At 44.0% G+C, this 288,358-nt stretch overlaps 2 protein-coding genes across 7 annotated transcripts; both read right to left on the bottom strand.

Annotated features, from left to right (window-relative positions):
• Nucleotides 1-41,167: 41,167 nt before the first annotated feature.
• On the bottom strand, nucleotides 41,168-139,960 carry Prmt3 (protein arginine methyltransferase 3). 3 transcript variants are annotated; one of them, XM_029479452.2, is made up of 16 exons: nucleotides 139,838-139,960; nucleotides 139,627-139,759; nucleotides 137,965-138,047; nucleotides 137,179-137,228; nucleotides 136,310-136,412; nucleotides 132,131-132,290; nucleotides 130,975-131,116; nucleotides 126,709-126,774; nucleotides 112,593-112,714; nucleotides 103,904-104,003; nucleotides 91,563-91,641; nucleotides 82,649-82,836; nucleotides 80,743-80,829; nucleotides 61,498-61,548; nucleotides 61,219-61,306; nucleotides 41,168-41,521 (listed from the first exon to the last, which is right to left on the bottom strand). In XM_029479452.2, exons 1-16 carry the CDS (start codon nucleotides 139,860-139,862, stop codon nucleotides 41,493-41,495), a joined length of 1,506 nt encoding a protein of 501 aa, XP_029335312.1. In that variant the 5' UTR covers nucleotides 139,863-139,960; the 3' UTR covers nucleotides 41,168-41,492. The 3 variants fall into 3 exon arrangements, with proteins under 3 accessions (XP_029335312.1, XP_021024185.1, XP_029335313.1); XM_021168526.3 differs by lacking the exon at nucleotides 41,168-41,521 and adding an exon at nucleotides 46,237-50,706; XM_029479453.2 differs by lacking the exons at nucleotides 41,168-41,521; nucleotides 139,838-139,960 and adding an exon at nucleotides 46,237-50,706 and having other exon boundaries at nucleotides 138,013-138,047; nucleotides 139,627-139,675.
• A 4,764-nt stretch (nucleotides 139,961-144,724) lies between these two features.
• Nucleotides 144,725-159,304, bottom strand: Htatip2 (HIV-1 Tat interactive protein 2). Of its 4 annotated transcripts, none has more exons than XM_021167197.3 (6): nucleotides 159,261-159,304; nucleotides 158,612-158,863; nucleotides 156,241-156,348; nucleotides 147,331-147,468; nucleotides 145,649-145,710; nucleotides 144,725-144,996 (listed from the first exon to the last, which is right to left on the bottom strand). In XM_021167197.3, exons 2-6 carry the CDS (start codon nucleotides 158,804-158,806, stop codon nucleotides 144,771-144,773), a joined length of 729 nt encoding a protein of 242 aa, XP_021022856.1. In that variant the 5' UTR covers nucleotides 158,807-158,863; nucleotides 159,261-159,304; the 3' UTR covers nucleotides 144,725-144,770. The 4 variants fall into 4 exon arrangements, with proteins under 4 accessions (XP_021022856.1, XP_021022857.1, XP_021022855.1 ...); XM_021167198.3 differs by having other exon boundaries at nucleotides 158,612-158,807; nucleotides 159,261-159,298; XM_021167196.2 differs by lacking the exon at nucleotides 159,261-159,304 and adding an exon at nucleotides 159,094-159,259 and having other exon boundaries at nucleotides 158,612-158,807.
• Between the last annotated feature and the right edge of the window lie 129,054 nt (nucleotides 159,305-288,358).

The following is a 288,358-nucleotide window of genomic DNA, read 5'->3' on the forward strand; positions in this document are numbered from 1 at the left end:
GATAGCCACCTGGATTCTGGGTCTGCACTATTTGGGATTGGGGATGGCGGCGGGGAATGGGGCGAGTAGGCAGCCAGAGGAGCCTTGTCCTCCCAGTGTCTTTCGGGTTCCAGATAGCCTTTTACTGACATTTACTGAGCTTTTACTATTAGGCCATCTGCAACGTTTCCACGAAATTATTACGTTTAAGTTTGCCAACAGCCTTTCGGAAATTGTTCCAGTGTTAATGCTGTGAACGCTAAGGTCAGGGTCTATTTTTGAAGTTACTAGCTCATCCACAGCCCGTTGCCTGCACCAGTCACCCACTCTAGGCAACTGAGAAATGGGGAAGGACTCAGAGGAGGAATAAGGGGATGAGTGGGACCCTGGGGTTCTCTGACTGAAAAAGGCTCTGAAAGCCGGTAGGGTTGACAGTCCTGTAATATCCTCAAATCCCAAGAAAGTGCAATGTCCAGGAGTGGCTTCAATGGAGTCATGAGACCCGCCCCTAGTTAAGATTCAGGTCTGGCTCTGAGGTCCAGAGGCCACTTTGACAGCAAATAGTCACGACTTCAAAGCTTGTGGCTAGTCTCCAAATTTGCATCTGAGCAGCCCCTGCCAAACTTGACGCGGGAGTCGGTGGAGTGTGCAAAAGAGCCTGGCCAGTAAGGAGGGAATGTACTGAGGTGGCCGAGTCGTGCAGGACTACTTCCCGCTAACCTCCACCCCCACTTCGTTGCTGACCGTGAGTGATGCCCAACGCCCCCGCTCAGTCTCCAGACCTGACGTGTCGCCTGCTCAAGTGCGCATTTGAGTTAGCATGGGGCTAATAAGGTCCTGCAGAGGCGGGTGACGAGTAGGTGTCAGCTCAAGCTCCACAAAGACACCCCCCCTCCAGCCGCAAGATTGCAGAAAGGAGGGGCTGCAGATAGAGTAGAGGGACAGTTCAGGGACCAGACACCAAGAGGAGTCACTCTAACAGGATAGTGACCAAAAGAGCAACACCTCCCTCCTCCTCCCCCCTACAGTGAAGCAGGGACCTGGCACTAGGGGAGGGGGGGGCATCATCTGGAGTCCAGTTGTGTGTCAACGCCTGCGAGATTCAAAGGATGGGGCTGCAGAACCAAATATAATTAATTAATTAATTAATTAAAAAGCAGAAATGGGCGGAGTGAAAAGTCTGTCACCCACCCCCACATAAGCCTCCACCTCCTGCCTCTTCTGCCGCCTGTTCAGAGTGATAATCTGGGCCGGTGCGCACCGCAGCCAAGGAGGCTGTAAATCCGCATCCATCCGTGCGCAGCCATTCGGTCGGAATTAGCCAGTCGCTATGGCCTTAATTACTTTGTCAAAGATGAAAAATAGTAATTGATTTTGTCCTCTATCACTTGCCCCTCTCCCCTCCTTCCTTGCAGATAAGCAAATAAATAGCTGTTTGCGAAGAAGACCGTGTCCACCACCCGGTTGGGGCAGCCTAGTGGAAAAAGAACTGTCTGGCTATAGCACTGAAGCTGATGTTTGTGCCAAGACTCAAAAGGCAGCTGGAACTCAAGCCGAGAATACCCAGAGGACAGCCATACTAAGCCAAGTCCCTGCCCTCTTTCTCCCCAAAAGGAATTAAGGCGGGAAAGGAAAGGGTGTTTTACACTACTATTCACCCAGAGCTAGTGGCCTCAGCCTTCTCTGGTCCTCAGGATTTTGGTGCAAGGAAGAACAGCAGTGTGATTCATCAGAAACGCCAAGGAACTTGCACAGGTTCGGCAAGCAGAGCTGGGATTGGAGCCAAATCTGTGTGGATTCCAGTCTACCCCATACCACACAGAAGAAATGAAATGTGGTGTGAACCGGGTGTCTTTGTTTAGTTGATGTTTATACGGCTATGCCAGTACTTACCTCTACGGATGATGGATGTGAAGGCACCATGTGAGTTTCAGGTGACATTGCTTGACAGTCAAGAAGCCAGGCAGTATTTTCTCCAACTGTCTACTGCTGCCTATTGCTGCTGTAAGTGCTGTGTTGTGTTAAGAATCTAAGTTCTGCAGACAGACTGCACTGCCTCCTGGTTCCCTGACCTTGAGGGACATTTTCCATTTGTTAAATGAAGAATTAACCAGAGGTGGAGAGGGACCTGAAGATAAATGAGAATGTGCACATGAAGTGAATGGATTGAAGCTGGCTACCTGGTGTGCTGAGGATCGGGTATTGCTACTATTCTGTCTAGATGGACAGTATACTTGAAGACTCAGAGATTTAGGGAAAACAGCAGATCTCTGTGCCTGGTTCAGAAGGCACAATATGAGTCGATGGATACAAAGAGCAGACAACTTGCCAAAAAGATAGCTAGTGTGAACCCATTTTCTCCTTAGCCAATAAAACAATCAAGAGTTTACCTTTATTTTTTTTTTAAATTTTTAGTAAAACATGCCCAAACACGGAGGCTGCTAGGAATATGTCCAGAAGCACCTTTGTTCATACTAAGGTAAAATGCAGTGCACAGTGCAGAAGCTTGGAACTTAATACTCAGCCTCACAGTTGGTCCACTTCCCTTTTAGATCACCGGAGTCAAGGGACACAGACAGATCAGAGCAAGTCTCCTTCTTTAGATCATCATCCCAGCAGAGTCCACATTGAGGACTCTATGTTGCAGATTCAGAGACCTTGACTCCCAAGTCTGCAATAATGAGGAATCCCACATCACCGCAGCAGCATGTGGGCCAGTAGGTGCTGGCCACAGAAGCAGGGGAGTTTAGAACAAACTGTAAAGGACCTTTAAGGACATCTGAAGTCCCTCACCATACTTTCCCAGTGTGTATATGGGCGAATCCCAAGAGTCCCTTGTAACAATAGAAACAAAACCAGTGAGCATCATCCTTTTAAAAAATCCACCGTATCATCCCTGCAGCTAGCAACACTAGGCTTAGCAATACTGTGCAATGCAATTAATTTTGTTTTTATGGTACAGCTGACAAAGTGAAATAAATATCCACATATGAACACTAGATCATTAACATGCAATGTTTTGTAGCTGTTGAAATGGACTAGAGTCAGGTGGATATTGGAGATTTTTATAAAAGCTTGAGATAAGCCAGATGTAGAATGTGTTTGGGAGAACTAGATATGTAGCTCTAAGTTCAGAGATGACTTGCTCACCCTGCCCAAAGACGCCAAGTTCAGTCCTCTGCACTGAATAAAACCCGGGAACCCTGGTGCACACCTGTAATGTCAGCGTTTGGGAAAAGGAGGCAGAAGAATCAGAAGTTTAAGCTTAGCTATATAGTGAGTTTGAGACCAGTCTGAGATATATGTGACTCTGTCTCAATGTAAATAAACATTTTTGTATTAATAAATAAATAAATAAATAAATAAATAAATAAGGGAAAGTTAAAGTATTGTGTATGTGCACATAGTGCCGCCAGATGTGGAGGCACACATATGAGGCAATTAGGAATTAAGCTAACTGGTAAATGCTGTGAGCATGGCTGTGATCAGAGTAGACAGGGACAAGGAAGGACAGCCAAGTAAAAAGGGAGAAAGGGTAGAAAGATTGAACTCTAAAGTCTAACTGTACAGTAATACTCATAAATTTAGACCAAAAGGCTGCATATACATTTTAAAGAGATTAAATTCAGCGGTAGAATCTGCCACCCTAATGAACAAGAACACTAAGCTAGCCTCTGACACCCATGTGTTGGTCAGTATCCGTAGCCAGCACCTTTCTCTGAGACACAGAGCTCAGAACAAGAAAGTCAGACAATTAAGGATAGCAAGTGCCAATGTTCCTATAATTAGTCCTTTTTATTTCCTCAAACAAGAGCTGATATTCAGGTTGGCCTTGAACCCACTACACAGCCAAGAATGATCTTGACCTTCTGACCTTCCTGCCTCTACAACTGAGTGCTGGAAGCACAGGTGTGCCCATCACAGCCTGTGTACACCACACTGAAGATCAAACCGGGGACTTCACTCATGCTAGGGCTCGGAGAGCACCCTACCAACCCAGCTGCCTCTCCAGACCTGATCCTGCGCTAGAATCCAGTCCCATCTTCTTACTCTGCTGAGATGGAAGTGAGGTCTAATTAAGACCTTCAGACAACACAGACCAGAAAAATGTTCTGCAGTCATATTCTCTCTACCCTGTCTTTATGTTCAGTAAATGAAAAAATAATTACACCAAATTGAAATTTCTGTCTTTCCCACACATCAGTGCCTTTTGGGTAAGCACCATATACCCAACTCTTTGTTCTTTCTTGTTCTCGGTAGCTGCTTTTACTCAGTGTGTGCTCTTGGTAACTGTTTAGTAATTTTCCAGTTGTGAGTCTTCTGTGATTATCCATCTGCTCAGATTCCCAACACTAAAAGTAGGAGATCTAGCCTCCCAAGAGAGGTTGGGTCTTAGTCAGACTCAGCATTGAAGGAGGCAATTTTTGGATGCATTGGGATACAAATTAGTTGACATTGTTGCCTGCCATGTTGGTAAGCAAGATTACTCTCACTGCCCCAGTTAGCTGGGGGAGAGGGGCTGGATTTGAGTGGAGCTCAAACTTTGCAGGAATCCCCAGCAAACAGAGCAGAACAAATACTGGGAAGCTTCACTGGACAGGTAGTTTGTAGTGCTAAGCATGGCTATACAAAGATCCAGTAAAGTGCAGTGAGGACTTTACTGACCAGGATGGGGGCCTCCAGAGCCTGATGTAGGTACACTGGGAACATCTTCCAGGCAACACTGGTGATGCAGCAGAACCATCTAACTTTGTCACTACATGCACCTTTGCAAATTTTGTTGAAGGGACCCTGGATAGTATTGGCAAGTGTATGCCTATTGGTTCTGTTAAGCTGTTGCACACAGCAGGCAGAGATACAATCCAACAACAGCCTTGAAGAATCTGACCCTTCTTTGACAAGTTATTGAATCTTGATGGTGGTACTCGAGCCCCATCGTGTCCACTGTTAGGACTTGGAAATGATTCTGCGTGTTCTTGAACAGTTTCTTGGGGTTTGCATTCCATTCTAGCCTAGACCTATTCCTGTGTGGTGAACTCAGAGCTTGACAGTTGGCTGTGGAAACCTAGCTCAGCCACGCCTTAGCTCTATGTTCTTGGAGATTACTCAGCCTCGAAGACCTCTTGCTTTTCCTTTCAGCAAGACTGGTTAACTGTGGAGAGTAAGTTCTGTGAGTGTGTTGCAGGCTTCAGCAGAGAGACTGACGGAATAAAACAGTGAGAGTCCTTGCGATACAGGATTGGAAAGTTACCCCATAAAGGACTATGGCCTTAGATCTAAGCCTGCACAGTTTCTTTATGTAAACCCCAGCACGTCTGATTTGTCCACTAAGTGTTGTTCTGCTCATCTTTTCTAACAGGACATGAATGTTGCCTCTTTTGCATTTTGTTTTGTTTCCCACGAAAATGCCAGATCCTGCTATAACTCTGCTGGTATCTGCAGAAGCTGGGACCTCCTCCCTAAGGTTCTCTGCTTTTCTTCCTTCCAGGCTCTTCAGAAGCAGAGATTGCACACAGTCCAAGCCTTGCTTGTACCCAATACATTGGAACTGTTTACCCCTCGAGTGTCTTTTCCTATTTACATGTAAATTAATTAAGATGAAATTAAATGTAAAATTTCATTCTTCAGTCACAGTAAATAAACTCTCAGTGTCCGACAGCCATTCGTACTGGGTAGCATAAAGTGGTGCTGTCATTGGAGGAGATTCTGTGGGGAAGAACTGGTCTAAACTGAAAGTCCTTGCAGAAGGCATGACCTGAAGAAACATTTATTTATTCTTTCACAGTTCTCTCTCTCTCTCTCTCTCTCTCTCTCTCTCACACACACACACACACACACACACACACACACACACATACACACACACACACACAATGTACTTTGGTCATATTGCCCCATTGTCTTCTCTTGTTTCCTCCCCAATTGAAGCCCTTCCTCCAACAAGTCTCCCTCCCACTCTCATGCCTTGGTCTATGTGTGAGTGTGTATGCATATGTGTGAGTGTGAGTGTGTGTGTGTGTGTGTGTGCTATATCTCCCCTCTGTCCAGGAACCCTTAACCCTGCATTCTGTATCATTTATGTATATCTTTGCTCACATCTCCACTTTGGATTTTTGGCATGGGCTCTTAAACATGAACTGCCCAATTTCTGGGAATCCAGTCTTGTGAGTTCATCTGTATGATGTCTGTCTGCAGACACTGACACGGAGTTATGTGTCGATATGCACCCACACTATGTGCAGAAGGGGTCTCTTTCAAGCCATCTTCCAAGGCTGCCCAGCAATCAGCAATAAAAAAAAATGCATGGTGTGCTTCTATAAAGAATAAACCAAATTCCTCTTCAGTATAAAGGATTTTTTTAATGAAAGAATATTTCTTGGTAAATATAAATATTTGTAATTGTCGATATACACAATATCCACATTTTACAGCTACTAGAACCAAACAAATGAGCCCATCTGTTTACACAGGATTTAATTACACAGTTTTGAGAAATGATGCAAATGTCGTCAGACCAGGCAGGATTCATGAGCACTTCCTCTGCAGGGAAAAACGCCTGGGTCAGGTTTTCCTCTGCTTTCTGCAAATTGTTTGCATGATGACGTGCTTTTCCAGGTCATTAACCTGGGCACAGCTTGGGGAGGTGGGGGGGGGGGAATGAAGAGCTCCGTGCAAACCATCCTAGGGGCTGGGTGATTGGTAGAGCCAACAAAGAAAAGAACCTCTGTCCCTGACCCCTGAGGGAGCATTTTCGGAACAGGACAGTCTGGGATGGGCATGGTTCAATGCTCTTGTTGTTCCTTGAAGGCCTGCTTTCACTGATACTGAGAGGAAAACGTGGACTATGCCCCATGGGAGCTGTTCAATGTGATGCCAGCAAAGACATTTAGGATGTTGTTTGTGAGAATCATGGTTTCCACAACGTGTTACTAGAATGCTCTGTTTGTTTCCTGAGACTTCTGTTGTGATCTGTGGTACTATTCTCTCTCTCTCTCTCTCTCTCTCTCTCTCTCTCTCTCTCTCTCTCTCTCTCTCTCTCTCTCCTAAGACAGGGTTTTATTATGTAGCCATGGTTGGCCTTGAAATTACACAGAGCCACTTGTCTCTGCCTCCCTAGTTCTGGGATTAAAGGTGTGAGCCACCACACCCAGCTCTGTGATATCTTTTGACTTTATTCTGTTTTATTATGTATACGGGTGTTTTGCCTTCATGAATGTCCATGTACCATTTATGTCTCTGGTGCCCACAGAGGCCAGGAAAGAGCATTGGATTTCCTGGAACTGGAATTATAAATGGTTGTGAGTGCTGGAGACTGAACTTGAATCCTCTAGAAAAGCAACCCATGTTTTAAATTGCTAAGCCATCTCTCCTGCTCCTATATTTTGTCTTACAGTATAGAATGAAAATAAACAAAAGTAAAATGGACTTTATCCCATCTAGACTCTTGTGTTTACAAGGGGCAGAAACCCAACTTAAAGACAATTGACTCTCGGCGAGTCGGGATAGATGGGCCATGGTTGAAACCTCAAAGCAGATGGTTGCCAGGCTGTGCACAGTATCATTTTCTCTCGGGTCTTAGTCTCTGTCAGTCTTTCTGTCTCATTTTCTCAGACTCTGGTGTTCTAGAAATCAGGCCACCCCAAGGTGTGAGTTCCCATCCTCTTAGATGATTATACTAATAACAATTATGGTGAGAGGGGAAGAAAAGGCTATCTTTTGTTAGCAAGTATCTTTGTTACAGCAGCTTAGATTCGACTGTCACATAGAGTGGTCCTGTCTTGCAAAATCCCACCAAGCCTGACGCTGTGGAACAAGCAGATATTCGCCAAGTTGAAACAATGTCTGTGAAACTGAAACTCTTTGTCATCTTGCATGACTGGCAGACTTTCCAGCCATTCTCCTTGAAAGCCAATTCTAATAACCTGGCCCCTCAAGGTCACCTCTGCGTCAGGAGAAGCATCTGTCCCCAATGAAGGCTGAATGTGAGTTGCCACCACCACTTGGCTCGCAGATGGGAAGCAGAGCCCTGCTAACTACTGGGTCCCCAGAGGGGGCTCCCTGCTAGAATCCAGGTTCCAAATTCAGTGCCTTTGATCCGCAGTCTGAAGATGGGTGGTAGTTTTCAGATCAAGAAACAGTGTTCGAGAGGTTGGTTCAGTGAACTACCTGGGGCCAGATATCAAAGACCCAGCCAGTGCATCATTCCACAGCCTCTCTGCTCTCATTGGCTGTCCCACCATCAAGCTGTCTGCCTCACTCTTTTAAGTGGAACAGTCAGGAGCCCGGGAGCCCCTAAACCATCCACTGGCAGCTGCCACCTTCTAAACTCTAACCCTTTGAAAGGTTTTTTTTTTTTTTTGCTTTTGTTTTTGTTTTTGTTTTTTTGTTTTGTTTTTGTTGGTTGGTTGGTTGGTTTGTTTGTTTATGAGCCAGTGTGTCCATCATGCACAAGTGTGTGCACCAGATACTATTGAGATCTGATAGAATACAGTTTGGATTGTGTTTCTTGAAAACAGATTGGAGCCCACATCACTAGCAGGTCCTCAGCATGTGGCTCTGTGAGGGGAAATGAGATCTTTACAGAGGCAATCAAGTTAAAATGAGGTCGTTAAGGTCGACCCTAACTCAGTGTAATTAGTGTCCTTATAAAGAGAAAATTGACTTGCGGAGACAAGTATACTGGGAAGACGATGGGAGGAGACAGAGGATGACAGTCATCAATTAGCTAGGGAGACGTGCTCGGAGCACCCTCTCCCCTCTGATTCCTGGTTCACCAGGTAGCAGATCTTCACCTTGCAGACAGAGGCTGGTAGGACTTTTCAGCCTCTGTAAGCAGGAGTCAATCTGATAGAAAATACCTTTCTACAGATGACCACACACCTACTGGTTCTGTTTCCTCTGGAGAATGCTAACCCCTAACTCCCCACAGAGATTCTATCTTGTTTCTAATAGTCCCACACATGAAGCTTATTTCAATTTTGAACCCAGGATACCCACAGAGGCAGTGAGAAGCTGGATAGCCTTTGCTCCTCTTACTCTCTATCCTCTTTCTAGGGACTACACTTAAGTGTAGGGCCAGGGGTTGTACTGACTAATTTTGTGTCAACTTGACACAGCTGGAGTTATCACAGAGAAAGGAGCTTCAGTTGAGGAGATGCCTCCATGAGATCCAACTGTAAGGCATTTTCTCAATTGGTGATCAAGGGGGGAAGTCCCCTAGTGGGTAGTGCCATCTCTGGGCTGGTAGTCTTGGTTCTATAAGAGAGCAGCTGAGCAAACCAGGGGAAGCAAGCCAGTAAGGAACATCCCTCCATAGCCTCTGCATCAGCTCCTGCTTCTTGACATGCTTAAGTTCCAGTCCTGACTTCCTTTGGTGATCAACAGCAGTATGGAAAGTATAAGCTGAATAAACCCTTTCCTCCCCAACTTGCTTCTTTCTTGGTTATGATGTTTGTGCAGGAATAGAAACCCTCACTAAGACAGGGGTAAACCTGCATAGTAAGACTTTAGAACTTGATTACTATGGCAGGTGGGGACCAAACAGAAGCTCTCAGAGAGACCTGGTGTGAACTTCACCCAGCCTTGCAAGCCTTAGGCAAAGGCTGGCACTGATTCAGTTTCAGCTTGCAGGTGGTGTTAGTCTGCCTTTTTATCATGAAAATGACATCTCCGTATATGTATTCATCAACTGTTGGGTTGTAATCTGAAAAATGAGGGTTCACCTAATTATCTCTCCCTAACAAATAGAACCCTCCTTGATGCCATCAGTTAGCGTTAGCAAGCAACACTTATACAAATAGGGTATCCTGGGAAGCAGGCACAGCTTTATGAACAAAGATACATCATCTACAGTAAGCTAAGTTACAAATTAAATAGGGAAATCAAGTAATTTTAATTTGGGGAACTCCAAAATGGAGGGTGATAGTGTTGTTTTCAAGGATACAGGGAACTGCATAAGGTCCTGAATTAACTAATGAAGCCAACAGAATGTCCTCAACTGTGTAGTATGAAGAACACAATTAGTGTCAAGGTTGGGAGGAGGGACATGGGAGTGACAGCAGATGCTTATGATGGTAAGAGATGCACTTGGCCCTGTGTTTCCTCAAGATTTTTGTACTTCAGGAGCCAGGCTTGGCCATGTGTCTTGCTTTAGTAATAAGATGTAACTGGACAAGGCTTGTTTCTTTTTTTGTCGTTGTTGTTTGTTTGTTTATCCTGAGAGAGACTCTGACTGTGTAAACCTGGCTAGCCTGGAACTCACACAGAGATCTGTTTGTTTCTTCTACCCAAGTGCTGGGATTAAAGGAATGTATGATCCATCCAAGTGACATATTTCTTATAGCAATTTGGAGGAACACATTTCAAGGAACTGTATGAAGCTGTCTGAGAGCTGGTGTGATGGCTCACCCACAAAATCCCAGCACTCAGGAGATTGACGGAAGAGGAGTGGTGATCTTGAGGCCAACCTAAGATACATAGGGACAGTCTGTCTCCTAACAACAGAAAGCTTTGTACGGCTCTCACCCCTCTTTTCCATCAGGAGACAAGTATATCCCAAACAGAGGCTGCTGTTTTGTCCCACATCCCCAAGCAGAGAGCATACAGAATGGAACCATACTCATTTCACAGACGTGTTCTCTAAGCAAGCAGTTTATCTTCGCTGTTCCCATTGGCTGAGGCTGGGGGTACTACCTGAAATATGGGCTTGGGAAAAGCTAAAGGATCCCAGGCACCCAGACATGAAGTGTACAAGGAAACCAGAGTAGATCAGATAAATAAAACAGTGGACAAAACGAATAAAATAAAAACAGCCGACAAATAATCCCCAGGATATCTTTTCTAGCTTTGGAAAGGAAACTACAAACGGAAACAGTAGCTGTGTCCAGATGGGTAAAAGGTGTGTGAGGTGCATACCCAGTTGCTGGCTAAAAAGACTCCCGTGATCAGCGTGGTGGCACGTGCCTGTAACCTTCAGGGTCAGCACGGACTAGAGAGTGGCAGACATCCTGTCTCAACCTGGCCTTCCCACCTCCCTGTCAGGAAGGTGCATGTGCTGGCTGGACTCTGCCAGCTTTCTGTGTGGTTCCCTTAAAACCAACTTCTCAAAACATAGGCAGTTATGTGGGAAGAACCCTGAAGGAGTCGGAGCCAGCTTTGTACCAGGTAACTGGTAAAGGCACAGTGCATGCAGGTCATACATGCTCTGTTGGCCCTCAAAGAGGTCAAGATTGGCCTTTTTGGGGAGAGGAACTAGAGAGATGACAGAAGTTAAGAGCAATGGATGTTCTTGCAGAGGACCTAGGTTCAATTCCCAGCACTTACATGGCAGCTCACAACTATCTGTGACTCCAGTCTTAGGAGATTCATCCCCCCTCTTCTGGCCTCTGTGGACACTGTAAGTACTCATGCAGGAAAAAGACTCATATGCATAAAATACATACAAATAATTTTTTTTAATTAAAGAAAAGCAACTGGGCTTTGGACTGGATCTACCTTTACTTAGAAGAATCCATGGGCTCCCTGACTGCAAGCAAATCATTTATAATTTCTCTAAGTGTTACTCTACTTTTTAGAGTGTAAGATAATTATGGACCCGTCTTAGGGCACTGCTGTTGTTGTTGCTAGTAATACAAGACCACAGACCAGTTGAAGCCCTTAGGAAACAAGGTTTAGTTTGGATCATGACTTGTGAGGTCCAAGGTCAAAGGGCTGCACCTGGCCATTGACTCTTCTGTAGGACAAACATCACAAGGCAAGAGACAGGAAGCAGCCATGTGTCTGAGTCCTCTGCTCAGGCTTCTCATGAAGACTCTTCTTATAAAGATCCCATTGTTAGGGTTTCCTTATGGTCTTATTAGGTTTGTGTCACCTGCCTCCCCCACAAAGGCCCAACCTCCAAAGACCATAATTGTATGGTCTCTACTCTTGAAACAGTTCACAATAATGACTGGACTCCATCATGTGTTTCTGGGAAGACAAATGCTGTGTAAAATTAAAGTATGAATCTCCCTCATGGGGTGAAGGAAGTAGTGTGCCTGGCACAGCCCTTGGTGGACATGAGTTGTAATGTCTGTAATTGCTACTATTATCTCTCTTGGTCATAAGGCAATCCCTGTTCCTAATACTCACAAAGGTGTTATAATACCAGCACAGATACTGTAAGCACTTAAAAAAAAACCCGTGTGTGTGTATATGCATGTATGCTCATATATGTGTGGGTGCATATATGCATATACATAAGGAAACCCTGTCATTTCTTGGGGACTATCTTTTTGTTTGCTTTGACTTAGGATTTCTCACTGGAGCTCATCATGTAGTAGACTGGCTGACCTTTAAGCCCTGTCTCTGCCTCCCTAGCAAGGGATTATAAACTCATGCTACAACATCTGAATTTTTTGTTTGGTTTTGCTGTGAGACAGGTTCTTAGTATAGAGCACTGGCTGGCCTGGAATACACTATGTAGACCAGACTGGCCTCGAACTCACAGATCTACCTGCTTCTGCCTCCCTGCCTTTGAATTGAAGGTGTAAAGCCCTGTATCTAGCACGTATTTTTTTTCCATCAGTTCTGGGGTCAGACATAGGTCCTCAGGTTTGCAAGATAAGCCATCTTTTAAAATGTATTTTAAGGGGAAACCATTAAATTAATAGAAAATCATCCCAGTAATATCCGAGATCAACTTCCTGTGACCTTCAAATTCTGTCTGGAAGGTAACAGTGGGACTGTTAAACTCACTTTTCATCCTTTAAAACTCACTGAAATGAATGCTTCTTATTCGTCCTCAAATTGTTGTCTCTCCTTTCCATGTGATAAGGAAGAAGGAAGAAAAAAAAAACTTTAGGGAAGAAAAAGTTAGTAGATCTGTAAACCAGTTTTCCAATTACTAGGCGTCTGCAGAGAGAGATGCCATAATTGCTCAAGGTGAAGGCAAGGAAGGAGATAAGGAAGAAAATTATCCGGAGGATCGATGACAGAAGACTAAAAATGCAGGCACGTTCTCCCCATCCTACTTGTCAGACATGATGGAATGAAAACTGTGCGACTCACCAGAAAATACTCACACGCAATCATTCTTCAGCAAGCTCTCTTCCCACCTCCACATCCACAGATGTTACCAGAAATAACTATGCCACGAAGTCCCAAACAAGTGAGGGATGAGGACCAGGTGGTAGAAGTTCTGCTGACTGGATGGATGATAAGTAAAAGCCTGGTGCAAGGCAATGCAGTATGGGAGATGCTGAGGCGGGGCCCTGGGGGTGGGGTGGGATGTTGTGGGGGCTGGCGTACTCTGACGCACTGATATCCTGTTTGTCCTGTCTTTGATCACAGACACTACAAGGCCAGATTTGGACAAGGTTGACGTCTATGGGCCATTGGCATTGACTTGGCATTGAATAACTCCTGGATAGTCTGGTGATTTTTTTTCTTGATCAAATGAAGGTTTCTAGCCTTGGACTGTAAGAGCACATGGGTGTTTTGCTTTGTCCTTAAAGCCAAAAGCAGAGGGTTTTTTTTGTTGTTGTTGTTTTGTTTTGTTTTGTTTGTTTGTTTGTTTTTCTACAGTAGTCTTCTAGAACTCAAAAAGTGTAGGGTTTTAACTCTCTTAACTGTGAATGAAATCCACTCTAGATGGGATACTATTTGACTTTGCATCTATGCCTCACACTATGGATAAAGTATTTATTCAGCAAACATTTACTGGGCAGTATCTGAGCCAGGTATTCCAGGGGACATAGCAATAAACTAGATAGATACAGTAGCTGCCTTCATTAAGTTTATGATCTACCAGGGAAAACTATTAGGCTATTGTGATAAGACTATAATGAAGCTAGTGTTAGCAGCAAACAGTAATTGAGTGATTGTCAGGTACAAAGTACACTAACATGTATTAACTCATTTAAGGTAGAGAACGTTGGTAATATTCTTACTGCCATTTCAAAAATGAGGAAGAGAGTAGTGCATTAGTAAGAGCACCTCCTGCCCAAACACAGGGACCTGAATTCACACCAGTACCCACATAAAAAGCTGCATGTGGCTGTGGATTAGGCTTTGACCTCAGCACTGTGTGGGGCAGAGAAAAGAGAATCACTAGGTTTGCTGAATTCTAAGAGAATCTGCCTCAAAGGAGAGTGATAGACTGAGTTACCTGGTGTCCTCTTCTGGCTTCTGAATGCATGCATGCATGTGTTCTACCCCCTACCATGCACATATAACACACACACATACACACACAGAGACAGACAGACAGACAGACTGACTGACTGACTGACTGACTGACAAACACAGAGAGACAGTGACACAGACAGAGACAGGGACAGAGACAGTAATAGACAGAAACAGAGATAAAGACATATAGAGACAGACAGACAGACAGACAGATGGGGGAGAGGGAAGCGGGAGGGAGAGGGAGATATCATAGTAATATAGTAGAGCTGAGCTATGAACTGGCATGGTTTGTCTGCATGGATGATGCTTTTAACCCCTGTGCTATGACTGAAGGAGCTCTGGGCACACAGGGTAAGGGGACACAGTTCTTTAATCTGGTCCATATACTTAAGAAAGAGATTCTGCTGAGCCTTGCAACACAGGCCGGGTTTAGCCTAGGAGAGATAACTGCGCCCAGCTGAAAACTAGAGGAGCTTGCCAGGCAGTGAGTTATTTTGCAGAATCACTACTATTGATTAGGTAGGATCTAGGGAACCAGGGCTTCTAGACAACAGCCTTTTCCTTTTCCTGACTGGATAACCAATTCCCACAGATAAAAGCAAAGGGAGCCTGGGGTGAAAAGGTTTCACTTAGACACCCTCCTCTTAGAAGGAGGTTGAGACATCTCACAGGTCTCCCTTTACAAACCAATAGCCCACATGGGGCTGTACACCCACCTCCAGACTAGGACATAGGCTTTCCTTTCTTAAGACCGGGAGATCTCCAGGATTTTTTCAGGGAGGAAAAAAAAAAAAAAAGAGTGGATGTTTGAGTAGGCAGATGATATCTTCCAGACCAGACTAAAGCTCTACCTAACCACACATGTAACAATTTAGCAACCAGCTTGAACATAACAAAATAAAGGGGCCTGAAGAAGCCCAGTATGGGAAACAAGCTTGAGAGACGAGAGATAAAGCCAGCAGTGAGCAGAGCACAGAGGTCCTTGCATGATGAAGAGGGGGCCGTGGGAACTTAGACAAGTCAAAGATCTGGGCGACTGATTTGAAGAGTCATTCTGGTAGCTCCTTTAAGGTTAATTGAGGACATGAAATATGAGCAGTGGGCAAGTAGCTGGGATGATGGTGTGGAGGGAAAGCCAGCGATGATGGCGTCTAAATGATCCACGGAGGAAGAGGATGGAGAGAAGGGGGTGAGCGATGTAGGGAGGTCAGATCTCAGTGATGGGTTCTGAAGCAAGAGCCCCGGCAACTTGAAGACAGTTATTGATGAATGGCGTCTATGTTTCCACTAGTAAGAACATTAGCGTAGCTGCTGAGCCAGGTAGCACTACATGCCTATGTAGTTCTGTCCTCACAGACTGGATGGGAAGACTGAGTTCAAAGCCAGAAGTTCAGGATCATGATAAAGAACTGGCAAATATAACAAAAAAAGAAAAGGAAAGGGAAAAAGGAAACCATGAAATCTACTTTTTAAATTTGAATTTTATTTATTCCTGTTATACATGTATGTGTATGCCACAACATGCCACAATCCGGAATGGATTCACACCCCCAATAAACCTGTCATAAGCTGAAAATATTAGAAGTCAAGTGCATTTAACACAGGTCAGTGGTCAAATGTACCAGCTTAAAATTATAGCACACTGTGGATGGTCTGTTGTTTATCTCCCAATCACACAGCTGAATGGGAGCTGGGGCTTGAGGCTGCCTGGCACTTGGAGAAAAGAGTGACCCTTGTCTTTTGACCAGGGAGGGGGACTCTAAAGCTTGCATCATGTGTATGCATGTTTATACCGAATGAGTGCATGGCACTTCTCACCACTATATGCTGAATTTATAAGTTGGGGACTGTTTATACGGAAGTTCCATTAGCTTATGGTAAAAATTCACTGTCCTCTGTCTCAGAATCTCTAAGAGTGTGCACTGCTCCATTGTCTACATAATCTCTAGGTTATCTCTCCTGATGTTTGTCTTCCCACCTCTAGCACTCATGATTATCCCATTATTTCTTAACTTCCAAGGGAGGTATAACTTTGATTTCTTCCTGATGTCACTTTGCTTCCTGTGAAAGAACACCCACTTTCTCTTCTGAACTTGTTAAAATCAGTAGGTATCAAAAAATGGGGGCTGAAATACTATCTAGTATTTGTTATATGGTAGTCATGTGATTGTTATTAGATGAGACATTTAGAACTGTAGGGAGACAGTCCTATTCTCATATAAATGTGCACATATGTGTGCGTGTGTGCATGTGTATGTGTGTATGTGTGTGTGTGTGTGTGTGTGTGTGTGTGTGTGTGTAGTCAGAAATTGAAGCCAGCATCTTGTGCCTGATCAGACACAACTTTTATCCCACTGAACTTTATCCCCAGCCCTGGTCCAACTCACTCATAGCAAACTGCCAACCCCTCCATGAACCAAAGCAAAGCATTCTATAATTCTTCCCTAAATATGTAAATATCCTTTCAATATATTTAAAAATATTGTCTCATCTTGCAGCCAACAGCTCCCTGCTCCTCTGGGCACAGGCTGCTCTCTGGGCTTTTGTATCTGTTTGGCGTTTCTGTAAAACAGCTCAGCCTAAGATTTGTGTTAGAAACAAGAGTCAACTGTTTAGCTCACAATTCTCCAGGCTGGCCAGTTGGGCTGAGCTCAGTTAGGTGGCCCTCCTGGTTTGAGCTAGATTTTCCATTGCTGTCTCCCAGAATCTTCAGCTTCTTTATGTGGCTCTGACCCCTGAGAGTGGAGAGTCAGTCAACTATTCGCTCTTAGCCACTGTTTCTCTTGGTTTTGTACCTGGTGGCTCATGCCAGACCTTATGATGGTGACAAGGAGATGAGAAGGAAGAAATGCCCAAGGTCTAAGATTGAGACTAGGGTCACAACTACCTTGCTTCCATCATGTTTTATGGGCCAAAAAAGGCACACCAGTCTAGAAAGAAGGAGTTCAAAAGAAAATCCCATGCCTTTAAAATAAAACATTGCTTTAGTTAGGGTTTTACTGCTGTGAACAGACACCATGATCAATGCATGTCTTATAAAGGACAACATTTAATTGGAGCTGGCTTACAGGTTCAGAGGTTCAGTCCATTATCATCAAGGCAGGAACATGGCAGCATCCAGACAGGCATGGTACAGGAGGAGCTGAGAGTTCTACATCTTTATCTGAAGGCTGCTAGTAGAATACTGACTTCCAGACAGCTAGGGTGAATCTTATGGCCCACACCCACAGTGACATACCTACTCCAACAGGACCACACCTTCAAATAGTTCTGCTCCCTGGGCAGGGCATATACAAACCATCACAAACATTCTTTATTTTGTGTGTTTACTTGTATTTGGGGGGCAAGTCCAGCCCACATATGGGGATACAAGGGCACCTTGTGGGAGCTGGTTCTCTTCTACCACATGGGCCCTAAGGATTGAACTCAGTTCATCAAACTTGGCAATAGGTGACTTTAACTGTTGAGCCATCTTGGAGACACAGATTTCCTCTACTGCTGGAATAATTAAAAAGTCACTGTGCAAAGAATTCAAGTACAAGATGCTCGCCAGTTTCATGTAGTCTACGAGGTTGTATATAATTTGTTCCTGGAGTTCCTCTTCGCCATGAACCTTACAGTGTGTAATGTGTGTGTGCACTCTACTATACTACAATGTTAGTGTGAGCTGTCAGGGGATAGCTCTGTGAATTAGTTCTTTTCTTCCGCCTTTAAGTGAACTTGGAGGATCGAACTCAGGTCATTGGGCTTTCAAAGCAAATGCCTTTATCCACTAAGCTATCTTGCCAGATCAGAATATGAGGATGTATTTAATTCCCCCCTCCTCTCTCCTCTCCCCCTCTCCCTCTCCCCTCTCTCCCCTCTCTCTCCCCTCTCCCTTCTCTCCTCTCCCCTCTTCCTTCTCCCCTCCCCCCATCTCTCTACCTTTTTGTCTCTTTCTTCTGCTCCTCTTCCTACTTCATTGTCCTCTTTCTCTGGCAGGGGTCTCAAGAAGGCCAGGCTAGCACAAAATTCAATAAGTAGCCAAGGATAACCTTGAGTTTCTGATTGTTTCCCCTTCAAGTCCTGAATCCTGGGAGGTGTGTGCTATCACATCCAGTTTTGTTTAACTGGTACTAGGGGATTGAAGTCAGTGGGCAAACACTTAACCAACAGAACTATATCCCCAACCCTGGTTCTGATATTTCTACTCTTTCTATAATTTCTTTTAAATTAGATTTCTTAGTTTTATGTGCATTTTGCCTATATGCCAACTTCAGGACTTGTACAAGCTCTATCATGGTCAGGTATAGCAGAATGGGCTAATGATCCAGATCTTGGGAGGCTGAGGATGCAGGATCACCAGCTCAAGACCAGCCTTAAGCATACACTAAGACCCTGTCACAAACAAAACAAGAAAGAAAAAAAAACACACACACACAGAGGAGACTTGATTGGATGTAGGTTTAGAAAAGGGATGATGCCTGATAATTCCACCTTCATATTGATCTTTTTTGACCCCATGATTGTTAATGGAAAGGCCCACTAACAGAAAGAGACACCGAAGAATGGACATCTCAATTGGCAAGGGAGCACATGCCTCTGAAGGGTGGTGTTGGTGCTTTCTTCTTGTCATCAGAATCTACACAGCAAGGCTCTGCTGAGCAGTGTTGTGGTCGCCTGTATTAGGAAGATTGGTTAGCGCTACTTACAGGACACTTTCCAGGGTAAATGGTGGCTCTGGCTGGGTTCTTGGGAGGTGCTGGGGAGTGGAGCCCCCTGAGACTCAATATGGTTAATGGCAGTGAGTGGTTAAGACTGCAGGCACTGCTGGGGAAGTATTCCCAGAAGGCTGTTTGTGCTCTACATTAGGGAAATTAAGCACTGAGAATGTGTTCAATTTAGATCCATCTGGTCTGTGCGTCTCCTTTTCCTTCTTTCCCTCCAGAAAAGACTACTATTCGAACAAAGGCACTTGACGGTCACTTCAAGTTACTAGGAAACAAGGCATTTGGCACCTGGACATCTTGAAAAGCAGAGAGAAAAACTGCCTCATTTGAATTGGTGAGGGTCTCTGCCCAAAGCAGAGGTCATCATCAAGTATGCTGGCCATCCAGGATACAACTTGGGAAGAAAGAGAAGGAGGACCAAGTTGAAAGCAATATGTTTAGAGGAATGGGTCAGCATTCAACAATTAACAGATGGTTCAACAAGTAAAGCCAGTTGCCACCAGGCCTGAGGACCTAAGTCAGATCCCTAAGATCCACATGGTAAAAAGAGAAAACTACAACTTGCCACTGGCCCCTGTGTGTACTTACACACATCTACATATAAGTGTTATTAAAAAATTTTAAGAAATCCTTCCTTACTGTAGAAATCCATATAGCTGTTACGGAAACAAGGTAGACCATTATTGTTGACTTCAGTATTATTTATTTATATCTGATTTTTGGAGATAGGGTCTCTTGTAGCCTTGGCTGGCTTTTAATTACTGTGTAGCCAAGGGTGGGTTTGAACTACTGATCCCTTGCATCCCTTGTAGAAAGAGAGGCTGGAATAGTATCCTAAATAGTGGATGTTTGATATCCCTGGACTCAGACATCCTACCTTCAAAATTGAGACTTATCTCAGCAGTCATCCCTGCTGCCTCAGTTTCCCAACAGTGGCTTCCAACACCAACAATTTCTAGCCTCTCCACCAGCAGCCTTTTCCAGAACTTTGAATGACACCGAGTCCAAGCTTGGGATCAGAATGATGGGGAGGTCTAGAAAAAGAAAAGTCAAGAGTAGCAAGTCCTCTCTGGGCCATGCTCCCATGGTGGAGGACATCTGCACTGAATCTAGTTAAGCACTCAATGCTTCACTGGACAGGTGTCAGCCCCTGGATGGTCTGGTTCCTCTCAATGTGATGTCAGACGACAGGAAAGAGCTCAGAATGGAAGAGGTCACTTCCTATGGGTGATTTGAACTCCACAGGGTCATTTTTATTATTAGTGTTACTCAGCGTTGCTTCTGGGTAGCCCTGAGGCAGCTCCAGGCTGCACCCCATTCTGCATCCCTCCCTCCTCCCCAGGGTCTCTTCCCACTAATTCCAGCAGGGCTACAATTTCATCTCCTTGTCTCTCTGGTACCCATGGAAGAGCATACTAGAGTTTTTGAAATTTTTTTCTTACCATGTGTTAGATATTCAACCTTAACAAATGCAATTGCATGAATCACCCTCAACCCCAGCCCTCTTGGCATTGTTACTAACTCCGGCCTCACTGGTGACACATCTGAGACACAGCACCACTAAAATGACTGTGGAAATCAGTCATTTAGTATAGTCAGAAGTGACCACCGAGTTAACATGAGTCTAATCTCCAAAACAAAGGCCCATCAATCCAACTCAGTTTCTAACCAATTCTGAGGCTTTGGTGACTGTGGTAGAGCTGGGAATTGTCACTCAGGGTGGTTCCCAAACTCTCCTGTTACTTAGGAAGTTCCTCTGTGCTTGTTTGTCATCAACTGCTCCTCCCACTCCAGCCCCAGGCAATGACTAATTCTCCCCCCCACCCCCTCCATCCCCACAAGTGAGCCAAAGTCTTGCTCATGCTCCCCAAGTACTGACCTATCTCAAATTTAACCTCCCTCTAAAGTCATCTTTTTTAAAAAATTAATTTTATGAGTGTTTTGCCAGCATCTATGTCTGTGCACTAAGTGTATGCTATTCTCATGGAGGCCAGAAGAGGATGTTGGATCCTTTGGAACTGGAGTTACAGATTGTTGTGAGCTTCCATGTTCAGTGCTGAGAATGGAACCTGGACCCTATGTGTGGGCATCTAGTGCTCTTAACTGCTGAGCCATCTTTCTGGCCCCTAGATTTGTTTGCTTTGGAAGTTTTACTTAAACAGAATGACAAAAATCACTTCTTTCACTTAACACACTGATTTTTAGGCCAACCCATCACATACTGCTATCATTTCTTACTTCCCATTGGTTCATAGTTTTCCACAGTGGGATGATGCATTTTGTCTTCCTGTTAAGTGTCTGGACACTTTCTAGTTGGGGGACTAGTGCTGCTCTAAGTGTTCCAATAGAGTCTTGGTGTTGGCTTTCTGAGTTTCAGTTTCTCTTGGACATATAGGGGTGGAATTGCAGGGTTGCTTTGTCTTGTCCTCCTCCTCCTTCTCATTTTTCCTTCTCTTCTTTCTCTTCCTCTTCTTTCTAATTATCATTTTTACTCTTGGAATTCATCTTTAGTGAAGCTGCAAAGCTCCTGATACCTGAGATAACAGAGTGGCATCCTGGTGTCCCCATGCTCTCATTGCTGTCATACACACAGCCACAGAAAAAAAAACCCTGTGTATGTCATTCCATGTATAGGAATACTACATTATGATTCCTAAGAACCTATGTGATTCTGAGAACATTTGTAAGAAGTCCCCAAACATCTTCCCATTGAAATATGTCTTTAAATGAATGCTATTCTTTTTATGTCTCATAACAAGGACATCATGATGCTATGCAAAATTGTGTGCAAAGATGGCTTCTCATGACACATTTCCTTTCATGATGGTTCAAGCTAGAGCTGGAGAAGTGGCTTAGTAGGAAGAGCGCTTGCTGGTCTTGCAAAGGTTTCGTTCACACCACCTACATCCGGTGGCTTACAAGTGCTTGTAACTGTCATTCCCATGGAATCTAAAACTCTTCCGTCTGCCTCAGGAACCTGCATGTATGTGATGCATATCCATACACTCAGGCATGCACGCGTACACCCAGAATAAATCAATCTTTACAAAAAAAGAAGGAAGAAAAATGTCTTGATGCACATTTAAAGGACTTTGACTTTAGGCCCTGACAGCTGTGTTTTTGAGGTTATGCTCCAAGAGCCCTTACTTAAAAGTCCTTGGTAATCCAGATGTGAAGCCATAGCACATCGAAGTGATGATCTCATGACAGTTGCTTGTCAGGCTGTGGCCAGAACTAGAGACAGGAGTTGGAGTGGGTGAGTGAGCTCCAGACAGCCATCATGAAAACACAGAAGGGTCTCCAAATCTACTGTGTAGTCTGTTCATGACTGGCTCACAGAGGGACCAGTACGGTGGGCCCTGAGAGACTCGTGGAGTCCAGACCCACAATCTCCACATGCAGAAAAGTGCCAGGAAACCAAAGCAGCCATATAGTCATGTCTGGGGCAGCTGGGAAGTCTGGCTTTTAGATGCCTCTTCACTCAGGTATCCTGCAGTCTTCGGAGAGCAAAATGAGGCAGAGATCCCCTTCTCACCTGCCTTGCCAGAGCCATGGCTCTCTGTGGTCTGTGAGAGGCAGCACTTACCTGCTGATAGGCAGGCATGCTGGATTGGCAGGCCTCACCGCCTGTACCCAATTTGGGTGGTTGCTTCTCCTCATGGAGCCCTGGACAGGAAGTCATCTCCCCCATTATGATTCATGCATTTGTTCTCTACCTTCCCCCTGAAGGGACTGGGGACAGCTGTTTGCCCCTTGCCTGGCTCACACAAATGTCTTTCTGTCAGGCTGCCTGGTCCACTGAGGAAGAGAAACACACTCATCAGAGCAGTATATGGAATTCTGGGAGGTCCAGTCATGCAGGAAGGTGGCAGTATGACCCTGAGACCCTCTGTCCACTGCCTATGAATTTATACATGAGCAGTGAACCCTGAGGCTATACTTGACATCTTTGCAGAACCCCCAGCAGATGGGAAACTGGTGCTGGATGGGGAGGTGTCAATGCTGACAGGAAGGTTCACTACAGGAATGGTTATCAGACCACTCTGCCATCTGAACTTGCTTTCCCTCTGGTTTTGTTTCGTTTAATTTTTTCTCTCAGACCAAATCCATGCAACTGAAGCTATCTACAAAACAAGTGCCCTTCAAAGGGGCCAGGGTAAGGTAGCCAAGAGGTGCTTCAGCTGAGAGGGGGACTGAGAAGGAGAGAGTGAACCAATGGAGGAAAAAAAAAAGACAAGATGGAAGGCAAAGACTGAATGACAGAGTAAGAGAAACATACAGGGAAGGGAAGAGAAAGGGGAGGCAGGGAAGGGAAGTGACTCACTGTGGGAAATAACAGCGCAGGGCAAGTAGACTGAGAAGCAGGGAGAATGTGGACTGAAGAAGCAAGAGACAAGGCCTAGAATATGAAAGTTCACCTTTTTTCTTCTTTGTTTTTGTTATTTTCAGTCAGAGTCTCAGGGAGCTCAGACTAACCTAGAACTCATTGGTAACTTTGAATAAAGGAACCCCTGTTCTTCCTGCCTCCACCCTCCCAAGGGCTGGATTGCAGTTTGGGTGGTGCTAGGGATCAAACCAAGGCCTTTGTACGTGCTGGGCAAGCGCTCAACCTATTAAGCTATGCCCCTACCCCAAAGTGACTTTGCTTGCTCAAGGCTCATCTTCTCAATGCCAGGGCTGTCTGTGGGCCATCGTGGGACCCACATTGGGTCACTGTCTTCTTGCTGGTTGAGGTGTTGCCAAGGCCTTATCTGGAAACTCCTGCAGATCCAGGCTGGCTTCAGGCTTGGCTATCCTCTGGGAGGCTTTTGTACACACAGGGAACCATGTGTCTGTACCAAAGCCTGATTACCTGCTTGGAGCGCAGGTGACCACATAGCTCACAGGGTTCCTGTGGCAGGCTGAGCATTCACCCAGAGACTCAAGTTCCCTGTGAGACTAGACAACCCTTGCTCAGAGCTGGGTATTGGCCTACTGTGCCCTCGTGGTAAGTTGTGTGTTTATAAAAAGATAAAGAGAGAAAAATAGAACATGTTCTATGGAGGCATGATGAGGTATGGGGAAAGGGGATGTCCCAGCAGGCCCATGCTAAGGCATCCCTTCCCCCTGAGGGACCAGCCACATGACAATGTAGTGTAGTATAGAATAGAGTTTATTCAGAGCACGGGAAAGGGGAGTTAAGAAGGTGGTAGAGACAGAGAAAGGCAGAGAGAGGGAGAGAGTAGAGAAGTAGAGGCCGGCCATGGCCAGGAGCACGTGGAGAGAGGGGAGAAGGGAATAGGGAAAGGTAGAGCACAAGCAAGAGAGAAGCAGGAGATCAAGAGAACAAGAGAACAAGGTGGGACCCCGGGTGCAGCAGTCTCTGGATGGTCCATCCTGCCGTCTCAGCACTGAACTTTGTCTCTGTAACTCCTTCCATGGGTATTTTGTTCCCCATTCTAAGAAGGAGTGAAATATCAACACTTTGGTGTTCCTTCTTGATTTTCATGTGTTTTGCAAATTGTATCTTGGATATTCTAAGTTTCTGGGCTAATATCTGCTTATCATTGAGTGCATATCATGTGTGTTCTTTTGTGATTGGGTTACCTCAGGATGGTATCCTCCAGATCCATCCATTTGCCTATGAATTTCATGAATTCATTGTTTCTAATTGCTGAGTAGTAAGTACTCCATTGTGTAAATGTGCCACATTTTCTGTATCCATTCCTCTGGTGAGGGACATCTGGGTTCTTTCCAGCTTCTGGCTATTAAAAATAAGGCTGTTATGAACATAGTGGAGCATGTGTCCTTCTTACCAGTTGGAACATCCATCCCATACACAACCACCAAACGCAGACACTATCGCATATGCCAGCAAGATTTTGCTGACAGGACCCTGACATAGCTGTCTCTTGTGAGGCTATGCCAATGCCTGGCAAATACAGAAGTGGATGCTCATAGTCATCTATTGGATGGAACACAGGGCCCCAATGAAGGAGCTAGAGAAAGTACCCAAGGAGCTAAAGTGGTTGGTAACCCTATAGAAGGAACAACAATATGAACTAACTAGTACCCCCCCCCCCCCCCAGAGCTGTGTCTCTAATTGCATATGTAGCAGAGGATGGCCTAGTCGGCCAATCAATGGGAAGAGAGGCCCTTTGCCCCTTGCGAAGATCATATGCCCCAGTACAGGGGAATGCCAGGGCCAGGAAGCAGGAGTAGGTGGGTTGGGGAGCAGGGTGGGGGAGGGGATAGAGGGGTTTGGGGATAGCATTTGAAATGTAAATGAAGAAAATATCTAATAAAAATGCCTTATTTAAAAAAAAAAAAGAGAGCGAGTGAGGAGGGGGGCAAGCTTCCTCACTCTTTTATAGTGGGTCAGGCCTACCTGGCTGTTGCCAGGTAACTGTGGGGAGGAACACACCTGGATGTCACCAAGTAATTGTGGGGTGGAGTTTAGACATAATGCTAACTGTAAATTTCATGGCTAGACTGAGGTCCCCAAATTAAAAGCACAGGTTTGGGATTATCAGCCACCATTGGGTTCAGGCTTGCACCTCCTCCCGCCCCCTCGGTTTAGGAGTAGCAGCAGCTGGGCTGGCGAGGCAGTGTGGGCAGGATGGACACCGTCTGCAGAGGAGGTGTTGCAGTGCGGCTCTGACATCAGGACCAGCCTCTGGACATTTGTCATCTCCCCCTGCCTGCACATTCTGATTCACATTCCTGTTTATGATGGAGGAATCACAGGCCGTGGAACAATTACTGTGTTGCAAACAAAGCATTATGTCCGAAAGGAAAACAAAGCAAGCTGCTGAAAACAAGCAGCAAGCCTTAGGCATTTGGCTAATGGGCTTCTTGCAGCAAACATCTCAGGTGTGGAACCACGCAGTGCTCCAGCAGCCCGCTGGGAGGAGAAGGCTGCATTTCAGACAGTTACAAAAGGAGGAAAAGCCCAGCCGGCCTCCTTTAGATAAGAGGACCGTGTCTTGCCCCTGGAAGCCAGGAATATGTGCCTTGCAAGTAAATGGCTGTGCCTGCCTGGGCGCCAGGAAAAGCTGAATTCGGGGCTTTGAAAAAAAAATGAAGTGATCACACCGACCCCGGCTCTTAAAAAAAAAGAAAAGAAATGATGTGTTTATTTCTCCTACTGTTATTCGCTCACAGCTGACCAAGCATGCCCTTCTTGTACCCAGGTATGTGTGGACAAGCCTTCTAGGCAGGCTGCCAACAGCTACAGAGGCCCTGCCACCTCCTGCCTCTGCAATGCTCTAAGCCACACTTTCTCCCAGGAAAGCTACGAGGTTTGCATTCTCAGAAAGTGCCTACAGCAGGCTCCATCAGGACTTAGAGGTTACAGGGCACTCAGCTCCCCATTTGTGTACTCGGGAGCTGCTCTGTGAGTCAAGTGGCCTTTATAATAGACTGGTGAGATGCTGTTACCGCTGAAGAAAGATCAGTTACAACAAGCTTAGTTTAAGGGTCCTAAGTGGCCTCTGTGTGCAGGTCTAGCATGGCCACAGGGCAGGAAGCAGATGGGTGGTGGCAGTCAGTTTCCTTGAAGGTTAAGGGGTGGGGGGAACAGGAGGGGATGCCACACCGATCCAGACTCCCTTTTATCTTTTATTACTTGATTGATTTTTTTAAGTTCATTTTACAATAGAAAGATATATATTTCATCCTGGCAGGTTCACACAGGCCCCAGCAACATGTGAGGGTCTCAAGTTTCTCCTCTGCCTCCACGTGTTGCATGCAGTCGTGGTTCTGCCTCCCGCGCTGGCTCATGGCGCACGTCGATCGTACTTGAATCTTTTTAGGAGAAATAACTTGTCGCCTCTTTTTGTTCTTGTTTAGAGTTGGGTTGTCTTTTTGTTTTAAAGTGTCAGTGTTGCTTATTCTAAGTTCAAGTCCCTTATATTCTGTCTGGATTTGAAAACATTTCACATCATCCTGGGGGTTGTCCTTTAAATGGTTTTTCTGAGGCAAGTTCTCATATGTCCTAGATTGGCTTTGCATTCACTATGTAGTCAAAGGCAACCTTGGATTCGTAATCCTTCTGTGTCTATCACCCAAGTACTGGGGTTATTGGAATACATTGCCATATCTTTGATTTATTTGAGGGTCTTCCTTTTTTTATTTGTTTGTTTTGTTTTGTTTTGTTCGAGACAGGGTTTCTCTGTATAGTCCTGGCTGTCCTGAGTGTCTTCCCACTGTATGGGCCAGGTTGGACTTGTCCAACTTTTCTGGCCCTGCCTCCTCAGTGCTGGGATCCCAGGCTTGTGCATCCATGCCCGATTGCCATTTAACTTGATTTTACAGCTTTATTTATTCGATGCATTGATCATCTTATTTTATGTGTGTCTTGCTTGTATATACATGTGCCGTGCAGATGTCAGAAGAGAGCCTCAGATCGCCTGGAACCGGAGTTATGGGTGTAAACCACCGTGGAATCAAAGTAGGAACTAAACGCAGGGCCTCTCCAAGAACACAGGTGTACTCAACTCCGGAGTCACCGCGTCAGCCCCCTTGACCTTTCCGGATGGTGTCCTTCAGAGGGTCAGCTTTGAATTCGGGTCAAGTCCAATGTGTCCACCTTCTCTTTTACTCCTTGCACATTTGTTTATGTGTCAAAGAACACATTGCCCGACTAATGACTAGAAAAAGTCTGCTTCTGTATTTCTTCCTAGTGTTGTAGAGTCATATGTAGCTCAGACTCTTTCATAAAACAGCAAGAAAACCAAAACCTGGTGAAGACAGGAACTGAACTGCACCACATCACCAATGAAGAATAGCTGATAAGTAATTTCTAAAAACAAAACTTGACTTTGCATAAACCTAAAGTCAATCTTATTTCAAGACCAAAGCAAGTCTCAAGTCACAGCTTTTGCTTTTAAACAAAACAAGGAGTCCAGGGGCTAAGGAGACAGTTCAGTGGATAAGAGCTCTTGTTGTCCAAATGAGGACATGAGTTTGAATTCTGACTTGTAGAAAGCCAGGCAGGGTTGTACATTATCTTAGTTAGGGTTTACTTCTGTGAATAGACACTATGACCAAGGCAAGACTTATAAAGGACAACATTTAACTGGGGCTGGCTTACAGGTTCAGAGGTTCAGTTCATTATCATCAAGGCAGGAACATGGCAGCATCCAGGCAGGCATACATGGTGCAGGAAGAGCTTAGAGTTCTACATCTTCACCTGAAGGCTGCTAGCAGAATACTGACTTCTAGGCAGCTAGAATGAGAGATTTATAACCCACACCCACAGTGACACACCTACTCCAACAGGGCCACACCTTCTATTCCTGCCACTCCCTGAGCTGAGCATACACAAACCATCCCATACACGCCCAGAACTCCAGCACTGAAGGATCTAAGACAGTTGGGTCACTTGCTAACTAGCTAGCTTGGCAACAACTCCTGCTTCAGGTCTAGCAGAAGTCCTCATCTCTAAAAATAAAATAAAGTGTTATCACTTGCTGTAGGCTCAGGGAACACCGGGAGGAGAGGGTGGGAAGTGTTCGAGAGAAGGTAAGCTGGAGGTCTGGGAAACACCATTCTCTAGACACATACAATTACAGGAATCATTAACTCAGTGTTAGCAGTTACTGAGCCCACACAAGACTGGTCCCCTCAACTGTCAGTCAAGGAAGGGGGAGGGCTCACAGACCCTTTCATTTACTTCTGAAATACTGGCTATTGGTAGCTCCCGAGAGAGGGGGTTTCAGTCTCTTCAGCTGTGCACCCTCTGCTGAGCGCCCCACCCCATTAATGGTGGGTCACAATAGAAAAATAGACATGAGAGATTTGTGGGGAGATAGGAAGGTAGACAAAGGCAGAGGGGAAGTAGAGGTGAAAGTGGATGGTGGTATGATCGTCTAAAGCAAAAAAAAAAAAAATTAATGATTAGAAAAAAGAAAACAATGAGCTGCAGCTTTCTGATCCAATGCAGAGGCCCCCTAGGTGCAGGTGTGTAGCACAAAGCACCAATCTCTCCTTTTTTTTTTTTTTTTTTGCTAGGATTCAAGTTCATCTCTTTAGTGCAGGAGCTCTTCATGGGTGCATGTACACACACACACACACACACATACACACACACATTTGGAGTCTAAGCACCCTATTAGAATTAGAGCATCTAATTTATAATTACCCTGAAATAGAATCAACTTTAATTTGTATCCAGTAATAAGCGCAGTTTCCATCTCCCGAGTGATCAACCTGGCAGCTTTCATGAGGATTCCCTTCCCTGCTCCCAGTCACCTTAGGAACACTGCTATTATCACCGTTATTTCAAAAGTGAGGAGGCTGGTCCTTGATAAGCTTTTTAAGTAACATGCCTGAAATCCCCAATAATCAGAGGCGATGCTGGATTTTAAAACTAGGGCTCTCTCGTTCTCCTTGTACGGTGTCCTTTCAGAAAAAGTAAGGATTGCCACAGAAATCCTAGTAAAGGATTCTTGGCATAATAAGAACCAGCTCGTGGCATGAACTGGATCCTGGCTGCCCTGCCCAGGGCTTGTCACATGGATTGGTGATATCCCGTGGGGGTCTGGGCGGATCTGTTGTAGTTGGTATCGAGACACCACAAAGCATCTGGGTAGTGATGGAAGCCCCGTTCTGCAAATCCAATTTTCCACTTGGTTTGGCTAGGAGAGAGGATGTCATCATCTGTGGCAGAAGTCAGCCCTGGAAGGTGTCTGCCTCTATTTACATGATTCGTCAGAACGCCTGATGAGGGACATCCATCTTTCAATGACACCAGCCTTGATAACTCAGCCTGGGATGGGGAAGTGACCCCATCCTTGGACTGCAGTGCTTGCCACATGTATGTCCAGGTTTTGGCCAGGCACATTTACTTCCATGTGGGAATCCCAGTAGGAAGCTAAAGAATGCGGTTAGGCGTCGTCCCCAAGTGGGAAATTGAACACAAACTGAGCTCTCTTTATTCACATTTAATTCACTGCCACTGACATGACTGCGGTTTTGTTAAGCATCTCACTAGCAGTGATGTAACTGGAGATGGGGGTAATTGAAGGCGAATGGGAAGATGCTTAGGTGCAGTGGTGAGCGAGTGATTTCATTTACCTTTTAAAGGGTGGGCGCTGGTACTCTCTTTATTGGGAAACTCAGGGCTGCTGTGAAATACTGAAGATATTAAGAGCTCCCTGCAGCCTAACGATCTCCACACTTGGCTGAAGCGATGTTTCTACAATTTTCATCCCTCTGCTCCTTGAAAAGGAATTCCTGCACAGGAGAGCACCTTCCTGAGAGTCTCAAGGACCCAGGCACAAGCTTCAGGCCTTTCCAGTAGCCTGAGCAACTCAGAGTGATAGAGCAGGCCTTTGGGCTCAGAGGCCTGACCATGTGTTAGGTGAGTTCCTGGAATCTCTGTCTTCGAGTTATCTAGAATGTTCAGCACACAGAGTGTTGGACAGTAGGAGATAAGGTGAGAATACTGATTGCTGAGCCGATAGGAACTGTAATCACCTGAGATATGGGCATGTTTGCGAGGGAATTTTTAGGCTGGGTTGAAGTGGGAAGACCCACTGTAGTTACGTGTAGCACCATTCCATGAGGGAAGTCCTGGAATGAATAAAAGAGAGAAAGCCAGCGGAGGGGCAAGGTGTCACCTCTCTCTGCTTCCTGACTGTGGACAAGGATGTCCCGTGATGGATTCTCAAACCAAGAGCCAAAACGACCCCTCCCCAAGTTCCATTGGTCAGGTCTTTCCTCACAGCAAATGAGAGCTGAGAGCAGTTGGTGTCCAGTGACTGCTGTTGCCTGGGCCTCATCTCTATCTGTGATCTCACAAGTCACCCTGTTTCTCCACAGTGCACCATTTGACTTGTAGCTAATGCAGTGTCTCTATCTGTAGGACCTGAATTGAAAATATTTCCCACTGGTAACTGTGAGCTCTCTGAAGCCTGAGCTTGAATTCTAGCTCAGGATGGTCTTCTTGGAGTCTTCGGAAACATTAGGTGTGGAGAGGGAGGCTCACAGAGAAGAGATAAGGGTGCAGTAACCTCCTGCCCAGAGGACGAAAGAGCTGCAGTGAATAGTCTACCTGCCGTGAGCCTGGCGGAATCCTCAAGGTGAGGAAACCAAGTCCCAGAGAGGCCGTTCTCAGGCACAGAAGTGGAATGGCTGCGTTAGTTTCCAGTTCATTGCTCTGAAGAGACACCATGACCAAGACAACTCTCATAAAGGACAACATTTAATCAGGGCTGACTTACAGGTTCAGAGGTTCAGTCCATTATCATCATGGCAAAAAGCATGGCCCGGGCAGGCAGACACAGTGCTGGAGAAGAATCTTGATTTGGAGGCTATTAGGAATAGACTGTCTTCCAGGCAGCTAGGAGGAGGGTCCACACTGACACACTTCCTCCAACAAGGTCACGCCCACTTCGACAAGACCACACCTCCTAATAGTGCCACTCCCTGGGCCAAGCATATTCAAACCATGACAACAGCCTAGGCTTGGACCTAACTGCATTGTCCCACTGGGCTGTGTGCTCTTGATCACATACCCTCATTCTCTCTTACACTCCCTCTCCCTGGACAAATTTTTCCCCTCTGGTCCTCGATGCCCACCTACTCTGGACCATCAATTCAGGTGCATCGGCACCTTCTTACGGTGGTCTTCCTGATGCCCACCCTAGATCAAGCCTGTCATTGACTGAGCTTGACCCAGCATCCCAAAGCTTGTCACCCATCCTGGTGGTCACTTTCTTCCTTGCCATAAGTCATGCCATATTCCTTTGACTTTGGACCCACCTCAGCATCCAGCATAAGGCTTGGACTGCAGCAGTTGTTCAGAACCTACTGGTTAAATGGGATGCTTTCTCCTTGGAAGCCTTTGGTTTTGCGATGTATTATTGTATGCGAGGTTCGTGTAAGTTTGGCTCAGCACACTTACTTCTAGGCATTGACCTAAGGTGCCAGGCCTGAGGAGCAAAACATATTTTGACAATGGCAAACAGTGGGAGCAATGTAATATGGCTACTGAGGACAGTAAACTTTGAACTGCCACTTAATAGAAAAATCCACCGGTACATGCATCTCGGCAAGGTACATGGTACCTGTATCTTGGCTCTGCGCACAGTACATGTATCCTAGTTCTGTGCACAAGCCTTATAAGCCCAGCTTCTTGGGAAGTCAGCACAATGACCTCGCTTAAATTAGGTATGAGTTCAAGGCCAGCATGGTGAACTGGGTAAGGGACTATCTCGAAATGAAACTTAAAGAGGGCTAGGGTTGTAGCTCAGTGGCAGAGTACTTGCTAAATTTCACAAGGCCCCATGTTTAATCCCCAGCATCACATGGGCACACCCAAAAAGATCTGCAAGGTTACAGATGGTAACATGGAACCCTGAACATACCAAGCTGATGAATGTATGAAAGGAAAAGGAGGCTGAAATTTGGGGCCTCCGATATGGCTCAGCAAGTAAAGGGGCTTGTGGCCAAGCCTGGTGACCCAAACTTGATCCTTGGCACCCACATAGTGAAAGTTGTCTCTGCCCTCTACATGTGTGTGTATAAATGACCGCATAATAAATAAATGTACTTTTTCTAAAAGGCTGAAAATTTATTTATTTTTAATTTTATTTTTTAACTGGGATTCAAATTCTGAAATTCTGTCTCCTGAATTCTTCCTTAAGATTATAAATGTATAGCATATGTATGTGTATATATGCTATATATACATATGCATATATGATATATGTGTGCATACATACATACATACATACATGCACATACACATATCATACAAAACAGAGGAGAGCCACAAATGTCCCAGCTCACTCTTCTGAGATCTTAACACCTGCCATTAGGCATCATCTGACCCCTTCATATATGCCAGCTCACTGGGTCCCTGCAGGAGTCCTATGAGGCAGCTTGCTCTGTTCTGAGCTTGGCTTATAGACAAGGCAATCGATGAAAAAGTGGTAGGCAGAATCCTACCACAGACACCGCCAGAGCTCCTGTCTCCATCTTTTTACCACATGTTATCTGTGCTCCCATTACGCAATATTATTATGTTAACAATGTGACAGAGGCTTCCGCTATCCCTAGCTAGCCATTCGTCCCTTCTTTCAAGACAACAGGGGCTTTATCTGGACACATAGCTGCCAGAACAAGGACATTTCCCAAGTCTCTTGCAGCTGGACATGAGCAGGTCACCTAGGTTAGGCCAATGAAACATCAGTGGAAACACCATGCCTTCCCCTCACTTCCATTTTGCTCTCTCTCTGTTTCCAAGAACAGTAGATGCTGTCCCGAGGACCACAAGGTGAGATCACAGCTAACAGTGGGACAGATAGAGTGAGCATGGGTGACTAACACAGTGAGCTTGCCACCTGGCTCTTACAGAGAGAAACAAGCTCCGTCATGGCTACTATCACCTGCCGCTGAATATCACCTAGCTCAAGCACGCATTTGTGTGCGCACAGACATGCCTGCAAGCAGCAGCAGTTCAAGGCTCCGGGATTTGCAGTGGATTTTGCCTTTAATCCTTCTCGGGGACCATGGACCACCTTTTACAAATGCAATGGATCAAAAGAAAAATCCCTCTACATTCTGCCTGGCAGTCTGGCAGTCTCCAGTCAGGAGTCACATCTCAGCTTCCTGTCACTCTGGGGTGCTTCCATAGAGATATAAGCCTGATTCTGCAACAATACAGCCCCTATCCTCTGTTGGGAAGAGAGCCGGAGATCAGCTCCATGCCCTGGGGAAAAGTGTTAAGCTGGTCAGAGCCTCTGGGGAGGAGATGCATGGAACACACATGTATCTCATTCAGTTATTCACTGGGCATTGATGAGACGCTACTGCCCACCCGATGCTGGAGAGCGGTGCTTCTCAACCTGTGGGTTATGACCTCTTTGGGGGACAAATGACTATTGAAGAACACAGATATTTATATTATGGCTCATAACCGTATCAGAATTAAAGTTATGAAGTCGCAACAAAATAATTTTATAGTTGGGGGTCACCACAAAAGGAGGAACTGTGTTAAAGAGCACCGCATTGGAAACGCTGAGAACCGCTGCTATAGAGCCAGACACAGAGGTGAACCAGATTGTTTGTATGAAGTATCTGTTCAAGTGAGAAGGATAATGTCCGACTGGAACTTACATTTTCATACTGACAGGAACTTATGGGGTGTGCTGGAATGTTCTGCTTTGAGCAATTAGCATGCCACTTCAGCTTACTTATAAATTTAACTGTTTGTGGTAGACACGTTAAGTTCTCTCTTCTAGCTATTTTGAGTACTTCATTATTCTGTGTACATAGTCCTACTCTGTGCAAAATATCCAGACCTCTTTACTCTCGTCACTTGGGACACATTCTGGGTTAGATTTTTTGTTAACTAGACACAAACTAAAGTCACATTGGAAGAGAGAGCCCAGATCGGAAAAAAATGCCTCCTTTAGACTGACTGGTTTGTAGTCAAGCCTGTGGGGCATTTTCTTAGTGATTGAGTGGGCAGGGCCCAGTTCACTGTGGGTGGTATTGTCCCTAGGTAGGTGGGCCTGGGTGGTAAAAGAAAGCAGGTTGAGCAAGCCATGGGAAGCAAGCTAGAAGGCAGCCTTCCTCTATGGTCTTTGCATTGGTTTTCTGCTTGAGTCTCTGTCCTCAGTGAAAGATGCCTGTAAGCCATACAACCCTTTTCCACCCGGAAATGCTTTTGATCAGTGTTTTATCATAGTGACAGAAAAGTAAACCAGGATACTCCCCGATTGCCCACACCTCCCTAGCCTCTGGTAGTCCCCCTCTCTCTTCACTTCCATACCTGGCTCAGACCCTCCTCTGAGTGGGATCAGCCGGCGTCTGAGGGTGTCATTCACAGCCTGAGCCAGTTGGATCTGAGTCCATGTAGCACTGCCGGTTCCACTTCAGGGACAATCACAATGTCGAATTCCTTCATTTATTCCCTGGAGAGACATCTTCTGACTGCCTAGACAGGCCAGGCTATGAGTTGGGAATTTAAAGACAAGACAAGCAGCTTGTTCTCAATGTTCAACTGGTCTCATGGGAGTGCCAGCGCTGCGAACAGTTCTGGCATAGGAGGGGAGGCGTTATTGTCCTACACAGGCATCTTCAGACTAGCAACCGGCCTGGGGGTCCTCAAGAGTTGAAGGGTTCAGTTCTGAAGAATGAATGAAAACTGCCAGCTCAGGCCACTGGAAGTGATTCTTTTTTGAAAAGACGCGGGTTTCTACAACAGTCAAGGAACCTTTTAGCACCCATACTATCAGGGGACTCAGCTACTGGTGTCTAGGATGGATTCAGATGTGTGTGGCATTTGAATTGGGTTGGCCATCATATTAATGAAAAGTGTCATTTGGCTGTCACAGAGATGTCTGCTCCACTCTTTGTCCCCAGCCTTGGTTCCATAGCCTTTGGGCGTTGGTGGAGCGGTTTCATGGGGGTGGGGGGCTGTGTGAGTCCTTGGGGCATAAAGAGGGCATGCGCTGGGGCAATGTCCTAGTGTGGCTCTTCTGGGTACTCTAGGATTCCACAGAAGACTGACTGGGAGAGTTGGGGGGGGGGGAGGGAGAAATGTGGTCTCTGGAAGGATCTGGAATGGCTTTTCAGACAGTGGCAACCAGGAATGTGACAGAGCAAAGTACACAGAGGGCATCAAAGCATTAAGGCTGATGTGGCTGGGGAGCTGACCCACCCCATAGTGGTGTGATGGGCTGCAGTCACAACTGGTGGATCCCAAGAGGGAAAGCAAGGCAGGAATGGCCGAGAGTGGACGAGGCCTCAGGCAGCAGTGAACTTGGTGAGAGCAGACTTTCAGGAGGCAGCTACAGTGAGATAGCACATTTGAACAGGGGTAACCAAGACTATTTAAATCTTTGGGAGGTAAGAGTACATCATTAGCTGGGGCTAGGGTACTAGGGATGCCTCATTTGCAAAAGGAGAAATTCCAGTTGCTGTTGGACATGACTGTATAAGGGGAGAGGCAGTTTAACCTGGTTATCTAGCTAGATTCTACTCGTGCTGATCTCAGGATGAGCTTTCAAGGGTACGGGCATGCCTCGACCCTTCTCTTGCTCTGGGCAGACTCCCCTTGGTACCATGGTTCTCTGGCCCCCAAAAGGAGAAGAGAACCTCTTCCTATAAACAAACCTTGTTAGTCCATTAGACAATAATAGGCAAAAGAATTTAAAAGAACATGGTAGAACTAGGAACTGACAGAAAATTCTGTTAGGTACATCTGGGAGTGGAAAATGAAAAATGGCGGAATGATTAATGCCATCCTACAGAACATTAGATATATACATATATATATATATGCATATATGTGTGTATGTATATAAATTTATATATAAATGTTATATATGTATATATAATATTTTTGGTAGAGGTAGAAGTAGGAAGGTCATGGCAAGTCCAGTCTGGTTTATATAGACAGTTCTACACTGGCCAGAACTATATTTTGAGCATGTCAAAAAAAAAAAAAACCCTGAGTAAATAGGACTAGCAAGATGATTGAGTGGGTAAAGGTGCTGTACAAACCTGGAGACCTGAGTTCAATCCCCAGCACCCATGAAATGGTGGGAGAAGAGAATGGGTTCTGTGAAACTGTGCTCTCATCTCCACACATGTGCCACAGCATATGAGCCCCATACATTATGAGTGTATACGTACATACGTACAATGATAAACTAAAATTTAAAGCCAAGTAAATAAAAATAAATTTTTAATAAAAATGTATTGGTTCATTTTAATTCTGCGTGTTTTGCTTGCATATATGCATGTATACCTTGCAGATAGATGCTTGGCACCCTCGGAGCTTAGAAGAGGGCATCAGATCCCCTGGAACTGGAGTTACAGATGCTTATGAACCACCATGTGGGTGCTGGGTAACCAACTAGTTCCTCTGCAAAAGCAGTCGAATGCTCTTAACTGCTCTGCCATCTCTCTAGCACCTGAAAGGTTTATTTTAAAATGTATGAAATATACTAGCAAGTGATATCTGGCAGCTTCCACTTTTCCCAACCCACAAGGAACAAAACTCCTTTGCCAGAAATTACAGGAGCATCCAAGTCCTGTGTTTTGACAGGCTCTGTGCCCTAGAGTCTAGGATGCTCAGCCTGCTCCATTCTCACTGCTGCCACTGCTCTGACATCGGCATGCACAGAGCTAACTGCAGCGCCAGCCCCAGACTGAGGTGAGAGCTCTGTCTTTCATTTTTTATTTCTTGAACACAGATAGGAAGGTTGCACACACGTGCCATTAATACTGAACCTGGGATAAAGCATTACACACAGAGCCTGGGAGATTTCTGTGAGCAGCCTAGAAAACACCAGCGAGAAGCAGATTTTTTTTTTTTGCACCTCTGATTTGTCAACACATTTCTGATGAATGCCTGATGAAGTGGTCTTTATCACCCTCCTCGGCAGTTTTCCTGATTTGAAACATTGGTCACCTTCTGAACGTTTCACATTTACTCTTCTCTAGCCACCAGCCTGCCATTGTCCTATCGAGTGTTCCTTGAGTGTTCCTGCTGACCCCTTAATGCTCTCAAGGGAGGGCTGATTTAAGATTACAATCTCCCCTCAACTTCCCCATCCAAAACCCAGGTTTCAGTTCTTAATGAGGACTAGCATTTGATTTTCAAAGTGATCTCACGTGCACTAAATGCCAGCAGTCACTGACTGATGACACCAGGTACTGAAGGGACTCTCAAGGCAGTGAAGCAGGTCCCTATTGGATTTCGTGGCAGGACAAAGCCGGGTTAGAAATATCTAGCAGCTGGAACACTGTGACTCAGCTACCAGAGCTGATCCAGCACGTGACCTCTGTTTCTGGCTGACTCTGCAATCTATCTCTTGTGCTATGATGCTCTCCGCTTGACCTTCATCCACAGTCCCTCCTGTATGAGTTCAGATGCTATCACCCCAAAATTTGGTGCTTCCTGTCAGCCCCACATGCCTCCGCTCAAAGCTATGCAATGGGAACGGATGTGCACACTGGCAAGAAGATGCCTTTTGAAGTCGGCCATGTCACAGCAAATCGTGCCCTCTGAATCTCAAGGATTTCCTTCCCTTCAAAATGAGGCCAGTTAAAATAACGATATCGTATATTTTCCAGGAGGACCCAGAGCTAGTGCACAGTTCCCTCAGCAAGCACTCATCCCTGCCCCCATCACTGCCAACCTCTTTCCACACTGGTCCCACACTCTGGCTGCCTGTCCTCTGGGCTCCTCTAGTTTCTAGCTGAACAGCTCTTTATTCCAGACAGGCTACTCTGCTTTTTTTAGTCCCTGTGAGTGAGATCCATGCTCTTTAAAAACCGAAACAAAACAAGACCTAAGACTACAGCACAAAATTTTCCCTGGTTCTCATTTTGCATAAGCACCCACAGCAGTTTACCCCTCCATATGGCTGAATGCCCACGCTGCTAAGTGTAAGTCTACCTAGACAGCTTGTGTTCGGAAGCCATTTTGACCACTTAAGCAGTAGCTTAGTATGGTATAAGGTATTCCCAACTGGTAGATTGTATCATTAACTACTGATGCATAACCAACCAATGGTTCCAAAACTCAGTTAGTTAATTGTGCAAACATCTGAGCAAACTCAGACTGTACATATACTATCTGCATCAGGCCTGTAAGTTGGCTGGGGTTCAGTTGAGCTGGGGTAGCCCTGTCTGTGCTCAGTTTGCAGTGTGGCAAGCTTGAGTCTTGCCTGGGTAGCTCATCTTTCCCGGGACCAAGAAAGCACAGATATATGCCTTTCTTACAGAAAATAAGGGAGGACTGCAGAAGCAGTTTGGGCTTCTGATAGTTTGGGTCATGACTGCCTAACATTATTTGTATCATGTGACATTTCCTGGGACAACGTGAACAGACACACCTTCACTACAGATAGAGGGTGGTACTAAAGGCAGAGCAAAATAACCAAGTCCAGTCAATGAACCAATGGGGTCACTGCTTACTACTGTAATACTGGTACAGGGCTTACTACTCCAGTCCTGGTGATGGCGCTTGAAGGCTGCACCAATAGAACCTCCCATCACCTAAATACCCTATCTAGCACTGCCACGGCCACGGCAGATGTGGGAGGGAGGCAGGTGGAAGGGGGTGGCTGGAGTCTCAGGTGAGGATGTTAGTTACCTACTGGCCAGACTTCCATAACAACAGGCCAAAGGACATCACATGTCAAGTCCAAGGTCAAGGGATGCAGAAGCCGACTTTGCTTATAAGAGACACATGTTAATAGACTGGGATGAGGTACTGAGACCAAGCCACGAGGTAGGTACCTCTGGGGCTCTAACTACTTCAGAGGGTGAGCTGAAGGATCCTGCAGCTGAGGAGTTTGAGACAAGCCTTAGCAACATAGTAAAACTCCATCTCAAATAATGAGACCGTCAGCTCACTCCACATTCCACCGCATCGATAATTAGTTGAGATTTTGTTTTAAGAATTTTATTAGGGTCGGGGGAGGGTATAGGGGACTTTTGGGATAGCATTTGAAATGTAAATGAAAAAAATATCTAATAAAAAATTAAAAAAAAGAATTTTATTATTGGGATTAATTTTGACTCCACTACTGGGTTCTGTTCTAAAATTTCATTATTATCAGCAAATCTGAAGCTCTTTGGACATACACTTTGGATAGCTTGACTGATCACTTTCTCAGGTTATTTCCCAAGTCAACCACCCACATCAAACAGTGACACATCCCGTCTAACTGCTCCAAGAAGATGGCAGAACTGTAATAAGTATGCAAGACCATGCTGGATCGATTCCTCACACTTCTGCAAACATTAGATTTTTTTTTAAAAAGATGTATTTATTTATTTTATTTATATGAGTACACTGTTGCTGGTGTGTCTGATACACCAGAAGGGGGCATTGGATCCCATTACAGAGGGTTGGTTGAGAGCCACCATGTGGTTGCTGGGAATTGAACTCAGGACCACTAGAAGAGCAGTCAGTACTCTTAACCGCTAAGCCATCTCTCCAGCCCCCAACATTAGATTTTATGACTTAAAACCATCTTTCCTTAAACAGGCTTTGATGTTTGTTAAATGATTTGAATGTCTAGTGAAATTTTTGAGCCCGTCTCTTGTAATCCAGCCCTACGCTTCCTTTTGTACTTCTTATGAATAAATGATTCTTTTCTTCATTCTTACCTTCTGACTCACCCTTGTTTCCCCTAATAAAATCCAACTTTCACAGAGGTAGGATGTATCTGGTTTCTCATCCCCCACTCCTCTGGAGTTCTACATGCCACAGCCTCACCTCTGCTACAAGGCGGCTAGGTCAGCAAGAAGCAAAGCATTGAGGGTTTCATGCCCTTCACTGGACTAGGGAGAGCCAGGGCTAAGAGGTGGTTGGGGCAGGTTGGAACCCAGGCCAGTCTTCTGTGAAGGGTGACAGATTCTGCTCTTGACGATGCTGACGCAGAGGTAAGAGGCTGGCCTCAAAAGCTCTGTTATTCCTGATGCTACAAGGAAGTCCTCTATAGCCATGGGACAGCTAAATGGGTTCTATTTAAGGAACTTTAATTTAAATGCACACACACGTCAGAAACCAGTTCCCCTGCTGGCAGGTTCTGGAAAGAAAATGGCAAATTCTCAACCTTTCTTGTATGGCTGGGAATGCTTTAGCTCAGGGGGGACATCAGGAACTCTTTGCCTCCTGTCACCTTCCTGGTGCAGTCTGATAGGAGATGGAGTTGGAGAGACTAGAGTGGCCATGCTGGAGACTGACGGTGGGGAGGTATTAATGGTCCCTGTGTTCACAGCACTTCCCTGATGCCCTGCCCTGCCCTGCACCTCTCTCTCTCTCTCTCTCTCTCTCTCTCTCTCTCTCTCTCTCTCACACACACACACACACACACACAGGGTTCACCTTGCACAGACAGACTCTTCCTATATCTATATCTAGCTCAGAGAAAACTGCGGCAGGAAAGAGCCACAAGTGGAAAAATGTGTGACCAGGGTGAGACTAAGCTGGCTTAGCCCTGGAGAAGGTGTTTTTTAATTATTTCATTGGTCTCCAAATGCAGTGCTTCCCTGACCGGATCCTAAGGAATATTGAAGCTGCAAGATGCTGAATGCTATCACATGACAACGGGAACAAGAGATAGAGGAACCTATCTCTTTACTCAGCACTTCTTAGGAAGGGTCTAGACTCAGGGTTTTAAAGAAATGACTTAGAAGCTGATTGTATTAGCACACTTGTAGTTTCAGAACAAAACAAAACTTACACATAAAATCATTTTTTTCATTATTATTTTTTTTTATTCACATTACATCCTGATCGCAGCCCCCCTCCATCCTCTCCTTCCAGCCTCACCCTTACAAAACCCCTCTCCCTTCTCAGAAAATGCAAAGTCCCTCTTGGGCACTACCCCACCCTGGGACATCCAGTCCCAGCGGGCTAAGCACATTCCCTCCCACTAAGGCCCAACCAGGCAGTCTGGTTAGGGGAAGGGGATCCAATGGCAGGCAACAGAGTCAGAGACAGCCCCCCTTCTAGTTGTTAGTGGACCCATGAAGACCAAGCTGCACCTCTGCTACAAATCCACACATAAAATCTTAGGCATGGGTGGCACACACATACCAGTATTCTTGGCACACAGGAGAATGAAGCAGGATTGCCACAAGTTCAAGGCCGGCATGGTCAGTGAAATGAGTTCTAGATCAGCCCTGGCTACCAAGTGAGATCCTTTCTGAAAAAAGCAAACAGACGTGATCACCCAGGATGATGTACTGTTACAGGCAGCCAAGCAGTGCTCAGAAACACAGGGCTGCAGCAGAGACAAACCCCCAGGCCCAGAGCTATTTTGTGACTATAATCCTCTACAGGTAACTCAGCCAGAACAGGGACATTCCCCAGATCACCCAGAGGACAAAGAAATCTCAGCTACAAAGCCTCACTTTAAAATGCTGTCTGCCAGGAGTTCTTGTCTGGTGTACAAATCTTCAAAGAAACACCACACACCAGGACAGCTGGAGGCTGTGCTTCTGCCATCATTCTTCTGTGTCAACAAGGCCAACAGCCAAAGCTGGGACCCTACCAAACCAGAGTTAGCTCCACTCGACCATCCAGCAGCTCCACCAGCAGGTAGGTCAGGTCAAACTAGCTATGGCGCAGTTTGAAAGGCTCTGCTTTTATTACCTACACTGTACACAGGCTGGATCTAATCTGCAAACACACACACACACACACACACACACACACCCTGATTATCATGCATAAATATGCTTAGTGGGGTACAGTGGCTCACATCTGTAATCCTGTACTCTAGAGGCAGAGGCAGGACAATTGCTGTGAGTTTGATACTAGCCTGGGCTACACAGTGAGTTCCAGTCTATAACCTGGCTTATAGACTGAAGACTTATCTCATAGTCAGAGATGTCTGTGCCTCAATCCTCTTCAACCCCACTTCTCAGTGAGAAGCAAGCATGCTTGTCAAACAACTTAATCTTTCTGTGCTTATTTCTTACACTCCTAGTCAGTCAGTCAGTCAGTCTGTCAGTCTGTCTCTCCATTTTAAATGTGACCCATGATTATTTGTCATGATAGAAGAGAACTGAATTTACATATTCTACCCTAGTTCTCATTACTATCCTTATTCCCATAACTGATTATGGTATTGGGGGTAGGGGGACGGGGGTGCCAAACCGAGGGCCTTGCACTTGCTACACCTTAACTGTTGGCTAAACCATTTTATATATCAAGAATGGTGGCTTATAATTCTAGCACTTGCGAGACTGAGGCAGGAGGATCACTGCATGTGGGGAGCAGATGTGGCAGCAGTCCCAAAGGCGCCAGGGACTGCAGCTAAGTCGTATGACTTGCACCTGACTTCCTCATATAAACCACAAACATCGTGAGAGCTGCGCAGGTGTACCAGGTTACTGGCGAAGCCATTTTGGTGGAGATATGCCCCTGCTGCCCTGATTAACTGAAGCTGCGTACCTGGTGAGGTGATGTGGCCTGCTGTGAGTAGATAGGAACTGATAGTATATAAGAGTGAGAGGCCCAGGGCTCGGGGTCTTTCGCCTACACAGTCAATGTTCTCCCAATAAACGTGTGCAGAAGGATCCTATTGTGGTGTCTTTCTTGCTGGCGAGTCAGGTGTCCCACAACTGCAAGTCTAGTCTGGGCTACAGACTGAGACCCTGTCTCAAAATAAACCACCCACCAAAAAAGGTCTGGAGAGATGGCTCAGTGGTTAAGACCTCTGAGGGCTCTTCCAGAGGTCCTGAGTTCAATTCCCAGCAACCACATGGTGGGTCACAGCCATCTGTAATGGGAACTGATGCTCTTTTCTGTGTCTGAAGACAGTGGTAGTGTACTCACACACATAAAATAAATCGAGAGAGAGAGAGAGAGAGAGAGAGAGAGAGAGAGAGAGAGAGAGAGAGAGAGAGAGTATAAAACAAAGCAAAGCAATCAGGAGGTTAGATCAAGTCAGAGGCCTGATCTGAGTTGAGGCCAGGTTGGGCTACCTAGCAAGTCCCTGCATCAATCAATAAAATGAAGAAAAAAAAAAAAAAAGCAAATACACACAAAGTTAAATCAATTCTTTTGTTTCTAAGCATTCGATTGTCTTAAGGTCTCACTCACTTCATAAGAAGCAGTTTGGGCTTCCTACTTTCTTCCAGAATGTTTTCACCCTTCAGCTTTACTAAGCTAGATGGACTTCCAGGTGGTGAGAAGGGACCAGCCCCACTTGCATTTCGCAGGCTAGATGGCCCCTGTGATCCTCCTGGCTCAGCATACTGCAGATGCCATCAAAATCTAACAAAATGGCAGGACACACAGCAGCATTTTAAATTGCCTCAGCCATACCTTTGTCTATTTAAGGAAAAGGCAGGATCATTAAGCCACAGCCTATAGAACTGCAGAGAAGCCCAAAAAGCAAAGATTCGTGGGAAGAATTCTATTAGGGACCCCAGCAGGGCTACATGGAGATGCATGCTAATGAAGACCTCAGTGCCCAAGTTTAACACACTCCCCAGCCCACAGGAGCTTTTGTTCTTTTGAAACCATAACATAGATGGGGAAGATAAGCACTTCAAACACTTCCTATTCCCTGCTCAGACCTTAAAGTGTTTCTAATTATTAGAACGGTCTATACAGTGTGAGATTTAGCTGAGTCACCTATATAGTATGAGATTTAGCTGAGTCACTCACGATCTCACCTTTGTATTTACCTCCTAATGCATAAGTGAACAGACTCCTACTGTTTGGAGACAGGGTCTTGCTATAGAGCACAGGCCTGCTTCAAATTCTCCATCAGTCCTCTTTGGCCTTGCAAGTGCTTGGGTTAGAAGCACTAGGCACCGTGGTCAGCTTCTTATATATTTTAATTAGAAAAAAACAAATCTTTTAAGGGAAGCTTTGTATCTGGGCAACTAGTTTAATATGACATCTGCTGTTGCCAGTTCTAAAATCTACATTACCTACATTTATAAAGAACCAGCCAGTTCCATATTATATATGCATATGGAGACTATAGGACCCTCCAGCTTAATGTACAAGCTTGGGCCCTTGTGGTATGCAGGTGTTTTCTTTGTAGGAAATTTTGTGCTTACTAATTAAAACAATAAGCACATAGACGGTAAGAGAAATAGCAGTTATAAAAATAGTTTTATTTTTCAAACCCCACATCTAGTAAGAGCAGCAGCATCTCTCTTTGTTGCAAGTCTCAGAACACTGCTCAGGGCTCCTAGAGGCATCTGCATTCAGCCAGTTACGGCAAGCCTTTCTGGTTGAAGTCTATGAAAAATGGCCTCATCAAAATCTAACACACAATAATTTCTTATAGGTCAGTTGCAATGTGGAATCTTAACCTACGCCAACCAATGTGTGACTTACAACATGAAACCTCAAGGGGTTATTGTGCCCTTTGAATGGGCAGGTGTAACTTGTGTGTGTGTGTGTGTGTTAGTAATTCACTGAGCTATGTAGATCTCCCAGAGCTGGTATATTTTATTATCCAGTATTAAAACCATCTCAGTATTCTCACTAATCTCAAAATGGACAATCCCTCACCTTCCCAAGGCTCTTGTCCTATTGGAGAAAGAAAATAAAAGATCGGTAAGATAGTATGAGACAGCTAATAGAGCCATGGGAAGGCTAGAGGCTGGGCCTGGAAATGTGAGTGGCCTTCAACTGGCCACCAGGGAAACCTGAGTGCTACCAGTGTCATCTGGGCACTGCACTGTGGCACTCCCTGCAGCTGTGGTTTCCTGTACAGGAGAAATATGGCAAGCCTGGAGCTCACAGGTGTCAGCTTATTTTCCAGGATTCTCATTTCAGCTTCTTGAGTCTTACCATTCTTTAGTAGAAACCCTTCCTCCTGCATTACTTGTCATGGTTTGTGAGTCATTCTTTCAAGTAAAAATGATGCATTAAAAAAAGATGGATGGATTCACAATCTACTACAGCACAGGTGCTGTCCCTGGAGATGAATACTGTACTGTAGCATGTGGCAAGGGCCCTGTGCTAATATCATGCAAAATGCATATGTGTTGGCTTTTGAGACAAGGTCTCAAATGGGTAGTGCTGATTGGCCTGGAACTCTGCAGCAGGCTGGCCTTGAACTCACCAAGATCTTTCCAAGTCTTAGAATTACAAGCATGTGGCACCATGCCCAGCTCAGAATGTATATTAAGACCATGTAGTAATTGTCCTCTGATCTCTAGATGTGTGCTGTGACATGTGTCTTCCCCTCCCCAAACACACAAAGCAAAATACATGTAATAAAAATGATGCCAGTACTTAAATGTAATTAAAGAGATGACAAAATGTGGTAAAACCGTGACTTCCCTGGGGCTGCCCTGTACCATCAAAGCAGCTTCAAACAGCATAAAAGGCAGATAATCCTGTCAGCAATAGTTTTGTTCTTCTGCATGGTTTGGGGACATCATCAGGAGTGTGTCTACTATACTTGGAGAAACAATTTCTCTCTCCAGGTGAGTTTTTGGGCCTCCACATTCCAGCTGATAGGCGACTGGTGTGTGAGTATTCACTTCTACTATCAATACTATGCAATACTCCTTCAAAAGCTACTATTTTGGAATTCTGCCCTCATGAGCGCTCCTGGCTTTGGTGATCACTAACACAGCCCAGACCCTTTAACAGACCATCATGGGGCCTCCCATCCCCCAAGGATATTAAGGTGGTTATTGGTTGCTGGGGGAGATTTTGTTCAGTGGAGTAGCCAATTTTAAGCTGCCTATAGGTAATTAAACTCACTGTTTCACCAATCTTGACCTGATGGACTTTTGCTCTGCTGTTGGAGCCCGAGCTGGAGTGACTAAATGTTTTTCTTCTGCCTCAGGAAAAGTTCATACAACAGCTTCTCAGCTTATTTTGAAAATATTTTAAAAAATGGATCAAATTTATATCATCCCACAGAAAGTGAGGCTAATAAAGAATGCCACGTGACTCAAATACTTGAACAAGTAATCATTTTATTTTTTAATATTGTGGCATAGTGGCCTTTTAAACATCGGGGCTAGGGGCTGGAAGGCTGGCCCAACAGTTCAGAAGTCTTCCAAAGGAACCAGGTTTCATTCCTAGCACAAACATGGTGGACCACAACCACTTGTATCTCCATTTTCAGGGAATCTGATGCTCTCTTCCTGGTCCCTTAGGTACCAGGCATGCAAGAGGTACACAGACATACATTCAGGAAAAACATCCATAGACATACAGTGGGTAAATAAAAATCTTCAATGAATAAGAAAGTTGGGCTCATCCCAAGTTAATCTTGTGGTTTAACATTCCTATGGCAGGGTTCCCATGTTGCCATTTTTACTGAATTGCATATTCCATGCAGAGAATACACTGTAACTAAGTTGCTTTTTTGCCTTCTTTCCTGTTAAATTTCAATAATCACATGAATTCAGCGACAGAACATTTTTTTATTTATTATTCAGCTACAAGGAATATGAATTACTTCCTATCAGCCAAGAAGCGCAGCCAATATATGAAAAATGTATTAGGAAGGTCAAATGAATTGTAAAGATATTTTGAAACCACTTATTTTTCATTCTACTTGGAGAGTTTCACTTTAAGCAAGGAGACACTCAAAATCATGGCAAGGTTAAAAACCAGACGAGCTTTCAAGCCAACAATGGCTGAGCTGACGGGTGGGCAAGGACACACTAAATATCCTGCCTCAACGTCTGAGGCATCAGTAAACAGCAGAGTGAGTTGGGCAGAGCCCCCAAATGGCAACACTGCTGACCTGCAATAAGTTCCCTGAGCTCTGGAGGTCAGCAAGACTCCAAAAATTCCTTAAGGCTCTGAAGTCATTCATTGGCTGAGCCACTCTGTAGCTCAATGTAGAGCTGTGACACCCGCAGCCTGTAATACTTCTGTTGACACATTTGTTAGCTTTGTTGAGATGGTTTTGCTACCTGTGATTGCTTTTCTCATTGTTCTGATCAAAATGAGGGAAGAACTATGTTTGCTGTTGTTTTCCTCTCTCGGCACAGGGTCTCTCTCTGTTGCCCTGACTGGCCTTGAACTTGCTATGGCGAATAGGCTGGCTTGCAATTCACAGAGATCTGCCTGCTGCAATTAAAAGCATGTACCACCAAGCGTCGCCTGAGAATTGTTTTTTTTTGGTTCACGTTTTCAAAGGTTCCATAAATAGTCTTTAGGTCCCATGTGCTTGCAGGGAGCCTCTGCAAGGACCTGCTCCTAAGAAAGGGGCCCTGGACAAGATCTCTGCAAAGTCTTGGCTTCAGAGGCCTACTTCCAGATCCAGTCCCACCTGAAGTCTCTACAGTTTTGCAAAATAGCACTACCAGCTGGTACCAAAGATCAACTCCAGCTTTGGGGCTGTGTCAAACTGTACCATTATATGGCCCAGGCTGGCCTTAAACTTGCAATCTTCCTGCTTTAGTTTTGATCAGTAGGATCACAGGAGTGTGTTACTATGCTTGACTCTTGTCTACCCGGGTGTCTGCTGATTCTCTTGGAACTTTCTAAACTAAGATAATCAGCTACAAAGTTGCAGTTTCCTAAATCCCTTTAAGCAGGGCAGTAAATGTTTAGCCATGGTTAAAGTAGACAAATTTAAAAATTACCTTCTAGTCAACCCTCCGCCTGCACAGATGGACCTCCAGTTGCTTCATTCGCTCCATGTTTTCGATTTTAAAAAGCAAAGTCCTTGTAACCTCTGTCCTGCTGTGCCTGCCTTCTCTGCCGTGACCAGTCATGAGTCCTAGGAGGGAGCTGTTCTCTCATGGCTGCCACTAAAAATACATTTATTCCTTTCCCAAGTGTAGCTTTTCTACACAGATTATAAACCTTACCTCAATTTACTTCACTCAGGTTTTTACCTCAGTCTCAACTGAGAAAACATGGTCCCTGAATACTATCATCGAGTTAACCTGTTATTCTCATAAACCTGGAAGCCCACACAAAATCCAAAGCAGACAAGGAGCTGGGAGCCTTCTGTAGATGGGGGCTGGGAGATACCATTAGCTCCGTGAGCAATTACCAAACTCAGACATGGGGATGCAAGAGCCACTATAGGCAATTCAAATGAAGAATTTAGCAGCCCAAGCCAAAGGGCAGTGAACCAAAACAGGCTGCACTGAGTATGCACCAGGCAATCCCTGACCATGCTTCTCACCACAAACTGATCTCCTTACAAGAAGACAGCAAGCACAGGTGAGATCTATGAGCTAGTTTCAGTCTTTGCAAATGACTTAGGCTGGGCTCCATGACAGTGCTGGATGACTGACATGTCTTGATATTTCTCTGGTTCAAAGCTCTTAGAAGTTCTGTTACACTTCTTCCATCAGAAAGAGAGGCGACAGAGCCCTGAGACTGATCTTATACACACAATTGCACTTGAGACCCTGGTCCTTCCACCTTAAGGGACAGGAACAAGTGGGGCACATGGGTTAGTTCTGAGAAAGTGATAAGAAACAGGCTACTTGGAAGGTGAATGCAAGAGGATCAGAAGTTTAATGTCATCCTTGGCTACATGGCATGACTCAAAAAAATCAAACAAAACCCCAAACCACCACCACCAAAAAAATACCCTACCACTCACCACCCACCCACCCCAAAGCCAGGGGCCTAAACTGAGCTCAAAGCTCCAAGAAGCCAGATATTTGGAAACTGGAGAAAAGTGGCTAGCCAATCCCAGACACCCAGTGGCTACAAAATGAGAGCCAATAAACCCTAATTTCAAAACAAACTTGTCCAAGGGAAACACTAAACTCCTCAATTCTGCCCCTAAACAAATCTCCTCTCCTCTTTCCTATCATCTGCCATGAAAACCCCAGCCTGACCCCGATGTCTCATTATATAACAACCAGGCTGGCCTCAACTCACTGAGGTCCACCTGCCTCTACTTCCTGAGTGCTGGGTTAAAGGTGTGCACCACTATGCTTGGCAAGAGGGATCATTTTTGAGAAATACTTTTTTAAATAGTAGAGAATTTTGAAAGAAAAAAAAAAAAAGGAAAGGAAGGCTGGAGCATAGCTCAGTTAGCCCAGAGTTAAATTGCAATACTGCAAAGCACAATACGTAATCTGGTGGGTTATGTATTGTAACTGTAACTGAAAGTACAGTTCTTTCGTGTTGTGCTCTTCACTCCCCTCTTGTCTTAGGTAGGAGCCAATACTGTCACCTCCATCCACTTACTGAGGCGGTGACCTGAACACCTGAACTGTAGTAACATAAACCAGCAACTCCATGAAGGGGCTAGGAAAGAGGCCACGCCCACACTGAGATCTGCAGCTGAATGGGAACTGACCTACTGCAGAGCTAGCCTGATCTACTGATGTCTAGTTTGGACAAAAAACATGCCTGGCTGTTCTGCTGAAGCCACAATTTTCTTGAAATCAACTCCTTCCTTGACTTGTTAAATGCTACAACTTCATGAAAACATTCAGTGTGATGAGTCATATCCCAAGAAGTGCTCTGCTTATTTTATTCTTGTATTGGAGTGGAGGAGTAGATTAGTACAGCGCTTTCCTTCAATATTTCAATAGTTACATATTTACTGGATATTTTTCATTCTTTCAACCTGAATAACATGATTTTATAGAATTAGCAGACGGATACATGACCTTGGTGCAAACCTGATCTGAAAAGGCAGCATTTTAGAGAGGCATACATCTACCCCATCCTGGAGAGCAGTCTGTCACACCAAGGCTACATCCTGAAGTTAGACTTCCCCACAATGCTAGGCTATGGCTGAAGAGCACTGAAGAGGCCCAGCTGACAGCTGCAGGTGGGTAGAGGGGACCGCAGCACAGCCTCTGCAAACGGGATGTTTGTCCACTGGCTCTCTAGTCTTGAGATATCCTGATATTTCAGCAAAGAGTGTAACTAAAAATTGTTCCTCTAGAAAGGAAATCTACAGTAAAACACTGCTTTGTGCTGCTCAATATTAAAAACAAAATTTATATTAAGAAACATATATCTATATTTAAAAAAAACCAGGATTACTACTGTTCCAAAAGTAAGCCAATTCAAATGACTCTCAGTCTAGCAGGAGAGGAAGTCTCTTCAGCTAATCTGGCCAAGCAGGCTTCTGTGACTAGGATCTCTAGGAGCAGAAGCAGGAGGAGGGAGGAGGCCAGGATCTTTCACTGAGCTCTGCTTTATCTAGGCTTACTACCCAGTAGTTGCAGGGCCAGGATCAGCTGTGTTACAGCCCCATGGAGCCTGCCCATCCCGATCACTGCCCTATTCCGCTTTAAAGACAGATAGTTGGATGTGCTTCAGACTTTGTGGCAGCTGGAGACCATGACTGTCACTGGAGACTGTAAGTCTGGGTTGAACTGTTCAAAGTCAGGGTCACAATGAGGGAACGAGGATCCTTCTTATTCTTGTGAACTGTGATCTTTCCTTTCAAAGCCTCACCTACAAAGAAAGGCAAAGCATTTGATGAAAACAGGTTAGTGGAACACAACACCCAGTGGGTCTCTTTTTCTGTGACCACAGAGGCACAGGACATGGCTGCTGGCCTTCAGTGTCCTGCCACTGTAAACAGGAAGAACCTATGGAGGTGCAACTGTGAATACACAACAGTTCTGCCCACCGACACCTGCAGCAGGACAAAGCCAGGCTTTCCTGAAGACGCAACAGAATGTCTACATACCTATCTAGTGTGAAATCTCTCTGCAGAGTTACCAAAGCAACAAGGCTGACAGTAATAGCCTCAGCTTCCCTGCTTTAATAAGATCACACCACAGCGCCAGGCACAGCTTCACAACATGGACTGACACAGGATATAAGAAAGAATGACTCTGTGTGTGTGTGTTTGTGTGTGTGTATGACTGTCTGAACACTGAATATATACTGCATTAAAAACGAAAGCCCTGTACTAATCTACTCCTCCACTCCAATACAAGAATAAAATAAGCAGAGCACTTCTTGGGATATGATGGTTTCATTACTAATATACTCCATGTGTCTTTGCAGTTAGGCAAGACTCATAGACCAATGGAAGAAACAGTGTGGCCAGGGCTCAAACCATTTGGCAAAACCTAAAAGAGACTTATATGCTGATGTGTAAGTTAATGTGTGTCTTTGGCTCTGATACCTAATATATTCCTCTATGCTGTGATTGTTATTATTCAAGACAAGGTTCCAGGTCAGCCCTAGGCTATAGAATAATATATTATTCTATACTAACATATATTCTATATTATTCTATAGCCTAGGGCTGACCTGGAACTCGCCAAGGCTGGCCTTGCAGGTGTGAGCCAACACACCCAGCCTTTTCTCTGTATCATTAAGAAAATGACATAAAACTACCTCAAGCTGGCATGCTCAAGAACAAGAGGAGTACCCATGATTCCTAGTTCCTATTCAGATGGTTGCAGACACTCCACCAAGCACAGGTTAAGCAGTGGTATATAACTGACAGGAACAGCCATTTTGCTTGTCCTTTGCACTAGGCAATCAGAAGGTGTTCACAGGTTCTCCTTCCCTTAGTGGCTATAAAACAGCTGTGAAGCATACTGTCCCTCCTTTTCAGATGACATTCAGAGAGGTCAGTCAGTGGGACAATAGGTTTTTGTTTTGTTGTTGTTTTTTCCCTGGTGCTTTCCCACTGAGCTCCTACCCAGACCCAAGAACCAGGATTAATAAATGAGGTCATTTGCTTCTCAAGTCTGTGCTCCTCTGCTGTATAGCAATGCCTTACATCTATCTGGAAAGAGTTGCTATGGCTAAATATACTAATGTGGACATGAAATGCCCTCAGTTTCACTACCCAGTCACATCTTTCTATAATGGCATTAGTATCTAAATCACACAATTGTATAATTATAACAAATTATAATATACTTATTTGTTATGACATTAACCTAAAGAAGAAACAAAGGCATTACAATCCTCACTAAATCTAAGAGAATTTGCAATTTAATATATATAATAATGCTGTTGAAAATGTACTTGTGTGTAGAGACCAGAGGTCAATATTGGGTGCCTTCCTCGACTGTTCCCCATTTAATTTTTTTTTATTTAAATTTTTATTAGTTCTTTTGGATGTTCACGCAATATGTTTTGATCATATTCATTCCTATTCCCCCAACTCCTCCCAGATCCATTCTTCCTTCCCTTCCCACCCAACCATGAGACCTTTTGGTGGTGTTATTAATATTTTTGAGACAGGCTCCTGGAGCTCCATGTAAACTGGGTTGGCCTTGAACTCAGAGATATGCACTTGTTTTGCCTTCTGAGTGCTGCTCACTGTAAAGGCACTGCTCTACATACAATGCCTAGCTTTTCTTTCTTCTTATTCTTTCTTTTCTTCAAAACAAAACACCATCGAGCCCAATTTGTGCGGCTTATATATCTTTAGATGTGTGTGGGGCCTTACATGGAGTATGGCCTACTTACTAGGGGTTACAAAGAAAACTGTCTGTTCCTCTCCCAGAAGCCATCAGTTGCCAGGCCCGTTTAATTTTACTTTTGTTTTCTGTGACAGGATCTCACTATGTAGCTTTAGGTGGCCAGGAAGCCATAGAGATCTACCTACTTCTGCCCCAGCCCAACATGTGTTGGGGATAAAAGAATGAATGCACCATTACTTCTGGTGCAGCTTCCTCATTTCTTTGAGTTAGGGAGTTCCCCATTATAACTGGAGCTCTCCAACCGGGCTACATTGGTTGGTCAGTGAGCGGCAAGGATCAAGCTGTCTCTGCCTTTTCAGCACCAGAATTATATGTGCTATCACACTTGCCTTTTTACATAGGTACTGGGGATTTGAACTCTTGTCCTCAAGCTTGCAGGGCAGACACTCTACCAACTAAATGACTACTTTTGTAGTTTTAAACTTTTATACTAATAAAACTGGTCTAAATATATCATTTATTGATTCAGAAACTGGGTAGGTGACACCACTTCATGGTAAATTAAACAGAGAGAAAATGGAACTTATGCTATGTATTTATGTAAAACAATGAGGCACTGCTATAGATCACAATGACTGAGGAGACATGCTCAGGGGATGGACTCAGCACTGTGTGGACCACATTCTCCCCGCTGATCTACAAACTCAGCATACCCTGCCATTACCCACTGGAGTTTAAGAGCAGAAACTATGATGCCCCTAAAATGTATATGTAAAGAGAAGCTGAACAAGTAAGAGAACTCCACATTTTATAAAGATGGTGTCCTCCTGGCTTAAGGACAGACACATAGATCAAAAGAACAAAGTGTGTGCTCGAAAAGATGCCTGTATGCATATGGCCCATTAATTTTTGACAAAGGAGCCAAGGTAATTAAATGGGAAATGGACAGTTCTGTCAAGAAAAGAAGATGGAACAACTGAAAAGATGGATTACTAACTCTTAAATGAACTCGAGATAGACTACAGACCTAAGTGTGGAGAGCAAGAGTGAATGTTCCAGAAGAAACACAACATCCCTGTCAGAATCAGCTCGAGTTTTAAGACTGGTACACAAAGCACATGCTATCAGTGATGGACATGCTAAAACTCATTAAAATGGTCTATTATTTGGAAAGACAAGGCAGGAACGGGAATGAAGATATTAGCAATCTGATAAAGAACTTGTTTCCATTTACACAAACAATTCTTACAACAAATAGTTCACCTAAAAACCAAGCAAACGGGCATGGTGTGGTAGCATCTACCAAGAACATTAGGGCAAAAGCAGCGGCAGGAGGATGGCGAGTTCAAAGCCAGCCTGGGCCAGCCAGGCAGGGATACATAGTGAGACTATCTCAAAAACCTACATTCTCACCTAAGATTCACATGCCAGTAAGAGATGAAAATGCCGTTAGTATCAGACAAATGCAAATTACAAACACAAGCACAAAGCTGGGCGGGGACCCAGCCATAATCCCAGCACTCAGAAGGCTTAGGCAGGAGATGCTGGACCACAGAGATTGAGACTGTCTCAAAGACATAAAGCCAGTAAAAAGTACCCGATAGAATTGTTAAAATAACTGACTTTATTTACAGTTTCAAATAATAAGCAGTACTCACAACACTGGTAGACACATTAAACGTGAAGTGCCTTAGATAAGAAGCAGACATGGCTGCCGTTCTCATGTTTGAAGAGAAAACAAAAGACCTCTCTGCCATAGCAGTAATTTCAAAGATTAGGGTGCAATATGCACATACTGAAGTTAATTAAATAGTGTGAAGGGTCACAGTGGTAAACACATAATTCATACTGCTGAGCCCCTTCAATTGTCCATGCCTATCTAAAGTGCCAAAGCAGTGGCTGGCACAGTGGGCTAGATAAGAGTAATTAGTCAGTGTCAGGCAGATATAAATAACTGATGCTGCTAGGACTGTGCAGCAGGCTCTTGGGGGGTAGAGAGAAACAGCCCGAGCAAGCTCACTGTGTGTGTAAGAGCCTGAGGAAGCTCACTGTGTGTGTAAGAGCCTGAGGAAGCTCACTGTGTGTGTAAGAGCCTGAGGAAGCTCACTGTGTAAGAGCCTGAGGAAGCTCACTGTGTGTGTAAGAGCCTGAGGAAGCTCACTGTGTGTGTAAGAGCCTGAGGAAGCTCACTGTGTAAGAGCCTGAGGAAGCTCACTGTGTGTGTAAGAGCCTGAGGAAGCTCACTGTGTGTGTAAGAGCCTGAGGAAGCTCACTGTGTGTGTAAGAGCCTGAGGAAGCTCACTGTGTGTGTAAGAGCCTGAGGAAGCTCACTGTGTAAGAGCCTGAGGAAGCTCACTGTGTGTGTAAGAGCCTGAGGAAGCTCACTGTGTGTGTAAGAGCCTGAGGAAGCTCACTGTGTGTGTAAGAGCCTGAGGAAGCTCACTGTGTGTGTAAGAGCCTGAGGAAGCTCACTGTGTGTGTAAGAGCCTGAGGAAGCTCACTGTGTGTGTAAGAGCCTGAGGAAGCTCACTGTGTGTGTAAGAGCCTGAGGAAGCTCACTGTGTGTGTAAGAGCCTGAGGAAGCTCACTGTGTATGTCAAAGCTTGAGCAAGCTCACTGTATGTATAAAAAGCCTGATCACAAGCATACTTTCAAATTTAAACATGAAGCAGATCAGATTTTTAACACAAAATTGTTGTGTAAGTTGTGTTAACAAAACTGTACACTATTTTCAGAGGTAAAGAAACACCACACATTGAAAGGAAGTCGTTTGTAACTAAACCCTCTATCTGGGAGGCCAGTCTCCCACCAAGCTATTTGCAGTTATTTTTAGAACTAGTTTGTAAATAAAACAAAAACCTAGTGGATTTTTGTTCTTAGTCAAATGGATTCTGGATGAATTCTTATTTTACACATTCTTAGTTGGAGAAATTCCTTATTCACATTTCTTTTTTCCTTTCTTTCTTTTTTCTTTTAAAACTGAATGCAGGGTCTCTCTGTATAGCATGACTGGCCTGGACTTCTCCATGTAGAACAGGCTAGCTTTGAACTCAGAATCCACCTGCCCCTACCTCCCTAGTGTAAACCATCAGGTCCAGCTACCTTTCTGCTTTCTAACTATTCAGCCTACCCTCACATAATTTGGCAAAATCTAGTTTGCCAAACATCACTGGCCACTGTTGAAGATATAAGCACAGACACACAGACATATGCACACACAGTCTAGGTAGACTAACTTCATGGCTACGCTTACAACATGTTACGATGCGATGATGCATGTACACCTATAATCTCAGCACTCAGGAGACAAAAGATCAGAAATTCAAAGTCATTCTCAAATAGACTCTGAGTTCAAGGCCAGATTGGGCCACTTGAGTCCCTGCTTCAAACAAACAAACAAACAAACAAACAAACAAACAAACAAACACTTTGCATGTTATATCATGGATACCAAAATTCATATATTTTAAAATCTCCTAGACTCTGGATTCTAACTTCACCTAAAAACTATGCCACACATTGAACATAAAATCACACACAGGAAGTTCTTTTCAGCCATACAAGAAAAAATCCAAACAACCTGCTCAAGTCCAGCAACACAGTAAGAAGCCCACGCACACTGGAGCTGGCAAGATGGCCACACAGCACTGAATCAAGCACCCTGACATGGTGCCACCCTCCTCCCTAAGTGACTGAAGAACTGGATTAAGCGAGTGATTCTTCTCTTATTGTACTCCCTCAGCACAGCAACGCTGATATGACAAACACAGATTAAAAACAAGAGGCTAGGGACTCATGCCATTAGAACTCAGTACAACATAAAGGGACACAAACATGCCATTAGAACTCAACACAGTGTAAGGGGATGTGGCAGCAGATTTATGCACAAGTTGACCTGGAGAATAGAGTGGGGAGCCATTAATTGAGGACAACCAGTAAGACTCCAAAGTGAGCAGAGCTGAAGTGGAACTCACACAAAGAAGCCAGGAGAGCTGCATTGGTAGAAGACTATCCTAAATTAATCCAAGAAGGGTCTTAAAAAAAAAAAGATTTATTTATTTATTATATGTAAGTACACTTAGCTGTCTCAGACGCTCCAGAAGAGGGCGTCAGATCTCATTACGGATGGTTGTGAGCCACCATGTGGTTGCTGGGATTTGAACTCAGGAACTTTGGAAGAGCAGTCAGTGCTCTTAACCGCTGAGCCATCTCTCCAGCCCCCAAGAAAGTTCTTAATAGGACAGTGCGCCTTTAATCCCAGCACTTGGGAGGCAGAGGCAGGAAGGTTTCTGAGTTCGAGGCCAGCCTGGTCTACAAAGTGAGTTCCAGGATAGCCAGGGCTACACAGAGAAACCCTGTCTCGAAAAACCAAAAAAAAAAGAAAAGAAAAGAAAAGTGAACTGTTGAAGAAATGACTACTCTAAGAGCTGCAGAGACTTAACTCAGTGGTAGAACATTTGCCAAGGATCTGTGAAGCTCTGGGTTGTTCCTCAAGTACCACAAGGCCCCAGGAGCAGAAAAGGTAGCTGGAGCATAAGTGACTCTGGAGGCCCTGAAAGGGCAGTGCTGGAGACGAAGGGTAAGCTTTCTGTATAAATGGCTTTGAGGAGAAGTCTGGATTTTATCTGGGTGAAACAGACCAATGAGGAGTTGGAAGTGTTGATGGCACATATAGTTCAATCTTGCTAACATTCCCTCTCATAAGCCTGCCTCCACAAGTCTCAGAAGATGATGTGTTGACCATGTGTTTTACTGTTTAAGACTTTGACATTTACATCTCTAGGACTGGCTATGATTCAGCAGGAACAGCATTGCCACCAAGCCGAGGACTTGAATTCAACCCTGGGACCCTCACTGTGGACTCAGAGAACCAACTCCCAAAATCGTCTGACTGCGCCATAAGCACTGTGCAGTGTGTGTATACACAAAATAAATAAAATGTAAGAAGTTTGTGCTAAAAAACAGATGGCATCTACAGTTCACTGAGTGTGTTAGTCTTTGTGTATAGTGCAGACAATGAGCCAATCACACAGCGCACCTCTCCATCACTTAGGATTTAATTTCTCTCAATAATGTTCTGTAGTTATAAATGTACAGGCCTCACATTTTTTCTTTTTAAAACTACATCTATTATCTGTCTGTCTGTCTACCTATCTAGCTATCTAATGTGTGTATGTAGGCACACATGTTTATCACTATGTGAATATGCTCAAATGTGTGTTTGTGCACATGTGCGTATCAAGAACTGTGAGTTGATTCTTTCCTTCTACCATGTGGGTCTCAGGGATTGATTTTAGACTGTCAAGCTTGGCAGCAGGCGCCTGTCCCCACTGAGCCACCTTGTCAGTTTTCTGATGTGAACCTGAGGCTTTTTTTCTTTGTCCTCTCTATGCTTGGAATCTGGCTTGTGAAGGTTTGTTGTTTTTGTTTTTTTAAATGTGATGATCAGCAGTTCATGCTTTTTGCTTTATGTTTGTGTTTATCTTGAGTTTTAATAGCCTTCTGTCCTAACTATTCTCTACCCTACGTCTCAGTACTTCTCTCAGGGACTCCTGCTCTTACCCTGAGGAAAGGGCACTTGGAATCTCCCTACACAGTGAGAAACTCCATGTTTGTTAAAACTTCCCCTTGTTTTGACTTTTATCATTCATCTACAACTATCAGTCTATCATCTCTACCAATCAAGCACCTATCAGCTATCATCTATCTATCACCCATCTTTTTATCTATCTGAGAGAGACTTTTTCAAAGCAGGGTCTCATGTAGCTGAGGCTGGCTTTGAATTTACTATGAAGCAAAGGATGACCCTAACGCCCACACTTCTCCCACAGGCCCACACCCAGTTCACCTTTAGAGGACTTTCATTCCCAATCCCATAGCCTTCTACTAAGACATCTCTGTCTCCACCTCCACAGGGAGGTGTCTTCTCATAGAAAATGGACCTACCTCAATGTGAGGCTCTGCTAAGTCTCTCATTTCTGGGTCTTTATAAGTTCATCTTTTTCTGCATTTGGTATATGAACCAACACCAGCTACTGAGGACTGCATGCAGTGTCCAGGTTCATCATTCCCTATATATTCACAGTGCTTCCTGCAGTTCAGTTCCATCTGAGTCTCATTTCAAAGCTTTGCTGGGTGCATGCAGGTAACCCATCTGCTGGGGAGAACACATTCCCACCACAAACTCCTACTGAGTCCCTACTGAATCCTGCTCATATAGGTAGCACTCTGACTGATGGAAGCCTACGACCTCTGAGAACTACTAGGGTCATGGTGAACTGCAGTGCTCTGATCTGTCTGTCTGTCTGTCTGTCTGCCCTTGTGCACCCACACTATTTGCTCTCCCATAAGCCTTCCATGTAGAATAGAGTTCTTGATTCATCTGCTTAGACCTCTACCCTACTACTAAATTCTAGCTTCTATTCCACAGCAGGGGACAATAAAAGTGGTAAGTTGGTGAGCTGTAAGACAACCTTGGCATCACATTCCTGCTTCATGACACTAGGAAAAGCCCAGAGATAAAGCATGGGGCGGGCAGTCATCTTAGGGATTATTGGAAGAGGAGGCAGAATTTCAAATTCTTACCAGTTATCAAGTATTACACTGCAATTAGAATAGAGAATTTGAAGGAGCAAACTTAAAGTCTGTCTTCTACCTCCTTCAAGTCTGAAATATACAGCAGGGGCACGCTCACTTGTAAAGTCCTGTGTTAAGATGGCAAGCTGCTAACAATAAGGAATACCTTCAAGTTTCCATGGAAGGCCAACATGAGCTACAGAAATAAAAGCTAAGCTGCTTCCAGAGCCTGGCTTGTGTTACTCTCCCGGTCAGTGGTGCTATGCTTCAGCTTTCTTCAGAGAAAATGATGCCATCAAAATCTAATTCCCACAAATACACTGAAACCTGGAATGAGAGGTGCCAGCAAGGCACAAGTTTCTCCTAATAGCCTCACCTGCACCTGTGTCCTGTTATGCAGCAACAGTGAAATCAAAGCCATCTCAGTGTCAGTAGAAGGAGACAGAACTTCGCATTAGCGTAGTGGTAATATGCAGCCGCCACTCGGCTTTAGCAAATCTCTGAGACTGAACCCCTCTGCAGCCTACTAATCCGAACTCTGAACAACTGTCCGAAGCCACTTCCTATCTACCACAACAGAACTCACGCTCCTGCTGGACACTCAAGTCTGGATGCCCCCTCTCCAGCCTTTCCTGGATGTTCTCAACAGTGTCTCAGCACATGGTCATAGGAAAACAAACTGAACACTGGCAGAGAAAAGGAAGTAAATGTGACAGCTATGTTCAAGAAGAGCTAGAACAGCCAGCATGCAGCCAGCTGAGACAGGAGGATTGCTCTGAGTTTGAGGCCAGCCAGGGTTGCAGAGTAATACCTGTCTCAAAAACAGTAACAAATATGTGTCAGGTATTAATGTGCAGGTAAACATATTAAAAAAATGAGAGAAACTGAAGGTGTAAAAGATTCCTCCAATTTATGTGAGGTTTAAAGGTGAGAGCAGCTACACACAAATATGTAGAAAAGCTGAAGAAGCCTCAGCACGTAGAGTGACAGCCCCCACCCAGCTTCTGCATAGAAGCTTCCTCTCCTCTCCTCTCTCCCTCTCCTCTCTCCTCTCTCCCTCTCCTCTCCTTTCCTTCTCTATATGAAGTTGCCGTAAGGACAGTGACTACTGAGTAAGTCTCATACATTAATTGCTGATAGTGGCGTAGTCACTAAGGAAATAAGACATTTTCTCTTAGTTATATCTGCATGTTATCATTTCCTAGTTATTGATTAAAAAACATTTTCTGGAGGCTGAAAAGATAGCTCAGCAGCTAAGCCCACTTGGTGTTCTTGCGAGGACCTGTTCCCAGCACCCATGTCTGTAACTCCATCGGCATCTTCCTATCTCTACCAGCATATGTATGTATGTAGCACACATACATATGTCCAAACAAAATATCACATACACATAAAGTAATAAATCTTATTTTTATGAATTATTTTATGACAGTTTTGAGGTAGATAAATATTCTTTCTTTATTTTAGAAGGTAAAAATTAGACTTACTGATTGACCATGCTACTCAGTGGTTGAATGCTTACCTAGCATGTGTGAAACCAAAGGTTTAATCCCTAGCACCGAAAACCAGAGCAAAACAAAAGCCAAAAAGCAATAAACCTCATACAACTTAAAACTGGAAACTTTTCTAAGCATGGATTTTCAAGTTATTTTATTTGTGTGTGTGTGTGTGTATCTGTCTGTCTGTCTACTATGTATATGTGGGTGTCTGCAAGGTCAGAAGAGAATGGTGTTGGAGTAATAGGTGGTAGCAGATATGGATGCTAGAATAATTGGGTCTACTTAAAGAGCAGCAAGTACTATTGACAGCTGAGCTATTTTCTAGCACCTAAAATATGTTTGGAATCAAATACTACGATACTTTAAACACATGCAGGCGGGTAGCTCCAAGACCTCTAACCTCAGCATCTGCTATGTTCTTCTAAGTAAACTGACACGTGAGTGGCCACTGTTTCCCCAGAAGGAAGGCAATGCTTTGCCTGTGCTTGCTTTCTCACCTGCTTTAACGGGAAAAGGTTTTTCCAGCAGAAATACTGTCTGCTTCCAGTGTGTTTTGGTGCTCTGGGGGCCAGTAGAGAACACGACCTGCATTGGTGAAGTTCAAAAGTATCTGATGAGGTATAGGATTTTTAATGTCATGGCACATTAATCTACTACATCAAATGCAAGCTGCAATTGCTTACAACAGCAAAATGTTTCTGACCAAACACCTTGGGGCACAAATCTAACACAGTACTCTGCATAATTAGTCCTTATGAATAACTCATGATACTTACCCTGTTGTGGCAATTCTTCTCAAAATATATATCAAAGTACCCAGCAACTGCCTGTGATGTAAAAAAAAAAAAAAAGAAAAAGAAAAGAAAAGAAAAAAAAGCAATGCAATTGATCATTAATTACCTGATGTAGCCATTAACTACTCAGTTTTCTAAGATCTTACAAACTAGAAACTATCTCAGAGCAGACACCACACAAATTTACTTGTCACTGGGTAAGTAAAATGAAGATAATTGGCTTTTCCCCATAGAACAGTGTAATAATTAATATAATAAGGCTAATCAAACAATCAATAAATGGTTTATCAAGAGAAATGCTCATGCCAGACTGCTCAAGGTGAGAGGCCAGGAAGAGAGGCCTGACTAGGCTGAAATGCTGGTAGACAGCAGGGCAGCCATCTTGCTCCCTCCAGCTTTTGTCAGACTTCAGACAGCTGGGAGGGCAAGCTAGGCAAGGCTAGAAGCACCCGTCAGAGTCCAGACCACACTGTGACTCACAGAAACCTAAGAACATGGCTACACTCTGGCTTGGTTTACAGTAGAAGTGCTCTTTCATGCCACTCATTTAATTTTTTCTCATCTAATTCACCCAACTTTAAAGCAAATTATAATAGTTTTGTGATGGGATTACTAGGTATAATTTTTAAATGTTAACTATTTTTTTAAAACTATAATGAGCATAAATCACAGCACTCAAATAAAACCATGTTATGAAAGTATATATATATGTATGTATATATTCATGTATATATATACACACACACACATATATATATGTATACACATACACACACATATATATATGTGTATATATATATATCTGAAGAAAAACATTAAAATTAACTCTGAGACTTACTGGGACAACACAAAAAAGTCTCTAGAAAAAACTAACACATTTCGATAAATATATATTTCACCTTTGAAAAAAGATTTATGTTTATTTTATATGTATATATGACTGCATGTATGAATGGGGTCCATATGGTAATGATTTACACAAGATAATTATTGACAACCATGCTGACTAAGCCAATTGAAAGTTTTCAGTATTTTTTATTGATGGCCAGACTAAGGTGGGCTTGAGCCTTTGAAAAGTCTCTTGGTGCTTAAATGCAGGAATATAGCCTTCATAAAGGCAAAACCCACCCAGATATATCAAAGTTCAATGAGAGTAAGAGTAACTGAAACACTGAGTTCTGCACAGGATAGTAGTTGTTTTAGACATACCTTGCCAATTATTTTGGTTAAAATATCTGAACCATACTCAAGGCCATGGAGACCTCAAATGTGCTGCCATGACAGACATGACTGTAGGGGGCAGGAGGTAGAGGGCTGAGAACTGTCTAAGCAAACACACAATGGAGTCAGTCTAGGATGGCCTTACCTCAGTCATTTCAGCACATGTGCCTGATGCCTGTGCAAACCAGAAAGGGGTACAGATCCCCTCAGCTGGAGTTACAGCGGGGTGTGAGCTGCTGTATGTGACTGCTGGGAGCCAAACCTAGATCCTTGGCAAGACCAGCACATGCTATTAACCACCAAGACATCTCTGCAGCCCAATTCCACCTCTGTTTCTTTAAAACTTAAATGCTACTGTTCCGTTCTCCTTGATAATGGATTAAGTAGACTTAATCTGTTTTCAAAACTGGCATTAAATTAAACTTACAAAGTCCTAAAAACAAGACATTGATTATTGAAATAAATCACCATCAGGCCAATTTGTGTGCTCTGTTGCTTTTGCAAAGAATGTGGAGTTTTATTGATCTTTGAGGGCTAATTCACACTGAGTCCAAAGCAAATCCAATACTTACCCTTTAAGTTCATCCCGTCTTAGACACTAAGAGAGGATGGAAATCTGCTGATACTTCTGCCAAACAGAATCACTGAGCGGAGGAGGTTTTCAGACACAGACTACCCAGAGAGCCATGGGGCTAAAATGAGCTTCTATATCAAATCTCTGGGTCTCAAATACCGACGGTACCTCCACAAATGTAGCTAGCTGCTTTCCTAAGTGTATTCCTGGACACTTGCCTTGTTCACTAGTATACTCCTGGTGCCTGGTCTACAGAATGCAGTACAGATTTGCTGGGTGGTTTTGAGCAGATACACCTTGAGTCCACCACTTACCATGCTGATCACACTGTGCCCTATCAGGCCACAGCATTTTTACGAGGATGGCTGAGGCATAGCTAGGTTTTTTAGAATTTTCACCCAGCACCATTTTATAGAGCTCTCAAACATTTTTAGTCCCCTGTCTCTTATATACAGCTAGCCTGAAGTAGTTAGAATAACTAACTAAATCATTGTCCTTTGTACATTAATGATTCACCAAAAGAAATGAATAGAGATTTAAAAAACTGATAAAACCCAAATGATTTATTGCCATGTTTTGTTGTTGTTGTTTTTAAGGCTGGCTTATTTAGAAAAGAAGGACAATGACTAGGTATAATCTTCCCCTGGGAAGGGAGAGAGGACTAAGGACGGAGTCAAGTACTGATAGCTAAAGATTAATAATAAAAGAATCTTCAATAAAAACCCTTAAGAAGGAGACTGGTGGGCACATCCATGTAGCAGGAGAATGGTTCACACAGCCTGTGTGACACAGGCAGCTCTGGGGATGGGGCCTTTCCATCCACTCTTTCTTTGTGGCTAACACAAGACTCTGGAAACAGCAAACTGCTGAGGAAGGTAGAGCTCTGCAGTCAGGGTACACAGGCACAGGTGATGTGGGGATCTACCACTGGAATGAGCTCTGCAATGTGGGGCTATTCAGGCTGAGACCTTTACATATGAAATCTGCACTAAGCCAGAAATTAAATCACAGGACATCTACAAATGAGAGGATTGGTGGAAAACTCAGTGAGGGGGCAGAAAAATGTTTCCTTAGGTGACTACTGATTGGAGAAACAATCAGAACACACTACTGGGTGGCAGGCACGCCCAATGTGTGACCACAGTGTACTTGCGAAGATGCTCACCAGGGATGGCAGGTGACAACTTTGGATTATTTGTCTGCTGTATTTGTCTATACTGACATTTCTAAAAGAAACATCAGCTATAGGAAACAGATAAATGTGAATACTATTCCTTCTACCTGTAACATTATACAGATCTATACTTCAACCACCACCCTTGTGTCTCAGCTATCCCCAAAGGCTGGGCCAATCAATTAGCTCCTTTGTAGAAAAAAAAAAAAAAAAGGACTGACCTGGAAGAGTCACTTCTACCCCAGTTAACACCCCCACAATAACATTTTTCAATGAAGAGGGAGCAGAAAGAGGGAAGAGAAAGAGCTGATAAGGACTTTTCTTATGTCTGAGATACATGAAAAAGAAAAAAGAAAAAAAAAATAGAAATCACAAAGAAAACCATTTCTCTAACTCTGCTTTTTATAAAAGCAGACTGCCAATCACCTGGCAGGACAGTTGCAATGATGTCAGAATGCTTGTCTAAAGAGGGATCTAAAAGTACAAAGATACCTTGGAACTGTCTGTAACCCAAGACAGCTGCCTATGGATTTTAGCAAAAAAAAAAAAAAAAAAATCAAACATGAAGCTAATCTGCCTATCCTACCATAAACAGTGAAGGAGCTACTGATGAGCTTGGGTAACAAAAATGAAGAAGGAAGAAACATTTGTGTTGCTTCAGTGACCAGCATTTGGAAGCCTCTTGACCTGCTCCGCTTTCTGGAAACTGCACCTACCTCTGCTTCCTCAGACTTGTCTTCTCAGTAGCAGCTGGGGACTGAGACCTCAGAGACATGAGAGGACTTAGGGAAAGATGAACAGTATCTGCAGACAGCCTGCTCTTTAGTGAGCTTCCCCAGGACCGAAAATACAGAACACACTGGCTGTCGAAAGCCAAAGGGGGATTTTCTGGGCTCCCGTTTGAGACAGGGTCTCATGTAGCTCAGGCTGGCCCTGAACATGTTCTTCATGTCTCCCTTCTTATTAGCTATTTAGTAATCTGTCCTTATCGTGTTTTATTTATTATCTATTTATTTTAATTTCAGTTACTCAAGATCAACTGTAGTCTAAAAATAGTACATAAAACATTCCAGAAATAAGCAAACTGAAAGTAGCTTCCTATAGTATTCCCAGTGTCCCAGTCATTGCTGCCGCCCTTTCATTTTGCTTTGGATGTATGTCACTTTACTGGAGCCGTGCATGTACGTGCAGACAGTACATGGGATACATTGGTTTGGGTACTGTCTGGAGTTTCAGGCACCGAGGGCATTACTAGAGATGTAGTTCTAGAGACACAAAGAAAAGACTCAACCTGCAGTTGTGGAAGCCAGCTGAACTATGGCTGGACCTTGTATTTCTGCAGGGCCATTTGGGCAGAGTGCTGTTTTCAATCAAATGTCAGCTGCTTTATGAACAAAACTGTTCTGTCTAGAAACTGCTTTTCAATTACAGTTGCCGCCACCATGGCAGGATGTCTTAGGTACTTGAGTGTTAATTTCCCCCACCAACCCTCAGATGGGTTTCTCTGTGTAGCCCTGGCTGTTCTGGAACTCTCCGTAGGTCAGGCTGGCCTCAAACTCAGAGATCAATCCTCCAGCCTCTGCCTCCTAAGTGCTGGGATTAAAGGCGTGCATCAGTACACCTGGCTCCAGGTGCTAATTTCAATCAACAATCACTACAAAGAACTGGAACTATGACTTTTAGCTAATAGCAGTAAATGACTGGAGCTGAGCTTCCCAAGCACATGGGGATATCAGGTGGCTCAGAAGGCAGGCACAGAACACATATCTTGTCAGCAGCAGCACTGGGGACTGCTTGGGTGGAAGAGTCATAAAAATCAAGTATCAAAAGTAGCTGACTAATCTACAAAGTCAGGGTCATAATTATATCATGCCCCCACCACGGTGCTATATCAGTCAGAAAAACTTGTAGCTACAAGTCTCTGAGGCTGAGAGGGAGAATGGGCAGCCACCAATAACCACCATAGTGAAAAGTGAGACTGAAATGATGACAGCAGGAGAGGAAAGATTGGCCAACAGTGAGTTCTAGGACAGGTGACCACTCTTAACATTACCAGAATCCTGAGTCTGCCATTTGAGGCACATGAGGAAGTGAGAGTCAGTGTGTGGCCTTATAGTACAGAACATTCCCGAGCACCAGAACACGGTTTCACAGGGCGCTGGCTCAAGCCTCGTGTGGGGGTCACAGAGCAAAGCAGTTATAAACAGAATCATTTAAAAAAAGAAAAGTTTTTAAGCCACATTTTTTGCTTGTTTACTTTGTATGCATAAAAGTAAACAGTTCATTTTACACTCAGACACTTGAGGAATAATGGCTTAGAATTAAACAAATGACTTTTTCATGTGTGTCAGAGAGGCGGGTCTTTTTACAAAGGGACACCCATGTGCACAAGGAAGAAAACAGCGGCCAATGAAATGAAGTCAGTCTAGACTGTATGAGGAAGAAGGAAATTAAAAATCATCATGATCGCTATCACCTGCAGGGGGTAATTCATCATTTCTGTTCCTCTCTGGTATCATGTTCCACCAGCGTGTGGTTACAGCAGATACAATTAGGCAGCTGGCCACAGACGTGGGGGATAATGTGCTTTTGATGGAGTTTATTCAAGCATAGAGAAACAGAGCTTGTAATCCATGCGGCAGGATCTCTGCAGCAAAAGCATAATTCATCTGCTGTGGAGTATTTCTTTCAAAATCTCAACACTGAATTTAAACGCCAACAGATGAAGGGTCTGAAGCAAGCAGCAGATAATGCAGGGGGGAGGTGTTAGAGCTTATATTGTAATACATAAACACGCAAAACCACAAACTCGGTGACACGGCGGCTGAGCAGACACTGGAGCTGTGATGACTGGCACAGAAACCAGCAAATGTGAGAGCTACAGCTCCCTCCCCAAGCTAACTATGCCTTAAATTATAGACTCTTTCTTCTTCAATTAATTTCTATTTTATCCCAAGAGTGGATTTGCATCTCTGTTGCTGTTGTGGTCCCTCTAGGGGACAATGCATGCTAAGTGCTCTGCAACTCCCAAGGGGCAATGCCAGACCGAGTGGTGTTTAGAAATGGACTGAACAACATGGAAGACAGCACAACACACAAAATGCCTCTTTCTGCAAAAACTCACTACAATACTGACTTATCCCCAGATAACGGCTGGAAGGCCTTTTCAGGTTTAGATCATATCCTTCTGATTTAAAATTGCTTATTAACATGATTTTAGGAACAAATTGAATCAAATCTTCAGAGTCCAGGGCTGCTTTTTGGAAAAAAAAATCTGATTATGTGGGCACTGGTATTCTTGCTTCAGTCTCCTGAGTAACTAGGTCTAAGGCATGTACAACTAGCTCACATAAACACAAATACCTATCACCTATTACCTAAACACACCGAATTGTACACTCTTCTGGCCTCTAAATAAAAGCTTTTGCTTTATATATTATTATTTTACCTTTAAAAATACTATTACTATTTGGTTCTTTGGAAACAGGATCTCAGACAACACAGACTGGTCTTAAACTCACTAACCTCCTGATCTTGCTACCTCTATCCTACAAGTTCTGGAATTATGTCACCCATGCAGAAAAATAACTGGAGAGTACAATGCAGTGAGCTTTAAAGTCAACTACAACTGTGAAATTCATATTCAATTGAGAAACAGAAAACAGTCAGGTGTGATGGTGCATGCCTTTGATCCCAGTACCTTGGAAGCAGAAGCAGAAGCAGGTGGGTCTCTGTAAGTTACAGGGCTGCCTGCTCCATATAGTGGGTGTCAGGCCGGCTAGAGCAACAAATGAGACTGTCTAAAAAAAATAAACCAAAAATGTCATCCTAGATGTTCTTGCACATGAAGCCAGCCTTAGATATCCCTGTACCAAAAGAAACCACTGCCCTACTTTCCAAGGGTTCAGGCTAGCTTCTCCAGCACACACATGAACAGAAATAGGACCATAAATCATTTGGTCTTTTGTGTCTGTCTACTTTTCCCTGAGCTTGCCTGTGCTGTTATTATAAAACGCATGTGAACATGGCTTCTCAAGAACGGCTTCTGTGCTGTACTCATTCTCTCTGTTGCTCCTATGCTGACTGAAACTTTAGGCAGAAAGACTTGAGACGGAGAACTGGTATAAGGAATTTCCTCAGCCTGTGCCAGTAGACCCTCTGAAAGCTGTGAGGTTTCTCAGTAACGCAGCAGGTTTTTTATGCTAACACTAGAGGCTGCTGGGTACACTCTGAGTGAGCATTCCTGCTGCTTCCTTCATCCTCATCACTGTCTGTAGGTTTAATCTGCATTGTACCACTTCTTCATTCTTTGATACAGAATCCCCCGTAGCTCAGGATAGCCTTGAACTATGCAGCTAAGAATAACCATGAACTCCTGATCCTTTGAGGTTACAGGCATGCTTTCTCTATCATTTCCTGGATCCACCTCAGCTTGTTACTCATTCTTCCTGCATTTTCATGATCATTTGTAGCTGTGGTTGACCTGGATGGAACTCACTACTTGAAACAGCCTGGCCTCTAACTTAGAGACCCACCTGCCTCTGTCTCCCGGGTGCTAGGATTAAAGGCATGCATGCACCACCTAGCTGTTTTCTGTTTCTTAATTTGAAAATGAATTTTACAACTGTAGTTGGCTGGAGAACTCACTGCATTGTTAACAGCACCATCAACTGTGCGATACAATAACACCTTCTTTCCTTGGGTGTTTCCAGGGTTACTTCATCATAGCAATAGGAATGGCAGCAAGGACACATCTTGTCCTTGCATCTCTTGAGTTATTTTCTTTTGGCATAAAGCCCATCTCACAAATCCTTTTAACACTGCTGTATGCAGATCTGCTGCTAACTTGTACTGTATTGAGCTTTAGAATGTCTGGTTCTAGCCGGGCTTGGTGGCGCACGCCTTTAATCCCAGCACTCGGGAGGCAGAGGTAGGCGGATTTCTGAGTTCGAGGCCAGCCTGGTCTACAGTGTGAGTTCCAGGACAGCCAAGGCTACACAGAGAAACCCTGCCTCGAAAAACCAAAAAAAAAAAAAAGAATGTCTGGTTCTTTTTCATATTGGGTACCTTATTTTTTAAACATGTTTTAAGCTCTTTTCTCCTGAACATGCCAAGTCTAGCTGATTTAATGTCTATTTGGACAAAATAGTACCTGTGGCAGCTAGAGCTGACTTTAATCCCCTCCTGTTTCACCTGATTCTTGGTCCATGTTGTTTTCTGTATTTTTAAATCACTGACTGCTTTAGAATATGTTCTATACACTAAGCTATTTTTAAATTGCCAGTAGAAATCATTTTAGGTGTATAAGAATAATCTTCTAGAAAGGTGTTTTAATCTATTTCAGATATGCCCGGGGAACTAGCAACTCAACACTGTTGTAGAGCACTACTGGGGATCCAGATCCCTTGGATCATTCAGGGGCTGCGAAGCTGGCTGCAGTCGTGACAGCTCTCTGGTGTCTGCTCTGTCCTGTTCTGATGTCAGTCTTTCAGGATTCCCATTACAAAGTCTTAGGAAGACAAGTACACCTTATATTTGCTAGGGTAGAGGCTACCAGAGGGGCAACATGAAGCTGCTTGGCTGCTTCAAAGTGGCAGTACCTGCGGGACAGAAGCAGCCAAGTCTGACTTCTTTGGGTCTTCCTTCCCTCTCCACATCACCTTTGTTTTCTTCCCACTCTCTATGTGACAGGGTCCCACCTACTGTTGGTCATCCTCAGACTCACTAGGTAGTGGAAGATCTGCACTTCTGATTCTTCTGTCTCTACCTCCCCATTGCCAGAATTACAGCCTGGCTTATGCAGTGGGGAGGGAGCCTGGTCTCCTCGTGTGCTAAGAAGGTACTCTACTAACTGAGCTACATCCCTAGTCCCTCTTTGGGCTTTTTTTGTTATAAGTCTTGGATAGTCTAGTGAAACTCTAATACATATATAAAATTCTCCAGCATTCAGCATTTCAGCCTCCCCCTTTTGTGCTGTCCTCAGAAAGAGGGCCTTCTGTTTACAGTCCCTGCACAAGAGTCAGATCCTTCATTGCACTGCTTTTCCCCACTTAAGGCTTCTACTTGTACTTCCATCTAGCCTTCTCTTACCACCATGTAGACTGTGATCCACACTGACTGTCCCCCATTCCCTGCACGAGCACTCACCGTGCTCAGCATGCTGTTTGTTCAGTTGTAGAGACAGCAGAGACCCCTCCTTCTGTGCTCAGCTGTACCCTGAGCTGCCTAAACTCTAGCACGGGGAAATGCTGAATAACAGCGTGCAGTTAAGATGTTACGATGTACTTGCTCACAGGGGCCATAGCAGTTTCCTTTTGGTTCATTAACTGTAGTCTAACTGTCACTGATAAACAGAGGCATGCTCAGGTCCTCCCTGCTTTGTGTTTCTTATAAGTTTATACCTTTAAACTTAAAACCAATGCGAATGCAAACTAGTTCACAGAAATAATCTCTGATGTCTAGACCAAAGAATCATAGTGCATAGTCACCAGAAAATGCAGAATTACCAAGGTCTTACATAAGGACAATTAGCATGGAGGTGTCAGCCACAAGTGGCACATTTTTTATGAGCCCATTCTCAATTTGCATTATAGAATACAATGCTTGTGGCATCTCCTGAAGGAACATCTTGGGTACAGAGGCTAAACTGCCCTGAAAGAATGTTCTGTTTGTGCTTGCATTTATAGTCTTGCAGCTCACTGCTTCTTTAGGCCTCTAGCTCCTGCTCCTTCTACACCATCAGCTTCTCATGATGGTTACATTCTTCATGTTGCTCTTCAATGTTGTCCAAACATTATTCATGCAAGAGTCCACATTCCATGTCTAGCTTCTCAAATGGAAGAAAATATGATCAGTGGTAGGGAATATTTTGTTTCAAACAACATAGCGTACCAAGCAGAAGGTTGAGCTTAGACCCAAAGCAAGCCAAGTACCATGGCCCCCACCTGTGGTTCCTGTCCAGGAGGCTGAGGCAAGGGGATTGCAGGAGGGCAGTTTGCAGGCCTGCCTGGACTACAAAGCCAGCTCTGGATGAGTGCCAGCATCATAGCCAACACCCAAAGCATCACAGACAGAAAGGAGGTGGCTATGGACTGCTGCAGGTCTTCAAACAGAATCCCACTAAAACTCCTTGGGGCAGATGATCAAGTTCCAAAGATATTCAGACAGATGACAGGCACAGGAGTTACTTTCTTTCCCCTTCCTCCCCATCCCATCTTCTTTTAGAGAGGTCTTACTATGTAGACCAGGCTGTCCTTGAACCCACAGAGAGCCACTGGCCTCTGTCTCCTCACCATTCTGGGTTTAAGATTTTTCTTTACATGCCTCTGCCTATGAAGACTAGTCTCTTGTACTCAAGGGCAAATTCCTTATGACTATTTAAACCAGATGGAGTAAGTGCCATCTAGGCCACAAAGGCCTAAATCCCTATAAGCAAATCAATGTGTTAAAAATGAAATAAAAATCAAACATTCTTTCTCTGAAAACATGGTGTTAGCTCTAAGATGGCACAGAACCACAACCGCGGCACTCAGAGGTTGAGCATGATTCTTAGTGAACTGTGGCTGGCTAGTGTGGGCAACACTGAGAGCCTGTCCAAAGACCAGCAAATAATGCCCAGCAGGAAAGTGTAAGGGAACAACTGGGTCACAAATTAAGCACTGTCCGTGTGCCAGGCACAGCAGAACATGTGTGCACGTGCTAGAGGAGCTTAGTGCCATCACTTCCACTTACGAAGTGAAAAGCTCAGAGAAAATGGGCCCAATATAGGTAAAAGTTTAAGGTCTGCTCAGAACCACAGCGCTGCTCTAACTCCTCTATGAGAACAGAAAGATGGACTGACTCACTGTAAACACTATAAACTACTATAAGCACCATAGGCAGGTAACTTTGAGTTATCTGCTTTTTCTGCAACAGAAACTTAGTTTCCAGTTCTTGACTCATATTTCCATGAAGATTGATGCTCCTGTCAATACCCACACTCATGTGAGATATCTGACAACATCAGGCACTGACAGATTGGAGGGCCAATATTCACGATGGTTTCTGTCATCACTCCAGGGATAGGAGCCTCTATCAAACAGGAAAACACCTGATCAAACTCACTTACCATCACAATCGAGCACTGCCCACAGGTGGATGGGGCAGGGCAGCGGGCCTTTTGACACATTAAAAGGGAACCTGCTACTATTGACTAATAGATACTCCACCCTTACACTGTGTTTGAGCCTGTGTGAATACTCTGACACTGCTGAGTCCCAGTATGACCTCGTCCCACCTACAGTCAAAGTAGCAGCTTTCAACACACAGGCTGTTTCAGAGCAAATGACGGTGTGATGTCTCTCACAGTACAGTTCTTCAGTCTGCAAATGTAGAACTCTATCCTGATTCCACAGACAAGTCACTCTCAGCTTCAGAGCTACCTACTTGTGGACTTTTAATTCTCTCTGATGATGTGTAAATAGCGAGTTGAACGCTTTGGGCTACTCCCATCATTCTAGTCAAAGATAACACATGGCAGAGCTAACACGATGTAGGAAAGATATCTGACCTTTTAAAAATTAAGATTTGTTCATCACAGAGTTTCCAGGAGAAAATGAACTGAGTGGCTTGAACAGTGGAACTGCAGATGAAGCGAGGGACTTTAACAATGTCTAAACTCTAACAATGTTAGAGTGCTGTGTGCTGGGGTGTCAGAGTCAAGCACCACTCTCCTGGCTCCTTATGAAGACCACAAGTAAGTACAGTTTAGCAAGATGCTATAATGCAGAAGCATGTGAGGGATAAGGAATGGAAAAATGGCCATTGGCCAGGCTTGCTTGGGGCAGAGAAATCATCTGCACTTTGGTAGTTCCTGTTCCTAGGGACTCCACTTGAATGTTCAGTTGTTGCATTCCATATGCACACGATGCTGCCTAAATAGACTCGCCAATAAGAAATTTTCCAAAAATCTTAGCAAGCAGCATAGGTGAAAAACACACCTGTCAATGGCAATATTTATAAGCTTTGTCAAACAGTGTCAACATCATTAGAGAAAGAGTTTCAAAATAGCTTTCCACAAAATGGTTACAATGTAACTCATGGGTTGGGATCAGAACAAGCCCTGGTTGGTAGGGCACACTACAGCACTCCCCTTACACAGGTCAAAAGGCACATATCAGCAGTCAAACTTGGGATCCTCGCCTCTTGTCTGTTCTCCTGTTTCTGTCTCAGTGCTGCAGTTCTTCAAGCTTCACCCGAGGAAGCCATCTTCTGGCTCTGTGGCTTTATTCTGCTGCCTTTCCTTCATGCCATTACTGATGTCGTCCTCTTGGCTTTATCTCGTTACTTTCTGGGTATGTTCAGTTTCCCACCACCTCCTTTTAAACTGCCCGTGTCAATCATGGTCATCTCTTGGCTATGCTAGTGGGCCAGTCTACCCACCAGCTGTCTGTTTCCACTCTGGTCCCTTCAGCTCCACATTCTGGTAAAGTTCTTTTCCAAGAGCTCTTGACCATCTATCCCTTGGCTGACAGAGCATCTTAATCACTTCTCATTTCAGTAAGAGGAAAGCACAGTGCAGCAGACAATCTTGAAGGTTCGCCACCTCTGTAAACACAATGGTCTACAGGGTCTACATTCTTTCCTAAAAATTAACACATATTTCCTTGCCTGCTGAGTTCTCTGGGGCATGCCTAGCTGCACTGAGTGACCTGCTATCCTCTGCAGACCTCCATTATCCCACCACCTTTCCACTACTCATCACCTTCATCAGAGCTGCTGAGCAGGACACATACAGGCTAGAGTCCCATCCACACCCATCTTCTCTGTCCACTGAGTACTCTGGGGCACCCCCAGCTTCCCTGAGCAGCGTGCTATCACAATGGACCCCCATTCTCCTGCCATCTCTTAGCCCACCTTTATCAAACCTGCTGATCTGAAACCATACAGTCCAAGGATATCCATCAGAGTCCTGCCACAGCTAAGATCAAAACGTCAAGTGACAGCACATGCTGTCGAGGATGTAGAGCAAGAGGAACACTCTTCCATTGCTAGTAGGAATACAAACTTTTACAACCACTTTGGAAATCAATTTGGTGGTTTCTCAGAAAACTGGAAGTAGTTCTACATCAAGACCCAGCTATACCACTCCTGGGCATATACCTAAAAGATGCCTACTGTACCACAGGAACACTTGTTCACCTACGTACATAGCAGCTTCATTCCTAATAAGCAAAAACTATAAACAACCAAATGTTCCTCAACTGAAGAATGGATAAAGAAAATTTAATACATCTACACAATGGAATCTACTAAAACCAAAGACATCATGAATTTTCATTACCATTTATTTACCCTAAGTTCTATTAAGTGCTTGGATTTAAAATAAACTGCAGTATGAGGCAACAAGAAGACCGAAATAAATAACTCTTACACATGCATCGGAATGCACTTCTGTGACTTTCACAGCTGTAGAGGCTGATGAGAAATAGGCCTTTCTATTTCTATATGAAGAGACACCTCAGCAGGTAAAGGTGTTTTTGGTCAAGCCTGATAACCCAAGTCCAGTGTCCAGAAAGCTCATGGTGAAGGAGAGAGTCAACTTTTACAGTTGGTTCTCTGAGGTCTTGTTAAAGTAGATAAACATCACAAAACAAGTGAAAATGCAAATAGCATTCTCCCTGCCTCTGTTTTGTCATCCATACTTTTCAGAATGCTGCCTGGCAAGCACGATGAGACATCTGAGGACACTCTGCTATATGAGTGTTCAAATACAAACACCGGCTTCTGGCAACTAGCACCCAGCATCAACTAGTATTCAGCAAGTTACTGCCATCTCACAACATGCCTCTCTAAACAGGACATATTAGGCAATGACAGTGTCCTTACCACATTCCACCAAATTCTCAGTAATTCTTTGGTGTTGGCTGTGAACACAGAACTACCTGTTCAGCTCACTGCAAACCCGACGCCTCCAGCTCTTAGCACAGGTCAGTACCTCAGAACGATGCTTAGGAACAGATACGGGAACACAGGAGGAGCAGAGACCAGAATCAGGCTCAAGGCTAAGTGGAAGGCATGGTCATCCTGACAAAGACACCTAACTGCAGCAGAGGAGTCCATGAGAACCACTCTCCCCCAAACATAAACAATCGTTAAGGCAGCCTATAACAACATCTGCCAGCTGTCTCCCTGAAATCTGTGACGCAAGTTTAAGACAAATCTGACCATTTCTAAGCAGCACAGATGTGTTTTAATAATTAGTTTGTTTTGCTGATTAGCTTTGCAAGGTCAAAATTAGGTCAGCCTATACCATGGAGTGCCAAGTGCTGATTTACTACCAGGGAATGAGTTTGGAATTAGCTGGTTACCACCATCAGATTTGTCAAAAGCCCTGAAAAAAAGATTTGAAGAACAATTGCAAAGAAACGGGATCCTTTCATAAGCCATTAGAAAAATGTAAAGCTTGATTAAAAGATAAAACAAAACAAAACAAACGACTCCATGGAATCACTGAGGTTTGACGGTAGACATTTTAAAGTTTATTCTCATAGCAGTGTTATTTGCTTTGAGAGGCTGAACAGCTAGCTTGAAGGCTTGTCTTGACTCAGTACCAAGGTCAAAACTTGTACTCTTAAAATAGCTCCCAGCTACTTAATAGGCACATCATGGAGAACTACACCAGGCGGTAGCATGAGTTTTAGCTCCTGCTTATCCTGCTTCATGTACTCTTGATTTTTTTTTTTTTTAACCTTTAAATTAAAACTCTAGACATGGAGGCAGATTTCTAGCAGACACTTTCTGATTAGGCCTCAGGAGACCTTCAATTCTGCCTAGCCACACTGACCAATCAGCTTTCATTAAGATCACAGCTGAGGAGAATTCAGGCTACACTTCCTCCAGGCAGCCTTCCCTACCTGCTGGGCCCCAACCTCTGAGGCTACAACACTGGGAACCCCTCAGCACTGCTAAGAGAAGGAAAAGCACAAGTCATTTATGGGAAGCAGAGGATGATGCCAGGAACGGTGACCTTGAATTTAACTCTGGATCTCGGAGTAAGAAACCAACTGAGTAAGGAACAAGAATGTCTTTGTTTGAACATTTCATAAGCACTAAGCATGCTTTAAAAGGGCAACCTCTTCAGACAATGAACTTACATATGAATGGCATATTAGATATGTCTGAGATAACTGATGGAAAAAAACCTAATAAATAACTAATGAAAAACCAGACAGGAACCCTGGATGCTAAGTCTAAACTAATTTCAGAGAGGTATGTTTCTATATCACAAAGAAACAGTCCAGCATTGGCTTCTGAGCTGAGGACAAATGCTGGGGACCCAGACCTGGGTCTCTTGGGAAATCTGGAAAAGCCCAAAGGCAGAACCTGTATTCTCTGTTAGCAAGTCTGTCACTGTCAGGCATAGGATGTAATTGTGTGATTCTTAGCAGTGCTCAGACCCTAGGCCTCAAACATGGATCACCACAATTCACTGCCACAAGGAAAGACCTCACCATTCTGTTCTCCATGTCTCACAAGCTCTTCCAAGACAGATGTTAGTAGTAGTAAGAGACCTTCATTTAGGTCTTTTAGCCTACTTATAAGTAATAGCATATTAACTAGTTCAGTGAGAACTTTTCCCAGAACAGAGGCTGCTGGGTGTGGTCACACGCTTCCTGTATCCTATTACTTGAGAGCAAACACAGGACTACTGCAAGCTCAAAGCCAGCCTGGGCTCTTAGTAAGACCCTGGCTCAAGAAAGAGTGAGAGAGCAAGACGGAGAAACAGGGAAGTCAGGTAGCACTCAGCCTTCAGGGAGCACTTTGAAGCTCACCATTTGCCTACCAACTCTTCAACAGTCCAATCCTGATGGGGACTTTTCTCTGGATGAAACCTCATCCTAGTGACACACCCTGCACATTCTGCCTCTGTATCCCTTCCACAGGTGCTGGTCAGACAGTCAGGGCAGCAAACTGTCAACCTGGCTTTATTCTACTATATAGTAACTATCATAATTTTTTTCACTTAAAATTTGTTTGTATTAATGTGTGTGTCTGTATATGGTATTTGCACATATGTGAGAATGTCAGGTGTGAATGGGTGCCCAGAGATGCCAGAAGAAGGTGTTGGATCTCTTGGAGCTGGACTTACAGAGTTGTGAGCTGTCATGTAAGTGCTGGGAACAGAACTCAGGTCCTCTGCAAGAGCAGTCAGTACTCTTAACCACCGAGCTCCTTTCCTAGTTCATTAATAATTGTATTAAGCATGAAATAGAACTGGGAAGCTCATAAACAGAAGAAAAGCAAGAGAAACATAGTTAGGGCTGGCTTCAAGAGGCAGCAAATATAGAACTTAAAAATGATTGTAATCATGGTGAAAGAGGGACTGAAGAGATGTTAGGAGCAGCACCACTAGTGAAGAGCACTTGACTGCTAATCCAGAGGTCCTGATTTCAAGTCTCAACAAACATATGGAGGCTTACAACCATCTTTAATGGGACCTGATGTCCTCTTCTGGTGTGCACAAAGGCAGAGCTTTCATTCATACATATCTTGATTAAAGAGAAAAAACATTAAAACTGGTGCTTTAAAAAGAATTGGCTTTGTTTGAGGCAGATCTCATACCAGGCTAGGCAAGGCTCAATCTTGCAGTAATACTCCTGCCTCAGTCTCCTAAGTGCTGAGATTAGAGGCACATGCACCATGCCCAACTGAGATGTTCTTCTATATTGGTGAAGGGTCTGCAGAAACTGTACTGTAAACTCCCCTGTCACAGTAAGAAAGCCTATAGGTATGCAATGATATTAAAGGCAAACTTGGAAGACACAGATGAGCCTGGGAAGATGCTCTCCAGGAATCAGCACTTGATGTATAAGCAGAGACCTGAGCTGAGGCCCTAGCTCAGCTTTATCAAGAAGAAACCTGAGCATAGCTGTGTACGTCTTATAGTAGCACTGGGAGGGAGAGGCAAATGGATCTACCTTGGCCTCACCATAGCTTAGAAGCTGAGTTTTGGCTTTAATGAGAGACTTTGTTACAAGGTAGCCTGAAGGCAAGTGAGGAAGACACCCAGTGTCCTTCTCTGGGGCATGCACATGCACACATGCACACACACACACACATACACAAACCCAATGTCCTTCTCTGGGGCATGCACATGCACACATGCACACACACACACACACACACACACACACACAATATAGATAAAAACAAACAGCAAAAAACTAGAATTTATAAGATGAAGCTACTTGTTTTAGTTTTATACTTAACAAACTTTAGTAAATTAAAATTGCTTAGAAATGTTCATTCTGTGTTTATCTGTGGGCTAGAGAGGGGGTTGTGCAAAGAAAAGGTGTCCGCTCATGGAAGGCTCTAACCACCCTGAGCCCTATCAGCCCGCACCACACATGCTGTGGAAATTAAATCCAAGGGGTATTCTTGTTATTTTGAAAAATCCAATTTTCTCTAGTTTTTTAATTAGACCACAAATTTGGAATCTCATTAGAAGACAAATGGTTGTGCATATATTTAAACACGCTTAACTTCTTAGAAACTGTCTACCTTGTCGCTATGTAGTCTGTTTCAGAATGAGAAATCCATAGACTTTATTCCTTTTACTTAAAAGCAAGGAACAAGCTCCTGCTCTCACTCCCCAGCCCTCTACCTCCACCAACACTGTCACCAGGGCTGTCTGTCACCAGCTCACTGGCTCTGCCTATCACCAGTACTGCTCAAATAGAAGCGGAACAATTCTAATCAGATACCCATACTCTGAAATATGTCTGCACTGGATTATTCTTCATGAACACAGGGGCTGCCTCAGAAACTATGTTTATACAATAGCTCCAGAGTACAGAGGGGTCATACAGACACAAAGGTGAGTCAGGCTGTAAATGACAACGCTCACTCATGTCAGGCTCCTGATCACGTGAGTGTGTGATGAAGGAACAGGTTTGTTGGAAATGCAGATGCTTAACCAAACATCTCAGTCCTCTCCAAGAGATGGGATTTAAAAACTCTAAGATCTATTTTCTTCTTAAAAGGACTTTCTAGTTATTATATGAGTGCAGATCAGGGGCAACTTGAGAAATCAATCTCACCTTTCACTTTTATGAGTCCTGAGAATTGAGCCCTTTACCATCGAAGCCAGGACTCCAGCCCAGGATTTCCTTTGTATTTGCTGCAAAGGAGAGATGCATGGCCTACTTCCTCACCTAAATCTAGCTCTGTCTTGGTCTGACTGCACAAGGATTCTCCGTTCAACAGCTGCTGGAATACTGGTTTGCCATGTCTAGAGTGCAATGCATTTCACCTGTTTCAGATGCATTTGTAGTATGGCTTCCTGTGGGCCTGCACTGTCTTATGTGTTAAGGCTTCCTCATCTTTTGGTGAATCGGACAATCCCACCAAAGAACAAGGTTTTTTAGGGGTCAGGGAAAAGGTAGAACATTTTGTGCATGTAAAATCTGAGAGCAGTTTCCACTCCTCATCAGTACAATGCAGCACCCTAGACCAAGCCAACCTAAATGATCATAACAACTGAGTATCAGAATGTTTTATGCACACGTGCTCAAGGACTGCCACCCTCCTGTCATCATAGGAAGAGTATCAGAAATTCTGTGATGAGACATTCTCAGAGGCATTAACATGCTACATAGGAATACCTGCCTCTCCGTTGAAACTTCTCACAATTTCCTGAAAGCTTGGGCTTACATGGCCTGGATTCCTCCACACAAGTATGCTGTCCCTACAGAGATAGAACTAGGCTACACAGTGAGACTCCGTCTCAATAAACAAACAGACCTACATCCCGGGTCAAATGCGTATTTGGATCCACCTATCATTTTACATCTAAATTAGGTGTGGGGACCTACTGGGAGGCATACAGCAAGAACTTTTGTTTTTAAAGATAAAATGGAAAGTTCTCCATTAAGTATGATAGATAATAACCTAAAAAGGAAAGAAAAATAAAAAAACCAAGATTACCCACGTCTGTCTACTAACTTAACTAACTGTAGGAGACATGGCTGTCTAGTGCGGCCATCCTTCACCTCCTGAGGGCTGAGACATCAAGCACTCATCACCATACCCAGCTGCAGTGACTTTTCTGAATTCTACTCGTCTATTAAGCAGATCTGTCCAGTGATAGCAAAGGCAAAGACAGTCTGTCAATGGCAATAGCTGTTTTCATTTATCACAAGCCTGGTAATTAATTCATTACTCTGCCAATCAACTACACTGCCAATGAGATCTGTGGAAGCGGGAAGGGTCAGCTTACCGTGCACATGGCCGTCTTTGTGGTTCTCAGGGTAAAATCTGAAGAAAACTCCAAGTCTGAGATAGACGTGGTGTGGCAGTCTATGTGCTTCCCATCCATCGGAAAAGAAAAAGAAAAAGATCAGTAAACAGGAGCAGCACAGCCTGGCTGAGCTAAGACAGCTGCAAACCAGTGTTTCCTAACTCCTAACCACACACCATTCTGAGGGTTCTTTCCAAGCTAAAGGAGTATTAACAGTTAGCTAACGTTTATCAAGTTGGTATCTCCTACTTTGATTTCCTGTAAGCAATAATATCTTTGAAACCATGCTTTGATCTATCTTCCATTTTGCTGACATACTAAAGACTTCCAAATTTAAAACCTAGTGTTCTGTGCTTGATCCAAGATCATCTTGCATACTATCACTACACACTACCCACATCTGCTGTGTTCCCAGTTATGACATTAATCTTCTTAGAGGAAATGGTAACTTGAAAACACATGCTGGTGAAGGGAAAGACTGTCAGGAAATTCACCTCTCAATGTATTTAAAGGTGTTTCTTGAATAGCATGAAAAGCCACAATAATTCAAACCAAACAGTAGAACTGAAGATTCATCTTTGAAAGAAACAGCCCATTTCTTTGTGTTCTGTCCTGGCTTAAGTTCTCCAGGTCACTTTAGGAAGGGGTGGCAAGTGACAGAATTTATAGCCATAGCCTGGGACATTACTCTCTTTACAATAGTTGAAAAAATGTTTTAAAGAAAGTTATAGTGTAGGGGGCTTTTAGGTTTAGGAAGAATGGGAATAAACAACACTGAACAGGCAAGTTCGATATCACAGAGCATCCACTAAACACGTTGGAGTTTCAGTCTTAAACCACAGTAGTTTAAAGGATCAAGCAAAGTCAACACTCCCTCTCCCTACTTCCTCCTGCTCTGCAGTAGAGCCAAGGTGGCAGTAACTGTTCTCCTCTGCTCTGATTCAAACAGCTCCACATGCCTCCTCCTACCAGGGTACCAGAGCATGAAGCAGGCCCACAGGGCCATCAGTGCACCAGGGCACCCAGCAGCTCCACAGTTAATCAGATCTGCTTGTTGAGGAGTCTGCTTTGTGCAGAGAATAACTATGTATTACAAAGGAAGGAGACACTGCCCTAAACCCACAGCTGAAACCTTCACACACTTCATTATGTGTGACTCCTTCTGCCAAGCTATGGTGAGCCCATGTGAAATCAACAGTCCCAGTAAATCCATAGGTTAACACCACAAAAATAAAACAGAAGGACTATTTCAACATAGCTGCCTGTAGTTCCAGGTAAGTTCATGCTAATTAACCTAATGAGGCTGGAAGAAGTCTGAGTAAGAACTTAAGACACTGGAATATAAGATGGGAATAATGACCTGTGAGTGAGGAGGATACCTGCACTGCAGATGCAGGCCTCTGGCCCAGGAGGCTAGACTACATACAAGTAATTCAACCAGCTCCTGGACTTGACTCTGAAAGCTGATAAGTGGAGTAAGGAGAAGTGATTCTAAGCAATGATGGCCTAGAAGCAAGTTTGAACCTGTTTTAGAGTAAATTAGAATCAGAGGCCCACATGGAAAATCAGTAAGAAGATATCCTCTACTGTGACCCTGTGTCCTTGGGTCAAAAAACCTGTGAACTAAAAGTATTATTATTTTTTTTTTACCTGAACCAAGCATCTAGCTTCTCAAACGCCATAAACAATACAGTGTACTACTTGAACAGCACTCACTTTGTAGTAAAAGTAAGTGATAATGTAAAATGTGTGGCAGGGATGCACACAGGCCATATGCAGACACTTCCTCCTTCTGCATAAGGGTTTTCTGCATACCTATGGACAGTGGCTTATGCAGGGAGTCCTAGCATCAAGCCCCAGACACAGGCAATGCTCATACACCTACCTTGATATCACAAGAGTCTGAAATAAGAGTCTTGTGATCTACAACTTCCACAACAGCTTCCGGTATAACTGCTTTCTTCATGCAGGACATGTTGAAGCCATAGACGTCATCCCAGAAGGCAATTCTATCGGCGTGCTTGCTCACATCACTCACGGCTACAAGGCTGATGGTGCAAATGTCAGGGTAGACTAGAATAAAGAAAATGTCCATATATGTAGCAACTTCTTTTCTTTTCTTTTCTTTTCTTTTTTTTTTTTTTTTTTTGGTTTTTCGAGACAGGGTTTCTCTGTATAGCCCTGGCTGTCCTGGAACTCACTTTGTAGACCAGGCTGGCCTCGAACTCAGAAATCCGCCTGCCTCTGCCTCCCGAGTGCTGCAACTTCTTTTCAATGAGAGGGTGGTGTTAAATGACTAAATGTAACTATCAAACCTATCTGCATGGACTACTTAGCACGGAGAGATCAGTGAAGACAGGAGATAGAGTTAACCCAGGCCTATAATCATGATGGTAAAGTCAAGTCAGCATCCCAACAACAGGCTCCTATTAAAATTACTAAAGCAATCTTGAAGCAAACATACTAATATTAAAGCTTAAAATATGACAACCTAAAAACATCCCTCTAAATTACTATTTCACATATCCCCCTAAAGTACATAGAAAAAGGAAAAACTATCCACAAAAGTACGTAGTGCCATCGGGGGTTGGGGGGGAATCACCCTGGAGTTTTATAGGCAGGTAGAGGAGCAGCTCATACTATACTTTCATTTAATATAAAATGATCATTAAGTATGTTCCGATCTAAATTAAATATTGTGGATATAAATTCCTACTCTCAAGAAATTTGTACATATCTATTTGAGACAGGATCTTATGTTGTCTAGACTGGCCTCAAAGGAGACATTATAAGGCATTGTGGATTACCCAGCAAAACCAACAAATTCAGACAAAGCTTTGGCACGAGAAGCTGGCTACCATGTAAGAAGGGAAACCAGCCCAAGAGTGAGGATGGGAAGAGTCATCTAACAGCGTGAGAGTGCATCAGTCAATATTAAGGGTTGGCACTGGCATTCTAACTAGACAACAGAGACACAAGGCTCGAAAGGGCTCTCCAAACCACTGTTGTGAACTGAACTTTATTTTAAGAATGATAACTCAGGGAAATTTTTATCTAAGGTAGCACTGTGATCAGATTCTGATTTTAGAACAACCATCTGAAGTGCCACGTGAAGAATGATTGGGAAGCCAACAGAGAAGTTAGAAAAGTAATGATTTGGGTGGTGAAAATCAAGTCAGACTATGGCATGAAAAGGGAATGGAACTGAGAAGCAGCTGGGATGTGGCACTCAGGAATGAGCAGCTGAGATGAGAAGGGGTCAGGAACAGTGCTGGCTTTAGCAGCTGAACAGACTGTCAGCTTTTACAGGGCATCAATATGGGCAGATCCAGGGAGAACAAGTGTATTTAGGCACCAATGAAAATGCCAATGAGAAGATGAAACATAAGAGGTGGAATTATCTGGGTCTGAGACACAAAACTCAAGACACAAACAAGCAAATATAAACACAGCAGAAGCCTATGAGACCCAGCACCAAATGTGTCACCAGTGCCAGAATTTATGGCACAAGAGAAATGGCAAAGGGGACTGAGCAGAGAAGGAAGACAGCTAAGATAGAACTAAAGGGGCACTGGGGAATAATTCAGAACTAGAAAAAATTCTGTAGGATAGTGAAAACATGTAGTTTACACACATGACAAACACAGGACAGTCAGTGTTTCTTGTGACTTACATGGAAATTAACTTTTCTTGTGAATAGCTCAAGCACCAACTTTTAGGGAATTCATGAATCCAAAAAAAAAAAAAAAGTCAGTTACATGTTTTCATATCATCAGCTAATCTTCAGACTTAGAGACAACCTTCTACCTCACCCTTAGAAACTATATTATCCAAAGACAATAGCTCTAAGCTATCTTTAAAATAAAGGCCAGCATAAGATCAAAGCAGGACACATGCTGCCTCACATTCAGTAACTGCAGAAGTTAGGCTTCTGCAGTTACTTTCCAGGGGCTATGCACAAGATTGTGCTGGCTACACAGGGCTCTGCCCTCCTCCTCCTTTAGCATGACAAGCTCTCTAGCTAGTTCTATTCTAAATTCCTCAAAAAAAAAAAAAAATGCTGCTACGATCTGACTAACGACAGACCCATCATGGGCACTACAGTTAGTTCTGAGCCACATCCTTCACATGTTGTGAAACAGGGAAGACACAAATGGATCTTGAGGCAGTGTTGGGTATCTGGCTAGTTTCTCATACCCTTTACAGGCCTTTGTGGCACAGCTGCAGCTTTCTGCACTGTGACTCAAGGAACACAGGTCAGCAAACATCTTTGGTAAAGCTACCACTTTGTTTGTTTTGTTGAAATGACTACTTTCTGTGATTATTATGAAAGCAGAATGGCTGTCTGTGTTTAATAAAGCCTTGTCCACAACACAGGCAGTGGGTCAGACCCAGAGATCCTGCCAGAGAAGGGGTGCGACTTCAGGGCTGTTGACTGTTTCTATTGGAGTACCACTACTCTACAGATTAAGGAGAATAAATATATTGCAGCATTCATTGTACATGAAGGGTAGTCACATGATTTAGTATAGTTCATGAGGCTCTGTCTCAGACCATGATCATAAACCCCTACTGCGTTAAGTTTTTGTTCTTTTAATGCCATCCTTGGAGTTTGGCAAACCACAGCTTCTTTATCAACCCAGCCTGCTTCCTGGGTTTGTTAACTCACTGTAAGACCACTGCTCTAGTGTGCTTACCTATCATCTACAACTGTAGCGTGCTACAGGGCCAGCTCTAGAGAAAGGGCAGGGATGTGGCCTGTCACACTGAAAATACAACCTGGACGGTTAACAAAAGCTGCCGATCTGCCACCCTCTCAAGCTGCGTGGTGTGCTAGGGACACTGTGGAGAACAAAGATGGCACCTTCATGAGGAAAACTGTAATGGACTCCAAGCTACCATTAGAGAAAAAGTCAAGAGCAGAATGTTGTTTCAAGTGCTGAAGCACAATTTTCAAGCTAATTATATTTCAAAGGTATAAAAATTCTGTTTTTTTAAATTTTTTTATTTTTGAACTTAAAATGATTTTCTCATCTCTCAGAAAGACATGAATATTTATAAAGACTTGTGATTGGTGCTAGAGGGCAGTGGGGTTCAGCACCTACCTCAGCACAGCTGCCTAAACCCTGGGCCGGTGCCAGAGCCCCACGACCTTCTACCTTCACAGTCTCACATACTTGTCACTTGGGTTTCTTTTTGTCAGATAGAAGCTATAATTGAATAATTATGCCTGCCTATAGGTGAAAGCAGCCAAGTGCTGATTGGACAAAAGCAGTCAGTTACCAGACCATTTATAAATCCATGGCTTTGACATCTGTGTCCTTCTCGATTCACTGCCCAGAACTCATCTGTCATTGGAACGGCTCACGGGGTGAGCAGAGTAAGATGGGGACTCCTTTATCCCTAGGGAAGGCCTTACAAACTTCTGGGCCTAAAGGAGGTGTGCAAGAATACAGTTCCCACAAAATGCAAGCACACAGGAGTCAGCTCATTGTAAACACTTGCTGATTTATAGAGCAAGAATAACTGAGAAATTAGATACTCACTTGGGAGCTGGATTTATTCCTCTATATTACCTTATAAATAGTGATCAACTCCATTAGTTTAGGTAGGCTTAATATATACTTGGAATATACTTTGAAAAACTGTGTGTAGAAAAAAGTAAATGACATTATCAGGATATTTCTAGGGGAAAAAGAAAAGAAACCCACCAAAATAACAAATGTGGTGAAAAGTTGTGAAGACCAAGTAGATAGACAAGTGTATCTCTACAGTCCAGGAAACGATAAGCCCCAGACCAGCCTCCATGGCTTCTTGTGTAAGTGTGACATTCAATGTGCGGGATGAAGTGCCATGCTCAAAACCAGTTCACCACTGTTTAAGTCACAGGCCCATGCTGATCTTGTTTCCAGCAAGAACACAGGAGGAGACTTAATCCATATTGAAAAACCACGTCACACCAAGAACCTCATCAAGACTTTGAGATGATTTTCTACAGCTTGGCTATAATTATAATCTCCATTGTACAAAGAAGGAGACCGAAGGTAGGGAGGTAAAGTAATGTCAAGAGGAGCAGTCCTCATTAGCTAAGAAGACTGCCAGACAGCTAAGCAAGTCTTGAGGTCTGCCCACAGACACCACAGCCTTCCCACTGCATGCCAGCTCACTGCATTGCTCTTCAAACATGAGAGCTCCACTCTTATAAAGCAAATGAGCAAAGCAGAAATGTGGGCCTGCTCACTTTGCTAAGTGACAGATGACATAACAGAATCAGCAGGTGAAAAGGGAACTGCCCAGGGGCTGGGATAACTGGAAGCACAGAGGGGAGGATGCTCATGAGGTACCCTCTGATGTGCATAGGGCAGAGGCAGGGCTGTGCTCCTGCACACTGATCTACTGCCCCTAGGGAGGCATGTGACAGAAGCTGGTTTTCTTTAGTCCACTGCAGGCCAGGCTGGCTAGCTCTGGTAAAGGTGACAGTGTCATCTTCAGGTGCTGGATGAAGGTGCCATGCTCAGTGTAATGTGTCAGCTATAGGTAGTAGCCTCTACTCTGCAGCTCATGGGTCCTGCAGAACCCTCTTTCTGGCTCCATCAGACACTTTTCACAGTCTGTAGTGCTCCTGCCCTTTTAAAGTCTTTTTCCATTGACTGGGGTGATTTCAGTTTCTTACATCAAGTTCTCTCACCTCAACACTATACAGGGAAGCACTAAAAATAAATACTCAGAAGCAAGACTCTGCCTCTGGACTGTGTTCAAAGGCCTCTTCAATGAAGGCTGAACATCCATATGTTAAAAGTCCCTCATGACTGTTGGTCCCTGTAAAGCAATTCTGAAGCAGGAAACTGGTATCCATCCTACTTGGAACTGGATAAAAGCCTAAAAGAGCCCAAAATGCAGTGGGAGTCTTCGAAGGAGGGCCTGCTTTCCCTGTCCTGGACTGTGAATGACAAGTCAAAAAGCAATGCCTTTCTGGTAATGAGAAAGATGCTGCCATCAACCGCTTCTCAACTCTCCTCTGCTCCAAGTGATTTAGAGTCTGCTGCTGATTTTGAGCAAATTCCATAAGAATTACTTCTACATGCTATTAACAGAATACAATTTCAATCTCTGCTGCTCCCGGGCATGTCAGTTTTGATTTCCCACAGTGAGTGGCTGGGCTTCCTTACCTAAACTGACTCGCTCTGCCCTGTTGTAATTAGCAGCTATTTTACCTACATCTCATTCTTAGTCAAGTTCTAATCACTCATTGAGTCATTTGTATTTGAAAGGATGGTCCATTTCTTGTTTTTATCAAAGGGTTACAGGAAGAAAACAGATACAGAAGGGTAGTATTAAAACTCTTTGCAGATGACTGACTGTTTACACAGGAAATCCTTTTAGAAATAACCACCAGGCTCAGCAAATCTATAGAACATAAGCTTAATTAAAAAAATAATAAAGGAGTTAGATGTTCTCTACCACTAGCAGGCAGCTGAAAAACAACACAGAGCTTTGCACCTGCAAAGACCGAGTTGTAAACACAGGGGCTCACAGACTAGGAGGCTCAACACAGAGAGGCTCATTATTTTCTATCTGTTCTATTCATCAGATCTAAGTCTTTTTAAAGTAATGTGGAGGCCAAAGGCTCAGTGAGAGACCCTGCCTCAAAAAGTAAGGTGGAGAGAACTTAAGGAAGGCACATCCAGACCTAACCTTTGTGTTCTCACTCTCTCAGTCCTCTCCCTCTCGCCCTGCCTTTTTCTGAGTGCTATAAAGGTGCTATGATCTTGAAGAGAGTCTTAAACCTCAGTGTAAGTGGGAAGATCCTGTGCCCCCCCACTTATGCATGTGGAAACATGACAGTGGCATCACCTTTCCTTGCCCTCATCCTTTTCTGAGAGCTGTCATCCATCCATTGATAAGTTAGAAATTAAGCTGATGGTAGGAGCTGGATGGATTCCCTGCTTTATTGACTTTGCTGAGTATAGTCTGTTACATGCTCTCAACTGTGTAAATCATTCTTTCAGGGCTTCCAAATTTAAGTTCTTAGAAAATTCCTCTTCCCTCAAGCCTAATGTGTTTGTAATCTATCTGATTCACTAGTTAAGTTACAATGTTCAATTTTTTGTCCAGAGTAAGCTGTTTGGGGAAGGTTTGTTCAAAGGTTTTAGTATGTTGCCTAGGCTAGCCTTGAACTTCAAGGCCTAAGTATTCTTCTTGCCTCAGTCTTCTAAGTGCTGGGACTACAAGAATGTACCACTGAGCCTAGCTGGACCTTAATTCATTTTATCCTTTTCTTTCTTCCTTTAATGAAAGGCCTTATATTGCCAGGGCTCGAACTCAGAGGGTAGCTGAGGCTGACCTTGAACTCCTGATCTTCCTGCTTCCAACTCCCAAATGCTGGGGTTGCAAGTATAAGCCACCATACTTGGCTTTGTTTTGTTTTTAAATAATGATTTTTAAATTTGCTATTAAAATAGTTTCCTATATTGTAAAATGTTCTAGTTACATCTGTGGCTGTACTAGATTTTCTATTTTCTTCAACTAGTCTCTCACATAGAACCAGTAACGTCTGGTTTTATTACCCAGACTTCAGGATACACTTAATACATGGCAGGGCTCTACCGCCTGTCTCTGCCACCCCAGGGCCTTGCTATTTTGATGGTTTCTTGCCATTTCTTGTTTACTTTTCTACATAAATTTCTTAATTGGCTAAAATTGAAGACAATCCTGTTAGTGCAGACATCAGTACTTAGAATTCTGTAAAAATTTTAACATAAAAAAAGGGAAAACACAGAAATTCTCGTCTACTTTTAACAATTAGTGGTTTGGGATTTCACCATATTTTCCAGTAAATTTGGGTGCGCTGACAACTTCTGGCATTAATTCTTTCTATCCAAGACCTTAGTGTTTCTTTATATTGATGTTGAGAGGAGGAGAAAGATGAACTCAGATTTACATCATGGACCCATTATGCTCACGAAGGCCTATAGTACCCATGCCCTCTTCCGTAATGCAATCATTCTTTCTAAATTTTTAAGTTATCAATTGCTTGGTAAGGATTCCTTCTGAAAGCCATAGAGTAAAACTTTACAACCCACATGAAAATCTGGTGGCAATAATGGGTCATTTCACATTGATCATACTTTATTTCTTTTTCTCCTAATTATATTAACAAATAGCATTCCATAGCACTACTCAGGCAGCTAAATGCCAATTCTTCTGACTACACCCTCAGATGATCCTAATGCTAATCAGTTATATAAAAATATGGACTGAGCTAGAATCATTAACCTCCCTTTTATCCCTCCAGCTGCCATGGTCCCGTGGCTGTGGGGGCCTAATGAATCTCACTGAGCACTCGATTTAAATGCATTAGCTGCTGTCAGTTCTTCAGTGAGATCAATGGACACCACTGGGGAGGTGTGGAGGGGGGTGATCCCAAGAACCCCACAGCAAGAGTCAGATGTTTTAAACGCATTTTAATAAGGGAAACAAGGTTTAGTGAAAAGAACACGAATATTGATTAAGTCAGGCAGATATGAGCTAAAAACCAGAAAAGAAAAAGCAATGCAGGCTTGGCTGCTTAATGGCATCGTCTTCTTGGACACCTTTTGAGGCTGATCTCCAAATCTCAAAGGGCTGTGGTGAGGATTAGAACATGAGCAAGGGTGACGGTAATGGCCACTAGAGAATCATCAAGTGATAGCATTTCCTTCAATCATGAAAAGAGCACCATAATCACAGATGTGGAACTGTTTCAGGGTAAATTCTCTCAAATTCTAGCCAGATTCACAGCAGAGGTCAAGAACCAGTTTAAAGTGGATACAGGGAATATATAACAATGCACCTTGAGAAAGAGGGAACAGAGAGCACTACTAGAGTGTTCCACTGTCTGGAGGACCTGCCCTAACTCTCCTAGTTTGCCCCAAGGGTTTTTAACTGTACAGTAACTGCTATACGGCTTCAGGATACTATGGGAAGAAGATTGGAGCCAGGGCCAGTAGTCCAGTCTGACAGATCCTTGCAGTCAACCTGGGGCAGCATTTGTCAGCTCTGCTGACTGGAGCTCTTGGGAGCAAAGAAGGTCAGGGAAAGCAAGGAGGAACAGGAAAAGAAGGTGGAAAGGAGGCACTAGGATTCCATACACAAGCAGTTTCTCCACTCTGTGTTCAAGAAGCCATGGATTTCTTCAAAATAAACACAACCCCTGTTCATAAGGACAACAGTCTTCTCAGCACAAGGCCCAGAAGTGCACCCCTCCACCAGGATGAAACCAGAACAAGATATGGGAAAAAACACAGACATGGAAAAAGAGCGCCAAGTTGACAGGGATCTTATAGTAAACTTGCAGGTGGGAGGTATTTAAACCTTTCTAAACACTAAGTCACAGAGTAGAGACGCTCGCTCATCAGTTAGTGAGGTAAGGAAAATTTGCCATTAAAGCAAATAGTCTCCAACTCAGCATAAAACAGGCTATTGGCCTTTGGCTAAAATTAAGTAAGGAAAACAGAGTAAATGACAAAAGGTTAAAAACTGAAATGATGCTTCTGATACATTTTAATTTGAATAATAAAAACTTACCACTACTATTAAAAACATAGTCCTTATGTTTTTTATTAAACAAACTTTTAATAGAAGATGTCCTAAGAAACTATGACCTTGGACTCCCCGTATCTTAAGTGACCAAGGCTCCTTCCAATGGGAACATCTTTGTTCTCTACTAAGACTCAGCCATACACAGTGTGCTCGATATTCAAAGGCTCATTTGGTTGTACTATCTTGAGATCAGATTAAAATTGAAATGTTGCACTTACCCGATCCCCCTTTTGCCAAGTATTTACTCTTAGCATAAAGGACAGAATCCAACATCGACTCAAAAAGAAGAAAATAGCCCTGTACAAAAAAGAAAAGATGAATGTCAGGAATGGGCACTGCCACAAGAGACCAATCAGAGTAGCTGACAGCTCTTTCAACAAGTACCTTCTTCTGTTGTGTAACTCTGTCATTGTATATATAGAAGTTCTATATAGAGTAAGCCCTGGAAAGCCAGGTTTGGGTATGAAGAGGACCCAAATGGTTCTCATGGTAGCACGTACAGAATCTGCACCTACACCCTACTTTTTAGTATACTCTTTCTTCCCTAATGAAAGAGAAACTTCATCAGCCCTGCAGCTCCCTGGAATGTTGCACAGCTAATTGGGAGTACCAGCCTTGATAGACTTTGTTTCTCTCAGTCACACAGTGGAGGTCAGGGTGGAAAACACTACTAGCATCCACTAGGCAGAGCCACAAGATGTTGCCACACATCCAGGTATGCACATGATAAACCACCTCAAAGTCCACTTCCCAAAGCATGCACTATCTAGAGAGCTTTCATTGTTGTGCACACAGACAGCACTACCTGAATTCAGTGGGTAGTTTAAATCAGGGAGTAGCATGAGCATTCATTCATCAGAGAGGTTCACAGAGCACACTAAGAGTTCTTAGTTACAACAGAGTGGCTGCCCACATTCTGAGTAAGTGCTACACGTCCCCACTGCAGTTTGTCTTCTACTTGTCACACACCAGCATCTTCAAGAAATGGTGCTGTATGAAATTCAGCTCAAGGAGCAGGATCCCAGTGCAACCAGATTTCAAGAAACACCATGAGCCCTTCCCAGGGAAGGGTAATGGAGTACACAGGGACAGGAGACACTCTTGGGGTCCTAACACCCCATATCCTATTGGTACACAGTCACAGGCTGCAGCTACTCTTCCTCCTCCAGGGCCACATCCCTCAGCATCAGGGGAAGGACAGCTCACCTCACATCAGCCCTCTAACGGAGGCTGTTTTTCATCTGCTCCCTGGTTCTATGCACACGTAATTTTCTGGTGGAATAAACACTCTATTCTTTAACTACATAAACAAACAGAACAAAGAAGTCAGCAGACCTAAAACCATCCCCACAGGTGAGTAACCCAGAAACAGGTCTGTCGACTGCCTCTGCCTTGGGTCAACTTCCTCCACACAAACTAACTCATGGATAAGAAAATGTCCAGGCAGCCATGCTGAGCTGCAGATGTGTTCTCACCACAGAAACAAAGGCTCAGATGGAAACTTCTGAACAAGTGTATAAGTCATATGCTAAATCCTAAACACTAGCACCTGCTAATATGCTCTGTATATTCAGGGACCATGGGATGTATGAAATTCCACCAATGAATACTTACACATTCATACAGATCTATGCACAGGAATGACTATAAATGAACATTTTTGCATTGGCAAAGTGAATCATTATTTACGCCAAGGAATTCTTAAAAGTGAGACTACTGTTTACCCAAGATGTAGAAAGATTGCCTAAAGTTGGGCACGGGTAGTGCACATCTTTAATCCCAGCACTTGGAAAGCAGAGGAAGGCGGATCTAAATTTAAAGGCAACCTGGTCTACACATAGAGTTCCAGGACAGTCAGGGCTACACAGAGAACCCATGTCTTGAAATACCAAAATTCAAAATAAAATAAAATCAAAAAATAGAAAAAAAGAAAGAATGAATGAATTAATTAATTGAAGTCCAGAGAGATGACTCAGTGGCTAAGAGCACTGGCTGCTACTGCAGAGGACTGACATGATGGCACATCACCATCAGTGACTCCAGTTTCAGCTAATCCAATGACTTCTGACACCAGTAACACATGTGGCGCAGACATACGTACAGACAAAGCACCCATACACAAAGCCTGCTTTCTTACACAACTCCAGAACACCTGCCTACAGGTACACTACTCACAAGGGGCTGAGTCCTCACAAACCAGTCATCAATTTAAAAAAGCCTCACTGGGGCTGGAGAGATAGATGGCTCTTCCAGAGTACCTGGATTCAATTCCCAGTACCCACATGGCAGCTCAGACCTGTCTGTAACTCCAGTTCCAAGGATTCTGACACCCTTCCACAGACAGACGACAGTCAAAACACCAATATGCATAAAATAAAAATAAATCTTAAAAAATAAAGAAAAGAAAATGCCTCACAGGCTTGCCCACAGGCTACTTCTGAGATCATTTTCTCAATTTAGGTTCCTTCTTTAAAAAGGACCCTAACTACTGTCAAGTTGACAAACTGGCTAATACCCTCATAATACATTTTTCTTGAATTATTCAATCAAGCTAGACAGAAATATAAAATCTCTCAAAACATCTTTATAATTTATAACTAAAAAATACAATTGTTATTAAACTAATTTATTTTAAAATATACAACTCAGTATTAACATTTTTAAGTGATCAAAATAATTTATAATAATTAAATGCCTCAAACAGTTTTTAAAATCCACTTGGAACATTAAACATGACAGAAGCAGAAAAAGATCTCTTATGAAGACCTCTATGAAAGGAAATTGTGACAAGTTCCTGATTAGACAGAAACCATACCATCTCCAAGGGAAAATACAGTGTAACTGTGGCTTCATAGAATGAGTTGGGTAGTGTACCTTCTGTTTTCTATTTTGTGGAATAGTTTGAAGAGTATTGGTATTAGGTCTTCTTTGAAGGTCTATAGAATTCTCCACTAAACCCATATGGTCCTGGGTTTTGTTTTGTTTTGTTTTGGTTGGAAGACTATTAATAACTGCTTTTGTTTCCATTCTAATGCAAGAGTCTGCTCCCATCTAAGTTTCTATCATGTCAATGTGATTGGTACAGCCTATATTAAAGAACAGGGGAGTTGACTGGGTGTGATGGCGTGTACCTTTAATCCCAGCACTCAGGAGGAACTCTGTGAGTTCAAGGTCACCCTGGTGGACATAGTGAGCTCCAGGACAACATAAGGAGACATCACCATCACAAGCACACACACACACACCCCAAAACATAGCAAACAAACAAAAAAGTGGGGAGCCAGTCAGCCAATGGGAAAACATTCTCTTAACAGATATAGCTGGAAGCTTTGTCATACTACTGAAGACTTAAGAGCTTGACAATTTCACTGGTTACTGGTTTTCCTGGTACTCATGTAATTTCTAAATTGTTAATCCATTAAAATAGATTTTTCTGATGCTGCTATGTATGTATGTACTCTTCTTTGTCCTTAATCTGCATCTATTTCCTTGACAATTTCTTCTCAACCAATCATAAATGGCCCTGCAATGTTAGCTCCAAGAAGTATAAGCACATGGTCCACACTGTCTGAAGCAACAAGTTCTGAATGAGCGACAGCATGTATTCATTGTATCCACACTGATAAAATAAAGGAAGCTTGCTTTTAAACTGTTCTGGTACAAAATAAAATTAATTATATAAAATCACAGTTTCTTTTTAAAAACCAAAACTGCTAATAATGTTGCTACCTGTGTTTTTTTTAATTTATTTTTTTTATTACGTATTTTCCTCAATTACATTTCCAATGCTATCCCAAAAGTCCCCCATACCCCCCCCCCACTTCCCTACCCACCCATTCCCATTCTTTTGGCCCTGGCATTCCCCTGTATTGGGGCATATAAAGTTTGCAAGTCCAATGGGCCTCTCTTTCCAGTGATGGCCGACTAGAACATCTTTCGATACATATGCAGCTAGAGACAAGAGCTCCGGGGTACTGGTTAGTTCATCATGTTGTTCCAACTATAGGGTTGCAGATCCCTTTAGCTCCTTGGGTACTTTCTCTAGCTTCTCCATTGGGAGCCCTGTGATACATCCAATAGCTGACAGTGAGCATCCACTTCTGTGTTTCCTAGGCCCCGGCATAGTTTCACAAGATCTGGGTCCTTTCAGCAAAATCTTGCTAGTGTATGCAATGGTGTCTGCATTTAGAAGCTGATTATGGGATGGATCCCTGGATACGGCAGTCTCTAGATGGTCCATCCTTTCATCACAGCTCGAAACTTTGTCTCTGTAACTCCTTCCATGGGTGTTTTGTTCCCAATTCTAAGAAGGGGCACAGTGTCCACACTTTGGTCTTCATTCTTCTTGAGTTTCATGCGTTTAGCAAATTGTATCTTATATCTTGGGTATCCTAAGTTTTGGGATAATATCCACTTATCAGTGAATACATATTGTGTGAGTTCCTTTGTGATTGTGTTACCTCACTCAAGATGATGCCCTTCAGGTCCATCCATTTGGCTAGGAATTTCATAAATTCATTCTTTTTAATAGCTGAGTAGTACTCCATTGTGTAAATGTACCATATTTTCTGTATCCATTCCTCTGTTGAGGGGCATCTGGCTACCTGTGTTTTATAATGCTCACTTAACTATCTCACAGAATACACTTGCCACTGCCATCGCATGACTAAAGAAGAAGCCAAGGCTTAGAAATGGTACAGCTCAACACACACACACACACACACACACACAACCCAGTCACACCAACAGTGAATGAACTGAAGCAGAATGTGAATCTGGTCTGATGACAGAAGTCAAGGTCTAAATCTGTATTTGATTTGCCTGACTAGATGATTACATATTTATATTAGGATGGCATAGGTACTGCAGGATGCAGGTATTCTGAAATAAAAAACTTCCCAGAGAACACGTTAAATGGGATCAGAATTTTAAAGTATGTGACTCAGAATACTTGAGTGGCTCCTTAGTAGCTCTGACACATTGGTGTGGAGGATTATGTGACATGCAGATTATATGTAGAACTAATACATAGGCAGCACTGAGAAAATTAACACAGCTCATTAAAAGTGAGTGGGTGAAGATGGTGTATGAACTGTTAACAGTGACTGTCCTTTCTCTTAACTTTCCAGTTTGCTGAACTTCATTCTACTGAAGACTTCCCAGGTGACTAAACAGCCTTTAAACTTCCTGGGAACTGTCCTTGGTTCTGAACCAAGTCGTTTATTACTGATAGCAGAAAGCTTGGCTCCCAACGCCCCACTCATCTGCAGTGCAATTCAGAGTACAATTTCACAGGCTGCTGCCTCACCTGTAGGGCACCATCTGGAAGGATTATACCTGATATTGCCTCCTATGATGCTCATGGGGCAGTCTTCCTTCAAAACTGACATTTACTTTATAAAATTAAATACTGTACTTGCCCTTCAAAACTTAAGAGCCACAAAAGAACACACGAAATTAAACCATGGTTGCAGACTCTCATTCATGAGAAACCTGACTCCTAACATGTTCATGATGTCTTCCTGGTACAAGTTCATAGGTGAATAAATAAAGGCAGATACTTTCAGAATAAGTCTCTTTCCTAATTTCAAATAACCAAATGACTAAAATAACCTTAGGCAAAACCAAGATATGAGAGAGTTAAAAATAAGCAGTTACTCTGGAGAAAGACTGTTGACAGTCATCTGAAGTAATTTAGAGAGAGAGAAAAAAAGATTGCTTTCAACTAGTAACAAGCCTTCAGGATCTAACCCATGGCATCTAAGACGTCTACTGAGTTCAGAACACATCCAATACTACAATTGGTATCATCACAGTGCCTGGCAGAAAGCCCAAGAGGGGATTCGAGACCAAGTGTAGGGAAAAAGGAATTTGACCTCAAAACTGAGACCTCATAAAAAGGCACAGGAGACATGGGGTATACTTACTTACTCAAGTGGTGGGAGTGGGATCTAGTGTAGCCACTGTGGAAATGAGAAAGGCCTCAAAAAAACGAATATACGAAGACTAGAGAGATGGATCAGTGGTTGCTTGTGTAGAGAACCTGAGTTAAATTCCCAGAACCCACATGGAGGCTCATAGCCTCCTGAAATTTCAGTTCCATGGGATCTGACATTTTTTTTTTTTCTGGCTTCCATGGGCACTAGACATGTACATGTTAGATATACATACATGTGGCAAAATACTCATTAGCATAAAATAAAATAGATATTAAAAAAAAACCTAAACCATATCTACAGTATGATCCAGCTATGCCACTGCTGGGCAAACACCAAAAGGATTTAAACGTAAGTTGACAAGTTATAAGATGGGTATATCTTATGTTAGGAACCATCTGTATTTGCTACATAAGAACCCCACTTAAACACAGTTTAAAGGGAAGGACTGAGGATGTGGCTCAGAGGTCAAGGACTTGCCTAGTGTGAACAAGACCCTGGGGTCAACTGTCAGTATCACAAGAACAAAAATAAATGGGAAATGGCAGAAATACAAATGGCATTCTAATATAAACACTGATAAAGTCCAGTAAGAGTAAAGAACCAAAACTATGATCATGAACAAAGAGCACTTCATCATGGGAAGAAGCCAACCTTTATCAGAGCAAAAAGCCACGGTGATGAATGAGCATCTGATAACTGCGCAACACTAGAAACAAAACCTACAGACAAAAGGAAATAAGAATCCGCCATAGTTGACTTGAACATAAGCATAAGACTGAATGTTAACCACAAACAAGGTTATTCAAGTACTTCACACTCCATTTAAGGACAAGGGAACACATGTACCCTGAACCACAGAAGGACAGTCCACAAGGCAGATACACGATCATGAAACAGGTGTGAACAAGTCTGAAGGAAAGACAGTAGAATCTGTTCATTTATCACAAAGGGAATGAGAATCAACAGCAGGTGCCCATAGGGTTCATAGCCATTCCTGACACTTGAATTCAACACTTCTGCAGAAGCCACAATCACAGCAGAAGTTACGATCACAGCAGAAACCATGATCAATTACAGCAGAAGCCACAGAGGAACAGTTTGAAGGGAATACATTTAAAGGCTGTAGCTACAGCAGTCAATAGTGGGTTTAAAGGAGATATATACAAAAAACAGGAATAGAACAGTGTGCAGAGCACACCTGTGCTGTATTGAACACAAGTGCAGGTCTGAAATGCACAGTGCCCTGCACTCTATTCTACCTCAGAGCAGATGTTAAAAGAAGGAGCATGCCATGGGCTTGAGATGCACACACTTCATCAGAGCATCATAGATTCTGGTGGAAGATGGGATGGGTCCTGAGTAACAGGGGAAATATGTTTTTAACCTTTTTGTATTAGCATGTACTCAAAAGATGGTGAAATTGTACACATGTAAAATAAACATTTGTCAGAAGAGCTACTGTTTCCTATTCTTTTATGTGGTTACTACCTTCTGTGTAAGGGAGAATGCTACTCCTACTAGGAACCTAGTATGTGCTGGCCACTGTCTTGCATACCGAGGCCCTCCTGCTGACCCCTGACTATGGGTCAGCAGGAGAGTGCTTACTCTCTAGTGCTTCTGGAGAGCAAGGTGCCCCTCCTCTACTTGGCTCTTCTCAGTGTGGACAACTCTAAAGTTTAAAGCCCTTCCTCCCACTAGATGGCACTCTGACCTGATCAGTACAGTACCCTTCCCTTTACACTGTAGTTTTAGGAAACTATAAAAAGAAACAGCAGCATCTCAAGATCTCAGAACACATGCACCCTTAGCCCAGACTCAGCTCTCAGGCTTAAGGATGTAATGTAAATCTTAAGCAAGAGGCCCCACATCAAATTCAAGGGAATGATTAATTATAACTAAGTAGCCCCCACTTATGAGAACAACCAAAGTATAAGTTGGCACCTTTAATAAAGACAATATTAGACACATATTAGAGAGACACATATTGGAGACTTAGCAGATTGTGCTAGGATCCCAATTTGTCTCCCCCAAATTCATATATTAAAGATAAACCAACAATGGTACTGGTATGAAGTAAAATAAGTAAGGTAAATATATTTTTCTCTCATATGCAAACTTTGTATTTAAGAAAGCCATATATAGGACAAGAAAATCGATGTGACTATAGAGGGAGGAGCCTACAGAAGGGAAAATAAGGGTAACAGGAAGAAGGACAGATATCATGCTTTCTCTCACATGAAGTCAAACTGATTCACACACACACATATATATGAATAACATGAAGGTAGATGGGAGCCACATAAAGGAAAGGGACCAGCAAGAAGGCAGGCCACTGGGAGATTATGAGCAACATACAATGACACACATATGTGAAAATGTTGTAAGAAAGCCCTTTATTTTGTATGCTAACTAAAAGTTAATTGACTATACAGAGGATGGAAGGAAAGCTAAACATATGGAGCATGCTTACAATCCCAGCAGTCAGGAGCTAAAGCAGGTGTACAGTGAGTTCATGAGTTCAGGGCCAGCCAGGGCTACATTGCCAGTGTGAGGTCAATCTGGAAGACCTTTTCTCAAAAACATAAAACTGGGGAGTTTTACAAAGTAGTTTGAGCCATGAGGAAGAAGCCTGCCACATTTGAGGTGATGGGCTTGCCCCAACCCCCCACTTCTATTCCTGTTTATGTGAAGACAATATCTGCTCTTCTGGAGCACACACAGCAACAAGGTACTATTCTTGGCAGCAGACACCAGACTCTGACCAGACACAGAACATAGCATATCCTTGACCTTGGGCTTCCCGCTTGGAAAACTGTGAATTTTTAGAAAATCTTATTGTCTCTAAGTATAAATTACTTAGCCTCAAGTACTTTTGCTATAGTACCATAAACACACTAGATCCCATAATAGACACGCACACACACACGCACGTGTTAAGGCTATAGAAAGTGTCAACTAGCAGTATGATTAAAGAGTTAAAAGAACGAGACCTAAATTTTCCAAATACAACAAATATACAATAAGAAAAGGCCAATTTGTTAGATGCAGCAATAAGCATCTATCCTGGCATTTGCTAAAACTAGTAAAAAAGCCTGGGGTGCAGCTCAGTGAGGACTCCTAGAAACTGCCCATATAACAGACACTCGGTGAATTTAGTAGACAGCCCAAACTGCTTGGTACCATGTGGTCAAACACTTCCTCCCCACTCCACCCACTCTGAAGGACTTTCAAGCACAAATCAGCCTCAGGGAAATGCAAAGCCCCAATTTAATGCTTGATATGGCTCAAAGAACTGAGGCAAAGCCAGTAATCTATAATCCTGCCAAAGTCAATAAGGTAAATTCCTTGTGTACTTCCTGTGTTTCAAGTTGACAAGGGGCTTTGTTCCACTGTGAGAGTGAAAGTTCCCAAGAAACTGCACCTACAGAGGCAGACTGAGTGAACACAAAGGATGTGGGAAGTTAGAGTGCTGCAGGTCCAGAGTCAAATTAGCTTTGGCGGTGTCAGGCCCTTCAGCCATTTGTTACCTATCTCTACATGACCCAACATTCTGTGAGTTGTTAATCTTAGGTAAATCTTTCACATTCTTGGATGACATCAAAACTTAAAAGACATTTAGGAAAGGAAAGGAAGACGAGCCTCGAGTGCCCCTGACTTAGAAAGACACCACCCTCCCACTGTCTCTTGGAGAGATGATTCAGGAAGGAAAAGACCCCCTCGTCAGTCAGAGCAGTCGGTGGAGCCCACACCTATACAGAAGTAGATAAACAAAACAACAAAACAAAGCAAGGTACAGCAGCTCCACAACACTCCGTGGCAGCTCCTTCCCATCATTCTACACAATAAACATGAGAGGATAAGGTGCAAAAAGATAGATTCCAACCTGGTAAGGAGCATGACTTAAGAGAACACATGAACATTACTCATCATGAAAACAGGAATGGACTTCAAAGACAGAAGAGATGAGCAAGATGAGATGCTGAAAAGGCCTGAAAACCAGGGAAGTGAATCAAATGAAGATTTAGTAATCACCATATAAGACAAAGGCAGCAACAATTAGGAAGGACTTGGAGGAAAATGTAACCCAGAGCAAGGACTAAAGTCTAAAAAAAAAATCTTACCAGGAGACCAGACACTCATCATGTGGGGACCTGAAGCAGAGGCTATGACAGGGCAGATGAATCAAAGACATGGCCTAAGATAATCAGACAACTGCTGCTCAAAAGAACATGGCCTCCAGGGAGACTAGACAGATTCAAATACATATCTATGAGCTACTTACATGAAAACAATCTGCAGAGGAAAGAATTCGGACTGAAACCAGTTCTTTCCAAGACACTAAAAAGGTTCTGTGGAAAACAGTATGACCCAAGAAACTGCCCAGCAGCTAAGGAAAGAAGCAGATATTCACAGCCATCAAATCAGGGATACAGGACTCAAGGGCACATGAAAGAGAACTTGTGAGTGTGTTCATGTTAAAGAGAGGACTGACAAGTGAAGCCTGGAGAGGCCACTGTCAAAGGACAGTTAGCACCGACATTCTGAAATAGAGATTTGCTACAACAGTGAAACAAACACTGAAATCCCACCATAACATCTACAAGATGACAAATCAGCCGTGCAGAGGAGAGCACTGGGCAGGTGCCACTGTCCTCATCATCCAGAGCATCATGGTCACAGCTGCTCTTCAGAACTGAAAAGGGTTGGTAATAACAGACAAACCCGGAATGACTCGAACACCATGTCTGAAAGGAAGGGGAACAGGATGAATCCTGGCGCAGTCTCTGCAGGGCCTGCTGTCTAGTAGAGCCATCTGGGCAGTTACTCAGCCATCCCATGCTTCACAACCCAGGCTAGGGACTCATTCGCTCACCGTGTTACTGTCCAAAACCGAACAGCTGTTTCCAGAGCCATCTTGAGACATGTGCAAGCAGCAGCTCATCTGATCCTCGCTGAAGCCCACAAAGTGAGTACTGCTGGTTCATTTTACAGAACAGGAAACCAAGGCACTGAAAAGCTCCATCACATGCCCCAGTGGTAATGAAAGAGGCTAAGTGCTCAGGCAGGCTGACTCCCAGCGCCGCCTTCAACCTGCCACACGCTAACTGCCTTCGCACTTACACAGGAAAATCCCAAATCTGACTGTGTCGGGACCAGTGAATTCCTGTCAGGATAAGCTCTCCTGTGAGCAGAGCCCATCATCATTGATTTACACTGAGACATGCGATGGAGTCTGCAGTACTGTGTGAGTCGTGGCTCAGCCTCTGGAGAAAGAGGTTTAATAGCAATGTTCTCTAACAACAGCAGCTGTGATGGCTGTGACAGAAGGCTCAACTAAAGTGCAAAACCAAACCATGTTTCAGCCCTGAAAACATACACACGAGTAATATTATGTGGACTGAGCACATGCATGTATCTAGTACACACTCACACATATACACACACACACATACCACCACACACACACACAGAGGCACACATTGGGATGGGTTGGAGAGGTAAAAGAAGGGGAAAATGATGTAATTATATGATTGCAATAACAATTTAAAAAGGTATAAAAGCAGAATAAAATCAAATGGAGAAAAAGGAGTGCAGGAACAGACAGCATGTAACTTTAAGGACCGACAGCAAAGTAGAGGCACTTAGTAGACAGCCAAGGTAAAACACGTCCACAAGTGAAGAAGCCACAGAGAAGTAAGAAATCTAAGGAAAAACAGCAGCAGGCAATAGGTCTGTCGTATCTGTCCTCATCTTGAGCCACCAGCTAAGCCACGTGAGATTACTTCAGGAAATACCATGGCAAACAAAGTGTGGGCAAATAAATGAGTGTTCTTAACAATATAATTTTTTATTACTTAAAATGTCACAAGGCAATGCATACATGAGTTTCTATCCCTTGAAGCAGAGGCGATCAGGAAAGAGCACCCGTCCTCAGAGTGCCAGCTGCAGGGGCGGTACTAGCAGGCCAGCTGAAAACAAAGCCCAACATCCAACAGCCTGAGTGTGACCAAGGGCTCAGGGCCTGCCTCCTGGAATGGCACACCAGGACACAAGCATATGTCCACACACCAGGGGACACTTGCTCTAAACTGTTAAGTCCTAACACTTCAAAAGCTACTAAAGTTACTATTTTGCTGGATTGTCACTATGCTCATAAAAAATTTATAGAAAATTTATAACTTAAACCATTTTGAAATTGTTTTGATAAATTTATCACATGATAGTATCATGTAATATCAAACAGACCTTTTAAAAAACCTTCAATTCTCCACACAGAAAATCTGTCACTTTTCAGATTTCATCCATTTATATCAATAATCCCTACCCATTGGTAATTACCATCATTTAATCATATCCGTAAATATTCTGCCTTGACTCAAGGCTATAAAGCTACGAAACACAGGAGAGAACAGTGAGCAGGATGGAGACACTTGGCTAACCCAGCCCAGCACATCCTGGTTAGTCCTCAGCATTAGCCTGCAGGTCTGCTACAATGGCAGAGGCCACAAAGTCAGCACTAGATGAAACCAGCCACCAAAGCTGCTGACATAGTCATTCATCAAATATAAGGAGTAAAAACTGCTATCATGTTCGTTTAAAAAAGAATTTACTTTACTTACCATCCACTCTGATATAATAACATCCACCTTTTCCACAGGAAGACTCACTTCTTCAATCTTTCCTTTAATTAGTACAATGGTATCTTCAAGTTTATTTAGTCTGAAAGTTATAATGAATTATATTAGCCTGTTAAATGTTTTGCAAACTGTATCAAGAAATATCACCATAAAATGAGACACTGCACAGCTAGATTAGTGTAGCCACTCCAACACTGCCCACTTGTAAACTCTATGCATCTTGGGGAACTTCTGCACAGTGAGCAGAAACAACTATGATAGAGTTGATACTGGGGTGGGGGTTAGCTTAAGGTCCTTTTCCACAGCTCACATCCTCTCGCCTGCAATCTTTCCTCACCACCTAACGTAAGGCTCTCTTGGTCTCCTTTCTAAGTGGTAATACACCCACACTTCTACCTATTTACTTATAATCACTATACATTATAGGCTAGAGTATGCAATGAGAAAACAAGAGGATTTTTCCTGAGTTTGTATCACCTCATTTAATATTACACTTTCCATCTATTTTCCTGTAAATTTCCTTTTTCTTAATAGCTGAGTAATATTCTACTTTGCACATACACCACATCTCATTCTCTATTCATCTGCTGATGGGCATCTGGGTTGGTTCCATTTTGTTGCAAACAGATGTCTAGAGCAGTAATGAACTCGGGAGTGCAAACATCTCTGCAGTAGGTAAGTGCCTAGGGTTGAACGGCTTGGCTGGTTAGACAGTAATTCTACCTTTAGGTTTTTGAGCCCCTCCAAACTGACTTTCTTAATGTCTGTACTAATCTGTACCCACCACCAGCAATGAGTAAGGGCTTATCTTTCCCCACATCCTTTCCAATATTTGTTGTCGATTTCTTGAGGGCAGCTAGCTTGACTAGGGTGAGGTGGTGAAGGAAAAATACTTTTAACTTACATTTCTCTGATGCCAGGTGAGATATTGAACACTTTTTAAATTAATCATTGGCCAGTTCTGTTTCTTTTGAGAAATGTTTATTTCATTAGCCCATTTGTTGGCTAACAGTTTTATTGTTTTGGTGTTTCTGCATTTCTTTGTAAATTCTAAGCATTAGCCACTCTGCAGCACATAGCTAGCAACCCTGGTCTTCATTCTGTGTGCTCAGCCAACAGTTTACTATGCAAAGCTCTTTAATCTCACATAGTCCCATCTGTTGACATCAGGGACTAGCTCCGTGCCACTGAAATTCTATTCAGAAAGTTCTTGCCGACCCTATGTGCTAGTTTGTTAAACAGACTCTGAAAGCTGGCTAAATGACATATTTTTTTTCCAGAATATTCATGCTGTTTGTTGAATAAAGTGCCTGTTTAAAGTCCCATTTCCTGTTGTGTTGGTTGGTTGATGAGTGCCCCAAAACATATCTGATTAAGAAGGCAATAACAGTGAATTAACAACAAAGACTTCAGCCTGAAAAGGATTCTGCATTTATGAAGAATACAGGCCTTTATGTAGTTATCATATCTTTAAAAACAAAGAGAAAGAGTGGAAATAGAGCAGCAATGACAGAGGCAGAATTCCCCAGAATTCATAGTGACAGCAATTAGGGAGCTAGAAGCCAGAGCCACAGCACCAGCACCTTCTTTGGTGGCTGCATACACTCACCAAACTCGAGAACCGCCCCGGGCGAGTGTGATCGATCGTGTTAAGAGACAACACTAGCACCTGGCCTGCTCACTACACAGGCTGCTGGGGGAATCACACATTGTGAACACCATGGACACATCTCAAACATGGCACAGAACTGCAAAGTCACTATGGTGCAGAGAGGCTGAGGAGCTATCTCAATCATAAACTATTTTTAGACCTGACATTGTGATACATGTTTGTTATCATGGCACTCAAGAGGCTGAGACAGGAGGATTGCTACAAGTTCAAGAGGGGCTTGGATTACAAACACCAAATAAACAAAATCAACCAACCAAAACAGAAAACAGAGCTACCAGAAGAAAAAGAAAACTCTGTTTAACCTTGCTTGATGACTAACATGTATTTTTCAACCCCCCTTTTCTGCAACTTAAGATGACAGAATTAAAATGAGCATCTTGGGAAGCAGGCTGAAGATTAAGTTGCTATCTAATTAAATCAAGTTCTCAATTAGAGAACATACATTTTAATGACATGGGAGATTTTCCTGCATAAAGAAGAGATGCCCTAACATCATCAAGGCATTATTGTTACACTAAAGCATTCGTTTTAAAGTATATTTTGTTGAAACACTTATACTTGGGTGACCATGATTAACAATACATTAAAGACTGACTGACTGCTCATTCTCAGAAATCAATCAATCAATCTCTCTCTCTCTCTCTCTCTCTCTCTGTCTCCCTCCTTCCCTCCCTCCCTCCCTTCCTCCTTTCCTCTATCCCTCCCTTCCCATCTCTCTTTTTTTTTTTTTTTTGGTTTTTTTCGAGACAGGGTTTCTCTGTATAGCCCTGGCTGTCCTGGAACTCACTTTGTAGACCAGGCTGGCCTTGAACTCAGAAATCCACCTGCCTCTGCCTCCCAAGTGCTGGGATTAAAGGCGTGCGCCACCACGCCCGGCCCCCCTTCCCATCTCTTAAGACAGGACCTTGAACTTCTGGTACTCTTTTTTTCTCACCCCTTATGAGATTTTTAGTCCACAGATTCATACTAAGGGAATCATATGAAACACATGCTTTCCCTGCCTGGCTTCTTTCAAAAGGCAGGCCTACATAGGTAGGTGGGGGATAAGAGGGCTTCCTATCTATAAGTTAGGTTCTCTGGAGGCTCACCTACAGTGAAATTCAGACTATAATGTCATGGCTAGCTTTAAAGAATTAAATCTATGGGAGGAAAGAAAGGGCACACAAAGCAATAACTAGCTCACCAAGAGGGGCTGTTTAGATGGTTTAGGGGAAAAAAGGGGAGCAAGGGGATTACACGGGCCCCTGCAAAGGCTTACTAATAAGCCCTGCAGATACTTCAAATGAGAAGTGTTATGTGCGACTGAGCCAAAGCAGACCAGCATAACAACTCTGGAAGACGGCCAAGCAAGCGCTTAGAAGTCAGCAGGTAGTTCTATCCTGATGACTCTCGTTCTGCTCGTAGGTTTATATCCCATAGTTGTATGTCTGGCTGAGCAGTCATGGCAGCCTGACTGACTGGGGAAGGGCCGAGCATGGTCAGGCTCCCTTCCTGGTGATGGTTACTACTACATGGTATTTTCCTCCATGATTATGAATACTTACACATTTTATTGTTCACTTATGCTTCTGCATTTGTTTATATCTATGCGGTATTTCATACAAAAAAAGAAAAAGGAAAATTTGCTTAGTTTTGAGTTTTTCAAAGGAATACTTAGAAATTAATTACTAGAGTTGCTTCCTACTTTCTAAAATGCTAAGGCTTTAGCAGCTATAAATACTTCATGCTTCTTAAAGGAGCAGGACTCCACCTACCATGCAGACACATCTCGGAAAGGCTGTATAGAGACAAAGCCTGCTCTGAGAGCAGCTCTCTGCTCTGCCCGTATATGATTTTGCTGCCAACATCAGCAATCGCCTGCTCAGTTATGGACATAGAGGGGAGAACATGATTCAAGGATACACAGAAGAGACAAGGCACATCTTTCCCAGGAACATGGGTTTAGATTGTTCCACACATTTTTCAGCACCAGCTGACTTCCTATTCAGGGAAGTCCTAGACTGAACTTAGACACCCAAGTGTACCCCAGTCTTACTTTAGCCTAAAAGCATTCTAAAAGAATCAATCTCTTTAGCAAAATCTGCTGTCCAGCTACCAAAGCTTCAATCTGTGGAAATATTTCCCTGTAATAAGCCCTTTAAACAGCTCTCCCAACTAACCCAATGAGCATCGAAATTACCAGTTTGTTTCAGCATGGAAATCGTGATACAGCAAAACCTCTCTGCTTACTTCCTGTCTTCAAAGCAGCAGTCTCATCTATTTTATTAAGATACCAGAGCGGGGGGGGGGGGGGGGGGGGGGCAAGAGAGCTGCGTACACCAGTGCCCACAGGAAGACAATCAGAGGGAGAGAGGACAGTGACCAGCACAGGATGCCACGGGATCTCCATGGAGGAACTGACTCTGGTAGAAGCCCCCATATTCATTCAACTTCCAGTGTGTTGGGGAGAAAAGAGTTGGTAGAGTACTAAAGAGCTCATACAGGGAGTTGAAAGGTGAGCTTAATGGAGTCAGATTTCCTAATGACAACAAAAAATTATTTGTGTCTCTTTAGAATAAGTAGTACACAATTAAATTGGCAATCCAGTTTTGCCCAGTGATTTAGGTATACAGACACAGTTAGCATTTTTAGAAACATGGGAAAATATACAGGTACAGAACACAGAACATAGTAGGAATTCACAATCAAGTGAGTGACATTTGAAAGTGGTGACAAGTGTCCTAGAAATCACAGAAAAGAACACAGGTATGTCAGCAAAAGCTCAAAGTGACAATGTAAGAATACTCTAATCCGTACAGGACTCTTGGGCTTTCAATTCAGTGTTCAAATCACATATTTCTTCATCTTTGTTGTCCAAACATATTGAAATGATAATAAATTAAAACTAATATAAAGGCAGAAATATTATAAGAGGTATCAGACCAGAGATTCTGGTAATTTGGTGCAAGAGATTAAGAGTGAATCAGATCAGCAAATCAGTTATGCAGGACCCAGCACTCAAGTGCACAGCACACTGAATAAAGCCATTCTTCACAACACAAACCCCAGAGGGGAGCACAGAGGTGCACAGGGAGGGAGTGCCAGAGGGGCTGAAACAGGACTACATGAATGATGTACTAACCAGGACTCCTTCTTCACCCCAGATGCCAGACCCCCCAGCACCACCAGTTTCCTTACCACAGACACATAATCAATTACAACCAAATACTCTATGGTAGATAAAGAAGAGGGAAGCTCAGAAGAAGGCTACTGCATGAGCCCCCCACTCCCAGTGTACTCATCTCCATGTAGCTGTGGAATCATAAGTAACTACTACTACAGTAAAAACAGTGGGGAAAAGCAGGTAAGGGTCTCCAGGCCCACTAGGAGGGCAACTTTGAACATGTGATGTCCTAGGTGTCGAGAATTCATTAATCTACTCACTCACCAGGCAGGTGTTCACAGAAGCCCCTCATGGCCCTGCCAAACCAAGGGGAGCTGGCATTTCAGGAAGCTTTTATCAGTTCTATTCAAAGCCTTTGCTAACTGTCCATCAGCAATGTGCTCTGCAGGTGTTAGGGATGAAAAGAAGAGAGAGCTCTTGTCCTAATCTAGAGGACACTTATCTGAACATGACAGCAGGTCAAAATAGCCCTTGGTTTTTGTTTTTCTTCTGTTTGTGGTGCTGGGGTCAAAGCCAGGCCTCACATATGTGAGGCAGGTGCTTGAGTGCTGGGCTATCCTGCCTCACTAGGTTTTTCATATCTTCTTAATATGCTAGACAGAAGCAGTTCTGTGAATATGAAATAGATCATGTTTCTCATGAAAACGCTCCAGCTTTGTCAAAAATCTGAATTATGAGACTTCCATGGCTGAGCTGGGCAGACAGCAGAGAAATGGCAAAATACATCCAGCAGAGATCTGAGAGTAAACACTGTATATCACTGTCTGGCAGCTGAAGAGCTGTCTATCCTCAGTGAAGTTTATGTTTCTGAAAGGATTACTCTCTGCATAGTTGTCTTAGTTAGGGTTTTACTGCTGTGAACAGACACCAGGACCAAGGCAAGTCTTATAAAAAGCAACATTTAATTGGGGCTGGCTTACAGGTTCAGAGGTTCAGTCTATTATCATCAAGGTGGGAGCATGGCAGTATCCAGGCAGGCATGACACAGGAGGAGCTGAGAGTTCTATGTCTTCATCCAAATGCTGTTAGTGGAAGACTGACTTCCAGGCAACTAGGGTGAGGATTTTATACCCACACCCACAGTGACACACCCATTCCAACCAGGCCACACCTATTCCAACAAGGCCACACCTTCAGATGGTGCCACTCCCTGGTCCAGTGATATACAAACCATCACAATAGTTAAAAACATAATAGCAGGAAAGAGAACTTTCTCTTGCCTTTTTTGTTTTTCTTGCCATCACCAATACCCCTGAAGTCCTTTTCATATCAGTAGCCTCAGAATAGCTGGGCTATTAAATTAAATTGAATAAATAACAATGTATTTAAATTTAATTAACATAATTTAAATCAAATAAATAAAATATTCTTCATTCTAAACTCAACAGAAAGACTAAAGAAATGTTAGTAATTTATTGTAAAGTGGAAGAACCTACAGTTTGAACATTGTTAGTAAGCTGTTATTAAGTAATTTGAACATTCAAACACATGATTGATAACCCATTTACAAATTCTGTGTATTAGACTTTGTTAAAATTCTCCCACAAAAACAAATGAACAGAATAAATAACACGCCAGGGCTGTAACAGACAAGAACATAGACAGAACTCCTGCAGCTGGGCGTGGTGATCCATATGTCATGTCTGGCTGAAACAGGATTAGGTTACACAGATGATAGTTTCAAGAAAACAAAAAAGCAAGTTTTTGCAAACCATGCCTGGTTTTCCTCCCTGTGGCACTAATAAGAACTAGCATAACAATGTCCAGTGTGTAACTTAAGCTAGGCCACCTAGCACAGTGAGACAAGACTTCAGAAGCACCAATATTGGGATACAACCATTGCCTCTGACAGTTTCCATCTGAGAAAAACCTACACCGTGACAAGGGTTTCATTCAACAAGCAACCAGAGGCAGTGGCCTGCCACAGCCCTAAGAACTGTGGCAGGAAGTTACTCCCTTGTCCTGGATGTCCACCTACCTCTCTTCTCATAGAGAAGAGCAGCATGCGCAGGGTCACCTCACTCTCAATTCCACTGCCTAGTCCTTGAGACACCACTGCCACTCTACATGAGTGACAGGCCAAATGTTGAGATGATCATAAAGGAAAAGAAACTAAAAAATAACTGCCACCATGCATCACTGACTTCCAGCTGTGGTGCTGAGGCTGTGTTGCCAGCTGGTGGAGCTTTGGGAAAGTGCTTGGGTAATGAAGGCACAGCCTTCATCAATGGGAAAATCCACATCACAATGTCACAAAAACATGGAATGCATGGATGAACTGGAAAAAAAATAGGTCACACTTTGAAGAGACCTTGCCTCCTGGTCTCCCCTGACCCATATCATCAGTTGAGTTTTCCTTCACAGTATTCTGACTCAACTCCAGCACAGTAACAAATCCAGCAGACCCTGAGCCACAACCTCCAAAAAATCTAGCTGAATTAAACTCTCCTGCAGAACGGAGCGTATCACAGAACTGAAACCTGAACATCTATATACACAAAACTTAGGGTAGGAGCAATGCTCAGCAGGTGAGAGAACTGGCTGGTCTTCCAGAGGGTAGAGGTTCAGTTCCTAACATCCACGTGGTAGCTTGCAACTGTCCATACTACAGGTCCAGAAGATTCAAAGCCTTCCTTATTCTGGCATGTGCACACACACACACACACACACACACACAATTATACACCTAAGTTTTTAAAAAAAGTAAAAAAAAAAAAAAAAAAAAAAAAAAAGTAAAACATTTTTCTAAGCTTTAACGCTATACCCTTGAGTTGTGAAGTTCAGATACAATGGGTGTGAACTTGATCATGGGCAAGCATGCTTCTTAAAGCCTTGGGAACTAGAACAAACTTTTCCTTTGTTTCAATAAAATACAAAATTCACTTGAAAGCACAGGTCGTCTGGTTCTGTAGAAGGAAGCTCCTAGCTAGCTCACCTGCTGAACATCGCTCCTGCTCTAATTTTTGTGTCTATAGATGTTCAGGTTTCAGGACTGTGATGCGCTCCACTCTGCAGAGAGCTTATTTCAGCTCACCATTTCAGGGCCACCTTGGTTTGTGTTACTGTGCTGGAGCTGAGGCAGAATACTATGTATGGTAGAAGGGTATAGAGGAAAACTCATTTGATGGTGTGGACCAGAAGAGAAGGGGGAAAGGTCTCTTCTTCAAGGAGCAGGGTCTTTCACACTGGTTGTTTTGCCAGGGAACGCCAGGCAAAAGTGCCCTTCCATAGTGTTACTACCAACAATGAGTTTTTGTTAATTTTTTAGAACAGTTTTTCATTAGGATGTTTCTCATGTTTGTTTACACAAGTGATTGAGATGCCTGCTAAGGAACCCTAGAATGGCAATGAGGTTTAACTGTGCACCATACAAATGGAAAATAAAAACCTTTACAGCCTGCAGAATGGCCCAACTTCAGCTTGCTTCTAACCATTCCAGAATCAGCATAAAGGAAGAAGGCGGATATCAGAAAATAAAAACATAGGCTTTAGTATTTAATCTAACTGCTATTTGCCAAAGCAGGCACTCCTGACGGATCTGCCCTGTGTAGACTTGTGTTAATACCACTCTATAATGGCTCCTGAGCTTATGCTACAATCAGCGTGCTCTGGGTCACAACAGCACAGGAACAACTCCCGGACGACTGTCAGGACGACTCAGCACGCAACTCCAGCACGGCCAGCTCAACACAGCCTTAGGCCTCACTGTGCTGGGAGAGCTTTACAAAAAGACATATTTCTTGACTATCCTTTACTAGGTAGTTGCGAAAGGTAGGAAATATGTAAATTTTCAAGTTCAAAATTAATTATAAATTGAGCCTTAAATGTACATCTACCTTATGATATCCATAGCCTGGTAGAGGATTTCAGACTGGTCGACTGCAATCACTTTCTTTGCCCCAGCTTTGGCAGCAAACATGGAGAGAATTCCAGTTCCACACCCAACATCCAGAACAACCTGGAAGATAAAGTAGCTGCTATTGAAAAAACCATCTATGTGAAACTGTACTCACATAGGAATATTTGAGTTAGGACCACCTTCTGATAAAAGTTTAACTTTGTTGATTAAATATGGTAATTTCTATGTGCAAAAAACAACATATTATGGATTATTTTAAATTAATAACCTTATAGTTGGCCACAGTATTCTGCAATTAGGCCACCAATGCTAAATTAAGAGACACTCTGCACAAACCAAGCAATTCCACAGCCAGCACAGAAGTGCTCTCCTCTGCTTAGTGCTAGAGTCTGAGGCTCAGCAAATCTGAATTTGGGCAGAAACACACCTTTTGAGTTTAAGCAAAAGGAATTATAGACCCAATGCAATTTAAAAACAGTTACTTAGGCAAAAGGGAACATGTCACATGAAGGGAGGTGACCAGAGGGAAGGGATGGGACATCAGTTGGAAGAGGAATCTATCAAACATACTTCGATTAAGAATATCATAGTGACAGCTAACAATGCCTTCCATGCCAACCTAAGAAATACCGGCAGGTAAAACCTGTGTGCTCTAACTCTTTCATTGACAGTGACACTCCGGCAAATACTACAAATTTATCCCAAATATGCACCATTCCAGAGCCCATGTATATTAAACACCTGGTTTTATAAACACTGGGATTATAGAAACATACGCCTAGCTCTCCTAGTCTTTTCTTAATAGTTAACACACACTTTTTGAAGAAATGAGCAATAAATGAATAAAAGAATATAAAAATCACGCCAGGCAATGGTGCAACAAAAAAAAAAAAATGGGAGGAATGTTAGAGCAGGGGAAAAGGGATACACTCCTTTTAAATTGTAAACAGGTTGGAGAATACCTCTGACTCACATGCATAAAGAACTGAGGCTGTAGAGCAGGATTGTGCTAACCAAAGACCTGAACCAAGCTGAACTCCACTCACCACAACTCAACACTAACTAGCAGTTTCCTCTGAGATAAGACTATGGAACACACACTTAGGATGTGTGCCAATAGCATCCCTGTGTTTACTTATATGTGAACTATATAACAGTATTGTTTCCCATTCTTTCTGCTTCCATTCTCTCTTCTTTCCTATGTAACCACATTAGATCAGAGTTCTGGGTTCTAGAGATATAGTTCAGTAGGAGAGTATACACTCAGCCCTGACCTGGCTGCAATTTCTCATAACAGAAACAAAACAAATTCTGTAGAAGTTAGAGATTATTTACAACATGACTCAGCTGTTGTGGGAGAATTTTCCCTGAAGGACAAAAATTATATCTAATCCCTCTCCTGAGGACACCAGTAACAAACCATAGATCAAATGTCTGGCTTGGGGAGCCAGTGAGGTTATGGGGCTTACTTACAGAGCATGGCAAGTTCCCCATGGCTGTATAGACAGAGACCCACCCCGCCCCCTTCAGTTAGTTAGCACCTCCCCAGACCATGAGGTCAGTGTGATTAGAGCAGAATAACCATCATATGTCAGGCAGATACAGGAAGGGGTGGCTAAAATCACAGTGAGGGCCCAATGACCCTCCCAACTCCTTCCTCCTATAAGGCAAAATCAGCAGTCTCCAAGAATTTTCTTTTAATATATAATCTATAATATCGCTATAAACAAAGTAATTTTGTCAAGTTCCAAATAAAATAAACCAAAACAGAAAGAAAGCAGTAAAACACAAAAAGTACAAATATACAGTGTGGCTACACATAGCATGTGTGTGGCAAAAGCTCCCATCTTTATGGCCGCAACTAAACCATTCCATCTCCCAAAACGCAATTTGATTTATAAAATTAGAAATAAAAATAAAAGCCTGGAAGGAGACTGAGAAGCCTGATCATAGACTGCTTTGGCTGCTGACGGAAGGACAGGCTGGCACCAATGCCACCTGGAGAAGACCCATTAGGACCCAGAGTCCACTTTTTCTCTTTCTGCCACAACACGGATCAAACCCAGATAGATGAGCACTCATCACTGAGCTACATCCTAACCTTTGGTTTCCTGACACGGGGTCTTGCTAGGTAGCTTGCCGGGTTGTCCTGGAACTTTTTATGAAGGTCAGTCTGGCACTGAACTTGAAAACTCCTGCCACAAAGTTGGGTGTAGTGACACAAGCCTTTATTCAAAGCACATGGAAGGCAGGGGCAGGGGCAGGGGCAGGGGCAGGAAGATCTGAGTTTGAGGCTCACCTGATCTATAGAGCAAGTTCTAAGACATCCAGGGCTACACAAAGAAACCCTCCCAAAACCCACCACCACTACCACCACCAAAAGAAAGGGAGGAGGTAGAAGAGGAGAGGAGGAAGACGAGAAGGAAAAAAGAAGGGAAGGGAAGGGGAAGAAAGGAAGAAAGAAATTAAATAAGTTAATTGCCTTAGCCCACTGAGTGCTACGACTATATATAGGCATACATGCCACCACACTCAGCATGAATCAAAATAAGTTGTATTCTCGCATACATACATATTATATGAAGTAAAACTTTTAGTACAAATATTAAAACAATGTATAGATGTTCTTTTTTTTTTTTTTTTTTGGTTTTTTGAGACAGGGTTTCTCTGTGTAGCCTTGGCTGTCCTGGAACTCACGCTGTAGACCAGGCTGGCCTCGAACTCAGAAATCCGCCTACCTCTGCCTCCCGAGTGCTGGGATTAAAGGCGTGCGCCACCACGCCCAGCATAGATGTTCTTATACTGAGTATATGAACAATTAAAATGTATCAGGGAAAGATACTCCATACTGCCAGTCCTTGGGGAAATGGGCAGCTGAACTATAAGAGTCTCTCAGACTCGTTAGGATGACTACAGGACAGAAAACAAACACTGGAGTTAAGTGGAGCTCTTGGAAATGGAAGAGAGAAAACCCACTTAAAAAAAAAAAAAGCTGGGCATGGTGGCGCACGCCTTTAATCCCAGCACTCGGGAGGCAGAGGCAGATGGATTTCTGAGTTCGAGGCCAGCCTGGTCTACAAAGTGAGTTCCAGGACAGCCAGGGCTATACAGAGAAACCCTGTCTCGAAAAACCAAAAAACAACAAACAAAAAACACCGAAAAAACAAACAAACAAACAAAACTAAGTGGCATCTCTTCAAGGATTAAAATAAGGAACTACCATAGGATCTGCAATTCCACCTCTGGACATGTCTCCAAACAAAGAGGGCAGGTTCTTAAAGGGCACCTCAACATCCATATTAGCAGCAACAGTATTCCCAAGAGTTAAGGCATGGAAGTAAACTGAGCATCTACAGACTGATGACTGGATAACAGGGCATATATAAATGTAATCAGTTTACCCAGTCTTAAAAAGGAAGGAATTCTAAGACATGTTCCGGGGTAAAGTCTTTGGAGCTACTGTGTTATGTGAAGAGACAGCTCATGATTCAATTTATATAACAGTCACAGCAATAAGGAAGAAGAGTGACCTTTAGAAGCTGAAGGGAGGGCAAGTGGGAGCTCACCAAAGGAATAGAGTTTTAGCTTTGTAAAATGAACACAACTCTGAAGATAAATGGTCTCATGGTACTGACTTCCACTCAACTGTACATTTAAAATGATTAAGACGGCAAATTTTATCATTTGTTATTTAATGACACTGGAAAATGGGAGAAATGTTAATAAGGAATAATTTCTATAAAAATAAATGCAAAAAAAGTTTTAAGATAGACATACCATAGTTCAACTAAAAATCTGTTTGCAGGGGCTGGAGAGATGACTCAGTGGTTAAGAGTACTGACTGCTTTTCCAGAGGTCCTGAGTTCAATTCCCAGCAACCACATGGTGGCTCACAACCACCTGTAATGAGATCTGATGCCCTCTTCTGGTGCATCTGAAGACAGCTACAGTGTACTTACATATAATAAATAAATAAATAAATCTAAAAAAAAAAAAAGAGTGCTTGCTGTGCAACCAATCATGAGGACTGGAGTTCAGATCCTAGCAAGCCCAGTGTGCAGGCATGCCTGCAACCACAGCTCCAAGAGGGGACAGGAGGGTTGCTGGCACTTGCTGGCTTCCATCCTAGCCAATAAAATGTAAGATCCAGGTTCAGAGAAAGACTCTGCCTCAGGGGAATGGGGGGTTGGGGAGTGAAGTTACAGGAAGATACTTGATGCCCTCTTCTGGCCTTGGGTCCTGTGCAAACAGGGACATAGGGCATAGATCTCTCTCTCTCTCTCTCTCTCTCTCTCTCTCTCTCTCTCTCTCTCTCACACACACACACACACACACACACACACACTCTCTTTATTTAATTCTCATTTTTCAAATGAGGACAGTAAACTCCAAAGAGTGATCCAAAGAGTGGAAGAAACGTCCAGGAACCTACAGCTGGTGAATCATACAAATGGCTTCTAACACAGGTCAATGTGCTTCCAGAGCCTCATTATACTCTCCATTGAACTTTAGTAGTTAATTACATCTAGCTGATAACTGAGTGGTCAGGCAGGCAAAACTTGACAGACTCGGAAGAAATGGTGAGAATAACAAAATAAATTGATGCTATTCTATAAAATGATAAGGTAAGTTGATTTCCTCATTTCTAACAAACAAACATACAAAGTGAACAAGCAAACCTTAACTGTAGATAGAAGCCAGCAGCATAAAGGCGGCACCTGACTGGGAATTTCTTCAATGGACTCCAAACAAATTAATTATGAGCATGAGAGGGGATGATTAAGTGTCACCCAAAGTTAAATTAATTGAGCTACCATATGGCCTCCACAGGAATTTTGATAACTGAAACAATATTAAGAAAGGAAATAAGATAGGGAGGGAGCAGGAAGGAAGGAAAAGACCATTTTTAATTACAGCCACCTTTAAAAAAAAAAAAAAACCATAAAAACTTTACTTGTCTGTTTGTGCAGGTGTGTGTGCCACAGCATGCATGTGGACCTTGTTTGGAACAACATCTCTTTGCTAGCCACTACTGTGTGCCTCAGGTGAGCTTCTCAGAGTCTCTTGGCTCTGCCTCACTTTTGCCAGAGGGGCTTGGGTTATAGACCTACAACTGTATCTCGCTTCATGTGGGTTCTAGAGATCCAAACTCACTCACACTCGCATGTATAACCACTAGGCCACTCCCTGATTCCATAACAATACAGTGCATAACAAGTAGTATGCACTGTAAAGTATGACACAGAAGCTAGTGTTGTAGCATGTAGTCTACTTAGCACATAAAAGAGGAAATAGTCGACAAGCCTCTTCCGGTCAGAAAAGCACCAGGGGAGCTAGGGCGCAGGGTCGGCTGACACTCGCCAGCTACCCACAACACCCGCCACAGGATGTTAAGACTTCTGGTGAGTGGAACACAGCTTCTGCTCCAATCCAATTGCGCGCGGGACCTGAGACTGCATTAGTTAGGGAAGCAGAAAACCGGCCTGAGTAGGACCACAGGCCTCTTCCGGCTGGACCAGCACCGGGGTACTGCCAGCTACCCACGACCCCCGCCACAGGATTTTGAGACTGCTGGTGAGTGGAACACAGCTTCTGCTCCAATCTTTAAACAGTGACAACGACAACAACTAACCCCAGAGATTACCAGATGGCGAAAGGTAAACGTAATAATCTTACTAACAGAAACCAAGACCACTCACCATCATCAGAACCCAGCACTCCCACTTCGCCCAGTCCAGGGCACCCCAACACACCGGAAAAGCTAGACACGGATATAAAAGCATATCTCCTGATGATGGTAGAGGACTTCAAGAAGGACTTTAATAACACACTTAAAGAAATACAAAGGAACACTGGTAAACAGGTAGAAGACAATAAAGAGGAAGCACAAAAATCCCTTAAAGAATTGCAGGAGAACACTGCTAAAGAGTTACAAATCCTTAAAGAAAAACAGGATAACATAATCAAACAGATGATCCTACCAAAAGGTAGAAGTCCTTAATGAAAAACAGGAAAACACATCCAAACAGATGATGGAAATGAACAAAACCATACTAGACCTAAAAAGGGAAGTAGACACAATAAAGAAAACCCAAAATGAGGCAACACTGGAGATAGAAACCCTAGGAAAGAAATCTGGAACCATAGATACGAGCATCAGCAACAGAATACAAGAGATGGAAGAGAGAATCTGAGGTGCAGAAGATTCCATAGAGAACATCGGCACAACAATCAAGGAAAATGTAAAATGCAAAAAGATCCTAACTCAAAACATCCAAGAAATACAGGACACAATGAGAAGACCAAACCTACGGATAATAGGAGTGGATGAGAATGAAGATTTTCAACTCAAAGGACCAGCAAACATCTTCAACAAAATTATAGAAGAAAACTTCCCAAATCTAAAGAAAGAGATGCCCATGAACATACAAGAAGCCTACAGAACTCCAAATAGACTGGACCAGAAAAGAAATACCTCCGAACACATAATAATCAGAACAACAAATGCTCTAAATAAAGATAGAATACTAAAAGCAGTAAGAGAAAAAGGCCAAGTAACATATAAAGACAAGCCTATCAGAATTACACCAGATTTTTCACCAGAGACTATGAGAGCCAGAAGATCCTGGACGGATGTTATACAGACACTAAAAGAACACAAATTCCAGCCCAGGCTACTATACCCAGCCAAACTCTCAATTAACATAGATGGAGAAACCAAAGTATTCCACGACAAAACCAAATTCACGAATTATCTCTCCACGAATCCAGCCCTTCAAAGGATAATAACAGAAAAAAACCAATACAAGGACAGGAACCACGCCCTAGAAACAACAAGAAGGTAATCCCTCAACAAACCTAAAAGAAGACAGCCACAAGAACAGAATGCCAACTTTAACAACAAAAATAACAGGAAACAACAATTACTTTTCCTTAATATCTCTTAATATCAATGGACTCAACTCCCCGATAAAAAGACATAGACTAACAAACTGGCTACACAAACAAGACCCAACATTTTGCTGCTTACAGGAAACTCATCTCAGAGAAAAAGATAGACACTACCTCAGAATGAAAGGCTGGAAAACAATTTTCCAAGCAAATGGTAGGAAGAAACAAGCTGGAGTAGCCATTCTAATATCTGATAAGATTGACTTCCAACCCAAAGTCATTAAAAAAGACAGGGAGGGACACTTCATACTCATCAAAGGTAAAATCCTCCAAGAGGAACTATCAATCCTGAATATCTATGCTCCAAATACAAAGGCAGCCACATTCATTAAAGAAACTTTAGTAAAGCTCAAAGCACACATTGCACCTCATACAATAATAGTGGGAGACTTCAACACACCACTTTCACCAATGGACAGATCATGGAAACAGAAACTAAACAGGGACACAGAGAAACTAAGAGAAATTATGAATCAAATGGATCTGGCAGATATCTACAGAACATTCTATCCTAAAACAAAAGGATATACCTTCTTCTCAGCACCTCATGTTACCTTCTCCAAAATTGACCACATAATTGGTCACAAAACAGGCCTCAACAGATACAAAAATATTGAAATTGTCCAATGCATCCTATCAGATCACCATGGACTAAGGCTGATCTTCAATAACAAAATAAATAATAGAAAGCCAACCTTCACGTGTAAACTGAACAACACTCTTCTCAATGATACCTTGGTCAAGGAAGGAATAAAGAAAGAAATTAAGGACTTTTTAGAGTTCAATGAAAATGAAGCCACAACATACCCAAACTTATGGGACGCAATGAAAGCATTTCTAAGAGGAAAACTCATAGCTCTGAGTGCCTCCAAAAGGAAACTAGAGAGAGCACACATTAGCAGCTTGACAACACACCTAAAAGCACTAGAACAAAAGGAAGCAAATTCACCCAAGAGGAGTACACTGCAGGAAATAATCAAACTCAGGGGTGAAATCAACCAAGTGGAAACAAGAAAAACTATTCAAAGAATCAACCAAACAAGGAGCTGGTTCTTTGAGAAAATCAACAAGATAGATAAACCCTTAGCCAGACTCACTAGAGGGCACAGGGAAAGCATCCTAATTAACAAAATCAGAAATGAAAAAGGAGACATAACAACAGATCCTGAAGACATCCAAAACACCATCAGATCCTTCTACCAAAGGCTATACTCAACAAAACTGGAGAACCTGGATGAAATGGAGAAGTTCCTAGACAGATACCAGGTACCAAAGTTGAATCAAGATCAGGTTAATGATCTAAACAGCCCTATATCCCCCAAAGAAATAGAAGCAGTCATTAATAGTCTCCCAACTAAAAAAAGCCCAGGACCAGATGGGTTTAGTGCAGAGTTCTATCAGACCTTCAAAGAAGATCTAATCCCAGTTCTTCACAAACTATTCCACAAAATAGAAACAGAAGGTACTCTACCCAACTCATTCTATGAAGCCACAATTACTCTGATACCTAAACCACAAAAAGACCCAACAAAGATAGAAAACTTCAGACCAATATCCCTTATGAATATTGATGCAAAAATCCTCAATAAAGTTCTTGCTAACCGAATCCAAGAACACATCAAAACAATCATCCATCCTGACCAAGTAGGTTTCATCCCAGGGATGCAGGGATGGTTCAATATACGGAAATCCATCAACATAATCCAGTATATAAACAAACTCAAAGACAAAAACCACATGGTCATCTCGTTAGATGCGGAAAAAGCATTTGACAAGATCCAACACCCATTCATGATAAAAGTCTTGGAAAGATCAGGAATTCAAGGCCCATACCTAAACATGATAAAAGCAATCTACAGCAAACCAGTAGCCAACATCAAAGTAAATGGTCAGAAGCTTGAAGCAATCCCTCTAAAATCAGGGACTAGACAAGGCTTTCCACTTTCTCCATACCTATTCAACATTGTACTTGAAGTCCTAGCCAGAGCAATTCGACAACAAAAGGAGATCAAAGGGATACAAATTGGAAAAGATGAAGTCAAAATATCACTCTTTGCAGATGATATGATAGTATATATAAGTGACCCTAAAAATTCCACCAGAGAACTCCTAAGCCTGATAAACAGCTTCGGTGAAGTAGCTGGATATAAAATTAACTCAAACAAATCAATGGCCTTTCTCTACACAAAGAATAAAAAGGCTGAGAAAGAAATTAGGGAAACAACACCCTTCTCAATAGTCACAAATAATATTAAATATCTTGGCGTGACTCTAACTAAGGAAGTGAAAGATCTGTATAATAAAAACTTCAAGTCTCTGAAGAAAGAAATTATAGAAGATCTCAGAAGATGGAAAGATCTCCCATGCTCATGGATTGGCAGGATCAACATTGTAAAAATGGCTATCTTGCCAAAAGCAATCTACAGATTCAATGCAATCCCCATCAAAATTCCAAATCAATTCTTCAACGAATTAGAAAGTGCAATCTGCAAATTCATCTGGAATAACAAAAAACCTAGGATAGCAAAAACTCTTCTCAAGGATAAAAGAACCTCTGGTGGAATCACTATGCCGGACCTAAAGCTCTACTACAGAGCAATTGTGATAAAAACTGCATGGTACTGGTATAGTGACAGACAAATAGACCAATGGAATAGAATTGAAGACCCAGAAATGAACCCACACACCTACGGTCACTTGATCTTCGACAAGGGAGCTAAAAACATCCAGTGGAAGAAAGACAGCATTTTCAACAAATGGTGCTGGCACAACTGGTTGTTAACATGTAGAAGAATGCGAATCGATCCATTCCTATCTCCTTGTACTAAGGTCAAGTCTAAGTGGATCAAGGAACTTCACATAAAACCAGAGACACTGAAACTTATAGAGGAGAAAGTGGGGAAAAGCCTTGAAGATATGGGCACAGGGGGAAAATTCCTGAATAGAACAGTAATGGCTTGTGCTGTAAGATCGAGAATTGACAAGTGGGACCTCATGAAACTACAAAGCTTCTGCAAGGCTAAAGACACCATCAATAAGACAAAAAAACCACCAACAGACTGGGAAAGGATCTTCACCTATCCTAAATCAGATAAGGGACTAATATCCAATATATATAAAGAACTCAAGAAGGTGGACTCCAGAAAGTCAAATAACCCCATTAAAAAATGGGGCTCAGAACTGAACAAAGAATTCTCACCTGAGGAATACCGAATGGCAGAGAAGCACCTGAAAAAATGTTCAACATCCTTAATCATCAGGGAAATGCAAATCAAAACAACCCTGAGATTCCACCTCACACCAGTCAGAATGGCTAAGATCAAAAATTCAGGTGACAGCAGATGCTGGTGAGGATGTGGAGAAAGAGGAACACTCCTCCATTGTTGGTGGGATTGCAAGCTTGTACAACCACTCTGGAAATCAGTCTGGCGGTTCCTCAGAAAATTGGACATAGTACTACCGGAGGATCCAGCAATACCTCTCCTGGGCATATATCCAGAAGATGTCCCAACCGGTAAAAAGGACACATGCTCCACTATGTTCATAGCAGCCCTATTTATAATAGCCAGAAGCTGGAAAGAACCCAGATGTCCCTCAACAGAGGAATGGATACAGAAATTATGGTACATTTACACAATGGAGTACTACTCAGCTATTCAAAAGAATGAATTTATGAAATTCCTAGCCAAATGGATGGACCTGGAGGGCATCATCTTGAGTGAAGTAACACAATCACAAAAGAACTCACACAATATGTATTCACTGATAAGTGGATATTAGCCCAAAACTTAGGATACCCAAGATATAAGATACAATTTGCTAAACGCATGAAACTCAAGAAGAATGAAGACCAAAGTGTGGACACTGTGCACCTTCTTAGAATTGGGAACAAAACACCCAGGGAAGGAGTTACAGAGACAAAGTTCGTAGCTGTGATGAAAGGATGGACCATTTAGAGACTGCCGTATCCAGGGATCCATCCCATAATCAGCTTCTAAACGCTGACACCATTGCATACACTAGCAAGATTTTGCTGAAAGGATCCAAATATAGCTGTCTCTTGTGAGACGATGCCGGGGCCTAGCAAACACAGGAGTGGATGTTCACAGTCAGCTATTGGATGTATCACAGGGCTCCCAATGGAGAAGCTAGAGAAAGTACCCAAGGAGCTAAAGGGATCTGCAACCCTATTGTTGGAACAACATGATGTACTAACCAGAACCCCGGAGCTCTTGTCTCTAGCTGCATATGTATCGAAAGATGACCTAGTCGGCCATCAATGGAAAGAGAGGCCCATTGGACTTGCAAACTTTATATTCCCCAATATAGGGGAATGCCAGGGCCAAAAGAATGGGAATGGGTGGGTAGGGAAGTGGGGGGCGCTATGGGGGACTTTTGGGATAGCATTGGAAATGTAATTGAGGAAAATATGTAATAAAAATATTAAAAATTAAAAAAAAAGAGGAAATAGTCATAAAACACAGAAAAAAATTGCACAATTTCATGGACTTTGAAAACAATGACCCATAAATAGTTACACATTGCAACCACCACATATGTATGTCGATGGGTAACAAGTCCACCCTAACTACCTCTCCACACTGCTGCTCAGTATGACCCACAAGACTTGCAAGCACTAGACTAGAACACAAAGCCTGGCGTTTTTCAGTTCTGTGTTTTGAAGACATCAATTAGCCTCCCTGTTTAAAGTAAACGTAAAACAAATCACAGGTAGAGCAGACAGCCCTTAGTTCCATGTGTTACACAATGACCTATGCATTATCAAGTACACTTAAATGCATGGCTCTGCATCTTCTACAGCCACAGCCACAGTGCAAGGAGACGGAACCTGCAGACTAAATTCTCAGTTACAAAAAAGTATGCCCTTGACTATGCTTTACGACACTGAATATTTTAATTACAGTGCCTTTTGAGAAACCACCAATGTCAAGCAAAATCCATCACATTGGTAAAGTTAATGGCTACCACCTCAGGTAAGCAGCAAGGAGGTGCTCACACTAGCACTCACAGTAGCCTGCCATCCTTACCTAGGTAGGCTCTCTCAGTGACAGGTATAGAATGCCATAAACTGACTTCACACAGTTTGCCATGGTTTGTTGATAATGCAAACACAATATGTTTGATTGTGTATGTAGATGAGCACTCGTGTGCATATGAACATGTGTGTGTGCTCAGATGTGCATTTATGTTTATGTACATTTGTACACACAGTTCAGAGATTGAGCTGGTTGTCTTACTCCCACTCTCCACCACTGAGCACAGAGCCCCATGATTCAGTTTGTCTAACTAGCCAACTTACAATAGGGAACCCACTGTGCCTGGATGTACCTAGATCACAGGTGGGCTGCCATGTGGATGCTGGGAATGTAAACCCCAGTGCCCCCCATCTTTCTGTGGTAAGTGCTTTATCATTGAGCCATCTCCCATCCCATACACATACACAAAACACAGCCCTGCAACAAAGAAACTAGAAGCAAAAGTTGCTGGGAACAGGTCCACCAACTTAGTAAGAACCCTTCCTAGTTACAAATACTTTGGTAACTAGTATTTGATCCTTTTTGGGATTTTCTTACTTACTATAAGAAACAGTGAGCCGGGTGTGGTGGCGCACGCCTTTAATCCCAGCACTCGGGAGGCAGAGGCAGGCGGATTTCTGAGTTCGAGGCCAGCCTGGTCTACAAAGTGAGCTCCAGGACAGCCAGAGCTATAAAGAGAAACCCTGTCTCGAAAAACCAAAAAAAAAAACCAAACAAACAAACAAACAAAAAAAAAACAGTGTAGAACAGAGTGCACTAAGAGAAAAACTGCTAGCTCCCCTCTTCAGTCTCTATGGCATTCAACAAAGAAATGAGAAGATGCCTCAAAGACATGGGTGCTCAGACATCAGCAACGTCATTCAGCAAGGATCCAAACACTCAGTCTACAGGTGAGCCACAAAAGGGGCTCTCACAGTGAAGGTCTCCATTCTCTGCTCCTCCAAGACAGAATGCCCAGTAAATATCTTAGAGGAGATTAAGCTGTAGTGAACTAGAAACATCTACGTGCTCTCAGTGCACAGTCGTGAAGGAAGAACAATTCTAGGCAAAGAATTCAGATGGCAGAACTCATAACTAAATTAGTGGGTTAATATCTAATAAAGAAAAATAAAAACATCACACTTTGAGCAAGCACAGCAATATAGAAAGGGAGGGAAAGGGCAGAGGTGGAGAAGAAAATGTGAAAACGTGAGGAAGGACTAGTCCACAAACACACAGCATAAGTACACACACAAAGAAACATACACACTCAGATGTGCACAAGCTCAGGTGAGCATACAGAGAAAGCAAGAAAGATCCACACAAACACACAAAGCATATGAGCATCTTCTCAAAGGTGCCTGCCACCAAGCTTGGGCCTGATCCCTGGGAACCATGCAATGGAAGGAGAACAGACTGTCGCAATTTGTCCCTGCACTCCACCCATGCTCCATGTCACACACATGTGTGTTCACCCACACACAAACAGGACTGGTGACGTGGCTCAGTAGACAAAGGCACTTGCTGCCAAGTCTGACAACCTGGAATCCATATGATAAAGACAGAACCATCCTTAGACCAGCACAGATACTCTGTGGTATGCATATGCCCACCCTACCATACACAATAAACAAATTTAAAGGAAGAAAGAAAAAAAGAATAAATAAGTAAAATGTAAAACAATTTTAAATAAATTAGACAGTATTAAAACAGAAAACAAGATGTCCCATAAAGAGACACATCCACAAGGGACTTAAAAGTACAGAAAAAAATCTAGCTTTTATATTTTACTCTAGCCAACATTATGCATTTTAACTATTCAACACAGAATAATAATTAAAAGTATGCTTTACCATGGTGTTTGTCTGATACATTCCTAACACACAATCAGAGTAAGTCAAACACTATAGTTTAAACTAATTGGATAGGCAACAGCTCCATTCCTGTAATGAATGACTTTCAGCTTTATAAAAGACGCCCTTTATAAAAGACCCCATTAGCATCTAGGTTATCAGAATGAAGCACCACACAGCAGTTCATCTAAGGCTCCCGGGAATCAAAACCTGAGTCAATTGTCCAGGGACAACTCAATGACCATTCACTCACCTTATCTTTGAAGATGTGTGGATTTTGGTATATGAAATCTCTGTAACTTTCTGTGCGTACTTTGTCCTAGGATAGAGAGAGCAAAACACCGTATTTACAGGGACAGTTTGAGCAAATGACTTCTTCTATTAACTTACCCCACTGCATTACACACTGCTAGCTTCCACAGCTATATTCTGCCTGGAAATCTGAGCTACTTACTTTTTTCCTTCAAATAGAAAGCAATAAAGAACATAAATAGCAACAACACAAAAACCTTTTTATTTAAAAGTATCTGTGAAAGATGGTCCTGTTGGACATCAGTGGGAGGAGCGGCCCTCGGGCCTGAGGGTGTTCCATGCCCCTGTGTAGGGGAATGCCAGGTCAGGAAGATGAGAGTGAGTAGGTGGGTGGGTGGGGAGCACCCTTATAGAGGCAAGGGGAGGGGGTGAAATGGGGGCTTCCGAAGGGGAGACCTGGAAAGGGGAAAACATTTGAAATGTAAATAAAGAAAATATCCAAGAAAAAAATATTGCTATAGAGAAAAAAAAAATCTGTGAATCAGATCTAGCCATTAGTCTGAAATGTGTGTGTCTTTTCTTTCCACACTGGTCACCAATAGACTCAAGAGATGATAAACGCTAAGTAAAGGTGCCCTTTAAGCAGAGCCTGGCTCCCTGCACTGAAGCTATAAGAAAATAAGGAACAGAAAAAAATAAAACAGATAAAAGAAAAGGTGAAGCGCACAGGGATCATGAGTCCGCACCAAGGAAGCTCTTCTAAGAAAGTCACACCATTTACCGTATTGTTTGTTTCTAGAAATGTCTGCACTTGGAAACAATGCCTCGCAGCATTCAGGTCTAGAAGGAAATCCTGTGAGCCCCACAGCAGACATTACCAGATTCCATGCTCTGGAGTCTCTCATGAACTGTGAGCATGCAGGCCCGCAGCATCCTCACATTCCTGCTGGCTGGTGACCAAGATGCACCCTTAAGTCAGACATGCACAGCCTGCAGATTAGGTGGGGGAGGGCTGGCTCTGCAGCCAGTAAGGAAAACTGCATACGGTAAAAACATGTGCCACCAAGGGAGACATTCTAGCTTTGGTTTTCACATAAAAGATAAAATAGTTGTCTCTCTGTTACCTGTGGGCCTCACTTTTATGGATCCAGCCAAATGAGGCTGGAGAGTACCTCAGACGAATAACTGCATCTGTCCTGAGCCTGTGTGACCTTGTTACCTTTCCCTGAATAATGTATGCCACAGTGACCTGTCTTCTCATTTCCCTATAAAATAAACAGGAAACTTACGCCAACAAAAACAATTCCTCCAAGATCCCTCTAAGGTCTCCTCTTTCAAAATTCACTTCATCTGTTTTTTGTTTTTGTTTTTGTTTTGTTTTGTTTTGTTTGGCCAGGGATAGGGATGGGGATGGCGGGTGGTTACTAAATCCAATCTCCAATTAGTACTGGGAAAGGGGCAAATTAGGGGGAAAAGGGGGGAAAGGTGGTAGGTAGGATTATGTTTACATTGTATACATATACAAAATTCTCAAAAATAAAGAAAGATTATACATCAAATGCCCCTTTAAGTGAACACCATTTTGTACATTTTCTGCTGCAACAAGAGAACTCAAGAGTGGGCATGAGTCATAGGTGCATCAGCTCAGGATGCTCTCACCACCCACCTGTCCACCCTCCAACTCAATCAACCGCATTCCAACTGCAGTCCTAAGAGCAAGCAACGCTACCTGGCTGAGCTACTCTCTTCCCGGTGGTCTCTCATCACATACATCTGTGTCTAGCAGAGACTGGGCTGAACAACTGACACTTTGCTAGAAAAAACCCACAATCATGAACAGGAAAACTACTAAAGAAATTGCCTTAAAAACCGCTTCTAAGCCAGGGTGGCAGCGCATGCCTGAGATCCTATGAGCCACTGCAGCGGAGGCTGAAAGAACATGAGTTCAAGGTCATCCCTGGCTACATAGAGAGTGTGAGGTCACCCTATGCTACAGGAGAACCTGTCTCAAAATAAACAAAACAACAAGAAAGGTAATCCTCAAAACAACAAAGTTCCAAAGATTTACTCTAACAAAAAACTAACATGAATATACAGAATAAAGCCAGGCAGCGGTGGCACATGCCTTTAATCCCAGCACTTGGGAAGCAGAAGCAGGCGGATTTCTGAGTTTGAGGCCTACTTGGTCTACAGAGTGAGTTCCAGAACAGCCAGGGCTACACAGAGAAACTCTGTCTCAAGAAAAAAAAAAAGAAAAGGAGAGAAAAGAAAGAAAATACAGAATAAACCTTGGAAGACATCTTACATATCATTCAGACACAAAGTAACAAATCAGAGCTCTGATACATAGGAGTTCATGTGGATCTGAGAGGAGAATCTCTGCTCTATCCCTCAAAACTGAAGCATTGTGGGCAAGTCTCGGGCAGAAGAGCTACACACTACAATTTTACATCCACACATAACTCCTCAAGGTGCATCAGCCTAAGAAAGGGAACAAAAGCCAAGTCAGCTGCAGGTACAAGGAGACAACACCCACACCCACACTTCACATATCCAACAACACGATGACCAGCACTACTGCACTCCCGGGACAGCGACTGCCACAGTACACAGGCAGCTGGGGCACAGCTGGGATCTGCATTGCAGCCAACAATAACCCTGCTTCAGAGGCCCAAAGTAGCAAGGGCTAGCTAAAGTCCATATAACCCACACCCCTTATCAACTGTGTCTTTGAATTTTAAATAATTACGTTCATCCAAACTCTAGAAATAAGATTACAGTTATCTAATTGTTTGCAACTAAACAAGAAAAACTGCCAACCAGTCTATAAAAAGCCTTACACTCAAGATTTCCTAGTCTTAAATTACTTGTCAGAATCAAGTAGGTTTTCTGTAGTAAGATACCACTGAACAGTTTATTTGTGCTAAGAGCTGCTCTGGTGAAAAACAGGAAACAGCCTGCTCCAAGGCATGCCTACTTCCCAACTTAGCCAATATCAAATCTATCAAATGTCTCCAAGAGCAATCCTATACCACAGGAAGGGAAACGGAGGCAGAGATAATTAATGGCAGTGTCTAAGTGATTTTCTAAAGGGAAAGATGACCCTGCAACCCTTTAGCTGGAGTCTCCATGTACATCCAAGGCTCTCACACTGGTCACACACACACAGTCTCTAGTTGCTGACAAACATTCGAACGAGTCATGTTATGCACACTAGTCTTCCCTGATCACATTACTATCCACAGCGACTGTAAAAGACTACACAAGATCTACACCAAAGATACAAAAGAGCATGCAGCACTAAGTTGACAGAGATTTAAACCACCAACTGGGCTTAGATGAACTCTCCTTTACCACAAATAGGAAGTGTGCCCATTTGCTACACAAATTCCCTCTTTATTGTCTGTAATGCTATGCCATCACCACCCAGGTGACAGCAGCTGTGATACAGCATTAATAATGGCATGACACTGCTTTCAAGTCCTTGGACTTCCTTTACATAGAATAATCTTTGGAGGGAGGAGTCAGGAAAGGATTTTTATTGATCAATTTTAAGGAAAGAGAAGGTAGCATCTAACATCCTAGAGATAAACATTTAAGAATTTTAATAAATTTTACAATCCAACATTTATTTTATCTTACTCTTACTATTGTGATCTGTAATATCTGATAAAATGTACAGTCAGTAGGTAAAGTTAGGAACTACTTCTATCTCATATGGACATGACCACTATGACTATTAAAACTGAACAGATTCAAGTATCAGGTCTGACCACATTTGGAAACATTTCTATATTATCAGTGATTTTGTGGGTTTTAAGTCATGACACAAATCCTGTGAGAACTGTTTTAAATTAAACTTTGTAAGATTACTACTTGTGCAAACCAAGTCAGCATTGCTATTTTAAAAACCAAAATAGTTTCTTTTCCATTAAAGAAACTAGGCCTGTCATTTAATCACTACTTAACACGGTAGATGTTCCAGGGAAGACCAGAGCCATCAAGCAGTTGTTTTTTCCAGTGCTCAATTTCAAGGAAAAAGTGGCTTGATAAGACAGATGAATACTAAAGTAAATAGAATTTACAGGCCCTTGACACCTCAGTAATCTTCTCATCTTGGGAGCGTGGGAGCGTACGTGTACACGTACACACACACACACACACATACACACACACACACCTCTAGACTATTAAGAAAAAGCCTGTTCTGTTCTGTTCTGTAGGGTTCTCCCTTTGGCAGATTTGATGTGTAAGTGCTCTGTCCAACCTTTAGCATTTCTTCATGTATCCCATAATGCCCATAGGAGCTGAAGTAGACGCCATCCTCATCCTCCTGCAGGTCTGCAATGGTCGTCGTGGAGGAGCAGGTTCTGACATCTACGTTCATCACAAAGTCCTGAGCAAATTGTCTGTAATCAATTTGAAATACACTCTTGAGACAGATTTATTGGGTCATGAGAAAAGGCAAGGCTGGAGGGGGAGGAAGAGAAGGGGGAGAAGGGCAGTGTGCCCAGCATCTTAAATCCTTCTCTCTAGCTGATGCGCCCCACAGCGCCCCCTGCTGGATCTGAAGCAATTCACTACTTATTCAAATGTATTTTTCCTACTGTTCTAAACATCCTTTTTAGCATCTAAATCAATGGAGCCCATTTCAACTTTGAATGTTCTTGAAATGGGTTATATGGGGAGAAAGAAGTCCCTATCCACTCAAGTGCTCACACCCAGGTGGTGGAATACTAGTGATCTACAAGGTACGCAAGAGGAAGGAAGCCGAGTTAAGAACTAGGAACTTGGAGGGACTCTGCTCTCCCTGGCCGCAGACATTCCAGCCAGCCACCACACAGGAACTCGGGTCCTGTGAAGCAGCTTACACATCCAGCAGGCAGACACTGGGAGGAACACATGCTATGGCTACACATGTGAAGGTCTGCGGCCACCTCCACACTAACATCTAACCTAACAAGTTCCCCAGGAAATGAGGGACTCCAAGAGAATACCTGTCAGTGGGGGGAAAAAAACCTGTCCCCGTCTATCTGGTTCTTTGTTAAATTCTACACTATTGTCACATTTTGTTTTTTAAAAAACATTTCAATGTTGTATTTTTCTAAAACCTAAAAAAAATAATAATCCTTCCATTTCTGAAAAACTAGGACAATTAAAGTGGAGAAACCAACTAGAAATAAGAAAACTGAAAGGCAGGAAATATCTTTAGAAGGACATGAGAACAGCCACATGTGCAAAGCAATAATGAAGTTTCTACATGTATATAAAAATGCAGTTCTACGGTACAGCATGAAATGTTGCATGTCTTTAATACTCCTAGAGGAGGAATCCACACTGAGTGTCTAACATCCCGGTGTCCTTACCAGGAACTATCTATCCTGAACCACCTACAGCAGGGTTTGGTTGGACAAAGGACTCACTTCATCTTCTGCAGATCCTCACGTGCCCGAGCCAAGGCAGCCTCAGCAGACAGCGCCCGTGCTTCCATGTGCTTCAACTTCTCAACAACAGATGCGCTTTCACTGAGTCCATTGGGGTATGAGAATGGAGTAGACACAGGCTCATAAAGATCTTCTACGTCTAAAGGGTGAACAAACATCATTATCAGGCCTCGTCACAGCAACACAGCGGGGACAAACAGGTTGGAAAGAAACAGGCCTAAGTGCCTACCATGGTCAAGTGAGAAACTTATTAAAAGCACTTTTTGCATGCTTGCTCTCCAGGTCCTTTGATTTGATCTCATGGAGTATGCTTTTGCTTAGCTGGCTAAACCGAGCATATGTATGCATGCATACACTGAACCAAACAAGAAGGAAGTCTAGTGTTTACCATAAGCTTTCAAGTGTGCACACAGTACATCACATCTCATGCTCAAAACAACCTGAGGTGCAATTAGTTATTCCTATTTCAGACACAGGGAAAGTAAATTTCAAAAAAGCTAAATGACCAATTCAAAGTGACACTCACAGGTTATCTTGCTGGGTGCATCAAGAATGAGCATGGAGGGCAGTATGTGAAGGGGTAAAAGTAAAAAACAAAATCTTACTTAGATGTGATGTGCATATAAAACATCTTACAGGGTGTGGGCCTGTGGCAGAAGATCCAGCAGCAGGGAGAACCAGCAGGGCTTAAGACCCCACAGCCGTGCCCTGCTAGGACACCATGATGATGTGTGTGGTACATATTGCCACCAAGGGCCACACAGATGTCTACTGTCTGTGCTGCAGCCTGAAGATCCGTAGGCCATGACACCACTGGGGGCATACTGATGTGAGCAGGCTGCGCTGCCACCCAAGGCCATGGTGACATCCAGTTCCTTGCTGCCAAAAAGGGCCATGTCTGGGTCTGAAGCCCTACTGCTGCTGGGAACTATCCAAGTTAGCTCCAGAGGCCATGCAGGTGTCTGAGTCTGTCGGGCAGCCTGAGCCATGTTGATGTCATCAGCAGGCCATGCTGCCACTGGGGCCACACTGATCTTAGTGGCCTGAGCCTGATTCCATGGTGATGTCCAGGGCTCAGGAAGCCTCCAAGGGCCTTGTCTGGGACCATGGTCCTACTGAGCGGGAGTGGTGGAGTGTGTTCATGGTCTGTGCTATTGCCAGTAACCATGTAGATGCCCATGATCCATTCTCCCACTGACTGTGAAGAGCAGGAGGCTACTGTCTACTTTTGCTGTGATACTGATGACTACAAACACCAGTTGAAAGGGAGGGACATGGAAGGCTTGTATGACAACCCCTACCCGCCCCTGCATCCCCACTGACTCCAAGCTAGCCATTTAAAATAAAGTAACAGGCAAAAAAAAAAAAAAAAGGAACCCACCAAAGAAAACTCTTAAAAAGCTCTCCACAACGGAAGGCTTCTGGGGAGGTGGGAGGGGAACAACTCAGTTCAATTTAAGGATCAGAGTACAGAGAGTTTGACCATGCGTATACAGCTAACACAAAGTGGACGTGGGTTTGGTTGTTGTTGTTGATCCTTATTTTTATTTTTTTACTTCTTTTTTGGGGAGGGGGAGATCACAAGTGTGGGACCGACATGGAAGGATGGGGAAGGGATCTGATACATTATGTGAAACTCCCAGAGAATCAATAAAAATGTTGCAGGGGTGGGGATGGGGCAAAAAAACCCAAGCAAACAACAGCAAAAACACAGACCTGACAGAGACAGAGAGAATTGTGTTGCTAGGGCTGTAAGCTTTCACTTCAGACCAGAACATTCAGAACATTTCACCAACCACATGACTACAGGTAATGCCTTGGTGTTTATGTGAAATGTGCCATCACAGCAGTGATGTGTTCTCATCACACATAAAAATGGTGGGTAAATTGTTGGATGCTAATTTGCTTGACTGCAAACAGCCATTTCGAAATGTCTTTGTTCACAGGATCACAACCCTGCACACCAGAAGGTCACATTCAATCACACCTTCATCAAATAAGGAAGACAAGCCATTCCTTAAGGAGAGGGTACAGATAAGGATTTCTATATATCCAATGCCTTCCCATCCTAAGCAATACACTAATATTTTATTACTTGTCCTATGATACAGCCAAAATCTTAGGATAAAAAAATAATCTCGATTTTTAAAATTTCCTCATTAAATTGTAGCATAGAAATAACTGCAAACTGAACACAGGGATGCCTGATCTCTTTAGAGGAGTATAGTGTTCCAAGTGTGGCTGCCCACAATTTACTCAACCACTCTCTTCTGAGAGGGTACTTAGCTTCTTTCCATATTTCACAGTAAGCTACAATGGTATAATAAATTACTCTGGAAACAGTGAGTTTTAAGATATCCCAGAATCAGGAGATTTCATTAACTTTAAGATAACCTAAAGCAACAAACACTGCTGATACTGCTTCCTCCTCTGTGCAGCACTGGGGACAGTACCCACCCCATTCAGGTTCTGTAGTGATATGTATGGAGACACTCCAGGGCTGGGACACAACAGCTAAGCTAACCCATATACACTGTTCCTCTGGGAGACTAGAGCCCAAGCTGAAGCCAATACACACACTGCAAAGTTACTGACCTCCACTCACACCCAGAGAACAGTCATCTCATGTGTTTCAACACTCAGTCCCCAGCTGGTGTACTGTTCAGAAAGTTGTAGAACCTTTAGAAAGTAGAACCCACTCCAGGAAGTGGGAGATGAAAATAAGCTTTTAAGTTTTATTTATTTGTATTTACGTCTGTGTCAGCTAGTCTGTCCACCACATACACACACAGAGGCCAGAAGAGCCATCACAGCCCTTGGAACCGGAGTTACAATCTGGATGCTGGGAACAGAACTGGCAGTGTGTGTTCTTAACCTCTGTGCCACCTCCTATCCTCTCTACCCTTTCTTATGTAGATCCAATGTAATCAGCTGCTTATGCAATGCCTTCTCTGCCAGTATGGAGTGATCCTCTCAAATGGTCAGCCAGAATAAGTCTTTCCTCTCTTCACTGTGGGTATCCACTCACAGCAACCACAAAACTAATGCAAGTCCTTACTTTGTACTTTGTTTCCAAATTCAAGCTATTTGGCAAGCTTGGTTTTACTTCTGCTAAAATAAAAATCAGTCATAATTTAACATTATTATGCATCACCATTCAGTGATGTTAATCTTATAAACTGCAAGGGAAAGAGAAGCAGTAGGCAGTAGCAGCCCCTGGAAGGTGTGGTCTTACTGCACAAAGCACTGGATTCTGACAATCATTCCACAGAGTTCACAGGGATGCCTGTTCTCTTTAGAAGAGCATACATCCAGATCCCAAGTGTGGATGCCCACAATTTACTCAACCACTCTCTTCTGAGAGGGTACTCAGTTGCTTCTTTCCATATTTCACAGTAAGCTACAATGGTATAATAAATTACTCTGTGTACACTGTTTGGAATCAGAGGGTCAATCTATAACCTGATGATGGACATCAAGAATGCACCTTTGCTGAGGCTGGGAGTACTTCAGGGTCAAACCTAGAATTAGTTCGTAGCAGGCAAGCTCTCATCAGCTCAGTACATACCCAGACCTGTGATTCATCTCTGTGAAAACTGACAGCCTGCTGAGGTCTTTAGAGATGAAGCCCTTATCCACAGAGGACAGATCTACAGTGGATGCCTAAAACTGAATCCACTATGAACCATGTTTTCCATCATAAAGTTTAATCAACATCCATCATAAAATGTAATCAATAAACTGAATACAGAAAAAGACTATCAATTAACAACAAATTATTAACAAGATGCTAGAGGAAAATGTATATGAAGGAGATGCTCAAAGAGACTGTTCTCCTTGAACGTGAGCACTGTGGGGCTGCAATAGTCAATCCTGTAACTGCAACAAAAGGGTGAGTAGACAGTGCAGACACACTGGAAAAGCCAGGAAGCACAGCCAGAAGAAACGGACTGGCGCAATGCTTCCTCACTCCTCCAGAACAGCGGCCAACTTAAAGCTTACAAACTGCTTATTTTCAGAATCATCTACTCTTTTATCAACCACATGAAAATGGAAAGCAAATCACTGCTTGAGTGACTAAGGTCCATTTTCTTTGCTTCATTTGGTGTAACAAATGGCCTGAGGCTAGCTAAAGCAAATAGAGAAGGTTTGTCTTACCAAACTGAAGCAAAAGATCATCTTCCAACACTGGCTTCAGGTACTCATCTTTGTCCCAAGGCACAGGGTTATATATGGAATTCATATATTCAACCGTAGGATTCTGGGCATGAAGATAAAGCACACTGTATTCATTGTTTGCAATGACAAAGCTCCCAAAAAAGGAGTGAGGAACTTAAGCAAAACAGAACTCAAATCTGCACAAAATGGTTGCACCTGTGTTTACCCGGCATTCTAAATGGCTACAGGGCATTCTTATACTCTCTGATGCTGGGAGAGTGACACCAGCTCAAACATTCATTTCAAAAGGACAAAGAACAAAACATTTGGAAAAAAATAAACAATGTAGGATGGAGAAATGGCTGGGGGCCTAAGAGCATTGGCTATCCTTACAGAACAGCTGGGTTCAATTCCTAGCACCCACATGGGGGCTCACAACCAACCATCTTTAACCCAAGGTCCACAGGATCCTGACAGCCTCTTTTGGCTTCTGCAGGCACCAGGCATTCAGGCAAAACACTCATATACATAAAATAAGCTAGAGATTTAAAAGAGAATAAACTGTGAACATTCTTAAAAGCTCAAAGTTCCTGAATCAGACTAGAAATGATTTGATTTTACTGATAGTTTCCCTTTTACCTAATATTGCTTTCTGCATAGTACTGATCAGTTTAGTTAAACATGACAGGACTAAGCAGAGGGGACATGTCCACCTGGAGCGTCACACAGCACTCTTTCCTCAGGCCCACAATTCCCACAATATGAAAAATGCCAAATTTGAAACAACAGCTCAAAACTTACTAAAAAATCAGCACAGTCTCTATGAACTCTAAAAATTTCTAAATAGAATTATTAGATTTCCAACTTACCTTAAGTCTAATAAAATTTATTAGTTTAATGTATCCATAAAATTCAAGTCCTAAATGGGAGAAAAGATAACTCATTGATTTTAATACAATGTATTTGTTTTAACTCATCTGTAAATGTTCCTCCAATGATATATTTCTGACCTCTAAAGTATCACTTATTATTTGGAATTTTGCATTAAGAATTAGGAACTGCAATTTTGATACTTTTAAATATTTAATCTAAGAATTTAGCCACAGGTAACAAGTTTTGAAGTATTTTGCATTTCATTAAAGAATTTATTATTATCATGCATGTGGGGGGTACGCTATATGGGGGAGGGAGAGTGTGATGTGTATATGTAAGTGTGCTACCCTGCACAAGTGGGGGTCAAAGAATACTGGCTGTCTTCTTCCACCTCTGTGTGAGTTCTGGGATACAAACTCAGATTGTCAGAACTGTGGCAAAATGGGTGAGAGTGCTTACACAGAAGGCATAAGGCCATGATTGCGATTCTCAGCACCACATAAAACACCAGGCAGAGGTGGCAGCCTTTTGTACTGTTAATGCTTGGGAAGCAGAAGCCAGGGATCATTCAAGAAAGCTGGCTAGCTAGAGCAGCTGAGCCAGGGAGCGCTAGGTTCAAGTGAGAGACGCTGCCTCAATGCATAAAGTGGAGCACAACTGAGGAAGACAGCTGACATCAGCTGGAGGGAACTACACACAAAGGAAAGAAAGGGTCTGGAAAATTACAAAATGTGAATCTAAACTTCACAAGCAAACCTGTCTTTATGCTAAGAGATACTCACCATGTTTATGGACCATACTATCAATATTAAATTGATGCTCCAACTTACAGTGTGAAAACGTTTCCTCAGCAGAGGCGAACAACCTGAAGAGACAAGCAATAGAGTCTTCTGGAACAGTCTCAGAGGAGGTCAAAATACTGAATGTTAGCACTTCCTCCAGGCTCCACCCAACAGTTACCTAGCAACAGCCTTTCCCCTCCGTTCCTCTCCTCACCTTCCCTCTTTCTTCATTTACTCTCTCCCTCTCTCTCTTCCCTTGTGACCCTGGCTGGCCTTTCCTCCTCTTCCTCTCTCTTTCTGTCCTTCTCTGCCCCCTTTCTCTGCCTCTACCCCTGTCCCCAGGGTCCCTAAGCCTGTCCTTTGGCAGATTCCTCAGGGGGACTCCTCAGCATGTCCCACAGAGGTGCTCCCTCCCTCTGGCATTACACCACAACTGTTTTATAAAACAACACTGAACATCCTAAATTTACCCAGAGGCTTCTGGGTAATAAAGCTCTCTCTGATATATTTGGTTTCTCTCGAGTCACAAAAGTTCCCTAGTTGAGCGAGCCTCTTTCCCCTCCCTCTGAACCCAGCATAGTGTTTTTAGACACAAAGCCCACAATTATACACCTGGCACATTCCCAAAGTGCCAGATTTCAAGTGACCTTGGTAGTCCTACAGCACCTGCACTACAGCGTGAAGAATAACACTTCTTTTGTATGTAACCGCCAACACTGAAGGACACGAAGAGACTCCGCACTTCTCTTCTGTATGCCTAGCACACAGGCAACTCTCAACAAATGTCTGCCAAGACAGGTCATCTGGATCGTCCTCGCAGCCTATCACAGGGCACTGCACCACAGACGCTCAATAAATATGAGTGTGCAGTCATTCTCCTCTCCAATGAGGCGCCACCTAGGACCGCTAATATGCCACCAGTCAGCACCAGGAACCGACACAGGGGGCGGGGGCCCAGCAGCGCTAGTCAACATCAATCATACCCCTTTTTCAGTCAAGTCACTTCCATCTAAGATGCAGGATTTTAAGTGAAAAGAAGGTGTGTCCTAGGAATATAAACAGCAGCTTCGTGACCTTGAACAAGTTGGTGGCTCTGCAGCCTCATTTCCCCTAAGTACAAAGAGCATCAATTCCTCCCTCAATCATGGAAGTGAGCTAGTTCTGTCTAAATGGCTCAGTTGAATGTTACATGAGAAGAGAACGTTACTGATCCTATTATAGGATGGTAGAAATGGAAGCGCGCTTCCAGTCTATGCGCTTTCAAAGTCTGGTATCCAAGGAACAGAATGAAAAGCACCCAGCCTTCATGGAATCCCTAATTTAGGACTAAGGTGTGGAGTTCAGATTTTTTCTGTGTGTGTTTTTGAGAGGGTCTAGCTTGGTGACTCAAGGCTGGCCTGGGATTCGTGACCATTCTCCTGCCTCAGCCTCCAGAGTGATGGTATGCCAGGCCTGACTTAGTATGGGGGGGGGGGGGGGAGGATTAGTGTGAGGGTTGGGGTTGACTGAGCTGCAGAGGCAAACCCAGAGCGCCGTCCCCGTCTCCGCCCCCCCGGACCACGTGAGCAGCCCCTTGTCAATCAACTGTCCCACGCGGGCCCGAGCCTCGGGCCCGCCACGTGCTCGCTGGTGCTGCGGCGCGCCTCCCACACCGGCACGAACCTGTCACAGAACAGGCAGGGTGTGTGCTGCCGGCTGTGCGCGGGCTCAGTGTCCGCATCCTCGTCCTCCCAGCCCGCGTCGTCTCCGCTGTCCGACAGCTCCAGGGGCTCGGGCCCCAGCTCGGCGCCTCGGCCTGCAGAGCACACACGGTCAGCACCGAGACCCGCGCCCGCCCACCCGCGCCCCGCCGCCCCACGCGAGGGGGACCCACCGTTCCCCGGCGCTAGCGAACACATGGCCGCCGAACAAGCGCGCGGCCGCACAACGCGGCACCGGAGCCGGGAGCGAGCGGCGCGGGTGCGCGGGAGCCCCCAAAGCGATCCACACGCGGAACTTGAGCCGGCCGGAGAGCGCTTCCGGGTCACGTGGGCGTAGGGGGCGGGGCACCGCTCTCTGGCTTGGACGCTTGCGCAACCGAGGCAGCCGGAGCTTACAAGGTTGAGCGCCGATTTATCGCAGCGCCCTCTGGCGGTAGAGATGGCCAATGCAGGCCAGGCTCCGAGGCTCTCGGGAAAGACAAGAAAGCCCCATTAACCTGTATGCTGATGTATGTGGGTGTTCACTCAAGCCCCACACCCCTACTAGGGGTTAAAGTGATAAAGTGAGAACCATGGGCTTTACAAACACCCTAAGTTTGAACCCTATTTCTGAATGCTTGAATTCTAAGATCATGAGCAGGTAACCTGCCTTCTCTTGGCCTCAGTTTCCTGACTGGTAAAACACTTTCATGACTGCAGTAGCCTAATGGTTATGATAAGACTTAGATGTGTGTGAAAAGTTTAGGCATTAACTTGAGCCCATACAGTGGAAACAGGTGGACTGTGTGATATGTGCCAACAAATGATGCTCTCTGCCCTGCCTGTGGGGTTAGGGAGGATACCAGGGTTCCCGAGTCTCAGGCTGCCTCCTTTCTAATATTCCTAGTATCTAACCGTGGAGTTCCCTCAGGCAGGTGGGCAGCAGTGATTCTGGGTAGGTAATGCCTCCAGGCTGCAGATGAGGCTGGACTCTGCATGGGGCATGTTTGAGGACATGGCCAGCTAGGCCTGCATAGTGTCAGACAGTTCAGTTCAACTTCCCACCATGCACACACTCAAGCCAGTGTACTGCCGATCTCTGAAGCTCTTTGGTGGGCAGTTCCTCTTCCCCTCTGTTGTGTTTTATAAAAAGATAAAAGGAGAAGGGAATATGTTTTGGTGGAGGTGTAGTCAGGTGGGGGGGGGAGTGGTGCCTCTGCGGGGCCCATGCTGAGGCACCTCTTCCCTCTGAGGGCATGGTATAGTAATAGTATAGAATAGAATTTATTCGGGGCATGGGGAGGGGAGTTAAGAAGGTAGTAGAGACAGAAAAGGGCAGAGAGAGAGAGAAGAGGATTAGAGGAGTAGAGGCCAGCCATGAGCATGTGGAGAGAGAGGGGGAAGGGAATGGGGAGGGGGGGGGCAGGAGCCAGAAGGCAAGAGGACTCAGAGGGGACAAGCAGCCCCTTTTGTAGTGACTCAGGCATACCTAGCCAGGTAACTGGGGGAGGGGTGCTAACACCCTCCCCCAACAGGATTTTGCTCACATCATCATTTTTTAAAATATTTTTGAGAATATCACACAGTGTCTTTTGATCATATGCCTCCCACTCCTCCTCTTAATTCCTCTCAGATCCATCCACTCCCCTGGCCCTACCCCTCACCTTTGTATCCTTTTAAAAAACAATAATATGGATTCTAGTTTCTGGGGTCCATATACTCTGGGTTGGGGGACAACCACGGGAGTGTGGTCAACCTACCAGAGGTCACAGCCTTAAAGAAAACTCCCTCTCTGAGAAACATCCACTGTCATAGCTCCTCAGGAGTAGGTACTCAAAAATCCCCAGCCACGCCATGTTAGAATGCTGACTGGCTTCTCTCTCGTGCAGGCAACCCCAGCTGCTAGCTTTACGAGTGGTCCTGGTATGTGCAGAAGACGGTTTCCCTCCAGTCCTCCCAACCTCTTACAGCCTGCCTACCCCTGGTGAAGGTTTGAATAAGTATGGTTCTCCCCACAGAATCATACGTTTGAAAGCTTGGCCCATGGAGAGTGGCACTATTAGGAGGTATGGCCTTGTTGGAGTATGTGTGGCCTTCTTAGAGGAAGTGTGTCATTGTGGAAGCAGGCTTTGCGATCTCCTATGCTCAAACTCCACACAATGTGGAATTCAGTCGCCTTCTGCTGCCTTCGGATCAAGATGTAGAACTCTCAGCTCCTCCAGGACCATGTCTGCCTGCACAATGCCATGTTTCCCACCATGATCATAGACTAAACCTCTGAAACTATAAGCCAGTCCCAATTACACGTTTTCCTTTATAAAAGTTGTCTTGGTCATAGTGGTCTCTTCACAACAATAAAACCCTAACTAAGATACCCCCCTTCCCAGTCACATCAACCATTTCTAAAAACAGGTTGTGTTACTCTGGGAACAGCCCAAGTCTCCCTTACTGCTACCATCTATTATCTTCTCCATCTCCTCTTCCTCTCTTTTTCTCTTTCCCAAATACCCCATTCCATGGTCTGGCTCACAGAAGAGGACAGGGTCCATCACATCACCTTCTGAAGCTCTCTGACATCCTAGGACATTGCCAGATATCTGCTGGCCCTCTTGGCTAGCAGACTGCTCAATGACTTATCACCATCTTGATAGGAGCTCCTGCTGAACAAATGAATGAATGTACAGCCTTTCTTTATCTGGGCCCATCCGACTCTCTCTCTGCATAAACTTCTCTCTCCAGAAAGCCACATTTTTCTCTGTTGAAGGAACCTGCTGAACCATAGTGGTGCCCAAATGTTGATGGTGACAGTAATTAATGCCAGTCTGGAGGCCCAGAACCTTCTGTGAGACTGACATCTCGCAGGGCTTGGGTATGGGCTATTTTCTCTCCTAAACATGAAGATAGATTCTTCCAACATCACTCTACTCTGTTATTGAGATCTGACTGTAGACTTACTCTCTCCTGAATGTTTGATGTGCAGAAACAGTAGAGAGTAACTTAAAACTGGCCACTGAGTCTAGCCGCTTTCAGAGCCCACAAGGCTCAGTGTATTCTTATGGGTATCCTCAAAGGCTGCTTTCCTTCTCTTTTCAAAGCCCAAGACTGTTATGATGGGAACACATCCAGGCTCCTCCAAGCCCAGCCATGAGGGAACCCACCAGCAGAAAGAAAACTTCTACTTTTGAGATGGAGTTTTACTATGTAGTCCCGGAAGACCTTGATCCTTGTGCCTCAGCCTCCCCAGTGCTAGGATTACAGGCAGGCATCCAGCTCTGTCTCCTTGAAGCTCACTTGCCAAGATCCCAGACTGCTCTAGAAGAGTTAACATTGACAATGTCCACTGTCTTCCAGGAATATAAACCCATACTACAGGGAACGGTATTCACTCAGCAGTGTCCACCAAAAGTTGAAATGTAATCAGGACAATAGACAGTCATTGAAGTCAAGTGACTTGGTTCCCCCAGCACAGAAGCTGCACCTGTCCCATGATGTAACTTGCACAGTGTGCTCCTCTGGGCACTGCCCCCTCCCTCTCTGTTTTCCTTTCCTGCCTGTTTAATGTGTATCATCGAAGGAAGGCTGGAAACATAGCTCCATTGGTAGACTTCTTACCTAGCATTCATAAAGCCTTGGGTTCAATCCCAGCACTACAGAAACCAGGCATGATGAGGCAAATTTATAATCCCAACACTTGGGAGGTAGAGGAAGAAGAATCGCAAGTTCAAGGTCATCTTGGATTGCTTATTGAATCTGAGACCAGCCTGGGCTACCTAGGACCCTTTCCCAAAACAAAAGACTAGAAAAGCGCACCACACTGAGTCTTTCACAGTTTAGTGTCCAAGAATTTTAGATTAACCACCATTTGCAATTGAAAGGAGCCTGCATCAAGAGAGAAACACAAGAATTTAAGTTTTAATTTAATATACTAAGTTAACTGGAAACCTGGAAACAGGGGTACTTTAACAGAGTGGTTAAAGAAACCAGCTGCAGGGAGCTGGGTAGATGGCTCAATGGTTAAGAATACTTGCTGCCCTTACAGAAGACCTGAATAATGTGTTCCTAGCACACACATAGGTGGATCTGTAACTCAGGTCCAGGGGATCCAGTGCCCTCTTCTGGCCTCTGAGGGAACACACACACACACACACACAATACTAACAATGGGATCAGGCTGAGTAAGGTTTATCCTGACCCTGCCACTTCCTAGCGCTAGCTTTTCAGCTCTAGAGCCTTGAGCAAGGCTCAATAGTGTGCCTCAGACTCCCCATCTGCAATATGGGGATAAGAATAGAAATTTAGCTGGGCGGTGGTGGCACACACCTTTAATCCCAGCACTTGGAAGGCAGAGGCAGGCAGATTTCTTGAGTTCAGGCCAGCCTGGTCTACAAAGTGAGTTCCAGGACAGACAGGGATATACAGAGAAACCCTGTCTCAAAAAAAAAAAAAAAAAAAAAAAAGAATAGAATAGAAATTTAAATGAAAAACTAAAGACATGAGGGTAACAGTATGGCTTTATAGGATTGCTGGGGAATTATTGGAGTGTCAAGAGCATACATCCTAAAATTGTAGACCTCTGCAGTGTTAGGAGCTGTGATGCCATCCCCAGGGCCCTTCACTGTACCGTCCCACTAATACCTCCACAATTTTCAGCAACTGAAACAACACACAGGGTGTCTCTATTTATTTTTATTCTTCAGTGAAGTACAGAAGCTTGTTGGCAGAGAGTCAAGGCACAGTGTTCACTCAGCTACATGCAGCCCAACAGCACCGTGCCACCAGGAGACTAGACTGCCTGTAGTGCTAGGGCCCCTCTGCTCAGGTGGCCCTGGAGAAGTCCTTCAAAGCTGGCCTTACACCCAAAGGCACTGGGACCTCCAGAGATCCCTGTTTGCAACCTACAGAGTATAAGTCTATGATATAAACCTGTTCTCCAAAAGCTGCCTGGATGATTACATGAACAACGGGGCTCTCAACAACAACTGATGTGGAGTAGTGCCATTTTCTGATGGAGCCGCTTGGCTAAGGAGAGGGACACCACAAAGGACCACAAAGAGACTTTTTATAGAGCCCCCAAATGACTGATGTGGCGACAGGCACTGAGGTTTTCACGAATGTCCTTCAGCATGGTCACAGTTTGGGCACATCCCTGTCTTTCCCCAGGTGGAGGATGGCCTTATTTTCCAGAAGTTCCATTTGTCCGCTGCTGGGACTCACCAGGTTGTTCAGCATCGCTCTAACCACCGTCACCACAGGCACAGCGTACCCACTGGCCCAAGAGTCTGGCAGAGAGCCAAAGAATTTCCTAGCCAGCCATTCGCCTGGACGAGACTCTTGCCTGTCACACAGTAGGACTCTAGGAGACAGAAAGGTAGAGGAAGAGACAGCATGTACATTTGGACCTGTGGGATAGTTCAGATTGAGTCCTGCTCCCGAAACCTGTCAACTGAAGCCCAACCCCAGGGGTACCTGTATTGGGAAATGGCCCTCATGGGGGTAATTACAGTCAAGGGATATTGAGGATGTGATAGAGCTGTTGTCCTTCCAAGAAGAAAGGAGACCAGATATCTTCGTGTTCATGCAAGGTCATGCGAGGCCACGTCGAGAAAGTGGCGGCGCCCACAAGGAGGAGGGGCACCTCAGCAGATACCAACCCAGTGATACCTCTATCTCAGAATTCCAACCTCCAGACTTGAAGAAAATCACGTGGCTCATGTGGTGGTTGTAAAGTTTGATTTATGTGCATAAAGGGGGTTTAAAAGGCAAGAAAACATTAAGCGAATAAAATTTATCACGTAAATAAATTTAAAAAAATGCAGGTAGCAACTACTTCCGGAAGTTCCGTATGATCCGGAAGCAGCCCCAAGCTACTCTTTTGTTTTTTCAAAGCTGAAGCCTGGGTCCTTCAAAGAAGCAATTCACCACAAGCTAAGCTTGTTCACAAATGGATGAGCAAGATGTTCTTAGCTGTCAGCCTCTCTGCTTACTCCTGGCAGCATAAAACTTACCCTGGCCGAAACACTGAGAGTCGATCAAACTGTAATTCTTCAACCTTGGCTTCCACTTCTCCCTGTTAAGATTCAAAAAAAAAATTTTTTAATAAAATAAAATAAAATCACAATGCACTCCGATAAAGCATGACAGGGAGTCACTGGGGCTTGAGGATAATCTGCTTCTATAGCAGAGGCCATTTAATCCTGGCACAATGACAGTGATCTGCTATTGGTCAAAGTGCAGAGAATAACTGTCAGTGGACCGCTCAACCACAGACGGGACATCGACATCACCCTCAAACCCCCCAGGCTCAGTGATCATGGCAGGGAAGAGAGGCAGCAAGACTGTAGGAGACAGAGGTCAGGGTGGGCCTGAGCGACAGTGTCTTTTGGACACACAGCACTCAGCAGCTCTAGTTGCCTGCACAAGATCAAGCTAGGCAACATCCCAGCGTGGAGGTGGCTGTGGACAGCTGATGACTTCTAGGACATCACTGTCCCTTCTAGGGAGGTGACAATGAATTTTCTTTCAGGGTATGGCCCCTGGTAAGTTGGCCGTGCTCCAGGGGCACTTCCCCTCACTTATCGATGTCAAAACTGAACCAGAGAGGGTAAATGAAACATCAGTCCAACCCCTTTCAGTTCCTCCTCAAAGCTCCAGGCCTACGGTCACCTTTTTAGTGTACAGGCAGTTGTAATGGGTCAGAAAAGACATGGCGGCCAGGAGATGAGCCTCCACCCAGTGGATCATAGATGACCCTTCATGTCAATCACTTCTGAGCATTTGCAACCTCCACCCAGATCTCAGAAACAAGTGAAATTATAAACAGAAGATGTTTTCAATTAGAAAGCCACGACTTTTCACACCAGGGCCATAATCAGAGAGGCCAGGGGAGCTATAATGGGACTTGTTCTTCAAGGTCCACTCAGTAAAGAGACCGAGGCAGTAGACATAGGAACTAATAAAATATGGAGCCGAGAATTCAGGGTGTCACGCCCGGGGGGAAAAAATGTAGTTAAGGCAACAAGGATCTCTGAGTGATACCTAGAACAACAGTGCGGAACTGATGAGGGGCGTTTATAAAGCATCCACTCCGGTGTCCAGGGGAGGACTTTTAAACAAGTGCCTTCAACCTGGGTGACCAGATGAAAGCCCCTTCTGCTGGAGGTAGTTAGCAAAAGGCGAGTGTGCTTCTGTGAAAGGATAAAGCCACTTCTGTGGCTTGATAACCTCTAAGCACTGCTCTGGCCTTGAAGGCAGATGACCGCATCCAGAAACACATAGCACAAAAGCAGCTCTGCCCTCCCTCCTGCAGCAGCAACTCTACTTCAACATTAGGAAATGGAACCTTCTAGTTAAAATCAGAAATAATCAGGTATTATACTGGCAAAAGGCATAACTTTTCTGTCCTCTTGGCCACAAGAAAAATGGAGGGGAAGTCTCCATAGCTGAGAGGCCGCGGATCCAAGGCCGGGGTTCCCTCTGTTCTGCCCACTTTACTAAATAATCCATGGAGAACACATCAGAAGCGATCTTTTAAAGCATACCTGCCTTCTAAGTATGTTTCTCCTAAAACAGTCCTCATAGCTTTGAAAAACATACAACATGACATGTTTAATATTTTTAAAAAAGATTATACTAGTTACTTAGTATTGTCAATTTCCCTGTGACTATGGAAAACAGAACACTCACAAACCTTTACTTGTAAGTATAAGAAACTGCTGGACTTATCGGCCCCCCTGGAGGACAGCAAGTTGAAATGTTTGCACCCTCCTGCTTTCGCCAGCTCTGCAGACTTGAGCACATAATCTCGGTCAACGCGAACGAACCCTTCCTGGGGGCAAAAGGACATGAGTTATTTCCTAAGGTTGCACACTCATGTTAAAAGATGATCCCCCTTCCCGGGGATGGGTGGCAGGCTGGGAGGCCTAGGGGAAACCGGGTTCTAAATGAAATGCATTTAAGCCATAGTCGAAAGCCAGGCTTATACTCTGGGAAAGGCTCGGCGGTGATTCTCCAGATGGACACAACAGCTTTAGCAGTGGAGACGAATGGCACTACAGCACATGGTTGGCAATGAAACCCAGACAGCAAGCAACCCCACTGTGAGCGGAGGAAACAGCACGGCCTCAATGGCAAGCAAGCCTGCTCTCGCTCACACAGGCTCCTCCTCTTCTGTTATTATTTATTTACTAATTATCTATTGATTGATTGATTGACTGGCTGTGCTGCTCATCACTGAACGCAGGGCCTCATCCATCACAAGCAAACCCTTTGCTGTGGAGCTACAACCACAGCCAATACCTCTTAACAATTTTACAACTTTGCTGATTTTCTTTTCATCAGCTCCACCGTGCTGGGTTCTCCAAAGTACCACATAGGAACGCCCAGGCACCATGAGAATGGGAACTCTGCTATCTAGTTTATGTGGAGCCTTTACAAAATGCTTTGGATTTTATATGGCAATGCATTTTTTTTTAAAATGGCAAGTGTATAATCAAAAAAATGTTAGAAAGGGACCTACCAAAATGACTTAGTGGGTAAAGATGCTTGCCACCATGAACCTGTGCTCACTCTTCAACCCTGTGTAAAGGTGGGAGGAGAGAACTAACTCTGCAGAACTGTCCTCAGGCCTCCAGTAAGTGTGCTTGGCTTGCTCACTACAACACACACGCACGCACACACGCACACGCACACGCACACACACACACTTAAATGTTTATAGAGAGCTGTGAGTCTGAAGACAGCCCAGGTTACAAAATCCAACAAGGTTGGAGACTCCCTCTTCCACACTACCCTAGATTCAGTCCAGGGAGGTCAGTGATATGAATTCAGAATGTAAAATATAGTCATCCAAAAATAGCTGAATAAAAGGTAAATCCAGTTAGGATTGAAACAGACAAACAAAAAACGGAACCACGGGGTAATGGGAAAAAAGGGAGAGGGTTGCCCCAGAGCCTCACTGAAGGATGTTTTCACATCCCAGAGTGAACTGAACCCAGGTCCTCTGCAAAAGCAGGTAACCACAGAGCCATCTCTCCAGCCCCGGAACTCATCTTTTCATGAAGGAACTGTCACTGTCATCACTGGTGTTTTGTACTTCGACGCTCAGTTAACTCACCTGCCAGCTTGAACTATACGCTGACTCAGATTCGTGTTACTGCTTTTTAAGATTAGAGCTAAAGAGGCAGGTGAGGTGTGCATGCCTGCAGTCACAGCACTTGGAAAGCAGAGGCAAGAAGACCACGGCAAGTTTGAGGCCAGCTTGGTTTTCACAGCAGGTTCCAGACCAGCCAGGGCTAATAGCAAGACCATGTCTCCAAACACAATAAACAAATTTAAAGAAAAAAAAAAAGTGAAGCAAAGCAAATTTTAACACTTAGGGAAAGAGAGAATGAGAAAGTTGGTGGTTTCTCAAAATGGACATTTTAGCTATGCAGAGAGCAGACAGGAAAAACGCCAAACCGAGAAAGAGCCTCCCCAGGTCTCTCTCATATTTATATCTTCCCCTTACTCTAATTAAAAACAACTTTAATAACTGCTTTATTATTCACAATGCATAGTTGGCTAGTAACACACATTTTGTCTTGCCTTAGCACAATGCTTGGATTATTATAGCTGCCTGTGTTCCAATGGTTTTTCTTTCTCCAGCAGTTCCTTTAAAAATAAGAGAGGCACAACCAATCACAAGCCTCCAGACTGACGCTATCTCTCTCACTTAATCCAGGGCCAGGAGAGGGATAATTTGATTAAACTGAGACCCTAATTTATTTGGCTTTAGTTCTGGATCAACCTCCCCTTAATAGAGTGCCGTCGCCCCCAATTGTTTGATGGGAATTAAAGTGACATAAATACCATGGACTCTTTCAAGCTGATTAGTCAGCGAAGGCATATCAATACCACCCCAGCCATCAGCCTCTGGCGTCCTTCCTTTCACCAGCCCAGCTAGCAACTGACAACAGCTCCTTGAAGGACCAGCACCCACGCCAACGTGCAGACCCCCACCCCCAGCCCATCATCCCGACTCAATGGGCTCTGGTGACAAGGTGCCTACACCTTTCTCCAGGGCTGTTCTCTGGACAAAGCTAAATATTGTTTTATTAGCAATCAATGGCTGTTAATCCCAACCGACTTCACAAATCCTCTGAGCCCTCAAGCTCATTATAAATACGTACTTTTCCAAGCACGCTAAATTTTAAATTTCACTTCCTTCACACTGGCGGCGTGGCCTTTTAGCTGCTGAATGAGATGCTAAAGCAAAAGGGTCAATGGCTTCCAAGGACTCAGAAAACAAGCTGAAGTGAAGTCTCTTGGAATGCCTGGAGGCACCAACATGTGTTAGATTTGGGGAAGGGTGGCATAAGGAAGATTCTAGTTATACGCAGAAGGATTATACGTGGCTTTCATATTATACGTGGCTTATTTAATATCACTCTAGTCCTTACTCTCTACTGCTCAAGTTAAAAGCAGTAGAAAAGCAAACTTCAGAAGCTATTAGGTACCCTCGAGACAGTTTTTCTGAAAAACTACCTCACTGTTTAGCCACACAGAGAGAGAAAATCCAGGCCTCTCCTCAGAGAGTATAAATTCCATTGTGCTAGTGAGTCTTCAAATCCCACAAATGTGTTCTACTCAAAGATGGAGAAACTTTCTAGAATAAGGAGTTAAGTTTCCACTGTAAATTTCTTTCCCAAGATCTATTCAAAAAAAGAAAAAAAAGTGTACACCTATGACCACACTATAAGCATAGACAAATTCCCCCAGATACTCTTGAGTCTTATTCAAATACAAAATACAAAAATGCATCTTCACCAGCTGTGGTGGTGCACTCCTTTAATCCTGGCACTTGGGAAGCAGAAGCAGGTGAATCTCTGTGAGTTCGAGGCCAGCCTGGTCTACAGAGAGTTCCAGGACAGCCAAGGCTACACAGAGAAACCCTGTCTTGTCTTGGAAAAACAAGGACAAACAAACAAACAAACACGAATCTTCTAGTCTTTTTGAAAACTAATTAACAACAGTACAATTCTGTGGCTCTCGAACAACTCATCATTGCCATTCTCTTCTTGCTTTGAGATAGGACCTCATGTAGCTCAGGCTGGCCTCAAATTCACTGATGCAGCCAACAATGATGTTGAAGTCCTGCTCTTCCTGCCTCTACCTCCCAAGTGTGAGGATCACAGGCCAAGAACAACTCATGTCAAGAAGTGTGATGGTTTGAGTGAGAAATGTCTCCCACACTTGGCCTCAAATTGGTGGCACTGTTTGGGATGTGACCTTTTTGGGAAAAGCATGTCACCAGAAGCAGGCTTTGAGGTTTCAAAGTCTTTCACAATCTCCAGTGGGCTCTCTGTTTCCTGCTTGTGGTTTAGAACCTGAGCCCTCAGCTTAGTGCTCCAGCCGCTGAGCCTGCCACCTTGCTGCCTCTGCTCTGCCATCAGGGACTCTAACCCTTAAAAACCATAAGCCCAAATAATCCCTTCTATAAATTGTCTTAGCCACAGTGTTTTGCCACAACAATAGAAAGGTAACTAATACAAGATATCTAAGAACATTCTGGAACAACAGGCTTCAGCCCCTTCCAGAGGAGGAAGGCCTATCACTGTGTATGTGGTCTTAGCTGTGATTCTGCTTAGGATTCTTGCTCCTTCACCTCTTTTCAGTTCACCCCTAAATCAGAGTGAAAAGCAGACGCTGATAGATGGAGAACTGTATTACCCAAAGCCTTGATCTGTGTCCTGGATGGCATCTCCCTATCTGATGGACAGAAATGAGAGACCGCTCTTTCTTAGAGAAAACGTATAGACACTCAAGCCTCACTGCTGAGGATTCCTGAGGCCATCACTGCGCTCATTTCAGTCACTCTGCAGGTGAGGGGGAGCTTTGTGCTAGACAAGGAGGGGTGTTCAGCAGACACTAACCCACATACTCAAGGCTACACTTTAGCTACCTGTTGTCCCATAGGACCTGAGATCTGAGGACTTCACCATTTCACAGGCCTCCTCCTGAACATCAAATAAAATAATGCTGTTCCGAACAGGTCTGGGCATCTTATCCTGGAAAGAAAGGAACGGGAACAAGTACGCTGGCTACCAGGGCCCTGCTGACACCTGCACAGATCCGCCATTACCGAGCAGAAGTGGCTGTGGCTGACATGAGGGTCGGTGAACTTGGCTGTGTTCTAAACAGACTTTATCTGTGGGAACTAAAATTAGAACTTACTGTGTTTTCACGTGGCATAACATTTTCAGCCACTTAAAGACATCTGTTGCTCACAGGCTGTACAACAATTGATGGTGCGTGGCATTCAACACCCAGGCTGGATTATCAGAGTGTATTAGTGGAATCAGAAGACATGGCATTCTACAGATGCCTAATAAATGCTGCAATGGCTGCATTAATGTTAATCACTTTAACAGGATCAAGAATTTGACAGTACCCACAAATCTGGACTGCTAGAGTCCACTGCTAATAGGGGAGACACATGAGGGGGAGAAACCGCCCAAAACTGATACCCAAATCCTTCTCATACTGCACAAAAGGATAATGCTGCATTTTCCCCAGCAGTCTTTGACTTTTGCTCTTCAAGGTACGTTTGCTTTCCAAGGATATCCCGGCCTTCACCTGACCAAGCGAGATTGTTAGAACTACAGCGCTTGGAAAAGCAGAGGATGAAAATAGCTGCATGCCTTCCAATAGCAAGTCCAACAGGGAAGCAAGACCAGCTAGCTGTGTCAGATCTCCCAAGGAACCTGCAAAACAGACTGTGTGCTTCTAACCTTAGAGATGCCCATCCAGCACGCCTGGATTAGGGCCAAGTCAGAAAGCCGCTGCACCAGCTACACAGCTGTGGCCTGTGAGTATGGAAGGAAGGTAGCATCTAAGCAGCCACTGATGAAAGAAACTGGTTTCCAAACAGCTGAAGAAAGCTAAGCCTTCTGCTTAGCATCAGTTCTAGTGGAAATCCATGGGTAAAAGAATAGTCTAGGTACTAGCCCTGGGACTTCAGCACGTAATCTCACCTGGAGAAAGAATCACTGCAGTTAGTTCGTAATGATGAGGCTGTACCGAGCAAACTGGCTCCTATCGCAATATCAACAACTCGTGTCCTCATAACACAAGACAATGTGGACACAGACGCATGCACACAGGGAAAAGGTCTTGTGTAAAGACAACCATCAGAAGGCAGGGGGAGAGCCCAGAAGAGAACACTTCCATCAGTTGAACCACCCAGTAACACCCTGACCTTAAACTTCTAATCTGCAAAGCTGAGAGGACACACATGCTGCTGTTTACCCAATGCTACTTCATTAGGGCCATCTTAGGAGACCATTTCAAAAAGGCTCACAGGGGGACTAGCCAGCTCCTCAGATCTGAATACTGAAACAGAAACCAACACTTCTCTAGGTTGCTCTACTAAAGACTCTTAACTGTTGAGGCAAAAAGCATTTCTGTAACAAATAGCTACTGAAAGAGATAAAGCCTGCCAGCAGCTTTGTAGTGTCCTGCTGACTAACTGCTTGGCAAGTCCTTTTCCAAGGAGGACTAGTGACCCAGAATCCAAGCAGGGATATGCTCAAAAAGCCACAAGCCCCTCTGAACCATGATTCCTAGCCATTTAAGTTACTGCAACCTCTGAACGGCATTATAACCTTGAACCTAACTTAGCTTTTTTTTTTTTTTTAAAGGTCTCTGTTCTTTGCTTTGGAGCAGGGTCTCACAAACTCCTGACTGGTCTCATACTTATTATGTAGCCTTGGACTCCTTGGTCCTTCAAGCTCTGGGAATACAGGTACATACCACCACACCAGGCCTTAAAACACCAGATAATCTGAGTCTGACATCTAGAATCTACAGAAAAAAAAAAAAAACCACCAGATTAAGTGGTGGTATACAGTGTATTACTAAGGCAAGATAGGAGGCAGAAATGAGAGAATATCCTGGGAGCTTGGAGGTCAGTTAGTCTGAAGCATGGTAGACAAGGGAGGAGAGATTCCTAAAAGCTGTCCTTTGACCCCCCACATGTGCACCCCAACATATAAATCTGAATGCACATGCACACACTACACACATCCACACACCCACTCACCCACCCTCCCCACCTCCCCACCCCCCACCCCCCCACACACCCCTATCTTTCTAGAAGCAGCAACAGCTTACTTCCCGGCCAATATCCTCTTGACCCTTTAACTACTAACTCATTTCTGAGACTCTTCTCCTGGCTGTTCTTTGCCCTTTTGTATTCATTAATTACCTTTATCTTTCCAAGCTGATTTTAAAGACAAACTAAAGGCACTGAGTGGTGCCACTCAGTGGTGGGTGGGAACCACCTTGATTAAAAAACTATTTTCTTCTGATTAGAACTACAGTTTCAGTGCGTCATTTAACATTTTCCCCAGATACGGGATGATGTTTGCCTCACCCGATGCTCAATGCAGCAGTTCACTTTGCTGAGTCATCGCCAAAGCCAGGCTTGAGCCTGAAGCTGAAAGCGGCAGTGTGCTTTTGGAGGTCACACTTATTATTATGACTGACCCAGGAGAGAAAGGACCGCACTGGCTGAGCGGGAACATGACCCCTCTGAGAGGAACAAATGCCGTACTTCAGAAAGCACACTTCTCTGGAATCTAGCTCCCACCCCGAGCTTCCGGGTTGGAAGTGTAAAACTGCACAGGACACAAATGCCCACCTCTCCTGGGAACATTTGTAGAATTGCTTTCTGTATCACCCAGAAGCCCAGAGAGACACAACTGAGCCACTATTCTGCTGGTAGAAACCCACAGTTCACAACCATAGCAATCTACTGGTTTATAACAACTACTGTAAGTGGGGCGGGAGAGATTAAGACAGGCCCTTAATTGTTTTCAGAGGGCCTGAGTTCAATTCCCAACACCCACACCAGGAGGCTCACAACTCCCATTTCAGATAGCTCCATACCTCTGGCTTCCATGAGCACCTGTAAAACATGCGCGCGCGCACACACACACACACACACACACACACACACTTTGAAAAAGAAAAAGAAAATCTTAAAAACAACAACAACGGAAAAACAGTGGAAGTCACTGGAAAGGTTAATGCTGTCGATTTGACCTGACCTGGAAGCAAACTTCTGGACGTATCTGTAGGGCATTTCTAGATTGGGTTAATTAGAGGTGGAAATCCCACCCTAAAAGAGGGTGGCACTATTCCATGAGCTGGGGTCCTACACTGAACAGAAAGAAGAAAGTGTCATCATCTTTTTTTTTTTTTTTTTTTTTAGGTTTTTCGAGACAGGGTTTCTCTGTATAGTCCTGGCTGTCCTGGATCTCACTTTGTAGACCAGGCTGGCCTCGAACTCAGAAATCCGCCTGCTTCTGCCTCCCGAGTGCTGAGATTAAAGGCATGCGCCACCACGCCCAGCTAAGTGTCATCATCTTTCTTGTTTCCAAACTAAAGCTATAATGAGCTGCTGCCTCATGCTGCTGCCACCAGGTCTTCCTGGACTGGGCCCTCAGATTGTGAGCCACAATAAACCTTACCTTCCTTAAGTTGATTTTGCCAGGTACTTTGTCACGGTGATGAAAAAACAAAACAAAACAACAACAACAAAAAAAAAAACACCAAAAAACAAGCTAATACAATCATTACAGCAGAATCAATGTCCTACATATTTAATAGATATAGCAAGCAAATCCTGCCTGAGGAACAAACCATATTCAAGATCTAAACCGAAAAAGACGTGTAAACGTTTGCCCAGGATCTATATTATAAACCATGACTTTTAACTATGCAGTAAACTCTAGCTTCTGGATAGGGGCTAACTCAATTTAGCACACCATTAAGGAGAAAATAAAATGGGTATTAAGGCAGTCTTGCGTCAGTGAGGGCTGAGTCACGCCTGGGCTGAGTCACTGCTGGTGGCTAAGGCATCACGGGGGCTGACTGAATCGTGCCTCTGGGTTCTGATGAGCCAGCTCCCAAGTCTAAAGGATGGCTTGAAAGCAGATTGGAGCAAGTAAGAGAGAGGCAATGCTTCAAGCCTAAAACATTTATTATGGAGAGAAATATAGAGCTTGCCGCCCACAGCATGAGCCAAATGCTTTTGCCCAGAGACTGCTGGCCGCTTCCCTTAGTCAGAGGATGTTGTGATGATTATAACGTCTGCCGGAGGCTCGATCACGTAAGTACTTGTGATGTATCTGGCATTCAGCCTTAACTCAGAAGCTATTACGTGGAGATGATGACCCTATCTGAAACACCCCGTGGTATAATACAGATGGGATAGCAGATGGACCCTTAAGCTCACTTTTACATCTAAGCACTGCAGTATGCCCCAGGAAAAAGGGTAAGCAAGAAAGGAATCCTTGAGGCTGTGGAGATGGCGCAGCACTGAGAATCTCAAAGTGCTTCTACAGAGGACAAAAGGCCGTTCCCGGTCTCCCTGTGGAGTAGCTCACCAACACCTGTCACTCTTCTGAACTCTGTGGGCGCCTGCATTCTCATGTGGACACAAGCCCTCTCCCCTACACATACTCGCATAAGAGAATAAAGTCAGCCTTTGAAAGAAAGGAAGGGAGAGATCCTTGAATCCTGGCCAGTAAGAGAAAATGGTTTATTTCTTGCTCACCGCTCCAGCTTTTCTTCTGGTGGTGCCCAGGCAACAGAATCCAACATCATGACCTTGAAAGGCAGAAGCATAGTCATCCAGCTTCTCAAAGTCCACCACTTCTTGGTTCTAGACAAGGAAGGGCACAACGGCATACAACGTCATACACTTAAAAAAGAGGCAAAGCACTTTGAGATGACAAGAATAAGTGACAAATGATTATCGGAATCTTTAAGTTCATAACATTAAATTTGTCAAATTCCCTTTTCCTACCAAAAAAAAAAAAATTAATTTGGAGTTGAGTGTAGATGGGCACTCAGTGGCCAAGTGCTTCCAAGATACATGTGAAGCTCCGAATACCAAGCAATGAAAAACATTTCATGGGAACTGATAGTCAATGATTCACAGATATGTCCACAGAACATTTAACTTCAGTAAGTAGAGTGAGTCAGATTTCAAATATCAAGGTCATGTCATGTGTACCTTACCTTTGGGAAAAGAAAAATACCATCCTATACTTTACCAGGAAGGAAACCATTTGGGTAGGATGTGGAGACAAAATGGTAATTAGAATCTCAAAGAAGATCCAGCTTTGACTCTTAGAGATATGAAATTGTGGCAAAGCTTTTATTGTTTACATTCTTTTTAAAATTTATTTTACGTGTATGGGCACTTGGTCTGCGTCCATGTCTGTGTACCACATGTACTACTGTCAAAGGGGCCTAGAAGAGGGCATTAGATTCCCTGGAACTGAAATTAACAGATGGTTGTGAGCCACTCTGTAGGTGGTGGAAATCTAGCCCAACCTGTGGTAATTGCTGACCCTATGTATGTCTGAGTTTTGTTCAGCTGTAAAGTCTGTTGCTAATCTTCAATTCAATTCATGAACTACCTTCATTAGAATGAGCCAGAAGGAACCTGAGACAAAGGCATTTTCTTAGGACTCTTGCCAATACCTGTGAGTCAGCCTCTGCAGCTGTACAGCTCCCTCCTCAGTATTCCTCTATCTCCCCCTCTCTCCCCCTTCCTCCCTCCTTCTCGATCTCTCTCCCACGGCCAATCTGGCCTCCAACGTCCACATAACTGAGGCTGACCTTGAGCTTCATCCTCTTGCCTCTACCTCCCAAGTGCTAAAATTAAAGGTGTGCTCCACCATATTCAAGCATAGTGTGCAAGAGACTGAACCAGGGACCTTCACTGTGCCAAGTGAGCATTCCATCAACTGAGCTGCATCCCTAGCCCCATGTGTTCTCCTCTATAGTATTTCTAACCTCCGCTGAAATTGGCAAGCTAAGAGAGGTGCCACTGGCAGAAACGGAAGCATTTTTGAGGCTAGCCTATCCTAGTTAGAGAAACACTGTCTTAAATAAGCCACTCTATCTAAGAGTGTAAGAATGCCATCAAACATGCAGTGTTCCATCACAGTCACACAGGAGTTCAGATGCTATCTTGGACTGTCACTACCTTTAGTTCCCTCTGAAGGATTTTCCTGGCATGATACATACTATATACTAAAGAAAAATTAAATTAAATACGGCCTGGTTAAGAGAAGTGCCACCAAGTCTCTGCTCTCAAAGAAAATTGCAATCTTAGGCTCCACTGTCCAGGAATCTGCACAGGGAGGGTTCAGGAAACCAGATTGTGGGGTTCACCCAGCACCCACCTGAGCCCAAGCAGAAATGTCTATTTTAATCTGCCAGTTCTGATGTACCAGGCATTGGTAAAACAAAACGACCAGGAAATCACAGAAATCAAGGACCTGCATTTGCAAGTGTGCACACTAGGCTAAAGTGGGGCCCATGGGAGACTGCTCTGAGGTCCCAGCAGCACACTACGCTGTTTAATTTGCTGCAGTTGATAGGTAACTCTTGTTTACTGGAGAACAGAATGTCCACAACTCTCCAATTTAAGATACTTGGGCATCATTGCCAGATGGAAGTCTGGCATTACCATTTGCTGTAACTTCAGGAAGCCAGTATGTGTTTACAAACACACAAGTCTGGGGAGTCAAGGGGTGTGGGGTGGATTCCTGCTTGGGAGAAAAGTCCTTGTCACACTTTTCCACTCTGATATTGTGAAACACACTGGTAGGCAAAATGTGCAAACAGTGCGCTCTAGGAACTATAAACAGCGCCTTTCTCTGACTACCATACCCCATTCCAATCTAAGTTCTGAACACAGGACTGCATTGCAGGACACTATAGTGAAAAAAGGCAGGCCTACAAGCCAGTCACAACCCAGGGATTGATGGAAGGGCTCTTCTAAATCCATCGTGCCCAATTTTGATCATTTCTATGTCTCCACCACCACCTGGCCTTTGAATAATGGACACCTTCCCCTCAGCAAAATGGTTGCAGCTACATTCCCTTTTAGCCCCAGCTCAAATACCCACCACATTTTTATAAGCTTCCTCCTCAAAGGTGAGCTTCCTCCGACCAATGAGCGTTACTTTGGAAAACAGGTTCTGTCCCAGGATTTCCTTTAAAAGTACTTTGCCGGTTTCCCCGCTGGCGCCCAAAATAAAGACGGATTTATTCTGCATCTTGAAGTCTTCCCGAAGCTTCGGCAGTGCTTCCTTGTCCGCCATGCTGGGGAAACAACACCCGTGGGTCCTGTCTCAGAGTGCTAGGTGACACTCTTTACCCTGGGGGACAAGGGTTGTTAACTGTTGGGCAGAAGAGACTCACTCTACACAGTCCCAACCCTGGGGAAGTGCTGAGTCACAGCTCAGACAGTGGCCAATCCGAGCACCTCACAGGTGCCCGGCTGGATGCGCCCAGGTTGTCTCTATGCCACCAAGCCTCGCAGCCCACGGTAACCCAGCCCGCTTGGGCAGGGCTGCAGGGCCCGGCTTCATTCCCTACCCCGGGTTACCTGGGGGCAGCCCCGGACCCCTCGTCCCCACTCTGCAACAGTAGCATTGAAGCCACCAGCGCGGCTACGACCGCGCCCAGCACCGTGGGACCGAGCATCTCGCCGCCTGCAGCCCCGCTGTCTCCCCTCCCGGCAAAGATCCCCCAAGAGGTCCAGCCCGAGCCTACCCGCCGCGACGTCTTCCGGGTGACAGCGCGCTCGCGGCCCCGCCCCACCGAGGGCCGGAGCTTAGCGCGGGACCGGCCCCTGCGCGGGAGCTGCACCCAGGGCTCGAACCACTCCCCGGGGCTGAGCTACAGCGGGGCAGGGGGCTTGGGGCTGTGCTTCACCCCAGCACAGATCTCCTCCCTCCGTCCCCCATAACCCTGGTTGCAACCGCGTTCTTCCTAACCATCTGGGGCCAGGGCCTTCAGGTTTTAGATAAAAGGCATCCCGGACTTGACTCTTGGTCCCCAAATCATCTCATCCTCCACGTTAAAAATTAGTCTCTTCTTAGGCCAGGGACGTAGCAGGTAGCTCAGTTAATCAAGCGCTTGCCTGGCACACTCAGAACCCTGGATAAAGTTGGATGTGGTGGCACAAGCAGGCAATACCAGCAAGGATGATCCTCCTTGGAAACAGAATGTTCTGAGTTCTAGGACACCCTGACATTTATGAGCTTCTGTCTCAAGAGCGAAGGAGGACTTATTGGGAAGAAGCTCTTAAAACAGAGGTGGGAGAGGCTAGTACCAGGTGAGTAAGATCAAAATATATAAACATGAAATTGTTAGAAAAGTAAAACATAAAAAGAAAAAAAAAAAGCCTAGTTCCATTTAAACTCTATGAGAAACAAAACTCTTTCTTGCCTCTTTAAAGACACATATCCTATTCCCTCAAGCCAGAAGCTAGGTGGGCTCCTCTGACCAGTTTTCAGGTTGATCTCACTGCCCAGGTGCTGGCCCCCTTCTGGATGGTTGGGGCAAGAAGAGTTTCCAAACCTGATCCAATTCACAACAGGATCAATGGTTAGAACACAGCTATCCACACTGGGCGTGCCCTGAACTTTGGATGCATAGAGATTAGAATAATATGACTCTGAGATACTTTCTAAACTGCATTTATTTAGTGTGTGTGTGTGTGTGTGTGTGTGTGTGTGTGTGTGTGTACAGGTGGCATGACCGGTGTATGAAGGTCAGAGAGCCCCTTGTAGGATTCAGTTCTCTCCTTCCATGATGTGGGTTTGCCTTGATCTAACTCAGCCTCTCCCAGACCCAGGAACCTGTGATCCTGAGCTAAGAAGGATGGGCTGTGAGTGTGATGCTCCATCGTTCCATCTAGAAGCCAAATGAAAGGTACTTTCGCCCCCACCTTGCTAGTTGAATGTTATTATATGAAAATCTGGCCTAGGCGTGGCATTCAAATACTTCCACACAGGTTTTTCCACTCTGGGGAGCAATACAAAGATGCAGTGAAGACTAGGGGTGGAGCCCTGCTGGGCAAGGACAGGGAGATTAGGATGATGGGTAGCACCCTGTGAGCCCCTGCCCTGGCTTGCCTGCCTTAACTGCTGCCTGTTTGCAGGGGCTGTATTGAGTGCTTCCTGTTTATTCTGCCTCTAGAGTCCTTTTCCAACTCGCTGCAGTCAGATGGACTCTGCTGTTTGCAGTTTAAAATGGAGGCAATGGAGAACACTGTTGTCCTTCCCCACTGGGCTGCCACAATGCCAGGCTGTCAGGATGTATAGGCTGTACCATGCACCTTCTCAGAGACTGTCATATGAAAAGACACCCTCAGATCTTGTCAGCTCACATGGGGGAACCCGTGTATTGAATCTATTAAAGAGATTACTGACTGTAGCAAGCCTATGCTTTGTTTTTCAAAATTGTGATATAGTATACTTAAAATAAAATATTCAGGTTCTAAGGGTTCAGGTTATGATTCTAGAACAGTGTATACCATGACTAGGTACACAGCCCAATTCATGTTACCCCAGAACATCCTTTGTTCTTCTACTTTGCTCTTCCAGACGTTCTGAGTTCAATTCCCAGCAACCACATGGTGGCTCACAACCATCTGTAATGGGATCTGATGACCCTCTCCTGGTATGCATGAAGACAGCAATACATAAAATAAATAAATACATCTTTAAAAAAAAACACATAGCCCAGCATGGTGGCACAGGCTTTTAGTCCCAGCACACAGAAGACAGAGGCAGGAGATCTCTGTAAGTTTGAGACCAGGCTGGTCTTCAGAGCAAGCTCCAGGACAACCAGACTTCCATAAAGAAACCTAGTCTCCAACAAAAACCATGTAGGGCTGTCTAGAGGGTTCCACATGCATATATTTAAAAGTGTGCCTTAGACCCATGTTTGTCCAATTTGAGTTCATTTTCGTGGCCCTGGAGCTGCGTCCTGTGACATGTGGGTCAGACAGCCCTGAATGTTTCTTTCTCAGTAGCTGCTCTATGGTGGTGCTCTCTCCTGCCATCCTGGACTGTTCCCTGGTAGCCATGGCAACCAAGACACAGCAACACAGTGGTAGCCAGGTCGAGGGTAAAGATAAGATTAATGAGGATATGAATGCTCCCCAACAGATGACTTAAAAGCCATAGGACCTCTCTTCCCTTCTCTGAACACAGCTACAAAAGACCTTAAGATTCTAGAGCACATGCAGAGTAAAAGGTTGGTCTCAAGAGGGACTCCATGACATAACTTCATGACGTCACCTCCCGTGATAGGGGCATCACCCACACTCCTGCAATTAGCCCTACACCCCTGTCCCAAAAAACCCACTAGTCTTGCCATGTTGGACTTTAGCAAAATCATACCTGCCTGTCTTTTATGTCCCTTGGGGGTAAATAGAAAGGAGAAATGAATACCATGGTTGTTTCCCACTGATCCAGGAGGCTAGATTAGCCCACATCCTGCTTGTAAACAGGTTAGGTTTGCTTCCAGTTATTTTCTGTTATAAACAAGGATTTGGAACATTTCACAGCAGTCTCACTGTGGATGTGTTCACATCACTCTCTCAGGGCGGGTGCACCATTTCAGACATCACCCACTTGGTATCATCATTCGGCTTTAGAGGCCAAGCAACTCCCCATTATCCTTTCAGTCAGAGCTCTATATTGTGGCACATGCAGAGACCCATTTTGAGTCTGCCTTTCCCAGGATCACTTTCAAGCTGTTCGTGTGACTAAGACCTCACCCAGGAGATGATCCATAGCCTCTCTAATGTTGGTTTTCCCATCCGTGGATGAATGAGGACAATGACCTAAGCTGCAGAGCTGGATCAACTGGATCATCATGAGAGCGGTCCATACAGCATCCACTCTGCTATTCATCAGAATCAGAGAATGGCCAGTAGCAATGATCTCATCACTTGGATGCTGAAGCACACAGCGGGAGTGGGGTGGGGGTGGGGGTTCTGTTCTGGCTACTCCAGGGCATCTCTTTAGGAAAATAATGACAGATGAACCTTAGAAAACAAAGCTGCCTGGGCTTGCCCTTGACTGACTAGTTCAAGGTCAGTAAGCATTTGTTGTTATTCGTCTTCTGTTTCCAACATGTTTGTGTATCTCTCTGTGTAGCCTACGTGTCTTTGGATGCCTGAAAGAAGACAAAAGAGGGCATTAGATTTCACAGAGCTGGAGTTACAGGCAGTTGTGAGCTGTCTGGTATGCTCTGCTTTGAGATTATCCTGTATTCTTTACCACTGAGCCATCTCTCCAGCCCAGGACCAGCTGCTTTTAAAGATGCTGAGAAGAGTTTGCTACTCAGTTAAAGAAGGATTTCACTATGAGAGGGAAAGGCATTGGGATCTATTTCCTCATAGTAGCTAGAAAGGAACAGCCTTCTGCTTAAGGAAGTGCATGGTGACTGGAAGAAAACTGGGATTCAAGTCTTCCACTTTAAAAAAAATGTAAAAAACATGCAACAATACACAGTCCTGTTTAGAACTTTATATATTACTGATTTAACACTTGTAGCTTTTGAAGAGGATCAAGAAAACAGAAGGAAAGCAGGAGAGAGGAATGGCGGAGAGAGAGAGGGGACAGAGAGAGAGAGAGAGAGAGAGAGAGAGAGAGAGAGATCTTTTTAGAAACACAGTAGACAAAATTCGTTTTACAGGAAGGAAGGAAGGAGCAGAAGGAAATTCAGACAAAGGAGGAAAAGACCAGGGAAAAATGACTACAGAAGCCATCACAGCTCTGACATGACACTGAGTAGCTGGCGTTCAGGCAGGAAACGCCAGTTCTCCAGGGCATGCTCTGTGTGTAAACTCCCATGTACCTGTCTGTACTCAGGAAACACATTCAGACAGTCCAGCCTCAGCTGCTCTGGAGTAATTGCAGATATCAAGCACAAGAGGGCACCAGAGAAGGCCGAAATGCTCGTTCATTCGGATACCCAGGTGGTCCAAAATGCCTTCTAATTATTTATAAGAAAACTTAGAGTTGGTTCTCTGGGTTGTTAACGTATGGAACAATTATGAGTGCAAATTTAGTGTTTAATACTTTCAGTGTGAGCCGGGTATTTCATAAGTAAATAAGCAGTGTGGGAGGGTTCAGAAAGCAAAGGGATGGCCTCTAACGCATGTGTGCAGTCACTCAGCTGCTTTGCATGTGCCTGGTGGTACGTTAAACGCAAAGGACAGAAAGACAGGTGGAATCACATTTTCTGTTGAACCCATTTGTAACAGAGATTTTAAACTTTGTGCTACTTTGCTAATTTTTTTTTATCTGGAATTCTTACACCCTCATCTATTGGACTCTTTAGGGGAAGTATGTGATGGTTGAGTCAGGCAAGCACAGGAGGTTTAGGCTGGGACTCTATTTGGTTCGGGTTTTGCAGCCCACCCCCTTCTTGTAATAATGCACTGGTAGGTTATGCCCCGACCCATAGGCTTTATGTATACATCCCATCCAAATAAGTCACCTAGCAACCCCAGACTCCCTCACGCCCTCACCTACAAATAGGAGGGGTGTGTGTGGATGGGTGGGTGGGTGTTCTCATCTATGAACAACATACACATTTATTGACCTCTAGTACCAAGATTGAAACAGTTTCTGTTCAAATGTATTCCCAGTTCATCCTATAAAGAGTGGAAGTTTCAATCCAACATAAACTAGCTTTGGATGCATGCACAATAAGGCAACTGTGTCCTTTAGTTGCCTTTTAGAGAGAATCTCTACTGACCGTCTTTTTTTTTCTCAAAGATTTATTTATTATTATTCATAAGTACACTGTAGCTATCTTCAGATACACCAGAAGAGAGAGTCAGATCTCATTACAGGTGGTTGTGAGCCATCATGTGGTTGCTGGGATTTGAACTCAGGACCTTCGGAAGAGTCCTCTTAACCTCTGAGCCATCTCTATTGACCATCTTATGCCTATGTGTAATTGGGGGTGCTTACGATTAAAATCAGATGCCTTATTGGGAGGAACATGTGCAGTAGAGGAAATGATTATATAACCTATCAATCAAAATAGGAAGCCACCCAAACCATGAGCCTTAGGGACCAGCACCTCCTCCCCGTGAAGCCAAAGCAACAGCTGGGGCTCCTGAGTATATTCTCACACTTGGCCCTCTATCAATTTTGACAGTTGTATCCCTTTCTGATCTTTACCCAAAATGAAAATATCTCGCTGCTTTTGCACGTCTCTGTGAGCCCTTCTTTTCAGTTCTTTGGATAAAAAAAGCCAAGAACATGACAAAACCCAGGCCGGACCATGAGCACAGGTGACAGTCAACACAGAGGCCTTGGAGGGGGACAGCTGGGCCCCAGTTTCACTTGTGCTAGTTTCTGTCACCCTCCTTATGTCCTGGGTGCCTCAATCTGTGACTAGTTCTTCCCGCGCGGATGTTGTGAAGATTGAATGAATAATCCACGGAGAGTGCTTGAACTTATATCATAGTTAAGAGCCCAGGCTGTATTCAGTACTGCCTAGGCCCAGAATCCAGCTGCCAAGATTCACTACAGAGCGGGAAGGGGAGTCATACCTATAATTTACAGACAAGAAGATGGAATTCTGCCACCTGCTGGCTGAGTTAGCGCAGTGAAGTTCTTTTAACTTCCAAAGCCTATAAAAGGGAATGAATCCTCCATGCTGCAGCGAATATTAACTGAGGCAATGTACATGAAGCTCCCTGAAGTCAGCACACATGCCTGTGCTCACCTCTCCAAGATGTGGTATGGCTTAGTTGCTTTGCACTGTGGTTGCCATAATTCCTGACAGAAGCAACCTGCTCCTGGCGGATGAGGGTTTCAGTCCCCGGAAGGTTCAAAGGTGCAGCTCGGATCATGATAACTGGAGTGGGCAGCAAAGGCTGCTCACATCACAGCAGACCAGAATGCAGAGCCCAAGGCCAGAGCCATAGTCTGGGCTACAACTTTCAAAGGCCAGTCCCTAGTATTCTCATCCAGCCAGATGGGTCACACCTTCCGGAAGTCCCACAGCTTCCCAATACGGTTCCAGCGGCTGTGCTCGGGAATGCGCGCTCGGCGCAGGAGTCTGTGAGGGACATTTCAGAGTCGAACTAACTTTCACTGGAGCAAACTATAACCTGGAGAAAAGCTAGTTCCACGTTTTACGATCACGTTTCTTATCGAATGAAATCAATGATAAACTGCCAAGTCTATGCCAGCAGTGAAGAAGTATTAAAAAAGTATAGCAAAGTAAAAACAAAATTCGAGGCTTTTGGGCCCAGGCTTGGGAGTGTAGCCTTTGTGGCTTAGTGCTCCAGGTACTGGTGATAAAACAGATAGCGACATTCCTCCACCTACCCGCTTCCTGGGTTCAATTCAAAGAATGGCACCCTGACCATTACTGGAACCTGCAATGCAAATGTGCTATCTTTAGGGGCTCTTAGAAACTGTCTTGAGAGATAACCTGACACTTGTGACTTCATACTTCCTTGTGACTCTTAACTGGTATTTTTGGTATTTTCCAACAACGCCCTCCCCACCTCCATGAATTGTGGTTTCTTCCTTTAAATACCCCCTTACTCAGCTACTCAGCGCGCCATGGTCCTCTACCCCTGCGTGGTGTATGACCATGGGCCCGAGAACGCTCTCGAATAAAAATCCTCTTGCAAGTTGCAGCAAGATCGTTTCTTGTGGGTGATTTTGGGGTGTCGCCTCTCCTGAGTCAGAACGTGAGGGAGTCCTCACGTTGTGGGTCTTTCATTTGGTGCATTGGCCGGGAAACGCGACCACCCCTCACACCCGAGAACCGACTTGGAGGTATGGGGATCCCCTCTTGTGTGTGTGCCGGCCGGTGTCTCTGTTTTGAGTGTCTGTTTTCTGAAACGAACATTGGAACATGTGCTTGTTGTGTTGGGTTGTTTGTGTCTTGTCCTATGTTTCTGAAGCATGGCGAAGTCTGAGTTCGGATCCATCTGAGTTTATTAAATTTGTGTCTTGGTTTTCGGGTTGCGAGATCGTGGGTTCGAGTCCCACCTCGTGCCTTGGTTTTACACCTGGCAGAGTGAAATTTGTGTCTTGGTTTTCGGGTTGCGAGATCGTGGGTTCGAGTCCCACCTCGTGCCTTGGTTTTACACCTGGCAGAGTGAGGAACAAGTGTGCTTCTCTGGTTTTGGTCGTCTAGGTAGAAATGGATGCTGGTGTTTGTAGACGATGGGGTGATGGGGTCTGAAATGCGCGCGCGGTCGGTATTTGCAGCTGTCCTTTTGGGCCGTAAGGACCGGAGGACTGTGGTCGGCAGACGTGCTAGGAGGACCACAGGCTGTGGCCCTGGGGGACGCCCTGGGAGGTAAGGAGAGCCAGGGACGCCTGGCCGTCTCCGGATCGGTCAGAGGGACCGAGTTCTGTTGAAGCGGAAGCTTCCCCCTCCAAAATCGTCTAATTCTTTTGCCTGCTTGTAGAGGACAAGAAAGGGTCAAATGTGTCTGGATCTGTTGGTTTCTGTTTTATGTGTTTTTGTGTATGTGTTTAGAGCTATGTGAAAATCTAGAAAAGCAAAGGTAATTCTCATAGGTGCTTTATACCCTGACTAGAGATAGTTTACACCTGAGACGTGAGAGAATGGGTTTTGAGAAAAGCAGTACTCTCCGACTATCTGGGGATAATTTGGTAAAAAATAAAATAAAATAAACAGTATTAATTGGTCTTTGGAGCCCTGCACCTGTAGTTAGGAATCTAGTGTGGCTAGAGAAGTCCTGCTAGGAGCTGATTATAATTGCTGCTCTTATAGGGACCAGCAGCTTCTCAAGTTCTACAAAAATCTCTGTGCTTGTGATAATTAGATTCATCAGGTGACAAGGTGCTCCTCTCTTGAAGTTACAGCTAGAAAAATTAAGAATTTTGTTTGGTTTAAATGAGCAAATGTATGCGGCCATTTCATTTTTGTTTCTAAATAGTTTCAAAAGTATAAATATGTTTTTATATGTCTTGGTTATAGATTAGTGGCTCATAAGTTATTAGTTATGATTAAAAATTTGTAACATTGGTAACAAAAAGTTGACTTAACTGTTAACTCTGGGTTAGAGTAATTTAGAACTACAACATGCAGCATGAGACAATCCATGGGAACAGGTCTCTAAAGATACGCCTAAATTGAGTAATATTCTATGTAATTCTTATCCTAGAAATCCGATTTATAAAAGATAAGATTTAGGGTATTGTCTTTTTGAAATATTGGCGGCTACACCTTCTTGTGTTTGTGTGCAGGAACAGGCAGCCAAAATTTATAGCAAGTAATGTTTTTAGAGTTCATTTAAAAAAAAATAGATTGTTTAAAATTTGGTTTTGCTTCTCAAAATTGTGGTTGTATGAAGCCTCCTGAGTGGCCTAGTCCACAACCTTCCCCTTATCCACAGCCTCAACCCCAGCTGCCGAGGGAACCCTAAACCCCTCGGGGTGTCGAGAGGCGGACCGCTGCGGGTACATGGAACTGCAGAGCACAGAGTCCGGGCGGACTCTGGTGGACCCGCCCAAACTTTAAACCCTTCAGTACTGGTCATTTTCCTCTGTTGGTATTTATAACTGAAAAACTAACCACCCCCTTTCTCAGGATCCCCAACGCCTCACAGGGTTGGTAGAGTTCCTTATGTTTTCTCATCAGCCTACTTGAGATGATTATCAACAGCTGTTGCAGATGCTCTTAACAACCGAAGAGCGAGAGAGAATTCTGTTAGAGGCTAGAAAAATGGCCCGGAAGCCAATGGCGGTCTACACAGCTACAAAATGAGATCTACATGGGATTCCTTTTGACTCGCCCCAGTTGCGACTGCGACATGGCTGAAGGTAAGGAGAGCTTGAAAATCTAACGCCAGGCTCTGGTCTCCAAGGTGCCTCGAGACAGGCCCACTAATTTGGCTAAGGTAAGAGGTAATGCAGGGGCCGATTGAACCTCCCTCAATGTTCCTTGAAAGGCTTATGGAAGCCTTCAGGCAGTTCACTCCCTTTGATCTTACCTAAAAAGAAACTTCAGAGATTAGAAGGTGTATTATGAGAGGGAGACAGTTATGTGATTAGTGAAAGAGGCAGAGAAAGTGTGTGTGAGAGAGAGAGAGGCGGGAGGCAGAAGAAAGAGAAAACAGGAGGGATCGTAGACAAGAGAGAAATTTGACTAGAATCTTGGCCACAGTAATAGGAGAGAAAGAAAAAGACAGGATCTAGACAGGAAACCTGGGCAACTGAAGACCGAGCCTCAGCTAAAAAGGCTCAGCTGTGTCAAACTGAAGTTACTTACTTGAGATACACCCTTCGAGACGGGAAGTAGTGGCTAACTACGCTAAGGCAAGTAAGAAAATTCTTGGGTACTGCTGGCTTCTACAGACTCTAGACACCTGGGTTGGCGACCTTAGCTGCCCTGTTGTACCCCCTAACCAAGAAAGGGGAGGTGTTTTGTGGATCCCGGATTGCCAGAAAGCCTTTAGAGAAATAAAACAGGCCCTACTGATGGCCAGCCTTTGTCTGACCTAACCAAGCCTTTCACTCTTTATGTGGAAGAGAGATCAGGGGTCACCAGAGGAGTCCTTTCTCAGACTTTGGGACTTTGAAAAAGGCCAGTGGCTTACCTATCCAAGAAGTTACACCCTGTTGCCAGCGGGTGGTTTTCTTGCCTGAAAGCTATTGCTGCCATAATCTGCTTGTCAAGGATGCTGATAAGCTCACTCTGGGACAGTAACTAGCTGTAATGGCATCCCACGCTCTTGAAAGCATTATCCAAAAGCCCCCTGACTGATGGATGACTACCAATGCTCCTGTGACACATCAGAACTTTTTGTTGACTGAACGAGTGACCTTCGCTTCGTTCCACCTGCTGTCCCACTGCGTGAGACTGCACCTACTCATCACTGTGCTGAGAAACTGGTACTTGAAATGATCTGAAGGATCAGATCAGCCTTGGCCTGAGGGTTCGAGCTGGTACACTGATGACAGTAGCCTCGAGGTTAAAGGTAAGCAGAAGGCGGGGACAGCAGTATGGTGGTGGACAGAAAGCAAGTGATCTAGGCCAGCAGCCTCCCTGAAGGGACGTCGGCCCAGAAAACTGAACTTGTGACTTTGAGACAAGGTCCATAAATGGCAAAAGAAAAGTCTACACTGACAGCAGGTATGCTTTTGCCACTGTACGGGGCAATATACAGACAAAGAGGGCTGTTGACATCTGCAGAGAAAGACCTAAGATGCTGTGGCTAAAGAAAATCAGATAGCAGATCTAACTGCCAAACAGGTGACTCAAGGAGCAATGATCCTGGCAGTCAAGGAGCCTAAAGATTATTATGACATCAGAGAGACCAGCTTTAGATACACCCCTGAGCACTATCAAGTTATGGACAGTATTTGACTTGGCCTGGGGGCCAAGAAATTCAAAGGTGTGGTTAGGTCCTTTCACTACTATGTTACAGGACTCTCTGACTTGACAGAAGAAATAGCCAAAAGCTGCAAGGCCTGTGCTAAAAGAAATCTTCCCAAGGTAATGGACCTGCCTTTGTTGCCCAGGTAAATCAGGGACTGGCCAAGATATTAGAGATCGGTTAGAAGTTACATTGTGCATGCAGGCCCCAAAGCTCAGGACAGGTAGAGAGAATAAATAAAACCATTAAGAGACCCTTACCAAATTGACAGCGGAGACTGGCGCTAATGATTGGATAGCTCTCCTACCCTTTGCTCTTCAGAGTTAAAAACACCCCTGGACAGTTTAGACTGACCCCCTTATGAATTACTCTACAGGGGGCCCCCTCCACTGGTAAAAATAGCCTCTGTACATAGTGCTGACATGCTGCTTTCCCAGCCTTTGTTCTCTAGGCTCAAGGTGCTCCAGTGAGTGAGACAGCGAGTGAAAAAGCAGCTCCAGAAGGCCTGCTCCAGAAGACCTGCTAGACATCTCCACGCAGAAAACCTTGAGACTCTGGTGGAAAGGCCCTTATCTTGTACTCTTGACCACCCTACTTTCTACCTTTATGGGACCCCTTTTGATTTTGCTTCTGCTTTTAATTATAGGTCCATGTGTGTTAAATAGGCAAGTCACCTTTATTAAAACAAGAATTAATGCAGTGTGGCTTTTAGTTTTGAGATAACAGTACCATGCCCTAAAGGATCAACTATGTCAGGGAGAAGATAGTGTCTAGTTCTAAGATTAGAACTATTAACTAGAAGAAGTGGGGAATGAAGAAGTATTAAAAAAGTATAGCAAAGTAAAAACAAAATTCGAGGCTTTTGGGCCCAGGCTTGGGAGTGTAGCCTTTGTGGCTTAGTGCTCCAGGTACTGGTGATAAAACAGATAGCGACATTCCTCCACCTACCCGCTTCCTGGGTTCAATTCAAAGAATGGCACCCTGACCATTACTGGAACCTGCAATGCAAATGTGCTATCTTTAGGGGCTCTTAGAAACTGTCTTGAGAGATAACCTGACACTTGTGACTTCATACTTCCTTGTGACTCTTAACTGGTATTTTTGGTATTTTCCAACAACGCCCTCCCCACCTCCATGAATTGTGGTTTCTTCCTTTAAATACCCCCTTACTCAGCTACTCAGCGCGCCATGGTCCTCTACCCCTGCGTGGTGTATGACCATGGGCCCGAGAACGCTCTCGAATAAAAATCCTCTTGCAAGTTGCAGCAAGATCGTTTCTTGTGGGTGATTTTGGGGTGTCGCCTCTCCTGAGTCAGAACGTGAGGGAGTCCTCACGTTGTGGGTCTTTCAGCAGCACTCGAGGGGGAGCAGGGTTCAGAGTTTATCTCCAAGAGAGATGGAAACACCTATAAGTCTCCCCCCCACCCCCCATAGAGTTGGCTTGTCCTTTCCATTGAGGACTATCTGGGGGTTGTGAGGTAGATAGCCAAGAGGAAGGGCTGTGCAATGGCCCTTGAGGTTAAGAGTCCTTGTAAACTCTGAGATAAGATCGTTTTCCTAGAGAAGGTGGCGGAGGGCTAGAGGACCGGGCATCCACAGCTCACTGTGAACAGAAGCTTGTGTGGTTGGGGTGTGCCAGGAAGATAGGACTGGATCTGCTTAGGCCACTACTGTGTTGCCACCACCACACTGGTGCCTGGCATTTAGTAAATATATCAACGAATCCTTCACAGCATAGAGAACGAACACATCCTTGCAGTCAAAACAACACTTTTGGAGGCAGAAAGATCAGAAGTCAAGGTCATCCTTGATTATATAATATAGCAAGTTTGAGAGTTTGTCTCCAGAAAACAAACAAACAGACAAACAAGCAAACAAACAAAAGTAATTTGGTTAATGAAAATTGAGTTTAGAACCAGTTGGCCAACTAGAAGTCTAGTAAAGAAAGCACAAGTTTCTTGGTCTTTGGTTTTATGTAAATCTATTTGTTTGACTTTGGAAGAAGAATCTTTTTTTTTTTTTTTTTTTTTTATCTTTTTGCCCTTTTCACTGTAATGAATCAGGGCTGGGACTATATGTATCTCAGTGGTAAAATACCAGCTTGGCACATGTGAAACCCTGTGTTCCATGCCTAGAATTGCAAAATCAAACAAATAATAAATAAATAAATAAATAAATAAATAAATAAATTTTCAATATCAAAATTCTTTTGATATTGCTGTTTAAGGGTACCTCTGCTTTGAATTGCTGGAGACCCTGCTTTTGATCAGACATTCTTCTCACCACATCCTGCTAACACTGAATAATTCTAACTGACTGAGTAATTATAAAAGTGTATTACCAAAACACAGTCCGTTTCTAAGCTTGATAAATAGTACTGTTCCCCTTCAAACATCTGAGCTCTTAGAAATCTGCTGCTTTGGAGTGTTTTTTTTCATAAATCACTTTTATGCAGATTACTACTGAAGAGAGCAATGAAGGGGAGAGAAATTTCAGCCCTCAAAGGAGGAAGTGACCAGGATTCCGGCAAGGACAGAAGCGCTCTTATCTGTCAATAGCCTTTTAAATTCTCCATTTAAATTTAAAACTAGCCAGATAGCTGGACCATTGAAGCAGAAGGAGTTAGACTTGGTGGGAGAAAGTCTTATTTTAATGAAGGCGTGCTGCTGTAAACTCTGCCTAACACTAGAGGGCAGTACAGTGCTAATATTTCAGCAGCCAGGCTGGACTGACTCCCAATGTAACATGTAAAGTTATAGGGTACGTTTCAGATCATCCTATTTACAAGATCGTTAACAAAACCAATGCCAGTAGGGCTTTTATTATGAAGGCATTAAATATTCACAAAAGTAGAAAGAATCCTATGTAAAAATTCCAACCCCACCTCCACACCCCCACCCCTTCACACTTCATAGTATGTCCCTTTCTCTAACTTGTGTCTGAAGTATTTTTTAAGGTTTGCTTGTTTACGTATTTATTTATGTATTTATTTATTTATGTATTTATTTTATTCATATGAGTACACTGTAGCTGTCTTCAGACACATCAGCAGAGGGTATCGGATCCCATTACAGATGTTTGTGAGCCACCATGTGGTTGCTGGGAATTGAACTCAGGACCTCTGGAAGAGCAGTCGGAAGTGCTTTTAAATCCTCCCCAGACATCATGTTACTTTGTCCCTGTCTGCTTCCATCACTACCCCTGCAAGGTATGAAATGTTTTTTGTTGTGTTTTTTCTTTTCATAAATACAAGCCATTAATCAATGTTAGTAAAACGCCTCTCCTCTTCGTGACCTACCAGCCAATTTATAATCAAATGATTGCAATTGTCTCAAAGATTGTAATTGTCTCAAAATTGCCATTTTGTGGCTTTGTTTGAATCAGTAATCAAAGAATATTCAAGTACCCTATCTCTGAAGGGTCTTTTAGTCTAGATAGACTAATGTTTATCCATCCCTTTCATTCCTACATATATATTATGTAGAATTATATAGAATTTACAACATTAAATATGTATGCACTAATTTAAATATATCATTATTGTGCATATGACATGCATGTAGATGTTCAGGAAGCACACATAAATAGAATAATTTTAAAACATTTTAGATCTGTTTGTTTTATATGTGAGTGTTTTGCTTGAATGGGCTATGCACTGTGTGGTGTAGCCCTCAGAGGCCAAAAGAGGGTATCAAATCCTACGGAATTGGAGTTACAGATGGTTGTGAGCCAATATGTGAGATCTGGGAATTGAACTCAGGACCTCTGGAAGAGTAGTCAGTGCTCTTAACAACAGAGCCATCTCTCCAGCCCACAACTTTTTATATTTCTAAGAATGAATCAGTGAGGCTAGAGAGATAGAGAGACGGTTAAGAGCATTGACTGTTCCTCCAGAGGTCCTGAATTCAATTCCCAGAAACCACATGATGGCTTGCAACCATCTGTAATGGAATCCAATGCCCTCTTCTGGTGTGTGTGAAGACAGTTACAGTGTACTCATATACATTTAAATAAATAATAAATAATTTTTTAAATTAATCACCTATTTTCCTTTTCTTCTTTTCTCTTTCTTTCTCTCTCTCTTCCCTTCCTCTTCTTTCGCCTTTTCCTCCTCCTCCTCCTCCTCTATTTCTTCTTCCTATTGCAGCGGTGGTGGTGGTGATGATGGTGATGGTGATGATGATGATGACATCTCACTCTGTGGTCTGATGGGCCTGGAACTTGCTGTTTAGACTTGTGGCAATCTTCCTGCTTCAACTTCCCATTGTGCTGCTAATGGAACACTTCAGAATAAATTATTAGAACATTTGGGCTGTAACTCTTGATTTTACACCTTGTTGTTCTCCAACTAAAGGGGACAAGCTTTACATGCAAAGAAAACTGTGTTCAAGTCCCATTCAGCTATGCCCTGCCTGGGTATCTGTCAGTTTAGACTCCAAGTTCATTCTTTGTACGTTCTTGTGATATAGAATTTTTAGGAGAATAAAATGAGACAGTGTACAACAAGCTTTTGGGACTGAAAAATGATATCATAACCAAAAACTAGACTTATCACCCAAATTAATTTTCATAATACTTAGCATTCCTGAGCAAGAGAACATACGGTCTGATGAGATGGGCAGACACCTTACTTCATCATAACCAGTAGAAAGTGTTTTAGCTCAGCCTCGCTGCATTTTTTTTCTCATGCTGAAAGACACTACCATCTTTATGGGCATCAGTGTGGCTGACTTGAATACAGAAATTAGAGTTCTTGGGCCAACAAGATGGCTCATTGTGTAAAGGAGATTGCTGCCACATCTGGTATCCCAAGTTTACTCCCTGGGACCCACATAGTGGAAGGAGAGAACAGACTCCTGAAAGATGTCCATTTGACTTCCTCTGGGTATTGTGGCACCTGTGTATGTGTGTGCACACACACAAGTCAACAAATAGATGTAACAAAAATAAAGACAGAAATTAGAGTTCTTGCAGAGTCACAGAGGATGAAGATGTTCTACTATGTGTTAAGGTGTTGAAGAAAGGTGTATGAGTTGAGTCCCAGCCAGACAAGAATTCAGTGTCATTTTTCTTGCTGCATCTTTGCTCCCCCACCCAATAACAAAAAGGACAATCACAGTGATTGTCTTACTTTGCCATGAAGATTGCCAAGTCTTAGCTGGTGAACAGAATTCACTTGTACACCCAACAAGCCTACCAAACGGCAATCACAGTAAGTCCCAGGGTGGTGGCTGTAGCACTCACTAAGGGAAGCAAAGATGTATGGGTTGATGAATATTTATAAAGACAGGCCCCAAGGCTGGGAGCCTGCAAGCTCCCTGGTAGACCAGGGATCATGGTGTGAAACTCCAGTATTTCAGAGCAATAAATGTCCTGAAGCCTCAAAGAACTCTGCCCCTTCTGTGGCCTGGAATGATTCAGTGGGAAATGGAAGTTCATTTGAGAATTGAAAGCAGAAAAACCGTAAGCCTCTTTTCAAGTTATATAGGAATAGAAAGAAGAGGGTAAAACAGCTGGATCTTAAGTTGGCTTTGTGGGCTGGAAATGGTGTATTTATCAGTTTATTTCTTGCTGGCGTGGGGTGGCATGTAGCCCAGGCTATCTTTGAACTTCTGACCCACATCCTTCTTCTTTACACCTTCTCGCTGCTGGGGTTCCAGGTATATGCCACCAATATTGTCTTATGCCTGAAGATGTTAAAAGTCTTACTTTTTCACTGAGTTATAGAATTCTGCCTCAGGTCCTTCTTGGTAGAGAATGACTAAATGTTTAAGGTGAGCACAGAATTATCGTGCTGCATCAATTATGTACACGTAAGGGAAGAAGCACCCAAAGCCTTTTTCTGAGGGTGATGCTGTTGGCATCAAGAACTGGATTTACAGTCAGGAACCGGCTTTACGGTCGCAAGTCATCTCCAAATCCAGCGATGATGGTGACGTCACCCATAGGCGACAGGGCCCATGCATCTGTTGCCATGGCAACCATCATACATTCCCAGAATCCACCTGGTCCACCTCCTACCTCTACCTGCTAGCGGCTATGTCACCGCCTAAATAAAAGGCAGACCCTCCTGACCTCTTTCCCCCTTCATCTCCATTGCCCACTTTGCCCCTTTCCCCCCACAATAAACCACTCTCATGTGAAACTGCACTGGCCTGATGTCTGGAAGTGAGCTGCATTTCTTTTCCTTTTCTTTCTTTCTTTCTTTCTTTCTTTCTTTCTTTCTTTCTTTCTTTCTTTCTTTCTTTTTTTTGGTTTTTTGGTTTTTGGGGTTTTTTGGTTTTTTGTTTTTTTGGCTTTTTTGGTTTTTTGTCTTTTTTGGTTTTTTGGTTTTTTGGTTTTTTTGGTTTTTTGGTTTTTTGAGACAGGGTTTCTCTGTATAGCTCTGGCTGTCCTGGAACTCACTCTGTAGACAAGACTGGCCTCAAACTCAGAAATCTGCCTACTTCTGCCTCCTGAGTGCTGGGATTAAAGGCGTGTGCCACCATGCCCAGCTTTCGAGCTGCATTTCTAATACAACAGATGTAATTTGGTAACTTTTTTTTTTTTTGCTACACTAATACAAAAATAACACACACTTGGCCATATTACCTGGAAAGGATTTACTACTGCCCAGAGTACCCAGAGTAACTTAGAAAATATCTGCTTCAGTTGGCTTTCCTCACAGCAGAATAATTGCTTTTCTAATGTACCATAAAAAATAGATATCAATATTAGGTTATTATACAGATTGTGCTTTTTTAATATTTTATATATATATGTGAATACACTGTAGCTGTCTTCAGACACACCAGAAGAGGGCATTGGACCCCATTACAGATAGCTGTGAGCCACCGCGTGGTTGTTGGGAATTGAACTCAGGACCTTTGGAAGAGCAGTCAGTGCTCTTAACCGCTGAGCCATCTCTCCAGCCCAGATTTGTGGTTTTTTACAGTGAAATACATGGTGGAAACATATGAAAGGCAAAGACCGAATATAAATGACTGTAGAAGAGAAGAAAATGCACTATGTATGGAAATACTTAATTAGGATCTATTTCTCTCTCCCTGTCCCTTTTGCACATGTGCACACACATGTATGCACACATGTGTGTGTATGTGTGTGTGTGTGTGTGCACAAATGATCGAGCAACGTGATATGCATGCAGAGGACAGACAACCCTTTCAGCAGTCAGTTCTTTCTGCCTTGTTCAAGGATGGTCTCTTTTGTTTTCACTGCTGTCCTTTATACTCCAGGTTAGTTAGCTGGCCCAAGAGCTTTTGGGTGATTTCCGGTCTCCAACTCCCTTCTTGCTATAAGGACCTGGTCAGCAGCTTGCATAGCCAGTTTCTTTGCCCCAGCCCAGCTTCATTTTTTTTCCCCTAACAAACCTGTTAAAATCAAAACTAGTCTAATCCAAAGAAAAGAAAAATTATCATCTCTATAGCTGTAATGCCTTCATGTGCAGACCAAATTCCCAAGTTCAAGGGTGGATGGCACATCTCCAAAAGATCACACCTGATCTACGGTACCAACATGAGCACAAGCTCTCTTTCTTAGAGCAAGGTGGATGGCTAGGGAGCATCAGTTCTTCTGTAGTCACTGTTCCCAAGGGAACCCAATTGCTCAGAACCCATGCTAAGCATCACACAGATATTTTCAGATGGACAAGTCACTTTGACAGTGGAATCAAAGGCCTTGAATTATTACCCATCTTTGAATAATGTGTCCCAGAATCCTAAAACTTAAGAGTTAGATGAGGCTTTAATTGTAGCATCACCTACAGTTAAAGTGTCTCTTCCAACCCAGGCAATGCTCCCAAAGATGGAAATGCTGTTCCCGTCTTGCTAGCTGATTCCACAGGCCAATACAGAACCCGTAGTTTTTTCCTGGAACCAAATGTGAGCCTGACACTTTTGAGTAGTCCCCACCAATGTCTGAATGTATGAATTATGCTGTGCTGGAAGGGCTTTGTCCCTAGAAGCAAACTCATGGGCCTCCACTTCACAGTTTCTCTTGGATACATCCTTATTCTTTATGAGGCCTAGTTCCTTCTCTGTAACTCGCAACTAACGATTTTTACAACTCTCAGAAGGAGCCACAAGGCTCAAATGAGCAAAGGTATTCCAGAATTCTAGAGTTGCAGGTTTCATCTTAAGCCTTGAGGCATTAAAGTGTAGAGAAAAGTAATGAAGACCCAGAGTTTGGGGGCTGGAGCAGTAGCACAGGGGCTGAGTGCTCAGCTAGCATGCTCAAGGCCCTGGGTTTGATCCCTACCTCGGGAAGAAAACGATGGCGTTTGTGTAAACAGTGTTTCTATGGGAAGTCAGCAGTCGTTGCTTTTCAGTCTGTAGCACATAACTATTAACGCAGGACCTGGAGTCTAGCAGACTTCAACATCCATCTAGTGCTCTAAGTCTGCCTCATGCATTTTGTAAACTGAGTCAAGGCACAAATGAAGCTGTTATGAGGATGATCAGTGTGCTACATTACTAAGAGCTGGGAAACCACCTGTGGGGGAGCCGGTGGCTATACTGCCTGAAAGGTCTACATTGGTCAAATTCTTCCTGACACTGACAAGCTGCAGCCTTTCAGGGTAAGTCCAGCTTCCAAGAACCTTGACGCCCCAGGGTTTCACCATCTTAGTGTCAGGACCCACAAAGTCAGTGGGCCATATGAGCAAGATGATTATCTGGTGTTTATAGAGTGAGGTTACTCCATCCATCACACACAGAATCTCTAACATGTCTTTCCTGGCAGGAACAACCACAGCTGGCAGCCAAGCAGGCACTATGAAGAACTAAACCTAATGATAAATTCACCTGGGGCAGAGAAGAGGTGTGTGGAGCAAAGAGGGTGTTGGATCCTCGCAACTGGGGTTACAGGCTGTGTTGGTTTGAATATGCTTGGCCCAGGGAGTGGTACTATTAGGAGGTGTGGCCTTCTTGGAATAAGTGTGGCCTTCTTTTTTAAAAAATATTTATTTATTTATTTATTTATTTATTTATTTATTTATTTATTTAATATGAGTACATTGTAGGTATCTTCAGACATAGAGAAGAGGGCATTAGATCCCATTACGGATGGTTGTGAGCCACCATGTGGTTGCTGGGATTTGAACTCAGGACCTTTGGAAGAGCAGTTGGTGCTCTTAACCACTGAGCCAGCTCACCAGCCCCCAGGTGTGGCCTTCTTGGAGGAAGTGTGTCACTTTTGGGGTGGGCAATGAGACCATTCTCCTAACCACATGGGAGCCAGTCTTCTCCTGTTTGCATTTAGAACAAGATGTAGAACTCTCAACTCCTCCTGCACTGTGCCTGCCTGGACACTGCCATGCTCCTTCCTTGATGATAATGGACTGAACCTCTGAACCTGTAAGCCAGCCCCAATTAAATGGTGTCCTTATAAGAGTTGCCTTGGTCATGGTGTCTGTTCACAGCAATAAAACCCTAACTAAGACACAGGCAGTTGTGGGGTGGCCAACATGAGTGCTAAGAGTCAAACAAGGGTCCTCTGTAAGAGCAGCAAATGCTCATAACTGCTGAGTCCCAGAAGTTGGAATTTTAAACATGTCATGGTTAGGTTACTGCAAGCAGTCTTGATGATAAGTGTGAAGTGGGAATTTCTAAACTGCTGCCAACTTCCAACCACAGTTCCTGAAGGTAAGAGAAGGTACTATGTCAACCTGCCTTAGTTTGCATTGAAAACTCAGTATTATGTGCATGTGTGTGTTTTCTTGATGTATTAAAAGGCCCAAGTGATATTCATATCAAAATAATTTCCTGAGCAAAGACTGGGCGTCAGGAATTATTAGAACCCAGATTTGAGCTTCTAGTCTGATAGTCGTAGGTTGACCATCCACTGGGATGTCCTTCCAGAGATATCTGCAGACTTGTTACAAGCAGTGAGGTGCACTTAAGAAGCAGAAGTTATAGGGACTGGGGAGATAGGTCCAAGGGTAAAGTACCTGCCACACAAGTATGTGGAGTTGAGTTTGGGTCCCCATCACCCATGTAAGAAGCTGAGTGTGGCAGGGTTTGCTTATGACCTTAGGACAGACACAGGTGGGTCCTGAGGACCATGGCAGGTCAGTTTAGCCAAAACAGGTTTAGTAATAATCTAGCTCAATGATTTAAGGTGGAGAACAGTAGAGGAAGACACTCAGCATTGATGTCTGGCCTACATACACACACACACACACACACACACACACACACACAGAATATTATGGGAATGGGAAAATTTGACCTAGGCTTTATGCTTGGCTTTATCCAACAAAATTATTTAGATAACACATGCATATGGGGCCTGAAATGATTTGATCAGTATTGTACTGGAAAAATCCTGGCTCCACAATCTGAATAAAATCCCTGGAAGAGATACACAAAGCAACTCTCAGAGGCTTCTGGGAGGTCGGCTGGGGAAAATACCCTGTGCTTGAGGGACAAGCAAGCAGTGTGAACCCAAAGCTCTGGCTTTGGACTTGTCCCATGTCACTGGCACAATTCTACCAAGCGAGTAGCCTAGGTGGGATTTTAAGAGTTGGCACTAGCAGAGAGGCTCTGGAGTCACAAAACAACGGCTTGCAATTGGCTGTTCTTATTTGCTTCCTTGAGACCCCAGAACTCAGATTAAGAAGAAGAGAAAACACTAAAACAAATGCCTTTCAAATAGGGCTTCCCTCCAAATATGGAATGTCTGTGGAGGTTAAGGACAATGAGTTCTGGTTGCTTGCAATTATAAAACAACCAAAAACTCAAAAAAAAAAAATCCCCCAAAACCAAACACCTTTAAGAAACCTATCAGAACTGTGGGTCTTTCTTCCTGATCAGACTGTGTCAGGATCCCTTGGACATCTACTCCATAGCTGCCCAACCCCTGGGATCTTCTCCACAGATCACCTTGTTCACCCAAGAGTAAAACTGGAAGCAGAGTAGAAAATGAGACCAAAGACCCTATGGACCCCGTGCATATTGGTGTTTCAATCCACCCTAGTCCTCTCTCCTACCCAAGAAACACCCTTGCTTTGGCAAAGTTCCTACTTGTGTTGGCTAATGTTGGTCATTTGACTGGATGTAGAGCTATTTAAACCTCTAGAAACATCTGTGAGGGAGTTTCCAAATTATCTTAAGTGAGGTGGGAGGATACACTCTATACTTGTGTGGATATGTATATATGGGATATATCTATATCTATATGGGATATGTAGATGGGATATATAAAATATATGAGATAATGTCCCTCAACAGAGGAATGGATACAGAAATTATGGTACATTTACACAATGGAGTACTACTCAGCTATTAAAAAGAATGAATTTATGAAATTCCTAGCCAAATGGATGGACCTGGAGGGCATCATCTTGAGTGAAGTAACACAATCACAAAAGAACTCACACAATATGTATTCATTGATAAGTGGATATTAGCCCAAAACTTAGGATACCCAAGATATAAGATACAATTTAATAAACGCATGAAACTCAAGAAGAATGAAGACCAAAGTGTGGACACTGTGCACCTTCTTAGAATTGGGAACAAAACACCCATGGAAGGAGTTACAGAGACAAAGTTCGTAGCTGTGATGAAAGGATGGACCATTTAGAGACTGCTGTATCCAGGGATCCGTCCCATAATCAGCTTCTAAACGCTGACACCATTGCATACACTAGCAAGATTTTGCTGAAAGGACCCAAATATAGCTGTCTCTTGTGAGACAATGCCGGGGCCTAGCAAACACAGGAGTGGATGTTCACAGTCAGCTATTGGATGTATCACAGGGCTCCCAATGGAGAAGCTAGAGAAAGTACCCAAGGAGCTAAAGGGATCTGCAACCCTATTGTTGGAACAACATGATGTACTAACCAGAACCCCGGAGCTCTTGTCTCTAGCTGCATATGTATCGAAAGATGGCCTAGTCGGCCATCAATGGAAAGAGAGGCCCATTGGACTTGCAAACTTTATATGCCCCAATATAGGGGAATGCCAGGGCCAAAAGAATGGGAATGGGTGGGTAGGGAAGTGGGGGGCGCTATGGGGGACTTTTGGGATAGCATTGGAAATGTAATTGAGGAAAATATGTAATAAAAATATTAAAAATCAAAAAAAAAATAAAAAGTGCCAGATTAAAAAAAATATATGAGATATATAATATACTGGATATGTATATACCCGCATGTGTATATATGTATGCATATATGTGTATGTATACATATACATGCATATATATGGCATATATAATACATATGGGATATGTGTGTGTGTATGTGTATATATATATATATATATATATATATATATATATATGGGATATATAATGTATATGGACTGTAATGGGCTGTACTCTCAGAGTGTGAGCTCAAATCAACCCTTCCTTATTGAAGCTGTCTTTTCCAGGGTCTTTATCAGAGCATCAAGAAGATCAACTGATTGATACAGCACTAAAAGCAATTTCCTTAATACCTATTAAAATGACAGTGTAAGCTACATGTCTCCAGCCTCCAGCTCTTTCTGGGCTGGGGACTCAGGCACATTGCCAGCTATGGTGTGCCCCATTTGAGAGAGAGAGAGAGAGAGAGAGAGAGAGAGAGAGAGAGAGACCTTATGATTCCCTGGACCGATGTCCTGAGTGTAATAGGCTTCTTTGTGCTTATCTCCCTGCATCCTGGTCAGGAGACAGAGTCTCTACTGCTTCCTTGTAGGTTTATCTTGCTTGCTGCTCTTGCCTTGGGCTCTTGTAGCCTTTTGATGAAGGCCTTAAGTTAACAAGCTCATTTCACACCTACAACTAAGTCATCCCTTCTTCCTCTTCCCATTGCAAATGAAGGCAATTTCATCCCAATCACTCCGAGATCCCTGGTGTCCAAAAGCCCAGATACCAATTAGCCTCCATTGGAGATTAATAAACAATACAATAATGACAGATAAAAAGACTAATTCTTTGGCCAGGAGAATCGCTTTAATTAATTTAATCCTGGCTGAAAGATCAGCTGTGCCCAGGCCTGCTCACCAGCAGGGCCATTTATCCCAGTCTGTCCTTGCCCTGAAAGCCGGGGTGTGCCTGGGAGCCCCGCACTTAGGCGACAATGAGAAGCAGATTGTACTGTCAGGCTTCATTAAAGGTGATCATTAGCATTCCGCTCTGAAGACCCCGCACCACACCGGCCCTCAGCCCTTCTCTGATTCTTTTCTGGTTCATTGTGAAGTTTGGTTCAGCTGTGAGACATAAAAATTCTCTCTGGACTCCCCGGAGGCCGAGGATGGCTACTTTTGACGCCTGTCCTTCTGCAGCTTAAAGGATGAATCTCTAGGGAAGGGACGGTCCCAAGACTCTTATTTGAGAAACTAGTCATGTGCAGCTGCTTGTCTTTGGGATATTTTACAGGAACGGAATTTTCTAGGACTCAGCTACTGCAATCAGGGTAGTCTCACTACCCTTCCAGCGTCTACTCTAACTGTGCACGGGGTAAAGCTGCCAAAAAGTGACAAACAGGACTGCACCATCACTACCACAGTGGGAAACAGGAACCAGAGGCTTGGAAGAGGGAGGGACAGGAAGAGCCCACTTGATTAAAAGTCAACAACACAAAGCACAGTTTCCACAGGCTTCCGGAAGTGCTTTTCAAGTTTCAGATTTTATAGAGGTTATATCTTCCTGTCTCCTCTGTCTCTCTGTTTCACTCTGTCTTTATCTCTCTGTGTCTGTCTGTCTGTCTGTCTGTCTCAGTGGATTTTAACTATTTTCTATTTCTATATGCTGAAGCATTTTTGTTTTTAAGTCATCTCGTGCAAGAAGGCACTAAAAAACAAGACAAGACAAAACAAAACTAAAACAAACAAAACCAAAAGTACCCACAAACAAATCAACAACCACGCCTCTCTTGTTCTACAGTCAGGTCACTCCCATGGGGTATGGCTCTGCCACTTTTCCGTTTTGTTTATTTTATTGAACGTTTGTTGGGGTTTTGTTGTTGTTGTTGTTGTTTTGTTTGTTTATTTGTTTTTCAAGACAGGGTCAGGGTTTCTCTGTGTAGCCTTGGCTGTCCTGGAACTCACTCTGTAAACCAGGCTGTCCTTGAACTCAGAAATCCGATTGCCTCTGCGTCCCAAGTGCTAGGATTAAAGGTGTGGGCCAGTTCTTTGGGCTTTTTTTTTTTTGCTTCTTTGTGTTTTGTTTTGCTTTTTGAGGGGAATTTATTTATTTGGTTCTAATCCTTTTGAATTTTCAACATTTTGTTTCATATTTCCTTTGGTATCATACCACACTGCTCCCTCTTTGAAACCAGCCTCCTCCACTTTCTCCTCTTTATCTCCCTTTTCTTCCTCATCACCTTCTCCTCTCATTTTTCCTTTCCTCTTCTTCCTTCTAGCCCTCCCTTCGTTCCCCTCCCTCCCTCTTCTCCTTTCCCTCTCCCTTCTCCCTCCCATTCTCTCCCCCCTCCCTTTCTTTCTTCTCTTCTTCCCTTCCTTTCTCCCCATCCTTTCCTTCCACTTCTACTCTTTCATTCTTTTGGGCTCTCTCTCTCTCTTTCTCTCTCTCTCCATCTCTCCACCTTGTCATTGTTCAGATTATCAAGCAATGTGTTAGAAAGAGAAATTTCAGATAAGAATCACTAACTAGAACTCAAATTCATCACAGGGGTCACTCTCCAACTCCCTCCTCCTCACTCAGAAGCAGTGGCCGGCTCATCTGAGCCCTGCTGTCAAAGAGATGACAGACAAGCTGCACAGGGGCCTCAGCTGGGCTGCTTGGGGAATCAAGAGGCTGTGGGTAAAGTTGGGGTGGCTGAAAGGGTGACTTTAGGATTACACTCCATTTTACCAAGGGCAGTGGTACCGTAATTTACTTTGTATTTTATGCCATGGAAAAGGGAATCTGAAGTGAAAATTCTCTCTTAGATTTGTGATGATTTTATAAATGAGACTTTCTGGGATTCCATGAATTTTCTCACCAGACAGAAATCTGAATCTCAAACACCAGTGGCAGGATTTGCAAACATCATTGTCCACTGGGCCTTCCCAGGAACCACAGAGGACCTTGATTGTCCGTAATGAGACTGTGAGGACCAGGATGGCTCAGGAGCTTCATCCTCCAGCCTTGGTCGTTGTCAGGGGGCTGGCATGTGACCGTGCTTACCATGCTCACTCTCAGACCTGGAAACTCTTTTCTAGACCTGCTCTGCTTTCCCTAGACACCGGGCCGTGGGTGTTACCACTACTCAGCTGGCTACTTGTTTCTTCCATTGTAGCCTTGGTAAGAGGGTAACCTTGTCCACTCCAGGTTCAGTTGTGAGACCAAAACAGGTAAGTGCAATATACCTTGCAAGTTAATGGGAAATCAAACGCAGAGTCTGTGCATGGAAAGGCAAGCCTTGAGCTCCACAGCTTTCCTGTGGTCAGAATTCAGGGCTTGCTGTGGCAGTTTTGTTGTTACACTGTATGTATGTACACTGCCCGCGTTTCTATCACCAGGACATCGCAAGATGAGCATTTGTCCACAAACACTATACGGCGGGCAAGACTCACTTCTAAACAGACCCAGCACAGCACGTACTATGCTGTGGACATTTGCATTCATCTTTGCGATAATTAATTCACTGCTCAACACATGAGCAAATTCCTCAAAGAAGTCTTTGTGCTCTGCCTAAGATGAAGGGTACTTCTGCCTCATCAAAGCCAGTTCCACCGAAAATCAGTCTCTTTGAGAGGCACACACAGTGAGTTTCCTAACGCCACCCGGCCATCACTCTGTATGCTGACTTAAGGTTTGTTTTTATGCAAACTGGTGAAAAAATATGCTAAAGAGGTCTGTTTGAATATGATCACCTCAGAGGGACCCACTTGCTATGTGGCAGGAGCGAGGACCTCAGTCTACCACAGTCTGGTGGCGGGGGGGGGGGGGGGTGTAGCAGGACTGTCTGCTTCCATCAGATGCTGTGTTTTATGGCGCTGCGGGTTTTTATCTGGAGACTCTTGAATAAGCAAATGAGCTGCGCCTAGGAGGTGGGCTCACACATAAGCCTGAGTGCTCCAAAGGGAAGCACACTTCATCCCACCCTCATCCCAGCTGGGAAGAATTCCTGCCCCACGTTATAGTACGGGCCCCACTCTGTAGTCCAGAGCTGTTTCACAAGAGCTGTGAAGTAGAAATTTCACTTTCATTTATAAATTATGGAGTGGATGGTTAAAGAACCCTCCTCTTCTGAAGATCCTTAGCTTTTTCTTTTATTTTTTTTATTTGTGTGTGTGTGCATGCGCGCATACACACACTCACAAGACACACACACACACACACACACACACACACATGTATGCAGGTTCTTGCAGAGGCCAGAAAAGGGCGTGATATCACCCAGATCTGGAGTTACAAGTGGTTGTGAGCCTCCTGCTGGGAATCAAACTCAGGTCCTCCGCAGGAACAACAAGTGCTCTGAACCACTGAGCTAGCCCCCTCCCCTTTCTTATAAAGAAACTCTGGGTGGTGAAAGAAAGTCAGTTGTGTGTGTTTATGTATATGGGAATGTATACATGTGAGATTGTATGAGTGTGTATACACATTTCTATGAATGACAAACTGCTTATCTAGCACACACAAGGCCCTGGGTCCAAGACAAAAATAAAAAAAAAAAGATTTTCCCATACTCCACATTTTGTGTAGGATTAGCTCCACCAAAGCATGGTGGTCAGTAGCAGAGTGATTCCTATCAGTCCATGGGGCCTGCTAAGCTGCTCCCTACTGAAGGATCACACACACAGATACACAGAGAGACAGACAGACAGACACACACACACACAAACACACACACATACACACAACACACACACACAAACACACACACACACTGCGGTTATGCTGCTGACCCAGGTAGTCTGGAAAGAAAGTCTACAATTTTATTGGACCCGTTATATAACATTATTAAACCAAAAGTGCAGAACAACCCTAAATGCCATGTCTGAGCATTCACTCCTGCAGTACATATATTTAGGCTGTAGACTACAGCAAGCAGAATGATAGGAGACCTAGTGCTGAGTAAGGGAAGGCCTCTGTCCTAGTTAGGGTTTCTATTGCTGTGGAGACATGCCATGGCCATGCAACTCTCATAAAAGACAACATTTAGTGTGGCTGGCTTACAGATTCAGAAGTTCAGTCCATTATCATCAAAGCAGGAACCATGGCAGTGTCCAGGCCAACATGGTGCTGGAGGAGCTGACAGTTCTACATCCTGATTCAACTGCAGTAGGAAAGGATCTCTCAGACAGCTAGGAGGAGGATCTCAAAGCTGACCCCCCCACAGTGACACACTACAACAAGGCCACACCTACTCTAATAAGGACACAACTCATAATAGTGCCACTCCCTGGGGCAAGAATATTCAAACCACATTCCACTCCCTGACACCCATAGGCTTGTTCAAACATACAAGTCTATGGGGGCCATGCCTAGTCATAGCATAATGCAAAATACATTTAGTCCAACTTCAAAAGTCCCCATAGTCTATCACAGTCTGAACAATCTTTAGAAGTCCAAAGTTCAAAGTCCCTTTTGAGAGCCATCCAATCGCTTAAATGTAATCCCCTATAAAATCAAAATAAAAAAGCAGATCACATACCTCCAATGTCACCAGATATACATAATATGACAGAGTGAGTAAATCCTGTACAAACGCAAGATGAAAGCACAGCTGGGAAAACTCCAAACTCTGCATCTCCATGTCTGATGTCCAACCTTTCTGCTTGGTTGACTGCAGCACAAGTCTCTTTAGCTGGTTCCACTCCCTGTTAGCAACTTTCCTCAGCAGGTGTCCCAAGGCTCTGGCATCTCAAACATCTTGGGGTTTCTGAGGCAGTCTCAATCTCACAGCTTCTTGTTCCAATGTCTGGGATTCACACACGATCTTCTGGGCTCCTCCCAAGGGCTTGGGTCACATCTTCAACTCTGCCCTCTGCACTGTGGGGTCTAGTTGACTCCACTCCACTGCTGCTGCTGTTCTTGGTGGTCACCCCATGGTAATGGCATCTCTAATTCACTGGAATCTTCTGCTGCAACTGGGCTTCACCAATAGCCTCACATGGGCTCTCTTCATGGTGCCAAGCCTCAACTTCTTTGCATGACCTCTTCAGTCCTGGGCCATTAACTGCAACTGAGGCTGCATCTTCACCAATGGCCTTCCCTGGGCCATTCTCAGAGTGTTAAGCCTCAGTTGCTCTCCATGACCCCTTCATGCCTTCAAAACCAGTACCACCTGGGTGATTCTTACCCATTAAGTCCAGCTGCAGCACAAGGTACAACTTTGGCTATCTCTGAAACAACTTTGTGTTCTCAGGAAATACTTCCCAGAAGATCCCACCTCAGTGATGCTGAACTCTTCTTAATCATTGCTAGTTTCTTAGCTCCAGCTAACCAGCATCAATTGTCACGGTAACCCCTTCTATTCTTGAACTAAAGCCAGAGCCACAAGGCCGAAGCTGCTGAGTTCTGCTGCTTGCCCCTAGTTCTATTAGATTACCACCAGCTTTCTGTTTTCCAAATCTTTCACTGCCTAAGCTTGGCTGTCCTGGAACTTGCTCTGTAGTCTGATCTTGAACTCAAAGATCTGCATGGCTCTGTCTCCTGAATGCTAGGATTAAAGTCATAAACTACCACACCTAGGCTTAAGCTTTTCTTCATCTAGAGTTTGCTCTGTCCCAGGCTGGCCTCAAACTCAGATCTACTTGCCTTTGCCTCTTGGGATTAAAGGTGTGTACCACCATGCTGGACCTAAGCTTTATCCTGTCCATTATTCCTCAAGATCCGGATCCAAAGCCCATGTCTTACAGCTTCAAACTCTGGGTCACAGGTATATCCTCCATTTCTGGATTGTAGTTCATTCCAGATTAAAAGTCCAAATGAGGGCTGGAGAGATAGCTCAGAGGTTGAAAGCACTTCCAGTGGTCCTGAGTTCAATTCCCAGCAACTACATGGTGGCTCCCAAACATCTGTAGTGTGATCTTGGCACCCTCTCTGGCATGCAGGTATATATGCAAGCAGAATATGTACATAATAAATAAATCTTCTTTTTAAGTCCAAATGAAAACAATAACCAGGCAATAATAATGCCTAAATATAACTATCCCATGTTCAACTGCAAAAGCATAAACAATAAGTTTATTTGGGTGGAATCTTGCCCAAAGTCACCACTCTCTTAGTCTGTTTATCTCCTTAAACACAGGATTTAACTCCATTACACTTCCTGGTGCCCTTTTATTACTTGAACCACACATTTCGTACTTTTTCTTTCTAAGCTTGCTATACTTCATCAAAACATTCTTCATGAGACTAAACCACAGCACAGAGTCTAAACTGGATTGTTTTGAGACTTCTTTTGTCAATGCAATTATTTGCCTCTCTTCATCTTAGCTTCAGTCAGACTCTTCAGAAAATGGCAAAAGGCAGCCACATTTGTCACCAAAATATCGCAGGAACAGTCTCTAGGCCACATACTAAGATTCTTCTCTGAAACACTTAGAGCCAGGGTTCCACAGTTCAAATCACCCTCAGCACCAACGTCTTCCATATTCCTACTAACATGGCCCATTAAGTCCCACTTACAGCATTCCACTGCTTCCCAAATCCAAAGGCCTCAAATCCACATTCCTCCAAACAAAAGCATGGTCAGGTGTGGCCTCCCTTCCCCCAAGCCTGGAACCTGCCTGCTCAAGGGTGGAGCTACCGGCTCATTCGTCCTGCCATGCCTACCTACTGCTGGAACCTGCCTTTGCTGCCTGGAGGCACACACGTGTTCGTCCTGCTACTGGACCCTGAGTTACTTGGCGGGAAATTGGGTTCCCTCCCCCTTCCTTTATAAACTGAGTGTCTGAAATTAGTAAAATTGAGCCTTGATCAGAACTTGTTGTCCTGGCTCCATTCTTTTCTTCCTCCCCGTCTAGATTCCTCTCTTTTCAGCCTGAACTGCCTTTCTCAGTGAACCGTTCGTGTTGTGGACTGCGGGCGGGCCGCAACAGTTGGCGCCTGAACAGGGACCTGAAGAATGGCAGAGGGATGCTAAGAGAAACGACTGCTGTGTGGAGCTCCACAAGAAAGGAAAGGATCTTCGTATCGGAGGAGCATCGGAGCAACGGAGCAACGGACAGGTACACATGCTAGCGCTAGCCTAAAAAATTTCAGTTTTGTAAAGTGTTGCTGAGGATGCGGTAGGATACGAATCAAGTTTGAACCAGTGCTGACCCAACACTGCTTCTGCTTGGTGTCAGTAGTTCGTTAATCGGAACTAGATACGGAGACAGGCGGTGTGCCGCAGTTTTTTAAAAAACTGCTTAGGTGGAAGAAGGAAGGGTTCAAAGTCATGGATCAGGCGGTTGTTTTTAGTTTTCAGGAGTTGCTTAAGGAAAAAGGAGTAAGGCTTGAAGTACAATTAGTAAGAAATTTTTTAGATAAGATAGATAGCTGTTGTCCATGGTTCAAAGAAGAAGAAACGATAGATTGTGGAACCTGGGAGAAAGTTGGTGAGGCCCTGAAGCGAGTTAGAGTTTGAGATTAAGCTTCAGAGGCTGAGTCTCTTAAGATATTTCTAGTTTAGATAATGATTAATGTGGTTCCTATCCTAAATAGTAAAATTTAAGATAAGATATAAAGCAATGCCTCTTTATTAAAGCGTTAAAGCTTGCTTTGATAGGTATTCATAGGTATTAATTGATATCCAAACTTCGTAATATGATAGTAATGCTTCTAATATTGATTTTAACAGTGATAAATTGTTTTAAACATAGGTTTTGCTTTCCCAAAGTTGTAGATATTATCCTAACCTTGCACAAAAACTTAAAAATTATGGTTAAAACTGCCATTGTTTGACTGCAGCTTGCAGTTTGATTGCAAATTTAAGATTAATGCTCAGATTAAAAAGTATTTTACCTTTGAGTCAATACAGGGCTCTGGGCAGTCCCAGAGCGGCTTGTGGCCCTTTCTTTTGTTTTGTAAACAATGCCTAAAAAAGTTTTTCCCTGTGTTCAAGAAAATTTCTTTTTAACAGTGTTACAGATCTATTCAGATGTTTAAAATAATGCTTAAATTCAAAGATTTTTGCTTCTAGTAAACTGGTAATCACTAGAAAATTTTGCCTCTATGTATGGTTAATATAGCTTTACATTATGTAAGAAAAATGTTTATTGTTTCTGCTTCTTTACAAGAAGCCAAAAGTTTTAATCTTTCAGTATATATTGTTCCCTAAGTGGAAAGTATTTTATTAACTAATGCTTCTCAAGGGAAGTTTACCTTAAATCCTTGCTTGTCATTTTTCCAGTTTAGACTAGCTTCTAGCCTTTTAACTTTATGGCAATAGTACATCAGAGACTGTATATTCAGACTTAGTAAAATTAGTCATTTAATAGAGTCATAATGATTTTTCACTCTTCTTCAGTGTGACCAGCCATTCTAACTCAATCTTAGACTGGTCTAATATTCAGTTCAATTATTAGAGATTCCTATATTCTAAATTACCTAGCAAAAGTTAATTCAGAGCATTTCCCCCAAGGTCACCAAAGGCTCATCTTGCCTTCACCTTATTTGTCCTAAACTTTTTGCAAACTGACATTAAAGGTCAGTCTGCAGCGAAGCACCCAGTTACTTCTAATTCTTATGCATTGGTAAAATGGAAGGACGCCCTGACTAATAAATGGAAGGGTCCAGATCCAGTTCTAATCTGGGGAAGAGGCTCGGTTTGTGTTTTTTCACGAGATGAAGATGAAGCACGGTGGCTACCAGAGAGATTAATTCGTCAGGTAAACACAGATTCTGTCTCTTCTCGTAAGTATCATTCTAAAGACTAAAATTCCTCTTGTGCTGGGAGTGGAAGCTCTCAGAAAAACTGTTTTCCTCTGAGCCAATTCCCCTACAAGAGGCCGGAGATTAACTTTAGCTTTACAATTTGCATCTAAATAAAGTACCTTGACTTCTCCGAACAGAAAATTTACATTGCTACACTCTCATTGTTTAGAATTCTTCCTTCTCTCAAGCAGGTCAATCTACATTCTCCGGTTCTCCGCCCCTATGAGCAAACAGGTGGTACTGCTAATCTCCCTTCCAAGGACATCCCAGCATGTGGCTTTTCAGTCTAAGATAAGATCTAGATTTACCAGGAGAGCTAGGGAAGTAGAAATTTCATATATATTTACAAAGATTAGTTCTTATTTTGATAGAGATGGGCTTAGTCCCTTAGCTGGCCTCTGGCTTTTCACCCTTGCTGTTACTGCAAGGTGTCCTTAGTTCCTCAGGCTACTGGGAATAACAGGGATGAAGAGGAAAGACTTTCAGCTCCTATTTTAACCAAAATTAATGGTGTTAATACTGACATAATTCTTGTCTAGGCCTTGCTAAATCTGAGGTTGACAAGTCTCACATAGAGACCGCGCAATAACTCAGAATTGCGCTACTGATTCATAATCATATGAATACAGTATGGGTACCGCTTGGCGCAGGAGATTACTGCGGAGGGAAGGTCCAGTTTGACCGTTTCTGAGTTCCCTGTGCGACACACCTGATTTGAAGGAGGTTGGTATCTGACTCCAGCTGTCTTAGTTAGGGTTTTACTGCTGTGAACAGACACCAGGACCAAGGCAAGTCTTATAAAAAGCAACATTTAATTGGGGCTGGCTTACAGGTTCAGAGGTTCAGTCTATTATCATCAAGGTGGGAGCATGGCAGTATCCAGGCAGGCATGGTGCAGGAGGAGCTGAGAGTTCTATGTCTTCATCCAAATGCTGTTAGTTGAAGACTGACTTCCAGGCAACTAGGGTGAGGATTTTATACCCACACCCACAGTGACACACCCATTCCAACCAGGCCACACCTATTCCAACAAGGCCACACCTTCAGATGGTGCCACTCCCTGGTCCAGTGATATACAAACCATCACATTCCACTCCCTGGTCCCCATAGACTTGTTCAAAAACATGAGTCTAAGGGGGCCATACTTAAACATAGCATAATGCAAAATGCATTTAGTCCAACTTTCAAAGTCCTCATCGTCTATAACAGTTGCAACAATGTTAAAAGTCCAAAGTTCAAGGTCTCTTCTGAGATTCATTCAACTTAATTAACTGTAATCCCCAAAGCAAGGCAGGAAACCAGCTGGGCAAACTCCAAACTCTGCATCTCCATGGCTGATGTCAAAGTGGTCTTCAGATCTCCACTCCTTTTTCATCTTTGTTGACTGCAACAAACTGCTTTCTCCTGGGCTGGTTCCACTCCCTGTTAGCAGCTTTCCTCAGCATGTATCCCATGGCTCTGGCATCTTTAACATCTGTGAGTCTCCAAGGCAATTTCAATGTTACAGCTTCTTGTTTCAGTATCTGGGATTCCACTTGATCTTTTGGACTCCTCCTAAGGGCTGGCCTCACTTTTCCAGCTCTGCCCTCTGTAGCACTCTAAGCTCAGGATGATCCACTCTACTACGGCTGCTGTTCTTGGTGATCATCCCATGGTACTGACATCTCCAATACACTGGGGTGTTCCACTCCAACTAGGCTTCACCAATAGCCTCTCATAGGCTCTCTTCAGGGTGCCAAGCCTCAAATTCTTTGCATGACTCCTTCAGTCCTGGGCCATCAACTACAGCTGAGGCTTCACCTTCTCCAATGGCCTTCCCTGGCCTCTCACAGTGCTAAGCCTCAGCTTCTCTCCATGATCCCTTCATTCCTTCACAAGCAGTACCACCTGAGTGACTCTTACACATTACCAAGTCCAGCCGCAGCATGAGGTACAACCTCGGGTATCTCTGGAACACAGCTTCTTTGTGCTCCCAGAAAACACTTTCCAGAAGATTTCACCTCAGTGATGCTGGTCTCTTCTTAATCACTGCTAATTCCTTAGCTCCAGCTAACCAGCATCAATTTTCCCAGTAGTTCCTTCCATTCTTAACTCTAGAGCCAGAGCCACGTGGCTGAAGCTTCGAGTTCTGCTGCTTACAGGAACTAGAACATGATCCCCTTGTACTATTACATTACCATTAGCTTTATGTTTTCTAAATCCTTCACTGCCTAAGCTTGGCTATCCTGGTTCTTGCTCTGTAGATTGACCTTGAATGCAGAGATCAGTATTCGATTAAAGGTGTGTACCACCATGCTTGGATCTAATTAAGCTGGGTAGAATCTTGCCCCAAGGTCCCACTCCCTTAATCTGTTATCTCCTAGAACAACAAGATTTTGCTCCATTTCACTTCCTGGTACTCCTTTAATATTCGAACAATTTATTTTATATTTTGCCTTTCTAAGCTTGCTATGCTTGTTCAAACTTCTCTTTGTGAGACTTAACCAGAGAACAAAGTCTCTGCTGGGCTTTTTTGAAACTTCCTTTGTCAATGCAATTAATCCAAGTCTCTTCACCTTAGCCTCAGGCAAACTTTTCAGACAAGGGCAAAAAGTCACCACACTCTTCACCAAAATACCACAAAACCAGTCTTTATGCCACATTCTGAAATTCTTCTCCTTTGAAATCTCTTGGGCCAGGTCAACACAGTTCAAATTACTCACAGCAACTAAGTCTTCCATATTCCTACTAGGATGACCCATTAAGCCCCATTTAAAGCATTCCATTGCTTTCCAAATACAAAGTCCCCAAATCCACATTCTTTCAAATAGAAACATGGTCAGGCCTATCACAGCAATACCCCACTCCCAGTACCAATTTGTCTTAGTTAGGGTTTTACTGCTGTGAACAGACACCAGGACCAAGGCAAGTCTTATAAAAAGCAACATTTAATTGGGGCTGGCTTACAGGTTCAGAGGTTCAGTCTATTATCATCAAGGTGGGAGCATGGCAGTATCCAGGCAGGCATGGTGCAGGAGGAGCTGAGAGTTCTATGTCTTCATCCAAATGCTGTTAGTTGAAGACTGACTTCCAGGCAACTAGGGTGAGGATTTTATACCCACACCCACAGTGACACACCCATTCCAACCAGGCCACACCTATTCCAACAAGGCCACACCTTCAGATGGTGCCACTCCCTGGTCCAGTGATATACAAACCATCACACCAGCTAAAAACCAAAAATACTTAAGGCTCTGCCTCCCCTCCCCAAAAGATACCAAGAGCCACAGATGTGAGTTGTTACAATGCTCACGGGAGGAATCAGGTCAATGTCCACCCAAGTCAAGGTTAAAGGCCCACTCATCTATGGATGAAAAGAATCATTTGATCACCTCTGTTAAGCATTGCCTATTTAAACTTAATTAATAGGGGGGAGAGAGGTTGGAGACCTTGCTGTCGTAAGGGCAAGCCCTTCACTGCCCCCCACCCAAAAAAATAAAAAAGCCAATTGGCCTTGTACTAGGAGCCAGCCAGTCTTACCCCCCTTCTCTCCCTGTTCCCCTGCCTGTCACCCAAAATTGCAAAGGATTATCAGCTCAGTGTTATTCTAAAATCGTTTAGTTAAACTCAGCCAGGGTTCCAACGCCCTACTTAAAATGCAAACAGGTAGCTACCTATTCAGCATTATAAAGTCAGAGCCTACAGCCCAGCGCTGCTATTCAGTCAGTGCTTTAAAGACAGTCTTAGCCAGATACAGTTTACCATTAGAAAAGTTAGGGAATCCCACGGAAATAGGTTTTTTCTTTAGCCCTAGGAACTCAGGCAGAATTATTGAACATAGATAATTTTTCTGCCACAGGCCACCCCCTTCTTTTTTTATTTTTGTTTTGTTATCTAATGGGGGGAAATGTGGCCTCCCTTCCCCCCAGCCTGGAACCTGCCTGCTCAAGGGTGGAGCTACCGGCTCATTCGTCCTGCCACGCCTACCTACTGCTGGAACCTGCCTTTGCTGCCTGGAGGCACACACGTGTTCGTCCTGCTACTGGACCCTGAGTTACTTGGCGGGAAATTGGGTTCCCTCCCCCTTCCTTTATAAACTGAGTGTCTGAAATTAGTAAAATTGAGCCTTGATCAGAACTTGTTGTCCTGGCTCCATTCTTTTCTTCCTCCCCGTCTAGATTCCTCTCTTTTCAGCCTGAACTGCCTTTCTCAGTGAACCGTTCGTGTTGTGGACTGCGGGCGGGCCGCAACAGTCAGGTCTATCTCAGCAATGCCCAAGTCACTGGTACCAACTTCTGTCTTTGTTAGAGTTTCCATTGCTGTGAAGAGACACCATGACCATGTAACTCTTATAAAGGACAACATTTAATTGTTGCTGGCTTACAGGTTCAGAGGTTCAGTCCATCATTATCCAGGCATTATTAGCATGGCAGTGTCCAGGCAGACATGGTGCTAGAGAAGGAGCTGAGAGTTCTATATCTTGATCCAGCTGCATCCAGGAGAGACTGACTGTCTTCTAGGCTGCTAGGAGAAGGGTTTTCAAAGCTGACCCCCACAGTGACACACTTCCTCTAACAAGGCCACAGTCCCAGTCACATAAAAAAACACCTGACTTGTGCCATGTGGCCTAGGACATGTAACATATGACACAAGTGCTACACAGTCTCATGAGAAAAAGAAAATAGGAATTGTGGTGAGCCTTGTTCTGGGAATTGTTTGAGTGTTCCAGGAGCAGAAAGAACATGTGCATGACTGTCCTAGTCTGTTGAAGCTGTCGCCCTGATCCAACCTACAGAGACTGCAGGGCGTCTCAAGTAAGGGACTGTCCACATCAAATTGGCCTGTGGTCATGTCTATGGAGGAGTATCTTGACTATTAATAGATACAGAAGGGCCCAGCCCACACTTGGTAGCACCAATCCCTAGGCAAGGGGTTCTGGGTTGTGTAAAAAGCGAGCTGAGTACAACTTGTGAGCAAGTGACAAAGGGACAATATATACATAAGGTTCCTCTGTGGTCTCTGCTCCAAATTGCTGCCCTAACTTCACTCAGGGCTGAACCGTGACCTGCAAGTGTAAGCCAAATAAATCTGACCTCCCTAAGTTTCTTCAGGTCAGGGTGTTTAATCAGTAATAGAATGAAACCAGTAATAGAATGACTCCTTAGGGGGCGGGCAGTTAGGAAATCCAGGGTCTAAAATGAGAGCTGGAGGAAGAGGAGAGGGGCAGGCAGAGCTCTGTGAGTTCATAGCCAGCCCAGGTGACATAGAAAGTTCTAGGACACAAGGGCTATGCAGATAGACCCTTGTCCTAAAAATCAAATGGACAAACAAAAAATGAAGGAGTACAAGGTATTGGTATTCTGTCTGGACTCCACCCCCACAGTTACCTGGAAACAGCCAGGTAGGCTTGGCCCACTGTATAAAAGGCTGCTTGACCCCTCTTCTCTCTCTTTACTCCTGCTTCTCTCCCCTTCCTCTTGCCCCCTTGCTTCCCCATCTCCATCCCCTTCCCCCCACACCATGTGGTCACGGCTGGCCTCTACTTCTTCTCTTCTCTTCTCTTCTCTTCTCTTCTCTTCTCTTCTCTTCTCTTCTCTTCTCTTCTCTTCTCTTCTCTTCTCTTCTCTTCTCTCCTCTCCTCTCCTCTCCTCTCCTCTCCTCTCCTCTCCTCTCCTCTCCTCTCCTCTCCTCTCCTCTCCTCTCCTCTCCTCTCCTGTTCTCTCTCTCTCTCTCCCCCTCTGCCTCTACTACCCTCTTAACTCCCCTCTCCATGCCCTGAATAAACTCTATTCTATACTATACCATCCTGTGGCTGGTCCCTCAGGGGGAAGGGATGCCAGCAGAGTCACCCCCTTCCCCCACACCTCACCACACTCCCATAGAACATATCTTAATATCCCTTTCTCTTTTTATAATCACAACACAAGGTGTCTTAGCATGAAGGAACTGCTGTGCAGAGGAAACCTTGTTTTTAGTTTTTAAAAGTCTTCTGAGACTATCATCTTTCTCATATTTTACATTTTTATTTATTTAGCCAATAATGCATAAACTGCACACATTACAGAGTACCATATGTTATTTTGATGCATATATATGAAGGGTTATGTTTAATGTTTAAATCAGAATAAGCAAGTCCATCCCCAGCCCAAACACTTAGCGTTTCTCTGCAGTGATATTTCTAAACTTTGTGAGGTGTGAAAATAACATAAATATTGAAAGATGGTAAACAAATACAAATGATCTAAAGTGACAAAGGACAAGTTAGTTTCCTCTTTCCCTCCACCTTGAACTGCTTGTCTGTCTTACCAGAGGAAACATCGTGTGTTCTGCTCTGTCCCCCTCCACTTTCTTCACTTGAGTCTCTCCCTGTTGAGCTGGTGTCCAGCAGACCTGGTGATCCTCTTGTTTCTGTCCTCTGTATCCCTGGAGTTACAGGTGTTATGTGTGTGGTCATGTCCAGCTATTCAAACCCTTTTAAAGATACTCCATTTCCTTCCACAGAGAAGTTTCAAAACCCCAGTGAGGGAGAATTCCAGGATGAGGTGGTAGAGTCAAGGTATCCTTTCCATGATTCTCACTGAGAAGAGTGAGGACACCAAAGGGAAACTATAGAGTGAGAAAGGGCAAGAGATTCAGAACACAACTGTGCTGTATGATTTTAGGTCAATTTGATGCAAACTAAAGTCATTTGAGAGGAGGGACCCTCAGGGAAGAAAATGTTTCCATGAAATCAGGCTGGAGGCAAACCTGTAAGACAATTTTTTAAAAAGATTTATTTATTTGTTTATTTAATGTATGTACACTGTACACTGTCGCTGTCTTCAGACACCCCAGAAGAGGGAGTCAGATCTCGTTACGGATGGTTGTGAGTCACCATGTGGTTGATGGGATGGGATTTGAACTCCAGACCTTCAGAAGAGCAGTCGGGTGCTCTTACCCACTGAGCCATCTCTCCAGCCCAAGACATTTTCTTAATTAGTGATTTAAGAGGGAGGGCCCTGCCCATTGCAGTGGGGGCCAGGGAGCATCCTTGGGCTTGTGGTTCTGAGTTCTACAAGAAAACAGGCTGAAAAGGCTATGATGAGCAAGCCAGCAAGCAACACCACCCCTCTGTAGCCTCTGCATCAGCTCCTGCCTCCCGGTTCCAGCCCTATTTGAGTTCTTGCCCTGATTTTCTTCACTGATGAACAGTGGCAGGAGATGTAGGAGAGTAAGCCAAATAAACAAATTCCTTCCCAACTTGCTTTTGGTCATGGTGTTTCATCAAAGCAATAAAAGCCCTAAGACAATTTGCTACCAGATGCAGGGTATTGATGTGACAGAATTGACCATGCTGTTTTGGGGGAGGATTGTGGAAGGACTTTAGAAGTTTGGGCTAGCAAACTTTATATGCCTAGTACAGGGGAACACCAGGGCCAAAAAGTGGGAATGGGTGGGTCGGGGAGTGGTGGGGAGGGTATGGGGGACTTTTGGGATAGCATTGGAAATGTAAATGAGGAAAATACCTAATAAAAAATATTTAAAAAAAAAGAAGTTTGGGCTAGAAAAGCCATTGAGTATTGAGAAATCAGCGGGATATTCAGTAGAAGCTTGGAATATATGAATGTTGAAAGTACAGATGGTGATGGCTTCACTTATGACGTTTCAGCGGGAAGGGAAGACTATATTAGGCCTCGTGTGCAAAGAATCTGTGGTGTGAGGTCAGCTGGAATTGAAGACTCATCTGAGATTAACAAGAGCCTGGGACAACTAAAGTAAAGTGTTTGCTTTGTTGGAAAAATGGATGCTGGTCAGATGGGACTACACAACCAGTCATGATCAAAAAGAGACCATCATCATTGAGGTGACGTCTTCTGGGAAGTGTTTCTTCCATTAGCACACACAAGCTATGTTCCAGACATGGCCAAGGTTGTACCATGTGCGGGTAGCTGAACTTGATAGTGTAAGAGTCACCCTTGTGGTACTGGTTTTGAAGGCAAAAAAAGGCCATGGAGGGCAGCTGAGACTTGGCACTGTAAGACAGACTGAAGTCTCCTGAGAGAGCCCAGGAGAGGCTGTTGGTGAAAATGCAGCTGAGCTGCAGGAAGGGGCCCCAGCAGTTTGGGAGATGCCAGTCCCATGGGATGGCTACCAAGAACAGCAGCAGAGGTGGAATTGAACCAGCTGGAGCTTCAAAGTCAAGATGTGTGCTGAAGAGAAGTGAGCCAGAGACTTGACCCAAGTCCTGTAGAGGAGCCCAGAAGACTGGAAGTAAATCCCAGATGTTGGATATTAAGTTATTTATACTGTTGGAATTTGGGGTTGCTTTGATTTTGTTGTGACTGCATCCTGGTTCTTCCTTCTTGAAGTAAAAAGGTATTTAACTTATTTTTATTTTATAGGAACCTACAATTGAGAGACATTATATTTTAAAAGACCTTGGGTTTGAAAAGAGACTAAATTAAAAAAAAAAAAAAGGCTGAATAAAGTGTTTGAATTTTTAAAGTCCATGGGGGCTTTTTAAGTTTCCAAATGTTTTACATTGTGTTGTTATTAATGGGTGATCTTAAGGTGAGCAAGATAGAAAAGGCTGTAGCTTAACAGTGATGTGTTTGTGTCAAGTTGACAAGGGGTCAATTGTGCTGGATACTTTTATGTTAACTTTACAACAAGCTAATGTCATCTGAAGAGGGAACTTCAGTGAAGAGAATGCCTCCAGAAGATCTGTCTGCAGACAAGTCTTTAGAGCATTTTCTAGTGATTGATGAGGGAGGGCCCAGTCCATTGTGGATAGTGCCACCCTGAGCTGATGTTTCTGGTTTCTACAAGGAAGCAGGCTGAGCAAACCAGTAAGCAGCACTCCTTCATGGCCTCTGCATCAGTTCCTGCCTCCAGGTTCCCAGCTACAGGTTCCAGCTCTGTTTGAGTTCCTGTCCTGACTTCCTTCAGCGATGAGCAGTGAAGTGCACGTGTAAACCAAATAAACCCGTTCTTTCCTCCCCAGCTTGCCTTTGGTCATGATGTTTCATCACAGCAACAGAAACCCTAACTAAGACAGCAATGAGGAATGGATGGGAATCTGCAAAGTCATTCACTCAGCAGTCCAGAACTAAGCAGCAGAGATGCTTAGAACCCAGCTGTGTGGGAAGTGCATCACATCAGGCCACAAGCACAAGTCAGCCAGGAATACAGGTCTTCTTAATGAGAAGGAGAGAGAGAGAGAGAAACACACATAGGTGCACACACATATACACGTCAGCCAAGAGCACATATATTCTCAATGAGATACAGACAGACAGGCAGGCAGACACACGCACACACACACACACACGGAGTCATCCAGGAGCACAGGTCTTCTCAAAAGAGACAGGCAAGCAGGCAGACAGACAGACAGACACACACACAGCAGCCAGGAACACAGAAGCATAGGACTTCTCAATGACAAGTTAACCAGGAAGACAGGTCTTCCCAGTGACAACAGACAGGCAGACAGACCCACAAGTCAGCCAGGAGCACAGGTCTCCTCAATGATGGCAGGCAGGCAGACGGAGATGTCTCTTCCTTGTTTGAGATACAATGTGGGACCTCATCGTGAAGGTGACTCTTCCTTCGCAGACAGCTTTAGAGAAGAGATTCATGGTAGGCCTCCCTGTCTCCTGGTGCTATAAACAGGAGCCATCTTCAGAAGAGTCCTATGTCAGGGACTAAGTACTCTGGGAACCAGAAGATACAGAACCACTACAACTCAAGGTCCCTGGGAGACACGCTGCTGCAGTGACCAGGCAGGGGTTAGAGATGACAGGAAGTTATGGAGAAGTGAAGGCCCAGACACAAGCCTGCTGAGAAGTTAAACAGAAGGCAGCACAGACACATGATTGGTAGCTCTGCCCTCTATGCAAGGAGCAACTTCAGTCCCATGTGGCTTATCATAATGTTGGGACACATGGGAGGATATGAGAAAATATTTACTCACCCCAGGTAGGAAACTAATGACAGATCAAAGTAACAGTGGTCTACAATCCAGCTTGGTAAACCAATGAATTGTCAGGGTTTTTGTTTCTGGTTACTTATGGAAGTGTGGATGAGGAGTTACATACAGAAACATAGACAACTCAAAGGTAGTTGTATCACTGAAAAGCACCCTAGCATAGGCAATAGCCCCCAAAAATTGGTACCCTGGGCCTGGAGAGATGGCTCAGAGGCTAAGAGCACAGACTGCTGTTCCAGAGTTTAATTCCCAGCATCAACATGGTGGCTCAAAACCATATGTAATGGGATCTGATGCCCTCTTCTGGTGTGTCTGAAAACAGGAACAGTGTACTCACATACATGAAATAAATAAATACATACATCTTTTTTAAAAAAAGTTGGTACCCTGGAGCTCACTATGTGACTGGCAGGTCACTCTACAAGATGAAGAGTATCCTCAGTAATCCCCACGGCTTTTAGAACCTTGGGAAGGACAGGGCCTTGCAATCCTGGTAGGTTTCAGACACTTCTTGAGACTTGTGAATTGTTGACTTCTTGTGTCTTCCTGGGCCTCCCTTCAGAACTTCCTGAATCATAATGAACTTTCCTTCAGATTGCTTTAATTTGGTGGTTGGGGTAGGGACTACTATTCAACAAAGGGAGGTGGGTCACTGTGAAGGCTGCTCAAGAAAGCCAAGTCTGAGGTCAGTCTTGCTTCTCAGAAATCCCCTCTCTAAACATGGTGGCCTAAACCTTTTTTTGTTTTGTTTTGTTTTTCGAGACATGGTTTCTCAGTGTAGTCCTGGCTGTCCTGGAACTCTGTAGATCAGGCTGGCCTCGAACTCAGAAATCTGCCTGCCTCTGCCTCCCAAGTGCTGGGATTAAAGGCAAGCGCCACCACGCCCGGCTGAAATCCCCTCTCTAAATGGAGAACTTAGTGGTCTGTCTGTGTCCCCTCTTGGAGGCATTTTTGGACACATAGGTATTCACCATGTCCTCTGATGTGCCACAGGGAACAGACTGAAGGCCTCTGGGGTGAGTGACTGTCCGTCTCACATCCCCCTGAAGCTCCTCAGGAGAATTAGCTCCTGGTGTGCAGACAGGAGGGCTCAGCACCAGGTGCAAGCATGTAAAATTGCAATAAACACCAGCTGCAGCCCACTACCTACTTACAAATATTAGGAGACCCACAAAGAAACTTCTGCAACCAAAGTACTGTGGCTAGACGGCAGGGGGATGTGTGTGTCTGTGTTTTGACTCGTTTTTCCTGTTCTTTTTCTTGCTATTACTTAATTTTATTTTTAAATTATTTATTATATGCTTTCTCTCACTCTTTTCTCATTTTTGTTCCCTATACATACCTTGTTTTTTCTTCTTCCCTTCTCCGTCATTTCTTATTTACTACTTATATGACTACTTTCACTAATTTTTAGTTTATTCTCTGTCATATTTGTCTATATTGTATTTTATTGTTGGTAATATAGTTTTGGTTTTTAGTGGTTTCTATAATCTCCATGTTGGTTTTGGGTTTTATGGGGGTTTTTTCTTCCCCCACTGTGGTTTGTTTTCTACTCTGAGTGTTCTGGGGGGGGTCAAGCTCTCAGGAGACAAAGCACTAAGAAGGCATTCATCTAGGTAAAACACTCACACACATAAGCAAAATTTAAATAATTAAAGCGGAGTGTACTAAATCTGTACAGACTTTTAAAAGCAAGAACAACTTAAAGCGAGTCAAAGACCTTCATATAAGACTTGAAAAGTAGGGGCACACTGGAGAGATGGCTCAGTAGTTAAGAGCACTGACTGCTCTTCCAGAGGCCCTGAGTTCAATTCCCAGCAATCACATGATGGCTCACAACCATCTATAATGGGATCTGATACACTCTTCTGGTGTGTCTGAAGACAGCTACAGTCTACTCATATAAATCAAATAAATAAATCTTAAAAAAAAAAAGACTTGAAAAGTAGAAAGAAGGAGAAACACTTCAAGTACAGGTGCAGGCACTAGATTCTCGTCTAGGACTTCCACAGCTCAGGAAGTGAGAGCAAGACTGGAACTGGCATGTGGGATTGCATCAAATCAAACAGACCTGCACAGCAGAGGAGGCCATAAGCCAAGTGAAGATCTGTTCCACAGTGTGGGTGGGAAAACTCTTTCAGCCCTGCATCAGCCAGGTGAACCCCACTCTGAAAAGAAAGACTTCAAAGGGGCTGGAGAGATGGTTAAGAGCACTGACTGCTCTTCCAGAGGTCCTGAGTTCAATTCCCAGCAACCACATGGTGGCTCACAACCATGTAATGGGATCTGATGCCCTCTTCTGGTGTGTCTGAAGACAGCCACAGTGTACTTATGTTAAATAAATAAATAAATAAATCTTTTTTTAAAAAAGTACAATGCTCTGAGCAGACATTTCTCAAAACACAAAAATACACAGTCATTTTGTATGAAAAAAGGTGCAACCACTTTAACTACCAGAGGAATTAATCTCAAAACTACACTGCAGTGAGTTCCAGGCCAGCCAGAGTTGTATAGAGACACCCTGTCACAAAACAACAAAATTAAAACAAAACCACCACAAAAAACCTGCACCGAGATTCCATCTCACATGCTATGGAAAACAACAACAACAACAAAGAGCAAACCCTTTCAGATATGTGGAAGTAGTGTGGTGGTAGACAGTATTGGGGTGGAAATGTAAGTTAGTGCAGACACTTGGATAACAGCAGCGGTCCCCAACACTGAAGTCTGGAGCCACCTCATGATCCAGGTCCTGGGTTTGTACTCAAAGCAAATAAAGCCAAAAGCCATAAGGACTGCATTTTTTTTTTTTTGAGACAGTGTTTCTCTGTATAGCCCTGGCTGTCCTGGAACTCACTCTGTAGACCAGGCTGTCCTTGAACTCAGAAACCTGCCTGCCTCTGCCTCCCAAATGCTGGGATTAAAGGTATGAGCCACCACTGCCCGACGGAGCATATCTATCCCTACATTTATTGTGGCACTAGTTGCCGAAGCTAAGCCAGCCAGCCAGCCAACTTTGGTGTATGTTACCAGATGAATGGATGAGGAGAATGTAGCATGTGTATGCTTCAGAATATTAGAAATAAGGAAGAAACAGGTCAAGTTACTTGCAGGAAGAAAAGGATAGAATTGGATTTCATGTGCCATAAATCAGCCAGATGCACAGTGACCATTGCTTCCTTTAATCTACAGAAACTAGGGTGATAAGAAGAACAAACACATGAATGAACTCTCAAACAATAAAATGAACGACAGAGGTTGGAAAGGAATAGGACAGAGACAGTCAAGGGAGAGGGGAGAGGAGATGATGAGAGAGGGGAGCTAGGAAGCTGAACACGGACAAAGGATGAATGGAAATGTCATCATGACATTATTAATATGCAAATAATATTTATTAATAATTATAATTATGTGGGTTACTGGTTAACAGAACTGGCTGCTCTTTCAGAGATCCCAGGTTCAAGTCCCAGCATCAACAAGGCAGTTCAGTCTGTAACTCTAGTTCCAGGGGGTCTGATGCTATCACACACACATACATGTAGGCAAACACCAATGCACATAAAAATTAAAAAAAATAAGTATTTTATAAAAATAATTACAGTTATATAATTTATATTAGAAAGGGATTTGGTTTTCTTGTGTGATGATGTCTCACTGTGCAGCCCTGGTTGTCCTGGAATTCACTCTGTAGACCAGGCTGGCTTTGGACTCACAGACATCCTCCTGCCTCTGCCTCCAAGTGCTGGGATTTAAGGTGTGTACTGTCACATCTGGTGAAAGAGAATTTTTAGAAAAGTGTTTAAAGCCTTGTGAAGGTCAGGAGACCAAAGTCCGATCCTTGGGGGTTAGTTTCTGGTGGTTTTACACAGAGTTCTTAAAAAGTAAAGAGGTGTCATACCAAGGTCGCTTCTGTTTTTCCATTAAATAAATATGCCATGTTCCATCTGAATTCAGAGACAATGTACTAACTTAGTCTGTCTAGAAGCTGAATAAAATTCTCTCCAGCAGACACCCTCACTCATTTCACTATTCACCGCTACAAATGAGTACTTCCAGTTTCATTGTAATTTCTAAAATTTTATGTGTATAGATGTTTTGCCTACATTTATGTCTGTGTGCATGTCTGGTGTCCACAGAGACCAGAAAAGGGCATCAAATCCCCTGGAACTGAGTGAGAAATGGCTGTGAGCCACCATGTGTGTGCTGGGATTCAAACCCAGGTCTTTGGAAGAGCAGGCAGTGCTCTTAACCACTGAGCCATCTATCTCTCCAGCCCCTGCACTTCTGTTTCTACTGTTACTAACATTTGCACAGGGCTATGTTCAAAAGCTCTTTCTTCACAGCTTCTAGGTTTGCTGCTTTCTTAGGAAGACCTCATTAAAGATTTTATAGTTTTTAATTTTTAAAATTAAATGTATTTAGTTGGGGGGAGGGCAGGCCTGTGCATGCCATGGGGGGTGGACAGAAGTCAGAGGGCAACCATTGAGAAAACTGGCTCTCTTCTTCCACCATGTGAGCCCTGGGACTTCAATTCTCAGATTTGGCAGCAAGAGCCTTTACCTGCTAAGCCAACTCATCTGCACCCAGCATTGTGGGTTTGGTTGGTTTGTCGAGGCAGCAGCATCTCACACTGTATACCTGTGCTTCTGTGCTGGAACTCATTATGTAGCCCAGGCCACTGTGAACTCACTGCACCCCTTCTGCCTCAGCTGCCTGAGTTCTGGGGCTACAGGTATACGCCACAATGCATGGCTATGCCTTCATTTCAAAGTAGTAAAATATTTAATATCTCTGAACTTTTTTGAGAGAGAGAGAGAGAGAGAGAGAACAAGAGAACCTGCAGAGGCCAGAAGAGGGTGTCAAATCCTAGAGAGCTGGAGTTGCTTGCAGTTACTAAGGTGCCTGATGTAGGTGCAGAGTCCTGAACCTACTTGTCTTTTTTTTTTTTTTCTTTTCTTTTTTCTGTCTTGATTGGTTCTGACTGATTAATTTTTTTCAAAAGTTTAAAAATTACATTTAAAAGCTTCTTATGCAAGTTAAAAGCACACATGTTCCACTTTTCTTTTTCAGTGCTAAAACTGTTACGTTGCTGTCTGAATTTTATAGTTGGCATCAATAGAGCACAAAGAGTTGTATTAGCAAATCGGAAGGAATCTGCTGCCAATCAACCAGTCAGTTGCTCATTTCCCTTCATTAAGTCAATTTTAGCTGAGCGTTCTGTTGTTTCCTCATCTGTGAAAGTGGGCACTAGCCTTTGCCACCTACACCATAGACACCATATGTATATAATGTGTGTACATATATACATTATATATATACATCATATATATGATTTATATGTATATGATATATATGTATATATGGCTATTTATAAATTACAAGGCTATTTATAAATTACAAAGCTCTATGATATTTGCTATTCTCAGTGTGTTTTAATACACAGGACGTCTATTTCTTTAGGAATATTTAAATGTGACACCAGCCTACAGTCTTTCCATTCCCCCCACCTCCTCCCCTGGACTCAGAAGACAGGAGTGCTCTATCAGACATGGCGCCCCATGTGTTGGACTGGGGGGTGTAGCTGAAGTGTAGCTTGCCTAGCCGGTACAAGGCTTGGGTTTTATCCCCAGCACCATTTCAAAAGTGTTTTCAAAGCACCCGCCAGCTAATTGAGGGGAACTATAGAGAACAAACGGAGTTGGAGAACAATGCAGGGCCAAAGCTGTCTCCCCAAATCCAAATCCCCAGGTTAAACAGACATAAGCAGCCTCCACCGCAGGCCTCGAGGGGGAGGGATCTAAGAAGATCACCCCCCAGGGAAGGTTTGGTAAAGGGTGAAAGGTTAACAGGCCAATCCCAGGACAAGGTGTCAGCCCAAAGTAGGTATTTAGAACATTTGCTGAAGGACTTAGTCCATGGAGTCCTTTACTTCCAACAGCAGAAGTATTTAGCGAACAAGAAAGACTATTGTGTGGAGGAATTCAAGAAATCTAGTTGGCTCCTGTCTTCTCCAAGGGAACCAAGAAGGTTAAAATCGTCCCCTGCTTTTAAGCAATTATGGACGCAAAATGTTAGAACTCATTTTATAGCCTGTAAAATCGTATCCTATTCTACCACTGTCTCCTAAGGTTTTCACTGGCCACTCTTCCCCAGAGCAGAATGACTGAGACGTATCCACAGCAGCTGCTCCTAGGACATCTCACACGTCTAATATTAGTGTTAACTTTACGGGAAAGCCAGTTCTCCGGTGAGGGTGAGCTTTGGGGCAAGAGCAGAAAGAGCAAGAGAATTTTAGAGTCTGAGGAGAAAACACTGTAACAGGACACTTGTCATTTCTAACCTCAAAGTCGGAATAGTTTTCTTCAAGTTACAAAGCACCAGATGTTAGCAATGCTTTATTCAAAGATGGAACCCTGTGGCAATTACATCACAGAGCAGGCTGAAGGGAAACGAAAGCATTCTTAAGCTCTATTTTAAATCATGTTTTCCACTGTGCTCAGGTGTGTGAGTCCGCGTACAGTGGAAGTGCTCACAGAGGTCAGAAGAGAGCAGTGGGTCCCGAGGAGGGGGGATTGCTGGTGGTTGTGAGCTGCCTCATGCAGGTGCTGGGAACTGAACTTGAGTCTTTTGCAAGAGCAGGCTCCTTCCTTGCTGAACTGTAAGCAAAATCAAGTTCCTGCCCTCAAGTCATTCATAAGCTACTGTGACTTCATGACAGCCGAACATTTTACATCCCAGAGAAAAAGAAACTACACAGCAGGGTAGACTGAAAAGAGGGAGGGCTTCGGCAGCAGAGGATGCCGGTCGGACTCCTCCTTCTGTTTTTTTTTTTTTTTTACAAGCTATGTTACCTTGACAACCAATTATTAGTCTGTTGTTTTTTTTTTTTATGTGACACAACGGCTTTGTACAGCTCTGAGTAATAGCCACTTTATCAGGTGGTTGTAAGAATTAATAATGTAAACTTCATTTCAATGGCTGGAGCTGCTGGTGCTAGAGGCTGGAGCTCAGATTGTGTCCAGTTCGTTCACTGTCTTATCAAAAACTAAGGACAGAATATCTAATGTATAGGCCACCATTACATAATAAGAAATTATACATCTAGTACCAGCACACACACCTGTGCCTGGACTATGGCACATATGTGTAGGTCAGATGGGACCTTGTGGGATTCTGTTTTCTCCTGTCAGCCTGTGGACTCAGATCATTAAGCTTGTTGATAATGCCTTCACTCACGGCAGCATCTCACCAGCCTCAGTCCATTGATGCCTTTTGCATGTGCCAACGATCTCTTGTGCTTCGGAGGTATTCACAGCTCTGCTAAGCCGTCAGTCAGTTAGTCAGTCAGTCATGAGAACAGACTCCCTATGAAGACCTTAGCTCATCTTCCTGAAACATCCTTCTGTTTATACCATGCTAAGGACTAGGAAGAGAGTAGCCGTGTGTGTGTGTGTGTGTGTGTGTGTGTGTACAACAATTGGGTAGGAGCTCAAATAATCCGGCTGTCAATCATAAACACAAACATATATAATATTTGTATATACTGTATACTGTATTTACTTTAAGAGTTTTTATGGCACAGCACACGTATGGGCAGAGGACAACTCTGCGAGCTGGTTCTTCTACAAGTCTCAGATTTGTATGGTATGACAGCATGTATCTTTACATGCTGGGTCTTCTCACTGGCTGCGTGTGTGCATTCTCAGTTATTCACTGAGATTCTCAAGAGAACCTGGAATTCTTATCTTTTCAGGCAACCTGCCCTGGTGAAGGGCATGAAGTTTATATTAGTAATCACATGCTTGGTTCCTGCCAGGTTCCATTTAATCGACCACTGCTTTTGCATGTGACCAGAGCAAATGTCAACTAGACTAGTACACGTGAGCTAGCATCTTAGTGTCCAAGAGTTGAGATACACAAGGTCGGAGAGTGACTGCACTGGGCTATAAGAAAAGGAATGGGAGACCTTGAGGTGAGAGAACTTGACCTTCCCTTCCCAGCGATGTTTATCAGGTGAATGATAGCACATTGGCTGTTTAACTTCAGGTGCGGAAGAAACGTGCACCTCACAGAAACTAGCAGATATCTTCTGGACAGTCAGTGGTTAAAAAACACAAGGCTACAGCAGCATCTTCCTTGTGAGTGATCAGCCTCTGCTGTACTGCCACATAGGCGTTTGATAAACAAGTCAGTCACTGATGCAGCTTATCAGGAGGTTTTCCTTAGCTCTCCAGGCAACTAGCAGAATGTCCTACTAGTTGACATTCTAAACCAAATCGAGTTGTAGTGATCTGAGAAGTACGTTTGCTCGAAGCGTGAGAATATCTCTGAATGTTACTGTTTGGAAACAGCGTGGGAGAGCGTGACACTGATACTTGGGTGTCAGATCTCCTAAGTTCTAGTCTCAGCTTGGCCACATGCTGGCTGCCTTCTCTGCTTTGGAATTTTATGAGTAGCATGGGGAATATATTAGCTCTTCCTGCTGGAGGATTTTTACAGAATTAAAGGGGTTAGTACATGTCTGTCAGTGGTGACAGTCGATAGTCAATAAATGCTTACCTAATTTCTTCTCGGCTCATAAAATATTTGTGAATGAATTCCTTATTACATGAAGATAAAGTGAGCCTGAAACTAAAATCTCAAGATGTGTCAGCACACACGTAACAGAAAATGGGAAACACAGATCCCTACTAGTGGGGAGCTGAAGTGAGGATGGCTCTGTCTTTAAGACTGTAAGGATATTAGGTGAGAAAACAAAGAGTCTGTTGATCAGCATGAAGTGGTACTAAGCTGAAATAGCTTTCGAAATGAAGTTATCAGTCATCCCCGGCCAACGTGTCTGCTCTGTCATCTGGGGTGCAGAGGAACATGGAGCATGCTCTGGGTATGAGAGTGAGCCATCTGTTAGGAGCTAGCTGTGACACTGCAGTTATGGAGGTGTGGGAGGGTGACCCATCAGGATGTTCGCAGGATACTCATAAGGCACACCCGCTGTAAGCTTTGGCTACTCGACGTACAAATGAAATTAGTGGCAGTGCTGGCTTCAGAGGTTTGCCTGTGACAAACAGAATTGAAAGGCTGGTACATCTGTTGTTGGTTGAAATCATTCTAATCTTACCTTCCAACATCTTCACCTGTTAAATTTATTTTTGAATGGTACATGTGTGTATCTGTATGTTTGTTTATCTGTATGTGGGTGTATGTGTGTATGCAGGTGTGCATGCATGTGTGGGGGCATGAAAGTGAAGGTCATTTTTCTTGATTATTTTTTAAAAGATGTATTTATTTATTTATTATATGTAAGTACACTGTCGCTGTCTTCACACACACCAGAAGAGGGCATCAGATCTCATTACAGATGGCTGTGAGCCACCATGTGGTTACTGGGATTTGAACTCAGGACTTCTGGAAGAACAGAATGCTCTTAACAGCTAAGCCATCTCTCCAGCCCCTCTTGATTATCTTTTTTACCTTGTATATTGAGGCAAGGGTCTCTCACATAAGACTAAAGCTTACCTATTAGGGTAGTCAGGATAGGCAGTTTGCTCCTGGCAGCCTCCATCTGCCTCCTGTGTGCTGGGGTCTGGTCCTCTTCCTTGTGTGGCACGCACTTCTACGCCCTGAGCCACATCTCTAACCCAGCTTCCAACTTGTAACTGCTAAGCTTTGCTTTTCAGTCACCTCCACAGCCAGGCATGGGCTGGTCACACCGACTCCCACTGTCTTTGCCTTCTGTTAACAGAAGCCCAGGGCATAGTTTTTGGAGTTCTGCTCCTCTGGTTGCCTCTGGCTTAATTAATTTTTCAGTGTCACAACTCACTTTACGATTCCCCTGGGACAGATATGCTTAGATTTGATCTCTAAAACAAATCTATCAATGATTCTATCGCGTGTGCAAAATGTGTTGCATAAAGCCCACAGAGGTGTCTTTAACAGCAGCTCCGTACAAGACTCATATTTCTTATGAGTCATAATTCCTCATATTCCTGCAACAAAATACTTAAATAATATGAACCCATGAGGTTCTAAGTTGCCCCATGTCAGTTCAAACCTGGTTTCAGTGTTAAATGAGCTATGAGAAAATCGGGGGCTGTGGTGGTAGCTTGTTCAGTAAAGTGTCTGCAGTGCACACACAAGGACCTGAGTTCCATCCTGGCACCCAGCATGCAATCCTGTTCTAGAGAGACTAAGGCAAGCAGATGCCCAGGATGAGCTGGTCAGCCAGCATCGCCTAATCAGCAAGCTCTTAGCTGCAAATGATTCGTCCTCAAAAAGCAAAGCAAACCAAAGAAAAGAAGGTAGGTGGTACCTGAGTAAAACCTCTGAACACCCCCACACCCCCATACCCCCACACATCAACATCCAACCAATCATATATCTCCTCCCTACAAAAAGGAAAAAAGAAAAATTAGTTTTTTGAGTGTTAGAGATTTCAAAACTAAGTCTGGTGGATCTGTTGCCTAAGGTTTTATTGATTTTTTTTTGGGGGGGGGTGTTATTTTTCAAATGTGTATGTGCATGTGCTTATGTATATGTGCACATATATGTACACCTGTGTGCATGTGTGCATGTGTGTGTGTGTGTGTCCTCCTGCAAGCTCTTGCAAGTGCTTCACCACAGATCTGGGTCTATTTTTTCTGATAGCAACCTCCCTCACTGCACATTCTTCCTGACAGACAGTACAGAGGCGGTGTAGTGGGAAAACAGGAGGCCTAAGGATACAGGAGAAGAAAAAAGAAAGAAATGAGGAACCAGGGCAAGTCTCAGACAGCACTTGGTGGGTGGAGGCTGAACAGCGGCAGTTAGGGGGAGTAACTTGGATCAAATGCCTCTGGCTGCTCCCAGCAGTTTCTCAGGCCCTTCCCCTGTGAGAAGTGATAAAAAGCCCCTCCTAAGAGGCTGCTCTTGAGTGGCTGTGTATGCCTAAACACTCAATGTCCGGATTTATTAACTTCATATCTCTCAACAAGGCTCTCATGTCAGACCTACCACAGGCCTAAAGTGGCTCCTGTTTGGCCCCTAGTGGGAGGGCGAAGGGCTAGGCTAAGGGTGCTAGGCAGTATGAATAGGACTGAATCAGGCTGGCCTAATAACCCGTTTACTAACACCTGTATTAGTCCTCCATGGCTAGTGGTGAACTGCTGTCTGACAAGCTGTAATCCCATAAGCTGCTCATTTGCATATCCTTCGTTAGCTGATGAAAATTTGAAGACGGGGCAAGTGTGCAGCTGGTGGGCCCATTCCTTCACACTGCTGCCTGGGTGGCTTTGGGGATGAAGTCGTGGGTGGATGTGTGGTTTACATGTATGGAAGGGATTAAAAGTTTTACAATTTGAATGCGCCGATGTTGCCATCCTCTCTCTTCTACAGCCCAGTAATTGGATGGGAGGAGAAATGGTAGGCCTGTTTACTCACGAGCACCGTACTAGAGATTCAATTTTGCCTCCTTTGGATCACTCGCCTTTGTGAGCAGGGCTTGCTTTGTCTCCTCAGGCCCTGAGCACTTCGAAGGAGCACCAGTCTCACCAAGGCGATCAAGCCACAAAGGGTTGCTGGTCACTGGGGCCCCCAGAGGAGAAAAATACTGGAGACTCAAGTACTACTTGAAGGCAGCCTCATCCTGCCTCAACCAATCCTGGAATGAAGAGCAGGAGATAATGGAAGTTATAAACACTTCTGGGGTCCTTTTTTGATTATTTTATTAGGTCTCCAAGTTTGGGATTAACGATCCTGGGGCATCAAACGCACCGCAGACCTCTTATCCGGGAAATGAATGGTTGAGACATTTCAGAGCCCGCACAAAGCAATTTTTGTATCTGACGGGTTTGCATAATATTGATAGGCTGAAAAAAATAACCCCAAGACAAAATCCACTTCCTCTGCTGTTTGTACAGCTGGAGATGGAGCCCCTTGAGGCTTTGGTGACGTTGGGGTGTGCTATTGTCTGGCCCCTCACTCAACTTTGTGTTCCCACTACTGTCTTCAGCAAATCAGGACTGACCAGTTCCGAAGACTTTGAAGTCAATCATTGTCCCCAAAATGTATGATGTGCTGCCACAGCCAGGGTGGCGCATATTCATCAGGGTGCCCATTTGCAGAGGGAGATGAGGGCTTCCACCCCAGAGGGGAGAAAATTGAGCCTGAGTTCAGTGCAGCTGAACATGCGGCAAGAATCTGCAGACTGAAGCATTTATTTTTTTCTTCTATAAAGTATTAGTGAAGCTCTGGAGGGGGTTTCAGCTCTGAAAGGTTTCTAGTAAATGTACTATAGCGACATAATACAATATAGATAGAATTAAACTAATGAGAAGGAAACAAAATCATTGCAAGAAGTTGGGGTCAACGGTCTTTTAAGATACAATGTTTTCTTAGGGTTTTTCTTCTACAGCTTTTCTGGGACCCAAGGGGTCTGCTTTCACTTCTTGGCTTTGTTAGTTTGTAGCAGTTTTGCTTTGGACCTTTAACCAAATCCTGCCTCTATTTCCTCATCTGCAAAATGGAGCTAAGAAATGACACCTTCTGATGGGGTGGGTTGGTACCAAGGGGGTTCCTCATCCTTCTCAGAGGAGAAGGGGAGGTGGGAGGGAGGGAGCTGCTGTGTGAGGTGGGGACTGGGAGGGGAGGCTGAGATTGGGATATAAAGTGAATAAAAAAGTGATTAATAGAAAGAAAAATAAAAGCAAACAAAAAAAAATGACACCTTCTGTCTTAGTCAGGGTTTCTATTCCCGCACAAACATCATGACCAAGAAACAAGTTGGGGAGGAAAGGGTTTATTCGGCTTACACTTCCACATTGCTGTTCATCACTGAAGGAAGTCAGGACTGGAACTCAAGCAGGTCAGGAAGCAGGAGCTGATGCAGAGGCCATGGAGGGATGTTTCTTACTGGCTTGCTTCCCCTGGCTTGCTCAGCCTGCTCTCTTATAGGACTCAAGACTACCAGCCCAGAGATGGTCCCACCCACAAGGGGCCCTTCCCCCTTGATCACTAATTGAGAAAATGTCCCACAGCTAGATCTCATGGAAGCACTTCCCTAACTGAAACTCCTTTCTCTGTGATAACTCCAGCTTGTGTCAAGTTGACATACAAAACCAGGCAGTACAATTGACCCCTTGTCAACGTGACAAATACATCACTATTAAGCCTCAACCCTTCTTACTCATCCCCAAGATCTAAATAACTTTAAAAGTCCCACAGTCTTTACATATTAAAAGTTCAATCCTTTTAAAATATCCAGTATCTTTAAAATTCAAAGTACTTTAAAATTCAAAGTCTCTTAACTGTGGGCTTCACTAAAAAACTTCCTTCAAGAGGGAAAATATCAGGGCACAGTTACAATCAAAACCAAAAATCAATCTCCAACCATCCAATGTCTGGGATCCAACTCACGATCTTCTGGGCTCCTCCAAGGGCTTCGGTAACTTCTCCAGCCACACGTAGCACCCATGTCGTTGTCTCCTAGGCTCCAGCCACCTGTTCTCCACTGCTGCTGCTGTTCTTGGTAGTCATCTCATGGTGCTGGCATTTCCAAAATGCTGCTGTCTTCTACTGTAACTTGGCTTCAACAATAGCCTCTCATAGGCTCTCTTCATGGTGCCAAGCCTCAACTCCTTTGCATGACCCCTTCAGTCCTGGGCCATCAATTGCAACTGAGGCTGCACCTTCACCAATGGCCTTCCATGGCCTCTCACTGTGTTGAGCCTCAGCTGCTCTGCATAATCCCTTCATGCCTTCAAAACCAGTACCACCTGGGTAATTCTTATACATTACTAAGTCCAGCCACGGCACAAGGTACAACCTTGGCTATCTCTGGAACACAGCCTCTGTGCTCTCAGAAAACACTTCCCAGAAGATGTTACCTCAATGATGCTGGTCTCTTCTTAATCACTGCTAATTTCTTAGCTTCAGCTAACCAGCATCAATAGTCCCAGTAATGCAAAGGTTTCACTTTAGTAGTTCTGGTATCTTGTTAATCACAGCTGATTCTTTAGCCCCAGCTAACCAGAACCACAGAATCTTCACAATCAAAGTAACAATGGCCCTGAAAAGTGTCTTTAATTTTCCCTCTGAAATTTCACAAGCCAGGCTTCCATCTTCTGCACTGTTCTCAACATTATCTTCCAAGTTCCTACACAACATTGGACAGAGCTCTTAACACCAAACGGATCTTCTGGCCCAAAGTTCCAAAGTCCTTCTACAGTCCTCCCCAAAACATGGTCAGGTTGTCACAGGAATATCCCACTCCTGGTACCAATTTGTCTTAGTCAGGGTTTCTATTCCTGTCCAAACATCATGACCAAGAAGCAAGTTGGGGAGGAAAGGGTTTATTCGGCTTACACTTCCACATTGCTGTTCATCACTGAAGGAAGTCAGGAGCTGATGCAGAGGCCATGGAGGGATGTTTCTTACTGGCTTGCTTCCCCTGGCTTGCTCAGCCTGCTCTCTTATAGACTTAAGACTACCAGCCCAGGGATGGTTCCACCCACAAGGGGCCCTTCCCCCTTGATCACTAATTGAGAAAATGTCCCACAGCTAGATCTCATGGAAGCACTTCCCTAACTGAAACTCCTTTCTCTGTGGTAACTCCAGCTTGTGTCAAGTTGACACACAAAAAGCCAGTACACCTTCCTCAGAAGAAATGTCCTAAGTGTTACTACTAACTCAGATGCTTTGTGCAGCACACACATGCTGTGGTATAGGTGTGGAGATGAAAGGCCAGTGTTAGGGAGTCAGTTTAGTTTTCAACTTCCACCATGTTGTGAGCTGGAGGCAGGTTCTCTATCACCATTTCTGCTCCTCCATCAAGTACTCCAGGTTAACTAACCCATGAGCTTCTGGGAGGTTGCCCTGTGTCCACCTCCCATCTTACTGTAGGAGCACTGGGATTACAATGGCCCACTTCTGTATCTGGCTATTTATGCAGATTTCAGGGATCTAAACTTGAATGATCAGTTTAATTAATTAAAAACCTTAAAATCTCCTGTAGAGATAGGGGTATTTTTCCCTGGTTATAGGTAAAGTAAAATGGATATGAAATGGTCAAAAAGCTCACACCTTGGTGTGAAAAATGAACTCCAGAATTTGCACAGGACGACTTGGCCAAATGAAACCCAAGATAGGGGCTCATGGCATATGCCACACTTTATTCAAACTCTTGTGTTTATACAATGAAGTCATTCTAGATGGCAGAGTCCTGTTAAGCTAAGGCAACACTAATGTACCATAGCCTTTTCAAGACTCCAGTTATAGACCACAGCATAAAGAAAATAGTTCTTTGGCTGACTTAATCAGTAATTGGCTCCAAGAGGCAAAGGATTGATCAAACACTAGGATAGGGGCTATGGCATATGTTTAGAAAAGCAAAGGAATCCCTACTTAATTTAGGATTGTCACCTCTCCCACATGATCTTGCACACATGACATGTTTTTGCAGAGTGGAGAAGGCTCAACATGGGCAATCAGAAAGGGGGTCCTGTAAGACAGACTCCATTTTCCCAGCTTCGCAGCTTCCTTTGCAGCTAGGTTGTGATCACACAATTAAGGTTTAATTAGTGAGATACAATTATGCTTTTTGCCCTTTATCCTATGCATACTTTTAGTAAAGGAATGATAGCTAGAGATTACCAAATTTTATGGTCTCAGGAATGATTATACAGACAACTAGAAAGAGCCTAAAACTAGAAAGGCAGGAGGGCTCCAAATCAGTGCAATAATTACTCTCCATGGACATCTTTTTTTTGAGTGATTTTTATTTTGTATCTTTATTATATGAATGTTTTGCTTACATGTATGTCTACTCACTACATGTGTGCCTGGTCCCTGTGGAAGTCAGAAGAGGGCACTAGACACTCCAAAATGGGGTTACAGATAGCTGTGAGCCACTGTATGGGAACTGAAAATTGAACCTGGGTCATCTACAAGAGCAGCTAGTGCTCTTAACCACTGGGCCATCTTTTCAGACTCTAATTAACTGTGTTTAAACTAACTTTATGTATGTATGTATGTATGTATGTATGTATCTATGTATCTATCTGTCTATCTATCTATCAATCTATCTATCTATTGTTATATAGAGCCAACCATAAATAATATAATTACTGTTGCAGTGCTTGTTCTACTGTGTAAACTTTCTTCTTTTCAAATCTCTCAAATCTCTCTCTCTCTCTCCCCCCCCCCCCCACTCTCTCTAGGTTTCATGTAACCTAGGCTGGCCTCAACTTTGCTCTGCAGCAAACACAACCTTGAAATGCTAGTTTTCCTGCCTCCACCTTCTTTACAAGTGCTAGGATTATGGGCATATGCCATGACACCTGGTACCTGGTTAGATCAATTTTCTTCCTTTCTTTCTTTTTGAGCTTTTTATTGATTCTTTGTGAATTTCACATCATCTCCCTGTCTCTTCATATCTGCCCTTCACCTGTATAACATCCCCAACAACAACAACAACAATTTAAATTAAAACATTTTAATTAAAAATAAAACAAACAACAGCAACAACAAACATCTCTTAATGAAAACTGTGTGTCACACAATGTACCCTCTATCTAAATAGCTTTACTTGTGAATGATCATTGCAATGAGCCATTGGTCTAGTTCAAGATCTCTGGCTTCTGCTACACCGTCAATATGTGATCCTCATCAGGACTCCTCTTAGATAGCCTGTTGTTGTCCTGTGTCATGGAGATCTTGCAGCTTTTGATCTATCTGCAGGACTGACCCCTTCACATGATCCAACAGTTCATCAATTGGGTAGATATTGGGGTGGGACAACTTAAAGCCCTGGATCTGGGCTTTGGTGGCAGCTGAGTTGGTCAGCCAGCTGGCTCTCCTGTGCCCATGCCACCAGGGCCAGTTCTCCTGCTTTGCCCAGGGAAAGGGCATGTCCTTGGGGACAGCTCATCACCCATGCCACAAGGGCCAGCTCTATTGTACTGCCTAGGAGAGGTGTGGAGGCCCACTCTCCCAAGTGCTGCAGCTAGGAAGTGGGGAGGACCTCTCTTGAACCATCTCACGGCCAATGAGGGGCAGGGTCAGCTCTGTGCAGCCCTTGGACATTAATGTGGCCTCAGGTGGCAGCCCAGACCAGGGATGTCAACATGGTCTTTAGTGGTCACATGGGCCATGGACATCAACACAGACTTCTGCTGCTGCAGGGCCACAGACACAGACCTGGTCCCCAGTGGCAGCACAGGCAGGGACATAACCATCAACTAATAAATCCCACCGATATGCTCATGTTATGTCTACTTCAGAATCCAAGGATAAACTATGGTAAAAGTCAGATGATTGCTCTATGGATTCACTTTGTGCATTGCAGAGATCTACTGCTTCCAAATGGCCACATCCATCCTAACCAGGCTTGTTCCAGCTCATTCCAACCCCTTCTTCCCTGTGCTTTGTTCTCTAGCTCCATCCAACTAAACACACCATACTTCTTTACCGTTCCTAGTGACGTTAGCCGAGAAAAGCTTCAGCAGTAACTAAATGGGGACAGACCCTCAAGTGCACTTAGGAAAAGTCATAAATCTTTTGTGAGGATTACATTTTGCCTGTAAAGATTAAACAGGTTTTTCACTGTCCTCAACTGCATTTACCGGAATCAAACTGTAGAGTTAACGCGTAGGGATTATGAGGCTTCGATCAAAGTCTGGAAAGGAAAAGCCATAGTGACACAGTTGTCCTTTCTCTGTGGTTTATTTGGTTTTGTTTTTAAGATTTATTTGTGTGTGTGTGTGTGTGTGTGTGCATGCAGGTATATATGTGGTTGTATGTGTAGTCCTGTGTGTACGTGTAGGCATGCATGTGTGCATACATGTGCTCATCCCTGAGGAGGCCAAAAGAACGCACCTCTGCCCTGGAGTTATATCTTTATAAGTCACTGGATGTGGGTGTTGGGAATCAAACTCAGGTCCTCTGCAAGAACAGTACACACTCTTAAACTCTGAGCCGTCTCTCCAGTTCCTCTCCCTGATTTTCTATGGTGTGTGCCTCTTCTGTTAGAACTCAAAGGAAGAGGAGGAGGAGGAGGAGGAGGGGAGGAGGAGGAGGAAAGGAATAAGAGGAGAGGAGGAAAGGAAGAGGAGAAGGAGGAAGAGGAGGAAAGGAGGAGGAGGAGAAGAAGGACGGGGGAGGAGGAGGAGGAGGAGGAGGAGGAGGAGGAGGAAGAGGAGAGGAGGAAAGGAGGAGGAGAAGGAGGAAGAGGAGGAGAAGGACGGGGGAGGAGGAGGAGGAGGAGGAAAGGAAGAAGAGGAGAGGAGGAAAGGAGGAGGAGAAGGAGGAAGAGGAGGAGAAGGACGGGGGAGGAGGAGGAGGAGGAGGAGGAAAGGAAGAAGAAGAAGAAGAAGAAGAAGAAGAAGAAGAAGAAGAAGAAGAAGAAGAAGAAGAAGAAGAAGAAGAAGAAGAAGAAGAGGCAGCCATTTTTCATGGATCTTTTTCTCTTTCACCTGTGCTTGTTATGTACCCCTCCACTACAGCAGTGAAAACATGAGATCGAACTCACTGCGGAAACGGGAGGCAGCAGAGGAAAAGCTAGTTCTTTCTCTAGTTTTTAATATTTTTCAGGGGAATCATGAAAAATTTGCACCAATACCATATGTAAAATCACCAAGTTAAGCCTGCCACTCTGCCTAAGAGGTTAGATAGAATTAAGAAGTGGATCTGTAGCCAACAAATGAGAGAGAGGGAGGCAGGGGCTGGAGGGTGGCTTGGTGGTTAGGAGTGATTGCTGCTCTTCCAGAGGACCTGAGTCACGAGTTCCTATAGCTCCAGCTGCAGGAGATCTGACACCCTCTTAAGGCACCCACACACATGTATCTGTATAACAGAGAGAGAGAGAAAGAGAGAGAGAGAGAGAGAGAGAGAGAGAGAGAGAGAGAGAGAGAGAGAGAGAGAAACACACATGCAGAAGCAGCTCATGAATGACAGGCCTCAGAATTCACCCTGGCATAGTTTAATTTGGCCTGGAATAATATGGTAGGGTAAGTGCCTCAATACATATGGCTTACTACATCCCAACGCTGGCCCTGATCCCTCTACCACATAGAAGGATAAAGACAATCACCTTGAACTTGAGTTGGCTCAGCCTGGAAAATGTACAGCCAAGGTCCCAAAGTCTCCAAAATGTTCCTGCTGCTAAGATCCGCCGTCCCGAGTTATCAAATGCCCCTCTGGCCCATGTTTCCTCTGGCCTGTCAGCACTGTTTACTGCAAAGCAGGGCCCTTATCTTTATTGATCACTTAATTTATCTTTTCTTGACTTTGCTGGCACCGTCTGGTGCCGTGTGTCCGTCTGTTGAGGTTGTCATGACTGGTTTGCTCTTGAGATAATAGGGGCAGCAGGTGGTGTGACTAAGTCGACCCTGTGCAGAATGGGGACCGGGTCCCAGTCCCTGTCCCAACCTGCCAGTGTGTCTACACCCCCCCAGCTGTTCCACATTAAAGCAGTCAACTGTGACTTTACAGTTCGAGTTTTACACAACTGTTTTACAAACCGGGAAGGAGGTCTTTTGTCACAAATCCTTTGTCAGAAGGAGAATGGGGTGGGGGGAGCCATTTGCAAGACTTGGTGCATTTTAATGAATATGCAGATAGATGGACACACATCTTTTTTCTGACTGCAAGGGGGTTTGGGTTGGGGTGGGTAGCTGGCTGTTAAGAAGAGGGAGGAGGCCAGTTCCTTGCTCTGGGGATGACTTAGGAAGATGACGATGACTCTGTCAACACTAGTTTCTGCTTCAAACAGGCCCTCCACTCTCTGAAAGCCTTCATTCCTTTTGTAAAGCAAAAGTAAGGGCAGTTAGTTAAAGCCCTGCACCCAGGGTCAGTACTCTGGGGGTGGGGTGGGGGGGGTAGATAAGTGTGGGAAATAGCAAGAAAATTATGCCTTTGGGACTCAAAAGCCAAGTGACTTTATGACTTAATGCTTGTAATCTTGCTTGAGAAGGAAACACACACATGAATGCTGGCTTCCAATCTAAGCAATGCCGACACAACTGGCTATCAGTGGTACATCAAACCCTTATTCCTGTGATATGGCAGCTCTCTCTCTTCACTAGAAGCTAAGTCAAAATCTTTAAATAATTATCTCTTTCTGATTCCTCCCCATACTACCCCCCCCCCCACAGCCCAGCTCTACACTTGGGTCCTAAGAAACAAGGCAAGGGGGAAAGGACCAAGCTTAGCACTGTAGGCATAGTGGAAACAGAGTGGGATTCAAAGTGCCGTTGTGTGTGAAGACGATGGTGTTTAAGCCTCGTGAGCCTTAATCGGTAAACTGTAGTCCACTGCTGCATGTTTAAGGCATGTGACTGCAGAGGGGGCAAAGAGAGTAGTCCACTGTCAGGCCCATGGAATGAAAACTACTTTCTTTAGACATTTATGAAGTCCTCCTCAGCATCTCCTTGTCCCATCTCCTCCCTGAGGTGGATAAAGGCTGCTACCTGGCTCTTGGGGCCACTTTTTTTCTCCTGGTGAGATGTTGAAGGCTACAGTTGTCATCGTGGCTGTTTATTTCTCCTTCTGGATGGCTGGGAAAAGAAAACGATAGTCCAACACTCCTTGTAGATGTGAGCATCTTAAACAGAACTTGTCAGACTGAATCAAAAATACATATAAACGATAAGATAGCATGATCTAATAGAGTTCATACCAGGGAGGCAAAGCGAATGAAACATCTGAAAAGTTAATCAATATAAATAATTATGTTAAAGAAAACCAAAAATACTATGATTATCTCACTAGATACAAAAATCACTTTATAAAACCCAACATATATGGATGATAATATTTCAGGATGTTAAGCACAGGAGGGGGTCCTCTTAGCCTCATGAAGGGCGGCTATGTAAAACCTACACTACCATCTTTCCTTAGTGAAAGATCGAGTGCTTTCCCCTTAAATCAAGGTGGGAAGGATGTTTGCTCCCATTGTTCTTATCCTACTCTGTTGTGAAGATCATAGACAATGCAATAAAGCAAGAAAAAGACTTTGTTTTAAAAAAAAAACCTAAGGATGAACTTAAAAACAAAACAAAATAACAACATTGTAACAAACAATCCCAGCAGTTCCAAGACCGAATAAGGGGTGGAGAAAGTTTATCTGCATTACTAAGCAACATGTACACTATAGCCATTTGGGAAAATAGCATAGGAGTGAATGTTTTATAAAGTTAAAATATACTTATCAGTAAATAATCTATGATCATAAAAATACCTCCATTTCAGGCAGTCAACCTGTGTGGAGGTACAGGAGATAAAGAACGTCTGTCTGCTGTGCTCAACAGCCCAGGGTGAGGACAAAAACTAATGCTCTGTTTCAAAATTGCCAACAGAGAGAATTTTTAATACTTGCAACAGAAGGACATCATAAATGTTTGAGGTAATAAGTGTCAATCGTACTATCCTATTACCCAACATTAAATGCAGTAACAAGGCACGGACCATACGCCATAGCTGTGAACAGTTCTTCTGCATCAATTAATCACTTTCAATTAGATAATAAAAACACCACCTAGGGGAAAAATGTGTCATTTGAATAACAAATTTCCCCATAATGTATTTATTCTATAGAAAATAGTGTTCAAGTGTAAAGCATTTAATCTACTGGACACTTAATAAATAATTGCTTATTTATTAATAATTACTTATTTATTAAGTGATGGACTCAAGTGTTTGTATTTATCGTAAAGAAGGGAATGTGTGGTTTATCATAGTTTCCTTTTTTTATTTAAGCCAAACACATCCATCACTTTCAGCCCACAGTTCTTTAACCCTTCCTCTGGATGACCTCTTATCCTCCGACTTCTCATTTCATCTCTGGCATGCAAAGCTTTCTTTAAGCATGCTCAGAACTCCTGGCTGGGTGTGTTTTGGGGGTTGGAGGGCAAGCTGACTGATAACAGCAGGTTAGCAAGGGGCATTATTTCGCACTCCTTATCTTTCAGTGCTAATTTGTTGCACTACCTAGAGTTAGAGGCTCTTCAAGATTAGACATACTTCTCCTAATGGAACTGTTATAAAAATCCAATTCCTAACTCCTTATCTCCTAATGAAATAAAAAATATGGAAATAAGAACTGGGTTTCTGGAAAAGGTAATTTTTTTTTTTTCAGTTTTTTGAGACAGGGTTTCTCTGTGTAGCCCTGGCTGTCCTGGAACTCACTCTGTAGACCAGGCTGGCCTCGAACTCAGAAATCCGCCTGCCTCTGCCTACGGAGTGCTGGGATTAAAGGTGTGCGCCACCACCAAAAGGTAATTTTTTAAAAAACAAACATAAATAATGGGTTTTGTCAACAAATGGAGACAAGTCGCACCTCACAGCTTTTCCTAAGGAGGAATTGGCTGTAGAGAGTTGAAATTGGTTCCTAAGCATAGAAACGGAAAATAAGCAGCGAAATATCTGAATGATGCATGTAATAAGCAAGTGTTTGTTTGTTTGTTTGTTTTTTTAAAGAACCAAGTGGGAGTGGGTGGGTAGGGGAGTCGGTGGGGGAGCGTGTGGGGGACTTTTGGGATAGCATTGGAAATGCAAATGAAATAAATACCCAATAAAAAATATAAAATAAAATAAAATAAAATAAAGAAAGTTAAAACAAAAACAAAAAAAAAACCAACTTTTTTTTTTTTTTTTTTTTAGCAATAGCAAATCAGTTTATTTTGAACCTGTGGGTGGGGTACTATGATGAAATGGCAGTCCTGCATTTAAGTGTCAATCAATCATTCTTAAAGTTCTAATGCAGGCTCTTCCCCATCTTTTCCCACTGCCCAAGTACTTGAGCAGGTGTAATCATCTCTTTTGCATGTTGTGGTTTAAATGAAAATGGCCGCATAGGCTCATAGGGAGTGGCACTCTTAGGCAGTCTGGTCTTGTTAGAGTAGATATGGCCTGTTTGGAGAAAAGGTGTCACTGGGAGCAGATTTGAGGTTTCAAATGCTCAAGGCAGACCCAGTATCTCTCTCTTTCTTCCTGCTGCCTGCTGCTCCACATGTAGAACTCTCAGCTCCTTCTCTAGCACCATGTCTGCCTATATACCACCATGCGTCCAGCCATGGCAATAACAGATAAATCTATGAACCTATAAGCCAGCTCCAATTGAATGTTTTTCTTTATGGAATTGTTGTAATCATGGTGTTTCTTCACAGCGATAAAATCCTAAGACAGCTGCTACTACAATTCTGCAGTTCCTACTTAGCCTGAATCCCCATGTCAATTTGGTTACTTTTTTTAGTTTTTTCATTCTTAAGTTTATAAAACCCTGTTATCCTATTCCCCAGTGTCTATCTGCATGGGATTTGTTAGATCTTAAAATTATATAGGTAGATATAGATATATAAATAGATGTGTGTATATGTGTGTTGGTGTGTGTGTGTGTACATGAATGTGTATATGTGTGTTGGTGTGTGTGTACATGAATGTGTATATGTGTGTTGGTGTATGCCCTATGTGTCCAAGTGTCTTCAGAGGCCAGAATATGGTTTGAACCAACATTTTAAAGTTCTAATCAAAATATGAAACTTGGCTTGCCTCTGAGTACAATCTCGCGGGATGGTTATATGTCCAGAATCGCCACCCCTGGCATCAGTAGGTACATGGGGAAGCTGCCTCCCATTTGCAAAGCTGAGCTTTTCCAAACACCTTTGCTTCAAAGTTCTCCAGTTGATGTTATTTACTGTGGTCAGATATTCAAATAGTGGGGTCCCTCACCTCAGAGACCCCAGGGCATAAATTAGAGTTTGGTGGTCCTGTCGGAGGCTCTGACGGGCGTTTCTCTGCCTCACAAAAGCCTCTGTACAATTGGGTTCAATTTGTCACAGTGACAGCATGCTCTAAAGAGGCCCAGACTGGAAGGCCGTAGTCCGCCCAGCTTTTCCCGCCTCAGTTCCAACCAGAGGACAAAATTCACCTACAAGCAATAATAACACCGAGTCCTCTCCCCACAAACCAGGCTGTTATATGAATCTTGCTTTTCTGTTTTCCCCTCCCTCTCTGATATGGTTATAGGTCAGATTCCTTAGTGTGAGTGAAACAACCCCTCGGCATAGTCAGACTCGTTCACAGAAGGACACAGTCATGAACTGTTGGGAGGTCTTTAAAAATACCAGCTGAGGTAACATCTACAGAGTAGTATATGTGCTTCCGGAGGGCAGAGCCCAGCCTTCTCTGCTCGCACATTCTCCCACAGTGCTCAGTTCTGTTCCTGTGATGATCTGTCTACTGATGCTACCGAGAGCTGGTTGAAGAGTTTGGCATGCTACCTTAAATTCACCAGTCATTGCAGGTCTGAAAACCCAGTGTGTAGTCAGCCAACCCCAACGGGGGCCTTGAGAAGGCAGGCAGAGCCTGTGGTAAAGCCATCAAACACCTGGTTTCTGTGTGCTGCTAAAAAGACTGAGGGGGAAAAAATGTGTAAGCACCTTGCAGGGAGCATGGGCTCCATATAATTGTCTTAAGAGTAATTGAATGTGGCCTTTAACAACTCACAAATTATCCCCTGACAACTTGAAATAATAGGGCTTTTTGTTAAGGGGAGAAAGCTTGTGGAGACCAAAGGTTAAACAGGTCTTTTCATCATGATAAATCACAGGTTAATGAGGTCACTATTGTTGGGTATTATGACCATCCCCTTTAATGCCATTACCTCCTGGTTGTAAAGCTGACACTGCTAAGATGAGCATCCTTTGAACTTTTCTACAATATTGACTGGCTCCTCTGAGCAGATGTCCCCTGGAAGCAACTGCAATAAGGATCACAATTCTTAAGTCATGGAAAGAACTTCGGGCAAGCTTCTGGGATACAGAGGGGTCTAGGCATTGGCAGAGAGGTGGGGAGAGGGGAGAAACCCAGGCTTCTCTGTGCGCAGTCAGTTTGCTGAGTGATGCAAGTGTCCAATCTAAGCACTCCCCAACTCAGTCACCAGAAGGCAAGTGTCAACTGGAAGGAAGAGCTGGCTCATCCGTCAGACTTTACAATAGTCTAAATAAAATTTATTTTATCCTCACCAGACGCTTCTTAACAATCAATTCCACTGATTGTTAAGTGATGGCCTGAGAACCTGAGTGGGAGCTACTGTGTTCCCAGGTTTTATGGGTGTTGGAGGCAGGGGAGCTTTGACTCCACACCCAGGCTCTCTCACGCTGCCATCCCCACCAGGAAAATTTAACCAAATGCTGCTTCTGACTCCCCAGAAACTCATGGAGATATTTCCTTCACACACACACACAATCATGTGACATAGTGGGTCATCTGTGCTTGATGATAGAACGTATGGAAAGCCGGAGAATTTCCGCAACGGGAGGAGAGAACTTTAGAGACCCACTAGGTACAAGGAAAGCACCCGGGGGGGGGGGGGGGACACATTTTGGCAGCATCTAAAACCAGATGAGTTGCTAATTAATGTCCATTGAAGCTAGGAAAAATTAATGTACCACTGTTATTTAAAGAGTTTGGAGATGCAGCCTGAATAATAGGTGACTTAAAGTCGAAACACTTATATGACTTTAACTCATTAATATTTGAAACACAGAGCTAATCTACTTACAGTTGCCTCTGGAGCTGAGAGCAGTACCAAGCTTCCGGTCGGAGCAAGCAATCACACCCGCAGTTGAACGGAATGTTACTACTTCAGTTTTCACTCCAGACAGCACAGTGTGGGGTAGAGGCACTTTTGAGAGGACAGCATTAGTGGGAGTGATTGGGGAGGGCATGAGGACAGCCTGAGGTCAGCGTGGCCATGTCTAAGGACAGACCTTGTGACAGGAGCTGTACGCTAGTTAAACTTGCAGGTGATTGGAGTTTAATGCATGCTTATTGAGTTAATTTAATAAATAAATGAAAATATAAATTCTTGAATGAAAACTTCAGACAGGCACCATAAATTGATGGCTTAGCTATCGCAGACAATCTTTTCCCAAAGCTGGCTCGCTTCAAATACTCAGTTTGGGTTTTTTTTTTTTTGGGGGGGGGGGGTTGTTTATTTGGTTGGTTGGTTGGCTTAGGTGGTTTGGTTTTTGTTTTTGTTTTTTTGTTTTTGCAAATGTCATGGGCCAGTCAAGTGGGAGAATCTGCTTGCAGTATTTTGTTGTTTGTGTTTGTTTACAGATTGAAGGGTTGAGGCCACAGGGCAGGTAGCACACTGACTAAGAAGGAGATTCTGATTTCAGAAGAGAAAAACTTATCCAAAGTAAAAGTAATAAAGCAAGGACGTTTCCATCCTTGGGAAAAGAATCAAAATCTTCTTCCCTTTATAGGACAAAAGATGGAAATAGTTAATCTCTCAAGAGCCTTGTCTAGGCACCAGAGAACCTAAAACAGGCGAGAAAGGGCAGGAACCCTCTGATGTCTGGAATTTCATATCAAAGCCCTAATAATTAGCTGATTTTCACTTGTGTTTTGAGAACACAGCCCTGGATCCACAGGGGGGATTAGGCAAGTCTTAATTAGTGAGGCTTCCATTTCCAAAGCAGAGCTTAGGCCTTTTCAACATTCAGCTGAACTCTGAAATAAATCAGGAGCCTGTTAGCTGTCCTGAAATGGACGAATTTCCAGTCCTGCACCCTGTGAGTCAGGATACAGTTCAGTTTTTGCCACCTTGTCAAGACAGTGAAGGACAGAGAGATATCAGGTACAATAGACAGGAGCTTAGAGATTGACCTGAGTTCCCCATGTCCAGATCTTAGAGCAGAATATACATACATACATACATACATACATACATACATACAATATATAGTATATTAGATAATATATATTATTATGTTATTTTATTATATGCTATATGCTATTACACACACACACAAGAACATTTTAACCAAGTTATTTTAAATAACTATTGCCAAGAACTGGAAATAGGGCAATAGACAGAAAGACAAAGTGAGAAAGTGGGAATATTTACATTTGAGATATGCTGCTTCTTGGTCTCACATTATGAGAACTTCTGCTAGCAACACTAACTCTGCTGGTCAATGAGCAAACTGAGATTCTAAGAGGCAAAAGGCAAAGGCTTGCCAGGTTGAGGAACATAAAGGAACATGCCATTTCTAGGGAAAGATGCTATCTCTTGAGTTTTATAATTTGGGACTTGTGTGGTGGTGAGCTGTGTTGGGGTCACAGTACCCTTTACATGTTCTACATGGTATGTATGTGCTTACACTGTGGCTCCAGGAGCTGGAGATACATATGGTACTCCATATGATACTCACATATGGTAAACAATTTATTACCCAGGGCTGGTGAGATGGCTCAGTGGCTAAAGGCACTTGCCACCAAAACTGGCAACTGAGTTGGATCATCAGGAAATGAAGAAGTATTAAAAAAGTATAGCAAAGTAAAAACAAAATTCGAGGCTTTTGGGCCCAGGCTTGGGAGTGTAGCCTTTGTGGCTTAGTGCTCCAGGTACTGGTCATAAAACAGATAGCGACATTCCTTCCTCCACCCACCTGCTTCCTGGGTTCAATTCAAAGAATGACACCCTGACCATTACTGGAACCTGCAATGCAAATGTGCTATCTTTAGGGGCTCTTAGATTGTTAGGGGCTCTTAGAAACTGTCTTGAGAGATAACCTGACACTTGTGACTTTATACTTCCTTGTGACTCTTAACTGGTATTTTTGATATTTTCCAACAACGCCCTCCCCACCTCCATGAATTGTGGTTTCTTCCTTTAAATATCCCCTTACTCAGCTACTCAGGGCGCCATGGTCCTCTACCCCTGCGTGGTGTATGGCCATGGGCCCGAGAACGCTCTCGAATAAAAATCCTCTTGCAAGTTGCAGCAAGATCGTTTCTTGTGGGTGATTTTGGGGTGTCGCCTCTCCTGAGTCAGAACGTGAGGGAGTCCTCACGTTGTGGGTCTTTCATTTGGTGCGTTGGCCGGGAAACGCGACCACCCCTCACACCCGAGAACCGACTTGGAGGTATGGGGATCCCCTCTTGTGTGTGTGCTGGCCGGTGTCTCTGTTTTGAGTGTCTGTTTTCTGAAACGAACATTGGAACATGTGCTTGTTGTGTTGGGTTGTTTGTGTCTTGTCCTATGTTTCTGAAGCATGGCGAAGTCTGAGTTCGGATCCATCTGAGTTTATTAAATTTGTGTCTTGGTTTTCGGGTTGCGAGATCGTGGGTTCGAGTCCCACCTCGTGCCTTGGTTTTACACCTGGCAGAGTGAAATTTGTGTCTTGGTTTTCGGGTTGCGAGATCGTGGGTTCGAGTCCCACCTCGTGCCTTGGTTTTACACCTGGCAGAGTGAAATTTGTGTCTTGGTTTTCGGGTTGCGAGATCGTGGGTTCGAGTCCCACCTCGTGCCTTGGTTTTACACCTGGCAGAGTGAGGAACAAGTGTGCTTCTCTGGTTTTGGTCGTCTAGGTAGAAATGGATGCTGGTGTTTGTAGACGATGGGGTGATGGGGTCTGAAATGCGCGCGCGGTCGGTATTTGCAGCTGTCCTTTTGGGCCGTAAGGACCGGAGGACTGTGGTCGGCAGACGTGCTAGGAGGACCACAGGCTGTGGCCCCAGGGGACGCCCTGGGAGGTAAGGAGAGCCAGGGACGCCTGGCCGTCTCCGGATCGGTCAGAGGGACCGAGTTCTGTTGAAGCGGAAGCTTCCCCCTCCAAAATCGTCTAATTCTTTTGCCTGCTTGTAGAGGACAAGAAAGGGTCAAATGTGTCTGGATCTGTTGGTTTCTGTTTTATGTGTTTTTGTGTATGTGTTTAGAGCTATGTGAAAATCTAGAAAAGCAAAGGTAATTCTCATAGGTGCTTTATACCCTGACTAGAGATAGTTTACACCTGAGACGTGAGAGAATGGGTTTTGAGAAAAGCAGTACTCTCCGACTATCTGGGGATAATTTGGTAAAAAATAAAATAAAATAAACAGTATTAATTGGTCTTTGGAGCCCTGCACCTGTAGTTAGGAATCTAGTGTGGCTAGAGAAGTCCTGCTAGGAGCTGATTATAAATGCTGCTCTTATAGGGACCAGCAGCTTCTCAAGTTCTACAAAAATCTCTGTGCTTGTGATAATTAGATTCATCAGGTGACAAGGTGCTCCTCTCTTGAAGTTACAGCTAGAAAAATTAAGAATTTTGTTTGGTTTAAATGAGCAAATGTATGCGGCCATTTCATTTTTGTTTCTAAATAGTTTCAAAAGTATAAATATGTTTTTATATGTCTTGGTTATAGATTAGTGGCTCATAAGTTATTAGTTATGATTAAAAATTTGTAACATTGGTAACAAAAAGTTGACTTAACTGTTAACTCTGGGTTAGAGTAATTTAGAACTACAACATGCAGCATGAGACAACCCATGGGAACAGGTCTCTAAAGATACGCCTAAATTGAGTAATATTCTATGTAATTCTTATCCTAGAAATCCGATTTGTAACAGATATATTGGCGGCTACACCTTCTTGTGTTTGTGTGCAGGAACGGACAGCCAAACTTTATAGCAAGTAATGTTTTTAGAGTTCATTTTTAAAGAAAAAACTAGATTGTTTTCACTGTTAAAATTTGGTTTTGCTTCTCAAAATTGTGGTTGTATGAAGCCTCCTGAGTGGCCTAGTCCACAACCTTCCCCTTATCCACAGCCTCAACCCCAACTGCTGAGGGAACCCTAAACCCCTCAGGGTGTCAAGAGGCGGACCGCTGCGGGTACATGGAACTGCAGAGCACAGAGTCCGGGCGGACTCTGGTGGACCCGCCCAAACTTTAAACCCTTCAGTACTGGTCATTTTCCTCTGTTGGTATTTATAACTGGAAAACTAACCACCCCCTTTCTCAGGATCCCCAAAGCCTCACAGGGTTGGTAGAGTTCCTTATGTTTTCTCATCAGCCTACTTGAGATGATTATCAACAGCTGTTGCAGATGCTCTTAACAACCGAAGAGCGAGAGAAAATTCTGTTAGAAGCTAGAAAAATGGCCCGGAAGCCAACAGCGGTTTACACAGCTACAAAATGAGATCAACATGGGATTCCTTTTGACTCGCCCCAGTTGTGAATGCAACATGGCTGAAGGTAAGGAGAGCTTGAAAATCTAACGCCAGGCTCTGGTCTCCAAGGTGCCTCAAGATGGGCCCACTAATTTGGCTAAGGTAAGAGGTAATGCAGGGGCCGATCGAACCTCCCTCAATGTTCCTTGAAAGACTTATGGAAGCCTTCAGGCAGTTCACTCCCTTTAATCTTACCTCGGAAGCCCAGAAGGCCTCAGTGGCCTGGCTGGCCTTCATAAGGCAGTTGGCCCCCGATATCAGAAAGAAGCTTCAGAGAAAAGAGGGAGACAGTTAGGCGATCTAGTGAAAGAGGCAGAGAAAGTGTGTGTGAGAGAGAGAGAGGCGGGAGGCAGAAGAAAGAGAAAACAGGAGGGATCTTAGACAAGAGAGAAATTTGACTAGAATCTTGGCCACAGTGATAGGAGAGAAAGAAAAAGACAGGATCTAGACAGGAAACCTGGGCAACTGAAGACCGAGCCTCAGCTAAAAAGACTCAGCTGTGTCAGACTGAAGTTACTTATTTGAGATACACCCTTCGAGACGGGAAGTAGTGGCTAACTACACCAGGGCAAGTAAGAAAATTCTTGAGTACTGCTGGCTTCTACAGACTCTAGACACCTGGGTTGGCGACCTTAGCTGCCCGTTGTACCCCCTAACCAAGAAAGGGGAAATGTTTTGTGGACCCCATATCACCAGAAAGTCTCTATGTAAAAGAGAGAGCAGGGGTCACCAGAAGAGTCCTTTCACAGACTTTGGGACTTTGAAAAAGGCCAGTGGCTTACCTAACCAAGAAGTTACACCCTGTTGCCAGCGGGTGGTTTTCTTGCCTGTAAGCTATTACTGCCATAATCTGCTTGTCAAGGATGCTGATAAGCTCACTCTGGGACAGCAACTAGCTGTAATGGCATCCCACGCTCTTGAAAGCATTATCTGAAAGCCCCCTGACTGATGGATGACTACCAACGCTCCTGTGACACATCAAAACTTTTTGTTGACTGAACGAGTGACCTTCGCTTCGTTCCACCTGCTGTCCCACTGCGTGAGACTGCACCTACTCATCACTGTGCTGAGAAACTGGTACTTGAAATGATCTGAAGGATCAGATCAGCCTTGGCCTGAGGGTTCGAGCTGGTACACTGATGACAGCAGCCTCAAGGTTAAAGGTAAGCAGAAGGCGGGGACAGCAGTATGGTGGTGGACAGAAAGCAAGTGATCTAGGCCAGCAGCCTCCCTGAAGGGACGTCGGCCCAGAAAGCTGAACTTGTGACTTTGAGACAAGGTCCATAAATGGCAAAAGAAAAGTCTACACTGACAGCAGGTATGCTTTTGCCACTGTACAGAGCAATATACAGACAAAGAGAGCTGTTGACATCTGCAGAGAAAGACCTAAGATGCTGTGGCTAAAGAAAATCAGATAGCAGATCTAACTGCCAAACAGGTGACTCAAGGAGCAATGATCCTGGCAGTCAAGGAGCCTAAAAATTATTATGACATCAGAGAGACCAGCTTTAGATACACTCCTGAGCACTATCAAGTTATGGACAGTATTTGACTCGCCTGGGGGCCAAGAAATTAAAAGGTGTGGTTAGGTCCTTTGACTACTATGTTACAGGACTCTCTGACTTGACAGAAGAAATAGTCAAAAGCTGCAAGGCCTGTGCTATGACGAGGTAGAATTTACAGAAATTAAGCCAGCTAGATATTGCAACAAGTACTTGTTAGTGTTTATAGACACCGTTTCAAGATGGATAAAAGCCTTTCCTATCAGGACTGAAGATCCTAAAAGAAATCTTCCCAAGGTAATGGACCTGCCTTTGTTGCCCAGGTAAATCAGGGACTGGCCAAGATATTAGAGATTAGTTAAAAGTTACATTGTGCATGCAGGCCCCAAAGCTCAGGACAGGTAGAGAGAATAAATAGAACCAAATTGACAGCGGAGACTGGCACTAATGATTGGATAGCTCTCCTACCCTTTGCTCTTCAGGGTTAAAAACACCCCTGGACAGTTTAGACTGACCCCCTTATGAATTACTCTATAGGGGGCCCCCTCCACTGGTAAAAATAGCCTCTGTACATAGTGCTGACATGCTGCTTTCCCAGCCTTTGTTCTCTAGGCTCAAGGTGCTCCAGTGAGTGAGACAGCGAGTGAAAAAGCAGCTCCAGAAGGCCTGCTCCAGAAGACCTGCTAGACGTCTCCACGCAGAAAACCTTGAGACTCGGGTGGAAAGGCCCTTATCTTGTACTCTTGACCACCCTACTATCTACCTTTATGAGACCCCTTTTGATTTTTCTTCTGCTTTTAATTATAGGTCCATGTGTGTTAAATAGGCAAGTCACCTTTATTAAAACAAGAATTAATGCAGTGTGGCTTTTAGTTTTGAGATAACAGTACCATGCCCTAAAGGATCAACAATGTCAGGGAGAAGATAGTGTCTAGTTCTAAGATTAGAACTATTAAAAAAAAAAAGGGGGGGAATGAAGAAGTATTAAAAAAGTATAGCAAAGTAAAAACAAAATTCGAGGCTTTTGGGCCCAGGCTTGGGAGTGTAGCCTTTGTGGCTTAGTGCTCCAGGTACTGGTCATAAAACAGATAGCGACATTCCTTCCTCCACCCACCTGCTTCCTGGGTTCAATTCAAAGAATGACACCCTGACCATTACTGGAACCTGCAATGCAAATGTGCTATCTTTAGGGGCTCTTAGATTGTTAGGGGCTCTTAGAAACTGTCTTGAGAGATAACCTGACACTTGTGACTTTATACTTCCTTGTGACTCTTAACTGGTATTTTTGGTATTTTCCAACAACGCCCTCCCCACCTCCATGAATTGTGGTTTCTTCCTTTAAATATCCCCTTACTCAGCTACTCAGGGCGCCATGGTCCTCTACCCCTGCGTGGTGTATGGCCATGGGCCCGAGAACGCTCTCGAATAAAAATCCTCTTGCAAGTTGCAGCAAGATCGTTTCTTGTGGGTGATTTTGGGGTGTCGCCTCTCCTGAGTCAGAACGTGAGGGAGTCCTCACGTTGTGGGTCTTTCAGAACCACATGGTGGAAGAAGAGAAACAATCCCTCCACATGCATGGGGGACTGGAGATGTGCTGTGAAGGGCTGATGGTCACCAGAGTCCACACGAGTGATCTACTTTCTCTGAGGACTTGTAGTCTGGAATAGTCCACTTGTCGCATTGTGGAGGTCTGGCTAATGCAAGCGCTTTGTTCTTTCTCTTTGGCCATGATGTGGGAGACAATTTTCCTTACCCTTCCTTCCACATGGACCATCTTCCTAAAGACAGCCAGCATGAGCACTGCCAGGAGAAGAGATCTAGACTGTCCGGCTAGCTCCTGTCCTTGTTCCCACTCTCCAACCCATTCTTCAGTCAAAGCCCCTACCTCTACCTTACCATGAGCCGTGTGCCTCAGCTAAGTCAGTGCACTGGATAGGCTGAGCTCATTTAGTTCATTTATGATGCCTCCAAGTGAAAGAAGTCAACTGTGGAAGAAAAGAAAAAACAGGCAAGGGCTGGTCTCACATACGCTGATTAGCATAAAATTGCTCTTTTGTCTCATCTGGGAGGTAGACAATGGGGCAAGGTCGCTGGCTGAGGGATGACTTCCCTCTCCCTTCCTCCCCTGAGCTTAGCAGAGCCTAGGGAAAAGGGATCAACCCTAGTCCAGCTGCACTCCAAAAGGGCTCTTCAGGTCTAGACCTCTCCTCCCCAGAGTGAAAGTATCAAATGTGTGTGGAGAGCTGGGTGGGACACAAGCCTCAGCTCCTGGTTCAGAACAGAGAGTGAAGACCCCAGAAAGACCCTCTGTTCCAGTCACCTATTCCTTTACTACGTGTTGAGTGACTGCTGTGTCATGCTACTTGCTAGGCTAGCTGCTGATTTCCCCAGAAAAGTGACGGGAAATGGGGAAAAAAACTTGAAAAAAATATTTATCTGTTCCCACAGTGCTGATACCCAGGTATATACACTTGACTCCAGAGTGCACAATTCTGGAATAGATTAATAGCAAAATAAAGATAAGAGCTAGAGACACACTTATACAGGCTTGCCTCACAAAACAAAAGTACATTCTTAAGATCCTAGAACTCCCGGTCCAGGCTAATAATGAAGGTTATCTAGGGTTGGCTAAGTCTCAGGAAGAAAGCCCGAGGCAGAAGGTTCAATAAACAAACAACACCCACTGTTCTCCAGGAGACAGACTCATTTCCCGTCAGTCAGAAGTGAGACTGTCTGGACACCAGAACCTGATCAGGGCACAGACTCGGCTCTAACTCCTGCTCCCAGTCCCTGCTGTTCCCTGGCATCGTGGAAGCCTTAGACTCCCGATCTGTAAACGGCAGGGGATGAAATCATTCCCGTGAAAGGATTAAATGACACGGAACACAGCACACCGGAGATGCTCAAAAGCAATGGCTTCATGCTCTTTGTGTAAGGACAGCTCCAGCCAAGTCCATGCAGTCTGTGAAACACATCTACCAGGTAGGCACAGGGTAACATGGCAAGCCTGCAGGGTACCGTGCAGGAGCTTCCAAAGATGACTTCTGATGCCACATGTAGTAGCCCACTCTCCACATAGTAATTAAGTCTCTTAAAAGTCCTTATTCCTGATGTAGTAGGTAGTAGAATGTTTGCTTAGCATTCCTGACAAGCTAAGTGCAATTCTCACCACTATCATCAAACCAGCAATCAACAAATCAAGAACACACACACAAAAAAAAACCAAAAAACAAAAACCAAAAACAAAACAAAAAAATTCTCATCACATCACCGCATTTCTACTGTCGAGCCCCACCCTCCGGTACCTAAAAGCCACAGCTTCCGAGTGTGGACGAAGAAAAGCGACAAGGCTACTTATAAGATGTGACTGAATCTTGTGAGCATATGTGAGCTATTGTGTCAAAATCAAGGGCTCATAATCAGCTCTGATTTGACCCAGTGAATGTGTCCCCTTTCCTCTGACGCCCTTTGGGACCACCAGTTGTGGCCCAGCACAGCCGCGCGGCTCCCCCAAGTTCGCGCAGTATATTGACACAGCCATTTTCATGGTAGGCCTGTTGTAAATTTGTTGCTACATGGTGCGTCTGCCCCAAATTGCACGGTGTACGTAAATTTTTGTGTGTGCGGTGGGGCTGGCACGGGGGTTGGGGGTGTTTAGGGGGCTGAATGGAGCCTAGATGGGGCAACCCGCAGGAGACCTAACCCTGATAAATTGTTTACTTGTTAGCAGTGGGGCTCAAGAGTGAGCCTGGGGGCTTCAGGCTCAGCAGGACAGACTAGAAGGTGGACCCACGCCAATTACCAGCCATTGTGGTCCTACCCTGTGATTGACACCAATGTCTCCCCTCTCACCATGGGTTCTTTTACTATACTGGACCCAACACAAGCCCCACTGTGCGAAGCCTATGGTGCTCTCAATTTCCTTTGCTGCTGGCAAAAATTAACCCAGGCCTCCGGCCTGTGGAAGACCCACCGGCTTTATTTTACTACGCATTTTCCCTCATTTTTTTTTCCAAGGATGAGTAACAAAAATGGAGGTTGCTAAGGCCAGTTGAGCAACAAATGAAGTAAAGGGAGAAACATTAGCTCTGGATGACTGACTTCAAAGTTAATGATCTCCCCCACTGAATGGTGCCCTCCTCAGCTCAATGAGGCCTCTGCCGTCAGATAAAGAAGCGCCTCTTTAATCCTCTCTCATCGCTTTGTCCTTTTGTGGCAAAATGATCATTTCATCAGTTTCTGGTACTCTCAGCCCCAAGAGTTGTTTAGCCCGAGTGATTCAGAGCCAGAGAGACAGAGAAGGGTATTTCTCTCCTCCATTTTTCCTCAAGTGACGGCTGAATAACTATGCAAAAAAATTAAGGCATAATGACCCCGCAACAGTGACAAAACCTAATTAGTCACGGAGGCCACTGGCTAATGAGCCGCAAAACCCAGCTCTTGAGTGTGTAATAACTGTATTTTTCTCCGTTTCTTCCCCTTTAGTCACAGCCTTGTGTGGCATTTCTAACTAACTAAAATGGCACCAGATGCAACAGGGTGCAGACATTTTAACTTGAATTAGGAAACCATATGTTCCGATAAGTCACGGTCTCTTCTTTCCCACAGACTGGGTCCTCCATCTGTGAGGTGGCGCTGGTGGGGAGGGGAGGGCCGGCACAGGGACCATCACCCCATGATGGAGACCCGGTGCTGGGGTTGGGAGTGGGACCCCCGTTGAGACAGTAGATCGATAGCAACCTGGATGCTCCAGATATGGGCCCAGTTGTGTCTCAGAGCACAGGGAGGCATGGAGCTGAGGGAAAGGAGAAGGTGGTTGAGGCAGTGGGATTTCAATGTGGAGACTTCAAGTTACCCCTCCTATCAACATTTACTGGCCTAAGTCAGTTCTGAGCCTCACAAAAATCTTGCACCTTATCACATCCATGTTTGTAATGAAGCCACCAGGTATCAGTGCAATTAGGAGTTTGCCCATGGCCACAGTTAGAAATGGGAGACTTGGGTCTGGAGAGATGGCTCAGTGGGTAAGAGAACCAGGTGCTCTTCCGGAGGTCCTGAGTTCAATTCCCAGCAACCACATGGTGGCTCACCACCGTCATCTATTAAGGGATCTGACACTCTCTTCTGGCATACAGGTATACATGCAGACAGAGCACTCATACATTTAAAAAAGGCAGGGTGCTCTCTTATCACAGGCATGCAAGGAAGCAGTTTCTTTTAAAAGTTGGCCAGGTAAGACGTCACTATCACAGTCATCAATTGCATCATCCGTGTGCCTTCCTTGTCCCACTGTAGAGACACTGCCCTGGGTTCTGAACTTGGATTGGTGTTGTAGTTACTTCCAGCCTTCACCTACATTGGGGTTCAAACATGGGATTATAAAACACAAGGCAGTATGACAGTACACTCTTCATTCTCCAAGTAGCAGTAAGGTTGATCTGTCTTTCCTCTCGCTCCACAAGGTGGGAAACAAGGGAGAAATTCCTCCAACTCTCGCCGGACTTCCACAAGGGCCTTGTTAAGTAGTGGAATCCTACAAGAGAGTCCCACAGCACCCCTTGTGGACCATGAAACATAACAGACTATGGAGTACAGGACAGATCCTTCCTTGGGGAATCTTAACACGGCATTCATTAAAAATAAAACTCCCTATTTAGTACATATTGTCTTCCTATAGTGGGATAAAGACACAAAACACAATGTAGGACTGGGGTATAGTTCAAAAGTAGAGTTCTTGTTTAGCACAAATCCCTGTGTTCAAGCTTCCGTCTCACACACAACAACAGAAGAGCCGGGAGATGGCTCAGTTGGTAAAGAGTTGTTGTATAAGCATAAAGACCTGGGGTTGAGCCCTAAAAGAACAGTAACAAACAAACAAACAAACAAGCAAGCACTGGGCATGGTAAGGTGCATGTAATCCCGATGCTGGGAATAAAACCAGGCACATTCCTGAGCTCACTGCCAGCCAGCCTAGGAGAGCAGGTGAGCTCCACACTAAAGAGTGGCCCTGTCTTAAATATCAAAGCAGATGGCACCTGAGGCAGGATATCCGAGGTTAGAGTGTGACTTTCACATGCAGGCTCTCATGAGCTAACACACACACACACACACACACACACACACACACACACACACACACACACACATACATGGTCCACGTATGTAAAACACAGAGAAGTATAACAAAAAGCAAAGTGGCTATATCATTTGGAGGGTCAATACAGTATAAGTCATATTCTTCACTCTCTGATAGGTGGGAAACAGAAAAAACTGGCATCTGGAACTGTGGATGTGACAACAAGCTTGTTTTGTTTGTTTGTTTGTTTGGTTGGTTAGTTAGGGTTTTTGTTGTTGTTGTTGTTGTTGTTTTGTTTTGTTTTGTTTTGTTTCTCTGTTTAGCCTTAGCTGTCCTGGAACTCACTCTGTAGACTAGGCTGGTCTCGAATTCATAGAGATCTGCCTGCCTCTGCCCTTGAGTGCTGTGATTAAAGGCATGTGCCATCTCCCTCTGACAAGAGTTTGTACATCTAAAATAGAACCAGCTGTAGAATTAGGGGAGACGGGTACAAAATGAAGATATGAAGTCTCTTATTTAAAAAAATGACTAAGAATTCGAAAATGTAGACATAGAACCCAGCACGTCCTTTCTCAGGAGGGGGCCCTGTATAACTGCCCAGGTCACTCACCCATGAAGCCAGTCCTGCCAAGAAAGCCTACATATCACCATCCCTAAGAGGGGCCACACCCGCCGACAGCACCTCCATTTCTTCTGACTTCTCACTCACAACTGTCCACAGCGGACTCTTTCTTCTCTGCGATTTGAACTTCAGAGAGTCCACTCCGCACCTCCGAAGGACTGAGCTGTGCACACACAATGCCATTTCTTCTGGACGGTTCTCCAAACTTTCATCTATTCTAGTCCTGGCAAGCTTGGCTGCACTGTTCATCGGCCTTTTCCTGCCCTCAAGCCAAGTCATTATCCTTTTTATATACTGCACTTTGTGCCCCTGTGAACCTGTTGAAAAATAGTGAAAAGAGAGTTGAAAAGTACCACTGGCTCCTAAAAATAGTGCTGACTAGGAGGCAGAAAGGGGGAACTCCGGTTTTATTCAGTGCTAAAGATAACACCACCAGAATGATAGACTCCTCCGAATTGTTTGTTCCCACTGGCCATTGTCCCCTGGGCCCTGAATGAGCCTCTTAGCAGCTCTTGAGGCCTGTCACAGGTAGGCACCCAATGGAGATAATTCCAAGCCTATGCTTGACTGCTCCTTAACAGACTCTCGCCCTGCTTTGAAAGGCCTCAGACTCTGCTGAATAAAATCCTCGCCTCCATCAACTTAGTCTCCCACTGAATTTTCCGGGGATGTGAGCAGCTTCCCAGCATCAGCAGAGGATGCTTTCTGAATTGCACTCCTGTTCTGAATCAGAGCCCAGTGGGCTAGGCCTCCTGCCCAAGCAAGACGGGAGAACGGGCCATCCATCCCAAGAGGAAGCCTGTGCTCTCCTCTGCTCTGCTGCCTGCTTATGTGGGTATCGGGGGCAGAAAATTCCTTTTCTTATAGAAGAAAGAAGAATCTTCATGTTGTTGTTGTTGTTGTTGTCCAAACTCTGAGCCTTTGGGTTTTAGAAACAGAAGAAGGGTCCTATGGTCATAGAGAATCTGGGCACATACATCTCTAGAAAGTTCTATTAGTCCATGGACTGAGTTGCCCCAAGGTGGACTTATATCCAGCAGTACCACTTACCAACTTATAAGAAGTCACTCGTCTTTCTAAGCCAGCTTTCTCATCTATAAAAAGCTCATCTTAAAGAATAGAAAAAGCTCGGGAATGGGGAGGGGTTAATAGAAGGGGGAATATGTCTAACACAGAACATACATATACATGTATAGAAGCTTTAAAATTTATTTTAAAATGAAATAAAACAGAGCTCATAATGTCTTACTTCATGGGACCTTTCTTCCCCAAAGCTTAACATATATTCATAATATGTGTCTAACGAGCATACTTATGATACATGCACAGTTGTCGCTATAATGCATGCATAAGTAGCATGGTGGTTAATGAATTTCATCACTCCATAATTTCCAAGGCCTTTTTGTGTGTTATTCTGACTTACCATATTCCTAGAGCCTTGAATGCTGGTCCTTCCTTCTTTCTGTCCTGCCTGCCATTCAAGTTTTTTGGTTGGTTGGTTGTTTTGTTTTGTTTTGTTTTGTTTTGTTTTGTTTTGTTTTGAGACAGAGTTTCTCTGTGTAGTCCCAGCTGTCCTGGAACTTGCTCTATAAACCAAGTTGGCCTCAAACTCACTGAGATCTGCCTGCCTCTGCTTCCCAACTACTGGAATTAAAGGAGCAATCCACCACTGTCCAGCCATTCAGTTCTTTCTATAGTGGCTCATCAGTTAAGGGGACATGTATGCGAATACAGCCAGGTCTGATGTACCAGGCAGACACAGTTTATAATACTGTCTCATTCAAATATTGGAATAAAAACATCTGGGAATACAAGGGATTGTTTTTTGTTTGTTTGCTTGCTTGCTTTGTTCTTTCTTTCTTTCTTTCTTTCTTTCTTTCTTTCTTTCTTTCTTTTTGTTTTTTGATAGAAAGTTTCTCTGTATGGCCTTTCGTTGTCCTGGAACTCATTATGTAGTCCAGTCTGGTCTACTTTGAACTCACAGAGATCTGCTGGGATTAAAGGCATACGCCAGTTCTGCCTGGCTTGAAGGACTGTTTTAAAATTATAGACCAGTGCCAGCCATGAGAACACTTGGGAAAGTATATAGTACATTAATTATTGTTTTTGTAAATTCAGCGGCTTTGAGTAACTTCTGCAGATGAGCACACAGTCAGCCATGCCTCAGGAGAGATCACCAAATGACTGTCAGAGCTGTAAATCAGAGAATCACCAATGTGACCCAGATCACAATCCATGACATGAAGTGGGCAGTGAGTGACAGCACATGGTTCAAGTGTCCATGACCTCAAGAAAGGAGAACACTGTGATCCAAGGGGAAGAGGAATCTCATTGTGCAGACAGGAACTGACATGGGTGGGTGATCTGCTAACACATTCAGAGAGACACCTAAGAACCTCACGTTGTCATCCTTACTACTACTGCTCCAAGACAGCACAGACGGAACCTCACCTCTGAGAGTAACCCTGCTCTTCTCACTGTAGCAGCTGCCGTCTTCTATCCCACAAGAGAAAAGTATGTGATGAATGAAAAAGCTGACAGATGCCTCCTCCTGACCATATCCCTCTTCTTCCTAAGGAATAAAATTTTAATTGGATGCACAGGGATTTCACTGAGGTACCCAGGTACTGACAGTAAAAAGTGAAGTCCCCAGTCATCCTCTTTGACTAAGTTCTGTTCCATAGGATAGAAGTAGAAGGATCGTGGGATGAATCGAGGTTTGTACAGCCATCTTCTGTCCCTGCTGCTTCCACAGTGATCATGGGACGTTCACAAGGAAAAAGACCACACCCTTGAAATAATAAAGCTGAAAACCCAGAGCCCAGGGCTCCAGAAGAACTGCCTTGCCAGCTCAGGGTGGCTGCTTGCTGGTTCTTTACATGAAACATAGCTTCCGTGTCACACGGATCTGTTCACGGTATTATTTCACATCTCTGATTAGGCAAAACAAATCTCCACTCCAAAAAAAAAAAAAAATGACATTAATTTCAAAACAGGTGGCACTGTGACAGTTAATGATAATTGTCAATTTGACAGCATATAGAGTCACCTGGGAGATGGGCCTCTGGAGATGACTGTCAGGGATTATATTGATCCATTCATTGATGTGGGAAGCCCCCTCTTAATTCTGGGAGAGACTATTCTCCGGTCAGGGTGTCTGGGACAATATCAAGAAGAGAAAGCCAGCTAAGCTCGAGGACAAATTCCTGTCTCTCTACTTCTTGACGTTGTAGATGCAATGAATTGGGGTCCCTCAAGCTCGGCTGCTGGAACGTAGTCTCTATGATGGGCTATAAGGTAGAAGTGTGAGGCAGCATGAACTCAGTCTCCCTTAAGTTGCTTGGGTCAGAATATTGTATCATAGACACAGGAAAAGTAAAAGAAACAGGTATTTTCCCCTCCACCTGAGCACAAAAAGCCATTACACCTAACATGGAGATCCCTCAGTCCTAGCCAACATTAGTAAATCCTTTCTGCAAAGAATAAGAAAGGCAGAGAATCCCCGGGGGCGGGGCGGGCGGTGGGGCTGTAAAGGCTCAGTGGTTCAGAGAAGGATAAGTGAAGAAGGTGTGAGACTCTGAGAACGCCTCCACACAGCCAGGGGTTCTGAGCATGCTTAGAGAAAGCTTTGCATGCCAGAGATGAAATGAGAAGGATCAGAGGTCATCCAGAGGAAGGGTTAAAGAACTGTGGGCCGGATGTGATGGATGTGTTTGGCTTAAATAAAAAGGGAAACTATGATAAACCACACATCCCGTACTTTATGATAAATACAAACACTATATGAGGCAGGGTCTCATACAGTCAGGGCTGAACTCGAATTTTCAATGTAACTCTGGATGACTTTGAATTCCTGATCCTCTTACAGCTAACACACACACACACACACACACACACGTACGTATGTGTGTGTATGTATGTATGTATGTATGTGTGTGTGTATGATTGATTAGATTGATGTATTTACCCCAAGTTTCTACAAATTACAGACATCACTGCTTAACCTATCAGGTACCTCACCAGCGTTTGGCTGTATTTTTGCATAAGCTGTACTTCCCTGAGTTTTTGTCACACTGGGCTATTGAATTCTGTGCCCCGGGATTTGACCTGGGGATCCCTCATCTGCACTAAGAGAGGCAGCTATATGAAGCAGAACCACAGAGCATCTGCCAGAATCAAATTCACTTCAAAACCTTGGATAAGCATGCTGCAAGTGTTCTTAGTGCCCAGGTTCCCCAGAGCCTTTAACATGGAAGCACTCGCAGCTGCTCTCTGACGGGAAGGTGTAACATTTGAACTGCTCATCTTTATTTAACTATGGGCACAATCATCCAGTTATTTCTATAAATAGAACATGGCTCCAATAATATCACCAGGAATGGTTTTTATTTTTCTGTACTGCAGATAGTTCAAACCATACACAATTTTTCTGATCTCTCTCTCTCTCTCTCTCTCTCTCTCTCTCTCTCTCTCTGATCCCCTTCATCCCTCTCTGTTTCTCTCTTTTTAGACAGGGTCTTTCCCAGACTGACCTCAAACTCCCCATGAAGCTGAAAATGGCCTTGAACTTTTGACCCTTTATTCTTCACCTGGGAGGCAAGAGCTGGAATTGCCACCATGTGCCAGCATGTCCAGTTTATGCTGTGCTGGAGAGCAAACCCAGCCAGGGCCTTGTGAATGCTGAACAGGCACCCTACCAACTGAGCCACATCTCCAGCCAGCACCCTACCAACTGAGCCACATCTCCAGCCAGCACCCTACCAACTGAGCCACATCTCCAGCCAGCACCCTACCAACTGAGCCACATCTCCAGCCAGCACCCTATCAACTGAGCCACATCTCTGGCCAGCCCATAAGCCTTCAGGCCCCTCACTGTGCTGCATGCACAGATGTCATGTCTGACAGGCTCAGATGCTCAGACTCTCTATGGCACCAAACTTACTAGTTAGAGTTCTGGACTTTCCTTCTTCCCATTGTTATTTAGAAGAATATTTTAAATCAGGTATCAACTTTCATTTCTATTTTATGAACAGTTAATATTCGGAATATACTTTCTTTACAGCCTAGTGTGTTTTCAATGATTTATATAATCCATAAATGCCTTGAAAGGCCTATGCAAGCATTTTCCTTGAAATGAACTTTTTTCTACTTGATGTCAGAAAGCGATGGCCTGTTTGGCCTGTTGAGTTCTCTGGCAGAAGGTAGGCATGGTGACTGGACCAGCAAGCAGGAAGCAGAGAACTCCTTGGGAGTGGTGCATTGCTTTGAAACCAAAGAATTTGCCCCAAGTTGCATACTGTTTCCACCAAGGCCTCCCCAAATAGTGCTGTCAACCAAATATCTAAATATCTAAAAAAAATGGAGGGCATCTCTTTCACACCACCACAGTGCTAGAGATTAGCTGAACGTCTACCTGGGACTCAGTTCTTTCTATACAAACTTCCCCACTAACTACAACACAGGACACCTGGGTGGGTTAGGATCTAGTCTCGAAAGTCACAGAGTGTCATGGGGACTACTTTTCATTGGTCATAGCAGTCACTAAGACCATTCTTCCCTCCCCCTGGGCTCAAGAGGAGAGGATGATGTCGAGCCTACTTCTTAGCTGAAATACAACAGAGTTCGGTAAGAGTGTGAAGTGTGGCTGACAAAGTATCTCTCTGTGGAAATACAGCTGCCACAGGAGCTCACCTAGATAAATAGTATCTAATCTGAGCTGCCCTCAGCATCACCCAAGACACTGAAGCCAAGATGGTGGAAGTAAAGGCATTATAAAAGGGAGGAAAGACTCTTATCCTGTAACAGGAAGCACTGCCTCACAGAAACTGGGCAGGTGACTCTCTCCAGCACTCTCAGGAGCCTCCTGGTCTCTGACCTGCTTTTCTCTGTGCCTTTGGTTCAGCCTCCCTGACTAGGACAGAGGGGTAGTGTTCTGAGAGCAGTGTAGCCCGGGGATAACAACAAATGGTTATCATAAATATCTCTATCAAGAGAAAAGGCAATTGCAAAAAATAGTCCATAAAGAAAAAAAAGATTGTGAATGAGAGTGCTGACTTCCTCAACTGGAATGTGTTCAAAGTCAAGAAAAATCATCAATGAAATTAACAAAGCAAAGCCAGGAATGGCAGCACACACCTTTAGTCCCAGCACTCAGGAGGCAGAGGCAGGTGGATTTCTGTGAGATCAAGGCCTACCTGGTCTACAGAGCAAGTTCGGGGGCAGTCAGAGATACACAGAGAAACCCTGTCTCGAGCAACAAATAAACATAAAAACAAAAAAAAAAAAAAAGAAAGAAAGAAAGAATAAAAGGAAAGAAATTAACAAAGCAAGTTATAGTGATGAAAATGAATTTCTCAACAATTAACCAAGCATGTTTATGGGTGAGCTACACAAGTGATAAAGCTGTCATCTATCATCTATAGTTAATTATTAATCTTTCTGCCATGCTTCCCTGCTGTGATGGACCCGCCAGAACCATAAACCCAAGTAAATCCTTCCTTCTAGAAGTTTCCTTGGTCACCCCCAGGCACAGAAAAGAAACTAATACAGCACCAACTTGATGGCCAATCGATCGAATGATCCGTGTTAAAGTCTCCTGGCCCGAGTTAAGAGATTCTAGTTAGTATTTTCAAGTTGCTATGTCCTGATCTGACAGGCACAGGAAAGACAATGTGATTCTTATTCTTTGAAGGTGTGAAGTTTGGGAACTGTGGCGCTTTGAATAAGGAACGCCTCCCATAGGCTCCCGTATTTCTTTTTTTTTTTTTTTTTTTTTTTTTTTTTTAAATATTTTTATTACATAATTTCCTCAATTACATTTCCAATACTATCCCAAAAGTCCCCCATAGCGCCCCCCACTTCCCTACCCACCCATTCCCATTCTTTTGGCCCTGGCATTCCCCTATATTGGGGCATATAAAGTTTGCAAGTCCAATGGGCCTCTCTTTCCATTGATGGCCGACTAGGCCATCTTTCGATACATATGCAGCTAGAGACAAGAGCTCCAGGGTTCCAGTTAGTACATCATGTTGTTCCAACAATAGGGTTGCAGATCCCTTTAGCTCCTTGGGTACTTTCTCTAGCTTCTCCATTGGGAGCCCTGTGATACATCCAATAGCTGACTGTGAACATCCACTCCTGTGTTTGCTAGGCCCCGGCATCGTCTCACAAGAGACAGCTATATTTGGGTCCTTTCAGCAAGATCTTGCTAGTGTATGCAATGGTGTCAGCGTTTAGAAGCTGATTATGGGACGGATCCCTGGATACAGCAGTCTCTAAATGGACCATCCTTTCATCACAGCTACGAACTTTGTCTCTGTAGCTCCTTCCCTGGGTGTTTTGTTCCCAATTCTAAGAAGGTGCACAGTGTCCACACTTTGGTCTTCATTCTTCTTGAGTTTCATGCGTTTAGCAAATTGTATCTTATATCTTGGGTATCCTAAGTTTTGGGCTAATATCCACTTATCAATGAATACATATTGTGTGAGTTCTTTTGTGATTGTGTTACTTCACTCAAGATGATGCCCTCCAGGTCCATCCATTTGGCTAGGAATTTCATAAATTCATTCTTTTTAATAGCTGAGTAGTACTCCATTGTGTAAATGTACCATAATTTCTGTATCCATTCCTCTGTTGAGGGACATCTGGGTTCTTTCCAGCTTCTGGCTATTATAAATAGGGCTGCTATGAACATAGTGGAGCATGTGTCCTTCTTACCGGTTGGGACATCTTCTGGATATATGCCCAGGAGAGGTATTGCTGGATCCTCCGGTAGTACTATGTCCAATTTTCTGAGGAACCGCCAGACTGATTTCCAGAGTGGTTGTACAAGCTTGCAATCCCACCAACAATGGAGGAGTGTTCCTCTTTCTCCACATCCTCGCCAGCATCTGCTGTCACCTGAATTTTTGATCTTAGCCATTCTGACTGGTGTGAGGTGGAATCTCAGGGTTGTTTTGATTTGCATTTCCCTGATGATTAAGGATGTTGAACATTTTTTCAGGTGCTTCTCTGCCATTCGGTATTCCTCAGGTGAGAATTCTTTGTTCAGTTCTGAGCCCCATTTTTTAATGGGGTTATTTGACTTTCTGGAGTCCACCTTCTTGAGTTCTTTATATATATTGGATATTAGTCCCTTATCTGATTTAGGATAGGTGAAGATCCTTTCCCAATCTGTTGGTGGTTTTTTTGTCTTATTGATGGTGTCTTTAGCCTTGCAGAAGCTTTGTAGTTTCATGAGGTCCCACTTGTCAATTCTCGATCTTACAGCACAAGCCATTACTGTTCTATTCAGGAATTTTTCCCCTGTGCCCATATCTTCAAGGCTTTTCCCCACTTTCTCCTCTATAAGTTTCAGTGTCTCTGGTTTTATGTGAAGTTCCTTGATCCACTTAGACTTGACCTTAGTACAAGGAGATAGGAATGGATCGATTCGCATTCTTCTACATGTTAACAACCAGTTGTGCCAGCACCATTTGTTGAAAATGCTGTCTTTCTTCCACTGGATGTTTTTAGCTCCCTTGTCGAAGATCAAGTGACCATAGGTGTGTGGGTTCATTTCTGGGTCTTCAATTCTATTCCATTGGTCTATTTGTCTGTCACTATACCAGTACCATGCAGTTTTTATCACAATTGCTCTGTAGTAGAGCTTTAGGTCCGGCATGGTGATTCCACCAGAGGTTCTTTTATCCTTGAGAAGAGTTTTTGCTATCCTAGGTTTTTTGTTATTCCAGATGAATTTGCAGATTGCACTTTCTAATTCGTTGAAGAATTGATTTGGAATTTTGATGGGGATTGCATTGAATCTGTAGATTGCTTTTGGCAAGATAGCCATTTTTACAATGTTGATCCTGCCAATCCATGAGCATGGGAGATCTTTCCATCTTCTGAGATCTTCTATAATTTCTTTCTTCAGAGACTTGAAGTTTTTATTATACAGATCTTTCACTTCCTTAGTTAGAGTCACGCCAAGATATTTTATATTATTTGTGACTATTGAGAAGGGTGTTGTTTCCCTAATTTCTTTCTCAGCCTGTTTATTCTTTGTGTAGAGAAAGGCCATTGATTTGTTTGAGTTAATTTTATATCCAGCTACTTCACCGAAGCTGTTTATCAGGCTTAGGAGTTCTCTGGTGGAATTTTTAGGGTCACTTATATATACTATCATATCATCTGCAAAAAGTGATATTTTGACTTCCTCTTTTCCAATTTGTATCCCTTTGATCTCCTTTTGTTGTCGAATTGCTCTGGCTAGGACTTCAAGTACAATGTTGAATAGGTATGGAGAAAGTGGACAGCCTTGTCTAGTCCCTGATTTTAGAGGGATTGCTTCAAGCTTCTCACCATTTACTTTGATGTTGGCTACTGGTTTGCTGTAGATTGCTTTTATCATGTTTAGGTATGGGCCTTGAATTCCTGATCTTTCCAAGACTTTTATCATGAATGGGTGTTGGATCTTGTCAAATGCTTTTTCCGCATCTAAGGAGATGACCATGTGGTTTTTATCTTTGAGTTTGTTTATATACTGGATTACGTTGATGGATTTCCGTATATTGAACCATCCCTGCATCCCTGGGATGAAACCTACTTGGTCAGGATGGATGATTGTTTTGATGTGTTCTTGGATTCGGTTAGCAAGAACTTTATTGAGGATTTTTGCATCAATATTCATAAGGGATATTGGTCTGAAGTTTTCTATCTTTGTTGGGTCTTTTTGTGGTTTAGGTATCAGAGTAATTGTGGCTTCATAGAATGAGTTGGGTAGAGTACCTTCTGTTTCTATTTTGTGGAATAGTTTGTGAAGAACTGGGATTAGATCTTCTTTGAAGGTCTGATAGAACTCTGCACTAAACCCATCTGGTCCTGGGCTTTTTTTAGTTGGGAGACTATTAATGACTGCTTCTATTTCTTTGGGGGATATAGGGCTGTTTAGATCATTAACCTGATCTTGATTCAACTTTGGTACCTGGTATCTGTCTAGGAACTTGTCCATTTCATCCAGGTTCTCCAGTTTTGTTGAGTATAGCCTTTGGTAGAAGGATCTGATGGTGTTTTGGATGTCTTCAGGATCTGTTGTTATGTCTCCTTTTTCATTTCTGATTTTGTTAATTAGGATGCTTTCCCTGTGCCCTCTAGTGAGTCTGGCTAAGGGTTTATCTATCTTGTTGATTTTCTCAAAGAACCAGCTCCTTGATTGGTTGATTCTTTGAATAGTTTTTCTTGTTTCTACTTGGTTGATTTCACCCCTGAGTTTGATTATTTCCTGCCGTCTACTCCTCTTGGGTGAATTTGCTTCCTTTTGTTCTAGTGCTTTTAGGTGTGTTGTCAAGCTGCTAATGTGTGCTCTCTCTAGTTTCCTTTTGGAGGCACTCAGAGCTATGAGTTTTCCTCTTAAAAATGCTTTCATTGCGTCCCATAAGTTTGGGTATGTTGTGGCTTCATTTTCATTGAACTCTAAAAAGTCCTTAATTTCTTTCTTTATTCCTTCCTTGACCAAGGTATCATTGAGAAGAGTGTTGTTCAGTTTCCACGTGAAGGTTGGCTTTCTATTATTTATTTTGTTATTGAAGATCAGCCTTAGTCCATGGTGATCTGATAGGATGCATGGGACAATTTCAATATTTTTATATCTGTTGAGGCCTGTTTTGTGACCAATTATGTGGTCAATTTTGGAGAAGGTACCATGAGGTGCTGAGAAGAAGGTATATCCTTTTGTTTTAGGATAGAATGTTCTGTAGATATCTGCCAGATCCATTTGATTCATAATTTCTCTTAGTTTCACTGTGTCCCTGTTTAGTTTCTGTTTCCATGATCTGTCCATTGGTGAAAGTGGTGTGTTGAAGTCTCCCACTATTATTGTATGAGGTGCAATGTGTGCTTTGAGATTTACTAAAGTTTCTTTAATGAATGTGGCTGCCTTTGTATTTGGAGCATAGATATTCAGGATTGATAGTTCCTCTTGGAGGATTTTACCTTTGATGAGTATGAAGTGTCCCTCCCTGTCTTTTTTAATGACTTTGGGTTGGAAGTCAATCTTATCAGATATTAGAATGGCTACTCCAGCTTGTTTCTTCATGCCATTTGCTTGGAGAATTGTTTTCCAGCCTTTCATTCTGAGGTAGTGTCTATCCTTTTCTCTGAGATGAGTTTCCTGTAAGCAGCAAAATGTTGGGTCTTGTTTGTGTAGCCAGTTTGTTAGTCTATGTCTTTTTATCGGGGAGTTGAGTCCATTGATATTAAGAGATATTAAGGAAAAGAAATTGGTGTTTCCTGTTATTTTTGATGTTAAAGTTGGCATTTTGTTCTTGTGGCTGTCTTCTTTTAGGTTTGTTGAGGGATTACCTTCTTGTTGTTTCTAGGGCGTGGTTCCTGTCCTTGTATTGGTTTTTTTCTGTTATTATCCTTTGAAGGGCTGGATTCGTGGAGAGATAATGTGTGAATTTGGTTTTGTCGTGGAATACTTTGGTTTCTCCATCTATGTTAATTGAGAGTTTGGCTGGGTATAGTAGCCTGGGCTGGAATTTGTGTTCTTTTAGTGTCTGTATAACATCTGTCCAGGATCTTCTGGCTTTCATAGTCTCTGGTGAAAAATCTGGTGTAATTCTGATAGGCTTGCCTTTATATGTTACTTGGCCTTTTTCTCTTACTGCTTTTAGTATTCTATCTTTATTTAGAGCATTTGTTGCTCTGATTATTATGTGTCGGGAGGTATTTCTTTTCTGATCCAGTCTATTTGGAGTTCTGTAGGCTTCTTGTATGTTCATGGGCATCTCTTTCTTTAGATTTGGGAAGTTTTCTTCTATAATTTTGTTGAAGATGTTTGCTGGTCCTTTGAGTTGAAAATCTTCATTCTCATCCACTCCTATTATCCGTAGGTTTGGTCTTCTCATTATGTCCTGTATTTCTTGGATGTTTTGAGTTAGGATCTTTTTGCATTTTCCATTTTCCTTGATTGTTGTGCCGATGTTCTCTATGGAATCTTCTGCACCTGAGATTCTCTCTTCCATCTCTTGTATTCTGTTGCTGATGCTTGCATCTATGGTTCCAGATTTCTTTCCTAGGGTTTCTATCTCCAGTGTTGCCTCATTTTGGGTTTTCTTTATTGTGTCTACTTCCCTTTTTAGGTCTAGTATGGTTTTGTTCATTTCCATCATCTGTTTGGATGTGTTTTCCTGTTTTTCTGTAAGGACTTCTACCTGTTTGATTATGTTATCATGTTTTTCTTTAAGAATTTGTAACTCTTTAGCAGTGTTCTCCTGCAATTCTTTAAGGGATTTTTGTGCTTCCTCTTTATTGTCTTCTTCCTTTTTAGCAGTGTTCTCCTGCATTTCTTTAAGTGTGTTATTAACGTCCTTCTTGAAGTCCTCTATCATCATCAGGAGATATGCTTTTAAATCCGTGTCTAGCTTTTCCGGTGTGTTGGGGTGCCCTGGACTGGGTGAAGTGGGGGTGCTGGGTTCTGATGATGGTGAGTGGTCTTGGTTTCTGTTAGTAAGATTATTACGTTTACCTTTCGCCATCTGGTAATCTCTGGGGTTAGTTGTTATCGTTGTCACTATTTAAAGATTGGAGCAGAAGCTGTGTTCCACTCACCAGCAGTCCCAAAATCCTGCGGCGGGGGTCGTGGGTAGCTGGCGGGTGTCAGGCAACCCTGCGCTCCAGCTACCCTGGCGCTGATCCGGCCGGGTGAGGCCTGTGGCCCTACTCAGGCTGGTTTCTGCTTCCCTAACTAATGCAGTCTCAGGTCCCGCGCAATTGGATTGGAGCAGAAGCTGTGCTCCCCTCACCAGAAGTCTTAAGATCCTGTGGCGGGTGTTGTGGGCAGTTGGCGAGTGTCAGCAGACCCTGCGCCCCAGCTGCTCAGGTGCTTTTCTGACCGGAAGAGGGTTGTGGCCCTGTGTGGGCCGGATTTCTCTCTCCCCAACCAGAGCAGTCTCAGGTCTCGCGTGATTGGACTGGAGCAGAAGCTGTGTTCCACTCACCAGCAGTCCCAAAATCCTGCGGCGGGGGTCGTGGGTAGCTGGCGGGTGTCAGGCTACCCTGCGCTCCCGCTACCCTGGCACTGATCCGGCCGGGTGAGGCCTGTGGCCCTACTCAGGCCGGTTTCTGCTTCCCTAACTAATGCAGTCTCAGGTCCCGCGCAATTGGATTGGAGCAGAAGCTGTGTTCCACTCACCAGCAGTCCCAAAATCCTGCGGCGGGGGTCGTGGGTAGCTGGCGGGTGTCAGGCAACCCTGCGCTCCCGCTACCCCGGCGCTGATCCAGCCGGATGAGGCCTGTGGTCCTACTCAGGCCGGTTTCTGCTTCCCTAACTAATGCAGTCTCAGGTCCCGCGCAATTGGATTGGAGCAGAAGCTGTGCTCCCCTCACCAGAAGTCTTAAGATCCTGTGGCGGGTGTTGTGGGCAGTTGGCGAGTGTCAGCAGACCCTGCGCCCCAGCTGCTCAGGTGCTTTTCTGACCGGAAGAGGGTTGTGGCCCTGTGTGGGCCGGATTTCTCTCTCCCCAACCAGAGCAGTCTCAGGTCTCGCGTGGTTGGACTGGAGCAGAAGCTGTGTTCCACTCACCAGCAGTCCCAAAATCCTGCGGCGGGGGTCGTGGGTAGCTGGCGGGTGTCAGGCTACCCTGCGCTCCCGCTACCCTGGCGCTGATCCGGCCGGGTGAGGCCTGTGGCCCTACTCAGGCCGGTTTCTGCTTCCCTAACTAATGCAGTCTCAGGTCCCGCGCAATTGGATTGGAGCAGAAGCTGTGCTCCCCTCACCAGAAGTCTTAAGATCCTGTGGCGGGTGTTGTGGGCAGTTGGCGAGTGTCAGCAGACCCTGCGCCCCAGCTGCTCAGGTGCTTTTCTGACCGGAAGAGGGTTGTGGCCCTGTGTGGGCCGGATTTCTCTCTCCCCAACCAGAGCAGTCTCAGGTCTCGCGTGATACCCTGCGCTCCCGCTACCCTGGCGCTGATCCGGCCGGGTGAGGCCTGTGGCCCTACTCAGGCCGGTTTCTGCTTCCCTAACTAATGCAGTCTCAGGTCCCGCGCGATTGGGTTGGAGCAGAAGCTGTGCTCCCCTCACCAGAAGTCTTAAGATCCTGTGGCGGGTGTTGTGGGCAGTTGGCGAGTGTCAGCAGACCCTGCGCCCCAGCTGCTCAGGTGCTTTTCTGACCGGAAGAGGGTTGTGGCCCTGTGTGGGCCGGATTTCTCTCTCCCCAACCTGGGCAGTCTCAGGTCCCGCGTGATTGGACTGGAGCAGAAGCTGTGTTCCGCTCACCAGCAGTCCCAAAATCCTGTGGCGGGGGTCGTGGGTAGCTGGCGGGTGTCAGGCAACCCTGCGCTCCCGCTACCCTGGCGCTGATCCGGCCGGGTGAGGCCTGCGGCCCTACTCAGGCTGGTTTCTGCTTCCCTAACTAATGTAGTCTCAGGTCCCGCGCAATTGGATTGGAGCAGAAGCTGTGCTCCCCTCACCAGAAGTCTTAAGATCCTGTGGTGGGTGTTGTGGGTAGTTGGCGAGTGTCAGCAGACCCTGCGCCCCAGCTGCTCAGGTGCTTTTCTGACCGGAAGACGGCTCCCGTATTTCAACACCAGATCCCGGGTTTGTAGTGCTGTTTGGGAAGGTTATGGGACCTTTAAGAGGTGGAGCCTGATAGAGAGAATACATTACTAGGGGTGGGATCTGAGAGCTCTTAGCCTCACCGCACTTCCTGTTCTTTCTCTTTACTTCCTCTGTCGATTTGAGGGTGGCTCCTGCAGCCACGCCTTCCCTGCCTGACCCCATCCCTTTCTTGTAGCTGTGGCCGCCTTTCCTTTGGAACTGATAGGCCCTACAGAAAAATAACTAAAGTAATAACTCCCTCGCCGCCAATGCCTGATTACAGTGAGTCCTTAGTGGGGGCTCTCTGAGTATCGATCAGACTTTAGATATGCTTAGATGAGAAGGCCGGGAAGCCTGCCTGGAGATCGCACGGTGTCCTAGTCAGACTAAGCTTGTAAAGAATGCAAACTCCAACCAGGCAGTGGTGGCACACACCTTTAATCCCAGCATTTGGGAGGCAGATCTCTGTGAGCTGGAGGAGGCCAGCCTGGTCTACAGAGCAAGTTCCAGGACAGCCAGGGCTACACAGAGAAACCCCGTCTCAGAAGGGGGAAAACAAACAAACAAAACAAACTTTGTCAAAGTAATGCAAGTGAAAGTCTTGTCACATTGCTAAAGTCCTCCCATCCCCCACCCCTCCCACCTCCACCTCACACTGCATTCCCTGCTGCCTGGAGCCCTGGAGAGCTCCTGTTATGGCTCCTTTCCAATCTCTTTTTCCTTCACAGATTGCTTCCTCTGTTAAGCCTTTTCTTCTTTCCCCTTAAGATCCAGTTTGAAGAGAACTTTTTTTTTTTTTTTTTTTTTTTTTTAAGACAGGTCTCTCATGTACCCTTCTGCTCTTCTGAAAGAAGAGACCAGGCTGTAGACCAGGCTACATGTAGATGTAGACCAGGCTGGCCTTGAATTTGCAGATCTTCTTGCAGTTGTCTCCCAAGCACTGGAATTTAAGGAGTGGACTGCACGCCTGCAGCTCTAATCACCCACAGCAACCAATTGCTCCCTCTGCCTGAATTTCTAGGTCCTGGGGAGAGACTCTCTGTAGCTAAGCCCAGACTGGCTTTGGTGTGAGCATTGGTAGCCAGGCTGGGGCTAGGCAGCTTTTGAGGCTTCCTGTCCTAATTGACTCGTGAGAGCTTTCTATGAAGGGGTAGCTGGGGAGGAAATGATTATAGTGAGACAGGTATAGACTCGGCATTAAGGGGGTGTATTGTACCCACTAAAGTTTGGTTTATAGCCTTTGATTCTATGAAACACGCCTCCGGGAGGTGGGGGGAATCAAATGCCTGGCAAGAGACAAGGGCAGAAGCCCAACATGGAGGGGGTGGAGTGTGGGGAAGGGGGAACGGGACACGGGAGTGTGAGTCAGCTGGTCGCACTGTGCCCAGGCAGGAGGCAGGAAGCAGAGAGATGATTGTTCCTGCTCAGTTCACTTTCCCTGCTCTATTCAGTTCTAGATCCCCTGCCTACAGAGTGTGTCACTCACAACCAGGATTTGTCTTCCCTCTCCAGCTAAACCTCCCTGAAAACACCTTCCTAACCACAGTCAGAAACACACTTCTACGCCTAGATCCAGTCAAGTTGACAATGAGCGTTAATCGGCACAGTTGCCATCACCGTAGAAGCACCACAGAAGGATGCTCCTGACTGACATCTGTTTCAGGTCACAATTTCAAATGCAGGCAAACCTAGAGGAGGACCTGTCTGTCAGCAGTGACCCACGCTGTCTAGGACTTCCTGTGATTTTCAGAATTCCCACTTATACTGTCCATGGTTGCTCCCAGGCCAAACAATTGGGGTTCACAGAGAGCCAGGGGTCCAGATCAGAGTCTCTCTCCAGCTGAGGCATGCAAGTTAACAGTCCTGGCCTGTACTCTCTAGAATTCCCTCATCCAGCGACCTGCAGTAGAACCAGCTCTCAGTTAGGATTAATCCTCTGCACAAGGATAGCAACGGAAACACTGTCCTTCTATAGGACGCCCATCTAAGGTCTAGAGGACCTCCAGACGTCCTAAGGGCCCCAAGTGGCCTCTAGGGAATAAAGAAGACAGACTCCTGAACCTCACCTAACTTTGAAAGGCTGTGATCACTGTGGCTAGAACCCAGACTCCTGAAAAACAGCTCACAGTTGCAGGGAGCCTGACCGCTGTCTTTAGGGGCCACATGCAAAAAGTCACGTGGGCAGTGCCTGGCAATGCACACTTGGAGGAGTTTTTCAGAGAAGCAACCTCCATGTTTTCCACTTTAGAATTTTGCAGTTTTCTAATTAGTGTGGCTATAGGAACCCAGAAGCCACAGGTCTAAATTTTTGCAAAGTTATTTTTAATAAAAGACTATTATTATTATTTATTTATTATATCAGTTTTCAAAGTATTTTCTACCCTGCTGCCTTGTTCCTTGGTGCCTGATCAGTCTAAAAAAAAAAAAAAAAACAATATGAACTCCAGTTCTCGCCTCAAAATACTCCTTTTTAAATTCTGGGTTTTTTCCCCCCATTCTTTCAAGGTCCAGGCTGTTAGTCAACCGAGAGCAAGCCTGGGGTGATTGACAGTATCTGTCCGAGGCAATGAACTCCACTCCAGCGATGCCTTTATGCTGCTGTGTTGAGTTGTTCAAGTGTGACCCTTCCATCTGTTCCCGTTAATCTGAAAGTCATTGAGACCCACGTCCCCATTCATCCGACACGCAGCACGCTCTCCTGTTAACACGCATATGCAAAGCTGTACCCTGTCAGCAACTGGAGGGGTTTTTTAAAAAGTCTCACTTACAACATCTGTATAAACATTTACACAACAGAAAATCCACTTGTTCTCTGTTAACTTTTTTCCTTACTTAATGTTTTGGCAGACACTTCTAAGTATGAGGTCCTGCTGAAAAGATATTTTCAAGTTTACCCTTCAGATTAATTTTTAAAGAATGGTAGCTGGGCTTTGATGTTTCAAAAAAAGAGAGAGTATTTTGTATATGATGTCTTAAAAATTCTTGAGCGCACATAATAATTCTGTTTTCAAAGATCTGAGTAAAATTTCTCTTCAAGAAAGCTTGGGAGATAGGCATTAACTTAGTCAGGACTCCTAAGTAGGAGTCTCAGGGCTCTAGGAAGCTGGAGTTTTGAAAAGCGTTACCAAGATTTTAAATTAGCAGTTCTGATATTAAGAAGCGGTAGGGTTCTGGTACCCCTGGTTCATTTATAAAGTGCTTTCCACTGCAGGGTTCTGCTTTATTTTGTGTGACTTAGATTAAATAAGTGACTTGGCAAAAGGTAACCAAAAAAAAAAAAAAAAAGACAAAAAGCAAAATGTAATTTAAAATACAACAGGACAAGAGTGTGAGCAAGAGTGTGTGCCTGGATGCTGAGAACTGAGACTACTCCCGGGTAGAAGATAATGCAGTTAAACTCCATGAGGAAAGGCCTCCGATCTCCGTTGTTCTAGACCATAATCAATCTCCCCCTCCTCACCTGGTGCCTTCTCTCTACCCTGTCCAGATCTGCACTCCATTATTCAGGTCTGGCTCCTCTCCGGAACTTCCTTTTGGACGGATGACGCACTTAAGGAGGATGAGGTCTAAAGTCCCTTCTGACTTTGACAGTCTCTGGTTATCTACAGCCAGTTCTACGCAAAGGTCATCTTCAGATTTGAACCCCCAGCCTCAAGGTTGGCATCCCCGAGAGAACACATTTACTAGCTATTGAGATAAGCATTCTTAAACTCTAGGAGATCTTAGGGCGCCATTTGTGAAGTTTTTCAAGAATCTAAACTCACCTCCAACTTCCAATAATACTTTCATTGTTCTACCAACAAAATGCCTCACATTATCCCGTGAGGTAGTACTTATGGTCTTGGGTGGTTATTTTCTCATATCCATCTTTCCCTTCCCTCATCTTCAATTTTTGTCTGTAAGTCTCTTTGCATGATCAAAAGGCATGAGAACTACCTGGTGGGTTAGAATATGCTTATTGAACTTTAGGCTTTTCATTGGAAAGATGGAAATAACACATCTGGGGAACAGAAGTGATTACCAGAGCCCCAGCTAAACGGTGACCTGTCAGACAGATGTCACTATTTAGCTGTGAGTGCTACTCACAAACAGTCTGCCTCTCACTGTAGTAGACGAAATGCTGATCCAACACCAAGATACCTGTTTTGGACATCGACAGAGGAAAAAGTAAGGTAACAACACACGAGATACCAAAAGCTTTAAATATTTGTGACTTCGGGCACAAGAACTTTACTCCTAAAAACACTTCAAACCTATAGACTATCTTCCATGTTTCAACGATCATCAAAACACTATTTATAACAGCTCTTACTAAAGCCAATCTGATATTCATAAGTCAATCATTATGCATCCATAGCTGAAGGCCCAGGTAGCCCTTCAAAAAGGTTTCAGAAAAAAATATTTTGTGACTTTGAAAATGTTCACATTACAGTATAAGGATGGGAGATTTATATTTAATTATTAGTGTAGGGGCTTGGGCAGCTAGAGGCTTGTCTAGCATGCAGGAAGCCCTGGGTTCAATTCCTAGCACCACATAAAAGGTGGTGATTACCTGAAATCCCAGCTCAGGCAATGAAAGTAGAGAGATCAGGTGTCTAGAGTTGTTCTCCGCTATATGGAAAATTGAAGGTCAGCCAACCTGGGCTGTATCTATCCTAGATGAGATCCCGACTTTATATAAATAAGCAAACATTACTGTAAATTTAGGGTGAAATATATTTCTTAAATATACCTCCATCAAGGAAAAAAGATTGACTTGTTTTGAATAGTTTGTCACAGTGTTTGAGAACTGCACTTTTAACTTGTCTCCATATTCTAAATTCTAATATATTTAGCAGGTCGAAAGGCCACTGTGCTTACTAAATCCCACAAGGATGGCTAGTGGAATGATGAGAAGCAGGTAGAGTATTTTAACCCCACAAGGCTCTTCCCTGACTGTGCCTTCTTACCTGGAAGCTAAGGCTTTGTGTATTGAAGTGCTCTTGTCAAGCTAAGCCCCAACTGGATGTCCCTAATTTGCTCAGGGAATAGATAAAATTGATCCTATCAGAGGTCTGGGCCCTCTCATAGTAATAATAAACCAAGAAAATACCCAGAAGACATGCCTTCGGGTTAGTCTGGTGGAGCTAAGTCCTCAAGCTTGTGTCAAGTTGATGAATACTAACTAGCATAATGTGCCTTGCCCAGAGCTTCCAAATCATGAAAGCACTGTGCCTATCACACAGTCCACATCTGGGCCAGTTTTGGTTCCCTGGGCAGAAGCCATCTGAGTCCTGTACAGAGAGATCCTTGGAAAAGCATGCTAAGAAACCTGTTACTCATGGTTCCAGGGAAGGGTTATCATTTTCCCATGAAGCACATCCCTGAAAATGACTCTTCCTCTAGGAGGAGCTTAGAATAAAAAAAAAAAAAAAAAGATTAACGACACCTGGGAATGGCTGTGGAGGTGAGCAGAGGTGTCTGTCAGTCTTACCCAGGATGAGGTAAGTGCTGAAAGAGAACACACCCAAGCCATTAAGATGTCCTGCAGGTCAGTTTCTGATATCACCAGATCCCAGGGCTAACCACTCCATGCCAGTGGTCCTCATGGGGACAGAACCCACTCTGCAATTCTGCAGACACTTTTAGGTGCCAGAGGTGGTACCGCTGGAATCTAATGAGCAAGGGACTCAGTCAAACAGCCTTTGTTGCCTCTTGCCTTTATTGCCCCCATTAGCCAGAGCTCCAGAGCTGTGGTTCTCAAACCCTCTAGGGGTTCCCTACCACCTTCAGTGTAAAAATGAGGATTCTTTTCATGGTTTGGATGCAAGATCATGTGACACCTGCACTACAGTCTCTGTTTCCAACTGCATCTCCAGTCACCTGCCACCTGCTCTGACCTGGACTGGCTTGCTTTTCCCACGGTTGCCACACCCATTACACCCTCTATGGCTTTGTTTACCGTCCTCCTCTGGCTTCTAGGGGAATGCACAACCTTGTATATGTTTAGATTTTGTCTCCACAACTCTTTCTACCTTTGAGATCCCAGCAGCACCAGAGAAAGCTAACTAAAGCCATTAGATTCCAGGCCGTTTATCATAACAGTAAATTAATGAGGGATGATTTTTCTTAAGATTTTATTTATTTATTTATTTTGTTTTTTTTCGAGACAGGGTTTCTCTGTGTAGCTCTGGCTGTCCTGGTACTCACTTTGTAGACCAGGCTGGCCTCAAACTCAGAAATCTACCTGCCTCTGCCTCCCAAGTGCTGGGATTAAAGGTGTGCGCCACCACCGCTCCACTAAGATTTTATTTATTTTTATTTTGTGTGGATGAGTGGCTGCCTACATGTAGGTACGCTACATAAGTGTAGTACCTGGGCATCTGATCCCTTGGAGTTATAGCTGTTGAGTCACCAAGTGGGTTCTAGGAACAAAAGCCAGGTCCTCTGCAAGAGCAGCCAGTGCTTTAATCACCAAGCCATTTCTCCAGCCCCCCACTCTGAAGATCCTGACTCATTGAGTTAATTAGCTCCTCCCAGCCATCACTGTCAGCAATGTGTAAGGTTTTAGTCTCTGTAGAGCATTGCTGACCAGCACCTGTACCCACTGAGTTATCAAGTGACTAGCCTCACCTTGTTTATCAAGACAAGGCCTCTCACTGGGATGTGGAGCTCACCTCTTAGGCAAAGACTGGCTGACCAGCAAACCCTAGGGATCTCTTATCTCTGCCTTCGTAGTCCTGGGATTACAGACAAGTACCTTGTCTTACTTTTCACATGTGTACTGGAGGTAAGAGTCAAGTTCAGCTTCTCACACCTGTACATTGATCACTTGACCAACTGAGCCCTCCTCCAGGCCTGGAAGAGCATTTCTAAAATCCATTTGCAAACACCATGTTTGGGGGGAGAGGAAAGCGCAGCATCTAGCTGTCACTAGGAACACAGCGGCTTCCTTTCTGCCTGCTGGCTAGTCACAGCACTGGGGACTGTATCCCAGGTTTCCTGCCCATTTTCCAGAGTCGCCTCTACAAATGTGTTGAACATCCAAAAAGGAAATGCTGAATGTCACCTTCAAAATAAGGGCAGGGGATTTGCCAAAGACAACTTGATTAATAGAAAGCATTTTTCTGAAGTCAGTTAGTGTAAAGAATACAGCAGTGAACTATAGGGAAAGGCAGGTTTTTCCTATCTTTTGTTATTGGCATTGACTCTGCAGGTCCTTAGTCCTTCACGGAAGCTTAAGGGGCTTAGATCAAGGGCAGATTTTGAAATTGAATTTATTCAGATTAGGAAAAACCTTCAGTGAGAGGATTTACTCCCCACAAGCTGTTGCCAAATTGGGGCTGCTTTGGCCAGGCCCCCTTTCCCAGGCCACAATCAACTTGTTCCCACACTTCTGCCGCTGCCCAGGAGCCAGTGTGCTGGCACCTTCAGCCATTATAGCTTCCTCAGCCTATGGATCATATCTCACGTCCCCGTGATCTTTTCGGCAAGCATTCTCTGAGCTGTGGATGTCCTAAGAATTGTTCAAAGAAGGACCAGAGATGCCCAGCCACAAAATTCCTTCCTTCTCTGTCAGGATTTGTCAAATCACCATGAGATGGTTTCAGCAAGGAAGGTGCTCTACCCATGATAGCCAGGAAAGATGATGTCCAAGGAGAGTTCAGGGTTATAAGAAATTGCTTGCTCAGAGATTTCCCTTTTAGCACTATCTATCTCTGGCTTACTAATCTGACCCCTACATTGGAGGGAGACTGCAGCTGATTTAGAGTGTCTGTGGGTGGCAGAGGGAACAACTGCAGAGATGCCCCACCAAGTCATAGTGGGATATTGCCCAGCTTCTATTCCAAGTGGGCTCTGAGAGTGTGAAAATTTTCAAGTCCAAGTTTTGGTTTTTTATGTCATAAAGACAGCTTTCGCTTAGGTAGACTGGAGATGTGGGGCTGTGGTTAGCAGTTCAGCACTTGCTCTTACAGAGGACCTGGGTTCTGTTCCCAGCACCCACATCAGGCAGTTCACAACTGCCTATAACTCCAGTTTATGGGACTCTGGTACCCAATTTGGCTTCTGAAGGTACCTGCATGCCTGTGGTGCACACAAATTTGTGCACACACACTCAGACACATTGATTTTAAAAAATTAAATCTTCAGACACTCTAGATACATAAAAAAAAAAGCATAAATTTGAAATTCTCACAGCCTCACCACTAAGAGATAAAAGTCCACGGCACTCTGGGGTCCACATCCTTTTCAAGCCACTTTTAAATTCCTCAAGATGACACTGGTGACAGAAAGCTTGGGGCTAGCCTCATCCAGTCCCTGTAAGGTAGAAACAACCCACATGGTCACCTCAGTATCAAGCATAAAGGCGATCACCTATAATCTACTGAAAGACCATTTAAAGAGAAATCCTGGACTGGAAAGAAGACTCAGTGGATAAGTATGACACCAATATGAGGTTGGACTTTGTCTCCACAGCATCCACTAAACAAGACACAGTAGCATACATGTGTAGTGCAGTGCTAGAGATGGAGTCAGGAGAATTCTGGGGTTGAGGAGGGGGGCTTATGGGCTAGCCAGCCTTGCTGAAATGTCGAGCTTCGTGTCCAGTGAGGGACTCTGTCTCAAAAACTAAGGTTATGGGTGGTGAGAGAGAAAGCCACCTGAAGTCCACACCTCTGACCTACACATATATGCATACATGCATACATACGTAAATACATACATACATACACACACATACATATACACATACATACATACATATTAAATGAGCATTCTCACTCCTACAGATAAAAGAAAGAAAATAGAGGGGAGAAGGGAAGGGAAAAAAAGAAAGGAAAACAATTTTGTCTGTGGGAATGCATAGAGGTTGAGAACCCAACAAGCAAATGAGGGTTCTCGGTGGCAAGGGTGCTGTTCAACCTTAGACACAGGATGGGACTATTAAACCCTCCCGCATCTCACACACAGGGCAGGGACCACTAAACCCTTCTGCATCTCACACACAGGGCAGAGACTACTATACCTCTCTGCACATTTAGTGTTGCTCTTTGCACTAGACCAATTGTCTCACTGTAGAAAGAATTAGTGGCAAAACTCAATTAAAGTCTAAGCATTGGTTGTACACCCAAAACCAACTGTACACACTGACTTGTGAGGAAGGAAATAATCTATACAGACACACATTCAAATCTCCCAGCTAAGGCCTCAGGTTTTATCTGGGTTTTTTTGCCTTTTCTTCCTCTTCTTCTTCTTTTTTTTTTTTACAAAGACTTTGAGCTTAATTTTAATTTTGATCTGTTTCGATGGAAATCATCCTAAGTGTATCTTTCAGCGTCCAGCACATGCAACACCACTTACTCATTTCTTGATGTCATAACTATGCCCATCAGGTTTTCTTCTGTGCTGTGATGTTCTGAGACCTTCTAGGCTTGATAGGTTGTCCTGTGAGCTGGTCCAGACTTAAGCTGTTAACGTTTTCTAGGCCTACTCTGTATGGATTTTCTGTCTCTCTCTCACAATCAAGCTGTCAGCTATCATGTCTTGCTGTTCCCAAGGTCTCGAGACCTTCCCTTCATTCCCTGTCCATCTGTTCTTACTTCTAATCTGATCTACAAGGGCACGAAGACACCTAAGTGTGGCACAAGTATTTGCAACGTCTGAGTGCCCCTGCAGGAGCATCGAGGGGCTCTCAATAATGAAATTAGTGAACAGACATACAGACGTATGTTCAATTCATCCAAAGCCCTATTGATGCTTCCCCTATCCTGGTTTAGGCTGTCAAATAAACAGATAAATGATACTGTACAGAATCTTTTAAAAATGACCCAAGTAGACATGAAGAATTCAGACACCCTCTGCTATTTACACATAGCAGTCTCTCTTTGGGAAGGGAACTGGATCTCAAAGCAACAGAGTGGGTTCTTTCTAATTTCTAATGCTACCCTTCAACTCAAAACAGATGTTTTCTAAAGTCATATCAGCCACGAGGAATGGGCAGCCCAAAGGAAGGGTCTCTTGGAAATCCAGGTGGCTTCTCTTCCCAGTATCTGCTGCCCTCCCCGAAGCCAGTACCCCAATGGCTTCACTCATTGCCTCTGTGCTTCTGGAACAATTGAGATAGGCTGGGTTTGTTGCTCAGCCCGTAACATGCATGAAACTCAGGGCTCCAGTACCATGTGGAAGCAGGCATATATAGTCCTAGCACTCAGGAGGTAGAGGCAGGAGGTTCAGAAGTTCAAAGTCATCCCGGGCTATGTAGCAAGCGCTTGGCCAACCTCAGCTACGAAACTGAATTTTTTCATCTCTGTCACAATAGTCCAGCCCAGAATTTCAAATTTCTTAAAATACACTTACCCAAAACAAAACAAAACAAAAAACAAAAAACAAGGAAACACTATAGGCCACTACTCTCTAAGCTCATGGAATGCTAAAATCGTTCTTAGCTTTATGGTCCAAAAAATGGTACTGCTGGAAAGCTGTATGAGCCGAGAAAGCCAAGTGATTTGCAAAATTATACCACAAGGAGGGATTTTTCCAATGCAGGCACCTGTTTCAGGGTGATTATCAATTATTCACAGCCTAGCTACGACCCTGAAAGCTGACTTTCCTCCCTCCCCCACAGACCCATTCCTCTTTGAGGCCAAATGAGAGGCCTCATACTACAGTTAATGAGGGTTGTGGCCGCCACAGCCAGTGAGATTTGAACCGTGCATTATCAATTTGCAAAAGACGACCACACTTGGCATCTCACATTTTGACATCCCTGCTTGCCAAGACTGATCCCTGGGAAAGTCCTCACAAGGACTCACCTCAAAGTTCCTGCAAAATGATAACTTCAGAACTGAGCTGTCCCGAGTTCCCCTTCCACACCATTCCCTCCCCCGCCCCACCGCAGTCCTTTCCAGCTGTCAGTTTTTAAAGTGTATGTTTTAATTGTCCACAGTACAGCCCGTCTGAAGCTGTTTGCAGAGGCACAGGGATCCTAGGCTGCTCTAGAATTTCTCAGCGACCACAGTGACAATGACCAGCTCTGGGGACATTTACAAGTTCCAGCTTCTTACCTAAAACTATTTCTAAGGCTATTGTGTGTGACAGAGGACAGGTCCACTGGCAAGAGCTTCCCCCCTTGTAATGGAAACCATTTTTAAATGGTCTTTTTGTGATAGGGGTCTCCACCCTTAAACAAATGCAGGGCAAATTTCCCCCATGGGTGTCCCGAGGAACGCTTGGGAAGAAACCCATCCTTATCAAGGCAGTAAGCCCAGACACACACACTTGCTTGTTACCATATTTAAAGGAATGGCCACAAAGAAGTAGTTTACAATAGGGGAGTTCTAGTCTGCATTTCCAAGGAATCACATTTTGGGGAGAATTACAGAATAATTACACATATGCTTAGATCGCAAGCATTCAGCGAAGCGAACAGTATTTTGAGGATTTAAGATGTTGGTGTAGTGCTCGTCTCTAAGAAACCAGGATAATTCGGACATTCAAATGCAAAGCCGCACCATTTGGAGAGTGTAATGCGGTCTGTTCTGGTCCCTGTTACAAATTCGGAAAGGCTCCCAGGCTGCAGACCTTCGAGGCGCTTAATACTTAAATCTGTTTCCAATGTAAAGCGCAGAACAAAAGTTCTGGGTATTAATGAAACGGATCCTAACTCGGGGCATGGGTGCGTTTCATTAACAGGTCAGTTTAGGAGAGTAAAAAATAATAACGGCAGAGCTTTGCCATGCACAACTCTTTCGTGCTGTCTTTCGATGAAATATCATTCATCCAATAACACATTCAACATCCATTTTAATACTATTTGGGGTGTTCAAATCCAGTTTGCATTCACTTCATGGCTATGATGAGGTCTATAACCAATTAGTATAAAACAAATGCGTTTCCTTGGCTTAAATACTGATTGGTCATTCACGCTTGTTTTAGTTTAGTAGCCAAGAAAAGACGTGTAATTGTGAGTTATTGTAGCTAACCTTAAAACATTGACTTTAAAATATGAAACTTTGCTCACTTCTAATCTCCGCACTGGTTATTTTCTATGAATGTGTTTCTGTAAAGCTTTAAGAGAGTATATCCGTTATTTGTACACAAAAATTACAGTATCCACAGATTTAGCCCCCAAACTCACAAAAGACTTGCGATTGAATATTCTGATTCATTGTCTTTTTATTTAAACATTTTTCTATTTGGGATTTTTCCCTCCGAATAAATAAATGCAATTTGTGTTTTAAGTACGTTTTCCTACACCTTGACTTCTAAGATTCTTTATTCAAAATAACAAAACCTTTGCAACTCTGTCAGCTGCCTCCAGGAGCCTAAGTGTCAGATTTGCACAGGGTGTTCACAGTGTTTACACATTTGATTGGTTCTGTGCCTTGGATGTGTTCATTTGAGCTGAGAATGTTTCCCAACAGGACCTCCTCAGCTAGCAAAGTACGGAAGCAGCGGCAGAGATGAAAGGAGAAACACACCCCCAGTGTAGGGAGCAAGGCACTCAGAGCCAGCCATCTCACAATATGAAAGGTTAATCATGAGAATTAGAGTGTGATCTCGCTCTCAAAGACAGCTCACGTGATTACAAACATTGTAAAGGAAGATGAGAACAGGAGCGAACTTCCAACAACAGGCTTCGTGTGAGCTGTAAATTTATCGTGGAAAAAAAAGCAAAAAGCAAGAGTAAGGCTGCTTCGAAGTGAAGGGTCAGGCTGGCAGAAACGGGAACAGGCATGTTCAAAGAAACGGGAACTTTGCACTTCTCAATATTGATTCGAATGAAATACTTTCCCAAAGGCCCTCTAGATTACATCCCGTTCCTCCATGGGGCCCTCAGATATTTATTGGGAGCTTAGTTGTCGTGAAATTGTGGGAATACACAGACCCTACAGGAAGGTTCCCAGTTCCTTGGGCACAAAGCAGAAAATAAGAGTTCAGAAGAGGGGAGAGAGCGCCTTGCAGTGTAGGAGAAGGCATGTAAACTATGCCTTGAAGAGGGAGCAGGAAGAGGCCACGTGTTGGTGGGAGGGGAGCTGAGGTCCCCCTTGCAAAAGCAGGGAGACTAGAAGATGCTTAAGAGTCATGCACACACTGGTAGCAGGAGAAGGCTCAGCTGCTTTGAGATGGAGTTTGCTAATTTTTTCTATAGCAAGTAAGAAACTGCATGAGAGATCTGAAGCCCCAAAGGTTTCAGACATGGAAGAAAGTGAACTTCGGCTGCCTAGAAGAGGAAGAAAAGAAGGTTCATCTCCACAGAAAGAATATGTTGAAAACAGTCCATGTTCTTTTTTTTTTTAAGATTTATTTATTTATTTATTTTATATATGTGAGTTCACTGTAGCTGTCTTCAGACACACCAGAAGAGGGCATCAGATCTCATTACAGATGGTTGTGAGCCACCATGTGGTTGCCGGAAATTGAACTCAGGACCTTTGGAAGAGCAGTCAGTGCTCTTAACCACTGAGCCATCTCACCTGCCCCCAGTCCATGCTCTTAGACCAGGGAATAGAGATGCCACATGTCCACAGCTCAATTCCATAATGGCCACCTGTTGCCAGTCAGAAAAATTAAAAGTGATGTCACTGAGGACCACAAAGCTCATCAGGGGACAGTGGAGGAGTAGGTGGTATTTCTCAGATCTCAGGAAGGCTCCCATTCTGCAGAATGAGCAGGTGGTAACCAGTCCCAAGGATGCATGCCATCCCCTCATGAATGAATGCAGGAAGTGTGGGATGCAATGCAGCAGATTCACACGCCCACTTCCTTGTGCCCACAAGTGATGCCCAGCTCAAAAACTCCTTCCACATTAATGATGAAGAAAAGAATGGGCCTCACCCTGTCACCAAACACCCCAAGGGGACCATGGTATTCACTGCATGGTGTCGAGACTTTGGGAAAAGTAATCCTAAAACCAATGATGGACAACCTGCTGTATTTCTTTAGCATTTTATATTTTCTAAAGTGTTTTTCGAATATGGTATTATTTTATTTCCCACTGTGATGGTTTGTATATCCTTGGACAAGGGAGTGGCACTATCTGAAGGTGTGGCCTTGTTGGAATAGGTATGACCTGGTTGGAATGGGTGTGTCACTGTGGGTGTGGGTATAAGATCCTCACCCTAGTTGCCTGGAAGTCAGTCTTCCACTAGCAGCCTTTGGATGAAGACATAGAACTCTCAGCTCCTCCTGCACCATGCCTGCCTGGATACTGCCATGCTCCCACCTTGATGATAATGTACTGAACCTCTGAACCTGTAAGCCAGCCTCAATTAAATGTTGTTTTTTATAAGACTTGCCTTGGTCATGGTGTCTGTTCACAGCAGTAAAACCCTAAATAAGACACCCACCAAAGATTATATTATTCTAATTTCACAGAAATGGTTAACAAAGAACCAGTTAGTTTGTATAGCTTGTTTCAAGTTTCAGAGCCCCTGGGTGGAGGGATGAGAACTCAGAACCCTGGTTACTCATATCTTTTCCAATACACCAGCTGGTCCTTTGCTCCCAGAATCAGTAAGTATTTACCAAGAATCTACTGTAGAAAGCATGCTTCAAACCTTAGGGCAAACCCAGAGCTTCCTGAGAGCAGTGTGTACGTGTGCTTGTTTGCTGCTGTTTGTTTTGGGTTGGGTGATGTAGATTGAGTCCAGAGCCTTACATATGCTAGTCCAGCAGGCCCTGGACTGACGCCTCAGCTCTTTATTTGGGGGGGGGGCAGAGGAACAGAGTCTCACAATGCCTCCACTCCTAAGATGTCATCATATCTTCACTTAGAATCTCAGGGACCCAAGGTATAAGCGACAGAAAACTTTCACAGAGGATATGGCCATATGCCCCAGTTCATTCTGAGACTTCTAGACAAGAGGGAAAAAAAATCAGAGGAGAAAAACAAACAAACAAAATCCTCATTATCTAGCCCAGGCTGGTTTTGAACTTGTGGCAATCCTCCTGTCTCAGTCTCCTGCTGATATTACAGATGTCAATCACCATGTCCAGCTAGGAGTATCCACTCTTAAGTCTGAAAAATATATAGCATTACAAAATTAGTCAAAAGACATAAAGAAGGTCATTACATGAAGTGAATGATCTGTCGTGGAAAAGTAATAGTAAGCACATATTCACAAGTATGGGTGTACATGATTTCATAAAACAAACACCACTGGTGATAAAGGGACAGACAGACCCAGATACAATAGAAGAAGGTGACTTTGATATTTAACTCTCACCAATAGCTAGCTTACCCAGACTATTTGTATTCTGTCCTAGAGTGAAAATTACTCTATTTTATCTTATACTGGACTTACTACCTTAAAAAAAAAATCAAGACAAAATAAACCATTTTAGATGAGCATAGGTTGACATAGTTGGCTGACTGCATGAACCCCATATTCTAAGAGATACCAAGGAAATTTCTTCAGGCTAAAGGAAAATTCCAAGTGGAAACATTCCACATGGAAATCACTTACAGTACTAATGGTTTTTATAGTCTACATAAAACACGATATTATTCGTATTCATATGTAGTACTATTAAATACTAAAAATTCATGTTATAAAGACCAAGGCAACTAATAACAGACAACGCAAAGCCTAAGACAATGGATAACAGAAGATATGGGTAATAAATTAATGACTGAGATAAAATATAAAGCTAAAAATTAATCCCAAATGAGGCAAATGGGGGGGGGGGAGAACAATTAAGATCCAAAGAAAGCAAAATGCAGAGTGAAGAGTAAATTCAATGTACATCCTGAAAAAACTATCTCAGGAAACCAGGATGAGGCAACTCCTCTGCCTGGGCAGTAACAGCCCCGAAAGGTCTTCTGCCAATGAAGTACTTCATGTGGGGCAATGCACAAGGCGGGGACACCTGCTCTCATGACTTTGCCTCAACACAATTCGGGTTGTAGCAAGTGCAATAATTAAGGAGAAAAGGTATAGCTCAAACCGAAAAGAAATTCTTCCACAGGCATGTGACCATCACACACAGGGAAGTTCTTGAGGAATTTGCCAATATAAAAGAAAGAGAGGGAGAGGGAGGGGGAGGGGAGGGGGAGGAGGAGGAGGAAGAGGAGGAGGAAGAGGAAGAGGAGGTATGGTTCCAGACTAAGATACAAAATTGTCATTTTTTTTATAGCAGAGAACACTCACAAAACAAAATTTATAAAATATATATATATATATAATCCATTGAAGCACTGAAGTGTGGAACAGGAAAAGAAACAAACAAAGAAGTGTGGAGCAGGGCTGGAGATAGATCAGCAGCTTGTTGCCAAGACTGATATCCTGAGTTCTGGTCCCAAACGTACAGAAAGACTGAAGGAGAAGCAACACCACAAAGCCATTGATACCATGGTAAAAGCCCATACACACGTACACATCACACACACCAACAATCATAATAATTACAAATTTTAAAAATTAAAGTATGGCCTGGGCGTGGAGGCTCACACCTTTAATCCTAGCACATGGGAGTCAGAGGCAGGAGGATCTCTGTGAGTTCAAAGTCAATCTGGTCTACAGAGTGAGTTCCAGGACAGCTAGGGCTACATAGAGATACCCAGTCTCAAATTTATATATATATGAATATATATATCAAATTTATATATATAATTTTAAGTACATGAAAAGAAATTTAACAAAGTAGGTCCAAAATCAGTACAGTGATTAAAAAACACAAACCAGCCCCATAGGAGGAACAACAATATGAACCAACCAGTACTCCCAGAGCTCCCAAGGACTAAACCACCAGCCAAAGTGTACACATGGTGGGACCCATGGCTCCAGCTGCATATGTAGCAAAGGATGGCCTAGTTGGTCATTAAAGGGAGGAGAGGCCCTTGGTCCTGTGAAGGCTCTATGCCCCAGTGTAGGGGAATGCCAGGACCAGGAAGCAGGAGTGGGTGGGTTGGGGAGCAGGAGGAAGAGGGAAGGGTATTGGGAGGGGGTTTTCAGAGGGGAAACCAGGAAATGGGATAACATTTGAAATGTAAATAAAGAAAATATCTAATAAAAAACAAAACCAAAAACCATAGAAATTAAAGAACCAAACATTCATGTGTGAGAGATCTCTATATTACTAAAATGTCTACTGCCCAGAAACCCACCTATTCACAGCATTCCAGACAAAAACCAAAGCAGCCTTGAAAAGTTCAACTGAAAAGCTGACCCTGAAATGCATATGAAAGTACAAAACCAAAACCAAATCAACCGACCAACCAACCAACCAACCAAACAAGAACACCAAAACAGTTGTGAAGAAGAACAAATATGGGAGATTTTGATACCTGATTTCAGGACTCACAATCAAAGAATAGTAACCAAGACAGAGTAGTGGCATGGGAGTAAGGACAGGCCACCAGAGAGTGCACACATAATGCCCACAGTTGGCCTCGGAATCAGTGGGGTGTTGGCTCCGGGGTTCCTTGCAGACACTGAAATCTGCAGATGCTCAAGTCCCTTATGCCAACAACATAGCCTTTGCATCTGACCCACACACATGTTCCATGAACTTCACATCATCCCCAGCTTACCTACCTGTAACCAAATGTAGCAAACATGGCAACACTGTATAGTGTTAGACCGTGTGGCTTAGGGAATATATCCAATGCAGGGGTCTTTTATTTTGATTTGTTTTTTACGTTTTTTTAATATCAGGTGGTTAAGCCCACAGATTTAGAGTCTGAGGATATGAGGAGCTGACCTCGTCTGTGGTGTGTGTGTGTGTGTGTGTGTGTGTGTGTGTGTGTGTGTGTGTGTGTGTTTGTCTGTGCTAGGGCCAATCCCAAGGCCTTGTGCAAACATTCTAACACCTCCAGCCCACAAACACATCATCAACAGGATGCCAGAGCACTAACAACACAGAAAAATACTAGCAAACTGGATTTACTCTAAATTTAAAAACAAAACAACACAACAACAACAACAACAAAAAAGTCACTCATTAAGTGATATTGTGAGTGCTACAGAGATGGCTCAGCAGTTATGAGCACTGGCTGCTAATGCAAAGAACCGTGGTTCAACTTCCAGCACCCTACATGGTGGCTCACTACTGCCTGTAACTCCAGCTCCAGGTGATTTGACATCCTCTTCTGGCCTCTGTGACCACCAGGCACACAGACATACATGCAGGCAAAATACATACATGTAAAATAAATAAATCGGACAGGGTCAGAGAAAGACTGACTTAAGCCTGGAATAGCGACGAACAACCTTAATCCCAGCACTCAGAAGGCAGAGGCAGGCAGATCTCTGTGTTTGAGGCCATCCCGGTCTACATAGTGAGTTCTAGGACAGCCAGGGCTACATAGTGAGACTCTGTCTCAACAATAATAACAACAACAACATCAAAACAGCCATACAAAAGAAAACTCATAAAAAAGCATACTCCATAGTAGAAGATATTCATAGCACATCTATGACAAAAATTCATGCCCAAAATAATTATAAATAACAACCCAACAATAGTAAGTTGATTAATCACCCTATCTTAAATTGGACAAAGATTTAATCTAATAGCATTCTGACTCGCACAAGCAATTATTAGCCAATAAGCACATGAAGGTTGATTAACATCATTAGTTACCAGGGAAGTGCAATGCAAACCAACCCCATCTGAGAAGTCCTGGTGGCCTGTGAGTGGAAACTCTCATGCACTGGGGTGCAATCACTCTGCAATGATTTGAAAACGTCTTATCAACTTGGATTATGCTTTACATGTAGCACAACAATTCTGCTCTGAGATGGTCACTCAAGAGAAGGGAAATTACATGTCCAGGAAATATCTTGTAAATGGATGTTCAAGGCAGCCTTATACACAACAGTGTCTAATCAGAGGCAACCTGAATGATGCTGACAGTTGTAATTCCATGTCTATTGCCACTACAAAACAAAACAAAAACAACGGCAATTTAGGGGAGGGAAAGGTGTATCTAGTTTACAATCCCAGGTTCCACTCCATGACTGAAAAGTCAAGGCAGGAATTGCATCGCTGGTTATACACAGCCACAGTTAACAGCACAGAGAGACAAAGGCAACTGCTCTGCCATCTCTTACCTGCTCACCCAGCCTTCTCCAGCCCTGTACGCTTCAACACTGCCCAGGAAATGGTGCTGCCCACATGACTTGAGTCTTCATCAATCAACATTCAAGACAATTTCCCACAGACATGCCTACAGGTCAATTTCATCTAAATAATTCCTCATTCCGAGGCATATTACTTACTCGCTGTTGGCTGTGATTAAGCGCAGTTACCAAAGGTGACTTCAGTGAGAAAGAGTTTATTTGGACTACTCCTCCAGAAGGGGAGTCCACAGTGGCAAGGTAGGGGTGGCAGCAGGTGGCTGGAACAGAGAGCTGAGAGATTGAATCTTCCCCCTCAAACATGAGCAGGAAGCAAAAGGAACACCCTGGAAGTGGGTAGAGGATATGAACTCTCAAAGCTCGACTCCGAGGGATGTACTTCTGCTAAGAGGCTGCACCACCTCTCAACCAGCACCTGCAGCTGGGAACCAAATGTTCAAAGACCTGAGTGCGTGGGAAAGACTTTCATCCAAAACATCAGGTCATTCTAGGCTGTGGCAAACTGACTTTTAAAACGAACCCTCACACACCAGAGAATGAACACAGACACTGTGGTGTATCATGAAACCATACTCAACAGTAAAGAAGCACACACATATCTCAGAAGTATTAGGGTGTGCACGCAGGGCGTGAGAATTTCTTACAAGACGCCTCTGCAGCTACAAAACCCACACCAGGGGCTGGAGAAATGGTTCAGGGCTTGTATATGTGCTTCTAATCGCTGACCCAGCTCTCTAGCCCCAGATGCCTCTATTTTTTAAATTATGGTAAAATATTCATATTGGGAAGCTTATTATTTTAATAATTCTCTGCATAAAGGTGAACTATACTAGGTAAATTTCCATTATTGTGTAGCCATTGCTCTCTCCATGCCTAAAACTTTTTCATCCACCCAGGCTGCTTTGTACCCACTAAGACTATAAACTCACTCTGCTCTGCCCACCTTGAATATCTCCTAATGCACACAGTTTTATCTATGGATTTTAATATCCTAGTTACTTTCATATAAGTGGCTTCATAAAATGGGTTTTTTTCCCCTGATATGTCTGATTCCTTTTTTCCCCCTCAGGGTAGTGTCTTCAGTTGATATTCTAGCCTGTGTTAGAGTATAACTCACTCTATTTTTAATGTGTATGTGTGTGTGTGTGTGTTTATTTGCTATAGTGTATATGTGGAGGTCAGAGGATAATTTGCAGGAGTTGGCTCTCTCCCTCCACTATGGAGGTCCCGAGGATCAAATGCAGGTCACCAGGCTCGGCAGCAGTGGTTGAGAGCATTTCCGTGCTAAGCCACCACGCTGGCCCGCTCACTCTTTTGTGAGGATGGCTAACATAATAATTTTACGTGGGAAACTGAGACACAGAAAACCAAGTTGTAACCAAACACCAAAGCAGTTTGCCCCAAATCCTACAGCAAGTCAGAAATAATTCAAGAGCTTTCCCACAGAGCTCTTGCAACACTTAGGATGTGTGATTCATAGTCGCAGCTTTAAAGAGAACATACACTTATTTCATTTTAAATCTACATGAGTAGCTTTAAATAAATAAATAAATACTCCTCTATTACTCCTCTATTATGAATACTGTCTGTGTCCCTGTTCATCCTACTCTGATTCTAGACAGTAAAGAGAATCTGCACTTTTAAGCACTGACATTGTACTGTGGATACTGTAACAACTGTCTGTGGAGAGGATTGTGACCTCTTTTTGACCTGCAGGGACTGGGCAAGAGCCTGTGAGGGTGGGTAGGTGCCCAGTACCAGCAAAGGAAAATCTACACGGAGAGGCATGTGTGAGCCGACGTGAGACACACCATATTTCTGATGAGGTCTTCACGCCTTCCTTGCCTTCAAGTGAAAACTGGAGCCATGAAATTCCTTTTTTGTTAATGTTCAGATATGGTAATGCCAAGCATTCATGACCGTAAGCATGGAGAATTGACGGGATTACAGTCTGTTCAGGGAAATAACATGCTGATGAGAGAAGGGACCTCTGCCTGTATCCAGACCCTGGTGGCAGCTTCTCCGAACAGGTGAACATTTTCTTCCCTCGCTGCTGAAAACGCATCCCTTTGTATGCTGTGCCAAGTAGATGTCTACAGAACACGGTCAAAGGGAAGCAATGAGGGCACGAATAATTGAGATATTTTTAAGGACCTGTAAGTCACTGAGCGCTTCGTTAGTATCATTTCAGATATTTTCTGCTCCTCTAGGAATGGCCAAATTGAAATCCTATTCTTCTACTTAATGAAGAGAAGAAAATGTAATGTTTCAGTGGCGTGAAGATTGGAGATAGTCACATGACAAGCTTCAAGAAAACCAGAGCTTCAAAATCTAAGTAACACGACCTTTTCTTGTGAATATTTGAACAGAGTGAATCAATAGCTAACTTCCATATGCCTGATAGTAGAAGGGGGACCATTGATAGAATGAAGGGTGGGGTGGGGGCGGGGAGATAGGGAAACGAGATGGGGTAATGGCAGAAGAAATACTAAATATTGTTCATTCTCTCTTTTGGGAAACCCATATTTAAATGCACACGCACATGAACACACACAAACGTACACACACGCATGCACACATAAACGCGCATGCGGGCACGCCTATGCCGTGGCCGCACGGGGGGATACTTGAAAAGGGTTGGGAGGGGGTATGGTGGGAGTAATGAAAGCAAACAAAGTCCTGCAGTATACACAAATGAAATATAAAAGCCTTTTAAAAGTAACTTCTTTGGGAACTAATACTAGTCAGAAATCAATACTCGAAGCATTTCCATTGCACTCTTGATACAAGCAACCCAGAAAAGCGTTAGTGCCGCAGACCACAGAACAATCAGCTTCCATCCTTCAGGCCATCCCCCAAGGTCCAAAGCTGTGTGGTTGAATCAGATGGTTATTGCTGCTTGAGAAGTAAAACTTCAGGCTGTTAAAATGGCTCAGTGGGTAAAACGTGTGCCTTGTAAACCAGCTGACCAGAGTTTGATCCCTGGAACCCATGGAAAAGTGATAGAGAGAACCAAACCCACAGAGCTGTCCTCTGACCCCCACAGACACACTGTGCCACATGTCCCCTCCCGCAGTAATGTAAATAAATAAATAAATAAGTCAAAAGTGTGCCATTTAAGCCATAACCACTTGACTGATGCTGCCTGTGACTGGGTTGGCTGGGCTTGCCCCTGTGTTCAGTTACTTGATGACTGTCGGTCATCTGTGGTAAGCTGAGGTTTAGGATGAGAAGGAAGAGGGATTTCATTTTTGTTCCATTGACTGATTATCCTTCATGGTTATCCTTTCTTTAATAAAATGAGCAAATAAGACAGTAGCAGAGGTTGGGAAGTGGTGGCACATGTCTCTAATCCCAGCACTTGGGAGGCAGAGGCAGGCAGATTTCTGAGTTCAAGGCCAGCCTGGTCTACAAAGTGAGTTCCAGGACAACCAGGGCTACACAGAGAAACCCTGTCTCGAAAAACAACAACAACAACAATAAAAAAAGACAGTAGCTGAAACTCCTCCAGACAGAAAAATGACCTGTAGGATAACATTACATCAACATCATCTTTGGCCCTGACCTCCAAACTGATTTATCTTCTCCACTCCCTTTTCTTTATCATAATTTATTTAGAATTAATATTAATGTCTCTTTAGACACAATTAAGGAACCAACCATAAAATTTCCCTTATCTAAATATTGGGTGACATTTTGGGGCATGGCTTAAGTCTTCGTTGTGTTGTAAAACACTATGATATACTGCCTTCCTTTCAATAGTCAATAACCTTTTAAAGAGATTGAGAAATATATATATATATATATATATATATATATATATATATACATATATATATACACACACACACACACTCCCTTTTGGTCCACTATTATTAACATTAGCTATTCTTGTCTACCAGGTGTGAATTTTTGTTCTGACATGACTTCCAGTCCGTGAGAAGCAAGATTGCTTCATTCAGCATTCCTACATGCAGTACTGCCAATGACACAGACTCTCTTATGTCTGTCATACAAAACTAGTCTTTCAATGTGGCAATGTCCACAGCCAGGCCACATTGTTTAAGAAAAACTATGGCCAGGACTGATCTTCCTCCTGCTAGATCCCAAGAAATCGCAGGGACTGAGTCAAAACTTAGAGCCAGAAGCTGTTCTTCTCTTAGTAGCTGAGAGCTTCGTTTTGTTTTGTGTTATCAGTTGGCAAGGTTATACCACCCAGCTACTGCATCCTTCACTAGCCTGGATCCTACTGGGAGTGGGTTTTGGAACTGTACTTAAAAACCCATATTCGTGTAAAAGCAAAGAACGTTAACCTGAATCATGTGCTCTGGCCTCGTCAAATCAGGTTCATGTCTTAGAGGTCTCCTAAAGGCATCCTGCCACACACAGGCCACAGGCTGTACTGTCAACCATCCTGAGGCTCCATTTTGCTATCAAAGACCAAAAGATTTCCAACTTGTGAGCCCCACAAGTACAGAAGTCAATTCTCTGAAATCAACATTGTATCTGAGATGGGGGTCTCACTGGGAATCTCAAGTCTGCCTGGAACTCCCAGTCTTCCTGCCTCAGGCTCCCAAGTACTGAGAGGGGTGTGTGCCATCATGTCTACAAAACATTAAGTACCTCTGTGCAGATGGGTGGTGGATGACCCTGAATGTTCGATTGGTTGCCTCCAGAATCAACTAAGCGACAAGCGTCTGGGTGGGCCTGTGAGGGCATTCTGGAATGGATTTGCTGAGGGCGAAGCCCTTCCCACAGAGTGTGCAGCACCTTCTGGCAAAGCCCAGATAGAGAGATCTGAGGCAAAAGCAGCACTATTGGCTTGCATTTGCTGCTTGCTGATGAGTGTCTCCCTCATGCTGCTGCTATAGTCACTGCTGCCACCACCACCATCCCTCACTGCCATCAGAACCCCATGTTTTCAGGTCCCACATGGGTTGACAACCAACAACTCTTTAAGAATCTCAAAGGCCCTCAGCCCCAGACTGAGACTGCTGGCACATTTGCTTTTGTGATCTGAGCAGCTACTGGGCTCTCACCTCTCCAGTACTTTAATGGCCACCACTAGACAACCCAGGTCCTTCGTGTAATCTAATTTAAGAGACCCCACTTTGTAACACAGATTCATTCTATTGATTATGTTACTCTAGAAACCCTGCCACACATAAACATATATGTATTTATGTGTGCAAGTGCACATATGTACCCTGTTTTCTTTTCTTTTCTTTTTTTTTTCAAGAGAAGGCCTAAGTGGAAGTGGGCTCAGTCACAGGAACAGCCTGAGCCCTGCAATCCATGGTGTAGAGGAAGAAGCCACACAGGAAGGAAATGCCAGTGTTAACAGCAGAGAAACTTTGGACACTGTCTAGTCCCGAGTCCACAGCTTCCAACGTTTACGTACTAAGACTTCTCCGTGCACAGTACTGCCTCTCTTCTTAGCTGACTGATGCTGGGATGGTCATCTAGCAGCAAAAGGCAGGAAGAGAGGAAGCTGAGGACACCTGGAGTCCTTCCAAGCTGCTGTTTTAGGGGGAAAAAGTACTGAGTCTGTCCTGGTAACCCCTCAGGGCCTTTCAAGTTCTGCAAAATCAACTTGCATCACAAGACAGCTCAGTGACTAATTTGGTCCCTCACTGGGAGAGGAACTTTTCAGAGCTTAAAGTTATTAGTTTCAGGCTTATATTCTGTTGCCATCAGGAGTCTGTACCTTTGAATGAAAGAGAGAAATCTGAGATCTGGAGAGAACCCCAGAATGCATCACTGGATGGTAAGAACCTGGTCGGTTGCAGAGAGCCCACACAGGGCAGCCCAGAGACAGTGTCAAGGGAAGGTCAGTCCAGGGTACTGAGGAACTCCCACAGCCTGTGAGGTCAAGTGGCAGAGGGGGTGGATGATGGGGACTGTGCAGGCAGAAGCTCCATATGCCAGGAGCATCCCACTTCCCTTCAGCCTCTGATTAAATATTAGAATTGAACATGCTGTCCACCATAATCCCAGCACTAGGGAGGTAGAGGCAGGAGGCTCAGGAACTTCAGAACCCTGTACTGCATCGCAGCACTGCGTGAGGACCACACACATACAAGACATCTTAATTTAGATCGTGATTCTCCAGTTCCTGACGCCTCCTAAAACCTTCCAAGACACTTCCATAGAACTCAGAATCCTTCCTATGGCTTAATGGGTTCTCTACGGTCTAGCCGTTAGCCTTCCTCTCCAACCAAAACTTCCAGTTTTCACAGCATACCACACTCCAGGAATACTGGCTTCCTCTCAGGTACCTGGAGGAAAAAAAATATATATGCTAGCTAAAAAAGTCAAGCCAGGTAGACATATCAAGTGAGTTACTGGATTGAAATATGAATACAGACAGTTTAGTGTTTAGGGAAACAGCTAGGTTTAAGGTGTAAGGTTGGGAATCTATCAGAAAGCACTGAGGCTAGATGAGCTCACCCAAGGAAATGAGCTTGGAAAGAGTGAGGGGGAGGCAGGCTTGGTGCTGAGTCAATACTCGGGAGATATGGTGGTTTGCTTGGCCCAGGGAGTGAGTGGCACTAACAGGAGGTATGGCCTTATTAGAGTGGGTGTGGCTTGTTGGAGAAGCGTGTTACTGTGGGGATGGGCTTTGAGACCTTCCTCCTAGCTGCCTGGAAGCCAATCCTGTCCTATCTGCTTTTGGAACAAGATGTAGAGCTCTTAACTCCTCAAGTGCCAAGTCTGCCCGGATGCTGCCATGCTTCCCACCATGATGATAATGGACCTCTGAACCTGTAAACCAGCCCCAATTAAATGTTGTCCTTTATAAGAGTTGCCTTGATCATGGCGTCTCTTCACAGCAGTAACTAAGGCAGGGGAAGAGAGATGGGTGCCAATCAGCTTGGCTGGATTTGCAGCATACACTAACATGCAAACATCACACGGTAAAAGGACCCGAGGAGGGCAGCCACTGCACAGGGTGGAACTCTGGCAACTTGGGGGATTTAGAGGCTTCTGGGAAACTGCCTGAAAAGACATTATGTTCTCACAGTGTGTCTGCTGGAGTTCTGATTCAGTATGAACCCAGACACCGAAGTACTTTTTTAAAGCACTCTTAATTTTGCTATCAAATGACCCCAAGAAACACTGCCTCGGAACATGACCCCATCTCAAGGATCATCTATGAAAGTCCTTTCTAAACTGACCTTCTAGATGGAGCTAGAGAGATGGCCTCTAGGGACAAGCTCCCTAGACACACTCTGAATTTGACCAGGTGGGGAGGATTGAGAATGTGGCTTTTTGTCACCCTAACTTACTTTTTCTTGGGACTTCTTCCAAAGCAGCCCACTCCGTTTTACTTTTGAGCCAATAAACTTAGTTTTTGTTTCATTTTCCCAAAACAGTTACTACCATCTCTTGAGCTGGAGGCTTGAGAAAAGCTTATTTAAGTGTGCAGAGTCAGATTACAAGCCTGGCAGAGCGCCTAAGGTACACACTGAGCTAACAAGGGGACCCTCCAGTCTCCACTGGCAGTGAGCCTCCTAAAGCCCCACTCTCCTGCTGCTTAACCCACCTAACTGGACGAAAGCACCCGCCATGTTTGAGCCAGAGAACCACACCCACGTGTGCTGAAGTGAACTTGTCCTGAGCCCTCAGAAAAGTTGGCTTTTTTTTTCTCGGAAACCTAACTCCCTTCAAAGTTTTGTTTTCCAGATCCTGCTTTCAGGAGTCCTTTCTAAATTCCCTTAAGTGTTAAAACCCCTCCCTGTCCATTGGTTCAAAACCGGAACACTTTCTACCTCTCTGACAGATAATGTTTCTGAGTTAGCCACCTGATGCTTCCTTCGGGTTAATTAGAAAATCCTGACCAAGAGTTCAGAGGCCAATATCAGCTGTCAAAATCCCACATTCTCCACTTTCCCTTCTTTCAAGTGCAAAGCGACCTGTGTCTGGAGATGGGCGAGATAAAAGCGTGCACACCAGTGCTGGGGGCTTTGACGCGACCCTATTCACTGCCCACTGCCATGAATACCGCAAGATCCCAAATGAAAGTTTTAATCTCCCCACCGCATTCAAGCAGAAGAGAAAAGGGCTTCCTTTTAACAGTTTTCCCCCTTAAACCCTTTGTATCATAAAGCGGAGACTTCACTCTGGTCGGCTAGGGCTTTACGCCAAGGAAAGCAATGCACCTCAAACGCTTTGTGCAGACTAAGAAGGGCAGGCGGGTGTGAGGGCAGGCGCCAGGGCAGCGAGGGTGGTGGGTTGCGGGACCCCAAGGCCCGCGGCTCTGCAGTACTGGGGTTCTGGCCTCTTGACCCAGGAGTCTAAAAGCACCAGCATGTCCTGCTGGGGTCTTGGCTGTTTGTCAAAATCAGGGAGGGGCCTCTGGTGACTAGCGACAAGGATGAAGAGTAATGGATGGTTTCCTAGCCTGAGCGTGGATCTGAGACGAATCTCCCCTGCAGGCTCGGGGGTCCAATTAGGCTTTTGTACACTGGGACAAAAAAGGAAAACGAACAATTATGACACAGATGCTTCCCTCTCCAAGGCCACCCTTGGTGAGACTGTTTCACCACAGGGGGATGTTTGAGAAGCCAGGCTTCAAGTTCGGTGTATTTCAGCTACACTTGTCACTGAACCTGTAATCCAGCGCTCAGGAGGCTGAGGCAGGACAATCACCTCCTTTGATTCCAGCCTGGGGTATATAGTAAACCATTAAGATTCCTCCTTTCACTTGCCATGTAATGAATTAAAGAGAGTTTTGGTTTTCCTTAAAAATAAAAATGTTGCTATTAGTTGGGTATGGTGGCACAGACCTGTAAACCTAGGACTCAAGAGGCTGAGGCAGGAGGATTGAAGCTTTTGATCTTAGTCTGTTCTACATAGGGAGATTCCATCTTGCAGTTTCTTTTTCTTCCTTCCTTCCTTTCTTCTTCCTTCCTTTCTTTCTTTTTTAAAAGTCATTTTTAGGATAGAAATTTTTTTTTTTTTTTTTTTTTTTTTTTTTTTTTTTTTGGTTTTTTGAGACAGGGTTTCTCTGTGTAGCCCTGGCTGTCCTGGCACTCACTTTGTAGACCAGGCTGGCCTCGAACTCAGAAATCCGCCTGCCTCTGCCTCCCAAGTGCTGGGAGGATAGAAAATTTTAACCAATTTCTTTTACCACACACACAAACACCCCCACTAGCAAGAACAAATTAACATATAAATAAAAATAATCCTGATCAGATTTCCTGCATTTTGTTTTGTTTCGTTTTGTTTTGTTTTTAAGACATGGTTTCTCTGTGTAGCCCTGGCCATCCTGGAACTTGCTCTATAGACCAGGCTGGCCTCACAGAGATCATCCACCTGCCTCTGTTCCCCAAGTGCTGGGATTAAAGGTGTACACCACCACTGCCAACCTGCGCTGACTTTCTACCTGCAAACGCAGGATTAAAATTCAAAGCTCTGGCTCTGGCTGGGGGGTGGGGGGAGAGGGAGGAGGGAGGAGGGAGTGGGACAGGAAGAGGGAGAGGGAGAGGGAGAGGGAGAGGGACAGGGACAGGGACAGGGACAGGGACAGGGACAGGGAGGAGACTCTGAGCTTTGCTTCCAAGCCTGTTCGGTCCCTGGGACACATATGACAAAAGTTATCTCCTGATCTTTGCATGCATACCATGGTGCCAATGCCCACTACCCCCAAAATAAATCAATGGAAAAATTCTCCACCCAACTCTATTAAAGGAACGCTTAAGTTCTACCGCATCTACTGCCCTATGGAGTTTTTGTTTGTTTGTTTTGTTTTTTTCTTCACCTGTGGTGTTGGTCAAGTGAGAGTATATCTTTTAAACGTTTTCTTTCTTTCTTTCTTTCTTTCTTTCTTTCTTTCTTTCTTTCTTTCTTTCTTATCTTTTCTTTCTTTCTTTCTTTCTTTCTTTCTTTCTTTCTTTCTTTCTTTTTTTGTGGTTTTTCGAGACAGGGTTTCTCTGTGTAGTCCTGGCTGTCCTGGCTGTCCTCGAACTCAGAAATCTGCCTGCCTCTGCCTCCCAAGTGCTGGGATTAAAGGCATGTGTTTGCCACCACGCCCGACCCTTTTAAATGTTTTCTTAAGACTTTTTTTTTATTTTATGTGGATAACTATGTGCCTGCATGTGTACATGTGCACCACCTGGTGAGCCTGGTGCCTACCCACAGGTTCACAAGAGGGCATCAAATCCCTGTAGCTGGACTCATAGGCTGGAGCAACCTGTGTGGATCCTCTCAATTGTAAAAACACCAGGTTTCACTGCTGGCTGCCTATCACCTGCGTTTATAAGGTACTTTGAGCATATTCCTCCCATCCCCTTCTCTTGTACCCCATCTTTCAGAAGCACCCTCCTATTTCCATGTTCTAATTTTGATCCAGACCTCAAAATCCAAAGATGATAGGTTTTAAAGACTAGTTTGTCTCCTTACGACTGAAGTCATAAAGCTCCACCCCCAGTTTTTGGAATGATGGGGGGCGGTGCATGAAGAGATTGCAAAAGTATCTTAACCCCTCCGCTCAACCATGGGACGAAACCTGCATCTTTGTGAAGGAAAATTAGAACAGTATATTTAAGTAGCCTGCATATTAGCCTGAATAACAACTACCCTTTAGGTAAATAAATTCAATACAGCCTTTTGGGGAAATCATTTTTTAATTAAGTATGGTGCTTTCTCCAGAAGTTTTAAAGAAAGGGAATTTTTTAGGGATATTACTACAATTACTATAAATTGCCATGAGGCCCCAGTGGGAAAGGAATGTGGTCACGGAAGGTTCTGATACAAGTGTTTATCTTCTAACATCAAAACTTCTTGTTGTTTGAGGCAAAGTATCTCTGTTATGTAGCTCTGGCTGTCCTGGTACTCACTGTGTAGACAAGGCTACCCTCAAACTCACAGAGATCTCCCTGCCTCTGCTTCCTGAGTGCTGTGATTCAAGTCATGCACCATGACACCTGGCATCGTAATTTATTAAACCAAGTCCCTACAGTTAGAGATCTAGTGCTCTGATTTAAATCTGTGTATATATTTATATGTGTGCTTGTACATATAGATTTATAGATATAGAGATAGATAGCTAGATGATAGGTAGATAGATAGATAGATAGATAGATAGATAGATAGATAGATAGATAGATAGACAGATAGTTATTCACCAAGGGTTTAGGTTCTTTTTGTTTAGACAGATTCTCACTATGTATCTGTGACTGAATATGCAGAGCAAATAGCCTCAGCCTCCCAAGTACTGGGACTAAAGGCACTCACCCACCACTACACCAGACAATTTTTAGATTCTTAATACACTTGGTATTGCCTTGTGTATTCTAATCTTACTTTCACATTTTCAGAAGAGAAACCTTGTGTTTGTTTGTTCACTTATTCATTTAGAGGTACTAGCATTAAACCCAGGGCATTATGCTTGCTAGGCAACTTATTCTATCACTGAGACACACCCCTAGCCCAGACCATAGTGGTTAAAAGTAGTTCAAAACTAAGGCTGACACCTTGGATTTTTTTTTTCTGTAAGGAAAAAAAAAAAAGCATCCCTTTTCTCTTGATCTTCATTATTTTAATGATTCCTAGTCTTTAGAAGAATATCAAGTTTCCCTCTAGGTTTTATGGGTTGTGCATATATAAAGCATTTATGTGAATTCCCCCCAAACCGCAGCACAAATCAACAAAATAACATGGATGATGATAAGCATTCTGTAACTTCCAACATCGTCTTCCTTTCCAATCTTGAGCATATGCTGCTACATCTTTATAAGTAATTTGGGTGCTCTAAATGAACAGCTTAGCCTTTATTAGTATGAGGATTTAAGCAGTGCCCACCCATAAAAATATTCTAAAATTATATCTATGGGTTTGTATAAGCATCTATGTGTGGGCATGTGCACACACTTATGTGCACATGCCCATGACATCAGCTTTCCTGGAACTAAAGTTACAGCTGGTTGTAAGCTGTCTGACTCAGGTGCTAGAAACCTACCCTGGGTCTTCTGCAAGAGCAGTGTACACTCTAACCACTGATGAATCTCCCCATCCTCCCATCAAAGGGATTGTTGTCCTTGTTTTATCTAAAATCATCCTGAACTGGAGACAAAACAGTAATTGTCTAGAATTCAATGCAGTAATATCTGAAATCACTTCCTGGGAGCTAAAAACATCTGTTTGTCTATCTATCTATCTCTCTTCTGTCTGTCTGTCTGTCCACCCATTCATCTATTCATCCATCACCATCTAATATCTACCATGTTTGAGTCATCTATCTTTGAATATTCTGTTATCTCTATTATTTATCTATCACTACCCTGTCATCTCTATGATCTATCTGCCGTTATCATCTACTTGCCATTTCTATATCCTATCATCTCTGTCTTCTATCTACTAAGGAAGAGAGACTCATAATTTGCCTACAAGTCAATGCTTTTGTACACATATGGCTGAGCTGGGAAAAGGATACATCAGGAGCAAGACAAGCAAATATACATTTTAGAAAGGGGCTTCTAGATCCCTCTGGAAAAATAGGCCTGATTTGAATGTCATTAACATAGCTGGCCTTCCAGGTCTTCTAAAATGGCCTTTCATTTCCATGTGAATATTGAAATTGTCCTGCATGCATAGGGTGACAGACCTCTTTGCCTGCATCTCAGCTAATTTATATGCTCCCCAATGGAGGTCATATCGATATGAGGCCCTGCCTCTGTCAGCTTTGTGGGTCCCTTAACCTGAGAACCCTGAAACCCATTGAGAGCTATTCATACTTGGCAGATTGATTTCTTCAGTCATTTTGTTATAGTAACTGACAATTCACTGCCATCCAAGTGTATCTGGGTGCACAATGCCTACATAAATACCACTGGCAATTCTGCACATATCCCTTTGTAGAAAGGGGTATGCACTTACTTCTGCCACTTGACTTTCTATAGCTATGTGGCAGAAGATCATTTCCACTGGAGCCGGACAGCTGACAGCCCCAGCGGGGCTTGTTTCAAAGACGCACAAAGTTCAGAACCCCCACGAGTACAGATTGAGATGAATCAAAACTTCAAACAGGTTCGTCTGCAGGAAGAGACAGGAGGGTAAGGGGAGCACAAAAAGACCCCCAAGGACAGCCAGGTGCAGCCCAAGCCCTCACTCCATCCCATTGAGTTTAGGGCCTGGAAATAAAAGATTGTCCTCTCTCAAGCATAATAAACAGCCAGGGACAAAAGTCACATCAGTCTGAAAGGTGCACAGGGCCCTGCAGTAACTCAACAGCAGGTGGGGAGCTCCCTTCCAGGGCCAAAGCCTCTGCTGGGCAGTACTCTGCGGAGGGATTTTTCTTGTGCCTCTCCAGTTGTTGGTGCAGCCAGCCTTGCATGTAAGCCTTGCAACTCACAGTTGGTGTGGCCTGGCTGAGGGGCAAGGATATTAATTAACAGTGGGCACTGCTGGCTTTGCTACCTCGAGTTACTCAGTTCATCTGAGTCCTTCAATGTTTCAACTCAGTATCACCATGCGTAAAACTGGGCTATAAAAATACCCATGTTACTGGTTGGCCTTGAGATTCAATGAGGCAACACACTTAACCTTTCCTGAGTGCCTTCTTGCTTGTTTGTGCCTCATAATGGGACTGGGAAATGGAAGGTTTGGGAGGAAAAGGGTCCATGTATTTGCTCTGGATGTGTTCAATTATAAAGGAGAGTTCCTTCCATGTCAAGTTCAGCTCTGTAGTTGAGCCAGGGAGAGATGGGTCTTGAGCATCTTTCCCTGAGCAAACAGCTCTTGATAGCTGAAGGAAACGAAGCTTGCCAAGCCTTCCAGCAGGGCGGGGACATCCCAGGTTGGAAGCAGTTACAGGTGGGCATCAGAGAGGGAGATGTTGGTAGTGGGCTCATTGTTGCTGGAGTGATGTACAGAAGAACAGACAGAAGATGCTGGTTCGTAGCAGGACCCAGTTGCCCCCAGCTATGTGATGGCAGTCTCAGGACGCTGTGGGTACCACTGCATCGTTGAATATCTTCTGCAGCGGCATGTGCTGTGGTCAGCCCCTTTGTTGGCTTATCTCACTCAGATGGGTATCATAGTTATTTTCTATTGCTGTAATAAGACATCATAACCGAGGCAACTTACACTGTGGACCTCTTCCATCCATGCCTGGCTGTTGTCGTGCAGACCCGGGCACAGTCACCCATGGCTGCTGTGAGTCTGTGATTGCATTGACTGGGTCTTGAAAGGAAGCTGGCAGTTTCAGAGGGTGACTCCCTGGCCATCACAGTGGGGAGCATGGCAGCAGGCAGGCACAGTGATGGAGTAGCAGCTGAGCAATCACAGCTCGGGGACACAACCACAAGGTAGAGAGAGACACTAGGAATCATGGGAGTCTCATCTCCTCCAACCAGGCCACACCTCCTAATCCTTCCTAAACACTTTTACCAACTGAGGATCGAGCATTCAAACATACAAGTCATTGTCACTCGAAGCATCACAGTAGAGGAGGTCATAGGCCCTAGAGAAGAACATAATACTGTTTTTTAACTAAACTCACACAGCCTCAAACTGCCTTATAAACATTTACTGTTATACACACAGACAAATGCTACTCTTGGCCTTGCTCAGTGAACAAGAATGAGTGTGAAGACTCTCAGCTCTACAGTGTGGCAAGAATAAGTGATTGTTGAGTGCTCAGCCCTAAATGAGACATTTATATCACCCCCCAGAAAGGCTCAGGAAACACTGCAGAAGGAGGGTAGGGAAGAGTATGAGAGCTGGAAGATAGGAAGAAGAGCTGCAGAATGCCAGCCTCCTTTCAAGACCCACTCAATGCAATCACAGACGCACAGCAGCCGTGGGTGACTGTGCCGGGTCTGCACAAGAATGGACCTGTCAACAGCCAGGCATGGATGGAAGAGGTCCACAGTGGTTTCTCCTCGTCACTGCTGAACCATTCTCTA

This window comes from Mus caroli, unplaced genomic scaffold (assembly GCF_978045245.1).
Source record: "Mus caroli unplaced genomic scaffold, Mus_caroli_1 scaffold_8, whole genome shotgun sequence".
NCBI classification, from domain to species: domain Eukaryota; kingdom Metazoa; phylum Chordata; class Mammalia; order Rodentia; family Muridae; genus Mus; species Mus caroli.

Bases quoted from the DNA above. Each gene is read 5' to 3' on its own strand.
- Htatip2 (XM_021167196.2), bottom strand. From the start codon at position 159,191: ATGCTCGGTCCCACGGTGCTGGGCGCGGTCGTAGCCGCGCTGGTGGCT. The intron at 156,349-158,611 runs GTGGGTATTTGA...TTCCTTGTCTAG, and splicing joins AGGAAGCTTATAAAAATGTG to AACCAAGAAGTGGTGGACTT. The intron at 145,711-147,330 runs GTTTGTGAGTGT...GAATCTTAACAG, and splicing joins TCTTATACTTACAAGTAAAG to GGAGAAGTGGAAGCCAAGGT.
- Prmt3 (XM_021168526.3), bottom strand. From the start codon at position 139,862: ATGTGTTCGCTAGCGCCGGGGAACG. The intron at 131,117-132,130 runs GTGAGTCCTTTG...AATTGATTACAG, and splicing joins GAGGATCTGCAGAAGATGAA to ACAATTTGCTCAGGACTTTG. The intron at 91,642-103,903 runs GTAAGTAAAGTA...TTTTTTGTACAG, and splicing joins TTATTATATCAGAGTGGATG to GGCTATTTTCTTCTTTTTGA.